The sequence below is a fragment of the Lissotriton helveticus genome, chromosome 6, assembly GCF_964261635.1.
Source record: "Lissotriton helveticus chromosome 6, aLisHel1.1, whole genome shotgun sequence".
In the NCBI taxonomy this organism is placed as follows: domain Eukaryota; kingdom Metazoa; phylum Chordata; class Amphibia; order Caudata; family Salamandridae; genus Lissotriton; species Lissotriton helveticus.
In genome coordinates this window covers 375,440,038-375,728,395 of record NC_136067.1, presented here as the reverse complement: position 1 = coordinate 375,728,395, position 288,358 = coordinate 375,440,038, and the positions used below count along the sequence as shown (strand labels likewise).

Below are 288,358 nucleotides of genomic sequence, written 5' to 3'. Positions count from 1 at the left end.
ATATATGTCTCCCAATTCTTCACGAAAGGTTGTTAGTACGCATCAATTAATCATCCCGGGTTCTCAAACACAGATCCACAGCCGGAGACTATGGGTCTGCACGGTGGGTCTGTCAGATTCGTGTGCACTTCAGGTAACATATATAATTTTGGTCGCCTTGGAAACTGTGTAGTCAAAAATTGTTTGGTTTTGTCATCAATGATTGCAGAAGTAACTGCTATTTTCAAAATGACTTCCATTGATTGCATATTTCCAATGTTAGGTCGTAGTCAAGTTTGGCATAGTTGTTGATGTCATTGACGTGAGCATCTACTTTCATCTCATAAAATTCCCGATCCATAATCACAAGTCCACCGCCCTTGTCGGCTTTTTGGAAAACAATTGAGGTATTTTTCTAAAATTCTGTAACGTACTTTGTTCAGCACAGCTAAGGTTTTTCCGAGTGTTAGAAAATTAAAAATAGTTGATCTTGTCTAAATCCTTCCTCACAAGGGTTTCAAAAGTATCCAAAATTTTGTGTGACACCGGGGCCATAAATGAGCTTTTTGGCTTGAAGCTCACCTCCTCAGATGTAAATGTTGTAGACATTATGTTAGTAAAGACATTTTTTAGCCTTAAAGTACGCATGAATTTATAAAAAAGCAATTTCATTTTCCAGTTTCGTGCTGGTATATGTGGGCACGAATGATGTGCCTTTGTTCAAAATGCTTTCTTCTAACTTAGTGAGTTGAAAGGACGAAATGTTGATTAAGAGGTTTTGTCCTGGCTCCTCAATCCTGTTTTTAATTTCTGCTTTTCTTTTTCCTCGCCGTTTTTTTTGTTGCTGTTGTGGTTTTATTTGAGTCTCTGGCGGTTTTCCTGACGTCCCCTCCTGGCCTAAAAAAGGACTTGATTAAGAACTTCCTTGCACTGCTCCATCGTTCTCAATAGTAACAACTTGACCTTGTGTGGCTACGATGTTTAGGGGGGCCCGTCTAGTGCCGCTATCTTTTTCTGATACTACGCTTTCTTCAGATGACCCTGCGGTTGCCCTCCTTGTGAATCGTTTCTGGGCATATACCTCGGCCCACGTGTAAGCTTCATTTAATTTATAGTCTATCGTGTCTCGTTTAAACTTCCTCAATTTCATTTCCTGAAGTTCTTTGCCATATTTCTCGAGTTTAGCATCCAATTCTTCCAAGTAGTCTTTCCAAGCTGTGTCCTCCATTCTTGTTGACATTTCTCTTTTGATGTTAAAAGTTTCTTCTTCCAGACCTTTTATTGTTTTTGATAGTTCTTCAACCAAAAGTAAAATGAGATCCAGCGAACATTTATTCAAGATCGCATACCACTTTTCCATGAAGGGGTGATTATGCTGTAATCTGAACAACATTGGTTTGATGGCCAATCTAAAACCATGAGCAATTCTTTTGACTTTATGATACTGGATCAAGGTTGCTGCATGCAGGCGTTGATTGAATTCTCTGTGTGGCAGAAATTCCAGCTGTTTTAATTGTTGGGAAATAGTGCCACTCTGTGCATCAAAAGCCTTTGTCTCCTGAATCAAACTATAAATGACGTGTGTTTGTGCAAAAATTATATGCGTATTTTTATTGCAGTGGGGTTCGATACTTGGGAAGACCTTGTGCAAGCGCTAGTAAGGATTTCTGTTCACTCTTTAAACATGCGAGTGTTGCACTAGCAAGGAAGGGCTTGAAGTAACTAGTGCATGTTTTATTGACTTTTTTAGCATTGTTGGAGTCCGAACTTCATTCTATTGAAACGTGACGAGCGTATATCGATCAAGGTATGTCATGGTTATTTGGACATTAACCCTCGAGCAATTAAGGGTTTATTAGTTTTGAAATGTTTGCAATAATTAGTGCACGTTTCTTTCTTTAGCACTTGTTGAATCCAGTTTTTCAATTTGTGGAAACGCGCATAGCGTGTATCCATTAAGGTTTATTTTGGAATTTTGGAGCACTAAAACACACCTCCGTTAACTCACGTACACACAATTATAATTCTTATGTTGCTTCTTGAAGATTGTTGAGTTCCTCTTTTGAGTAGAGAGGCTATGTTTTCAGTAAGCATCTATACATTTGACATTGATTATGTTGGTGACGGTTATATTGGTGATTTTCACATAACACACATAGGACTGTTCGTTTTGTGCACTTCATGCTGTCGGGATTGCTTGCTGTGGCTGACTCGCACATTGAGGCACTTGGAGCCAGGCATGGAAAAGGGTGCTGGCACAAGTTGGAAATTGAGTTTTATGATGGATATGATTTACATCATGACATGTATGGTTATTTCTCTGTACATTGAAAATTACGCATATTAATATGTTTTTACAGATTCGCCCCTGACGAAGGGACAGATGTCCCGAAATGCATTGGGCTTGATATATTTTGAATTTACGCATTCATTTTCATCATTGTATTTGTTGACTTTGATGTATATGGAAATGTTGATTATTTGAATAGGATTTTGTGTGGAATTGATATATGACATCATGCAATGATTAAAATTGTATGAGATCAATGATCAATCGTGTTTGCATTTGAAAATTGTTAATTGTGAATACATTGATTCGTATTAGTATTAACCCCCCACTGTGCTCGTGTGAGTCCAGGCCGCCTTTCTGGGACCTGGCCACTAATTTTAGAAGGATCTGTGCCAAACGTTCACTGTGTTGTTTGTTTTTTTAGCTTCATGACTTATGGTGATCTCATATACATCCCAACATGGTATTGGATGCTTGGCTTAGCATCTGTGACTGAAGCAGTGCAGTATGCCAACCCAAGTATCTTTGAAATAGACAATTAAGAGACTTAAGGGCATATTAATGGCATGCGTTGAATATCACAAAGCGCGCTTAGAGCGAATTTGATCATCGCCGTCTATCACTGGATTACATTGCCGTGTTAGCGGCATAATAGCAACGCTTAGATCACAGGCGATGTACAAACCAGCGATAGAAGGCAATAATCATCATTAGCGTGTGAAATCAAGCGATGATTTCACAGCTCTAATGAAAAGCTTGTTAATATGGGAGTGTGGACTTAACCTTTCAATCCACCTCCCATACTAAACATGCTTAATTCAGGTTTTGACCAGATGTTAGGATCCGGCGATAACTGCGGTTAGTGGGACTTTTAATATCGCTTCGCAAGACCAGGGCCATCTTGTTAATACGGTACAAAAGGGGGTGGTGCAAAAGGGGGTGGTGATGGACGGAGTATCTGAATCAATCAAACACTCACACCCAGTCAAAAGATCGGGTTTAATCCATCACCGTTCTTTAGCCCACTCTGCCACCCCAGTTCAGACATGGCTATATGCAAATCAGTCTGACCCTGTGCCTCATGGGAACAATCCAGCCGAACTGCCAAGTCATGTCTTCCCTGAACCGGAAAGAAGCTTCCGAGGACCGGTTTCTGACATTCCTGCCGTCTTCAGCCCGGCTTGCTTGAATCCAGTGGCAAAGTGAGCAAGGGACTCAGGTCTGAGCATACCCTGCCACACTTATGGCGGCCAAAAGCGGTACAAAAGGGGGTGGTGATCGACGGAGCATCTGAATCAATCAAACACTCACACCCAGTCAAAAGATCTGGGTTTAATCCATCACCGTTCTTTTGCCCACTCTGCCACCCCAGTTCAGACATGGCTATATGCAAATCAGTCTGACCCTGTGCCTCATGGGAACAGTCTAGCCCCAACTGCCAAGCCATGTCTTCCCTGGACCTGAAACAAGCTTCCGAGGACCGGTTTCTGGCATTCCAGCCGTCTTCAGCCCGGCTTGCTTGAATCCAATGGCAAAGTGAGCAAGGGACTCACGTCTGAGCATACCCTGCCACACATTTGGCGGCCAAAAGCGGTACAAAAGGGGGTGGTGATGGAAGGAGCATCTGAATCAATCAAACACTCACACCCAGTTAAAAGATCTGGGTTTAATCCATCACCGTTCTTTAGCCCACTCTGCCGCCCCAGTTCAGACATGGCTATATGCAAATCAGTCTGACCCTGTGCCTCATGGAAACAGTCCAGCCCGAACTGCCAAGCCATGTCTTCCCTGGACCGGAAACAATCTTCCGAGGACCGGTTTCTGTCATTCCAGCCGTCTTCAGCCCGGCTTGCTTGAATCCAGTGGCAAAGTGAGCAAGGGACTCACGTCTGAGCATACCTTGCCACACTGATGGCGGCCAAAAGCAGTACAAAAGGGGGTGGTGATGGACGGAGCATCTGAATCAATCAAACACTCACACCCAGTCAAAAGATCTGGGTTTAATCCATCACCGTTCATTAGCCCACTCTGCCACCCCAGTTCAGACATAGCTATATGCAAATCAGTCTGACCCTGTGCCTCATGGGAACAGAACAGCCCGAACTGCCAAGCCATGTCTTCCCTGGACCGGAAACAAGCTTCCGCCATAAGTGTAGCAGGGTATGCTCAGACGTGAGTCCCTTGCTCACTTTGCCACTGGATTCAAGCAAGCCGGTCTGAAGAAGGCTGTAATGCCAGAAACCGGTCCTCGAAAGCTTGTTTCCGGTCCAGGGAAGGCATGGCTTGGCAGTTCGGGCTGGACTGTTCCCATGAGGCACAGGGTCAGACTGATTTGCATATAGCCATGTCTGAACTGGGGTGGCAGAGTGGGCTAAAGAACGGTGATGGATTAAACCCAGATCTTTTGACTGGGTGTGAGTGTTTGATTGGTTCAGATGCTCCGTCCATCTCCACCCCCTTTTGTACCGCTTTGGCCGCCATAAGTGTGGCAGGGTTTGCTCAGACGTGAGTCCCTTGCTCACTTTGCCACTGGATTCAAGCAAGCCGGTCTGAAGAAGGCTGTAATGCCAGAAACCGGTCCTCGGAAACTTGTTTCCGTTCCAGGGAAGGCATGGCTTGGCAGTTCGGGCTGGACTGTTCCCATGAGGCACAGGGTCAGACTGATTTGCATATAGCCATGTCTGAACTGGGGTGGCAGAGTGGGCTAAAGAACGGTGGTGGATTAAACCCAGATCTTTTGACTGGGTGTGAGTGTTTGATTGGTTCAGATGCTCCGTCCATCACCACCCCCTTTTGTACCGCTTTGGCCGCCATAAGTGTGGCAGGGTATGCTCAGACGTGAGTCCCTTGCTCACTTTGCCACTGGATTCAAGCAAGCCGGTCTGAAGAAGGCTGTAATGCCAGAAACCGGTCCTCAGAAGCTTGTTTCCGATCCAGGGAAGGCATGGCTTGGCAGTTCGGGCTGGACTGTTCCCATGAGGCACAGGGTCAGACTGATTTGCATATAGCCATGTCTGAACTGGGGTGGCAGAGTGGGCTAAAGAACGGTGATGGATTAAACCCAGATCTTTTGACTGGGTGTGAGTGTTTGATTGGTTCAGATGCTCCGTCCATCACCACCCCCTTTTGTACCTACATCTTGTTAATACAGCGCTGTTGTGTTAGCGCACTCCTTCATGTTGTATTTTTGAAGGAACGCCTACTTTGCATCTCATTAGCGATATTTATCGCTGGCATGAGATGCGTTACAAGATCGGCTGCTAACATGCACTAATGCATGTTAGCGAAGCCTTGTAAAGAGGGCGGTAAAAATATTGCCGCTTTAGCAGCAAAAAAAGCTGCTAAAGCGGCAATACAGCCCTTGATAATATGCCCTTGTGTTTGCGTTTTTTTGTGTTTGATGGTAGTGAGGTTCTATGAGGAGATTGTAGTGGTTTGCTACTTCTGTACCTTTCACATATGCTAGGGCAATTAGGCTTTTACCTTGTAGGCAAATTGGGCATTTGATACGTACACCGGACAGCCCTATATAGTTGTATGAGGTTATTTTTTCAATATGGAACTAATAGTAACTTATTTCAATTAACATCAGCAATCATAAAACTGCAATAAAAACATCAATAAATTCATGACCATAACATAAAAGGTAATAAAAATGCATTACATTAATATTGCCTAAAAATTGCAAATATAAAAGATATGGTCTTGCTTGCTAAAAATGTAAAGGCACGAGTAATGGAAGATTATATTTATGTCCCAGATCGGCCCATTTAGGGCAAAATTAAACAATGTGTAAAGCGTCTAGTGCAGAGGACGCATTACATGTGCAAATGTGGGGGGGGGTCTGTTGGCTTATGCCATCCCGCTAACAATTAATGGAAAACATTTAGGCGAAAGTATGTTAAAAACCTTTGGTGCATAACCAGCATATCCAATGTTAGGTAAAGGTCGAATTTTTCCATAGATTTCACCATAACGTAAAATTTAGATCAATATTTGTGCTGTGAGCCTATGGTTCTAACTTCTGGGGTAAATACCTTATATGCTGTCTTGAACCAGGCAATATCTGATTTAGAAATTAGCTCTGGTGAATTATAAAAATGTGGGGGCATATTACCAAGGAGGGCGATAGGCGGTTATCTCCGCGTTAGCGTCCGTTTTCGGCCGCTAAGCGGCAAAAACTCTATCGCCCTATTAACAAGCTGTCGCTAACAGCAGTTAGCGACAGCTTGTAGGCGATAACGAGCGGTTTGGGGCCCGCTTTGCATGTCAGCGATATTTATCGCTAATGACAAGCAAAGTGGGCGTACCCAACCCGTTAGCGACTGACAGCAGTCGCTAACGTCGCTATCGCCTATTAGCAAGGCAGGCGTAGCAATGGAAATATTTGCGCTAAGCGCGAATATCTCCAAATACTAACACCTGCCCAGACCAATTCTTAGCCATGTTATCCAATGGGAGGTGGATAACATGGCTAAGACATTTTATCGCTAATGCGTGAATATCGCTGTATTCTCAGCGATATTCACGCATTTCGCTGCTATCGCCTGGATTTTTATCGCTTTTGAGATAAACCTTGCTAATAGCAAGTTATCTCAGCGATAAAAACCAGTGATGCGCGGCGATAAAAATATTGCCGCTAACCCTACTTAGAGATAAATATCGCTATTTGTTGGTAATATGCCCCGTGGTTTCCCAAATTTATCATTGTTGTTTTTATATAACTCTACCAAGGTCTGCACAGGCTATAATCGATGTTAAGTCAATATCAATCTGTTGAATTCTAACTCGTTTTTGACCTATATCAAAATCATAAAAGTTTGGAATGCAAATGTATGTAGACAGCAATAAAGCCTGCACCTATCTAATCGTGCACTATTTCTGTAGGTACATTCTGAGGAATTTGTAACAGTTTTCTAAAAAATGTATTTTCTGCTGCTTGTATAGTAATGGAAGACTTGTACACCTATAGCTCTGCTCCAAAGGATACAGTTCAAACACATTTTGCATTGTAGAGGTGTAATACAGACTTTCTATGGCTGTAGCCTAGTCGTCTGGAAAAGGCATCATTACTGACGGCAATCCTATTAAAAGATAGAATGCGTGATTTCAATAAGGGATCCCAGGACAATTTATCATCCAACAAGATGCCTAAGAAGCAGAACTTGTCTTCCTTACCCATATCATGATCCTTTATTACATAAGTTTTAGTTTTGGTATTTATGTGTCCCATTATTATAGTATATGATTTGAAGTGATTGATTTTCAGGCCATGATTTTCCATAAAATCAGCATAATAAAAGATGTAAACCATTCGATGTACGGGAGATAAGAACAAAATTATTGGCATAGAGCAAGGCAGGGGATCATTCTATGTCCCACCTTCGGTACATCTTTACAGTGTTCCCTTAAAAACTGATCTAATTGATTAATATATAAAATAAAAAGTATAGGTGCTAAAATACAGCCCTGCTGGACCCTCTTTCCTAACTGTAAGTGCACAGTGCATTCCCTAATGGGCCAAACCATACAGAGGCTTCAAGTCCTATGTGCAAATCATGCAAAAACGCCACTATGGCCTCATCTACCTCCATGTCCCTCACCACAGACCAAAATTCACCACTGTATCAAAAGCTGTGCTGAGGTCCATGAAGGCTAGATGTATACTTTTCCCTTTTCCCTTTTCCCGTTGCTCACAGTGTATTTATAGACTAAAATATTAAAATTCAAGTTTTGTTCTACAGTGCCTCGACCCGTTCTAAACCCGTATTGAATTTCTATCAAGATATCCTTATTATTAGCCCAGTCTGTTAATAGCTTCAGCAAGACCCTACCCAAAACTTTTACGTTCATGTCTATCAAAGAGATTGGATTGTAGCACGCTGGATCAGCTTGGTTCCCGTTTTTAAAAATAGGTACTATAACTGATTGCTTCCTTGATGAGGAAATATGCCCTTGTGCTGCCTCATTCAGTTGCTGGGTGATTAAAGGGCCCACAGATCTGCACATGATTTAAAAAGGTCACCTGGAACCCCCACTGGGCAAGGAGCCTTCCCTGGTGTCAATCCTATAATGCCTTCCCTCACCTTTTCCAACTTACATAAGACATTTGGGGGTATATTAGCAAGGCGGCGATATGAAATTATCGCCGCTTTTATGGCCGTTTTCAGTCGAAAAGCGGCGATAATTTCATCGCCTTATCAGCAAAGACACGCTATCGCGTGTTTTGCTGATTTTGCACCCTTTTCAACAATGCCCAGCTTTGCATCTCTAATGAGATGCAAAGTGGGCGTTCCAGAGCAAAATAATAGGAGAAATGTCGCTAAGCGACATTTCTCCTATTATCAAGCTGCACGCTAACAAGCAGAGCGTTAGGAAAAGTAGCGCTAACCAAAGTTAACGCTACTTTCCTAACGCCTCCTTGTGACCTGACTTAGCCATGTAATCCAATGGCAGGTGGATTATATGGCTAAGTTTGCCCTGCCCTATCAACAAGGTTATCGCCATTTTCAATGGAATATTGCTGGAAAAACAGCGATATTCCATTGAAAACGGTGATAATCCCCGCTATCGATGGGATTTTTATCTCCATGGTGCTAAGCATTGTTAATACAACGCTAACATGGAGAGTATCGCCAGTGATCGCGGGCGATATATTTACTCACGCTAACAGTGGTCAGCGATAATTATCGCTGCCGCTTGCTAATATGCCCCGTGTTTCTTTAGGCGGATGTGCAATAAGATTAGAATCATTGTCACCTGCATATATATGACCAAAGTGAGGCAATTCTTTTTATCCAGCATAGTAAGAGTTAGTTATGGCTCTTATTTGAGTTGCGACTTTGCAGTATGTGGCACTTTGGTGTTAGGCAGAAGTGTGTACACTAAAGGTATGTTTGGGTCGTGCTAATGGTGTATGGTGTAAATGTGTGTTAATGGTGGAGGGCATGATTTAAATATGCCATCCTCAATCCTCTTTTTACTGTTTGTCAATCTTAGCAAGAAGATTTCTGCTGCGTAGATTCTTCTTCTGTCATCAGTGAAGGTATCTTCTTTTAATTTTTTAGGAGCTTCAGGGGTTTCAGTTGCAATTTTTCTGGTTCATGCTGTTTGTCATTGTATGTTTGGGATACCTAGGTTTTGCCATGTCTTGTAGTCATGAACATTTGGTCTAATCTTTTTTTTTAAAAACTCCTGTATGCTCTTTGGAACTAGTGCTTGCTTTCCTACGGTCTTGTAAACATTTTAAAGTTCTGTTTGCGTACGGCTAGGCCCAAACTGAAATAGCATGGTGAGCAAAAGAACAATGTGTTGAGATGCTACCCTGAGCAATTGCCAGATGTTAGACAAATTGCAAGAATTCCTCCCATCACCTTTTCTGTGCTTGATGTATGCAACTGGCAAGGGTAGACTCAGAAATGGGTCCCATGCTCACCGTGCCACTGTAACCAAGTTGTACTTGACTGATGAGCCAATACTAGGGTGAAACTGGCCTTTGGTTGCTTGTGTTTAGTTCAGGGAATACATGGCCTGACAGTTTGAGTTAGACTAGTTCTAGTGGAGAATGGTCAAGACTGATTTGAATATGGCTGGGTCCAATATGAAACAGCATGGTGAGAAAAAAGGATGATGGGTTGGAAATCTACAGCAAGAAATTGACAGAGGCTAGACAAATTGCAAGCATTCCTTCTATCACCTTTGTGTCTGTTAAATGCTTCCTTGGCCTAACCTCTATTTAATTGTGTACTGTGATCTTCAAGTTCCAACTGGCGCCCTCTGTTCTGTTCCTCAGGTTTTTCTTGAAGCTGCCGGCCCTGTGCCCAGTCTCACATATTTTTCTTCTCCCTACTAGGGCTGGAAACCTTAGAACTTACTTTTGCTTGGTGTATGCACTTCTCCTTCAGTTAATTCTATGCAGTCTCTTTAGAAGACACTAGAACTCAGAACTCCTCCACCAAGTACAATCCTGCAGTGCCTCTAACACAAACAGCGCCCGCCCAATCATCACTTGTGCACGGCTCCACAAGCATACATCAGCAATCCTACTTGCAGGCAGATACTCACCGGAGCCTTCCTCTTCAGCTAAAACAGGACCTCATTCGCAGCTACTACTCAGCGACAACCAATGCCCAGCAAAGGAGGTTCCTAGAGCACCACCTTGGGATAAGATATCAAGATAAAAAATATGGACTGCTGAACCATTCTAGAATAAATGTAACATTTTATGGGTGGAACCAGGAATTTTCAGACCCCAGCTAAGCATTTTTGGATTCTCTAGAGGAGCTCCCCATCGACATGGCTTCATCATCTACTAAAGACAGCACCAACCAATACAACTCGATCCCTATTTGGAAAAACCCTTGATATCAACCCCAGGACATTCTATATTGGTGGGACTTCCAGGAGGCAATGGGACAAAGCAGGGCTCCATCAAGTGGTGGAGGCACCCAAAAGAACTGGGACAGAGATAAATCTCGTTCCCCGCTGAAGTAACCTGCTGGAGCAGATGGTGAAACTGTAGATGAATGACTGTAACATTTTTCTTTACCTGACCTAGATGCTATTTGTTGAGTTTTCTTATTTATTTGTGGTTATGGGGTATTCAAGTCCAAAGAAAGTGTGGTAGAACTGCCTTTGTCACTTTCTCCCCCACTATCCTGGTGGATGAGCTGCACACACCAAAGGCCCCCTGGATCCATGAACACCTCCCCATCCCCCTCATGTGTTGGTGATGTGGGGTGCATCCCCCCTAGTCTTAGTTTGGACCCTCCCCTCCATCCAACAGGGGCGTATGTCACCCACAATTCACCCCATCACTCATAATATGTGCTATGACATCATTTATGACATCACTTATGACATCATTGATGGCATCACTGAAGACATCATCTAATGCATGTGTTAGTTTATTTTATAGTTTACATAGTGGCAGGTAACTACAATATTACTTTTCAACCTCATTTTCTACAGACTGTGTCCAGGAAGTACTTCTAATGCATACTAGATGTTTAGAGGTATTGACCACAATATAAATCTTTTTATTGAACAGTAACTCAGTGTGCAGATGACAGTTGACACCGTGTCCAGTTTGTTCCACACAAGTTGTTTGGTTCTGCAGAAAAGGTTTCTAACAAAGCAAAGATTCCACATAGAAGATACTAGGTATTGTAAGCAGCCCAGAAGTATTAGACAGAATGTTGTAGCATGATAATTTCTACATAGCATAGAAGACTGTGTGCACCAGGTATTAACCCATGTACATGTGCTTGCTTAGCTTCAAAAGATGGCCTATATGTAACGTCTTCACCACAGTGTGAAACTTGCAGGTAGTATGATCTTTAGTACCTTCAGACAGTGGTTATTTTAAGTGAACAGTGTCTTTTTTGTCAAGTGTTGCATAGAGTCTACTCCGTTCAAAATAGATACTTTTTTAATACTATGGTGTATTTCACATGAGAGTTTTACTGTCTGCAAACAGTGTGGTACAGAGTAAACTCTCTCCATAGACTAAACACTGTTTACAGTACCTACTTTTCTACTCATATCAACTTTATTTCTCAATGTAGGTTTGGTGACTTTGAGGGGTTTGATACAGTAAAAGCTATCTGTAATAAGGCATTCATTTCGGAACCGATGATGACTAGCTTGAGGAACTTGTCTTTCTCTGAATAGTTATATACACATTTTCCATATATCTGTGGCTGGGAGCAGACTTAGGTCCAGATCTGGATCTCGTTTGGAAGAGCTCCGAATTGGATTCGGCAAGCCCGAGTCCAATTCGGATCCCTTTTTTCTGACCGAATTGTACCCTGTGCGATGCCTGGAAACCATACGGGCTGTCCGAATCCGTTCCAAAAAGCATTTGAACCGGTCAAGCCTTTCGGAGCCGAATCGTACAGCACGATGGAGTTTTTGAGCGTGCGAGTATGATGATGGATTTGAACAGCCGTTCCAAATCGGTCTGACCGAGATGAAACAGCTGTGGGAATCGGTCTTTGGTAGGCCCATTGCAGGCTCCCATTCACCCGTGGACCTCGGGATGGGGCCCGTTGGGGGGAACCCAAGGGACCCCCCTTCCCAACCATGCAAAGTGTGGCAGGCACCATGAGGTGCCCACCACAGGGTGCAAGGTTTTCCCCAACCACCCCTTTTTTATAATGGATGATATGTCATGATCTTTTCATGAATGGTATTTTGTTCCACTCTGGAAGCCTCAAGGCTGTAGACCGTGTGCCAAATGTAGTGTGAGAGCCAGGATATGTTTCCCTTATGCTGGATCATCAAGTGCCACAGGCCTTGCTGATAGCTGAACCTATACCTTCCACGTTGTACAGTACAGTGTGTCTTCACTATTTGGAAATAACGGAATGGAAGAACATGGTCTGATTTTATGATGTATATAGAATCCAAACCTTCTGCCAACTCTCAACACAGCTGGAATTAGTTTGTGTGAGAGTGGGATTAAGTAAAACAATGAAAATACAAAAAAAATGTTTATTCTATAAATGTAGCCAATAACTATCAAGTGTTTCTCTAGATTAAACAAATCCCTCAAAAGTCCATTTCTTTCCCGATCATTCGTCAGGTGGGAATCAGTTCAGGTTTTCCTTTCCATGAAATCATCTGATAGGGAAAAAAACAGGCAGTATTAGAAGGAGGAACAAATAAATAGACATAAAAAATATATATTCACTGAAAAAAACATAGGTTTCAAGCCCATTATAGTTAGAAATTAGCATTTAAAAAAACCTTAGAAATTCACTGAAAAAAACATAGGTTTCAGGGATGTTATAATTAGCTGGACATTTCACTCGTACAAAACCATAGAAATTCCACTGGTATAGTTAGTTCAGCTAACTATAACTCACGCCCCCGCAATGCACTGCTCATGACGTCACATATTACTTCATTCATGGCATGATCAGTGACATCACTGATGACATCACTGATGACATCTCAAATGACATCACTGATGACATCACTGATGACATCATCCAGTGACTGTGTGTTTCTGTAAAGTTTAAATATGTTTCATATATATTCCAAGGTGTATTGAAGTGGGTGTTTAAGTATCTGGATAAAGGATTTACGGGGTGTCTGACTGATTGTATAATTCACTGATTAAACGTGTCTTACTGAATGCATGCATTCGTGACTAAACTGTGTGAATTTCTGTATCAGCGTGTCTCTTGTTGTGTAAGCTAGAACATGGCTTAGTCAGTAGCTACATGAACGTTTATATGGGTTATTGACCATTGCATGATTATTTTTAGCGGTGCCTGAGTGTGTGTGTGGGTGGGTTGGAGGTGTGTGACTCTATGCATAGATGTGTAAGTAGTTGATTCACTGGCTGTATGGGTTCAAGAGTGCATGTGGAAACAAACTCTATGACTGGGTGAGTGTGTGTATGGGTGTTGTTGTGAGTGAATGGAGATCTCCGTGGTATATGTAAGTAGCTACAAATATAAAAGGCAGTTTATGTGAGTGATGTTGTATATAAATAACTATATGTGACAGTGAGTGATTATGAGAGTGGCTGTATAAATGAGTTTGTACTTGTATCACGGATTATGTAAGAGAGTAAGTATGCACTACTATCTGTATGAATTAGTGAAGTGGTGTATGTATAACTGTATAGGTGAGTAAATGGGAGTGTCATTGATTCTTTACATGACTATCTAGGTCTGTGAGTAAATCCATAGATGAGTGGCGGTATTTGACTGTCTGAATAGGTGTATGAGTGCATATGATAGTGTTGTATTGAGGAGTGACTGCATGTATAAGTGATTGTGTGGGTGTTCTGTACCCTCTGTAATGTAGGCTTCCTGCGGCGCTTCTGATTTTCTCTATAACACAATATTGTTAAATCTTCAATAAATAAAGGGCACTGACATCAATCCTGTGCCGATATATTGTTAACTGGAAAATACACATGGCCACAGTAATACGTACAGGTACGTTACATATGAGAACATTAACGTATTGAACTAAAAAAAACACGGAAATTCACCAGTCCGAATTAGCAGTGCTAAGTGTAACTTATGCCTCCACCATCCACTGCTTATGACATCACATATAACATCACTCATAATATGTTCTATGACATCATTTATGACATCACTTATGACATCATTGATGGCATCACTGAAGACATCATCTAATGCATGTGTTAGTTTATTTTAGAGTTTACCTAGTGGCAGGTAACTACAATATTACTTTTCAACCTCATTTTCTACAGACTGTGTCCAGGAAGTACTTCTAATGCATACTAGATGTTTAGAGGTATTGACCACAATATAAATCTCTTTATTGAACAGTAACTCAGTGTGCAGATGACAGTTGACACCGTGTCCAGTTTGTTCCACACAAGTTGTTTGGTTCTGCAGAAAAGGTTTCTAACAAAGCAAAGATTCCACATAGAAGATACTAGGTATTGTAAGCAGCCCAGAAGTATTAGACAGAATGTTGTAGCATGATAATTTCTACATAGCATAGACGACTGTGTGCACCAGGTATTAACCCATGTACATGTGCTTGCTTAGCTTCAAAAGATGGCCTATATGTAACGTCTTCACCACAGTGTGAAACTTGCAGGTAGTATGATCTTTAGTACCTTCAGACAGTGGTTATTTTAAGTGAACAGTGTCTTTTTTGTCAAGTGTTGCATAGAGTCTACTCCGTTCAAAATAGATACTTTTTTAATACTATGGTGTATTTCACATGAGAGTTTTACTGTCTGCAAACAGTGTGGTACAGAGTAAACTCTCTCCATAGAGTAAACGCTGTTTACAGTGCCTACTTTTCTACTCATATCAACTTTATTTCTCAATGTAGGTTTGGTGACTTTGAGGGGTTTGATACAGTAAAAGCTATCTGTAATAAGGCATTCATTTCGGAACCGATGATGACTAGCTTGAGGAACTTGTCTTTCTCTGAATAGTTATATACACATTTTCCATATATCTGTGGCTGGGAGCAGACTTAGGTCCAGATCTGGATCTCGTTAGGAAGGGCTCCGAATTGGATTCGGCAAGCCCGAGTCCAATTCGGATCCCTTTTTTCTGACCGAATTGTACCCTGTGCGATGCCTGGAAACCATACGGGCTGTCCGAATCCGTTCCAAAAGCATTTGAACCGGTCAAGACTTTCGGAGCCGAATCGTACAGCACGATGGAGTTTTTGAGCGTGCGAGTATGATGATGGATTTGAACAGCCGTTCCAAATCGGTCTGACCGAGATGAAACAGCTGTGGGAATCGGTCTTTGGTAGGCCCATTGCAGGCCCCCATTCACCCGTGGACCTCGGGATGGGGCCCGTTGGGGGGAACCCAAGGGACCCCCCTTCCCAACCATGCAAAGTGTGGCAGGCACCATGAGGTGCCCACCACAGGGTGCAAGGTTTTCCCCAACCACCCCTTTTTCCAATGGTAGTCTGTGTTCTCGTTCAGCACACAGGCTACCATTGAAGTCAATGGGAGTTCGTCTGAACAGAGTCCGTAAGCATCCGGACACATCGTAATCGGTCGGTAGGACTCCCAGACTAAAGGTGTGTTGTTTGACTACCAATCGTTCGGAAAGTATTCCTAACCCGATTAGTTGGGTATGCTTTCCTAGCAAGAGCGTAATCTGGCCCTTAGTGTTTGCTCCTGTTTGGCATGAGATTTAATAATGCTTCTACCAGACAGGAGCAAACGCATGCTTCCCTGCCATCGCTAGTGCAGGCAGGGAAACTATTATGTTCCAGAGGTGGGCTCCCCTGGACACAGCAAGTGAGCCGACCACAGGAGTTGGGGTCCCTGGGACAATTAAAGGTTCAGGGATGGGCAGTAGCTTCCCCTTCTCTTTTGTCCCGATGGCCTTTACAAGGTTTGGAGCGGGCCGACGTCATTTCTTTGAATTTTCTATACAGTCCTAAAGCTTAAGAGAGGGGCCGTGTACACCTCCATTGAATTTATACACTGGGCCCGGGAAATAGATCCACATGGCAAAAAATGCTCAGGAAGGGGGGCCGCACGTCCCCTTCCCCCAATTTATATATTGGACCCTGTAGTATGGGGTCCTCTGGGTCGAAACAGCCTCGGGGATGGCGGCCACACCCTTCCCTCCTCCTAAATAATATATACAGCCCTGGGGGTTGGGCTCCCCGGAGCACAGAATGGGGGGTCCTACTCACAGCCCCTCCCCATATACTTAAAAAAAGTGTAGATGGCATTTCTATTGTGCAGGAATTCTATGAGGATCTCGGCAAAAACACAGATTTTTTTAAAAACAATTTGGCCCTGGGGGCTCCTGCTTTTATTAACTTCAGGACAAGGGACTATGGCAGAGTGCTTGCTCATGCATGAATCAGACTCCTGTGGGAACTAATTGGCCCAAGGAAAAAAAATCTCTCTGGGAAAATCAGAACACTCTATGTTTAAATTGGTGCTCCCACAAGACTCTTGTTGGAGTACCTTGGTCCAGATATACAAACATGTTACTGGGAATAAACGCCCGCCAAGCACACCCGGAAGGTCGGAAGCAACTCTCAGTGATATGAGTGACATTTTTGCCGGACTACAAGGATTGAACCAATTCGGGTGGTGGTAAGGAGTGTGGAGGATTGTCTGGGTATTCTGTTCTAGGCACTGTTATTTGTCTTCTCACTCCTCTGTTAGACCGACACAGTTTCATAAACAGGGCAATGAATACTGTTACTCATTCCCTCATCAAGACTCTCCGACACCTGGTCTTGGACCAGGGAGTATGCTGCAGACACCTCGCCCCCAGGGAGATCTCCCACACCTGTTTTCCTAGCCTATGTTGGGAGGCTGTTTGCAGTTTGGGGTGGGGTGGGATGCTATTGCTCAAACTAATTTTTTGTTAAGTTGAAGTTTGTACCTTACATATACACATGCATTCAGTACACACTCAATATGTGTACACTATTTAGCACTGACGCTTTCCTATCTTTAACCACTTGTGCACTGGCCACATTTTTGCACTGTGCGGGCAAAATAGAGAGTAGGTGGAGTAGGCTGTCCTGAGCACTGAAGGGGTTAACTAGGGTGTGCTATTTACACACCCATACTGCAAGCACACACATTCACTGTGTCGGCCGTGCACAAAACTTCACCCTTCATGTATTGTACTTCACAAAAGCACACATTACACCTACCACATACTTTCACTGCGCATTCAGCACACAACATTACATTTCTCTTGTAATGTAGTCCTCTCAGGCATACATACAACCAGCACATGTACGAACCACACATGCACTGCACAGTAATGCTCCATCCTTGTACTGTATCCTTCCCAGGCTCACACACAAGGAACACAGAGTCAGTACTCCTGCGTAGCACTCCACATCTTACCCGATGAAGGCCAAGATTGAGTTAAGCACACAGCAGCAGAACATTTATAAAGATGAGTGAACCTGTAGGCCTCACTCCAGTGAAAAGGGCATAAAACGGTCCTGTTCACTACTACTGATAATTACCCATTATGCTGCCACCACCATGCTCGTGTTGCTGAACTCCTGGTGAAGGTGGTAGCCTTCCACCAGTATGAGGGTAGTGCTTTTGGATCACCTTCCAGTCCAACAAGATCACAATCCATGAGACATGCCTATGTGATGGTGCAAACACATGATCCTTGTTCACCTATGACAAAAACAAATCAGCATTAGGTATCCAGACAACAGTCAAATTGATCACTCAAGGCAGGGGTACATGACTTTTACCATGCAGACCACTTTTGCTTCCCAGGTCTTAGTCAAAGTGCTAAATAAATAAAAAGAAATCATAATAATGGATGATATGTCATGATCTTTTCATGAATGATATTTTGTTCCACTGGGGAAGCCTCAAGGCTGTAGACCGTGTGCCAAATGTAGTGTGAGAGCCAGGATATGTTTCCCTTATGCTGGATCATCAAGTGCCACAGGCCTTGCTGATAGCTGAACCTATACCTTCCACATTGTACAGTACAGTGTGTCTTCACTATTTGGAAATAACGGAATGGAAGAACATGGTTTGATTTTATGATGTATATAGTATCCAAACCTTCTGCCAACTCTCAACACAGCTGGAATTAGTTTGTGTGAGAGTGGGATTAAGTAAAACAATGAAAATACAAAAAAATATGTTTCATTCTATAAATGTAGCCAATAACTATCAAGTATTTATCTAGATTAAACAAATCCCTCAAAAGTCCATTTCTTTCCCGATCATTCGTCAGGTGGGAATCGGTTCAGGCTTTCCTTTCCATGAAATCATCTGATAGGGAAAAAAACAGGCAGTATTAGAAGGAGGAACAAATAAATAGACATAAAAAAAATATATATTCACTGAAAAAAACATAGGTTTCAAGCCCATTATAGTTAGAAATTAGCATTTAAAAAAACCTTAGAAATTCACTGAAAAAACATAGATTTCGGGGATGTTATAGTTAGCTGGACATTTCACTCGTACAAAACCATAGAAATTCCACTGGTATAGTTAGTTCAGCTAACTATAACTCACGCCCCCGCAATGCACTGCTCATGACGTCACATATTACTTCATTCATGGCATGATCAGTGACATCACTGATGACATCTCAAATGACATCACTGATGACATCACTGATGACATCATCCAGTGACTGTGTGTTTCTGTAACGTTTAAATATGTTTCATATATATTCCAAGGTGTATTGAAGTGGGTGTTTAAGTGTCTGGATAAAGGATTTACGGGGTGTGTGACTGATTGTATAATTCACTGATTAAACGTGTCTTACTGAATGTATGCATTCGCGACTAAACTGTGTGAATTTCTGTATCAGCGTGTCTCTTGTTGTGTAAGCTAGAACATGGCTTAGTCAGTAGCTACATGAACGTTTATATGGGTTATTGACCATTGCATGATTATTTTTAGCGGTGCCTGAGTGTGTGTGTGGGTGGGTTGGAGGTGTGTGACTCTATGCATAGATGTGTAAGTAGTTGATTCACTGGCTGTATGGGTTCAAGAGTGCATGTGGAAACAAACTCTATGACTGGGTGAGTGTGTGTATGGGTGTTGTTGTGAGTGAATGGAGATCTCCGTGGTATATATAAGTAGCTACAAATATAAAAGGCAGTTTATGTGAGTGATGTTGTATATAAATAGCTATATGTGACAGTGAGTGATTATGAGAGTGGCTGTATAAATGAGTCTGTACTTGTATCACGGATTATGTAAGAGAGTAAGTATGCACTACTATCTGTATGAATTAGTGAAGTGGTGTATGTATAACTGTATAGGTGAGTAAATGGGAGTGTCATTGATTCTTTACATGACTATCTAGGTCTGTGAGTAACTCCATGGATGAGTGGCGGTATTTGACTGTCTGAATAGGTGTATGAGTGCATATGATAGTGTTGTATTGAGGAGTGACTGCATGTATAAGTGATTGTGTGGGTGAATGAGTGAATGTGTGTGTAGACCTAACAATCAGTGAGTGGGTATGTACTAAATGGTATTGGTGTGTCTATGGTTTCAAAAATGGTAGTCTGTATTTTAGAATGGGTGTTTCAACCGTTAAATGCACAAAAATATAGCTTCGCACACTTCTAATAGGTCAAACTTAAGTGTATTTTTAAATATCAATCCATATACACTATTTTGTACAAATTTGAAGATCCACGTCCATTTTCCCAAAGTGAAGTCAGTCACAGGCTCTTGAAGTTTAAAACTTAGTCTTTATTCAATTTTCTTATGTAATGAAATGAATCACTAACAAAATTTCGATTTCACTAAAATCGACCTACACAAATATCGTGTCTTAAATATAGATTACAATTACATTGACACCCTATACTTATTTATAAAATTACTACAACATCGATCTAACTATATCGATATACAAAAATCTCGACTACACAAATTTCGACCACACTTATATCGAAATAAATAATATCGACAGTCATTATTATATATACCACAATACAAAAACATCGATTACCAAAATATACACATCAAAAATATCGACATTATCTAAATATCGACTTCTCAAAATTATTCTAACAATTTTTACAAACATTATACACATTAAATAAATTAACATTATACCCATATAACTAGGTATATACATACTATACACTATTAAATAAATATATCTCTCTAAAATAATTATAATAAATTACTAAATCTATACAAACAATTAATACTAACATCTTTAATATATACACATATTTATTTTAATATTATACATTTTTTAAAGCTATACTATTTAATTCTATTATTTATAAAATACTTACTAATACACTAATTCTCTGGGTAAACATTTCACATTCAGCAAACTAGATTATTTAAATGAAAAAAATTCAAACTAACCAATAGAAACTCTTTTCTAGGTTTCTAACCAATCACAAACAAACACTAATTAAACATACCCTATATAAAGAGTTAAAATTAAAACTCAAAAACCAGCAGAAATGATTCAGCTTCAAGGAAAACTGCACTTATTTCTACTACCCTAAAGATTCTTCTTATACGAAAATACTACAAATCAACAAAAAGTAAGTAATCTTATGTTTCTGGATAAAATGTTACATTAAATGCAACCTGCGGTTCATTGTAAATATCTAAAACTGCTTTTCTATCTATCTCTACATATTTCCTAAACAGAATCAACGTTAACAAACAGATGAACATTTTCTAGAAAACTACAACAACAAAGTTAAAAAGTAAGTCTATTAAATGTCCTCTTTAAACACTAAAGAAATGCTAATTCAATAGTAAAAATGTTATAACTATCTCATAAACTCCTACTTAAATGTCTAATTATTTATTTTTATTAAACACATGTTTTAAATACTGAAAATGTTAAATGCTTGTTTTAAAAAAAGCTACTTCTATTATAAATACTAAACAAAATATTCATCATACCATTATTTTTTTCCACAGATACCATTAAAAATTAAAGCTGCAACATAACAACAAAGATTCTACCATCAACAACTAAAATTTAAAACTAGGTAAGCATAGAACACATGCCCAAGTACTAATATTTGTCTTTTAAACACTCACAATGTTAATACTTGACTTTATTTAAATTTAAAACAGGTATTTTTTTATACTGATATCTACATCAGATTAAATGTACTAAACTTTTTCATAATAAAACATAGTACCTTACCAAAAGTGTTATAAACATACACATATAAACATTCACTAAAATATGCTTCATTTTCTTTCCACAGACCACTAAAATCCATTAAAGCATCAAGCAACAAATACATCTACTTTGAAAATCTACTACTTTACAATAGGTAAGTACCCACAAATGTTACATACTTAATCAATTACTCTTCTAATAAAAATACTGTTTCTAATATTATTTAATACACCTTTTCTAGATTTAGGAAACCAACAATGACAGAAGATGCAAGATTTATAACATCTCAGAAAGGAACATTTTTGTTATGCTATATGGGGTATACTTATACTCAAGAAAAACAAAAAGACCTTAAAGTTAACTGGAAATGTACAAAGTATTACTCTAACAAATGCTATGGCCTTGCAACAACCAGAGAAACTAGTGTAATTAATACCACTGAACATAACCATCCAACTAATCTCTCAGAAATAGAGGTTAGATCTACTCTTGAAAATATTAAGGAACTAAGCAGCACCTCTGACCTACCAACAAGTGTAATACTTAAGGAATTAATACCTAGAGTACCTAGAGAGGCAAGAGATCAGTTACCAACTATAGCTGCTATAAAAAGAACCATAGCTAGAACCAAAAAATCTAGTAGACCAACAATAGCAACACCTAAAACGTTTGAAGAGGTCATAATTCCACCTGAGCTTACCATAACTCATAATGATGAACCTTTTATCTTCTACGACAACAACAACAAAGATAAAAGGATAATAATATTTGCTACAAACAACAACCTAATAAAATTAACAGATAGTCAAACATGGATGATGGATGGCACTTTTAGCGTATGCCCTAAACCATTCTATCAATTATATACTATACATGGGCAATTCCATAATACCTGCATACCATTCATCTATTGTTTGTTACCAAACAAACAAACTTCTACATACACAGAAATATTAAACAAAATAAAAGAAGAAACAAGAGACTTCTTTCCCCTAAAAATTATAATAGACTTTGAACAAGCAATGATAAATTTTATCCTTAAAACACATCCGCACACATCCATACAAGGATGTTACTTCCATTTTAACCAATGTCTAAGGAGAAATTTGCAAAAATTAACACTTAGGGGCCGATTATGATGGCGGACGGACCTGAGTCCGTCCGCTGCCATAGAGTAGGAGGGACCGTCCGCAGGGGCAGCGGCGGTCCCTCCATGCAGATTAGGATGTGACCGCCAGGGTGGTGGTCACATCCTCTATTTTTAACATTGTGGCGGGTGCAGCTTCAAGCTGCACCCGCCACAATGTTAAAAATGCATGCACGGCATTTGCGTGCACAAAGGGGCAGGCACCGCGCGGTGCCTGCCGCTTTGTTCACGCAAATGCAGGGGGGTACCATAGGTATCCACCATGTGCACCCCCCACCCCCCTTCACCCAGGGGGCCCGCAACGGGCCCCCAAAGTGAAGGTCCGTATGCTTTTCCACAGCGGAAAAGCCGCCGTGGAAAAGCATACTTTGTACTCCATCATAATATGGGTGGCGGTGTCTATCAGCCAGCCATGTTAATGCTTTTCTGCCGCGGTCGGAAGGCGACCGCGGCAGAAAAGCGGCGGACAGATTCAAAGACCCACCAGCTATCCTAATTTGGCGGTGGGTCTTTCAAGCATCCGCGGCGGTTTTCCCGCATCCTCCGGGCCTGTGGTGGCTTCCGCCAGCCCGGAGGATGCGGGAAATCCGCGATCCTAATGACCCCCTTAGTGTTGAATATGCAACCAATATTACATTTGCATACCAAATAAAACACCTCATTGCCCTAGCATACGTGCCAATCACCGATGTGGCTGAACACTATAACCTTTTAATAGAAAGTCCTTTCTATACACAAAATGAACAAAAATTGGCTCCACTGTTGGATTATTTTGAGGACACCTGGGTGGGGAGACTACACAGGTCAGGCCACAGATGACAACCTAAATTCCTAATTCCTTGGTGGAATGTATATCTACCAACTCTAAACCAAGAAGCCAAGACAAACAACGCAGTGGAGGGTTGGCATAATGCCTTTCTATCTTCAACTGGCCGAACAACTCCTACACTACACAAACTCCTAACAGCAATACAAAAAGAACAAAGTTTCCAAGAATTAAGAATGGAGCAATCTGTCTTACAATTAAAGCCCAAACTATCAAGACAAACAGCCCAAATGTACCAATATTTACAACAACAAGTACAACTTTACCCCACAACAAGAGGACTAGAATACTTTAAAATGATAGCCAAAACACTAAACTGAAAATACTAACCCTAAAAAATTCTGGACATCTAAAGAATGCCTTAAATGTTAGCAAAAACATCTTATTCACAAATTTAAAACATTTTTTGTCTAATAATTAATAATATTTATAATTTTTTGGGCAAAAAAAATATCTAACTCAACATAAATAGTTTTAAAATAGAACATTTCCCAAACCACAAAATGTAATAATATAAATGCTTTTACCTTTTCACAACAACGTAATTAGTAAATCCAATGACCCGTAACACTCCATGTAGTAATGAATCCACAGCATGAAAAAAAAAGTGGCCCAATAAAATGCAAAAATACAACTGTTCAAAATACATCCGAAATCCCAATAATTCGATAATTCTGAATTCATCAAAAACACGAAAATGGTACAAAATTTAAATAAACGCTCCAGGAAACCTGAAAAATAAACGAAGTGTAAAACACATATCAGTTACAACAACTGAAATGCACTTCTTAAAAAAAAAAAACGTAACTGCTCGGAAATGGAAAAGGCTGTTTCCAAAAACCTACAAGAGAAAAATAAACATTCCCACCCACATAAAACTTAGAATAATACATTATTAATAACTAGAACATACATATATCTAACCAAAAATAAATAAAAAGCCACAACCACAAGAACTCCAAGGCCGTTACTGAGAAAACGCTAAGAAAACATAAAAACGTTAATAACCAACTACATACGAAGTTAACCCTAACATAGTAGTCCACAAACAATAAATAACAAACTACTACCTTCAAAATTTACTTAAATTAGTTAAAATATAACAAATAGTACTCTTACCTTCTCAGACGTGGAGTAGCTTCCAACCGTGAGCTTGAATCTTCTAAAATGAACTAAAAAGACTAAGAGCGGTTACAAAATAAAAGACCCAAATGATAGTATTATCAAAATAATAGTGATATAAATGTCAAATAAATTTGTTTTACTAGTAGAAAATTGTTAAAACTGTATAAATTATTTTTGTACATTTATGCTATGTATTAATATTTTTTCTATAACAATATTATTCTAATATTATTTTTTATAATAACATTAATTATTAATATAGTTTAATATTTAATGTTATACTAAAGAAAAATATAATGTGTTAAAATAAGTGAAAATAAAAGTAGTTTTTTTCACTATTTATATAAAAAAATTACTAATATTTGTAATGTATTAATATTAATATTATAAAATTAATATTAATAAATTAAAAATATATAACAAATATTATATATATATATATATATTTTTAAATACATTGTATGATATTAACAATAATTAATATCTATGTTGTTATTTGAAAATATATCTACATATATAACATATATTGAAGTTCACATTTATATGTTACAAATGTATTACTATGTCATTTAATAACAATGTTGATTTATTGTAATTTCTCTTAAAATGTATATACTCTATATATTATATTGTTCAATGTTTTCTCATTTACTATATTATTTACATATACCAAAAATGTACTTTACTGGAAAAGTATCCAAAATCCAAAAAATGTGTGACAATTTAGATTTATTTATTTGTTTAAATTGTATAAAATCATTAATTAAACATGTGTTATTTGCTTTATGTACTATATGAACAAATAAAGAACATTTTTGTTTAAAACTGTGTCATTTTGGTCTACTACCAATTATTAAATAATGACTACCAATATATAAAATTAAAATATTTTTAACTATATATATATTCACTGAAAAAACCATAGGTTATAGACCATATATAGTTAGGAATTAGCATTTACAAAACCTTGAAAATTCACTGAAAAAACCATAGGTTATAGACCATATATAGTTAGGAATTAGCATTTAAAAAACCTTATTTTACTCACACAAAACCATTGAAATTCCATATATAGTTAGTTGCACTAACTATATATTGCGCACCCGCAATCCACTGCTGATGATGTCACATATTACATCATTCATGACATGGTCAGTGACATCACTGATGACAACATCCAGTGACTATGTTTCTGTAAAGTTAAAATATGTCTTACATATTGAAGAATGAGTGGATGTATAAGTGTCTGGACGAAGGATTTAGTAGGTGCATGACTGAATGTATGAGTGAGTGATTAAATGTGTCTCACTGAGTGCATGGGTTAGTGACTAAACTGTCTTAATTTGTGCATCATTATGTCTGTTGTTCTGTAAACTGCTGCATGTGTTGATCAGTAGCTATATGAGTAACTATATGGGTTATTGATTGATTGCCCAAGTATTTGCATGGGAGACTGAGTGTGTGTGTGGCTGGATGGGAGGTGTGTGACTCTGTACAGATCAATGTGTACTTGTATCAATGATTGTATAAGAGAGTAAGTATGTGTTAGTATATGGTTGAAAACGTAAGGTGCTCTATGTTTAACTGTATAGAGTAGAAAATGGAAGTGTGATTGATTCTTTACAGGACTGACTAGGTGTGTGAGTAACTCCATGGATGAGTGGCAGAGTGTGAGTGTCTGTATAGGTGTATGAGTGCATATGATTGTGTTGTAAACATGAGTGATTGTATGTATGAATGATTGTATGGGTGAATGAGTGAATGTGTGTGTAGACGTAGGAATCAGTGAGTACGTATGTAGTAACTAGTATTGGTGTGTCAATGGTTTCAAAAATTATACTCTGTTTTTAACACTGGGTGAAACAGAGGTTATATTAAAATGTGAGGAGATGCATTGTATTGTCACATGAATGATATCATCAGTGATGTGGTCATTGATGTCAAATGAGATGTCATCAGTGATGTCATTTGAGATGTCATCAGTGATGTCATCAGTGATGTCACTGACCATGTCATGAATGATGTAATATGTGACATCATCAGCAGTGGATTGCGGGTGCGCAATATATAGTTAGTGCAACTAACTATATATGGAATTTCAATGGTTTTGTGTGAGTAAAATAAGGTTTTTTAAATGCTAATTCCTAACTATATATGGTCTATAACCTATGGTTTTTTCAGTGAATTTTCAAGGTTTTGTAAATGCTAATTCCTAACTATATATGGTCTATAACCTATGGTTTTTTCAGTGAATTTCAATGGTTTTTTAATAGCAAATATCATAAGCTGTCGAATGTCAAGTACGTGGTAAGAATTTTTTTTTTCGTGTTTATGCACACTGATCTGCTTTGATTGCTGCCCCCCACCCCTCATTTCTATTAGGAGTACTCTCTCTTTGCAGATAGTGAAGGGTAGTTAACGCAGCCCTTTCCCCCTTTGTAATCCGTCGTGCCTGCTTCTCTCTCCATTTGATTGATTGTTCTCTTTGGTTCATTCTCTATTTACAAACAAGCACAGAGTCGCAATACTCTGTTTAGTCTTTGCAGATAGCGAAAAATCGTGTAAAAAAACAAAAGGAATCGAGCAAAATCAGTAGGCCACTAATGGGATCTCTTTTTGACCTCGCTAAAATAGAAACATTAGGAACAACCTGTTGAAAATAGCAATGCGTATGTACATAAGCGGCGTTCATTTGTGTTCACAGTACCCCTTGTTGATTGTTTCAATCGAGCATTGAATTGTTCGATGTTAATTCTCTTAAGGATCTTCTCTACCTGCAAACGAGGAAGAATAGGAATATTCTCTCTCCCTTTGCAGATAGTGAAGGGTAGGTAACGCAAGCCTTTAACACGTCGTACCTATTTCATTCCTCATTGATTGATTGATTGTCCGAACATTGACTGTTTGGGAATTAGTTCTTTTTGGAGGTATTCCCTGTTTGCAAATAAACGTAGGAAAATCTTTGCAAGTAGTGAAAGGGTACGTAATGCGGACCTTTCTCCCCCGTTGTAATCTATCATGCCTATCCCCACTGATTGATGCACCTGTTTCACCCGGACCATTTACTAGACATACGTCATCTGGCCCGACCAGAGAGCACCCCTAGTGAAAAGGACATATGCAATAATAACGAAGTGATCACTGTATCCTGTTAACAGAAACTTTAGCATGAAACAACCTGGAAAGAAAAGAATAGGAAAACGAAAATCAGTAGGCCACTGATGAACATGAACTTTTATTAAACAACGAACAAAGAAACGATAACATAACGTAATGATAAAACCTATTAATGTCCTAGAAACAAGAAAACGTTAAAATATGCCAGTGGTGAGAGACCAGAAAAACAGTAAGAGAAACCAAATCACCCCTCGCTGTCCCACCGCCTGCCACGCCAAAAAAATCGATAGACTAGGGAAAATGCAAGTCAGTAGAACATCCGCCCCCACTCTGGAAACTTCCAAGGTGGGGCAGGGTTCCGGCTACGCCCAGCCGGGAGCAGCCCATATAAGGCAGGTCCTGCTGCCACGCCTCGGCCAGGAGATCCTAACGTAGGGTGTAGCCGGAGGAGAGGCCGAGACCAACGGGACCCGGCCAGGGGATTGCCTTTACAACGCTGAACAGTTGCAGGGGGGGGGGAATGTCTCCTCGACCCTCCCCTCTCTCTCCCAGTCCGGCCGCGGTGGCCCTTGAGAGTTGCAGGTAGTCCCGCCACATGCTCTTCCGGTCCGGCCACCAACGGTCGGGGGGCCGAGGCCGACGGAATCCGGCTGCAGCCGATAAACCAAGAAACCCGTTCATGGGGCCAGAGCCAGGGGCGTCCGGCCGACATCCACCGGAAGCCCGGCCCGAAGACGGACGGGACACTTCTTTCTTTTATAATGGCTGCGACAACACTGGGGGGGGATGTCTTGCACATGCCTCCGACCCCCCCCTCGTCCTCATCGCCTGGTCCGGCCATAACAAATCTCAAGCGAGACGCCGTGGGGTGCACTGGGAGGGAGAGACGGTGCGAACAGGCCTCTCCCGCCTCCCCAGTGTAGGCTTCCCAGCTGCACCCTCAGCGGTCCAGGCGCCCGGAAAAGAGTTCTTCCACTGTGGCCATGCTGCAACGTCTCGCCCGGCAGGGTGGAGCCCGTCCGTTCATTTGACCCCGCGATCGCCAGTAGCTACCGAACTCTCAAAATGGCGGTCGACCTGGCAAGAGCGGGCCCAGCATAAAGAAATGGCCCGGTCACTGGTTGACTCCACCACCGTAGTCCTCCACGACCTTGAAGATTCTAGAGGAGCCGCGGGAGTCTCCCACCCCCGATGGGGAATGACTGCCATGATCACCCGTGGAGTGACGAAACTGTATCCGCGGGACGTCGGCGCCAGCCTCACTTTGAATTACTAGAATCCTGCAGACCTCACTTCCGGTGAAAGCACAGTGTGACCCGGTAGGAAAAATTGTTGCACCCCCTCCCCTTTTTGACTGATAGTTCAAACCACCGATCCTTTCCTTTGCCCTTTTAACGGAACTTTGGACTGCCTCCCCCTCTTTTACATTTTCTAGAGAAAACAAAACATTAACCACTACATTAGCATAGCAGTTGACACCAGAACTGTTTTCAAATTGAAAACCAACAACATCTTCAACAGAATCCTTTTTGTTTCTGCTGTGACCCTGCTCCAGCACAGGCATTGTCCCCAGCAGTAATTCTGCAATGCCGGTAAGAATAGCTGTGGTGCCTACTGGACTCACTCACCCCCGCGGCGCCCCACGCCGTTATTTGCTGGGCGGCAACTTGCTAGACATCACCTTCGTGACATCCAGATTTCAGCGCGTTCTGCTGCCTTGGAACTATTCGCACAACAGACCGCTACTGACAAGAATATTTCATTATTGGTGCTGTCAATTTCAATAAATCTATTGGATAATTCAAAATAAATTGCCACGGTCTCTTCGTTGTTTAAATGTTTTTACTGTTTTTGTTTTGTTGTATATATTTATATGTTATTAAAGTTTTATATTCCTACTACTTTGTTGGAGTGCTATATATTTTTTATGTGACACATAATTGTAAAAACTTTGATGTACAAAGAGTCATTCCTGGAATCTTCCGCTTCAGGCTCGGTCCCCTCCCCAATCACAATACAGGATAGTTTTCAGATAGTAGGAACACGTGTGGTGTGACGGATCTCATCGGGTGTGGGCCTTGATCTACTATAACTCCTTTGAAGAGGGGTGATTCTTTACAGCTGGGGCCATAAACTACATCTGCAGGGCTAGCTGATAGCCTGGACAATCGGACACAGAGGAAGAGGAGTGTCACAGGGTGCGGTAGTGAATAGGGCGAAAGGGAGGTGTCGGGCGGGCACAGTGTGATTCTCAGGGAAGAGCAGCGCAGATGGGGGGAGGTTTATTGCCCATGCATAAGACAGAGAGCGGGGGTGACCAGTGCCTGGGGAAGATGCTTGCGAGGGTGAGGAGCCATGCTACGAATCGACAGCGTGCAGAGAGTGGGTCTGGTCAAGACATCTAAAATGGCTGCCGTGCACGACAAAAGTGTGGCATTTCAAAAAAGGCAAGATGGCGCAGACAATGTTTTTCAACACTTCCTCATTTCCTTCGAATCGAACGTTAACAGACGTTGGGGCATATTACCAAAGTTAAGCGATATTTATCGCTAACGATGCTTACCAACCAATTTTTTACCACTAAGCATCGTCAGAAATTATCGAAGATAAACCTTACTATTATCAAGGTTTATCGCAAATGCGATAATAAACGGCCGCAATGCATGAATATCGCTAAAAACTCAGCGATATTCATGCATTACCGAGCTAATACTCTTAGCCATGTTATCCACCTCCCATTGGATAACATGGCTAAGAACTGCTCAGGGCAGGTGTTACTTTTTGGAGATATTCGCGCTTAGCGCGAATATCTCCAAAAGTTGGTAATAGGAGATAGATATCTTGCATGTTGTAATGCAAGTTATTGTGGTATATGGAACTCATACCATAATCTCTCAGGAAAGCAGAAACTGATCCTTTTGGGACCGCCTAAAAAGGCCTAGGGGGTGAGGAGTACTCTACTTTGCCCCCTTTTCACGTTCCGAACTATTTTATTTTACTCTCTTCTGTAATTACACAAAATACCAGCGATAAGATGCATCGGAGACACACAGTGAGAGAAAGGAGGCCGGAGATGAAGAAGACATGTCAAATACACATTGGAGATAATATAGTGGCAGAAGGGAAGTAAATATGAGTAAACTTACCATGTAACATAAAAATGTTGCACTCTATACTATAAGTCTCATTTTATACTACAATCACTTCGCTACAACCTCATAAATTAAAAATAAAAATAAATAATGTCTCAAACAATTTTTGATTTCTAAATATAAATTTATTCTTCAAAATTTTCTAAATTTGAAACAACTAGTAACATGTCCTCATCAGTAATTTCCTCTTCAATCATCTCATCTGGAATCTCCTCATTAAAAGTCTGCAATGATGATTCTTGTAACTCTATGGTCTCCAAACACTCGATAAATTCGCCATCAAGAGATTGATCAAAAAAATCATTCAAGTCATCTCCTCCTTCTGACAATATTTCATTATTGGTGCTGTCCATTTCAATCAATGTAGTGGAATCATTCAAGTCATCTCCTCGTGACAATATTTCATTATTGGTGCTCTCAATTTCAATCAATGTAGTGGAATCATTCAAGTCATCTCCTCCTTGTGACAATATTTCATTATTGGTCCTGTCCATTTCAATCAATCTAATGGAATCATACAAGCCATCTCCTCCTTGTGACAATATTTCATTATTGGTGCTCTCAATTTCAATCAATGTAGTGGAATCATTCAAGTCATCTCCTTGTGACAATATTTCATTCTTGGTGCTGTCCATTTCAATCAATCTAATGGAATCATACAAGTCATGTCCTCCTTGTGACAATATTTCATTATTGGTGCTCTCAATTTCAATCAATGTAGTGGACAATTCAAAAGAAATTGCCACGGTCTCTTCATTGTGAGCCATTTTATTTTGAAATTGCTTGCTGTAAATTGCAGAAAAAAATAATCACTTTCATTTATCGTTTTTAGTAATACATAATATAAAACTAACTTCATCAAGTATTTAGTATAACAGAAGGACTGCAAATAAATAACAGAAAACATTTTTCAAATTATCTTCAAGTGTACAACATAGTTCCCCTTACAAATTAACAACTCACCTTTTTAAAAGTAGCAGAAGTGTTAGTACTGTGTAAATCAAACACCAGAAATTCACCACCAAAAATTCCTCACAAATGTACCTCAGACAGTAGTATCACAAAATGGCTGTGGTTTCCTCTCATTTGACATATATACATAACCAATTAACTTTCATCACACACAAATACAAAACCAAAGTAACATTTTAATTGGTTCTAAATTTCAACACTTTCAAATGTGTTTTCCCCATGCAATTTTCCATAGGACATTTACATACGTCTACAGCCTGAATGGCTGAACGGAATTACACCAAACTTGGCAAAATGGTACATCAAACCTAAGAGGTCAGGAAGGATCTACTATGCCCCCTTATGGTCATTTCCCCCTTCGCTTTGGCCTCCTCTTGTCTCTCAATCCTACCGAGAGACAAGATGGCGGCCGCTACGGACTGTTTGGAATGTTGACAGACGCCGGAGAACCAATCAGCTTCGCAAAGCTCCGTAACGCGAAAAGTACGCGAAGCGGAGCGCTGTTACAGATATATATCTTTTTTTGAACGTTAATTTCTCAAAATCCACTGGAGCACATATATTGAGACCTAGCAAAGGCACATCGGGCTACCAGTCCCTAATATTTTGCCAAGTTTCGTGCAAATCCATTCAGGTGTTCGATTATTATTATTATTATTTTTTTTTGCCCCGCGGGGCCCTTTTAAAACCTCCACATCAAACCTAGGGGGTCAGCGAGGATCTACTATTCCCCCTTATGGTCATTTGCCCCTTCGCTTTGGCCTCCTCTTGTCTCTCGATCCTACCGAGAGACAAGATGGCGGCCGCTACGGACTGTTTGGAATGTTGACAGACGCCGGAGAACCAATCAGCTTCGCTTCACAAAGCTCCGTTGCGCGAAAAGTACGCGTCCTAGGACGCTGCCCGGTCCGCTGTTACAGATATATATGTTTTTTTAAACGTTAATTTCTCAAAATCCACTGGAGCACATATATTGAGACCTACAAAAGGCACATCGGGCTACCAGTCCCTACAATTTTGCCAAGTTTCGTGCAAATCCATTCAGCCGTTCGGGCTAAAAGTGAGGCCAACCGCCCTATGGAAAACTCAATGTTAAAAACACGTTTTGGGACCCCCCTTTTTTCTCGGCCCCCCCTTGACGAACCCCCCCCAAATTTTCAAGGGCTGCTCAGAAACAAAATGTGCCATTTTCCTGAAAATTTCAGCCAATTCCGTCCACAAACGCCAAAGTTATTAGACATAGAATTTTCAAAAAACCCATAGAGAAAAAATCCTAACTATATATACCTACTGGCGACCGCCAGTAGGTAATATAGATCTTATAATGTTTTACATATATAATGAACTATTGTTATCAATTTACTATTCACACATAAATCTACAATTTATTTAAGTAGATGCTGAACACTGAACATAAAACATTTACTAATCCAAATCCAATATAAAGAAAATTGTAATTAATACTAAACACTTAACCTATTAAATTAACTATTCAAACTCCTATCTACATTTAATTAGGGTAGGTGCTGGACACTGAACTTATTTAATTTACTATTCCAACTCCAATCTACATTTAATTAGGGTAGGTGCTGGACACTGAACCTATTTAATTTACTATTCCAACTCCAATCTACATTTAATTAGGGTAGGTGCTGGACACTGAACCCATTTAATTTACTATTCCAACTCCAATCTACATTTAATTAGGGTAGTTGCTGGACAATGAACTTATTTAATTAACTAATCCAACTCCAATATACATTTAATTAGGGTAGTTGCTGGACACTGAACCTATTTAATTGACTAATCCAACTCCAATCTACATTTAATTAGGGTAGGTGCTGGACACTGAACCTATTTAATTTACTATTCCAACTCCAATCTACATTTAATTAGGGCAGGTGCTGGACACTGAACCTATTTAATTTACTATTCCAACTCCAATCTACATTTAATTTGGGTAGGTGCTGGACACTGAACCTATTTAATTTACTATTCCAACTCCAATCTACATTTAATTAGGGTAGGTGCTGGACTATGAACCTATTTAATTAACTATTCCAAATCCAATCTACATTTAATTAGGGTAGGTGCTGGACACTGAACCTATTTAATTTACTACTCCAACTCCAATCTACATTTAATTTGGGTAGGTGCTGGACACTGAACCTATTTAATTTACTATTCCAACTCCAATCTACATTTAATTAGGGTAGGTGCTGGACAATGAACCTATTTAATTAACTATTCCAACTCCAATGTACATTTAATTAGGGTAGGTGCTGGACACTAAACCTATTTAATTTACTATTCCAACTCCAATCTACATTTAATTAGGGTAGGTGCTGGACACTGAACCTATTTAATTTACTATTCCAACTCTAATCTACATTTAATTAGGGTAGTTGCTGGACACTGAACCTATTTAATTTACTATTCCAACTCCAAACTACATTTAATTAGGGTAGGTGCTGGACAGTGAACCTATTTAATTTTCTATTCCAAATCCAATCTACATTTAATTAGGGTAGGTGCTGGACACTGAACCTATTTAATTTACTATTCCAACTCCAAACTACATTTAATCTGGGTAGGTGTTGGGCACTGAACCTATTTAATTTACTATTCCAACTCCAATCTACATTTAATTAGGGTAGGTGCTGGACACTAAACCTATTTAATTTACTATTCCAAATCCTATCTACATTTAATTAGGGTAGGTGCTGGACACTGAACCTATTTAATTTACTATTCCAACTCCAGTCTACATTTAATTTGGGAAGGTGCTGGACACTGAACCTATTTAATTTACTATTCCAACTCCAATCTACATTTAATTAGGGTAGGTGGTGGACACTGAACCTATGTAATTTACTATTCCAACTCCAATCTACATTTAATTAGGGTAGGTGCTGGACACTGAACCCATTTAATTTACTATTCCAACTCCAATCTACATTTAATTAGGGTAGGTGCTGGACACTGAACCTATTTAATTTACTATTCCAACTCTAAGCTACATTTATTTAGGGTAGGTGCTGGACACTGAACCCATTTAATGTACTATTCCAACTCCAATCTACATTTAATTAGGATAGTTTCTGGACAGTGAACTTATTTAATTTACTATTCCAACTCCAATCTACATTTAATTAGGGTAGGTGCTGGACACTGAACCTATTTAATTTACTATTCCAACCCCAATCTACATTTAATTAGGGTAGCTGGTGAACACTGAACCTATTTAATTTACTATTCCAACTCCAATCTACATTTAATTAGGGTAGGTGCTGGGAACTCTAACTGTGTAGATATTTGTTATAAACTCCCCACCCGTATCCCCTATAAAAGCAACATTCCACTCATAAACATTTATTTGTAGTTCTAATTTCAATTTTCAAATTCCAAATTCTAAATTTTAAATGTATATTCATATTTCTATAGTATTATTTGACTAAATATTAACATCTCTATATAAATATTGTAACCAACCCCCACCCTTATCCCATTTAACACAAAATCCCACTGTGAAATTTTGATATTTATTTGATAATTTCAAATTAGAAATTTGAATTTTGAAAATTCAAAATCTAAAATTTTATTTCAAAATTCTAATTTTTTTAAATAATTTTCCTACAAAATATTTTTATTTATAGATATTTAATTCACTCCCCACCCTTATCCCCTATGAACCCAACATCCCACTCCAACAATTTAAAAAAAAATTCTATCTTCTAATGTCATTTTTAAATATGTAGATTTTGATTTCAGATTTCAATGAAAAGGTTTTACAAATTATTATATTTTAATTGTATATTTTGAATACACTCCCCACCCTTATCCCCTGTAAAGCCAACATCCAGCTCCTAACATTTTTAGATTTTCAAATTTCTAATTTCATATTTCATTTTTTAAATTTCATAATTTAAATTTTATATTTCGATATCTATTTTATATGATTTTTTTTAACATTATTATTTATTTTATTTATATATTTAATACACTCCCCACCGTTATCCCCTATAAACACAACATCCCGCTCCTAAATTTTTTATATCATTTCGATTTTTATATTTCATATTTCAAATATTTAATTTCGAATTCTAATTTATATGAATTTTTTTTTCTAAATAATATTTTTTAAATTGATATTTTTAATACACTCCCCACCCTCATCACCTATAAACCCAACATCCCGCTCCTAAAAAATTTATATCATTTCAAATTTCTATTTTCATATTTCAAATTTTAAATTTCGAAATCTAATTTATATGAATTTTTTTTCTAATTATTATTTTTTATATTTATATTTTTAATACACTCCCCACCCTTATCCCCTATAAACCCAACATCCCGCTCCTAAAATATATACTACATTATATAAATATTTTATATTATAATTAAACATTATAGCAAATGTATTTAGCATTTATTATTAATAATATATTAAACACATATATTTTTAAATGTCGATATTTTGACATTTCGACATTATATATATCGATAATTCTATAATCGACATTACTTATCTCGATATTATTTACTGTACATTCAAATCGATATTTTTCACTACGATATTTACTACATCGATATTTCATACCTTCGATTTTGCAAACTCGATATTAGTGCAAATCGATATTATTAACTCGATATTTTGACTGTGTACCGTAATGAAATAGCCAACGTGTTTCGTCCGTTACTGAACTTCTTCAGGGCTATAAAAATACACAAAACAAAATATTTTTACAAATATGTTGACAAACATTTAAAAAACCAGATAATACAAAGAAGTGTTCATTTGCTTGTACTTCTAGCACCCATATATTCACTTCGGGAAATCATTTTATAGTAGGGTATAGAAAATTCAGGCGATCTCTAGATCTTAGCATGGCACAAATTCATATCGATATTATGTAATTCATGTCTGGAATATGGAGCCAGAAACATATATAACAAAGCAGAGGACAAGCGTTAGCACAGGTAGTTTATATATGCAGACATACCATAGCAAGTTTATAATAGTCCAAGGTGTATGGACCTGTCGTCAATCAATTGAGCCCAGGGATCAGGGATGTCATCAGTGATGTCATTTTAATGTCATCAGTGATGTCATTGGTGATGTCACTGACCATGCCATGAATGATGTAATATGTGACGTTAAAAGCAGTGCATTGCGGGTGCGCGAGTTATAGTTAGCTGAACTAACTATAACAGTGGAATTTCTGTGGTTTTGTACAAGTGAAATGTCCAGCTAACTATAAAATCCCTGAAACCTATGGTTTTTTCAGTGAATTTCTAAGGTTTTTTAAATGCTAATTTCTAACTATAACGGGCCTGAAACCTATGTTTTTTTCAGCGAATTTCAGAGGTTTTTCAAATGCTAATTTCTAACTACAATGTCCCTATAACATATAATGTTTTTAAAGTAAATTTTAAAAACATATGTATACTTTTTATAGTGAAAACTAACTTAACAGTAGTCTTTTATAACTTTGGCTCCTGGTTTTATGGGCATTTCTGTCTGTATTTATCCATATTTTTTTAAAATAATTCTATCTGTATTTACCCATATATATTTTGGGTTTTTGTGAAAAAATTAATCTGAAATGAGTACATTTCCACATTTATTTGTCTGATAAATATGCACTCATACCTGAAGGACTGACCGTTTTCAGTCATATAAACACTCTTAGATGATAAACTTTACACAACCTTGATATTAAAATGTGCATGTTTTCTTTTACGAGCATATATATTGTTCTTTAAGGCTCTTTACTAAAATTATTTTATTGTTTTAACCCTTTTACTTTTAGAACGACAGACTTATTGGCCTGGTACTCATCATTGACAGCATTTAGAATCGCTCAAACAATAACCCAATTTCCGTTTTTATCCACATTTTAAAATAAATACAGAGAGGAAAATAAATACTTTTCTATCTGTATTTATCTGTAAAAATCAGTACAAAATGAAAACAATTAGCACTACTTATAATTTAACAATTTTCAACTTAATTAGCAGTAATTAACATATAAGTGTAGTAAAAGTATGACGCAGCACCTATAATACCTGACTTCGAACAACAGCATTCACAGTTCGATTCCCGACTCCAGCAGCGTCATAGCCCAGCACTATCTCACTGTGGGTAACACTTTGCTTAATCTTACCAACGCCCCCAAGCGCCGGCACACCTTTCCGGCGGTAGCTTTACGCTTGACAAATGCAGACATTTTTTTAATTTAACAGCATAGTGATGACAAATATTAAGACTTTTTTTTTCTATTGTGACCGATATTTTTTTTATGTCTTCTAGTTAGATGTTTTTAATCATGAGAATGCAAATGACACAGTTTGCCCGGTAACACTTTTTAAACTCTCCAACTTATGTAGATATTAAGGACCTTATATGTGTTACGATGGAAATCGAAACCTTTACAACTTCACAGTTTGTAACTTTTCCCAACACGTGCACAAGTTAAACAGTTAAAACGTGAACATGTGTAAACTGTAAAATGTGACATCTAAATGGGCAGAGCTGCATCTTCCTTCCATAGACTACTCAATACCCAAATACTATATAAACCACACCCGTTGTGCAATTAGTTTTGTTTTCGCAAGTTATTTCTCTGTGTTGATTCTGTGATGTAGATTCCATTATCTAGCGTCACATTCTTGATTTGCGTCAACATTACATATTCCGGAGTTGTAAGTTGTTTGATTATGGCATAGTAGATATTTATAATACACAGCTATTTGTCAATATTTAAACTTTTATATCTAGAAAAAAGTGTTATTGCATGTTTTTGCTTTTTTTTCTGTAACATCAGCAGCTTGTTTTTATAAACAGACAGATTATCGCAAACATTGCTCCGTTTCTGGCTCATTTGAGCTCATATACTGTGACTTTGTATATTATAATATTGACACTGTACTTGACCTCAGAGGTGTTGGTGACCCACCGGCGCAAACCTTAAACATTTACAATCAATTTCACCACCTTCCAGTTGTTATTCTGTTTTCCCCTAGGGATCATATACTGTTTATATATATATTATAATATGAACAGTCATGTTGATCTCAGAGGAGTTCATGACCCGTCGGTACAAAGAGTGAAGATGTATAAGCAACATCACTAGCTTCTGGCTTTTAGTCTGTTCCCTACTTTTGATCATATACTGTGAATATGTATATTATGATTTTCATAGTATAATGATCTCAGAGGAGTTTATGACCTGTCGCCACGAATATCAAACTTTTTGACGTCCCGGAGAAAAGAAGCTCTGAAAATAATTACCGCTCGAAAGTATTTCGTTATTGATTTTCTATTCCATTCGTAACTTCATTTTCCTTTCTTTTTACTGTAACATTGGTGTCATTCGTTATATTGTACTAGACTGTCCTATTGTTACAGAAGAGGAATTGGAGATTTGTCTGCGCCATCAGTAATACAGCTTACGAAACATTCTAACGTACTTGATCAGATATTTTGTCAGTGAGCATATTTTACGAAATTGCTGTATAAAAAAATATAGCTTTCATACATACTTTGCTACTTTAAATATTTGATAAACCCTACATTTCTGAATGTTATTTTCTAATTTCTATTCTTCTCAGTTGCGGTTCCGATTCACGTTTTCCCCATAGAATATATAGGACTCGTACTGTATATTATAATAGTACTATCGTATATATTCTTGAATGAGTATGTGATTTCTTAGCGGAACAGTGTGCAACCTCTAAGCACTACGACAGAACTTTCCCGAAGTCTACAAAACACACATTTGAAAAATGATAATGCATACATTTCTTTCTAATATAAAGTCATTTGTGTTTAACTGTTTCTTTACCTGTTCTTCTGACCTCAGATAATGTAGTGCGGGAGTGTTTGATGTAGCACTTCTTTTCTATGTTATCTAAAAGTAACTGATGCCCTCTTATAATATCAAGAATATGGGGCAACACTTTTACAAACTATGGCAGAAAAAAGGAGGGTGTTGCTACGCTTAACTGATATTTTATGAAATTCAATTTTTATTTGTCACCCCTTTGATATATACAGCATCAGTTTCCGAAGAAAGTTTATTTGTAATTGCTAAATATAAACTGTTTCAAACCTAGACTGAAATTTTTGCTGCCCAACCACACCTCCCCGTCAGAAAAGTAAACACCACATTATAAGTAAATAGTGCTTCTGGGAAGTATCCCACCCTCAAACTTGATAAAAAGAAGACCGCAAGAAAATCTGTTATTTTTCCGCCGTGATTTGTACACCCCAAGGCAATTATATAAAAGGTCCTTAAAATATATAAAAAACAATGTTTACCTTCACAATCCCTGTCCACCACCTTGTGACCACTGTACAGAGTTAATAGTGTTGCTACCCTCCCCTCTACTACTTTGTTTTCCCGTACTCCTTTGGAAGTGCGTCACAAAATGGCTCACAACAGTGCAGAGGATGAGGGAACAGCTGCCAACACTTCTAGTTTTAATGCTTCACAGCCTAGGAACATTAAGTTTTGGAAGGTCCCGCTTGGAACACATTACCCAATTAAATGTCCCTAATACTCCTCGGAGAGGGACGGAATCGCTGACAACACTTCTACTTTCAAGGGTTTACAGCCAATCAACATTAAGCTTGGGAAGTCCTCATTGGAACATATCAGCCAATCAGATGTCGCTCCTACTCTGTGGAGGGGAAGTGAATGACTGCCAACATTTCTACTTTCAATTGTTGTAAATGAATCTAGGACCCTAATGTACAATTTCACGATTCATGCCCTTATATAGGTATAGATTATCCTATCCTTATATAGGCATAGAAATCATTACCATATTTAGACTGAGCCTATGTAGTCCAAATACGGCATGGCTACTTCCACTAAATTCCAAGAATCAACAACGGTTTCTTAGAGAAACCCGCCTTCAGCAACTAGGGACTTCCCCTTGCCTGAATACTAATTTATCTAGGAAATCATGGACTTTTCGAAGAACTGAGTCTTTGATGACGTTATTAAGTCCAATCACACGTCAAACTCGGCACCTTCAAAGTATAAATATGCCTAGATTTGCCCAGACAAACACACGGTGGTTTGGAGCAGATCGACTTACTACTTGCCTGACGCCCTGCAGCAGCAAGTGCTGAAGGAAGCTGACCCTCCAGCTGACGCACTGAGAGACGCTGTCTTTTCTCCTGCCGAGAAATCCAGCTCCAGTGTTTCCAAGCTACCCTTGCGGGTTGCTGGGAAATCGAGTCCTGAGATAGAGATACAAGACCTCCTTCATTCTAAACCAAGGTACGGAGCTCATTAGACCCTTAGAGAATTCTTGGATAGATTCTTGGCAGAGAAATACTAAACTTAAACTACTCCTTACTTACTTCTTCCCTTGTACTAGACTTAGGTTAGGTACACCGGGGTAGGCGTATTTTAGAAGCACCAGTTGAGTACTTTTAGTCATTATTTCATCTCTGTATGTATTTTATATGTTTTAGGCAACTTATGGCTTAGAAACCATATCATGCTTTTACAGTAATACTTTATAATACTTATCGTATTATATGCCCTGTACTTTATAACCAGTATTACGATTGTAGCAGTACATTTCTTATGCTTGAGAAAGAAGACTGTTCAATAAAAACTTTTTATTGAAAACGCCCGTCTCTCTATTTTCTCAGCACCTCTGGTGAAACGAAGCATGCACGATTGACTTAGTAAAATAGTTATCTATTGTTTCCGCGGGTCTAGAGGTTGATTTCTTATTCTTGGGAAACAAAGTTGTCATGTTTATGCGGTTGTCAGAAACTAATCCCTTCTTGTGAATACGAGAAAGTTTCTAGTGACCTCTGACTTAGCTGGCACTCACAATTAAGTCTAATAGATTCCGTACAGACCTAGTCGACCTCAGTCCCACGTCTAAACTACAGGATTTATTATTCCAATGCGCAGGGCCTATTGGGAATATAGGAACTACACTACACAATAGTTTGCAACCAATAAACGTTAAGCTCTGGAAGCTCCTCCTTAGAACACGTCCTCCAATCAGATGTCCCTCCTACTCCGTGGAGGGAAAGGGGAAGTGAATGGCTGGCAACACTTCTACTTTCAATAGTTCGCAACCAACCAACATGATGCTCTGGTAGCTCCTTCTTAGAACACGTCAGCCAATCAGATGTCCCTCCTATTCCGCGGAGGAGAAGGGAATACCTAGCAACACTTCTACTTTCAATAGTTCACCACCAATCAACATTAAGCTCAGGATGGTCCTCCTTACAACATGTGAGACAATTAGATGTCCTTGCTACTCTGCGTAGGAGAAGTGAATGGCAAGAAACACTTCTACTTTCGATGGTTCGCACCCAATGAACATTAAGCTTGTTGTTGGAACACCTCAGGCAATTAAATGTTAATTTTGTTACGCGCACACATAAAAAACACGCCCTCCCACATATTAATACATTTCCTGTAACAAAGTGACTCTATCTGTAACAAAAGTGAACACTGCATAATAAATAAACATTATTGCACATTATATTAAAGAAAGGCCGCAATACTGCGCATTGTTGTTTTCCCAATAAAATTTCCACTGCCTACTGCACCCCCCTCCCAACATGAGTAAAGTCCCGGGGCTGCGGAGGCCCCAGCGAGCCCCCGCTATTATTTTTTAAGAAATGCCACCAGGATAAAGAACACTCCATACCACATATTAATAAATTTCCTGTAACAAAGTGACTCTATCCGTGATCAAAGCGACTGTGATCAAAGCAAGGAATTCTGACTGGTGGAACCTCCAAATGCTGTTGGTCATAACTTTAAAGCCATGGTGGACACTGTTGGGGCTTCCACCTGCATGTATGCTAAGAGGGTCGGTCATGTGTCAGGAGAGCCTGACACCTAAATAGTTTCGCTTCACTCGGACAGCACTTCTGTGTTTCTGGAGTAGTCCATTTATGTAGCTCTTCATACTTTTGATGAAGCATCGAGCCGCTTTCAGTATACAGGTCGCGCGCAACGGCGTGCATTTACAAGCCTTAGCATGGTGATGAGTGAGTAATTGCACTCAGTAGACACCCACCCACGGTGCTTTTGGCATGCTGAGACGCTGAGTGACTGTGGTCTTTACTGTACCAGAGCCTGTAAAGCCCTCTGCAATTAGTGATGTCACCAGGAGGGACAGAAGTGGGGAACACGTTGCCCCCTCCCGCAGCCCGCTATACGTGTATCACAGAAGAGAGGGCAGCGCCCTGGTACCCGGGCTTCTAGGCGGGACGCCATCTCCTCCCAGGTAAGCGGATAAGACGCCGTTAAGGCAGCAGCTGATGGTGCTGCGGGTCACAGGTTTGTCAGGTGAACTAATTACCCGCTCGAGACACGGGGCTCCCTGCGTCTCCTCTCAGCGCTTGGCATCGGTGGAAGCGTGAAGGACACTAACGACTAGCCGAGAGCACCCAAGGGAGTGGAGGGGGCAGTGACGATGTCCTACACAGGTACATGTACCACCTGGCTAGGATAACTGTCTGAGCTCCGGGTGCCACATGGTGCAGCCAGGCTGGCTCGAGGACGTTAGAAATCTTGTTAGGAGCTATGTGTAACATTTGAAGACTGTGGCAGATGTGATCATCTGTCTGTCTGTCAGTCTCCCCAGCTCTCTTCTTGTCTACGCCCAGAGCTCTGGAGGACTGTATTGTAAATGAGAGGGGGCCAGTACACCCATTGGCTGATCGGCTAAAATCAGGAACTTTGTGTTAACATGAGGTTGAGCTTGAAGGAGAGGATGTGGAGTAAAGGCCAGTGCTACCGACAATGGTTCGAGTCTTGGTGTCGGCTCACCATCTGGTGATTCTGAGCAAATCACTTAATCTCCTGTGCCTACAAAAATGAATGTGTCCTTGTGTAAAGTAACTGGTGCTCAAGTAATACCTTCAGGTAGTGTTCGTGCCAAATGAAACTGCGAAAAACAAATATTTCATTGGTCTGCCCTTGATCAGCTTTGCAATTCAATAATGGGGCCCACTTTTATGTTGGTGCATGGGTTTATTGTCTGTTCCAGTCGGACCCTGCTGATGTCATTTTATGAAAGGGACTCTTCGCGAAAACTACCTTTTATCTAATAGTGATCTACTGTTAAAATCTTCTTCAGAGACTTCAAAGAGCCACGCCTGCCACGGCCCTCTTGTAATCAGTAAGAGGCGAATGGATCTGTGTTTCTAAAAAGAAAGCTAGTTTAAGTCACTGCCCAGGATGACATCCAGCCAAAAGTGAATCTCTCTCCAGCTGGACACACAGAGGTATGAAACCAAACTGTTACTGTGATTAGGAAGGGTTTTGGGACCTTCCTAATAATCTAGCTCAACATCTGGTGAAAAGCACCCTTCCCTCTTCTGCTTGCCCCAGTCATGCACTCTTAACACGAGAACTAATAACACTATCAGATTTAAAACAAGCATTAGCATAGCCAATTGGTCTCGCATTTGAGACCTGATAAGTATTTAGTTATGCAGCAAAATATCCTTGGTGCAACAACAGCAATGGTTGCATGGCTAAAAGACTTATAAGGTCCCAAAGGCGAGACTTATTAGCTATGCCATGCTTATTTTTAAATGGTGTAAATCTTTTCAGTAGTTCCTGAAAAATTAGAAAAAGAAAGTTTCAATATCTGAACACCCAGGAGGGTTCGCACACCCTCCCGGGCTCAAGCTACATTCTGATTGGCTGGCAACACTCCAAACCAGGAAGTGTTGGCAGCCATTTTGTGACTCGGTTACCGAGTTAGAAGATAACTGTGGAAAGAAGGATAAAAACAAGAATTGGGGGCAGGGTAGGAACACCCTGACCCCCTCGGCCTACTCAGGGGGTTCCACAAGGACACCCAGGGTCCCCCCAAATTCTTTTTGATTAAAAAAATTGCAGTCGCGCAGGGTGCGCTAACCATGGGTGCTTTTTGCGGATTTGTGGTATGCAAATTCGCGCAAAATCGTGAACAAATCCGCGAGTTCGCTCGAAAATCCGTGAACTTGCGGATTTGCATAATGTGACCATGACCACATGTGTCTGTAACTTTGCCACCGCGCCGACAGGCGCCGAGGTCCCTCAAGTGAGCTGTCCATCATAGTGAGGAAAGGGCGGGAAGAAGTTGCATACCCTTGTATGTGTGGGGCGGGGCCAAATGGGCGGGGCTTCTATGCGAGTTCACATGCCTCTTGTTTATAAAGGGTCAGAGACCGATCAGAGCACCAGATGAGGAGAAAGCTCCTGTTCACAGGAAGTACAAGGGGATTGCGCTAGAGAGACTCGTGGATGCAAAGACCTCCATCAAGGATTACATCTAATTGTAGGGGGTAGATATGGGGAGGAAGCACACCTGCCTAGCCTAGACCGTGCTCACTGGTTGTTTGGGCTGATTATAATGCGTGACTGAATTTGAGCTTCAACTCGGGCACCTGCTTTATTCATTGATTTATCTGTAAGTGCTTCCTGTTGAGGTTTAATTTTTGTGACAGGAGCATCGTGCCAGAAGGAATCCTGCCTATATATTTATCCACAAAGATGCCACCGTGTTGATATCTCTACTGCAAAAAAAAAATATCCGCCCGCGAGTGGATTTGCGGATTTTTCTGCAATTTTGCGAGATTCACGGATCACGAAATTGCCGAAAATCCGCAAAATCCGCGAGCGGAACAGATTTTGCACCCACCCTTAGGGTGCGCGCCTCCTGCTGTAAAAAAAAAATCAAGCGCGGGTTTCTGCTCTTCATTTTTCAAAGCCCTCGGGTGGGCCAGGTCCCAGGGGCACTCAGCAAATAATTTGCGGGGGCTGAGGGAGCTGCCCGCAGATCTGGGGACTGCCAACTTCCTAGAGCTGAAACCAAAAAAATGTGTGGGGGGGTCCCAAACTCCGAACGCTGACTCGGGGACCACCACCTCCCCGGGGCCTTGATAATATACTGCAATTAGGCATGTGGTTCCTCCCCAGGGCTGTGTTTTAAAATAAAAATTATGTGTGTGAAGGAAAAGGGTCCCTCCCCACATGCCTCGGGGACCACCATCTCACAGGGCATTTAAAATTGAAAGTCAGAGGTCCGTTACGGTCCCCCAAGCCCCGGGGATCACCACCTCCCCGGGGCTTTAGAAATGTTGGGAAGGGGGCTGCGTGTTCCCCCTCCTAGAGCCCATAGTGACCCTGGGGACCGCCACCCCCCAGGACCGGCTCCTGCAGTGTCCCCGGGTGCCCACTCACTACACTGCTGTTTGCTATGGCAGGGCAGAAGCACGACTCCCGCCCTGTCATAGCAAACTCTGCTTTACTTCATTGAAGTGAGAGCAGGGAAACCTCCCCCTGCTCCCCTTGCTCAAAAGCAATGCGGGATCCCGCAGGAGGATTGGGAGCCGGCGGGACAGGGTGGGCATTGGGGCTCCCCCCACGGTCCCCAACGAGTGACCATGCCCCGGGTGATGGGGTCCCCGTGGCCAAAAATGGTCCGGGAGGGGAATCACAAAGTCCCCCTCCTTTAAAAAACAAGCATTTGCAATGCAATAGGTCTCGCATTAGGAACGTTTGAGCTATTGGTATTGTAAATGACACATTTTTTATTCATGTGTTGGTTTTGAATATAGCGAAATTAATAGCTTTGTCATTTACAATGCCAATAGTTTTAACTTTTGCAAATGTGACACCTATAGCATTTGTAATGCAATATGTGTTGTATTTACGTGACTTAGATGTATTGATATTACAAATAAAAATGGCTTTGAATTTTTTTAAATAATTAAATACTTAAATAAAAGTTATTGTAATTTATAATGGCAATAGCTTAAACTTTTGTAAATAACTATTGTGAAGATTATGTTCAGTATATTTTATTGTGACGAAAATCCAAGATCAGAAGTGAAATATTAACATCTTTTTGTGACATTTGTAATAACGCTTGAAACATTGAGAGAACATATTTCAACCAGTTGTTGTTGAATAGTTGCACAGATGATGCTGTGGTGGCGCTGAATGATGTTGTGGTGGCGACAAGTGATGCTGTGGTGTTCAGTGATGCTGTGGAAGCGCATAGTGATGTTGAGGTGCCCCTGAGTGATGCTGTGGTGGTGCTGAGTGATGCTGTGGTGATGCGATAGATAGATAGAGTGAGTGCGATCGATAGATAGAATGAGGGCAATAGATAGATAGAGGGAGGGCGATAGATAGATAGAGTGAGGGCAATAGATAGATAGATAGAGTGAGGGAGATAGACAGGTAGAGTGAGGGAGATAGATAGATAGATAGATAGATAGATAGATAGATAGATAGATAGATAGATAGATAGATAGATAGAGTGAGGGCGATAGATAGATAGAGTGAGGCGACAGATAGATAGAGTGAGGGCGATAGATAGATAGATAGATAGATAGATAGATAGATAGATAGATAGATAGATAGATAGATAGATAGATAGATAGATAGATAGATAGATAGATAGATAGATAACAATAGATAGAGTGAGGGCGATAGATAGAGTGAGGGCGATAGATAGAGTGAGGGTGATAGATAGAGTGAGGGCGATAGATAGATAGAGTGAGTGAGGGTGATAGATAGATAGATAGATAGATAGATAGATAGATAGATAGATAGATAGATAGATAGATAGATAGATAGATAGATAGATAGATAGATAGATAGATAGATAGATAGATAGATAGATAGATAGATAGATAGATAGATAGATAGATAGATAGATAGATAGATAGATAGATGGATGGACGGACGGACGGACGGACGGACGGACAGACAGACAGACAGACAGACAGACAGACAGACAGACAGACAGACAGACAGACAGACAGACAGACAGACAGACAGACAGACAGACAGACAGACAGACAGACAGACAGACAGACAGACAGAAAGACAGACAGACAGACAGACAGACAGATAGATAGATAGATAGATAGATAGATAGATAGATAGATAGATAGATAGAGTGAGTGAGTGCAATAGATAGAAGCCATATGAAAACTCAGCTTGTTATGGGCTGAAGTTTCAACAGGACTTTGAGCTGACCCAGATCCATGCCTCAGGCTCAAGTCTGGCTCTAACTTTCAGTTTTCAACCAAAAAACGTCGAAGAGATCAAATAAAGGCTTCTGACAATACCCACAATCTACGAGAAAGTTACGTCAAAAAAGAAACAGGATTTGGGTCAATGGAATGTATGCTAGAGTTTGAATAGATGTAGAAGAAATCCTTTCTGTGAAGAACAACAGTTACTTTAGGGGAAAAGCCCAAAGTCTGAAGTGCACCTCTTCTTTGTCCCAGTTTTCTTCTTTATCTAGAGGAAAGAAAAAAGGAGAGAGACCCTTTTTAATAGAACCTCGTGCTATCCTAATGCTCCAATGTGAATAAGTTGATGGTGCGCAATGCACATTTCAATGCCAATCAGGAATACTTATAAGCCATTTAGCTGTCTGGGTGAATTATCTACATACGCGGTCCCATTTTGGTTAGTGATCAGCTACGCTTATAAAATGTTATCGTCCAAGTGATAGTAATAATGATTATCAAGCAAGTTATTTCAAGAAAAGCAAACAGCGTGACGGCTGTTTAAAGGATTCACGGGAGAGTAGGATATTACACAATGTCAGTGATGCCTCACCAAATTGCTGCTACAAACTCTGAAACACCCATGGCATACATGTATTTTGTGGAGTAGTTGCTCTCTGCAGAGTGCGCATGAACTAGTTAAAAAAGACACCAGTTTACGCTTACTAAAAACAATGACATTGCACAAGCTAATTCGCTCGCGAGCGCTAAGGGTAAAGTTGGTTTTTATAAGTCTGAGATATCGCTGACTTAAAGCTAACCTTTAACGCTGAAGAGAGTGGTTGAAAGGCCATCGGCAAAAGGCCATAGTCGATACACTTACATTTTTCGTCCTACTGCATTCCAAATCAAGCCATTGTGTGTGGTCGTCAGGTTGGAAGTGCTGGATTCAGCAGCCATAAGTTGTTAAATCAAATCCGACGTATGTTTTCACTTCTGGGTCAGGTTGATATTGACCATCAAATTGCCGTAATCTTTTGACAACCAAGAAACAAGAAAATAAATTTGGATTTGAAAATAGTGATGGGTGGTTTCACTTGCGGGCTTGTAAAAAAGAAAACGCTGAAGGAAGCACCGAGAGGACTTCTATTCTTAATGTTTGTAGGCAACCAGCCTGGAGGCTGCTGGGAGATGTAGTGCCTTTCAAATGTATGGTATGTAGGCAAAGTTTTATTGGGGAAAAAAACTTGCTATCAAAATACGAGCCCACCCTGAGTAAAAGTTATTTCAGTGCTTCTGCTCAGGGCGCGAAATAAAAAAATAAACACACGAGTGGTGACGCGATGCTGAATAAGACAAGCCTGGGAGTTGTGCGCACACGTGCGCGCGACAAAAAAAGTGCTGTGCACGCCGCGCGCGTGCTTGTGCGTGTGCCGGTAAGCTGATCGCCGCTTTGGAAGCACTTCCAAAAGCGGCTTAACTAAATGTCTCACTGACAGCGCATGAGCGCTGGATCAGCGAGACCTAAAAAATATATATAAAAGGATTGGCCATGCCCGAGGGATTGGGTCCCGGGGGGGGAATATAAATTAATGGAAGTAGACAATTTATTTTGGCCAAAGTTTGAAGTCGGGACTCGAGCACAGTGCTCAGCGCGGCCCCCTAGTGTGAACGCAATGGTTGCGCGGCTCCAAGCAAAAATAATTAAGATTTTTTTTTAAAAGCTTGGTCATATGATGTGTTATTGAGTGGCTCTAAAAAGAGACTTTGTTTTCATTGGGAGAGTGTTGTAGCTACTTGTAAGTGGGGATGCAGAGCTGCAGGTTGTTGAGAAACACTCTGTTGCCTTGATTAGTGTACTCCATCACTTCTGTAAATGCCATCAATATGGAAGCGTAGATTGTTGTTGTAGATGAAGCCCATTCTATGGTCTCTGAGGTAAGCAGAAACAGCTTTATTGACATTTTTTCTAGCTTTCTCAATCTGAGGACAAAATTGATTGGACCAGTTCCATGTCTGTCTTTGACATATGTTAGAGTATACAAAGACAGTTTGGGGTAAAAGCAACATTAATTCTGCAAAGGTGTCCTTCATTAGCATTTCCAGACCTACCCTAGTCAGTGTGCCTAGGTGATTGCCACCACAGTGCACAATCATGAGGTCAGGGGGTTGGAGATGCAAAAAGGTTTTAACCAAAGGCATTAATTGATGGCACTTTAATCCTCTCTGTCCAATCCATTTAATGTCTACATTTTGCAAAGCTAGGTCTTTGTCAATACCTCTGGGTTCAGCATACCTTTTGCACCAGAAAACATAGCTGTGCCCAACAATCCACACTGAAAGCATCTTCAAGGGATGACTGGAAGTAACGTAAAGATGTCTGTAGCTGAAGTAGTAAGTTGATAGAATGAGAGGTATCTAAAATGGTGGACAAGATGCTGTTTTTAAGAAAGTAGAGTATTGATTGGCTGTTTAAGAACTTTGTGCGTTCAAAAATAGGTTGCAGTTTACTTTCTTTAAAAAAACAGGTTTCTTATTGGCTAGTAAAAAATGTTTGAAAGGTACAGTAGAAGGATAAGGTCATAGTTTTCAAAGTCAACCGCACCTGCTGTTTGCATTTGCAACATTGTGTGATGAATTTGAAAATATAATGAACTTGTGACCTGTCAGTTTAGTTGAATGTTCCATGAACTGTTACTAAGAAAACTGTCATTAAGCAGAATGGGGGTAGTAGTCAGTTGCTAAGGGCTATTATGTGTAACCAATAGATGTGCTCCCGCCTGATAGTTCAGACAAGGGAGCTTTCAACCCTAGTTTGTCATCTGCTTTCATTCAGACAATGAGATGTGGCTTGTTGCGGGTGGGATGTGTGCGACTTTGGGTTTCATGTTTGACATGCCTTGCAAGTGGCAAACGTGCAGCAAACATGCAGCATCGTGCGGCATCACTGTGTGTTACATTGTCTCACAGCTGCCCCTTCCTCCCTCCGAGCCGATTTACTTGTGAGCGCTGCGTGGTTGCATCACTTGCACTTCTACGGCACATCATTGTCATGCTTTTCTGCATATGTACACAAGCCTGACAACAACACACTGATGTTGGCCATTGAAGGTGGGCGGCGGCCTGAGTGTAGGCCTATTGGTAAGGATAGGGGGACACAGATGTAGAGTTCATGCCTGGCTGAAGTCGCGTTGTGAGTAGGGCAAGGCATGTGGCTCATGCTGCGGCAATACAGAAACACACAACACTTGGCAAATATGAGCCAAGACCCAGAGCGGTCTTGCGCTCCTTCATTTCTCCGTTCATGCGAGCCCGCCCTCCAGGTGCATGCTACATTGCAAAATTGTTGATTGTGTGCCAGGTGGTGCTGACACTAAATCACAGACACACGCATTAGTTACTTCCTTGTCGAGTCCAGAACTGAAACAATACCAGAGCCATGGGAAAATTCTTCACACTCCTACACTGTACTGTCATACGCCGGCACTGCCCACTCCGCTTACACTTACGGGGGGGGTGACAAAGCTACATAACCAAGGTCTTCCCCACTGCCAGAGGTAACATGGTTGCGTTCGCTGTCCACAACACAATTGAAGGTGGTAGGGCCCTGGGCCATCATGCATACATAATGAACACATGGACACAGTTGGATAGATAGTGGAACTGGCTACGGGCACGTTCGCCCGTCCCCTTTTTATTACCAGGGTCACATGTCCAGTGACGCCTGTGCTGGATCCGTGTGGGGTGAGTATAAGCCAGCCCTCAGGGAATGGTTGGGGCTGGCAACAACTACAACAGTGATCATCGGATTACACACAGATATTCAATCATAAAGGGTCCATGGCTTGTGGTGCACTAAGGTAGGGTTACCAGATCTGAAATCGCACACAAAATATTCTATCACAAAGGGTCCATGCCCTGTGGTGTACTGAGGTAGGGGCACTAGAGATGAGCGTGCTCATGCGAAGAAATTGTTAATGTCCCTTCAGGATATTCCTGCTGCCTGAGGTGACATTGTTGCGTACGGTGTCTACAGCACGAAAGTCAATCATATAGGGTCCATGAGTTGTGATGCACAGAGTTAGTGATACCTTAAGAGCTCATCTTGTGCGCAGCCAGCGAAGATGCGTCGTCCGTGCGGGCCGCCCTAGATGCAATGTCTGTTGCCTACTGGACTCTACAATTAATGAATCAAGACTGAATTTGAATTGTGAGCCCTGCTGACCGCAATGTAGGCTGGAGGCAGCGGTCAGTAAGGGCCCATAGACATGTTGCGTTGACTTGAGCTGCACAGAGGTAGTGGCACCTGAAGCACTGTCTCTGTTGTAGTGTTGCCGCCACCGGGCCGCAAGCGCCAATGTGTCACCCTGTGACCCAAGTCCTACAACATGGCCAACATGAAAGGTAGGGGGAATCACTGACCGTACATTCATCCATACTTCCACACAAGAAAGATCGTGGATATGACATATCTGTGTGGATATTAATGTTTGTTTATTGCACATTCAGTGGAGTGTTGCAGCTGTTGCAATACAGGTCCATGCAAAGCCCAAATTTCAGTTTTTGGCACATGGAGGGCAGCCAACTAGAGCCAAGCTTGTGTTTGGGGGTTAGGCTCCGCCAACATATGTACTTATCCAATCACTCCGCCAATCCCCAAGCACTTATAAATTCACTATACACTCTCCTTGCAGTACTCTAATGATCCAGTCTCTACCTATGTACTTATACAATGACCCAGACAAAGTTACATAACCAATGTTTTCCCCACTGCCAGAGGTAACATGGTTGCGTGAGTTGTCCACAGCACAATGTATTGTGGTAGGGCCCAGGGGCAGCATCATGCATACATAATGAACACACGGACACAGTTCGATAGATAGTGGAACTGGGTTCGGGCAAGTGAGCTCGGCCCCTTTTTATTACCAGGGCCACATGTCCAGTGACGTCTGTGTTGGATGCATGTGGGGTGAGTGTATGCCAGCCCTTAGAGAATGGGCAGTGCAGGCAATATGTACAACAGTAATTATCGGATCACACACAGAGATTCAATCATAAAGGGCCAATGACTGGTGCTGCACGAAGGTAGGGGCACCAGATGTGAAATAATACACAAAAGATTTCATCGTAAAGGGTCCATGAGTTGTGGTGCACTAAGGTAGGGGCATCAGAAACATTCAGCGTGTGCACTGTCAGCGATGATGCGTGGTCCGGGTGGGCCGCACTGGTAGCAATGTCTTTTGCCTACTGGACTGTGTCATCTACAATCACAACTCGATTTGAATTGTGAGCCCTGCTGTCTGCAGTGTATATCGAAGGCAGTGGTCAGCACAGACATCAAGGTATGCTTTTTGTCGCTTCCGCTTGACAAAATCCGAGGACATAGAGTACAATTCTCTCTGCATCTAATAAATCAAGGATGAATTCAAATTGTGAGCTCTGCTGACCGCAGTGTAGGCGTAACGAACAAAAAGATGAAATATATTTGGACTACATTGTCGAAATATGTAGGTTTTATGGACGTTATCGTTAGTTGCCTACTAGCGGTCAGCAATGTCCGACAGCCACGTCGCATTGACTTGAGCTGCAAAGATTGGGAGCATTTGGTCTTCTTAACCGATTATAGTCTCTTACACAATTTGCATCGGTACTAATCTTGAATTGTGAGCCACGCTGACTGCAGTGTAAGCCAGAGGCAGTGGTCAGGAAGGGCCAACAGCTATGTGGCGTTGACTTGAGCTGCACAGAGTTAGTGGCACCTGAAGCACCCAGTGTGTGCACAACCGGTAATGATGCGTGGTCCGGGCGGGCTGCACTGGTAGCAAGGTCTGTTGCCTAACGGACTGTGTCATCTGCAATCGCGGCTCTATCTGAATTGTCAGCCCCGCTGACCGTAGTGTAGGCCGGAGGCAGCAGTCAGCAAGGGCCAACAGTCACGTGGCATTCACTTGAGCTGCACAGAGTTAGTGACACCTGAAGCTCTCGGCTTGTGCACAGGCAGCGACTATGCAGTTAATGAATCAAGACTGAATTTGAATTGTGAGCCCTACTAACCGCAGTGTAGGCGTAAGGAACAAAAGATGAAATAAATATGGAATACATTATCGAAATATTCGATCTTCTGAGTACAATCTTGTTTTATGATATTGTGATGCTGGAATCTGGACTGGTCGTTTGTCATATCGTCCACGTTTTTCAGTGGGGAAGAGCTGTGGAAAACAACAAGCTTCCAAACTTCTTTCCCAAACACTCATGGGAGTTCTCTTCGCTTCTTCATTTGGAATAATTCAATAGTATTTCCAATCACTTCCTTTAAATGTATAGGATGTACACTATAATGTTCATAAACTTCTTCACTTTTGGAGAGGTCCACTTTTTCAATTCGGCCACTTGAAATTTCGCTATCATCAACGAATCGTTTTCTTTTTCTTCCACATACATATTTTTGTAGTAAACATTGTTTTTGTGAGATATAACGTAGCCTTTTACACTTTGCTGACATCTGCTAATGATTGCCTTATTTTTCAACTCTACATAGGAACACCATTAACTAGAATAACTACAGATTTAGTTTCCTCTTTCTCTACAGCAATAGTTTCAAGATTTTTTTAAAATCTAAAGGTAAATACACAACTCTTCCTTTTAAGCCTGTTTGTAAATCTGATGGAGGCAGCTTACCTGTATTAGGCTCCATACAAACAATAGCCTGAAATGGGTGTACTTTTGCCTAATGAATTCTGCCTCAATAAGGCCACATGGCGGTGACTTGTGGTGCACTGAGTTAGTGGCACCTGAAGCACTCAGGGGCCGATTCACAGAACTAACTTAAGACAAAATCCTAAACGTACTACTTTTGGTATTCACAGATGTTAGGATTTTGTCTTAAGACAAACTTAAGACAGACTTAAGACAAAATTAAGACAGACTTAAGACAGACTTAAGTCAGACTTAAGACAAACATAAGACAAAATGCAAACTTAGGTCTGTCTTAAGTCTGTCTTAAGTCTGTCTGAAGTCTGTCTTAAGTCTGTCTTAAGTCTGTCTTAAGTCTATCTTAAGTCTGTCTTAAGTCTGTCTTAAGTTTGTCTTAAGACAAACATAAGACAAAATCCTAACTTCTGTGAATATCAAAAGTAGTAAGTTTAGGATTTTGTCTTAAGTTAGTTCTGTGAATCAGGCCCTCAGTGTGTGGGCAGCCAGCGAAGATGCGTGGTCCGTGCAGGCTGCACTAGGAGCGATGTCTTTTGCCTACTGGACTGCGTCAACTGCAATCGCGACTCCATCTGAATTGTGACCCTGCTGGACACAGTGTAGGCCGGAGGCAGCGGTCAGCAAGGGCCCACAGCCACGTGGCGTTGATTTGAGCTGCACAGAGTTAGTAGCACCTGAAGCACTCAGCATGCGTGCAGCCAGCGATGATGCGTCGTCTGGGTGGGCCGCACTGGGAGCAATGTCTGTTGCCTACTGGACTGCGCCATCTGCAATCGCGACTCCATCTGAATTGTCTGCTCTGCTGACCGCAGTGTAGCCGGAGACAGTGGTCAGCAAGGTCCAACAGCGTATGTCCGGTCATCGAGATGATGTACTTGATGCTCCTGAAGTGCTGGGACCAGCAAACTGGTCACCTTGTTGCATATTTTGTTGTGCAAAATGTCTGGGGCGAATTGTCTGGAGTTGCTTGTACATGCTTGACGTGCAAAAAAAGTATTTTTTGTCACTACATCTAGACAAAATCCGTGGACAGAGGGTACAACTGACCTTCCTTGCGTTGACTCTCTTTTCACCATCAGGGGTGGTGAAAAATGTCTACACAATGGATTCTGATCTCTTTTTGGGAGGTGGTTCTTCTATCTCTTCTTCATCAAAAGTAGGTTCTTGCTGAGGATTGGAAGAAGCCATTTCCAAATCTTTCCAAAGAACACCCAAAGAATTTACAGACTGGCTTCAAAAGCACAATAGGTGTCTCTCCTGTGAAGCTGCAGAGAGAATGAAAAAAATGAGTGGGGTCCTTCAACCATTGCAATGGGAAACCTTATGAACCAATCAAATAGTCTATTTTAAAGTCAGCTGGGAGTCAGCCCTGCTGACCGCAATGTAGGCCGGAGGCAGCGGTCAGCAAGGGCCAACAGCAGCGTAACTCTGCGGTGCTGTGCCGATAAATAACCCATATAGAGACTCATGTAGCTATTCACCAACCCATGCAGCAGCTTAGACAACCACAGACAGACTGATACAGACATTCACACAGTTTAGTCACTGACCCATGCATTCAGTAAGACACAATTAATCACTCACTTCTACAGTCAGTCACACACCTATTAAATCCTCCACCCAGACACTTATACACCCACTCATTCTTCAATACACCTTGGCATTAACGTCTATAAAACATATATATACCTTACAGAAACACACATTCACTGGTGTAGTGAAGACAGGGCCCTGCTTGCACACATTGCTATGTTAGCATAAGCTTATTAGAAGTTTAAACACCATTTTGCCACTTTTGCACACGACACTACATGTAACTGTTGTTGTAAGTTAAACTGCTTGATTTTCTTCACATGAGAACGGCTTGTTTTTAACATCCCTAGACTTACATCTCGACCTTAGTCTGTACAGTGTGTGCAGAAGCCTTCAAGGGCACCATAACAATGTATGCTGTTATTCAGGTTGGTCGGCCCACACTCTAGACACAACATGAACACTGCTGCAGCTAACTGAAATTCTAGTGCCTTTAATATTGCACTGCATGCATGATTTGAGTACTTGGAAGAAAATCTTTTCCAGTGAGAGAGCTTTTGCTGTTCCTGTGATGTGATTCACCACTGCTGATCTTTGAGGTATGGGGTTCCCCATTCAAGCCTAAGAGAACTTCTATTATTATCAAACTGAGGGGCATATTATCAAGGACAGGCGATACATTATCGCCGCTTTTATCAGCAGGAAACTGCCGATAAAGCGGCGATAATGGCCTTGATAATATGCTCTATGAATTCCAATCGAAGCCCATGTGATTGGAATTCATAGAGCATATTATCAAGGCCATTATCGCCGCTTTATCGGCAGTTTCCTGCCGATAAAAGCGGCGATAATGTATCGCCTGTCCTTATTAATATGCCCCTGAGTTCCTAGCAGGGGAGGGTGGTTCACAAGGCGCTATATGACCTGTTTCCAGTATCATTATAATATGATTTCTCCCTTTGTGTTTTACGGAATTTTAACAATGCTGATTGTATTATTTCTAATCATATGCCTGCTTATGTTAGCCAAAATACTGCATCTTAGAGCACGTTGCTAAAATAAACATTTTAAACTTTTTCGTGTCTCTGATTACTCACTTTGTGGACTGGTATCAGAATAAAAACGAAAGAGTGTTCTTGATTCCCACCATTCCTGAGAGTACCCTAAGTTGCATGATCTGGGTTGTCTAATCATTGGTAGCTTCGCTGTAGGACGGAGAGCTAATGAGACACTGATGCTAGTCGGATATGGGTTCTGGGTACTGAGGTGAGTTTCTGGTACACCACAAGTCACTGAGGTCTTGGTTTCCTGCACACAGTTCTGTGCCTACACAGAATCCCCGCAACATGGCGCACGTAACGTTTGGTCTAACATTTGAGACTCTCGAGTAGTGCTTAAAACCCTCCCTCCTGTTTCCGGTTGACATCAGTGACGGTTTAACCTTCCTATACGAATGTGTTATAGGTTCATTTAAGCGTGACTTTTATGAAAAGGGTCCTCTTTTGAGTTACTACCCTTTTTGTGCTACAATTTTTAGATTTTTTTTCTCTACTGTGTCCTTATGGCTGACGTTGACATAGCTCAGCATAGTCACGTGCAACTCCGCAATCACTTACAACAGTTTGGGGTGTCCGCTGAAGGAATGGTGGTCATCTTTGTGGTTAGTGCAGAAGCTGCTTACCCATTTGAGCTTTTCTACTCTTGGGTTACATTTCCTGCTGTGAATGCGGATGGTGGTACATACCATTTATACGCACCTATGGCATTACCTGCGGACTATGCACCATATAGGACACAGGAGGTTCCACTTTCTGCTTGGCAGCATCGAGTTTGGTTTGATGGCGGCCTCCCCCACACCGTTTCTGCGGTTTGGTTAGGTCCCTTGTCTATTACAGGGGCCACTTGGCCTATTTTGGCCAGGTTCACACCGCATCCACGTTATTTGACAGTCCCTATGGCAGAGTTACGATTACTCTGTACCTCCGTTGTTGGAGTATATACGGCTTTAGTGCAATACGTTTGCCGCAATATCCAGGTAGGGGCACCTGGAGCTGCGACGCAATCAGTTGGACCGGTCGGGATAAAAATTAGTCCCATCATGGTTAATTCTGTTATGGGCAAGTGCCCCCAGGATAAGGCGAGATGCCTTATTGGCTTGCCTAGAAATTTGACCAGCTGGAAGCAGTTTTTCCTAATATGACTCCTCGTGAGAAACACAGGATTCTGACCATTAGTTTGCAGAAAGACTTAGTACCAGAGGAAACAAATTGTGAGACCTGGGGTAAAGTATTCGCGGCAGTCTATGCAAAGTGCTTCGGCACGCCGTCTATGATTGTCCTGCCCACCGTGATCAAGCGTGTTCAGGATCAACACGGTCCGGAGGCAGCGGTAGGATTGGGAATGAGGCTTGTTGGAGTGTTTGACATAGTTTCCGATCTCATCCTTGCTAATGTTAAGGGGGATGCGGTAAGCTTTCAGGTGTCTAATGCTTTGCGCAATGTCCCCGATGCGATAAACCCCAGCAGTTACCCAAAATCATTGCGGAGGCTTATAAGACCATTGGCCGCAATAGTTTGTGTGTTAAGCCTTTTCCTAAGGTAGCAGCTCAACCGCAAACTCAGACAGCTAAGTCTAATAAAGTCGACCGTCTAATTTTGCCTAAGCAAAATTGGAAATCTAAGAAGCAGGGGAAGCAGCAAAAGAAAGAAGGGTTGCATCCTTCATCGCCGATACCTGTGTCTACTGAGCGCACTTATGATTTGCGTGACCGTGAGTATTAAGTCACCTGATCGTTTTCAGGTTCCTGAGCAATGTTCTCCTCATTCTTTTCAGGGAACATTGGTCCCGCAAACCAGTGGAGGAGACCGCGGCAGAGGTCGGGATGCACCACAAGGCCGTGAGCAGCCCCACCAGACGACTTTCAATGTCAAAGCCCTCAGTTTCAGAAAAAGAAAGTTGCTTTTTAACAGCGAGGTATGCCGCGAACAGTGAGAACACAGATTCGGAACCTGACATGGGTGCTAACACTGCTCGACAGCACAGCGGAGGTTACAGTAGTACGGCAAGCACTGCGTCCGTATCTGAAGGCGACAGCAACTGACACGTTCATTACTGTTGAGACAGCTGACACTAAAGTGGCTCCCCGTTATAGGCTATATGACATAGTCCTTTTAATTGAAGTAGACATAAAACATGCAATAAAAGGGATTTTTTGAGAAACTCTGACCTCTACATATGACATTTTGTTGGCGGAGGCAGACTGGCCCCCACTTTTCGTTTTTGCCACTCGCAGAGGGAAGTAGGTAATCCTCCCCAGTTTCGCCCACACAGTGCCGAAGGAGCAGGCCCAGAATTTTGCAGAAGAGTGGGCTAGGGTGCTTGCACCAGCTTTGTACCGTACTCAATGTGGATGGGACATACTTTCGCCCAGGCATGAGATTCCATTGCGGTCAATGCCACAGCCTCAAACCCAATATCCCATGCGACGTGAAGCGAAAGCTCCTGTTGCAGAAATCCTTGAACAATTGGAATATCAAGGGGTTGATTGAAACATGTGTGTCACCAATGAATAATCCTCTTTTTACTGTGACCAAACCTGATGGGTTGTACTGCCTGGTATTGGATTACCGCTATTTGAACTCTCATTGTCGGACTTGCGCGGTACAGAATACTCACAGTTCTGCCCTTGTGGATAGTCTCGTGAGGAAACGGTTTAAGACCACACTTGACATATCCAATGGCTTTTTTAGCCATAACCTGTAAGTAAACTGAATTTCTAAAGCACCTGGTTACACTAACAGTGTGTCCCCATGCTAGTGCCTAGCTCAGGTGCGTCCCCCGGCGACCCAGCACCACCTATTCTGACTCTAAAGGCATCCTCTTGGAAAAGGAAGGTTTTTAATTCTTTGCGGAATACCGTTTCCCAGACTTCCTGGGGCAGCTTACTGGGCAGTCCATTCCACAGTTGCGCAGCCCGGAACCGGAATGATCTCCCCCCCCCCATTCTGGCTCTTTTGACCTTGGGCACCTGTACAAGACCTGCCCCACTAGATCTTAATAGCCGAGTCGGGATGTGTGGCACTAACAGATTCCGAAGAAAGCGAGGGCCTTTCCCATGAATAATCCGGTGGCTTACACACAGGGCCTTGAACTCTACCCGCTTCGTGACAGGCAGCCAGTGTAAAGTCTCCAAAGCCCTACGTGAGGGCGCTCTCCTGGGCAGCCTCAAAACCAGCCGTACCGCCGCATTTTGAATCCGCTGCAGCCTTTGCAGACATCTCACGTTCGCCCCCAAATAGAGGGCATTGCCATAATCTAATCTGGAAGTGACCAGAGCATGGACCAATGACTTCCTGGCTGTTATAGGGAGAAGATCCAGGATCTTTCTTAGGCCTCGCAGGATGCCGAAGCATGCGCCCGCCACACGGCTGGTATGGTAATCAAATGAGATCCTGGAATTGATCCAGACCCCAAGGTTCCTCACTTGATCATAAGGTACAGGGAGAGGCCAAGAGTCTGAGGCCACCAAGCCGACGTCCAGATAGAGGGAGCCTTCCCCACAATCAGGACCTCGGTTTTATCACCGTTAAGTCTAAGGCAGTTATCAGCCATCCAAACCGCCAGTTCTTGAAGGCAGGATGCGAAGTTGCTCGCGGCGTTCTCAGCTGGCTGTGTCAAAGCCACAACCAGCTGAGTATCGTCGGCATATGTCACCACCTCCACACCATATTTTCCGGTGACCGTGGCCACCTGCGCCACATACAGATTAAAAAGAGTAGGACTGAGGCTCGACCCCTGGGGTACCCCCTGATTCAGAGCGCTAGCATCCAAGCGAAAGGGCCCCAGAGCCACTTGAAAGCTACGGTCTTGCAGTAAAGACTCCAACTATTTCCATGCCAAGCCTACCACTCCCCCTCTACTAAGACACTGCAGCAGGGTGTGGTGTGCCACAGTGTCAAAAGCGGCACTCAGGTCTAAAAGAATAAGTGCTGCTGTCTGCCCTCCTACCGCATGTCTCCGGAGGCTTTCCGTAGAGAAAAGTAAAGCGGACTCCGTGGAGTGATGAGCTCGAAAGCCCGATTGCGTGGGAAGAAACAGCTTGTGCTTTTCAATGTGAGTAGTCAGCTGTACATTGACCGCCTTCTCGGCAATCTTGGAGAAGTAGGGCAGAAGGGAGATCGGACGCAAATTGTTTAGGTGTTCTATACTAATGTTCGTTTTTTTCTTTAAAGGGAGCACCACTGCCTCCTTCCAGGTTTTTGGGACCTTGCCTGAGCAGAAAGAAAGTTCAAGCACATGGCTAATAAAGGGTACTAGTATCTCACTGCCCCTCCGTAAAATTCTAGCAGGGGCAGGGTCTTTAGGAGAACCCGAGTTAATGCTGAGAGCTATTTTGTTCAGCATATCATCTGCTGGCACTCCAAACCTAGTCAGGTATTCTATCTCTGCTAGGTCACTATTAGGCACCGTATCACAACTAAGCCCCCCGAGCATCCGCTGGAAAGGTAGCATACATTTTTCCACCTTATTAGCAAAGAATTCTGCTATTTGATTACAGGAAGCCACGGAACCGCCTACCGGTGCTTCGATCATAGACAGCGAGGATATCTCTTTATAGACAAGGAACATCTCTTTCATTGAGCTGTCCACCTTCTCAATCATTGTAGTGTAGTAGGAGGTATGAGTTTTTCGAATCAAAACATGGTAACCTCTGAGACTCGATTTATAATCCATTCTTGATGCCGGCGAGTAGTCCTTCCGCCAGCATCTCTCACGGCGTTTACATGCCGCTTTCATTTCCCTCAGCTCCTCCCCAAACCATGGAGCTGATTTAGTGCGTCTCTCAGGCTTTTTATTTGACCAGGGGGCAGTACTGTCAAGGGCTTCCACATTGCGCCTGTCAAGTGCTTCACATGCTAAGTCCACCTTGCCTTCCCTCATAGGACCCCCCTACATCATTGCCCTTTCAAACTTCCCATATGAGAACCCTGGCCACTTCCTTTCTCTGCACTTACTTCCCCTCTCCTCTGGTACTTCATCACCTATACCGCTGTCCTCTCTTAGCAGTCAATGGACGGCCTTTACTTCTGGCGGCAAACAAAAACAGTTTAAAAGATTAGCCATGGGCTACTAGAACAGCCCAAGCGTCTTTGCCGCTCGTATTGTCTCTCTTTTAGAGAGACTCGACCCTGGTGCATGCTCGTATATTGATGATATTTATCTCACAGACGACGAATTATGGCCGCATCTGTGTTGCGTTGACCGCATCATTGCTATGTTTACGGACTCCGGTTACAAATTTAACTTTGCGAAATCACACATTGCAGAGCACATAGTGTTTTTCCTGGGCTATGAGCTCAACAATGAAGGTCGAGGTTTGGTACTTCACTCCCTGGAGAAATGCGCACAGTTGCGCGGTCCAACAACTCAGAAAAAACAACAATCTTTACTGGGTTTTTTGTAGTTTGGGAGTACTTACATTCCCGATTATGCCCAGCGTATCAAGCCGCTATATGCCTTGATACAACCTACTTTTACCAGATCTTGCTGGCTGCCAGAGCATTCAGCTATTCTGCAATCTTTGCAGTCTGATCTTCTTGAATCTGAATACCTACTGATTCGTGACAACCACACAAACCTGGTAATAAGAATTGTCCCAGGTGCGGTGGGTTTCACATACTTGATTTTTAATGAAGGAGACACAGTCCCTATTGCTTACAAGTCACACTTGTACACTTCGGCTGAAAAGCGCTTTTCTAGTGTCGAAAAAGTTTTGACTGCAGTGCAGATGGCGATTCTGAAAGAGAGAGTGCTGTCGCAGGGGAAACGCATGTTGGTTGTTACACTGTATCCTGCCCTTGAGGCAGTGACGAAAGCCAGTGTACCCAATTCAAAAGTTTTGCATCCGATTTGGAAACAATGGGCCACATCCTTGACGTCTCCGGATGTCACCTTTATTTTTGATTACTCTTTACAAACTCAGGAGTACCTGCAGTATGAATTCGTTCATCCGGCTCCTTTGTCTTTGCGCCCGCTAGAGGATTTCCATTGTATCGTTTATACTGATGGTTCGGTGCAACCGGCGACAGGGGCAAAGAATGCTTATTCAGCAGCCTGCGCAAATGTGGTGGGTACCATGGTGAATGGAGAGTTCAAGTCCGATGTCGTGCATACTCAGACATTAGGGGACTGTACCGCCCAGTTGGCAGAGCTACGTGCTCTAGTTCTTGCACTGGAGTATGCTGATCCTTGTGTGACTATTCTTATTGTAAGTGACTCTTACTACTGTTTTCAGTTGTACAATGAAAATGTATTCCTTTGGACTCAAAATGAACATTGTGATTCCAAAGGTGGCACATTCAAACATAAATTGCTATGGGTTCGAGTTGCAGAACTTAAAGAATGTCTGCCACTTGTATTTGTAATTTATACTCTTGGGGCCAGATGTAGGTAAATCTCATTTACCGATTCTTAAATACCGAATTTTACCGATTCGGTATTCATGAATCGGTAAATGAGATGTAGATAAAAAATCGTTATTTTTTACCGAATCGGTAAAATTCGGAATCGGACTTTCGGAATTTACCAAATCGGTATTTACCGAATCGGTATTTACCGAATCGGTATTTCCCATTCATTCCTATAGGCCAAAAGGCCCATAGGAATGAATGGGAAACACCGAATCGGTAAATACCGAATCGGTAAATTCCGATTCGGAAAGCAAGCAAAAGTGAAACAGCCAATCAGGTGCTACCACCCTCCCCCTCCCTACCAGGAAGTGGCTACCCAGGCAGCTGCAACTAATTAAAAGGTTCTGGAGAGGCAGCTAGAGCTGAGCAGAGTCACAGAGCAGCAGGGAGAGTTTTTTTTAAAAACTTTACCAACTGAAAAATGGCAAGCAGCTGTGAAAGCCAGAAGGCAGAAAGAAAGAGGAAAATAAAGTTCAGCAGCATGGAGCTGCAGGTACTTGTGGAGGAGGTAGTGAGGGTGCACAACAAACTTTTTGGCAGGTACTCCCTCACTGTTCCCGAGTCTGCCAAAAGAAAAATCTGGCTGGCAATTGTTGAAAAAGTGAATGCTGTGGGAGTCACAACCAGGAATACTGAGGATCTCAAAAAAAGATTCTATGACCTCAGGAGCCTCACCAAGAAAAAAATGGCTGAAATCCACAAGCAGGCAGGCCTAACTGGTGGAGGCAGGAACACAGCGCCCCCCCCTGACTGACCTGGAGGAGTTGGTGGCCTGAACCATTGAGGCAGACAGCGTCTGCGGACTGGGAGATGTGGAGATGTGGAGATGTGGACAGCTCAGCCAGAGCTGCAACAAAAAAAGGTAAGACGCATACGCTGCATACACCCCATACCAACCTGCTTCCCTTTACCCTTTGTGGACAAGCAAACCCCAGTCCAGTACTGCTATCACTATACAGGAGCAATGCATTATGGGAAATGTAGTCAGCAAATGTAAGACCATGTGTAACAGCGCAGACATCAGCAAGTTAGTGAAATGAATGCAGATAAATGAAAGTGAAATGTGTAAAGCATTTATTGTAGTGACTGTGACACAGTAGCACTCAGTTGATATACGCTTATTTATACCTAGGGGCCAAATCAGGCAGTCGACCCACTGACTCAGAAGAGACTGCACCAGCGAGGGAGGAGAGTGAGGAAGCAGGTCCAAGCCAAGTGCAAGCCTCGCAGGAGGAAGGTGACTCGACTGGCATCTCCCATGAAGATGACACTGTACAGACCCCAGAGTTGCTGCACTCCCCACAGCTTTCCCAATCCCCTCCCTTGGTATTCTCACCAGAAACTTCACCATCACTGCTCCAGTCCACTCCTGCCACCCCACCAGCCAGGAGGCCTGTCATGGCCCCACTACCATTAATGGAGGCAGCAGAGGGTGAGGAGGAGGCTCAAGTCACCGTAGATGTGAGTTCAGCAGCACTGCAGTCCACAGATGAGACAGTCACTGCTCGCAGAAGACAACGCAGACCCAGCAGTCCAGGTGGACGTGGTGAGGGCACTGTGTTCCGTGGGCTGGAGGGGAGCATGGTGCGCATTCAAAGGATGCAGGGCAAATCCATCCAAGCCTGCCAACGCCAACTCAGAGCCCTGAATGTGCAAATAGGAGACATGGGGAAGGGCATGAGAGACATTGTGGAGGCGAATAAAGAGGTTGCCAAAACAAATACGGACATTGCAGCAGGGATGCAGCAGATGAGCAACTCAATTATGCAGCTATGCTCCAAACTTGACAGTCTGTCACACACAAGGCGCAGGGATGCCCGTGCCCACAATACGGCCATCAATCGCTTGGCCACTGCCACATCCCTGCTATGCAGGAGGGGCATAAATATGCAGGAGGCTTTGACACAGAATACAGCTGAGGTCACCAGGGGCATGTCCAGAATGACGAGTGCACTAGAGGCAATGTTGATTTCCCACACAGCACAGAATCCTGCCCTGGACGTGGCAGAGGCTGATGACACTAGTAGCCGGAGCAGCATAGCAAGCACTAATGTGGAGACACGGAGGAGTACCAGGCGCCAAGCTGAGGCTGCAGGGCACGCTGAACAAAGCGAACAACATCCTAGTGGCTGAGGGAAGCGCGGGCGCAAGTGACATTACTGGTCATGGGTGAAGTAACCCGGGACATACAGTCCCCACGTGTATAATGTTTATTTTGTTGCACTTAAGTGCTTGAACGTTGTGGCACCATTAAAATACGTTGGTCCCATACACAACCTGTCTGTGTCTCATTACTTACTCAGAAATAGTTGCGTGTAATCTCCTCACGTCTGTATCTGCCATCACTTGGTGTTGACACTCCAGCAGGTTGTGTTTCAGGCACAGCAATCTCGTCGTCATGATCCTCAAAGTCTGACAACTCCACCTCAGTGCCCTTTTTCACAGCAAGGTTGTGCAACATAGCACAGGCAGCAATGATTTTACAGCAGGTGATGGGGGTATACTGCCGGGCACCTCCACTCTTGTGCAGGCACCTGAACCTGCTCTTCCATATACCAAAGGTACGCTACACAATATTTCTTGTGCTCTTGTGGGCCCTGTTATATCTCCTTTGGCTGGGTGTTGATGGGTTGAGGTAGGGGGTGAGTATGAAGGAGCGGAGGGCATATGCACTGTCTCCTAAAAGGAAATGGGAATATATTACTCACATGCATACATGTACTTCTTACTGCAATAGGTGTTAATGGGGTCACACACTGTGTCTTACCTAGGAGGTATCCTTCACCAAATTCCCCTGCTGTCAGCAATGCATAGATATTGCTGTTTTGAAATATGAAGGAGTCGTGGGTACTCCCAGGAAATTTTGCCACAAGGTCAGTGATGGCGCACTTGGCATTGCAGATCACCTGCACATTGATGGTGTGGGTGGACTTTCTATTCCTATATATGTATTCGGTGGCAGCAGGGGGACAAATGGGAATGTGGGTGCCATCAATGCAGCCAAGGATATTGGGGAAATGCGCCATCAGATAAAAGTCAGTTTTTGTTTGGAGCAGTTCAGCATGGGTTGCAGGGAAAGTTATATACTGGTCCATCCTCTGTACCATGGCGTCAAGGAATTTGTGGAAAAAGCGTGACAGGCTGCTCTGGGTCACCCCACCTACCGCAGCAACCACACTCTGGTAGCTCCCAGACGCAAGCAGGTATAGGCTGCACAGCACCTGCATGTGGGTTGGAATGGCGTGCGCCCTTGGGGTAGTGTGCTCCAACACGGGGTGGAGGTCCCTGATGTGGTCCAAGATGGTGTCTGGGACCAACCTGTACCTCTGGAGGATCTCTGGCTCTGTGAGCATGAACAAGGTGATCCTTTGTCTGTAGACCTGCTCCTGTCTCTGCCATTCCCTCTCTCCTTCCTCTCGTAGCCGTAGCCGCCTTGCTATGACATAGAATGCCGCCATTGTGTAGAAAGTATTGCATTTTGGGTCCTTTTTTATAGGCTGCTCCTGGTTACCACCTGATTTCAATCCATGGTAAATACAGACTCTTAAATACCGAATTTCAAGCAAAATCGGTATTTGAGAGCTTACCTACATCTCAATGTTCAATTTTACCACTTCTTATTTACTGAATCGGTATATTTACCGAATCAGTAAATTTACCTATTCGCAAACTGTTGCGATTCAGTATATTTACAGATTCGGTAAATTTACCGATTCGGAGGGTTTACCGAATCTGTAACTTTACCGATTCAGTAAAATTACTGAATCGGGCGATTTTCTGTCCCCTACATCCCAAAAGCCCAATACCGGTCGGAAACGGCCGAAAATACAGATTTTCAGCCGTTTCCCACCGGTATTGGGCTACCTACATCTGGCCCTAGGTCACCAGCGCTTCGGAGTACACGCTGTTGGTAACTGTCTTGCTGATGAAGCAGCAAAGACGGCAGTAGCATCATATGTAGTAGCAGCAGTTACACGTTCCAAAAGTAAGATTGATGGGTGACATCTTGGCATCTATTGCTACAACAGAGAAGGGCGGTATTTACCCTAGAGGTTTTCCTTCTAAATACTCTTATCATTTAAGTCCTGATAAAGTTCCCTATGTGAGAATTAACGACGTTGGTGACAGATTGATTCCCAACGCGGACCGCAGGCAGACCTTGATAACAGCTGCTCACGAGGGCATGGCCTCGGCGCATGCTGGCGTTTCAGCAACTGTCTATATCTCACAGAAGCGTTACTGGTGGCGCGGATTGTACAAACAGACGTGTGATTATGTCCTTCATTGTGACATTTGCTAGCAGATCAAACCTTCAACTGATGCACGGGCACCACAGAAACAGTTGTACAAATCTAATAAACCACTTGGGTGCTTTTATTTAGATCACTGCAGTCGTTTCCCCTCTGATACTGCATATAAGTACATCTTAGTTGCACTGGCTTCGTGCACTCGCTTTATTAAGCTCTGGCCACAACATAGTGTTGATGCTCGAACTGTCGTAAGGGATTTGCGTGTCTTTGTGGGAATTTTTGCATGTGGCAGCCTCCATTCGACCAGTGTCCAGCGTTCACCTCTAAGGCGTACAAGGATGCCATGAGGTCATTGGGGGTGCAGGTCAAATTTTTGTCTCCATATCGGCCTGAGGGCTATTCAGTTGTGGGGTGAATGAACTGTGACTTAAAGCAATCCTTGACAGCTAGGGTCTTAGGTACTGCTAGAAACTGGCTGGTCCATCTGTATAGCATTCAACGTGCACTTAATAATCTCCCTAGAAGGTCTCTGGGTGGGCGGACGCCATACGAAATGCTTTTTGGCATAAAGATGTTTGCCCCGGACCTTGAGGGTCTAGACGTGGCGGCGTCTGCCGCACCCTATGACGTAGATGATTATTCTGCTGTATTTCAGAACTTACAAGAGATTCGAGACAGTCTTGCAAAGGAACACTTGCCCTCCACAACTGATGCTTCGCTTGAGATTCGGTAGTTGGCTGGCTACCCCGAGTTGATGACCTGGTCCGTGAGAAGGAGGAAAACAAGGAGTTCGACCCCTCATATCGTGCACCAGTTCCTGTGCTTGGAGTGCAGGGTACAAGAACAGTACATCTCCATTGACAATGTCAAATTACAGTGAGTGGCCGATTCTTCTTAGTATGACTCCAGCTGTCTCTTGTCCAGCAATCCTGAGAAATACTGTTTTGGCCTTGGCAAACACCATCAGGCCTGACATTGCCATTGAGATGCATACAGTTACTAATCCATTATTGAATCCACCGGCTGGTGATCTGCATGAAGATACTGAGTATACTTATCCCATAGATGTCTTGTTGCCTGGTGCGCAAACAGGTGCAGTTGACTAGTCACGTTTTTCATTTGACACTAACTCTACAACATCGAGTTCTCCATCGAAAATTTTGGTTTGGTTTAAAAATAAATTGTTTGATACCCCCTTGGACTTACATTTGGCTGGTGCTTATTTCAATTTTTTTTTTCATGTCAATTGGATTTGTAGTTGTATTTTTCCATCTAGTGAATGGACATTATGTTGAAGAAAGATCTACAATAAGGTTAATTGATGGAACTTTGGCACCCCACTCCTCGTCCCACATCATGAAGCAGGACCTGACTTTTGTCAACATTTCACCATGGCCTGTGTTAGATGGGATTGTATGGGATGCAGTAAAATTTCAGATTCATGGCCCTAAAGAGGTTATAAATATCCCCAATGTAATTTGTGTTTCCATGGGGCATGTTGTGAAACAAAACATACCATCTGATGATTGGGATGTACAGGCCGTAGAGGCTCTTTTTTCTGATTTGAAATATTATGCTGCTTTTGATGCTGAAGAGTTGTACTTAGGCTCAGCTACATAAGCAGACTTATTCTGCTACCAACACTATGGCAATCATTTTCTGCATAAAGCCAACACATTTAGAAATGTGGTTAATTATACTCAATGGAACATTGTCCGGCTCCCGTTAAAGGCAGCTCAAAAACACTTTTGAGAAAATGTACATATTTTACTGATTTTAATCAATCCAATCCTGACGCCTTTTACTTTAAGATGACTGCTACATCCTCTTCCAAAGTTAGACTCACTCACACTAAATTACTGTATTTGAAGTCCTTTATCAATCAATTAGGTATAGGGGGCTATGAGCTGTGGAAAGATACTATTGATCTTAAATCTGTTTGGGGTTCTAAAAGCTGGCAAGTGCAAGGCACTGAAGCTTGTCATCGTGCATGTCTCATCTCAAACCACATGTTGTTTTTGAATTCGACTATTGCACAAACTACTTGCTTTGGATTGGCTACATCTAAAAAATTAAATGCCCTTCCATTCATGATTTGGGGGAATACTCTACATGGTACAATCACACCGATAGGTCCCTTGATGTATTGCGGTCCCTAATTACAATTTCCTCCTCTAATATTTAAACCTTGGATCCTGAAGGTTGGTTATTATGGCAGAAAAGTTCAGATTCATGCCAACTTTGTTTTCTGGGTCTGGCCCCTGGCTATACACAGGTTAGGGTGGATCCCCGTTTTGATAATGCCCATTCTGTTCCTACCTATTCAGTAGGCAAATTATGTCAGAATTGGCTTAAACATTCCACTTTAGCATCAGTTAAACTTCATTTGTCCAAATTGACTGATGATGTTGATTTGAATGACTTTGTTAAATGCCCTGTAGGTGGCAGGTCCAAAAGATGGGTATATGCTATTTACAACGAAGTCTGGAAATTGTCGCAAATTGAAGCTGCTTCTGGACTAAGGGCAACTGATCAAGCTAATTTAGAAAAAGTGTGTGCTGTCATTGATAATAGCATTAATACAGTTTCATCCAGGATTTACACATTAGATAATATTGTTTCATCTGCTGTCGATATTGTACATGATGAAGTGTCTGTATTGTACCATGGTCAAAATCAATTACGTTCCATAATGCAGTGTGCTTGGACTTTACAAACTTTAAAATCTAGGAAAGTGCCTTGAGACTACATGAATACGTCTTCTCTTTTTTACCATTTAATTTAACTGAAAAACAACAGTTTATGTCAATGAAGGATGCTGCATATTCACTTTTGCATATTGAGAAATTGGAACTTTTACCATTTTCTGTTGTCGAATCTAATTCAGCTGTATGGCTCATTCATGGGTTAATAACACTGCCCTTCCCTTTGTTTAAATTCAATTCTTGTATGAAACACCATGCCATAGGCAGATATGAACTATTGGGAAGCGCCTATCTCCATGAAGTTTGGTCTCTACCGTTCCTGAGGGAGGGTAAAGAAGTTTACTTAAAAGGCGAGGAGTGCACTTATACACCTGATCACTCACTTTTTTGCAAGAACATACAATTGCAAGGCTCGTATAACATGCAGGCGCCGAATTTAGACTGCATTATAAAAGAAAATCCAGTGTCAGCAATAACACCAATTTTCACGCTGCTAGCTAACGGTAGCTATTTACTTTTAAATAATGAAGATTGCTGTGGAATGTTGGCAGGGATTCCGTACATTGCGACCGTCTCCCAATGTGTGGTTTGCTGTAGAAATGTGCTTTTCCCTCCTCCGTATGGGAGACTCGATGTATCCATCTGGCCTTCCATTCCGACCGTGAAAGCAGAGTTCAACAAGATGAGTCGAATAAGGGCTCTATTCTCCCAGAAAGAAGTTGCCCTTACTTCTTCCCGTGAAACATTTGTCCTTCACATGGCGAACACCCGCACCGAGGTGCATGCGCTTTTAAATACTGATCTCCCACTTCATTTCGGTAATTTGATTCACACAATATTCAATGCCTGGTCAACAAGTGACTTGGCACATTTTTTTAAAGTAGTCAGCTCTGGCCTTGTGACTTCATTCCAAACTATATTTGGTGTGATACCAACATTTTTTCACTCTATTTTTTCCAGCATCTTTGGTGGGGTACCATTAATTCTCTCCTTGGCTGCTGGTGTGCTCCTGTTCATTTGCTTGCACAAAAATGGCAGCACAATCTGCGTCACAAGAGGGCCTGCTCCGGCTACACCACCTTTGCAACCGGTTGCTTGAATACTACAGGACACTACTCCTGGCCACCTTGAGTGTCGCATATGGATTGTCCTTCCGGTCCTCCTACTTTACATGAGTCCAACCTGTTTTCCATTGCCTGGATTGCTGTTTTGAATGGGCTCTGGATTTGTGTCTCTATAATACGGTGTCTCCTGACCCGGATTATGATCGACTGACGAGTCCCTTAGTAGCTCATGACTTGGAATGTTCTGGTATCAGGATTATGGCCTTTGCTGCTGCACACAGCATTCTGGGTAATTGGGTCATAATGACTGCAGCCCATAAATTCCTGGCAAAAAGTTACCTGGAAGAACACACAAGTTGTCCTCTGATGGTGCTATAGGCTCCGGCTATTGAAGAACATGTACGTTCATTCTCTTTATTAAATTGGATGGCTGAATCATTTGCAGAGGAGAACAATGACTTCCTTTTGGAGGCTGCTGCAAAATACTGTGCCTATACGTTGATGGATTGATTTGGCATTTGGCCATCTTCACCGAGTCGTGTGCTCGAACAATTTTTTATTGGTTTTTTCCATTTCCATGTTGGGCAGTATACTGCCCCTTATTGTTTGTTTTTTTTCCTTACTATTTCAAACATATTACTTCCAATTATCCAGTTTAACAAATTTTGTACTTGATTCTGTCTCACTGGAACTCGAACTCTGCGTTCCTAAATTGCCTCCCTTCTTGTTAGTGTTCAGATCAGGGGAGGGTGTAGTGAAGACAGGTCCCGGCTTGCACACATTGCTAGGTTAGCATAAGCTTATTAGAAGTTTAAATGCCATTTTGCCACTTTGCAGCTTTTGCACAAAACACTACATGTAACTGTTGTTGTAAGTTAAACTGCTTGATTTTCTTCACATGAGAACGGCTTGTTTTTAACAACCCTAGACTTACATCGCGACCTTAGTCGGTACAGTATGTGCAGAAGCCTTCAAGGTCACAATAACAATGTATGCTGTTATTCAGGTTGGTCGGCCCACACTCTAGACACAACATGAACACAGCTGCAGGTAACCGAAATTCTAGTGCCTTTAATATTGCACTGCATGCATGATTTGGGTACTTGGAAGAAAACCTTTTCCAGTGAGAGAGCTTTTGTTGATCCTGTGATGTGATTCACCACTGCTGATCTTTAAGGTATGGGGTTCCCCATTCAAGCCTCAGAGACCTTCTAGTGTTATAAAACTTAGTTCCTAGCAGGGGAGGGTGGTTCACAAGGTGCTATATGACCTGTTTCCACTATCATTATAACATGATTTCTCCCTTTGTGTTTTATGGAATTGTAAAAATGCTGATTGTATTATTTCTAATCATATGCCTGCTTACATTAGCCAAAATACTGCATCTTAGAGCACGTTGTTAAAATAAACATTTTAAACTTTTCCGTGTCTCTGATTACTCTCGTTGTGGACTGGTATGAGAATAAAAATGAAAGAGTGTTCTTGATTCCCACCATTCGTGAGAGTACCCTAAGTCGCATGTTCTGGGGTGTCTAATCATTGGTAGCTTTGCTATAGGACAGAGACCAAATGAGACACTGATGCTTTTCAGATAGGGGTACTGGGTACTGAGGTGAGTTTCTGGTACATCACAAGTCACTGAGGTCCTGGTTTCCTGCGCACACTTCTGTGCCTACACAGAATCCCCGCAACACTGGATGATGTCATTAGTGATGTCATCAGTGATGTCATTTGAGATGTCATCAGTGATGTCACTGACATGAGTTGTGTAATATGTGACGTCATAAGCAGTACATTGCGGGCACAAGTTATAGTTCGCTCTACTAACTATAACGGCCAAATTTCTCTGGTTTTGTACGGGTGAAATGTCCAATTAACTATAACATCCCTGAAACCTATGTTTTTTCAGTGGAAAAAAAAATAAATATATATATATATATATATGCGTCGCTGCTTCCAAATTATGTACGCTCTCAGGAAATACAGAATCCGTGGATTAATGGTATAAACTGCTGTTTATTGCACACAACACGTTTCGCCAAAAGGCTTGATCACGTACCTTTTGGTGAAACGCGTTGTGTGCAATAAACAGCAGTTTATACCACTAATCGACAGATTCTGTATTTCCTGAGAGCGCGCGTACTTTGGAAGCAGCGACGCATTAGGATTACCGGTTTTCTCCGACGGTGTGCACGCCAAGCTCCATGGGTCCGAGGAAGTCCAGAAGGAATAACGTGTGTTAAAAAAAAATAATATATATATATATGTTCCTGCCTGAATCTTTTTTCCTCTCTTCTTTATTTTTCTAACTATTCTAAAGTTCTTAGTTTTCTTGCTGTTCCCATTTATTTTGCTTTTACAAAGACTTTGTTTAAATACTTGTCTTATGCTTGATCCCCTAACTGTACCTCTTTATCTTTCCTCCTTCCCTAGACATCTTTTTTAATATTCTTTTCCTTAATTAAACATACGGAGAGGGAGGGCCCTTCAATTCTATCAGCCTCCATTTACCAGCATTTTTAGATGCTGTGGGCACATGATAGCAAAGTTGAGGTTGCCCTCGCCTGTGGAGGCTATGCCCAACCAATACCCCTCTCGCTCGCTCATACAGTGGCCTTTTGATGGGCACCAGAAGAGGCCCATCTACCCCTCTTTCCTGATTCCAGTGAGCCAGAACCTACTGGCATCTGTACCACCAACTTGTCGACCTGTCGGCAACAGGCTCTCATTGGAAGTGGTTAGAAGTTCCCATGTGACCACTTCAGCAATACCAGTATCAGCTGAACATGACAGGGAGGAGCTTCCTACAGAAATCTCATCCATCAGGTCCACCCTCAGTGATGGACACCAACATGTCCTATCTCACATCAGAGGTCAAGTCAATCCGGCAGGATATGTTGACGATCTACCTGTGACTGGATGGGGTGGATAACTGGCTGTACGTCATCAAAGCCCAGCTCAACCACTTGGCATACTGGATATGAGACATTCGGTTTCTATACAGGAAAGTGCCTGACTTGGAGGACAGAGTGAGAAGAGATACCTTTTGGATTTATGGGGTTCAAAAGAGCACAGAAAAATCAGATAAGATCACTTATCTAACATCCATGATCCCAGAACTCCTCCACCGAGTACAATCCGGCAGTGCCTCTAACACAAACAGCGCCCGCCCAATCATCACCTGTGCATTGCGCCACAAGCATACATCAGCATTTCTACTTGCAGGCAGATACTCACCAGAGCCTTCCCCAGCAGCGAAACCAGGACCATTCACAACTACTACTCAGCGACAACTAATGCCCAGCAAAGGAGGTTCCTAGAGCACCGCCTTGGGATAAGATATCAAGATCCAAAATATGGACTGCTGAACCAATCTAGAGACAATGTAACATTTTATGGGTGGAACCAGAAATTCTCAGACCCCAGCGAAGCATCTTTGGATTCTCTAGAGGAGTTCCCCATGGACATGGCTTCATCATCCACTAAAGACAGCACCAACTAATGCAACTTGCTCCCTACTTAGAACAAACCCTTGATATCAACCCCAGGACATTCAATTGGGTGGGACCTCCAGAAGGCAATGGGACAGAGCAGAGCTCCATAAAGTGGTGGAGGCACCCAAAAGAACAGAGACAGAGATAAATCTCGCTCCACGCTGAAGCAACCTGATAGAGCGGATGGAGAAACTGTGGATGTATGGCTGTATAATTTATGTGGATCATAGTGAAGATTACTATTTTCTCCCATCCCTCTCCACTTTACTGGCAGCCTCGTCTGAGAAAGACATACTCATCAAAAGACTCAACATTGCTTCTACTTGATCATGACAGGCCCCCTAGGGTATCCTCGCTGAAATTAATTTTCTTTAAAATCCTAAAAGACTGGTACTGGTACACCTGGAAACTCTTTACCCCTTGACATTTACTGGTGGTGTTATGCTGCTTGCTGTGACATGCACCACATCCTGTGAACATGTCCATTTATTTTACCCTGCTGGACACTAATTTGGGATGATCAACTACAATGGGATAACGCCATCCAGAATACTCTCTCACCTCACCTTGCCATCATCCACCACTTCTCAGATCAGCCAACAGGACTTCACAAGACCACAGATGTTTTGACACCTCATTTGCAAAGGACAAACTCTGCATATTCCACCACTTGCAACAGACCACCATCCAGTCACTAACTGAATGGCTCCTAGACCTGGTTCGCATTGCAGGATATGAGAAACTCACAAATAGGATGAATGATCAAGAACACAATTTTAAAGCCATTTAGGGCTCCTTCATGACAGGTATCCTAACATCTCTCACATGAAACCCTTACCTGGTATGAGGTACAATGAGCCATGATAGGGAGCAGATCATGGGGTCCCGTATGCAAAGGGAGGCCTGATCGATATCGGGCAATACACATACCTCTGCTGGAACTTCAAGACACTTACCTCATGCCACACCCTCTCACTCTCTCCCTCTCACTTTCCTATCACCCCCCTGCAGTACCACTTTTCATCTACCAGGAGGGTATCACTAATGAAGCAGGCACCCCTTAAACAGAGAGGTTTGCAGTTATTTTTTGTCTACAGTGGTTTGGACTCTGATACCTTGTGCAATTGTGACCATTTGTATGAACTTTCAGCCGCAACATCCGGGATACTTCATTTTGACCACTGTTGTATCCTTCTGTAGCCTTCTAATGTAGGCTTCCTGAGGCGCTTCTGATTTTCTCTATAACACAATATTGTTAAATCTTCAATAAATAAAGGGCAATAAATAAATCCTGCGCCGATATATTGTTAACTGGAAAATGCATATGGCCATAGTAATAAGTACAGGTATGTTACACAGTGACAGCATTAATGTTATGAACTAAAAAAAAACACGGAAATTCACCAGTTCGAATTAGCTGTGCTTAGTGTAACTTATGCCTCCACCATCCACTGCTTATGACCTCACATATAACATCCCTCTTGATATGTTCTATGACATCATTTATGACATCACTGATGACATCATTGATGGTATCACTGAAGACATCATCTAATGCATGTGTTAGTTTATTTTATAGTTTACATAGTGGCAGGTAACTACAATAATACTTTTCTACCCCATTTCCTACAGTCTGTGTCCAGGTAGTACGTCTAATGCATCATAGATGTTTAGAGGTATTGACCACAATAAAAATATTTTTATTGAACAGTAACTGTGTGCAGATGACAGTTGATGCCGTGTCCAGTTTGTTCCACACAAGTTGTTTGGTTCTGCAGAAAAGGTTTCGAACAAAGCAAAGATTCCACGTAGAAGATACTAGGTATTGTAAGCAGCCCAGAGTTATTAGACAGAATGTTGTAGCATGATCATTTCTACATAGAATAGAAGACTGTGTGCACCAGGTATTAACCCATGTACATGAGCTTATTTAGCTTCAAAAGATGGCCTATATGTAAAGTATTCACCACAGTGTGAAACCTGCAGCTAGTATGATATTTATTACCTTCGGACAGTGGTTATTTTAAATGAAAAGTGTATTTTGTGACAAGTGTTGCATGGAGTCTACACTGTTCAAAATAGATACTTTTTTAATACTATGATGTATTCCTCATGAGAGTTTTACTGTCTGCAAACGGTGTGGTACAGAATAAACTCTCTTCATAGAGTAAACACTGTTTACTGTACCTACTTTTCTACTCATATCAACTTTATTTCTCAATGTAGGTTTGGTGACTTTGAGGGGTTTGACTCAGTAAAAGCTATCTGTAATAAGGCATTCATTTTGAAACCTATGTTGAGTAGCTTGAGGAACTTGTCTTTTTTTGAATAGCTGTATACACATTTCCTAAATATCCATGGCTAGGAGCAGACTTAGGTCCAGATTCAGATCTCGATAGGAAGGGCTCCAAATCGGAGTCGGCAAGCCAGAATCCGATTAGAATCCCTTTTTTGTGACCAAATCGTACCCTGTGCGATGCCTGGAAACCATACGGGATGTCCGAATCAGTTCCAAAAAGTATTTGAACCGGTCAAGCCTTCCGGAGCCGAGTCGTACACCTCAATGAATTCGGTTTCTGAGCGAACGAGTACGATGAACGATTTGAACAGCCGTTCCAAATTGGCCTGACCATGATGAAACAGCTCTGGGAATTGGCCTTCGGTAGGCCCATAGCAGGCCCCTATTCACCCGTGGGCCTCCAGATGGGGCCCGTGGGGGTACCCAAGGGAACCCCTTCCCAACCAAGCAAAGTGTGGCAGGCACCATGGGGTGCCAGCCACAGGTTGCAAGGTTTTCTCCAACCACCCCTTTTTCCAATGGGAGTCTGTGTTCTCGTTAGGCACACAGGCTACCATGAAAGCTCCTCCCCATATACTTAAAAAAAGAGTAGATGCCATTTCTATTGTGCAGGAATTCTGTGAGAATCTCGGCAAAAACACAGATTTTCTTTTTTACAATTTGGCACTGGGGGCTCCCGCTTTTATTAACTTCAGGACAGGGAACTATGTCCTCGAGTTCTGAAATAGCTAACAGCAAAATTTTTCTCATGTTGCTGGCAGCCGATCAGAGTGCTTACTCCTGCACAAATCTGACTCCTGTGGGAACTAATTAGCCCTGGGGAAAAAATCTCTCTTTGCAAATCAGAACTCTCTATTTTTAAATTAGTGCTCCCACAAGACTTTTATTGGAGTATCTTAGTCCCAACTGTCCAGATATACAAATATCAGCACTGAAGTATGCCAAACATGTTACTGGGATTAAACACCCACTGAACACTCCCGGAAGGTCGGAAGCAACTCTCTGTGATAATGACTGACATTTTTGCGGGACCACAAGGATTGAACCAATTCGTGTGATGGTAAGGAGTGTGGAGGATTGTCTGGATATTCTGTTCTAGGCACTGTTAATTGTATGCTCACTCCGCTGTTAAACCGACACAGTTTCATAAACAGGGCAATGAATACAGGTAATCGTTCTCTCATCAAGACTCTCAGACACCTGGTCTTGGACCAGGGAGTATGCTGGAGACGCCTCAACTCCAGGGAGCTCTCCTAGACCTTTTTTCCTAGCCTATGTTGGGAGGCTGTTTGCAGTTTGGGGTGGGGTGGGATGCTAATGCTTAACCTCATCGGGGGGTTGGTGTGGGTGGGGGGTTAGGGTTGTAGTACAGCAGATTATGATTCATGGGTTTTGCAGTATTTGTTGGCTCTTAGACGGAGATAGACAGCATGCTTGTGGCCGAGGAAGTTGGACTGCATACATATCTAGAATCTCTTGAAATATTATGGTTAAGTAGAGAGCACAGAGAATATCTAGATGAGCCTTACACAGTAAAAGATATAATTCGGGTCAATAATAGCCTCCCTAACGACAAAGCCGCAGGCTTGGATGGTCTGACCACTTCATTTTATAAAACCTATAGCACGTTATTAGCCCCACAATTGTTGGAAAGTATATAAAGAGTTGCTCAAAATGGTTTGTCTTCCACCCTCGATGCGGGAAGCAGTAATTTTGGCGTTGCTAAAAGCCTGATAAAGGTCCCGCTAGCTGTGGCTCTTACCGCCTGCTATCTCTTATTAACTTAGACAATAAAATTTACGCTAAACTAGTGGCCCAAAGACTGCCCCAACTACTTCCCCAGATAGCGAGGCCGGATCAGTCTGGTTTTATCCCGGGCAAATTGACGGCTCACAATCTGAAACACTTCTTTGCACTACTTCACTACTTAAATCCAGAGACTCAGAAAGCTTTCCTATCACCAGGGGCCCGAATCAAGGGTGTCCTCTATACCCACTCCTCTTTGCTATAGCCATGGAACCTTTGGCTGCCCAGATCCAACAACACCATGCTAATAGAGGGGTGGGGTTTACCACAGGATTCCTGTTAATCTCCCTATATGCGGATGACATCACGCTCTATATTAGCAATCCGGTGGAGAATACTTCCCCCACACTCCGTGAGATAACCAGATTTGGCGGGCTATCTGAGTTTCAGATTAATTGGACCACATCCACGATTTTCCTTTTGACGGAATGTACCACCCCATTTGCCTTGGACTATCCACTCAAGTGGGCAGACGGTCCAGTTAAATACCTGGGGATCTGGTAAAGTTGTGACATGCAAGAACTTTGGGATATGAATCTTGGGTGTGCGGTTAGCTGGTGTGAAGGAAAAATTCAAACCTGGTCATGGCTGCCTCTATCCTTAGTGGGAAGAATAGCTATTGCAAAGATGATTGTGCTCCCAAAATGTGTATACTTATATGTCAATCTCAAAATACACCTTACACTAGTGTTTTTTTAAAACAATGTGATCCTTGATGTTACTACTGGTGTGGGCAGGGAAACAGGCACGTATTTTTTGGGAACTTCTTACTCTACCTACCTCTGAGTCAAGGGGGGCTGGGAGCACTCGACATTCCCTTAAGCGCTTACTGCGCACAAGCCCAGTTCCTAAATCATTGGCTATTCCCCAACCCATTCAAGCCACATATAGCTATCAAACTGGATAGAACAGCGCCCGTTCCACTAAACGTCACAGTCTTTTCTAAATTTAAAAGACCCAGAAACTAAATAGATGCTTCTGAGACACTAAAGTGGGTCTGGGACATTCTGAGATCGAGGGCAAAACAGGAGCTGTTATATGCCCCCTCCTCCCCTCTTGCACAAACCCCCAGTTACCAGCAATGGCTGACCGTGGCGAAACTGTACGCTCATATAGGTTAGGCTGGAAGACCTTTAGAGATCTTTACCCAGAGGATACATTTGTCTCCCCTCCGGTAGCGACAGGGAACAATGCAGAGCATTTTCTGATCTATTCCTATATTATAGTGTCAGGGCCAACTGTCGCAAATTGCATAGCTCCTTCCCTTCATAGCTCCTTCCCTTCCCCACCATCCGGCTGAACAGCCTTAGAACAAGTGTTTAAAAATACATTCAAGCATAAGCTAATTACAAGACTTTCTAACTCAACGCAACTTAAATGTCCGATTGCTCATCCCAAGTCTCTGGAGGTTTGGAATGAAGAGCTACCCACGCCTCTTACTGAGGAACAATGGATGTTCTGCTACGGTCAGCTAGAGATGCTATCCCCAAACCACAAACTTTGGCTAATTCACTTCAAATTCTTACGTAGAGATTACAGAATGTTAGATTTGAAAAACCCCATTCTCATTATATACTTGTTTTGTGCCATAGTAGGTTAGCAGTGTGCAGCTAAATTAGATCTAATTTGTATTCACGTTATGCAACCCACTGAGTTATCCTTGTAATGCGCTAGTTTCAGTTAGCGAGTGTGACTCCATTTTGTATTTCGCAATCCCCATTAAGCTGTGTCTGAACTAGGCCCTGTTATTCATTTTGCTTGCCTCAGCCGAACACTGTATTTAGTTATTATTTTCTCTTCTGTTCGAGGTTGCCTTCTGATTCACTAACGAATAGGCCATTCTGCCTTTGCATACCTATTCAGGTATGTAGCTCTGCTCCCACATTAAGAGACGGTGTGACCCAGCATAGCAACCTTGAAACTGTGCTAGTGTGTGCCCATCTAGCAAGTGGGAGCCCATCCTTCTGTGCCTCCTTTGTTCACGCTCGGCCTAAGCCGGTAACTTTCCACTGTGGCGTGGTTGGGGGCTTCCTGGAATAATAGTTATGACAGACATCTAAGGGTGCAGGTCAGATTGGACTCCTCTGCAGAGTATTACTAATAAATGCTTGTTTATATTATCTACTGTCTGACCGACTCTTCATTACTTGGGAAGGCATAGCAAGTGGTTTTCAGTAACCCAGGTGACTGTTTTGGGTCAACGCCAACTTAGTTTTTCATGATGGGCCTACGCCAAGACGACAGGTGCTGGAGGTGTGGCTCGCCCCAGGCCTCCTTCCTGCATATGGCTTGGAACTGTCCTGAGGTAGCACAATACTGGGTGGAAATTTTCAGCTCAATTAATGGGATATTAGAGTTGAGGATGGGGCCATCACCACCCCTGGGAATCTGAGGGTACACGAAAGACACTGCTAAGTAATCTAGGCATCTGCTTGCGATGCTACTGTTGTCGGCGAAGAGGCGGGTGGCCATGACCTGTGGCAGGGCGGGGGCTCTGAAGACTAAATCTTGAGTTACGCATGAGACTTACTGCCAAGAACAGCTCAATGCATTCTAGGAACTGATGCCAGCTGCCTCTATATCCCGGGATATTTGGGGCCCCTTTCAGGACTAGATTAGGTCTCAAAATTCATCAGATGCTCATACAACCGAACCCTAGGACTCCACTAGGGAGGTGCTCTTGTTGGACCTGGGTACCACTTTGTCATGATTAACCCTGGGCGGGTAACTCTGGTCCGCCAGTGGAGTTTGCGGAGATTTGCCTACTCCGCGTACCGTGGCGAACTCGGAGTAGGCCAAAACTCTGCCTTTGTGGCGAAGTGGAGTTAGCCGCTCCCTCCCCCCTCCCAAAGCTTTTAAAAATGTAACGCACGTCAGACATACAACGTAGTTTTTTTTATTACAGAAGGACACGAGGAGCAGGACGGAGAGTGGCCAGGCAGGGGAGGCGGCAGACAACAGGTAAGTGGCTTCTTTTACATTTTTAAAGACTTTGGGAGGGGGAGTAAGTGTAGCGTATTTCCACAGAGTTTTTTTTAAACGGTGTGGAAATACGAGTAGAGGCACCATGCCTGCTACCCCCAGGTGTAGTCATGATGTAACCTACCGGTATTAATGTGCTCCCTTCTGTGTTTTAAGTCATCGAATTCATGAATCGGCCATTACACCTATTGTCGATTTTCTCTACTAAAATGCTGTAACCGACAAAATGCTTAGTTAGCAAATGCATGTATGTTAACTGCTGTACTTAGTTGTCCCCATTGTTGGGGCTGCTGTTCCCCTTTTTGCGTTTCCCTTTCCTTTTCTTCACCTCCCTCCCCTCTCCTACTCTTCCTTATTACTTTTCCTTTCCATTCCCCTTCCCCTGCCCTCCTTTGTTAGTACGAGTCCACAAATTTGTAATGAAGTGTACTCGCTGTATGTATTGTTTGATCTTGCATAGACAGTGGATTTCTTATGTTTTCACAAAATATTCAATAAACAAAATTTAAAAAACTAAGATATTTAATTCAGGACAGAATCCTCTCCAACACCCACAACTCCATGGAACTCTTTGCCATCATACAAGAATTAACCAGACCCTACAGCGAAACTACTGACGCCCCTCCCTCCCAAGACCTCTTCAACAAACTAAGGGCCAGATGTAGGTAGGCAAATACCGGTCGGTAATGGCCCAAAATACCGAATTTAGGCCGTTACCGACTGGTATTTGGATATTGAGATGTAGGGTCACCAAAAATACCGATTCGATAAATACGAGTCGGTAATTTTACAGATTCAGTAATTTTACCAATTTGGTAATTTTACTGAATCGGTAAATAAGAAATGCAAAAAAATTATTTTTGAAATGTTTCTCAAATACCGAATTTCATGAGATTCGGTATTTAAGAGTCGGTATTTACCATGGATTGGAAGCAGGTGGTAACCAGGTGCAGGCTATAAAAAAGGGCCCAAAATGCAACAGTGTGACCACAATGGCGGCATTCTACATGATAGCAAGGCGGCTACGGCTACAGGCAGCAGGAGAGAGGGTCTGGAGCAGGGAGGAGCAAGTCTACAGGCAGAGGATAACGCTATTTCAACTAACTGAGCCAGAGATATTGCAAAGGTACAGGCTACACCCCCACACCATCCTGGACTTGATCAGGGACCTGCACTCACTGTTGGAGCACCCAACCCCAAGGGTGCACGCCATCCCACCCCATGTGCAGGTGCTCTGTAGCCTACACCTGCTTGCATCTGGAAGTTAGCAGAGTGTTATTGCTGCGGTAGGTGGGGTGTCCCAGAGCTGCCTGTCCCGTTTCTTCAGGAAGTTCCTAGAGGCCATGAGGCAGAGAATGCATCATTACATCAGCTTCCCTGAAACTCACGCGGAACTGCTCAAGACCAAGACTGACTTATCAAATTGCATATTTCTCACACGTCAACGGCTGTATTGATGGCACCTACATCCCAATATGCCCACCTGCTGCCACAGAGTACATTTACAGAAACAGGAAGTCAACCCACACAATCAATGTACAGGTAATCTGTGATGCCAAGTACATTATCACGGACATAGTGGCCAAGTTCCCAGGAAGTACCCACGACTCCTACATCTTTCAGAACAGTGGGATCTACACACACGAGACAGCGGGGGAATTTGGTGAAGGATACCTGTTAGGTAAAACACTATGTGACACTCCCTTGATAGATATTGCAGATGTATGTGTATGTGTGCATGTGAGTAATGGCTTTCTCATTTACAAATAGGGGATAGTACATATGCCGTCCGCTCTTTCATCCTGACACCCTACCTCAACCCTGCAACCCCCAGCCAGAGACGATACAATGTGGAACACAAATCTACAAGGAACATTGTGGAGCGCACCTTTGGGCTGTTAAATAGCAGGTTCCGCTGCCTCCACAAAAGTGGAGGGGCACGGCAGTACTCACCAATCATCTGCTGTAAGATGATTGCAACTTGTGCAATGTTGCACAACCTTGCTACTAAGAAGGGCACCGAGGTCGAATTGAGCGACTATGAGGACCATGATGATGAACATGCACTGCCTGAACCCAACACAGCAGGAGTTGTGACACCAACAGATGGCAGACACAGACGGGCAGAGATCACACGCAACTACTTTTAAGTAAGTAAAGAGACACCGACAGGTGAAGTATGCACCCAACATAGTTTAATATTTGGCACTACACAGGTACTCAAAAGCACAAATGTGCAACACAAATGTAATCCATTCAATAATGGGAGTCCTGGGTCACTTCCCCATTTACTGTACAAGTCATTTACGCACACGCCTACCAGTGCTAGGTGTAAGTGGCTGGCTCTCTTCACTGGGTGTTTGGGCTGTTGGCTCACCATGGCACCTGCTGCTCCTCCGTGTCTCAACAACAAGGGGGCTTGTCATGCTGCTCCTACTGGTGCTTTCCTCACTTTCCAGTACATCCAGTGCTGCAGTTTGTGCTGTCTGTGCAATAATCAGCACCTCTACAGCACTGGTCACCCTAGCAATGCCCCTAGACATTGCTGTTGTGTGTGAGTCCCTCTTGCATGTTGATGCATAGTCTGCATAGCAGGGAAGTGGCTGTGGCCAGACGGTTCATTGCCTTACTTTGTTGCTGCGCATGCTGCCTCTCCTTGTGCCTTGCTGACATGTCCTGGTCCAGTTTACTGCACAGAAGCTGCACTGATTGTGTCATGTCCTGCATCCCTGCAGCCATCTCCTTGTTCACATCAACCAGTTCTCTGATGCCCTTCGCTATGTCTTCCACATTTGTGTTCAGGGTCATCATCTGGCGTTGCACACCACTGGATGGCCTTCCCCTGCATCCTTTGAATCTTGACCATGCTACCCTCCAGCCCACGGAAGACACTGGGACCCTCCACTTGTGCTGCAACACTGCTATCTCTGTGCCTGCGGCATCTGGTACCTGTACGGGCACCCTCTGCACTGGACTGCTGTGTGGCAATGCTTCCTTCCCCAGCCAAGGTTTGAGTGTCATCCCCCTCCATGTCACCTGCTGATGACTCCATTTGGACTAGTGGGGCACCTACATGCCTCTTGCTCTTTTGTGATGTAGGTGTTGTCAGAGTCAGTGACGCAGGCAGTTCAGGTGAGGACAGTGGCAGAGGGGATCCTGAACGTTCTGGGGACGCCTGCAGATGTGGAGACATTTCACGGTCTTGGGATGGTGGCTGGGTTGTTGGTGCACCTGTGTCCTCTGTGACATTCTCTGCACTTGTGGTTGCTTCCTGGCTGTCATCCCTCTCTGGTGCCGTACCTTCCTTCTCCCTGGTACGCCTGCGAGATGTCTCGCCTGTGGACATATAAGCGTACATTAGCTCTGTGCTCCTGCCTCACAGCATCTGCAATTAAATAATTCTCACTGAAAGACTGTACATGTTGCCTGCGCTTGATTATGTCTAATATGAATAGCCTAACTTGTTGCTTGCTGTGCTGTATGACATGGTGTTTCATTTAATGACTACATGTCCCATAATACATTGCTCCTGTATAGTGCTACCTCTCCTGGACTGGGGTTAACTTTGCCACATAGGGAAAAGGGAAGGTGATGGGGTGGGGGTGATTGATGTACATGCGTCTTACCTTTTCAGTTGGCAACTCTGGCTGAGCTGTCTGCATCTCCCAGTCCACAGACGCTCTCTGGCTCAATGGTGGACCCCACCTGCTCCTCAAGCTCCGTCAGGGGGGGTGCACGGTTCTTCCCTCCTCCAGTTTTGTTTGCCTCTTTGTGGAGCTCTGAATTGTCTGGCTCCTCAGGTCATACCACCTCTTTTTCAGGTCATCTATGTCCCTTGGAGTCACTCCTACAGCATTCGCCTTTGCTTGTATTTCCAGCCAAATCTTCCTTTTGGCAAATTCAGCCACAGTCAGGGACAGCTTGCCAAACAATTTCTGGTGTTCCTTCACCACCTCCTCCACGAGGACCTGCAGCTCCATGGTGCTAAATTAAATTTTCCTCTTCCTCTCTGGCTGTGCCTTTTCACTGGTGCTTGCCATTTTCAAAGTTTTAAAGCACAACGGGTTTCCTGTGGCTCAGCTCAGCTCTCACAGCCTCTCCAGAAGTTTCTAATTACTTGCAGCTGCCTGTGTAGCCACTTCCTGGTAGGGAGGGGGAGGGTGGTAGCACCTGATTGGCTGCCTACTTAAGTTTCACTTTTATTTGCTTTCCGATTCGGTATTTACCGAATCGGTACCGATTCGGTATTTACTGAATCAGTATTTCCCATTCATTCCTATGGGCCTTTTAAACCCATAGGAACGAATGGGAAATACCGATTCGATAAATACCGATTGGCAGATTCCGAATTTTACCGAATCGGTAACAAATACAGAATTTTTACCTACATTGCATTTACCGATTCTGAAATACCGAATCGGTAAAATGCGGTATTTTAGAGTCGGTAAATTGCAATTACCTACATCTAGCCCTAAGCGCCTTCTTCCACCACAAGATCAGGACACTCTATGACAACTTCAAAGACCAAGACCACAGTACCGACCTAACAACCCTCAACAGCCACGCCTCCCAGCTGAACCTCCTCACCTAGACCCTGGTCATCACAGAAAACACCGCAAAGACTATGAAAAGCATCCACTCTGGAGCACCCACCGACCCCTGCCCACCGCACATCTTCCACAGGCATCGCCTTCGCACCCGAACTATGACGGACAATAAACTGTGCTCTCAAAACAGCCACTTTCCCCGATGACTGGAAATGCGCCGACGTCAAACCCCTCCTCAAGAAGCCCTCTGCAGACCCGACAGACCTCAAGAACTACAGGCTCATCTCTCTTCTCCCCTTCACCACCAAAGTCATCGGGAAAGTCGTCGACACCCAGCTAACGCACTTCATAGAAACCAACAACTTCCTCGACTCCTCTCAATATGGATTCTGCAGCAACAACAGCACAAAGACAACCCTCATTACCACCACTGTCTACATCTGCACCCTCCTCGATCAAGGCTACACTGCAGCCTTCATCCTAATTGACCTCTCAGCAGCCTTCAATACTGTTTCCCACTGCACACTAGCCGCCAGACTAGATTCGTTCTTTTCTTTCTTTCCGAACACACCCTTTCTTTCTGAACCCACAGAGATCAGATGTCGAGTACCCTAAGGATCATCCCTCAGCCCCACGCTCTTCAACATCTACATGGCTCCACTAGCAAACATCATCAGTCTCATGCACCAATGACACCCAGTTTATCCACTTCCTCACCAAGGAACCCGCCTTCACTTGGCACAGTTTCCAAGAAGGAATGAAGGATGTTTCATTCTGGATGAGCAGTTACCTGAAACTCAACTCAGAGAAAACAAAACTCCTCATCCTCGGGTCCAACCCCACCCTCGGAAACCCTCCCACCCCTACAGACCATGTCTGCAACCTCAGCATCATACTCGACTCATCACTCGCCATGACCCGCCAGTTCAGCGCGTGTCCTTCACATGCTTCAAAACCCTTGGCAAACTCTGCATACTCCGCAAGACCTTCGGATGGATCCCCAACTCCAGGAAGACTGTCACCCACACACTCATCAAAAGCAGACTGGACTATGGAAACGCGCTCTATGTCAGAATCAACATAACACTCCTCTGCAAACTCCAGACCATCCAGAATGCCGCTGCCTGACTCATCCTCAGCATCCCACGACATGACCATATCACCTAGCACCTCTGCGACCTCCACTGGCTCCCAGTCCAAATAGTAATAACCGTATAACTACTCACACATGCCTACAAAGCCCTCTAGAACATCGGACCCCAATACCTCAATGAAAGAATCTCCTTCCACGCCCTCAAAAGAAATCCCGCCGACCTAGCCCTAGCCACTGTCCCCTGCATCCACAGGGCCAAAAAGGGTGGCAGATCCTTCTCCTATATCACGGCCAAAACCTGGAACTAACTCCCCCTCCGCATCAGATGAAGCCCGACACCTCCTTTTCAGAAAAGATCTCAAGACCTGGCTCTTCGGATGACCACAGAGCTGCCTGTACTCCCTTCACCCAGTGCTTTGAGACCCTCACAGGTCAGTAGTGTGCTTTATAAACCCCTGATTGATTGATTGAATGAGTTTCCCCTACTGCAGGTACAACATGCTTTCCTGCAACATTCAGTTTCCAAGCAGCCGAGGACAATGGTGGCTCTTTCTTTGAAGTGAAATAGGTCTTGCATTTATAAGACTTTGAGCTATTGGCACAGTAAACGCAGCCGCGGTCTGTACAGGTAAGAGGGGTGGGGCCGGGTCGGGGGGATTTCCTGAGATGAAGATGGGGGAAAATTATTTATTTATTTATTTAATTTATCCTCGCTGTCATCTGTTGAGTCCCCCCCCCCAAACCAGCCCCACCACCTCACTGCTCTAACCTGCATGGGCCGCTGCTGTGTAAACGACAATGCCTTTTATTTATGTGTTAATTATCAAAACAGATGAATAAAGGGCATTATCATGCCAATAGCTTGAACTCTCACAAATCCGAGACCTATTGCATTGGAAATACGTGTTGTAATTTGGTGTGAATCCGTTCCGTCGTTTTTGAACAATGAACGTACAGAAATATTTGTATGCCCGAACGGTTGGGTTCAAGGGACTCCAGCAGGAGTCTTGAGGGAGCGCCAATTCAAAAATAAAAAGTTCTGATTGTCCCATAGAGATTTTTTTTCCTTGGGCCTATTAGTTCTCACAGGAGTCAGAATACCATGGGAGTGAGCACTCTCATTGGCTGCCAGCAACATGAGAAAAATGTTGCTTTCTGCCATTACAGGACGCAGGAGCATAATCCCCTGTCCTGAGATCACAAATGAAGAGGGACCCCACCCCCCGCCCGGGCCAAAATAAAAATATTAAATCAACGGTTTTTGCTGCGATGCCAAAGAACTACTGCAGGGTTGCAGCAAAAACACAAAAGGAATGGCATCTGCCATTTTTTAAGTATATGGGGAGGGCGTGTGAGCATGTCCCCCAGTCCATTCTGTGCCCTGGGGACCGCATTCCCTGGGTTCAGGTATATTATTTAAGGGAAGGGGATGCATGACCCCCATTTCCTGAGCCGGTTTCAAACCTGAGGATATACCCTGTGGTCCAATGTATAAACTGATTGGCTGGAGCACGTGGCCTTCCTCCCTGAACTTTCTGGCTCCGGGGACCCCATCCCTGGGCCCAAATTAATAAATGAAGTGGATGGGCACATGGCTACACTCTTTTATCTTGCAGAGGTCCTAAAGACCCCATTCTTCAGTGCCATACTGAAAATTAAATTGAGGGGGGCCTTGCGGCCGCCCCTTCTCAACCTACAAAAGACCCTGGGGACAGCATAGTTCAGGGTGTGCTGTTTGGGCTGGCTTGAAAGGTGTGTGAAGGACAGGGCATGATGTGAGTCATAGTCACTGCAAACACACTTCTTCCCGCACAGCACAACAAGCCCACCGGGAACTGTGTTTCCCTGACAGTCAATGGGGATGTTCTGGCAAGATGGCTGACATGGGAAACTGGTGTCTGGAGCAGAAGGCCCTGATGTGTGTTGTAGTCAAGTCAAACAACAGGCAGCATTGTCAGCCATGTTGTCAGTACATTTCTACTCACTATCAGGTAATCACCGCCCCTGGTGAGCTGTTTGGGCTGTGTGGGAGGAAGAGTGTCAGCCCTGACTACATCTTCCAGCAGGCGCCGTTCTACACACTCTTCCCACCCAGCTCAAACACAACACCTGTGACTATGCTGTCCCTCATGGTTATTGCGAATGTACTGGCAAGATGGCTGACACTGGGGACTGGTGTTTGGGCCATAAGGCCATGATGGGAGTTGTGGTCAACTAAAATACTAGGCACCAGTGTAAGACATCATTTTCCGAAAACCACTATTCTGGTGTGTGTGGGCCCAGGCCTGATGGGAGTTGTAGTGACAGCAAACACTCCCACTCCCACCCAGCCCAGATAACTCCTCTTTGCCTATGCTTACCTCACACTGATGAGAAGTGTACCGGCAAGGTGGCTGACACTGGTGCCTGGTGTCGAACTCCCTTCAAGGGCCTGTGCTCCATACACCATGCAACAGTGTCAGCCATCATATTAGTAGATTTCCATTCACTACCAGATGAAGTGGTTGTGCTGGATGGGAAGAGGAGTGTTTGATGTCACTAACTCCCATCAGACTCTGTCAGACACACACCTTTCTAACTAGCCCAAATAGCTTACCTGGGACTCTGCTTTCCTTACAGTGAGTGAGAGGCAATGAGCTGACAAGATGGCTGACACTGGGAACTGGTATCTGGAGCAGAATGCCCTGATATGTGTTGCAGTCAAGTCAAACAGGCACCAGTGTCAGACATCCTGCTGGTATATTTTGCGCCACTGTGAAGTAAGCTTAGTTCATGCTGGCCTGTTTGAGCTGGGTGGAAACGTGTTTATAGGACAGGGCCTGATGGGAGTTCTAGCCATTGCAAATACTCCTCCTCCCATCCAACCTTGTTAACTCCTCTGGGCCTATTCCTACCTCACAGTGAGTGGAAGTGGACGAGCAAGGTGACTGACACTGCCCCATGTGTCTGGAGCAGAAGGTCTTGTTGGGTGTTGCAGTCAAGTCAAACAACAGGTACCAGTGTCAGCCATTTTGTCAGTATATTTCCACTGTCAGCAAACCATTATGGCATGTGGTCAGTTTTCTAAGGGTGTGAAGAGGGTGTGTAGGACAGAACCTGATGGGAGTTGAAGTAATAGCAAACACTCCTACACCCACACAGCACAACTACTTCATTTGTGCCTATGGTTACCGGACACTGAATGGAAGTGCACTAGCAAGATGGCTGACACTGTTGCGTGATGTTTGGTGCACAAGACCTTGGTGGGATTTGGATTAAAGTTTAGCACCAGGCACCAGTGTTAGACTCCTTGCAAGTACACTACCCCTCACTGCCAGTTACCCATAGTCTCAGAGGAGTTAGCTTAGCTGGGCATGGGTGTCTACCTTTAAAACAACCACCAACAGGGCCTTGTGCTTCAAACACCAGGGACCAGTGTCAGCCATCTTTGTCAGTAAATATCCACTCACTCTCAGGAAAGCATAGTTCTAGGGCTGCTGTATATGAATGGTGGAATGAGTCTGTGTAGTACATAGCCTGATGGGAGATCTGGACATTGTAAACACTCCTCCTCCCACTCGGCACCAAAAACCTACCTGGAACCATGCTTTACTGAGAGTGGTTGGAAATGTACTGCCAAAATGACTGAAACTGGGGCCTAATGTTTGGACAACAAGGCCACGATGGAGTAGAGGTTGACTCAGACACCAGGCACCACTGTCAGACGTCTTGGAAGTACACTTCCACTCACTATCAGGGACAGCAGCGTTCCAGGTGTGCTGTTAGGGCTTGGTGGGAAGGTGTGTGTAGTACAGGGCCTGAGGTGAGATGGAGTCAGTGCAAACACTCCTCATCCCACTCAAACCAAACAGATCATCTGGGCCTATGGCTACCTGACAGTGAGAGGATGTGTATTAGCAAGATGCCTGACACTGGGAACTGCTGTCTGAACCTATCACAACTAGAAAATCTACCATTGAGCCATAAACACAAGCCACCAGAGACAACCATCTTAGAAGTACACTTATCAGCATTGTCTAAACAACACTCTTCCTGGTGGCCTGGTTGGGTTGGGTGGTAGAAGAAGTGTAAGTTTCACATATTGAACTTAATCAATCAAACATAAGTTCATTGAAGTAGTCTACCATAAAATGGCAGAACACAGAGGGGCAGATTTATGAGGCACTTGCGCCACGTTTACGCCGCTGTTGCGTCACGCAAGGCGGCGTAAACGTGGCGCATCCCTACGAACGATTTACAACGTGACGCATCTAGGCAGATACGTCACGTTGTAAAGCCCTGCGCCGCTTGTGGGCGTTCCGGCGCAGGGTGGACGTTCCGGGGCAGGTGCGCCTCGCAAAAGTGGCTGAGTGAAATCTATAAGATTTCACTCAGTCACTTTCAGGCCAATGCTGCGTCAAAAGCCTGCGCCTGCTTGAAGCAGGCGTAGGTCTTGACGCAACATTGTGGAGATGGGGCACCCCCGAGCCTTGCTGGAGCTGCGTCGCGCTTGCGACGCAACTCCAGCAATGCGTCACCTTTACGGCACAGATGCGTCACGCATCTGTGCCGTTTTTGCCCCATGGTGCGCCGCATCATAAATGCGGCGCACCAAGGGTGGCGGAGCTGTGGCGCACTGTGGCGCATGTTAACTGGCGCATCCCTGGGGATGCGCCAGTTAACATAAATCTGCCCCAGAGTTTGTGATCTCAGCTGACTATAGGAAAAATGTAAACAATACATGATCTGTGTACTCACAAAGCTAAGCAGTCACAGATGTGGCTCCTCACAGCCATTCACTTGTGTATAATGAGATGAGAACAAGAAGCACCTCACTCACACCATTCCAGCAGATTTCTGGGGAAGTAAACAGACTGTGAGTGTGTAGCCACCCACACCTATATGACTGCTAAAGACATGCACTAAGCCCAGTACACAGCCCTCCAGAATCCCTCCATTGGGAGATAAAGAGTACATATGTGACTGTAAAAGTACAGTTCTGGAAAAAAACAACCCACCTGCGTCATTCACAGGGTGTCACAAACCAGTCAATGTCTTTGGACATGTAATGTAAACTAAACACAATGTGCCCATTTATGCACGTAGCCGGACATGTTCTTTAATCCCCATCTTGTCAGAATTACATTGTACCCCGAAAATATAGTCCAGCATTATGGATGAAGGAGTCTAATCTATGTACATGAACTCATCATTAGGTGCAGTAGCCTATGTAATGGGTATGATTTGAGGGGTAGTGGACATTCACATCAATGATTGTGTCTTTTATGTACCCACAGGGCGAGCTGGGAACACCCCAAGAACTTACCAGAGCAGCCAGTCCCAGATTGTGGTCGACCAGGAGCGCTCCAGCGTCTATGTCTCTCAAAAATCCTCGGACAGCGAGGACCAAGCTGGCCCATCAGGTTTTGGTCACCACACAGCACCAGTGTCTGCTACAGTAGGATTCTCAGCTATTACTCCCAACACAGCAGACAACACCCAGCTGACCCATGCCCTCACAGACACAGCAGCCTGAACCACCACTGACAGCACAGCAACACAGGGCACTCTGGAATTGGCAGACAAAAACACCCCTGTCAACAAAGAAGGAGGCTCAGTGTTGACTGTGCCAATAACAACTGGTCCTGCTAGGGTGGGTAGGGGTGATGGGAAGGGCTGTGGGGACATGCGCGGTCATGCAGCTGGTGCTGCTGATGAGGAACACCCAAACCTCTCATGGATCCTCAACGCCTATGAGGTTTGCCAGGGAGATTTTGCTATTCAACAGCAGCAGGCAGGCCAAAGTGAAAAACTGGACATGTTCATGAGCAAAATTGATGACACAACTGCTGTGCATGGGACATTGTCACCTGACTCTGTCAGATTTCGAACAACATGTCCACACTTCCCTCTGAGCCCAAAACATCCGGTGCATCACCATCAGCACAAGCCACATGGAGGGATGTGAACTCTGGCCGAATCCCCAGGACTGCAGCCTGCACCTGTGGGTTACCCCTCAAAATGTGAAAAGTGTCATCCGAGGAAGAATTCCTGAAAGACAGATGGCTATGCATCACCCCAGGAGGTGACAATCTTCCCCAGATATCCTCCATTGTGTGCCAAGCATTCACTTTGTTGACTGTCATTGAAATGTCCCACATTGGATAAAGGGACTGTGGACTTACTTTGAAGACTTCATCTGCAAACACTTTCAAATACTGTCTGCACTTTCACATATTTTTGGTTGTGATCACACCACCATTGTGTGAAAAAATCTCCCACCTTCATTCCCCAAAATAAAATACTTTTTCCAAAAGTACTTGCTCATGCCGTGACTTAGAAAACCAAATGTACATATTGTAATGACCTGCAAAATCACAAAGTAGATCGTGTCAACAACATTGGTAACAACTTACTGCCAAATAGTAAACTAAGGGTTTGTGAGTAAATGTACCTTGACACAGCATTATAGATGGACACAACAAGGTTATCACATAACCTTTAAACATGATACAGATTCAATGGAAGTCAATTGTATGCAAAAGTATCTCAATTTGTCAGCTCAATCAACAATCATTGTTAGCAAACCAAATCATCATGGACCATTATTGTAGATAAAAATGTTTGGAGTTGTGTGATAACAGACAATGCACACCTCAATGTGGAACACAGGTTTATTTTCCAGATACAACCTGCCACATTAACACAAACTAAGGTCATATGACACTTGATCAAAATAACCACAAATTAAACAAAAAAAAAATCTGGTCAGAAGGTAGTGTGTGCCATGGATTTCCACACAAGTTCGAAGTTGTAGAATGTCACAGCCTAATGTGTCTGGTGGATACAATTCTTATGTTCACATGATAAAGTACCTTGGTAAGGAGACACAAAGAACAGAGTCAGTAACCCAGGAATAATGTTGCTTAATGTTGCAAATTATGTCAGCTAAAGCACATGAATGTCAGTGCGAATACAAGCTAGTATTGATGGTAGCATTGTACCTGTAGATTGTGAATGTGTTTTACCCATCTCTGTACAAACCTCAGGAAAATTAACTTACACTCACCAGCATACACACACATTATACAACAGTAACACACAAAAAACAGTTTGGGGTTGTTACCTTCTTGAATACTTACATTAAGGTGAAGAATTTGTGGTTAAGTTGTTGTCTTAAATCCCGACCATCAGCTTTTTTTTCTTCTTTTTTTTATTGAGCAGAGACACAAGAAAACAGTTGGTATTTATACATCACAATAAATGTTTTACACTGTAAGCAAAACACATCTTAATACAACAAAACATCATCAAACTAACAATCAGCAAGATAATCCCAAACCCTTGAAAACGTCTTAGTTGCCCCCACCAGCTTAGCATAACTCAAACTCAATCCAGACAAGACCGAGTTGGTCTTGACCGGAGGTGGTTGCAGTCCATGGTCCCCTTCCTTCTGGCCCCCCTCACTCGGTGTCCCTCCACTTCCCGTTTCCAAAGTTAAAACCCTAGGGATTTTCTTAGATTCACAACTTTCTATCCACTCACACATTGGCTCGGTTGTCTCTTCTTGCTTCTTCTCCCTAAGAACAATTAGGAAAGTCTCCCGCTTCTTCTCCCTCCCGGCTTTGAAAATCATTGTCATGGCCATGGTACTGTCCCGTATCGATTATGGCAATGCTATATATAATGGGGCCCCAGCTTACGCGATCCATCGTCTGCAGCTGGTGCAGAATCAGGCTGCCCGTCTGATTCATGGCCTCCCTAAATACCATCGGGCCAGCCCACTACTCAAAGCTTTACACTGGCTGCCGGTGCGAGAGCGTGCCCTTTTTAAGCTTGGCTGCCTTACTTTTCAGGCTAGGTCAGGCACCGCCCCTGAATTTCTTTGCTCTGCCATTGTGCCCTACCTTCCAGGCAGAGAATTACGTTCCTCCCACTTGGCCCTCCTAGTCACCCCCTGTTTTAAAAAACAGAAGGCAGGTGGAGCGAGGTTCGCTGTCCTGGCTCCAGCATTCTGGAATTCTCTTCCTGTTGGCCTTCGCACAACGCCCTCCTACACTCAGTTTCGGAGGGAACTCAAAACTCTCTTGTTTGCGCAAGCCTATCCCGTCTAAACCCCCTCTAACTGCTGCCGTCCATCGCAACCTAAATAGCGCCATGAAACCGCTGGGTAAAAGTGCGCTGTATAAATGCTTTTAAATTCAAATTCAAATTCAAATAAGCTTCTTCAAAACATTTTGTGCATTTCATTTTACTCAACCATTTCTCAAACAAAGGTATTTCCACTGAACTCCAATTTTGTAAAATCAATGAACGGGCAACCAGCATAGCAATAGCAAGAAAACATCCCTGAGATTCGGAAACTATAGCCTCCTTAATACCTATGCCAAATAAAGCAACTTCTACTGAAGGTTTATAAATTTTCATTATTGCGCCACTAAAATATGTAAATATTTTTTCCCAAAAAACTTTTAAATTGGGGCAGGAAAAAAACATATGTCGCCATCCCCCTTCTGCTAAAGTATCGCAGCAAAAACAACTATTTATCACCTCTGGAAATATTTTATTTAGTGCTTCTGGAGTGTAGTATGCCATCCAGTTGGCAAAAAATGCCTTTCTTTTATAATTAGCCACTCTAAAATCCCTATTGCCTAAAGAGAAGGGGGCATATTATCAAGACAGGCGATAAAATTATCGCCGTTTTAGCGGCAGAAAACTGCAGCTAAAACGGCGATAATGGGCTTGATAATATGCTTTATGGAAGTCCCATTGAATCCCATGTTAGATGTCCTTCACATTTAACATGGGTTTCAATTGGAATTGCATTGAGCATGTTATCAAGCCCATTATCGCTGTTTTAGCGGCAGTTTTCTGCTGCTAAAACGGCAATAATTTTATCGCCTGTCTTGATAATATGCACTGAGATTTTTTGACATTCTTGATAAGAGAAAACACACTGTGTATGAACTTCAACCTTCTCCAACATCTTTAATACCAAAGGAGACTCATCTTGATAATTCAATAAGTGATACCAATTGCCCACTCCAGATAATCTCGAAACATATAGTGTGGAAGCAATTTTACCAGGGGGGGGGGGGGGTGTTAAAAATAAGATTGTACTTTTTCCAAAAATGTATAATTTGAACAAATTAAAAAAAAGAAGGTTTATTGGGACCCATACTTCTTGCCTGAACTTCTTCACAGGTAATTAACCTGCCCTGAATGCCCAATTGATTCAAAACCCCTAACCCAGAATCGTTCCATTTTTTGAATTGAGTAGAATGAATATGTAAGCCTAAACCTCGACACTCGATTAATTTCAAAGAAAAGAACCCCGAAAAGTCCTTTTGTTTAAAAACCATACACAGACGATTTGAAAAGTCCAATAATGTTTTATATCGAGTTCTCTTTGGAAGTTTCAAGGTCTGTAAAAAAGTAGGGAGTTGAGTTCCAGCCTCTTGGATCATCTTGCTGATAAAAAAACATATCAACCCGACAAGGTTTAGATAACAAACATTCTACATAATCAAACAAAGATGCATCGTAATATAACCGAATATTTGGGAGCGCCAACCCACCCAACTGCCGGATTGGCAATTTGACTCTAGCAGTCTTTTTATTCCACACAAATGATCTAATCATAGCGTTGATCCCTTTAAAAAAACTACTGTTGAACTTAACCAGAATATTTGTGAATAAAAAAATCAAAAGAGGTAAAATCGACATCTTAATTAATGCCACTCGCCCTATCAAAGTCAAAGGAAGATTAGACCATTTGTTCAGCAAATTCTGAATCTTAATACTGGTGGCTTCTTAGTTATTCTTGACCAATTCCCCATAATGACCTGTAACATATATTCCCAAATACCTAAAATAATCAGTTTTCCTCACTTGTTGTTTTAATTCTTCTGGAAGGCATACCGGCCCAGAATTTAGCATTAAAATTTCAGTTTTATAAGGATTAATTTTATAGCCCCCTATTTGTTAGAATTTCCTAAATTCCACCAATGTTGACTGTAAATTTAATGTTTCTGGCTCTAGATATAAAATAGCGATATCAGCAAAAAGTTTCAATTTTGCCATTCCTTCGATTGGGGCTCTAATATTCCTATTGGCTCGTAATCTAACAGCAAGAGGTTCGATAACAAAAGTAAAAAAAAGAGGTGATAAGGGACAGCCATGCCTGGTCCCACGATTTATCTTTGATAACCCTGCTTGATCCCCGTTGACTATAATCTGAGCCTGTGCACCTTGGTAAATATTTTTAATCATAGTTAGTACAGATAATGGAAAACCAAACCTAGAAAGTGTATAAAATAATGAATCCCAATTAACTAAATCAAAGGCCTTTTCTGCCTCTACCATCATGATATAGGCAGGGACCTTATTCATATTAAAAAAATCAATGGCTTCAATCAAAAAATGGGTATGAGTCGACATCATCAGACCTTAAATAAACTGTTTGATCACCATGAATCACTTCCCTAGCTGAAGAGGTAAAACACTGTGCCCAAATCTTGATGAAACATTTGTAGTCAGTATTCAATAAACTGATTGGACAGTAAGAATTCAAATTATTAGAGGGTTTACCCTCTTTACAAATAGCTTTACCAAAAAATGGATCAACTTCTTCATAAAGCATTTATAAAGTTCACTCGGAAACCCGTCCTCTCCACAAGCTTTTGCTCCCCCCAAAGATTTAACAGCTGTCACTATCTTGGCTTCTGTAATTTTCACCTGCAGCATCATCACTACATTTTGCGATATTTTAGGAACTTGAAGAGAAGCAAAATACTACTCAATCAACTCAAAATTAAGCAAATGATTAATGGTATACATTTGTTGAAAGTAATTAAAAAAGATTTAAGGGATATCAGCTCTATCAGTAACTACTGTATTAGATTGAGCATCTATTATTTCTACAATGCAAGTGGATTCTTGATGAGCCCGAGTTGACCAGGCGAGCATCTTGCCCACCATTTCGTCATAGACCTTCTGAGAGTAAGTCTGGGAGCTATTTATTTCTTCTAAGATAAAACAAATCTCTTAAAGCCTTCCTAGCCTGTTCCAGCTGAGTCCGATTTAAAGGACCCATGGAAGTAGCAGCACGGTTTAATGACTGCTGAAGTTGGGCTATTCTATCTAAGCGTTCCCTAGTTTTCTTAGCAGTGGTGGCAATCATCTGTCCCCAGGCAGAAAACATTTCAGCGGTCCCTTCATTAATAGAAATGTACTCTTTTATTGAACAGCTGAATTCATCAATCCAGACTGCATCCTGCAAAAGAAGGCGTTCCATCTGCCACTTGGACTTACGTTTTTTGGAAAGGCCCAAACCTATGTATACTTGAACTTAAGAATGGTCTGAAAAAGCATTGGCACCAATATCTGCCTCTCTAAGAATCACAGAGCGTGAAAACAACAAAAAATCTATACAAGATGAAGTTTGATGTTGGCTTGAAGAACAAGTATATTTACGCCCAGTTTGATTTAAAAAACGCCATCCACTAGCTGAAGATCATCTATCAGAGCTCCATAAAGCTTCTTTGTTTTAGGTTTCAATTGTTTTTTTCCCTCTGTTGGAGGTATCCATTTCCAATCCTGAATATAATTAAAATCGCCCCCCAAAATAATTTGCCCCGAGACTCCAATCAAAAGTTTATGAAGAGTACATAATGCAGAGTCGTCATCATATATTGGCCCATAATAACTAACAAAATAAAAAATCTGACCGTTTAATGATACCTGTACCCATAACCATCTTCCCTGGGGATCGCTTTGTTCCTGAAGAAACATCCAATCAAATTCCCGAGAGAAATATATAGCCAACCCCCGCATTGCAACACCTGCTGAAGCAAAAAAAAAAACCTTGAAAACATTCCTGGAATATAAAGTTTTGGAGTATTAGATTTCAAATGGGTTTCCTGTAAAAAAGAGAATTTGAGGGTTTAAAGTAACTAGCCACCTATTCACACCACTGTATTTACATCTGTTCAAAATGTCATTAACATTGACAGAGAACTGTAGAGTAGAGGTCGTCTGCGATAACTATGTGTAGAATGTAAACACAATTGTTTTTAGTTACAAATGTCCAAAATACATGCATTAATACAAACAGAACCTGACATATGATCTCAAATTATGCAATAGAACATTTAAAAGACATGTTTTAATGAATACGTTGATCTTAGGTACATTTTACAGTATTATGTCCCTTTAAAGATCTGTTACCACAATATGGTGTCACAGCAATTTCATTGCAATAGTGACAAAATCAATACTGTCTGCCGCCATTCATGTTAATCATGCATCACTTACTAAACAATTCCCCACCAACTTAAAATGGCCACAGGGCGTGTTTACACAGTGGTGAAGGGAGGAGACCGGGCCTGAGGTGACGTGTGCAAACACGCCCTGTGGCGCGTTTTAAGTTGGGGAAATAATTCCCCTTCAATACTGAGGGCCCCTGGGAGACAACTAGCCCACCAGGTGCTTCCAGTAATTGCCACTGTGCTGCGTTACAGAGAGGTGGTCTAGGCCGTGCCCCTTTTTACATCAAACATCCATTTACTTGCATATACAGTTATACACACACCACCACACTTACTTCTACAGAAAGTTACACAAACTTACTCTCTTAAACAATCACTTATAGAAAGTCATACTTATTTATACAGAAACTCTTCCAATCTCTCACTCTCACATATACTCACTTATATAGACCAATACTCACATATACTAGTTTAAAACATATGTAGTTACTCATAAAGAGACTATTGAGACAGTCATTCACTCACTAACACACCCATACACACACTCATCCACCCGCTCTCAATCTAAAAAATTGGAGTACAGGGCAGTTATAATGCACTATAAGAGGGAGATAAAACTTGCTCAAGCCAAGTTTTATGAAAATAAAATTAATATGGCAGCTAATTCCCCTAGGGAAATTTTTAAGATTGCTAAATCTCTGATATCTCTTCCTGCTGAGAGACCTATATCAGAGGGGGCGCAGGTACGCTGTGAGGATCTTGCCACTTTCTTCTCACAGAAGATTCAGGCCATTTATTCCCAATTAGCAGCAAATGATGGGGGCACTATTCTACTGCCCACCTCAGATCCAGACCTGCCTCCATCCTGCTCCTTGGCTACCTTTCCACTCCTGGACCCTAATACTTTAGATTCCCTTGCTCAGAAGGTTACCTCAGGATCCCCAAATGACCCTGCTCCACCCCAGACCTTAGTAAAAGCAATGGACACCATCCGCCCCTGTTTGCTAGAGGCTCTTAACACCTCCATTACCTCCAACTCTGTACCAGCCGCCTGGAAGTGTGCAATGGTAAGGGCCCTGTTAAAAAAAACGAATTTGGATCCTAACAATCTATCCAATTTTCGCCCTATCTCGCTGCTTCCATGGATGAGTAAGTTGCTGGAGAGGCATATCAACAAAGCATTAGGGGAATATTTGGAGTCCAATAATTTGCTCCAGGTCTCCCAAACAGGGTTTCGCCCACAACATGGCACTGAGACCGCTCTTTTAGCGGTCACGGAGTCAGCCAGAGCCATAATGGACCAAGGTGGTAAAACAGCTATCATACTCTTGGACCTCAGGGCCGCGTTCGACACTGTGAACCATGCCACATTATTACATCGCTTGAGTGGCTTGGGAGTGTCGGGCGCGGCCCTGTTGTGGCTGACCTCCTTCTTGGAGGAACGCTTCTTCCAGGTATTTGAAGGCGAGGTGACATCATCAAAACATCTTCTCAGCTGTGGGGTTCCTCAGGGCTCCTCCCTGAGCCCCACGCTGTTTAATGTCTATATGCAGCCTCTGGAGAAGATCGTTCTCCCCTTTGGTGTGCGGATTGTCACCTACGCAGACGACACTCAACTCGTGGTCTCTTTGGACCACGAGGGGGGTTCGTCGAACACTTTGGGTCCATGTCTAGAGGCTGTAGCTGGGTGGATGCAACTCCCCCCTCCTAAAGAGCAGATAAAGAGTCTGGGAGTCTGGTTGGACAGAGCGCTAGACTTCTCGTCCCAAGCTACTATCACTGCCTCTGTATGCGTGGGGCTAATGAAAATGCTCCGGAAAGTGCTCCCTCTGCTCCCATTCCAGGCGAGGAGGGTCATGGTCCAGGCCCTGATTCTCTCCCGCCTGAACTACGGAAATGTTTTATATCTTGGGGCCCCGGCAACAGTGGCAAAAAAACTTCAGGTCACTCAAAACTGCGCCGCCCGCCTACTGTTTAATATCCCTCGCTGGCAGTCGGCGAGAACCGCCCTAAAGGAGCTTCACTGGCTTCCAGTGGCCTCAAGAACATTATTCAAGGCCATGTGCATCCTGCACAAATCCCTTCATCAAACTGGCCCGGCAGTACTGTACCCTCTAATACCACCGTATGTGCCGCTTAGAACCCTACGTTCAGCTTCACTGCACCTGGCAACCAAAGTAAAAATCAAGAGAGCCCGATGGGGCGGCCGCTCTTTCACCTATTCAGCGGCGAAGGCATGGAACTCCCTGCCCCTGTCCCTCAGGAAAAACAGCAACCTGATGTCATTTAGGAGAGAACTGAAAACCCATCTGTTCTCAAAAGCGCATTAATCCTTCCCTGCAGTCGCACACAGAATTCAGTCCCTAGCGCTGCGAGGCCTTCGGGTGGTTATGCGCTATATAAATGGAATTTTCAATTCAATTCATACAGTCCTTCAACACATACAAACAGTGTGTCACTCATTCATGCATCCATGCGCTAAGTAACACCCCCACCGAACCTTACAGACACTCAGACACTCATACTGATACTCAAAAAAACAACTAATAACCCATACAGACAGTCATGTAGCTACTCACCAACCCATGCAGCCGCTTATACACAAAGTGAGACTGATAGAGATATGTACATATTTAAATATTACTTGCTAAACCATTTATTCACTAAGATACACCTAATCAGATAGGTATACAATCAATTTTACAAAAAAATCATCCATTTTGACACCTATATACCCATTTATTTTTCCATCAACCTTGAGATATACATATATAAAACATATTTAATTTTCAGAAAAACACATATTCACTGGATGATGTCATCAGTGATGTCATCAGTGATGTCATTTGAAATGTCATCGTGATGTCATGAGTGATGTCACTGACCATGTCATGAGTGATATAATAAGTGATGTCATCAGCAGTGCACTGCGGGCGCGTGAGTTATAGTTAGCTGAACTAACTATAACGGGGGAATTTCTATTGTTTTGTACGAGTGAAATGTCCAGCTAACTATAACGCCCCTGAAACCTATGTTTTTTTCAGTGAATTTCTAAGGTTTTTAAATACTAATTTCTAACTATAACGTTACTGAAACCTATGGTTTTTTCAGTGAATATACATATATATATATATATATATATATATATATATATATATATATATATATATATATATACATATTACCTACTGGTGACCGTTATAGTTAGGACCTAGTTACCATAGGAAAATCTCAACATTCTATTCCCAAAAATTTTAGCACCGATTGAAGAATCTTCGCGAAATTTTCAAAACTTATGGCCCGCTTCGGTCAACTCCTATCTTGAAAGGTTCGGGGTGATTTGGCAAGCGGGGACCGAGAAAAAAGGATGGTCCCAAAACGTGTTTTCTCCATGCAATTTTCCATTGGAAACTTTCGACACGGCTACAGCCCAAACTGCTAAACGGAATTACACCAAATTTGGCAAAAAGGTAGCCCTTGGCTCAGAAAGAACCCTTTTTGTTAAATGGTGTAAATACGTTCTGTAGTTTTTTAAATATGAATGGAAAAAGAAATATATATCTGGGCGGAGCCTAACCACACATCTCATCGTGAGATCTGATTGGCTCTCAGCACTTCATCCAAGAAGTGTTGGCAGCCATCTTGGGACCAATATACTTGATAGCACCTTATTAAAAAGCATTGCAGTTAATAGAAGTTTTTAAGACTTTAGTTACATTGTAAATCATTTGTTGATGGTACCATACTCATTTTAGGAATTGTGGTGTTCTAAGGGGATTTTACCATGTGAAAAAGCCTTCTGCTGGGATATCATGAATCATGTTTGAGAGAAAACTATTTTCTCATGCTTTTCCCACAGAGGTTTGGAAGGTGATCTATAAGCTAAACTGAGAGCATATTTTCTGTAAATTCACATCATCTCTCTCAGTCATGTGAGAATGAAGAGTGAGAATGAAGTCTGACATTCTCAGTAAAACATGTACATCCAACAAGGGCAGAGACTGTCAGCTGATTCCTTTGTGTTCTACTGCAGCCTCCCAGAGTGTTCTAAAGAACAACTATAGCGCTAACAGTCCTACTTATGACAAATGTATTGCACACCTGAAGCCATCTTGATTGGAATGAAGTGGTAACTCTTAAAACATTTAATTTAAAAAGGAACACAATGAGGGGGTTCATTTTGCCATAGAAAGTATGATTAGTGCTGCAGAAAGAAAAATTAGGGCACATTTTGAGTGACTTCTCAAATCCTCTTCTGTTTCATTAAAAAATTATGACATGCAGATTAAAACATGCACTTTCAATACCAGCAGCAGACTTCCCTGGTGAGCAGTAGCTTTACTACAGTGATCTAATAAGCAACTAGAGTGCTTACATTCAGAATTTATGGCAAATGTGTGACACATCTGAATGCCTTCTTAATGCAATCAAAGTTAAAAACTGAAAGTATTTCCTACTGAAGAGACTGTAGTAAATGAGGAAATTAGGAAACTTCATAACAAATAAGTCACCCAAGATGGCCACCAGAGACAAAAGGGCCCAAATGTAGCATAAATATTACCCAGACGTAGCCCAAGTATAGCCCAATGACAGAATGTCCCAGAGTGTTCTAAAGAACAACTAGAGCGCTAACAGTCCTACTTATGACAAAAGCATGGCGCACCTGAAGCCATCTTGATTGGAATAAACTGGTAACACTTAAAACATTTAATTTAAAAAGGAACACAATGAGGGGGTTCATTTTGCCATATAAATTATGATTAGTGCTAAAGAAAGAAAAATTAGGGCACATTTTGGGTGACTTCTCAAATTCTCTTCTATTTCATTAAACAATTCTGACATGCAGACTGAAACATGCACTTTTACTACCAGCAGCAGACTTCCCTGGTGAGCAGTAGCTTTACTACAGTGATCTAATGAGCAACTAGAGGACGCTCCAGACGTACTTGCCAAAGCAGGTGAGGGGTTCAAAGCTGCTCGCCTCATTTCCTCCCGAGCAAGATTAAGAGGATGTGTGGTCTGGAGATGCTTGTAAATAGAAGCAGTGCCACAAGAGTATTTTTTTTCACGGCCTCTTAACAGGACTCGGTCACAAATTTTGCACATCACCTTTCTCGCATTTACTTTCTTCTCTCCAGGTGGAAAAGTGAAGAATTTCCACACGACAGATTCGGACGTGGTGACTCCTGCAAGAATTCTTCTTCAGAAGATCCTTCCTACTGCTGCTGTCCAGATGCCATTTTGTTTGATATTTTTTGAAAAACACCAAAAAAAACAAGCAAAAAGGGTTCTTGTAGGAAAAGAGATGTCTCTCTAAAGATGCTCCAACAAGAATGATTAAAATGGGTGGGGTCCTTCAATAGTTACAGTGGGAAATGTTATGAACCAATGAAATCTTTTTTTGAGGTCACATGGGATCTGCGCACTCTGCGCTCACGAAGCACGCACCCGATGCGACTTCGCGAAAATATATTTAAAAATAATATAAGATTATTATAAGTACAAATATATTATTTTAATGAATATCTTAGATAATCACTTGCCCTAATCTATACTAATATAATAAAGAGAGAGCACAAACCTTTGAGGTGGGTAATCTCAGTAACCACAGCACCAATCACAACACCCAATACAGCGTTGGAAAGGGCAGTTGCAGCAGAAGGACATAGACTATGCAGACGCCCACCATATACATTTAAAAGGTAAAAGAACCGTGCCAGCAAAGTAGTCCCTTGTGGGCGTGTCTGCGTTGTGCTGTGGGCGTGACAAACGCTGGGGGCGTGTGGTATGTTCCGCCCTTCATGCCATGTCTCATATCGTGTACTGGGGCGTGGGCGTATGCGGGGCACGGGATTACGGAAAAAAAAGCGAGTGTTGTGCCCAATATTTCATTGTTTTTTCTTCCCAGGTTCTGTACATTCCAGCTCCGGGTGTCCACCCTGCTCCCTTTAAATTCCCCTGCACCCCATAATCATAACCCACCCTTACTCCTTAAAATACCCCAACACACTGAAACACTAACCCATCTTAACCCTATAAATATACCCTGTACCCCAAAACCCAAACCTATCCCTAAACCCTAAAAATACCCCTGTACCCCAAAACCGAAACTTATCCCTGAACCCTATAAATACCCCTGTACCTCAAAACCCAAACCTACCCCTGAACCCTCAAAATACCCCTATACCCCAAAACCCAAACCTAGCCCTGAACCCTAAAAATACCCCTGTACCCCAAAACCCATACTTATCCCTAAACCCTAAAACTATCCCTGTACCCCATAACACAAAACTATATCTGAACCCTTAAAATACCCAAACACCCCAAAACATATACCTCAGTACCCCAAAACATATACCCCTATACCCATACTTACCTTATCCAAACATTTTTAAAAAAACATGCTTTTACCATTCATGCATTTACAACGAGTTTTCATTGTAAATGTATAAGTGGTAAAAGCATATAAAATGTAATTCCATGCGTTATAATGGCATTTGCGGAGTCATGGTACTTTCGTAATGAAAGTATGCGGAGTGATGGTATGCGGAAAGTTGCAGAATAATGGGTGTTTACCCTCCCCCGGTAAGTACATTGGTGGCACGGCGACCCACATCTCCAGCAACATACTCATATTTTTTCACCACCGATTTGAAAAATGCACAGGTCTCTCTCATTGATGGCCAGCACCGACATACACTTTTAGACACACCTCCCGCCACAAGTTCTAGAATTGTGAACTTTAGAGCTGGGGAGCTACGTTCGAATCTCGGCATCAGCTCAACATCCTGTGATTCCAGGCAAATCGCTTTGTCTCCCCGTGCCTACCACAAATCAATGTGTTCTTCTGTAATGTAAATTCTGCTCAGCCATGTTGTCGAGTTCGCGCTGTATAAAATTGTAAGGAAAAATAAAGTAGGGAAACTCGAGTTCACACACTACTGAACGCGCACTCGTAAGTGCATCAGCAGTGCACTGTGAATCAGAGCGTTTCACAGGCCTGTCACATATAAGAAATGCTATCAAAACGAAATCCTACAAAACAATATACTACTGGCCGGCAGCAACTCATACTCGGACAACGTCGGGACAGGCTGCTAGTATGTATTTAAAGAAACATACATATCATTTTAGAACATAACATTTTTTTGCGGGAGTCGCGCACCCAGCGTGTCCCAACGCGTATATGACGTCACGCGAGACCCGCCACAGTCGGGTACTGTAATGCGCATGTGTCGCAAACGCGCGGGAGCAGGAGTCGCTGACTGTTGGCATACCAATCGCGCACATCACGTAATATTAAATACATATGGTGTAACTGAAAATCACACAGCCGGTGCACACCGCACACGGATCCTCCACAACTATTCTAAAATGGCGGCTAGAATCCGTGCACCCACCATGATGTGTACGCTTTGGGTGCATGACTCCGAAAAAAAAATTGAAAATTATATAAATATATTGAAATAAAATAAATAAAAAAAATCAACAATATTTCAGTTTGAATTAATTAAAAAAAAGTTTTTGGTAATTTTCTGAAAAATATATAATGTTATTTAATAAATCAAATATTTATAAATAAACAGTTAAAAAACTGTAGATAATCAGTACAAAAAAACTACTATTACACTTAAAAATTAGCACTTACAAAACCTTTGAAATTTACTGAAAAAAACATAGGTTTCAGAGACGTTATAGTTAGAAATTAGCATTTAATTAAGCTTTGAAATTCACTGAAAAAAACGTAGGTTTCAGAGACGTTATAGTTAGAAATTAGCATTAGGTTAGCATAGGTTTCAGGGGTGTTACAGTTAGCTGCACATTTGACTAGTACAAAACCATAGAAATTCCTCCGTTATAGTTAGTTCTTCTAACTATAACTCACGCACCCGCAATGCACTGCTGATGATGTCACATATTACATAATTCATGACATGGTTAGTGACATCACTGAAGACATCTCAAATTACATCACTGATGACATCACTGAAAACATCATCCACGTGGCAATCTGATACACCTCATCATACACTAGTATAACCTTTCATCACTGACTGTAAAATACAGAGTACCATATTTGAAATCATTGACCCACCAATACCAGTTACTACATACCCACTCACTGATTCCTAAGTCTACACACACAACTACCCATTCAACAACAGAATCACTTATACATGCAGTCACTAATTAATAGAACACTGTCAAATTGGTTAATCAGTCATCCTACTCACTCATCAAAAAAATAATCACACTTACATTTACTCACTTACACAATTGTACACACAACACCTCATGTAGTAACTCATAGTTAATATGTTTAAAAATCACCATTACAATTAAGTATGGGCGAATTTTGAGAATTCGCGAATTTGCGAATTCGCGATCCGCAAAATTCACAAATTTGTGCGAATTTGCGGATTTTTTTATTTTTGTGTGTTCGCGGGCGCTTTGCGTGTTCGCGGGGCGATTTGCGTGTTCGCGGGGCGCTTTGCGTGTTCGCAGGGTTTTTTTTGTGCGAGACCGCTCATTGTTGTGCCCTTCTGCCCTCTGCCCCACTCGTTGTTGTGCCCTTCTGCCCTCTGCCCCACTCGTTGTTGTGCCCTTCTGCCCTCTGCCCCACTTGTTGTTGTGCCATTCTGCCCTCTGCCCCACTCGTTGTTGTGCCCTTCTGCCCTCTGCCCCACTCGTTGTTGTGGCCTTCTGCCCTCTACCCCACTCATTGTTGTGCCCTTCTGCCCTCTGCCCCACTCGTTGTTGTGCCATTCTGCCCTCTGCCCCACTCGTTTTTGTGCCCTTCTGCCCTCTGCCCCTCTCATTGTTGTGCCATTCTGCCCTCTGCCCCACTCGTTGTTGTGCCCTTCTGCCCCACTCGTTGTTGTGCCCTTCTGCCCTCTGCCCCACTCGTTGTTGTGCCCTTCTGCCCTCTGCCCCACTCGTTGTTGTGCCATTCTGCCCTCTGCCCCATTCGTTGTTGTGCCCTTCTGCCCTCTGCCCCACTCGTTGTTGTGCCATTCTGCCCTCTGCCCCACTCTTTGTTGTGCCCTTCTGCCCTCTTCCACACTCATTGTTGTGCCCTTCTGCCCTCTGCCCCTCTCCTGTTTCATTTTAGAATGGCGCCGGCAAGCTGCCAGCGCCATTCTAAAATAGTTACTAAGTTAGCTTCATCAGGAAGCACTAATAGATAAAATAAGGCAGGTGCTCGAATTCAGTTAAACTCGAGCACCTGCTTCTATTAGTGCTTCCTGTTGAAGCTAACTTAGTAACTATTTTAGAATGGCGCTGGCAGCTTGCCGGCGCCATTCTAAAATAGTTACAAGCTTGTAGCTTGAACTTTTGCCCCCCGGATCCGTTCCGCTCGCGGATTTGCGGATTTTCGGCAAATTTGCGGGAATTCGCGGATTGCGAATTTGCTGAAAATCCACAAAATCCGCGAGCGGAACGGATTTTGCGCCCATGCTTAATTACAATTATACACTCATTCATATAGTTACTCTCACAATCACTGACTATTACACATAGTTATTTATATACACAAACTCTCACAAACGCTGCCTTTTATTTTTTTACTTTGTTGATGATGTACAACTAAACCATATTTTCGCTCACTAACACAGAAACAAATACACTCAGTCACCCAAACAACTGTCTCCACATGCACTTTTAAACCTATACACCTAGTCAATCAACCATTCACACATCTATGCATAGAGTTACACACACCCTATCCAACCTCACACAAACTCAGTGTCCCATACAAATACCCAACTAATCAATAACTAACATACACACTCATGTAGTTAGTGCAACTAATGCAGCATGTTATAAAACAACAGAGACAGTCATGCACACATTCACATAGTTTAGTTACTAATCCATGTTTTAAGTGAGACACTTTTAATTAGTCACTGAAACAGACAGTCAGACCACAACTAAATCCTCGATCCAGACAGTTATATATCCACTCAATCTTCAATACAGTTTGCTATGTACATAATACATATTTAAATTTCAAACTAAACCACATTCACTAGATGATGTCATCAGTGATGTCATCAGTGATGTCATTTGAGATGTCATCAGTGATGTCATTTGAGATGTCATCAGTGATGTCATTTGAGATGTCATCAGTGATGTCACTGACCATGTCATGAATGATGTAATATGTGACATCATTAGCAGTGCATTGCGGGTGCGCGAGTTATAGTTCACAGAACTAACTATAACAGAGGAATTTCTATGGTTTTTCACGAGTGAAATGTCCAGCTAACTATAACACCCCTGAAACCTATGGTTTATATATATGTATGTATAAATATATAAACATATATATATATTCACTGAAAAACCATAGGTTTCATATCAGTTATAGTTAGGAATTAGCATTTAAAATACCTATAAAATTCACTGAAAAAACCATAGGTTTGACACCAGTTATAGTTAGCTGGAAATTTTACTCGCATAAAACCAATGAAATTCCCACGTTATAGTTAGTTGGACTCACTATAACTTGCGCGTGCAATGCACTGCTGATGACGTCACATATTACATCACTCATGACATGGTCAGTGACATCACTCAGTGAGGGAGGATTAGAAAAGAGCAGTGACTGTAAGTAAAGAGGGTTGAAAGAGGGTGGATAAAAGTGAATAAAGGTAAGACATGGGGAGTGACAGAGAGAAAGGATAGAGAGAGTAAAGGAAGGAGTGACTGAAAGGTAGTGAGTGAAGCAGCCAAGAAAGGTAAGTGAGGGAGTGTGGGTGAGTTGTAGGGAGTGAGCATGACGAAAGAGTATTGACAGAATGAGGGGAGAGAGACAGCGACGATAAGAGAGACAGAGTGAGGGAACGGAAGTGAGGAACTGTGAGGACAGACGGACTGAGAGAAGGAGTGAAATGAAATGAAATGAAAATTGCACTTATATAGCGTGTAACTACCCGGAGGCCTCGCAGCGCTTAACAGTGACAGGAGTGAAGTAAATGATTAAGGGAAAGGGAATGAGTGAGGGAGCAAAGGAAGGGAACAGAGGGTAAGGGAAGTAAAGCAAGGGGACTGAAAGAAGTTGAATGTCGGAGGGGAGTTAGGGAAAGGGAAGTAAACATGGAGGATAAGAATAAGTGAGGGAAGCAGAGTAAGGAAACAGGAGTGAGGTAGGGTGAGAGAATAATAGTGAGGTTAAAGCAAAGGGTGATGACAAACTACATTTTTTTAGTCACACTTACCATATAATTAATGTAACTTTAATTACATTTCTTTACTAAACTTTGTATCTGTGAAAGAGAGAAAAAAAATAAGTTATAATTAGTAAAATATATATTTTAAAATAAAAGATACAAATGAAGAGGTTAAAAATCATAACAGTGTATTAAGAAATAAAGTAAGAGTGAAGGACACAGAAAGGGAAATAAAGTAATGTAGAAGGACAAAAAGAGGGAAAGAGAAATAGAAGTAGAGCAAATTACTAAGAGTAAGGCATATAGATTCACTGACAGAGAGGAAGAGAAGAAGAGAGAAATGAACTGAAGGTAAGAAAGATACTAAAAGAATGTGAGTTAGCAAAACTAAATCAGGAAACAGGAGTAAGTAAAAAGATAATGACTGAGAGGGAAATGAGTCTAATTAAGGATGCATTTAGAAGAATGAGGAATGGAAGATAACTGAGAGAACGTGAAGGAGAGTCATAGAGTGAAGGGATGAAGGGAGAGAGGATAATATAGAAGGATTGAGGGAAAAGGAGTGAGGAAGTTAGTAGACAAAGAAATTAAGGGAAGGACTGAGTGAAGTGGAGTACAATGAGTGAGGAAAGGAAAATGAGTAAGGGAGCAAAAGAAGGAAAGAGAGGAGAAGAGGACTAAAACAGTGGTACTGAGAGAAAGTGATTCGGTGATGAAAGTAAAGAGAAGAACATTGAAAGATAGGAAATGAGGAGTAGTAATGGAACCGGACTAAAAGAAATGGGATGAAGAACGATGAGAGAGGAGCAGTGAAGTTGTTGTAAGAGAAATGATAGAAGGTAGATAAACATAAGTGAACCTAACACAAGGAGAGTGAGGGACTGAGGACATAAAGGAAGTGAACGGAAAATAGACTGAAGAGGTAAACAAAGATAAGCGAGGGAGAGTGGGTGAGTTATAGTGATAAAGTGCAACAATACTGGTGAGTGAGTAAAGAGGAATTACTAAAAGAGCAAAGGAGGAAAAGACGGAAAAGGGAAGTAAAACAGAGAGACTGAAAGCTGAAAAGTGGTGCAAGGGAGAGAGGGGATGCAGACAGTTGAAATGGAAATGAGGGGTTGTGAAAGAAGTGCAGTAAACGAATGGGTGTGAAACAGAGTGAGAGAAAGGCAGTGTGAGTGAGTAAAGAGAGCTGAAAGAGAGAGGAAAAGGGAAAGTGAGTGTGAGACAATGGGAATACAATATAAATTACACAATACAAACTATAGAATAATTTATACAACATGTTAGATAGTTTATTTTTGCTGTTCTCAGAACATATTGAATTTCACTAAAAACAGTGAGTTCAAACTATTCATCATATGACAGCGGGAAAAAAAACACAATCAAAAAGATTGTGTTTAAAAAAAACATATAAACCTACAAATCACATATGTACACTAATCTTTGATTCACTTACTTTTCCTTTAGGCCAAATAGTACATCATGAAGGTCCTTTACGATGGAAGGTACTCTGCTGTTCTCTAAAAATTCCATTTCATCGACTCTCTAGAAAAAAAGCTCCAAGAACATCTGAAATATGTTTCAATGTTTTCATATACTCCTTCTGTTCAGTCATGACTCTTTGCTCATTCCTTCACCTTTCCTTAAGGCCAAATAGTGTCAGATGTATCAGTATATTTTCAAATTACTTAAAACAAACTCTAAAATTACCGTTTTCCCGACGTTCTGAAAGAAAGGCTCAAACAACATTTTCACAATATTTAAATATTCATAATTCCATCTCTGGCTCTCTCATGTTGAACATTTCCTATAATACTGATATCACTTACTATGCGATCCACTTACCATACCTTTATGAGAACTATAATTTTTATATTATCTTCATCACTTTTACTCACAATATAATTTTAAACAGCAAAGTAACTTTTATTAACTGCTCCCGTCTTCATAGGGCTATTACCTTTACTTACATTTTGGTTCTAAAAACACTAGGTATGAATTTTTGTAAGTCAAAAGGCAAACGTTGTTTGAAAGTCAAATGAGTGTCATTACAGTTAGTCCAACCTTTTCGACATTTTAAATAGCATGTGTAATGCCCTGATGTTGTTGAAGGACCGTCATGATAAATAATAGCTACAGTTGCAAAAGTTCTTCCTGATATTGATAACTGAGAAGCCACGAAATTTTTAATAGAAGTTGACAATTTACTTCCATCAGGTCTATATCGTTGGAACATTAAAATGACATACTGACCATAAGTTTGTAAAAATAATGTGGACAGCATTGCAGACTTACCTTGGGTACACACCATATTGTGATCAGCTGCTTTAACTAGATTATTAAAAGACACTGATGTGCAGTCTGGTAAAGTCAAATATATAAATCTTTCAGTGTCTATTCTAGTACTACTTGATAAACTACAGTTGTCGCAGTCATGCTGCCATTGATAAGAAAGGCTAAAAAGATTTTTTATATCTACACCTTCATCTTCCAATACATCAAACATATACATTAAAAATTCCTGACAATCCTGCTGAATATTCTGTGAAAATTGATTTTGACCAGAACATATGTCTAGAAGATTTCGAATTTCTGAAACACTTTCTATTTTTGTTCTATCACTGCTACATTTCTCAAACACAGAATTCAATAAACAGCAGAATGTTTGATCCCGATTTTCAACAATCTGTTCTTGTAAATTTTGAAGAAAAAAAACAACATTAAGCACTACATTAGCATAGCAGTTGACACCAGAACTGTTTTCAAACTGAAATCCAACAACATCTTCAACAGAATCCTATTTCTTTCTGCTTACAATTACAGTTTCATCTACTTTTTGTCTTTTTGCTACTACCTCACTGCAATTATTCTCATTTCTTCTTTTTCGGCCTACCACACGTTTTTCAAACAGAGGATATTGAGGCAAATGTGGAGCATACTCTCTTCTTAACCTATTGTATTCTTTAACACAATCTAGATCAGCACTAATCTTTGTTTCATCACACTCAATCAAGTACAATCCTGATAAAGTTCTGACTCGTGATAATGCCACATGTGCCATACCCTCTTTAGACACAGAGGGGCAGATTTATGAAGGCCTTGCGCCACGTTTACGCCGCTGTTGCGTCACGCAAGGTGGCGTAAACGTGGCGCATCCCTACAAACGATTTACAACGTGACGCATCTAGGCAGATGCGTCACGTTGTAAAGCCCTGCGCCAATTGTGGGCGTTCCGGCGCAGGGTGGGCGTTCCGGGGCAGGTGCGCCTCGCAAAAATGGCTGAGTGAAATCTATAAGATTTCACTCAGTCACTTTCACGCCAATGCTGCGTCAAAAGCCTGCGCCTGCTTGAAGCAGGCGTAGGTCTTGATGCAGCATTGGTCAGATAGGGCACCCCCGAGCCTTGCTGGAGCTTCGTCGCGCTTGCGACGCAACTCCAGCAATGCGCCGCCTTTACGGCACAGATGCGTCACGCATCTGTGCCATTTTTGCCCCATGGTGCGCCGCATTGTAAATGCGGCGCACCATGGGTGGCGGAGCTGTGGCGCACTGTGGCGCACATTAACTGGCGCATCCCTGGGGATGCGCCAGTTAACATAAATCTGCCCCAGAACTTCCAATGTTCACCAAAGCACTATCTACACTTAAACCTTGAGATTTATGAATTGTCACCGCATATGCCAAACAAACAGGAAACTGTTTTCGGCGAACATATAAGTCTTTCACAAGCAAAAATCTAGCTGAAGAACGACAAATTTGTTCTATTTCGTCAATGCCATCAAATTTAATTTTTAAAATTTCAATTCCATCTCTATTTTTGTAATTCACAAAATCAACAACATGACCCATTGCTCCATTTACCAGACCTCTTTCAACATTTAAATTCCTTCTCAAAATGATACGACAATTTAAACACACATTCAGAGTCTTTTCAAAACCAGCAGTTTTAGATATACTCTTCTCTAATTAATCCAATTTTGATTTCAAATTTTCAGACAAAATAATTGTTGCTCCCATATGCTCTATTTTATCTATAGCTTCCAGTTTCACAATATCTTCATTTTCTAACTTTAACATTTTGTGGTTGAAGATGGAACATTCTTGCAGAGTTGGCATCAAACATATCCCAGATTTGTTCTCAGTAATTTTCTTAAAAATATTCTCTGGAAGAATGTTTTCATTTGGATACAAATTTGAAATTAATCGTGCATCGTAATCTTTCCCATGCTCACTTACTTTTCCGATTCTTACATCTTGTAGAATATTTTTATAATCTTCATCCTTTGCCTGTCGCATATTTTGAAGCAGTTCTGCATATTTGAAATTTAACCATATATTAACGTTTCCAATGCTTCCTAGGCACTTCCTGGTATCTTCATGCGTGAGCATTTTAAACACTGGTTGTCCTTTCACTGGAGTCAACTGCAGTAGATCTCCAAAAACAATAATGTGTTTTCCTCCGAATAAGACATCATAGTCTGTTCTAAGAATTTCATGCATTCTTAAAGGCACAACAGCAAGCATTAGATTTGAGACCATGCTTCCTTCATCAATGATAAGAAGTTTCATTTTCTTCAGGACTCTGGAAACTTCAGAACACGCATCTCCAGATAGCTTGTGGTATTGCAATTTGTTATCATGCTCAACTGGTAGCATCAGTAAACGATGTAAAGTAATCCCTTTAATGTTATGTGCTGCCAGCCCAGTTGGAGCGGTAACAACACAAGACAGTGAAGACTCCGTCCTTTTCTGCAGATAAGTTGCAATTGCTTTAATCAGAAAACTTTTTCCAGTTCCCGCTGGATGTACATGAGCACTCTTTTTTCTCATGACTGAATCCATGTTCAACCTGTTCTGTGACTTCATCATATATCTGTTTCTGCTCAAGGTTTAGTTGTTTCACCAAATCTTCTAAGTTAACTACATCATCTTGAGCTTGTTCCATGGCTCTTTCCACCTCATCCATGGCAGTGGCAGCTTCATTTTGGATAATTGGTCCTCCTAGTGGATCCTGACTCAATGAAGCAGAACTCTGACTATCTTGAGAACTGTCTCTAGCAATCTCTGCAGCAATTGTGGCTTCTTGTTCTATTTCTTCGTTCAACATTTGCAGATAATTTGGAAAATAAGGACATTCTATGGTATCCTTGGTTGCATTAAAAGAATCTTCGTAACAGATAAAATCTCCAAGTAGTTCCTCTTCTGTACGCCATGGCTTAAAGAGTTGCAAAAGAGCTAAATAGTAAAATTCCCTTTTCTCTGGATTTTCGCAACTCAATTTTCGATGATTAATCAAATGGCCTTTTCTCTGCTTCACTAGACATCCTTCACACCCAATGATAGCATATATTCCATTATTGATATCTTCTCTGATGGTCCTCTTATAAATATAGTTTGCAGAACTTCATACAAACAGCTGTTCTCAAGATGACTACTTCTGTTTGGATAGTATGTATCCAACATGTTTGTCTTCAAAATATCTGTACTGTTTGGTTCTTTCTCCGCCAAATACTCAATTTCTTGTACAGATTTCAAAACTCGGTTTCGTGTTGCAGCAAGACCTAGACTCACCCAAATAATTGTTCTAGACTTGGCGTAAAGACTTGCTGATGATAACCGATAAGAACATTCATATGCTCCAATTTCTCGATGCGACAACATCTTCAAACTGAAACTATCATTTTTTACTTATACTCTTTTCATGTGAAATGTCCTCCCACATTTCCTTCAGTTCTGTCTTTTCTTTTTTTGTGATGTAAGACGTCACATATCGAGCCACAGCAATAGAGTTGTCAGCAACGAACTGAATATCCATGTTAGCATTCCACATGGACAAAATCACTGGGTTGTAGTCGTTGATGTACTTGGACTCTTCGTTTCTTTTTAAATTGTATGTATTTTTGGGTGATTTCCTCGTAACAGTATGTCACAGAGAAGACATCAAATTATTTACTTTTCCTTTAGAAATCACTGGTCGTGGAAATGCGAAACGACATTTTGTGTAGAACTTGTCCTTGTTTCTGAATTTTCGACGACAGTACTTTCCACAACGATGCGATTGAAAGCGTAAAACTTGTTGCCTTAAACTGTTTTCTTCGGTAGTTTTCGGAACAGCACATGTTGAATACTCTTCAATGAAACTCATCACTCTGTCATCCGAATCTGTTCCAAATTTGGGTGCATCTTTAATCCGTAACAACATATGTATGTGAGGAGCACCTCTCGCTTGATACTCCTTTCTCCAAAAGAAATCCAAAACCTCTCCAAGGGGAGGATTTTTTTTGTTGGTAATGAAAGACATCATAGCTTCAAATCTATGATTGAAATATCTGCATACATTCACTGGATCCAAAGAACACAGTTCTCCAGGTGTTTTGAATTCTATATTTTGAATGTTTGCATTTGCCTCTCGTAGAAATTGAAGTAAGTCGTCCCATGCATACTCAGCACAGCTAAGAGTGAGGAACCATATAGGAGTTCCTAAGTTTCTTAGCATACATTTCAATTCTCCATGACGACGGTACCAATACTCGTTTGTACCATGCTGACATGCCATGAGATTGATTAGATGAGATTCCAAAATATTGTCTTGCAGATTGACTTTCTCCATAAAGTCCCTCGCTGAAACATTTTGCAGATGTGCTCCACTTTTCAGTATTTGGTTTACTGCATAAGAAAGCCCAGACAAGTCACTTTCATACAGTAGATGAAACAAATATGGGATGCATTGACGAAACCTTGGATCTTCAGCATATAATCTTAAAGTCCGGTATTCAGATGCTGGAATTTGAAGTGGTCGATCGTCATATCGTCCACCTCGACCTGTTGGAAATAGCTGTGGAAAACAACGAGCTTCCAAACTTTCTTCCCATACACTAATGGGACTTCCTTTTGCTGCTTTCATTTGAAACAAGTCAATTGCATTCCCCATTACTTCTTTGGAATGCAAAGGATGAACAGTATAATGTTCATATATTTCTTCACTTCTAGACACATCAACTTTTTCAATTTGGCCGGCTGAACAATCACTGTCTTCTTCTGCAGCTGTTTCGTCTGCTCCAACACATACATCTTTGTAGTACTCATTGTTTTTGACCAAATACAACGTTGCCTTTTTGACTTTCCTAACATACACTAAATATTGCCAGATTTTCTTACTCTTTGTCAGAACCCCATTAAATAGAACAACCAGAGGTTCCTCTTCCACTTTCTCTACACCAATTGTATAAATATTTTTCTTGAAATCTAGAGGCAAATAAACAACTCTTCCCTTTAATCCTCTCTGTAAATCCGAAGGAGGCAATTTCCCTATCTTAGGCTCCATGCGAACAATAGTCTGAAAAGGATGGACACATTGAATCAGAATAGATTCATATGTATTTAAATCCATCAATTCAGGAGGAATGTCTACCAACTCAAGATTATTGTGAACAGCTCTAGCAGGCATTCTGTTTTCATTTAATTTATTATAACAATATTTACAAATACGCTGATCATAACTCAAATCAAAAGAATTCTCCACCAACAAAAAAGTTGCAAAATTCTTCCATTCAGTATTATTTTCCATTTCACTTTCTGCATATAAATCAACTAACCTAGTCTGAATCTTATAATGAGTTCGTCGACAACACACACAAGTAAAATTAGGCCTTTCACTTGATTTCACCTTAAACTTTGTAATTTCCTGGTCAAACTTTTCTGTACTTGAAATGTGTACATTGTCTTCCACATTACCTTCTATTACTGTGTCAATTTCTACACTGTCCTCTTTTTCACCAAAGTAACAAATCTCAATATCTTCACACATCTTCACATCTAATTCAGTTCCATGCAAAAGAGCACTGTTTAACTGTTTAAGCTTAAGTGCTGGACTTTTTGCATAATACAACATTCTCACTAATTTCCTCATTTTGTTATGATGCACTGCTAACATCCTAAAATGATGAAAAACACTCTGACATACTTTTCTAGAAAGACAAGCCAGTGAATGCCCTTGCAAACCTGTGTTTTCTCTCACTCTGCAAGGATCTAAGTCTTGCAACATCTTCATTTTCTGTTTTAGACTTTTCTTAATATATGTACGTAAGAAATTACGAAGCAAATCGATTGATTCCTGTCGCACACTACAAATACTACTACACTTCCAAGTGTACACTGGACCCTTAGTACGTCTCCCTAAAACTTCATCAGTTAACACCTCTTCTGCATTCCTAGACACAAGTTTCTCTTTTTCAATCGGACAACCGTCTTTCACCTCATATGCTCGACCACTGGTGTCAACTACGTGCACCAAATCATTCTCCTGGAAGTAACTCTCCTCATTAAAAAATGGCTCACAACTTGAACTATGCATCCATTCTCCAGAATTTTTTTTACAAAAATTAGTCCGATTAATTACTCTTTTGCATCTACTCTTTGATTTGAAAACATCAATTGTCTTGTTAAGTGTCCTAATTCTATTGATTACTAAAATAAATAATTTTTTCTTAAGTTCAAAAGCCTGATCAACAATCTTCTCTACACTTTTCTTTTTCTTATAAAAAGCAGCTCTCTGTTTACCTTTTTTAATATTTTTTAACAAATTTAAAACCACCCTATTGCGAAACATTCGTTTACGAATGTCCCTAAATTGGTTTTGCCTTCTATTCCTATACATATTATTGTCTCCTGCTCCAGTAGTAACATTTTTGGGGGGCCTCTCCTTCCTTTTCAAATTTGCTCTCTCCTTCTGTATATTCCGATCCTCATCAACATTTTTTTTTATCTACATATGTTCCGAAAGAAAGACTTAGTTGCCTTACCAGGAGCTTTTTTCCTGTTTTTTGAAGTATTTGTTGTAGACGAGTGCTTTAATTCCGTTGCTGTTTTTGATTTTTTCCGCTTGGCATCTTTCCTTCTCCTCTGCCTTGAGGGCATATTTCCTTACTATTGAAATCTTGTTTTCAATCTGTGGTAAACAAAAAAAATAAAACACATTATACACCACTATTACAAAACAACAAAGCAATGACAATAAGCAAATGATATAAACACTAGTTTACAACATATCTAAGTTTATACCACAGCGACTATGTAACTACGAGTAAGACAGAGAAAAAGAGCTAGAGGGAGTAACACAAAGAGACAGAGAGAGTCAGACAAAGAAACAAGTAGAGGGAGTAAAACATAGAGAAGGAGTAAGACAGAGAGAGTGTATAATATGTTGTAAGACAGAGAAAGGATGTAATAGGGAGAGGGAGTAAGTCAAAGAAAGGGAGAAAGGGAGTAAGTCAGAAAAAGGATGTAACAGGGTGGAAGATAGGGAAAGGGTTTAAGAGGATGTAAAAGGGGGAGAGAGATAGTAACTTTGGGAGAGGGTGTAAGAGGAAGTAAATCAGAGAGAGGATGTAACAAGGAGTAAGTCAGACAGAGGGTGTAACACAAAGAGAGGAAGAGAATAAAAAAGTCATAAAGAGGGAGAGAGGGTGTAAAACAGACAAAAGGTGTAATAGGGAGTACGTCTGGGAGAGAATGTTACAAAGAGAAAGGTTGTAAGACGGAGTAAATCAGGAAGAGGATATAAGAGAAAGTATGACTTACAAATTGCTGTAAAAAAGAGAGAGAGGGAATAAATTAGAGACAGGGTGTAAGAGAAAGTAAGTCAAAGAGAGAGTGTAAGAGAGTGTAACACAGAGTCAGGATGTAAAAAGGAATAAGTCAGAGAGAGGGTGTTAGAAGGGGACAGGTGGAAAAATAGAGTAAGTCAGGAAGAGAATATAATAGAGACTAATACGTTGTTGATAATGCTTGGTAAAGAAATGTTGGTGCATAAAGGAATTGTATTTTGTAAATGAGTGAGGTTTCCGTAGTGTAATGCTTCTACATATGACCTGTACTCTAATTTGTAAATGTTATTTAAAAAAAGATTTCAGGCACATGAATTGGTTTTACATTATTGACAAGGATTAGATAGTATCTGCATGATTAAAAAAATATATTAGCACATTTCACAATCATGTCACCTGTGTTTCCTCAGATTAGTAAGCAGATTGTGCAGATGAGGTGAGGCCTGTCCAAGGGTGCAGAGGAGATAAGTCCTGTGTCCAACAGTGCTGTGGACAGGACTTACCTCCTCTGCACCCCTGGACAAGCCTCACCTCATCTGCACAATATGCTTACAAATCGAATGCTTGTACATAGGACGAGCGCTCTGTTTCTTGAATGTTATTGGAAAAACGAACTTGGGGCAAATGAATAGCTTTTACATTTTTGAAACGTGAGTCCTCTACACTGCACTCATGGACACAGGCCTCATCTCCTTTGCACCCCTGCACATGCCTCACCTCATCTGCACAATCTACTTCCTAATCTGAGAAAACACAGGTGACATGATTGTGAAAGGTTCAAATATATCTATTTAATCTTGCAGACACTATTTATTCCTTCTCAAAAATGTTAAAGCCATTCATTTGCCCCAAAATCGTTTTTTGAGTAACATTTTAGAAAAAGAGCGCAGGTCCTATGTACAAGCATTCAATTTCACTACTGAAAGCTCACTATTTCACAAAATACAAATCCTCTATCTTGCAAATGTTGATACCAAGCATTATCAAAAAATATGACACAAACCAACAGCAAAGAAGCTCAACATGCTTCCTAATCTGAGGTAACACAGGTGACATGATTGTGAATGGTTCAAATATATTTATTTAATCATGCAGACACTAATTATTCCTTCTCAAAAATGTAAAAGCCATTAATTTGCCCCAAAATCGTTTTTTCAATAAGATTTAAGAAACAGAGCGCCGGTCCTATGTACAAGCATTCCAGGTCACTACTGAAACCTCACTATTTCACAAAATACATTTCCTCTCTCTTGCAAACATTCCTACCAAGCATTATCAAAAAACATGACACAAAACAACAACAAAGAAGCTCAATGTGCTTCCTAATCTGAGGTAACACAGGTGACATGATTGTGAAAGGTTCAATTATATTTATTTAATCACGCAGACACTATTTATTCCTTCTCAAAAATGTGAAAGCCATTCATTTGCCCCAAAATCGTTTTTTGAATAACATTTTAGAAAAAGAGCGCAGGTCCTATGTACAAGCATTCAATTTCACTACTGAAACCTCACTATTTCACAAAATACAAATCCTCTATCTTGCAAATGTTGATAACAAGCATTATCAAAAAGCATGACACAAACCATCAGCAAAGAAGCTCAATGTGCTTCCTAATCTGAGGTAACACAGGTGACATGATTGTGAAAGGTTCAAATACATTTATTTAATCATGCAGACACTAATTATTCCTTCTCAAAAATGTAAAAGTGATTCATTTGCCCCAAAATCGTTTTTTTAATAAGATTTAAAAAACAGAGCGCAGGTCCTATGTACAAGCATTCCAGGTCACTACTGAAACCTCACTATTTCACAAAATACATTTCTTCTCTCTTGCAAACATTCCTACCAAGCATTATCAAAAAACATGACACAAAACAACAGCAAAGAAGCTTAATGTGCTTCCTAATCTGAGGTAACACAGGTGAGATGATTGTGAATGGTTAAAATATATTTATTTAATCATGCAGACACTATTTATTCCTTCTAAAAAATGTAAAAGCCATTCATTTGCCCCAAAATCGTTTTTTAAATAACATTTAGAAACAAAGCGCAGGTCCTATGTACAAGCATTCCAGGTCACTACTGAAACTTCACATTTTTACAAAATACTATTCCTCTTTCCAGCAACAACTTTTTATCAAGCATGTTCAAAAAACATGAAGAAAGTCACATTAAAAAAACACATTTTGCTTCCAAATCTTCTCCATAGAGTATACAAGTCTCTATCTATATTAAATGAATCATTACTCACCTTTACAAATGCTTTGGGAGATTGAGAACAGTGTCAGACACACACACCAATATTTCTTTAACAGAGCAAAAGGTATGTACTCCAGGCACTGCAACCATGAATGGCACAGAAAACCTCTAATTCTACACACATATCCCTCATGTTAACCAATTAAAACTCTTCCCTCTCTATTTTCAAACCGACACCCTTCCCCCTCAGCCCTTTCTACCAGTTACCATAGCAACTCCCTCCTCACTGAACTCTCAGGTTTAAAAGTTTATTCTACAATGTTGCAAATGAACTCAGCAAGGATGTTTGACCTCTCAATACACCAGCTTATCCGGTGCTATGTTTCTTTAAATGTCTTTTTCTTAACCATTCAAATTACTTCTTTCATAGAACAGAAGCATGCACCCTAACTTTCAGTTTTCAACTATCTGAATCCACCAATCATTACTTGAAGAGCACTGAAACTCCACAGTTTTTTTTTGCAAACTCCTACTGTTCCAACTGCCATTTCATTCCTACACTTCATCTGACTGCACCAGAACCTCCTCTCACCATGTATTCTGTCTGGATTATTGGACATAGCTACATCCACTGGGCTCAAAGGTATACAGCTATCAGAAATGTTCACAACCTTGATTTACCAAATGTAGACATCAAGTGGATTGGCCAGAGAGGATTGAAATGTCATCAATTGATACCATTGGTGAAAACCTTTTACCATCTGCCACACCCTGACCTCATAATTTTGCAGTGTGGTGGAAATGACCTAGGCACTTTGACTGGGGTAGGTCTGGAAATGCTTTTAAAGGACACCTTTGGGCAATCGATGACACTTTTTCCACAAACTGCCTTGGTATATTCCAATATATGCCAAAGACAGAAATGGAAGTGGTCCAACCAATTTTGTCCACAATTTGAGAAAGCACGGAAACATGTGAATAAATCTGTTTCTGCTTACATGAGAGACTATGGAATGGGTTCAATATACAACAACAACTTGCGTTACAACATGCAAGATATCTACAGAGGAGATGGTGTGCACTTCTCAGATGAGGGGAATAGAATATTCCTCCTAAATTTAAGACTGTGCATTGGAACCTACTTGTAGGTACCTAAATCAGCCACAGAACCCAAAAGCTCTTTTCAGGGCTACCCTACCTCTGATCACTCAAAATGATTATTTTACTCTAACTTTTTTCACTGTTTTTCACCAAAGTACGCTCCCCGCTACTCTCCCCGTTACGCGTACCGGGCGCTCCCCCCGCGAATTTTTTAAAAATTTTTTTTGTTTTGTCCTATATGGGCCTCCTAAGCCCCCCTCAGAAAACCTAAGGGGTCAGGGAGTGTCTACCGTGCCCCCTTTTACCCGTTCCCAACGTTGTTTGTCCTCCATCTTGTGTCTCAATTCTTCCAAAACACAAGATGGAGGACTTCCGTAGGGCTACCGGTACGCGTACCGGGGCGCTCACCGGTAAGCGCTCCCAAAAATTTTTAAAAGTTAATTTACATAAAAACCTCTGTAGAGATTTTCACCAAATATAGAATAGGTCCTACTACATACCAGTCCCTACCATTTTCCCAAATTTTGTCGAATTCCATTGAGCCATTTGGCCTGTAGCCCTGTCTAAATATCCTGAGGTAAATTACATGACTAGAATTTGCAACCAATGAAAATGTTACTTTCATTTTGTATTTTTATGTGCTGACATTTCATTGGTTATAGACATGAATATATATTAAAAATGAGAGGGAAACACGGCCTTTTTGACTAGTACTACCTGAGGTAAATTTATAAAAGATTTCCTCTGAAAACATAAACTCCTTTCTGAAAGGTAAGTTGTTAATTTGTAAGGGCAACTATGTTCTGCACTTTAACTTAAATTGGAAAAACGTTTTCTGATAGTTTTTTACTGTCCCTCTGTTACAGTTATAGATTGAGATAGGCTTCTCTGTTATAGTTATGGATTGAGTTAGGCTTCTCTGGTAAAATTAGGAATTTACTTAGGCTTCATCACATGCACTTTTTTATATTTCTACTTCCTGCCTGATACCATACACTGCCCAAAGATAACTTCACTGTTAAAAACTCAGAAGTACCTGTCTGAACTTAAACCCAACAGTGCCCTAACTCTACTTATATAGTTATTTTTTATGCAATTTACAGAAAAAAAATGGAAGGTAAAGAGGAGATCAATACAATTTCTTTTGAAATTATGGATAAGGACATTCTTAACGAAGACTTGGATTTCATGGATGAGTCTGAGGATCAAGAACTAATTGACTGTCTTGAAGCAATTGAATCATGTAATGAAAATTTGGAGGACATTCCGGATGATGTAATGTTAGAAGTGTTATTAAATTATGAACAATCTCAACAATAAATTTATATTTAATAATTAAAAATTGTTCGAGACACTATTCATTTTTATATGTAATTCATGAAATACTACCAAAATGATTCTAATATAAACTGAGACTTACAGTATACTGTGCAACTTTTTTGTGTTACATAGTTAGGGGCTCATTAGGATCGAGGATTTTCCGCATCCTCCGGGTCGGCGGAAGCCACCGCCGGCCCGGAGGATGCGGAAAATCCCCTGCGGACCCACCAATGACCCACCGCCACATTAGGACGGCTGGTGGGTCCTGGTTTCAGTCCGCCGCTTTTCCGCTGCGGTTGACTTACTGGGGCTGGGGGGTGCACATGGGGGGTACCCATGGTACCCCCCTGCATTTGCATGCAGAAATCGGCAGGCACCGCGCGGTGCCTTCCGCTTACGGCATACAAATGCAATGTATGCATTTTTAACATTGCGGCGGGTGCAGCTTAAAGCTGCACCCGCCGCAATGTTAAAGCTAGAGGATGTGACCGCCACCCTGGCGGTCACATCCTAATCTTCACGGAGGGAGCGCCGCTGCCAATGCGGATGTTCCCTCCTACTCTGAGGTCGCGGACGGACTCAAGTCCGTCCGCGATCCTAATGAGCCCCTAAGTTTGCTCATAGTTACTTCCTTTCTCCCACTATATTATCTCCAATGTGTTTTTCACATCTCTTTTTCATCTCCTGCCTTCTTTCTCTCACTGTCTGTCTCTAATGCACCATATCACCGCCAATTTTGTGTAGATTCAGAAGAGAGTAAAATGTAATACTTGAAAACATCATAAGGGAGCAGGGTGGACTACCCATGATCCCCTAGGCCTTCTCAGGGAGTCCTTAAAGGATCTGTTTCTGCTTTCCTGACAGACTATGGTATGGATTCCATATACCACAATAACTTCTGTAACAACATGCAAGATATCTACAGAGGAAACGGTGTACATTAAATTAAGACTCTGCATTGGTAACTACATGTTGGTACTTAAATCACCCACACAACACAACAACTCTATTCAGAGCTACCCTACCTCTAAGCACTTTAAATGATTATTTTACTGTTGCACTTGGTTGTCCCCATGGTACGCTCCCCAATACGCTCCCCAGTGCACGTACCGGGCGCTCCCCCCGCGAAAATAGGGGGTCAGGGGGTGTCTACCCTGCCCCCTTTTGGTCATTTCCCCCTTTGTTTTTGCCACCTCTTGTGTCTCGATCATACCGAGACACAAGATGGCGGCCGCTCTGGACTGTTTGGAATGTTGACAGACACCCGAGAGCCAATCAGCTTTACGCTCGCGTACTCGCGTTACGCGCCGGGTGCGCTCCCCGGTGCGCGTACCGGGGCGCGCTTATAGATATATATATTTTTTTTAACCTAAATTACCCAAAATCCACTGGAGCACATATCTTCAGGCATAGCAAAGGCACATCGGGCTACCATTCCCTACAATTTTGCCAAGTTTGGTGGAAATCCATTCAGCCGTTCGGGCTAAAAGTGAGTCCAACCGCCCTATGGAAATTAACATAGGGAAAACATGTTTTCGGACACCCCAAATATCTTGGCCCCCGCTTGACGAATCCCCTCAAAACTTTCAGGGAAGGAGCAGAGCGGAGCGGGCCATCATCTTTGAGAACTTCGTGAAGATTCGTCCACCGGCGCCAAAGTTATTCCCAATAGAATGTTGCGGATTTCCTATGGAAAACAATCCTAACTATAACTACCTACTGGCGACCGCTGGGACTTACTGCTTTGGGGAAAGAGGCTGCAGCGTGTCTTCAGGGGACCCACCTGGTACCGCGGAAATTATCCCTGAAGACGAGGTCGGGGGTGTGTGAAACTTCAAGTCAAGCCACTGGGCATTGGTCAGCCATCACTGTATCGGCTGAAACCGTGAACTCAAAGTACCAGCATGCCTCTGGTCTCGACATCGTCACAGGAGGCAGTACTACTGAAAGCGGAGGCGGGGGATTTACATCTACAAAAGGAGTGACCAGAGTTATGCTCAGGACCCTGATTATCCCCAGCTGTGAGGCTCTATGAGGAAACGAGAACCGGCACTGATGAAAGCTAAGACACTCGCTAGAAACGCGTCTGCCTGACGTTTCCTGGACTTTGCTGTGATTTTGCGCGTAATAAATCCAGGTGGGAGCCAGCATATGTAGGGCTCATTCTTTCTTTTGAGGGTGAGCGTGGTGTTCATATAAAGAGCCAGTATGCTGTTCCCTGGCTCACCGGCATGCCCTCTTGATCTGGCGTGACACGAAAAAGCAGCAATTTTGGTATTTGTATAAAACTACAACGTGTCACCCCCCCCAAGCGGTCTCACAGTATTTTGGCTGGGACATACTGCTTTGGGGAAAGAGGCTGCAGCGTGTCTGCAGGGGCCCCACCTGGTACAGCGGAAATTATCCCTGAAGACGAGGTCGGGGGTGTGTGAAACTTCGAGTCAAGCCACTGGGCATTGGTCAGCCATCACTGTATGGGCTGAAACCGTGAACTCAAAGTACCAGCATGCCTCTGGTCTTGACATCGTCACAGGAGGCAGTACTACTGAAAGCGGAGGCGGGGGATTTACATCTACAAAAGGAGTGACCAGAGTTATGCTCAGGACCCTGATTATCCCCAGCTGTGAGGCTCTATAAGGAAACGAGAACCGGCACTGATGAAAGCTAAGACACTCGCTAGAAACGCGTCTGCCTGACGTTTCCTGGACTTTGCTGTGATTTTGCGCATAATAAATCCAGGTGGGAGCCAGCATATGTCGGGCTCATTCTTTCTTTTGAGGGTGAGCATGGTGTTCATATATATATATATATATATATATATATATATATATATATATATATATATATATATATATATATATATATATATATCACAAAAAGTCCTTCTAAGTGTCTACACGTAGTCACTCACGCGCTGCGCACATCAAGCAGGACACGGACCCATGTTAAGGTGCTAATTATTTTTGTTTATTCCCCAAGTCAAAGATGCGTTTCGCAGCCTCTGTATATATATTACCTACTGGCGGTCGCCAGTAGGTATATATAGTTAGGACCTAGTTACCATAGGAAATTCCGAACATTCTATTGGGAATAACTTTGGCGCCGATTGAGGGATCTGCCTGTAATTTTCCTTAAATTTGCCTCGCTCCACTCCGCTCCTTCCCTGCAAGTTTTGGGGGGATTCGTCAAGTGGGGGCTGAGAAAAAAGGGGGGTCCCAAAACGTGTTTTCCCCATGTTAATTTCCATGGGACATTCTGACAAGGCTACAGCCCGAACCGCTGAACAGAATTACGCCAAACTTTGCAAAATTGTAGGGACTGGTACGCAGATGTGCCTTTGCTATATTTGGTGAAAATTGCTCAAGTGTTTTTTTTTTAAATAACTTCAAAAACACATATATATCTATAGGCGCCCTCCGAGCGCTCACCGGTGCGCGTACCGGGGAGCGCACACGGCGCGCTACGGGAGTGCGCGAGCGGAAAGCTGATTGGCTCTCGGGTGTCTGTCAACATTCTAAACAGTCCGGAGAGTCCGCCATCTTGTGTCTCGGTAGAATCGAGACACAAGAGGTGAAAATGAAAAGGGGGAAATGATTAAAAGGGGGCAGGGTAGACACCTCCTGACCCCCTAGGTTTTCTGAGGGGGGCCTAAAAGGACCCTGAAAGGCAAAAAAACTGTTATTTTTTTTCTTTTAATTTTCACGGGGTAAGCGCTGGGTGCGCACTCCGGTACGTGCACCCTGAGCGCACCACGGGGAAAAACAGTGTAAAAAAATAATTTAGAGTGCTTAGAGGTAGGGTAGCTCTGAAAAGAGCTGTTGTGGTATGTGGGTGGTTTTTGTACCTACAAGTAGGTACCAATGCAGAGTCTCAAACTCAAGAGGAAGACTCTATTCCCCTCATCTGTAAAATGTACACCATCTCTCCTATAGATGCCTTGCATGATGTAACGCAAGTTGTTGTGGTAAATGGAACCCATACCGTAGTCTCCGAGGAAAGCAGAAACAGATTTATTTACATGTTTCCTTGCTTTCTCAATCTGTGGACAAAATTGGTTGGCCAAGTTCCATTTTTGCCTTTGGCATATATTAGAAAATACCAAGGCAGTTTTTGGAAAAAGTGACATCAATTGCCCAAAGATGTCCTTTAAAAGTATTTCCAGACCTACCCCATTCAAAGAGCCTAGGTCATTTCCACCACAGTGCACAATTATAAGGTCAGGGTGTGGAAGATGCATGAAGGATTTTATCAATGGTATCAATTGGTGACTTCTTAATCCTCTCTGTCCAATCCACACAATGTCCACATTTGGTAAATCAAGCTTGTAAATACCTCTGTTGCTTGTAAATGTTTCACTCCAGAAGACATAGCTATGACCCACAAACCAGACTTTTGGCATCTTGAAGGTAGATGTGCTTGTATTCAGATGAGTTGTGGAAATGAAATGGCAGTTTGATTATGAAAAAAAGTGGTTGAGATTCAGTGCACTTGAAAAACAAGAAATGATTGTTGCTTTCTTAAAATTCACCACTGAAAATTAGGGTGCATGCTTTTTTTTGTGAAAGAAGTCATTTCAATGGTTGAGAAAAAGTCATTTAAAGAAACATTGCACTTGATTAGCTAGTACATTGAGAGGTCAAACACCCTTGCTGGATTTTATTGCAACATAGTATGATGAACTTCTCAACTGTGTGCTGGGTTAGAAGGGAGTTACCATGGTAACAGGGTGAATGAGCACTGGCAGGATGGGTGAATAATATGTGAGTTTCAAAGTGTTCAAATGTACAACCAATTAAAATGTGCAGTTTGGTTTTGAATTTGTGTGGGAAGAATTTTGATTGGTTATGTACAAGAATATGGGTCTGAAATGAGAAAGAATCTGTGCCATTATTCTGAGGCTCCAGCGAAAGAAGCATTATTCTGAGATTCTGCTTAAGAAAATCTGTTGAGTGTGACTGACACTGTTCTACATCTTTCAAAGCATTTTTAAAGGTGAGTAATGATTCTTTTAATAAAGATAGAGTGCTGTATGCGCTATGGGGAAGATTAAGAAGCATATTGTGCTTTTTTATTCTTGCATTTTGTGTCATGTTTTTTTGTAATGTTGTTTAAAAATAGAATGGTGCATATTGGAAATGTATTTTAAAAATGAGTTAGGTTTCTGCTTTGTTTCTGTAGTGGTCATTTAAATGAGCTGTGCTTTGTGTAAAAAACGATTTAGTATGGAAAATATTTTCTGGAAAAAAGTCTGCTTTTTAAATTTTGGTGGAGGATCACACTGAGTTTGTGTTGGAAATAAGACAAAACATTTTCACATTTTTCAATAATGTCACCTGTGCCTTGTAACAGTTTGCCTCAATTAGCTTAAAGAGTATTCTTTGCTTGTGCCTGTGTGTTATCTGATATATGATTCATTTAATGAAGATACACTGCTGTATGCAGTATAGGGAAGATTAAGAAGCATATTGTACTTATTTATTCTTGCATTGTGTGTCATGTTTTTTGTAATGCTGTTTAAAAATTGTATGGTGCATATTGGACATGTATTTTAGAAATGAGTTAGGTTTCTGCTTTGCTTTGTAGTGGTCATTGAAATGAGCTGTGCTTTGTGTGAAAAACAATTTACTATAGAAAATGTTTTCTGGTAAAAAGGTATGCTTTTAAATTTTTGTCAAAGATCACACTGAGTTTCTGTGTGAAATAAGAAATTACATTTTCAAATTTTTTAATAATGTCACCTATGCCTTCTAACAGTTTGTCTCTTTTAGGTTAAAAGGTACTCTGTGCCTGTGTCTCATGTCACTTTGCACGTGCATAATCTCTCTTTTTCTGTGTGTCATTTCTGTCCTTGTGTGTATGTCATGACATGTGTCTTATGTGCCTAAGATCACTCTGTGAGTCAAGCTTGATTTTAAATGGATCTGGGTGAATAACATGCTTAGTTGATGTCTTTAAAAATATGGAAGTACATGTTTTTTAAAGACATGGTAGATTACATGTAACATCCTGATCATGTGCGTAAGATCACACTGTGAGTCAAGCTTGATTTTAAATGGATCGGGGTGAATAACTTGCTTAGTTGATGTCTTTAAAAATATGGAAGTACATGTTTTTTAAAGACATGGTAGATTACATGTAACATCCTGGTGATGTGCCTAAGATCACACTGATGGATGAATCAAGCTTCAGTCACAGTGTGATCTTAGGCACATAACCAGGATGTTACATGTAATGAGAAATTAATGTTATGTGTTGCTTATATATAGGTTGCCTTTTTTTGTCAGTAGAGACAGTGAAATAAAATGACCAGAAACACACATACTGCTTGCAGAGACAGACATGGTAGATTATATGTAACATCCTAGTCATGTGCCTAAGATCACACTGTGAGTCAAGCTTGGTTTTAAATGGATCTGGGTGAAAAACATGCTTAGTTGATGTCTTTAAAAATATGGAAGTACATATTTTTAAAAGACATGGTAGATTATATGTAACATCCTGGTCATGTGCCTACGATCACACTGATGGGTGAATCAAGCTTCAGTCACAGTGTGATCTTAGGCACATGATCAGAATGTTACATATAATCTACCATGTCTGGCTCTGCAAACAGTATGTGTGTCTCTGCCTAAGATCACACTGATGGATGAATCAAGATTCACTCACAGTGTGATCTTAGGCACATGACCAGGATGTTACATATAATCGACCATGTCTGTCTCTACAAACAGTATGTGTGTCTCTGCCTAAGATCACACTGATGAGTGAATAAAGTTTCACTCACAGTGTGATCTTAGGCACATGATCAGAATGTTACATATAATCTACCATGTCTGTCTCTGCAAACAGTATGAGTGTCTCTGCCTAAGATCACACTGATGGATGAATCAAGCTTCACTCACAGTGTGATCTTAGGCACATGATCAGAATGTTACATATAATCTACCATGTCTGTCTCTGCAAACTGTATGTGTGTCTTTACCTAAGATCACACTGATGGGTGAATCACGCTTCACTTACAGTGTGATCTTAGGCACATGATCAGAATGTTACATATAATCTACCATGTCTGTCCCTGCAAACAGTATGTGTGTCTCTGCCTAAGATCACACTGATGGATGAATCAAGATTCACTCACAGTGTGATCTTATGCACATGACCAGGATGTTACATATAATCTACCATGTCTGTCTCTACAAACAGTATGTGTGTCTCTGCCTAAGATCACACTGATGGTTGAATAAAGTTTCACTCACAGTGTGATCTTAGGCACATGATCAGAATGTTACATATAATCTACCATGTCTGTCTCTGCAAACAGTATGAGTGTCTCTGCCTAAGATCACACTGATGGATGAATCAAGCTTCACTCACAGTGTGATCATAGGCACATGATCAGAATGTTACATATAATCTACCATGTCTGTCTCTGCAAACATTATGTGTGTCTTTGCCTAAGATCACACTGATGGGTGAATCAAGCTTCACTCACAGTGTGATCTTAGGCACATGATCAGAATGTTACATATAATCTACCATGTCTGTCTCTGCAAACAGTATGTGTGTCTCTGCCTAAGATCAAACTGATGGGTGAATGAAGTTTCACTCACAGTGTGATCTTAGGCACATGATCAGAATGTTACATATAATCTACCATGTCTGTCTCTGTAACCAGTATGTGTGTCTCTGCCTAAGATCACACTGATGGATGAATCAAGCTTCACTCACAGTGTGATTTTAGGCACATGATCAGAATGTTACATATAATCTACCATGTCTGTCTCTGCAAACAGTATATGTGTCTCTGCCTAAGATCACACTGATGGATGAATCAAGCTTCACTCACAGTGTGTTTTTAGGCACATGATCGGAATGTTACATATAATCTGCCATGTCTGTCTTTGCAAACAGTATATGTGTCTCTGCCTAAGATCACACTGATGGGTGAATCAAGCTTCACTCACACTGTGATTTTAGGCACATGATCAGAATGTTACATATAATCTACCATGTCTGTCTCTGCAAACAGTATGTGTGTCTCTGCCTAAGATCATACAGATCATGTGCCTAAGATCACACTGAATGGTGAATCAAGCTTCACTCACAGTGTGATCCTAGGCACATGATCAGAATGTTACATAATCTACCTTGTCTGTCTCTGCAAACAGTATGTGTGTCTCTGCCTAAGATCAGATCACACTGATGGATGAATCAAGCTTCACTCACAGTGTGATCTTAGGCACATAATCAGAATGTTACATATAATCTACCATGTCTGTCTCTGCAAACAGTATGTGTGTCTCTGCCTAAGATCACACTGATGGGTGAATCAAGCTTCACTCACAGTGTGATCTTAGGCACATGACCAGGATGTTACATATAATCTACCATGTCTGTCTCTGCAAACAGTATGTGTGTCTCTGCCTAAGATCACACTGATGGGTTAATCAAGTTTCACTCGCATTGTGATCTTAGGCACATGATCAGAATGATACATATAATCTACCATATCTGTCTCTGCAAACAGTATGTGTGTCTCTGCCTAAGATCACACTGATGGGTGAATCAAGCTCCACTCACAGTGTGATCTTAGGCACATGACCAGGATGTTACATATAATCTACCATGTCTGTCTCTGCAAACAGTATGTGTGTCTTTGCCTAAGATCACACTGATGGGTGAATCAAGCTTCACTCACAGTGTGATCCTAGGCACATGATCATAATGTTACATATAATCTACCATGTCTGTCTCTGCAAACAGTATGTGTGTCTCTGCCTAAGATTACACTGATGGGTGAATCAAGCTTCACTCACAGTGTGATCTTAGGCACATGACCAGGATGTTACATATAATCTACCATGTCTGTCTCTGCAGACAGTATGTGTGTCTCTGCCTAAGATCAAACTGATGGGTGAATCAAGTTTCACTCACAGTGTCATCTTAGGCACATGATCAGAATGTTACATATAATCTACCATGTCTGTCTCTGCAAACAGTATATGTGTCTCTGCCTACGATCACACTGATGGATGAATCAAGCTTCACTCACAGTGTGATTTTAGGCACATGATCAGAATGTTAAATATAATCTGCCATGTCTGTCTCTGCAAACAGTATATGTGTCTCTGCCTAAGATCAAACTAATGGGTGAATCAAGTTTCACTCGCAGTGTGATCTTAGGCACATGATCAGAATGTTACATATAATCTTCCATGTCTGTCCCTGCAAGCAGTATATGTGTCTCTGCCTAAGATCACACTGATGGATTAATCAAGCTTCACTGACAGTGTGATTTTAGGCACATGATCAGAATGTTACATATAATCTGCCATGTCTGTCTCTGCAAACAGTATATGTGTCTCTGCCTAAGATCACACTGATGGGTGAATCAAGCTTCACTCACAGTGTGATCTTAGGCACATGATCAGAATGTTACATATAATCTTCCATGTCTGTCTCTGCAAACAGTATGTGTGTCTCTGCATAAGATCATACTGATCATGTGCCTAAGATCACACCGATGGGTGAATCAAGCTTCGCTCACAGTGTGATCCTAGGCACATGATCAGAATGTTACATAATCTACCATGTCTGTCTCTGCAAACAGTATGTGTGTCTCCGCCTAAGATCACACTGATGGATGAATCAAGCTTCACTCACAGTGTGATCTTAGGCACATGATCAGAATGTTACATATAATCTACCATGTCTGTCTCTGCAAACAGTATGTGTGTCTCTGCCTAAGATCACACTGATGGATGAATCAAGCTTCACTCACAGTGTGATCTTAGGCACATGACCAGGATTTTACATATAATCTACCATGTCTGTCTCTGTAAACAGTATGTGTGTCTCTGCCTAAGATCACACTGATGGATGAATGAAGCTTCACTCACAGTGTGATTTTAGGCACATGATCAGAATGTTACATATAATCTACCATGTCTGTCTCTGCAAACAGTATATGTGTCTCTGCCTAAGATCACACTGATGGATGAATCAAGCTTCACTCACAGTGTGATTTTAGGCACATGATCAGAATGTTACATATAATCTGCCATGTCTGTCTCTGCAAACAGTATATGTGTCTCTGCCTAAGATCACACTGATGGGTGAATCAAGCTTCACTCACAGTGTGATCTTAGGCACATGATCAGAATGTTACATATAATCTACCATGTCTGTCTCTGCAAACAGTATGTGTGTCTCTGCCTAAGATCATACTGATCATGTGCCTAAGATCACACTGATGGGTGAATCAAGCTTCGCTCACAGTGTGATCCTAGGCACATGATCAGAATGTTACATAATCTACCATGTCTGTCTCTGCAAACAGTATGTGTGTCTCCGCCTAAGATCACACTGATGGATGAATCAAGCTTCACTCACAGTGTGATCTTAGGCACATGATCAGAATGTTACATATAATCTACCATGTCTGTTTCTTCAAACAGTATGTGTGTCTCTGCCTAAGATCACACTGATGGGTGAATCAAGCTTCACTCACAGTGTGATCTTAGGCACATGACCAGGATGTTACATATAATCTACCATGTCTGTCTCTGTAAACAGTATGTGTGTCTCTGCCTAAGATCACACTGATGGATGAATCAAGCTTCACTCACAGTGTGATTTTAGGCACATGATCAGAATGTTACTTATAATCTACCATGTCTGTCTCTGCAAACAGTATATGTGTCTCTGCCTACGATCACACTGATGGATGAATCAAGCTTCACTCACAGTGTGATTTTAGGCACATGATCAGAATGTTACATATAATCTGCCATGTCTGTCTCTGCAAACAGTATATGTGTCTCTGCCTAAGATCAAACTGATGGGTGAATCAAGTTTCACTCGCAGTGTGATCTTAGGCACATGATCAGAATGTTACATATAAAATGTTAGACCTGTAGAAGGAGATGATATTGTCTATAGCAATAAAAGGAGAAATCAATTCATTGAAATTCGTAGACAAATGTTTTATAACAGAATTATATCCAATTTATTAAAAAATGTAAAGAGGTATCAAAAAAAGACCGCTTTTTACAAGAAAAAGAAAAACATAGTTAAGATTGTGGATGAAGCATTTAAAGTGAAAAATAAATTGTTTACTTTAGTAATGAATAGAATTCGTACACTCGATAAGGTAATCAATGTGTTCAAATCAAAATGTAAGTAGAGGAGAGTAATTAATCGGACTAATTTTTGTGAGTTTTTTTCTGGAGAATGGAAGCATAGTTCAAGTTGTGAGCCATTTTTTAATGAAGAAAGTTACTTTCAGGATAATGATTTGGTGCATGCAGTTGACACCAGTGGTCGAGCATATGAGGTGAAGGACAATTGTCCGGTTGAAAAAGAAAAGATTGTGCCTATAAATACAGAAGAGGTGTTAGCTGGTGAAGTTTTAGGGAGATGTCCTAAGGCTCCAGTGTATACTTGGAATTGTAGTAGTATTTGTAGTGTGCGACAGGATTCAATTGATTTGTTTCGCAGTTTCTTACGGACATATACTAAGAAAAGTGTAAAACAAAAAATGAAAATTTTACAAGAGTTAGATCCTTGTAGAGTGAGAGAAAAAACAGGTTTGCAAGGGCATTCACTGGCTTGTCTTTCAAGAAAAGTATGTCAGAGTGTTTTTCACCATTTTAGGATGTTAGCAGTGCATCATAATAAAGTGAGGAAATTAGTGAGAAGGTTGTATTATGCAAAAAGTCCAGCACTTAAACTAAAACAGTTAAACAGTGCTCTTTTGCATGGAACTGAATTAGATGTGAAAAACATTTGTGAAGAAATTGAGTTTTGTTACTTTGGTGAAAAAGAGGACAGTGCAAAAATTGATACAGTAATAGAAGGTAATGTAGAAGAGAATGTAGAGATTTCAAGTACAGAAAAATTTTAACATGAAATTACGAAGTTTAAGGTCAATTCAAGTGAAAGGCCTAATTTTACTTGTGTGTGTTGTCGACGAACTCATTATAAGCATCAGACTAGATTAGTTGATTTATATGTAAAAAGTGAAAAGATAACTAATAATGAGTGGAAGGATTTTGCAACTTATTTGTTGGTAGAAAATTGTTTTGATTTGGGTTCTGATCAACGTATTTGTAAATATTGTTATAATAAATTAAATGAAAACAGAATGCCTGCTAGAGCTGTTCATAATAATCTGGAGTTGGTAGACATTCCTTCTGAATTGATGGATTTAAATACCTATGAGTCTATTCTGATTCAATGTGTGCATCCTTTTCAGGCTATTGTTCGCATGGAGCTTAAGACAGGGAAATTGCCTCCTACAGATTTACAGAGAGGATTAAAGGGAAGAGTTGTTTATTTGCCTCTAGATTTTAAGAAAAATATTGATACAATTGGTGTCGAAAAAGTAGAAGAGGAACCTCTGGTTATTCTAGTTAATGGTGTTCTGACAGAGTAAGAAAATCTGGCAAGAATTAGTGGATGTTAGGAAAGTCAAAAAGGCAATGTTGTATCTGGTAAAAAATAATCAGTACTATAAAAATGTGTATGTCGGAGAAGAGGAAACAACTGTAGAAGACGACACTGATTTCTCAGCTGGGCAAATTGAAAAAGTTGATGTCTCTAGAAGTGGAGACATTTATGAACATTATAGTGTTCATCCATTGCATTCCAAAGATGTAATGAGGAATGCTATTGACTTGTTTCAAATGAAAGAAGCCAAAGGAAGTCCCATTAGTGTATGGGAAGAAAGTTTGGAAGCTCGTTGTTTTCCACAGTTATTCCCAACAGGTGAAGGTGGACAATATGACGACCGACATGTTCAAATTCCTGCATCTGAATACCGGACTTCAAGATTATATGCAGAAGATCCAAGGTTTCGTCAATGCATTCCATATTTGTTCCATCTACTGTTTGAGAGTGACTTGTCTGGACTTTCTTATGCAGTAAACCATATACTGAAAAGTGGAGCACATCTACAAAATATTTCGGCAAGGGACTTTATGGATAAAGTGAAACTGCAAGACAGTGTTTTGGAATCTCAGCTAATTAATCTCATGGCATGTCAGCGTGGTACTAACGAGTATTGGTACCATCGTCATGGGGAATTGAAATGTATGCTAAGAAACTTAGGAACTCCTACATGGTTCTTCACTCTTAGCTGTGCTGAGTATGCTTGGGAAGACTTACTTGAATTTTGTACGAGAGGCAAATAAAAACATTGGAAATATTGAATACAAGATACCTGGAGAACTGTGCTCTTTGGATCCAGTTAATGTATACAGGTATTTCAATCATAGGTTTGAAGCTATGATGTCTTTTATTACAAACAAAAAAAATCCTCGCTTGGAGAGGTGTTGGATTTCTTTTGGAGAAAGGAGTATCAAGCAAGAGGTGCTCCGCACATACATATGCTGCTATGGATTAAAGATGCACCACAATTTGGAACAGATTCAGACGAGAAAGTGATGAGTTTCATTGAGCAGTATTCTTCATGTGCTGTTCCGAAAAGTACAGAAGAAAAAATTTAAGACATCAAGTTTTACGCTTTCAAACCCATTGTTGTGGGAAATACTGTCGTCGAAAATACAAATCCAAGGACAAGTTCTACACGAAATGTCGTTTTGCATTTCCACGTCCAGTAACATCGAAAGGAAGAGTGAACAATTTTATGTCTTTGCAGTGACATACTGTGACAAGAAAATCACTCAAAAATACATACAACCTAAGAAGAAATGAAGATTCGAAATATATAAATGACTACAACCCAGTCCTTTTGTCCATGTGGAATGCTAACATGGATATTCAATATGTTGCTAATAACTCTATTGCTGTGGCTCGATATGTGACGTCTTACATCACAAAATCAGAAAAGACGGAACTGAAGGAAATGTGGGAGGAAATTTCACATGAAAAGAGTCTAAGCAAGAAATTATACAGTTACAGTCTGAAGATGTTGTCGCATCGAGAAATTGGAGCATATGAATGTTCTGATCGGTTATCATCAGCAAGTCTATATGCCAAATCTAGAACCATCATTTGGGTGAGCCTAGGTCTTGCTGCAACACGAAACCGAGTTTTGAAATCTGTACAAGAAATTAAGTATTTGGCGGAGAAAGAACCAGACAGTACAGATATTTTGAAGACAAACATGTTGGATACATACTATCCAAATAGAAGTAGTCATCTTGAGAACGTTTGTCTCTATGAAGTTCTGCAAACCTATACTTTTAAGAGGAACGTCACAGAAGACATCAATAAAGGTGTATATGCTGTAATTGGAAGTGAAGGCTGTCTAGTGAAACAAAGAAAAGGCCATTTGATTAATCATAAAAAATTGAGTTGTGAATCTCCAGACAAAAGGGAATTTTATTACTTCGCTCTTTGGCAACTCTTTAAGCCTTGGCGTAGAGAAGAGGAACTACTTGGAGATTTTCTTTCTTATGAAGATTCGTTCAATGCAACCAAGGATACCATAGAATGTCCTGTTTTTTCAAATTATCTGCAAATGTTGAACGAGGAAATACAGCAAGAAGCTACAATTGCAGCAGAGATTACTAGAGACAGTTCTCAAGACAGTCAGAGTTCTGCTTCATTGATTCAGGATCCACTAGGAGGACCAATTATACAAAATGAAGCTGCCACTGACATGGATGAAGTGGAAAGAGCCATGGAACAAGTTCAGGAGGATGTAGTTAACTTAGAAGATTTGGAAAAAGAACTAAACGTTGAACAGAGGCAAATATATGACGAAGTCACAGAACATATTGAGCATGGTTTATCTCATGAGAAAAAAGAGTCCTCATGTACATCATTTATACCTGTTCGACTGTTCGTGAGTGGAGAAGCAGGAACTGGAAAAAGTTTTCTGATTAAAGCAATTGCAACGTATCTGCAGAAAAGAACGGAGTCATCGCTGTCTTGTGTTGTTACCGCTCCAACTGGGTTGGCAGCACACAACATTAAAGGGATTACCTGACCTGACCTGGTCAGTCCGGTCGCTCCTCCTGCCACTTGGCCACCTCGAGTGTGCCCGTTCTCCTCCCGCTGCCGCCGCCGAGTCAAGACTGCCCCTGTCTTGGTTTGGTCCCTGTCCCTGACTGTCCCTGTGCCTGCTTGTTTCGTTGTATGCTGCCGTTTCTCGTTTTTTTCATTTTCTCGTGTTTTGCCCGGTAAGTTTTATCCCATTGTCCGTCCTTGTTCCCTGCCCCACCCTGCTCCCTGCCGCTGGTCCCACGCGGCCCCATCCCCGCTCCCTACAGCATTTCCACACGCTACCCCCCACTCGCAACCCCGCTCCCGCCTCCCAGTTGCTCCTCCCTCCCGCAAAGGTACATAAGATGAGGCGCATGGGGCAAGGAGCTGTGACCTGACCTGACCTGGTCAGTCCGGTCGCTCCTCCTGCTGCGTGGCCACCTTGAGTGTGCCCGTTCTCCTCCCACTGCCGCCGCCGCTGCAGAGTCAAGACTGACCCTGTCTTGGTTTGGTCCCTGTCCCTGACTGTCCCTGTGCCTGCTTGTTTCATTGTATGCTGCCGTTTCTCATTTTTCTCGTTTTCTCGTGTTTTGCCCGGTAAGTTTTGTCCCATTGTCCGTCCTTGTTCCCTGCCCCACCCCGCTCCCTGCCGCTGCTCCCCCGCGGCCCCACCCCCGCTCCCTCCAGCATCTCTGCATGCTCCCCCCACTCGCCACCCCACTCCTGCCTCCCAGCTGCTCCTCCCTCCCGCAAAGGTACATAAGAAGAGGCGCACGGGGCAAAGAGCTGTGACCTGACCTGACCTGGTCAGTCCGGTCGCTCCTCCTGCTGCGTGGCCACCTCGAGTGTGCCCGTTCTCCTCCCGCTGCTGCCGCAGCTGCCGAGTCAAGACGGCCCCTGTCTTGGTTTGGTCCCTGTCCCTGACTGTCCCTGTGCCTGCTTGTTTCGTTGTATGCTGCCGTTTCTCCTTTTTCTCATTTTCTCGTGTTTTGCCTGGTAAGTTTTGTCCCATTGTCCATCCTTGTTCCCTGCCCCACCCCGCTCCCTGCCGCTGCTCCCCCGCGGCCCCACCCTCGCTCCCTCCAGCATCTTCGCACGCTCCCCCCCACTCGCCACCCTGCTCCCGCCTCCCAGCTGCTCCTCCCTCCCGCAAAGTTACATAAGAAGAGGCGCACGGGGCAAGGAGCTGTGACCTGACCTGACCTGGTCAGTCCGGTCGCTCCTCCTGCCGCGTGGCCACCTCGACTGTGCCCGTTCTCCTCCCGCTGCCGCCGCCGCTGCTGAGTCAAGACTGCCCCTGTCTTGGTTTGGTCCCTGTCCCTGATTGTCCCTGTGCCTGCTTGTTTCATTGTATGCTGCCGTTTCTCGTTTTCTCATGTTTTGCCCGGTAAGTTTTGTCCCATTGTCCGTCCTTGTTCCTTGCCCCACCCCGCTCCATGCCGCTGATCCCCCGCGGCCCCACCCCCGCTCCCTCCAGCATCTCCGCATGCTCCCCCCACTCGCCACCCCGCTCCCGCCTCCCAGCTGCTCCTCCCTCGCCCCGCCCCCCCACTCTCCATTTATGCAGAGGGCATGCGTACGCGCAGCGGGCACGCCGATTGTGCGCTGAAGGCGTGCCAAAGGCAAGCCCGTCTGCACCCGTCCGCGCCTGGACCGCGCCCAGCACCAGAAACCCTGGCCCCCGCCGATGCCAGCACACCCGTCGGACCTTCGACGCAGCCACCCTCAACGCACTCAACACCAGCCGGACCCCCGGCTGCCACCGAGCCACCCCAGGACGCACCCATGGACCCTTCACCTGCCAATCCTGCAAGTTCTCCTGCATCCGGACCTGCACCGCACCCGCCAAGCCGAGCACCAGCAGTAACCACCTCAAGTGCATCCTGCTCAACTCCCGCTCCATCCACAGACACGCCATCGAACTCTGGAACCTCCTCGACTCCACTTCCTCACAGAAACCTGGATGAACGCCTTCTCGGCACCCGACATCGCCATCCCGGACGGATACAAGATCACTCGGAGGGACCGCGTCAACCAGACCGGAGGAGGCATCGTCATTGTCCACAAGAACACCATCCGTATCACGACCAACCCCGATGACACCTTCACCGCCGCCGAACACCTGCACTTCCAGATACACACCGACCCCAAGACCACCCTCAGAGGCACCCTCATCTACAGACCCCGGGACCACGCACACAATTCAGCGAGGACATCGCCGACTTCATCAGCCCGCACGCCCTCCCCTCCGCCGACTACATCCTCCTTGGGGACCTCAACTTCCACCTAGAGAACAACAACGACCGCAACACCACCACCCTGCTGGACAACCTTGCCAACCTCGGACTCAAGCAACTGGTGACCACCCCCACCCACTACGCCGGCCACACGCTTTACCCCATCTTCTCCTCCGGCAAGGACATCTCCTTCAGCCACGCCACCGGACTCCATTGGACAGACCACAGCTGCGTCCACTTCAGCTTCAGAAAGACCACGCTCCACCACCACCCACAACAGGTTCCCCGCAGAAGCTGGAACAAGATCACAGCCGACCAGGTTGCCACATCCCTGAGCCAGAACCCACCCGCCAGCTCAGCGAACCCCAACCAAGCCGCCAACAACCTCACAAGGTGGATCAGCAACTGCGCAGACGACCTCGCTCCACTGAAGACCCCCCCCGTCAGACCCGGCAACAAGAAAGCATCCTGGTTCACCAACGAACTCAAGAGCTCTAAGAAGAACTGCAGAGCCCTCGAGAAAGCTTGGCGCAGAGACCCGACACCAGACAACATGACCACCCTCAAGCTGGCCCCTCGAAGACACCACCAGCTGATCCACACCACCAAGAAAACCGCATTCAAAGAACGACTAGATGACAACGCCCACAACAGCAAGGAACTCTTCAACATTGTCAAAGAGCTCTCGAACCCTAGCGCCGGAAAAAACGACATCACCCCATCGCAAGACCTCTGCAACTCGCTTGCCTCGTTCTTCCACAGCAAGATCGCAGATATACACAACAGTTTCAGCACACAGCTGACGCACCCTACGACCACACCAACGCCCCCCACCACCACCCTCCGCGCCTGGACCCCGATCAACACCGAAGACACCATCCGCACAATGAACTCCATCCACTCTGGATCACTGACCGACCCCTGCCCTCACCACTTCTTCAACAAGGCCGACTCCATCATCGCACCCCATCTCCGGGACATCATCAACACCTCCTTCGACACCGACACCTTCCCAGAGAGCTGGAAGCAGGCCAAACTCAGTGCCCTACTGAAGAAACCATCAGCGGACCCCACCGACCTCAAAAACTACCGTCCCATCTCGCTCCTTCCTTTTCCTGCCAAAGTCATCGAGAAGACCGTCAACAGACAGCTGGCCGCCTTCCTCGACCACTCGCAATCCGGTTTCAGAGCCAACCACAGCACCGAGACCGCCCTCATCGCAGCCACAGACGACATCCGAGCCCTGCTTGACAACGGGGAAACAGCGGCACTCATCCTCCTGGACCTCTCCGCGGCGTTCGACACGGTCTGCCACCGCACCCTAGTGCAGCGCCTCAGCAACATCGGAATCCAGGAAAAGGCACTGGAATGGATCATCTCCTTCCTCGCCGGAAGAACCCAGAGAGTCCACCTCCCCCCGTTCAGATCAGAGGCCACCAAAGTCATTTGCGGCGTACCACAGGGATCATAGCTCAGCCCCACGCTGTTCAACATCTACATGAGCCCCCGCGCGGCCATCGCACGCCAACACAACCTCAACATCATCTCCTACACCGACGACACCCAGCTGATCCTCTCCCTCACCAACGACCCAGCAACCGCCAGAACCAACCTACACGAAGGGTTGAAAGACGTAGCAGAGTGGATGATGAACAGTCGCCTGAAACTGAACTCAGATAAGACGGAAGTCCTCATCCTAGGATCATCACCCTCCGCCTGGGACGACTCCTGGTGGCCCCCTGCCCTGGGCGGCGCACCCAAACCAACGGACCACGCACGCAACCTGGGCTTCATCCTGGACTTCTCCCTCTCGATGACCAGACAAATCAACGCCGTCTCCTCGTCATGCTTCAACATCCTACGCATGCTACGGAAGATCTTCCCGTGGATCCCCACCGAAACCAGGAAGACGGTCACCCAGGCGCTCGTCACCAGCCGACTGCACTACGGGAACTCCCTCTACGCCGGAACCACAGCCAAACTTCAGAAAAGACTCCAGTGCATTCAGAACGCCTCAGCACGACTCATCCTGGACATCCCCCGACACAGCCACATCTCCGGACACCTGAGAGACCTGCACTGGCTCCCCGTCAACAAGAGAATCACGTTCCGACTCCTCACCCACGCACACAAATCTCTCCACAACCAAGGCCCTAGATACCTCAACGACTGCCTGACCTTCTACACTCCAACCTGCCACCTACGTTCGACTAGCCACGCCCTCGCCACCGTTCCGCGCATCCGAAGAGACACAGCGGGAGGAAGATCCTTCTCCTACCTGGCGGCCAAGACGTGGAACTCCCTCCCCATCCACCTCCGCCTGACCCAAGACCACCTCTCCTTCAGGAAGCAACTCAAGACCTGGCTGTTCGAGCAGTAGCGGACCCCCCCCCCAAGCGCCTTGAGACCCTCCGGGTGAGTAGCGCACTATACAAATGCCTTGATTGATTGATTGATTGACTTTACATCGCTTATTGATGCTGCCAGTAGAGCATGATAATAAATTACAATACCACAAGCTATCTGGAGAAGCTTGTTGGGAAGTTTCAAGAGTCCTAAATAAAATGAAACTTCTTATCATTGATGAAGTAAGCATGGTATCAAATGTAATGCTTGCTTTTGTGCATTTAAGAATGCAAGATATTCTTAAAACAGAGTATGATGTGTTATTTGGAGGCACACACATCATCGTTTTTGGAGATCTACTGCAACTAACTCCAGTGAAAGGACAGCCAGTGTTTAAAATGCGTACACATGAGGATACCAGGAAGTGCCTAGGAAGCATTGGAAATGTTAACATATGGTTAAATTTGAAATATGCAGAACTGCTTCAAAATATGCGACAGGCAAAGGATGAAGATTATAAAAATATTCTACAAGATGTAAGAATTGGAAAACTAACTGAGCATGGCAAAGAAGCTTTACATGGACGATTAATTTTAAATTTGTTACCAAATGAAAATATTCTCCCAGAGAATATTTATATGAAAATTCCTGAAAACAAATCTGTTATATGCTTGATGCCAACTCTGAAAGAATGTTCAATCTTCAACAATAAAATGTTAAAGTTGGAAAATCAAGAGATCGTGAAACTGGAAGCTATTGATAAAATAGAACATGAAGGAGCAACTATTATTTTGTCTAAAAAGTTGAAATCAAAATTGAATTCTTTATAGAAGACAATATCTAAAACTGCTGGTTTAGAAAAGACTCTGTATGCATCTTTAAATTGTCGTATAATTTTACAACGGAATTTACATGTGGAAAGAGGTTTAGTAAATGGAGCAATGGGTCATGTTGTTGATTTTGTGAATTACCAAAATAGAGATGGAATTGAATTTATTAAAATTAAATTTGATGGTATTGAAGAAGTACAACAAATCAGTTGTTGTTCTGCACGATTTTTGCTTGTGAAAGATTTATATGTCCGCCGTAAACAGTTTCCTGTTTCTTTGGCATATGCGGTGACTATTCATAAATCTCAAGGTTTAAGTGTAGATAGTGCTTTGGTGAATATTGGAAGTTCTGTGTTCAAGGAGGGTATGGCATATGTTGCTTTATCTCGAGTCAGAACTTTATCAGGATTGTACTTGATTGATTTTGATGAGACAAAGGTTAATGCAGATCTAAATTGTGTAAAAGTATATAATAGGTTAAGAAGAGAGTATGCTCCAAATTTACCTCAATATCCTCTATTTGAAAAGCGTGTGGGAGGCCGAAAAAGAAGAAATGAGAAAAATTGTAGTGAAGTTGTAGCAAAAAGAAAAAAAGTAGATGAACCAGTAATTGTAAGCAGAAACGAAATGTATTCAGTTAAAGATGTTGTTGGATTTCAGTTTAAAAACAGTTCTGGTGTCAACTGCTATGCTAATGTAGTGGTTAACGTTGTTTTTTTCTCCAAACTGTACAAGAACAGATTGCTGAAAATCGTGATCAAACATTTTGTTGTTTATTAAATTCTGTGTTTGAGAAATGTAGCAGTGATAGAACAAAAATACAAAGCGTTTCTGAAATTCGAAATGTTTTAGACATATGTTCTGGTCTAAATCAATTTTCACAGAATATTCAGCAAGATTGTCAGGAATTTCTAATGTATATGCTTGTTGTTTTGCAAGATGAAGGTGTAGATGTAGAAAATCTTTTTGGCCTTTCTTATAAATGGCAGCATGACTGCGACAATTGCTCCTTTTCAAATAGTACTACAATAGACACTGAAAGATTTATATATTTGACTTTACCAGACTGCAAATCAGTGTCATTTAATAATCTATTTAGACAAGCAAATCAAAGCATGGTCTGTACTCAATGTAAATCTGCAATGGTATCAACATTATTTATACAAATATATGGACAGTATGTAATTTTAATGTTCCAACGAGGTAGACCTGATGGAACTAAATTAACAACATTAATAAAAAAATGTGTGGCTTCTCAATTATCAATTTCAGGAAGAACCTTTACAACTGCAGCAATTATTTACCATGATGGTCCTTCAACAACATCAGGACATTACACAGCTTATTTAAAATGTCATAAAGGATGGAAACACTGTAATGATACTCAATTGACTTTCAAACAACGTTTGCCTTCTGACTTACAAAATTCTTACCTAGTGTTCTTACAACCGAAATTTTAGGGAAGGTAATTGGCCTATGAAGATTGCAGCAGTTAATAAAACTTAGTTTGTTGTTCAAAATTACTTTCCGAGTGAGAGTGATGGAGATAATAAAAAACATGTAATTCTCATAGAGGTAGTATATGTATATCACATAGTGTGTGCTGTGAGTATTATAGAAAATATTATTAAAAAGTAAGCTAGAGGTGGAAATAAAACTATTGTTTCATAATGTAAAAGATGTTGGAGCTTTTCTTTCAGAAACTCGGGTAAATGAGAGATTAAGAATACTCTTGACTAATTTCCAAAGAAAAGGACTTTCCATATACTATTTGGCCTCGTGGAAAAGTAGATGGATCAAAAGTGAGTTAAGATATGTTTTTTCAAAATGTTGTATTATTTATTAAAAAGTTGTATGGGTTTTTAAAACACAATCACAGCAACAACAAAAAACATATAACATGTTGTACAATTTATTTTGTATTTTCTATTATCAAATATATATTATTCTCCCCTTCTCTTATGCTCACTCACCTATTTCCACTCTCTATCACTCCTCTTAACTCACCCTCACTGGCCTTTTCTCACTCTCCCTCACCTCCCTTCCCTTATTCCACTTTCCTCACTTATCCTCATTCTCCAGTCCTTCACGGCCCTTTCCCTCTCTCCCATCCACCACTAACCAGCTGTCAGTCACTCTACTTCACTCCCCTTCCCCTTGTTTCCTTTCTTTGTTCCCTCAATAATTCCCCTTCTCTCACTCACCTTACTACACTTCACTTACTCCTTCTCTCACTTCCTCTATCCTCTCACACCCTCACTCCCCTTCCCTCACTCCCTCTCTCTTAGCCTCACTCTCTCGATCCTCTCACTCTCTCACTCCTCTTCCATCACGCTTACTGCCTAAAACTCACCCACACTCCCTTACTTACCTTTCTTTGCTCTCTCACTCAGTGCCTTTCTGCCACTCTTTCCTTCACTACCTCTATGTTCTCACTCCTTCACTTCCCTTGTCTCATGCTCACTTGCTTTTATCCTCTCTTTATTTTCCCTTTTTTATCAACCTCACTGCCCTTCACTCACCCTCCCTCACCCTTGTTCCCTTACTCCAGTTCCCTCAGTTATACTCATTCATCATCCTTAACTACCCTTCCTCTTTCTCTCCTCACGCACTCACCTTTTCCCAGTCCCTTTTTTTTCACTTTTCTTCCCTTTCTTGCCTTCCTTTGCTCCCTCAATCATTTTCCTTCCCTTACTCACCTTACTGCCCTTTACTCACTCTTTCTCTCACTCCCTCTGTTCTCTCATATTCTCACTTGTTTTCTCTCACTCCCTCTCTGTTACCTTAACTCCCATTGTCTCCTCACTATCTTACGACCCTACATTCACCCTCATTCACCTTCCATGCCTCATTGTCATTAATCCACCGTTATTCACTCCTGCTTCTCTGTCACTCACTCCCCTTTCTTTACTTCCCTTTCTTCCTTTAGTTTTCCTAATGCACATTCCTTTAGTATCTTACTCACCTTCACTTCATTTCTCTCTCCTGCTCTTGTTCACTGTCACTGAATGTATCCATGTCATTATCCTTTTAGTAATTTGCTCTCTCTATATTTCTTTTTAACTCTCTCTGACCTTCACCATTCCTTTGTTTTTCTTTCTGAGTCATTCACTTCTACTTTATCTCTTACTAACCTTTTATGACTTTTAATCTCCTACTTTGTCTCCTGTATTGTAAAATATATATTATAAATATTCTAACCTATTTATTTTCTCCTTCAGAGATATTAAATTTACTAAAAATATGTAATTAAGTTTACATTATTTATAAGGTAAGTTTGACGTACAAAAATTACTTTCCCTATACTCTTTTCCTTAACCTCACTACTCTTCTCTGATGCTCCCACACCCCTGTTCCCTTATTGCGCTAGTCTCACTTATTCTGAATCCCCACGTTCACTCCCCTTTTCCTCACTCCTCTCTCACACTCACCTTCTTTCAGACCTTCTCCTCTACTTTCCTTCCTCTCTCTTCCCTTTCTTCACTCCTTTACTCTTTTCCCTTCCCTTACTCTTCTTATTCCACTTGACTGACGCCTTCTCTTACTCCCTCTATCCTCTTACTTCTACACTCCCCTTCCCTCATTCTCTCTCAGTTAGCCTCATTCTCTCCATCCTCTTAGTCTCTCACTCCTCTTCTGTCACACTCACTTCCTATAACTCAGCCATACTCCCACACTCACCTTCTTTCAGACCTTCTCCTTTACTTTCCTTCCTCTCTCTTCCCTTACTTCATTCCGTTACTCTTTTCCCTTCCCTTACTCTCCTTACTCCACTTCACTAACTCCTTCTCTTACTCCGTCTGTCCTCTTACTTCTACACTCCTCTTCCCTCATTCTCTCTCTGTTAGCCTCTTTCTCTCCGTCCCCTTAGTCTCTCACTCCTCTTCTGTCACGCTCACTCCCTATAACTCAGCCATACTCCCACACTCACCTTCTTTCAGACCTTCTCCTTTACTTTCCTTCCTCTCTCTTCCCTTCCTTCGCTCCTTCACTCTTTTCTCTTCCCTTACTCTCCTTACTCCACTTCACTAGCTCCTTCTCTTTCTTCCTCTGTCCTTTTAGTTCTACATTCCCTTCCCTCATTCTCTCTCTATTAGCCTCATTCTCTCCATCCCCTTAGTCTCTCAGTCCTCTTCTGTCACACTCACTCCGTATAACTCAGCCATACTCCCACACTCACCTTCTTTCAGACCTTCTACTTTACTTTCCTTCCTCTCTCTTCCCTTGTTTCGCTCCTTCACTTTTTTTCCTTCCCTTACACTCCTTATTCCACTACACTAACTCTTTCTCTTACTCCCTCTGTCCTCTTAGTTCTACACTCCCCTTCCCTCATTCTCTCTGTGTTAGCCTTATTCTCTCCGCCCCCTTAGTCTCTCACTCCTCTTTTGTCAGGCTCACACCCTATAACTCAGCCATACTCCCACACTCACCTTCTTTCAGACCTTCTCCTTTACTTTCCTTCCTCTCTCTTCCCTTACTTCATTCCTTTACTCTTTTCCCTTCCCTTACTCTCCTTACTCCACTTCACTAACTCCTTCTCTTACTCCCTCTGTCCTATTACTTCTACACTCCTCTTCCCTCACTCTCTCTCTGTTAGCATCATTCTCTCCATCCCCTTAGTCTCTCACTACTCTTCTGTCACGCTCACTCCCTATAACTCAGCCATACTCCCTCACTCACCTTCTTTCAGTCCTTCTCCTTTACTTTCTTTCCTCTCTCTTCCCATCCTGCGCTTCTTCACTCTTTTCCCTTCCCTTACTCTCCTTACTCCACTTCACTAACTCCTTCTCTTACTCCCTCTGTCCTCTTACTTCTACACTCCCCTTCCCTCATTCTCTCTCTGTTAGCCTCATTCTCTCCGTCCCCTTAGTCTCTCATTCCTCTTCTGTCTCACTCACACCCTATAACTCAGCCATACTCCCACACTCATCTTCTTTCAGACCTTCTCCTTTACTTTCCTACCTCTCTCTTCCCTTCCTTCGCTCCTTCACTCTTTTCCCTTCCCTTACTCTCCTTACTCCACTCCACTAACTCCTTCTCTTACTCCCTCTGTCCTCTTACTTCTACACTCCCCTTCCCTCATTCTCTCTGTTAGCCTCATTCTCTCTATCCCCTTAGTCTCTCACTCCTCTTCTGTCACGCTCACTCCCTATAACTCAGCCATACTCCCACATTCAACTTCTTTCAAACCTTCTCCTTTACTTTCCTTCCTGTCTCTATCCTTCTTGCGCTCCTTCACTCTTTTCCCTTCCCTTACTCTCCTTACTCCACTTCACTAACTCCTTCTCTTACTCCCTCTGTCCTCTTAGTTCTACACTCCCCTTCCCTCATTCTCTCTCTGTTAGCCTCATTCTTTCCGTACCCTTAGTCTCTCACTCCTCTTCTGTTACGCTCACTCCCTATAACTCAGTCATACACCCACACTCACCTTCTTGCAGTCCTTCTCCTTTACTTTCCTTCCTCTCTCTTCCCATCCTTCGCTCCTTCACTTATTTCCCTTCCCTTACTCTCCTTACTCCACTTCAGTAACTCCTTCTCTCAATCCCTCTGTCCTCTAACTTACTCAATCCCCTTCCCTCACTCTCTCTCTGTTACCCCTATTCTCTCTGTCCTCTTAGTCTCCCACTCCTCTTCTGTTATGCTTACTCCCTATAACTCACCCACACTCCCTCACTTATCTTTCTTTCCTCCCTCACTCAGTCCTCTTCTCTCACTTTTTCCTCACTTCCTCTGTCTCCTCACTCCCTTACTCCCCTTGTCTCACGCTCACTTGCCTTTATCTACTCTCTATCACCACTCTTTCCTCAACATCACTGCTCTTCTCTTACCCTTCCATACCCCTGTTCCCTTACTCCGTTTTCTTCACTTATCCTCATTCCCCTTGTTCACTCCCCTTCTCCTCACTCACCTCCCACACTCACCTTTTTTCAGTCCCCCTAGTTCACTTCCCTTCCCCTCTCGTCCCTTCCTTTGCTCCCTCACTCATTTTCCTTTGCTCTCTGACCGCACTCCACTTCACTCACTCCTTATGCATTTGTAAAGAATACAGCTCTTTTTGGAGAATTGGAGGTAGTTCTTTTTTTTTTTTAAGTTCAAAGTGATTTTATTGAATTATTTTGCAAACATAAGAATTAGACAAATACAATACAAAAAGAATAAATCTTACATGCGTAAATGATGAAATTATGAGCATAAAATGCAGTAAGCCAAAAAATTAAGAGGAAGGGAGAGAAAAAAGAGGGGGAGGGGCGGGGGAATGTACATATCATAGAATCATAAAAGCAAACAATATAGAGTCACAATTAAATTGAAAACAAAAAAGATGGTGAATGAAGAGAAATTAATCATCAAAATACATAAGAGAATACTTAATCATTTCATTGCATAACATACGAATCAATAGGAGACCAAAAAGATTGAAATGACTGCGAGTTGTGAATAACTCCTTTAAGAGACAGCTGAGCACCTCTTCTAGTAAAAATAATACACGACCACCAAGCATGAACTGAAAGAGAAGAAGCGTCTTTCCAACAAAAAGTAATGGATTTTAAAGCAGCTGTAATCAAAAAATTAAATAACTTTGCCTCAGACTCACTAAGAGGATGTGATAGGGCAACTGATTTACATATTAACATAGCATAAGAAATATCATCATGTAAAGGCAAAATTTTCAAAATGACATTCCATACATCCGACCAAAATTTCATAATAACTGGGCAATCAAATAACATATGACGAAGTGACCCAGAACTTAAAGTGCAATGCCAACAAACATCAGATGGTAACAATTTTGCATTGCTTAATCGAGATGGGGTCCAAAGGGCGTTAAATAAAATATACGCATTAGTCTGAAAAAGAGACACCGGCAGCCAACCAGAGATACAGTTGAGCCATATTGAGGACCATGTGTCATCTGTTAGGGAAATGGAAAGTTCAGTATTCCAAAAAGATGACATGGCACCAACATTGGAGCCCTGGGAGGAGGTACATTTTTTTTATAAAAAACAGAGACAGCTTTGGGGGAAGATGTAACAGCCTTAAGGTAAATTACCAGGTCATTAGTGGTAGAAGAGGGAATACCATTGGGAAAAGAGTCCAAAATTGAATTACATAAAGATTGGTATTTTGAGAAATCAGAAGCTGGGATATCAAAGCGTAACTGTAGTTGCTCAAAAGGAATGAAGGCATTTCCACAAAATACATTTTAAGATAAAAAATTCCTTTTGAAATCCATGAGGACCAGAAATTAATGTTTCTGTTTAGTTTAAGTAAAGCACTATGCCATAAAGTTAAGTGGACTGTAGAGAGTAAGGGTAAATCAAAATTAGAGTCCAAATAATTAATTATTAATCTAGAGGACTTGATTATAGAAGACAGACGAACAACCTTGGATGCAGAAGACATTGACATCAAAGAGGGCAGTGAAAAGGGTCGCACAATTGATGACTCTATATCAAACCAAATTGGAGGTTTGACCATATGTGAGTTTGTAAACCATAAGGAGCTTTGTTTTAAGATAAAAGCTTTATGGTAGAGATAAAAGTCTGGAAGGGCAAATCCAGCCTGGGACTTAGGGAGTTTTAATTTCCTATAAGCAATACGAGGAACCTTGTTAGACCAGAGGAATTTAGATAAGTTTATCAATATCTTTATAGAATTTAAGAGGAAATTGAGTGGGAATCATGGCTAATGAATAGAAGATTTTTGGTGCAATATTCATTTTTATAGCCTCCATTCTCCCCCACCAGGTGAGATAAAGGGAAGACCACTTGGACGTTTTGTTTTTGATATAATCAAGTACAAAATCACTATTTAGTTTTAATGTAGCAGGTAACGAGGAGGAAAATAGGATACCTAAGTATTTAAGCTTACTATTCTGCCAAAGAATATCTGTGTTAGATAGCATATCCGGGGTACAAAAAGCATTCAAAGGAAAAAATTCTGTCTTACTTACATTTAATTTATAACCTGAAACCACAGAATATTTTGCAATAATGTCTAATAATGAGGGAACAGAGGAAAGAGGATTACTAATAAACAATAAAACATCATCTGCATAGGCTAAAGTTTTAACCGTGACATCATTTATCGCAATACCTTGAATATTATCACAGCATCGGATATAATTAAGAAAAGGCTCAATTCCTATTAAAAATAACAGTGGGGAAAGGGGACAACCCTGCCTAGTACCTCCAAAGAGAGAGAATTGAGTAGAAATTTGACCATTGATAAACAAACGAGCAGTAGGGGCAAAATACAAAGCAGAAATCATACGAATAAAATGGGCACCAAAATTAAAAGATAATAACGTTTTAAATAAAAATTGCAAATGAATTTTATCAAAAGCTTTTTCTGCATCCAAAGCCATCACACCCGCAGGGAATGTAAGATGCGGACTCTGTTCAATAACATGTAAAAGCGATCTGGTATTATTAGCCGAGTACCTATGTTTCGTAAAACCAGATTGATCAGGATGAATGATGGAGTGAAGGATAGGAGCTAATCTAGTGGCAAGGATTTTAGCATAAAGCTTACAGTCCTGGTTTATTAGGGAGATGGGACGATAGTTAGCAACCAGGGTAGGGTCTTTATCAGGTTTGGGCAGAACAATGATTAGAGCATCTGTAAAGGAGCCCGAAATGGTGCCAGAGGAACCAAAATGAGAAAAAAGTGCACTTAAATAAGGTAAAAGGGAAGACTGAAACTCTTTATAAAATTCAGCTGGGATACCATCTGGACCTGGGGATTTATTTTTGGGAAGTGATTTAATAGCAAGTAAAATCTCATCACAAGTAATGGGAGAATCTAAACCTAATCTATCTGAGGGAGAAACCTGAGGCAAATTACACTTATTTAAAAAAGAATCAATTAAAGAATCATCACAGGGGACTGGTTTACTATATAGGTTAGAATAAAAATGTAAAAATTCTTGGACACTATCATTATGGGAAATAGCAACTTGACCATGAGACCCACGTATTGATGTTATTTGAGTTTTATCCCTCTTAATTCACAAATAGTTTGCAAGAGGTTTTCCAGATCTATTGGTATTAAAACAAAATTTAGCATTAGATTTTGAGAGTAGGACTCCTGCTCTAGTACTCAGTATAGCATTAAATTCATAACGGAGCTTTTGTAGTTTAAATTTGTGTTGAGGGTCATTAGAGGAAATAAATAAACGTTCATATTTAGCAATTTGTTTTTCCAAATGTTTAACATTAGCGTTAAATTGTTTGTTCTCATGGGCCATAATAGAAATAGTGGTACCTCTAATGTAGGCCTTAAAGGCATCCCATCTGTTCACAAGGGAAGTCGAACCATCCGGGTTAAATAAAAAATAGTCTTGAATAGCTTGTAATAGTTTAGACTTATGCTTATCACTAAGTACTATGTTCGTATTCATACGCCATCGACTTTGCTTGGTAAAAGTAGAGGAAATATTTAAAACAAAGGAAATTAAGGCATGGTCCGAAATATCAATATTACCTATAACAGGGTTGGTGGCTGATTGAAGTAGGGAAGGTGAAAGCAAAAAATAATCAATCCTAGAATGAGAATTATGGGGATTAGAGAAAAATGAAAACCATTTATCAGTAGGAAAGTGTAGCCTCCAAATATTGGTCAACTTGGTTGTGTGAAGGAAAGATTTAAAGGCATGAAAAACTTTAGGAGGTCGTAATTTTGTAGCGGAAAGCCTATCTAGCAGTGGATCAATAATCACATTAAAATCCCCCCAACAATCAAAGGAATCTGCCCCAACTTTAGAACTTCAGAAGTTAAAGTAGACCAAAACGAAGGGTCATCAGCCGTAGGACCATAAATATTAAGCAGAAAGAAGGTTGAGTCATGAACTTTAACCTTAACTATTATATATCTCCGGTCTGAGTCTGTGAATTTACTAAGAATCTGACAGCGTAACCTTTTTGCAAAGAGAATTGCAACACCATTTTTCTTCCCCTGCGCAGGAGAGGATACAATATTATCTACCCACTTTTTCCTCATATATTGCAATATTTTGTCATCAACATGCGTTTCTTGGATAAAACAAATGTCAGCTTTGCACGCACCCAGGTAGTCCAAGATTTTAGTGCGTTTTACTGGATGTCGTAAACCTTTAACATTAAGTGAAACAATTTTAACATTATGAGAATTAGCCATTAGGAATTGGGAGGAAGAAGATAGAAGAATGAATCAGAGGACAAGGAACTGAAAAACAGCCATGGAAAAAGAGCGACTCTATGTAAAGAGTAAGAAAAGGAAAGATACAATAGGGAGAAACACAAAAGGAAGGAAAAAGGACAAACAAGAAACAGAGACATAAAGAAGAATACAGAGACGCACACCCGTTCCACAAGCATGGCCATAAAACCGTTGGAGCCCTTGAAGAGAGAAATATTTAAATGCCAGGAGAAATCAGACTATAAGCATTCAAGTAACAGGATCATGAGTATCCATTGACGGTGAAACTTGTTGTTCCAGAAAAAGACGTAGATCTTCAGGACGATGAAAAGATTTAGATAAGGTGTCTTTCCAGACTCTCATCGTAGAAGGATCAAATAGACCATACTTAAAACCAAGACTTCTCCGTTGCGGGCGATAAGAGGAAATTCCTTGCGAATAGCAACCGTTTCTTTAGCAAAGTCTTGATGGATAAAGATTTTACAACCATTCACTAAGAGTGAGGGAATTTCTCTTGCTGCTTTCCTGATAAGGACCAAATGATGGTGTCGCAAAACCTTAAAAATGATTTGCCTGAGCTTAGTGTGGCGAGGATTCCTATGCGAGGGAATTCTGTGAGCCTTATCTACTTCGAATTTTTCGGGGAATTTGATGTTTAGGAGGCCAGGTAGCAATGACTCCAGATATAAGCGACAATCAGATCCCTCAATCTCTTCCGGCAGGTTGAAAATACGGAGATTGTATTGTCTATTACGGTTTTCCAATTCCAGCAATTGAGTATGCATTGGTACTATTTGACTCACCAAAGGCGTAAAAGAGTCCAATTTATTTTTATTGTCATGAATTTTGATAGCATTATCACACACTATCACGGACATAGAAGCCATATCTTTGCGAATATTTTTCACTTCAGTCGCAATAGTGTCAGTATTCGTGCGCAGCGCTTGAATTTCCTCAAAATAAGAGCAAGTGACTGTTCAGAAGTTTCAACAACGTTAGATTTAGATGGAGTAGGCGATATCTGCTTTTTCCTTTTATTAGCAGCCAAGATTTTATTTTCCATCTTGAGGTGCAAAAATAACGTTTTGCTTCAGCTAAATGCAGAATATGAAAAAACACCTCAAAATTTAATAAATGTGAGGGAAAAAGGACTTAAAATTCCCTAAAAGCTCTTCAATGAGACTGGTGCAGCAGCTAAACTGGATCGTGGGTGTGGCTAGGCCCAAGCCAGGCCCTCTCTTTGTAAGCACTCTGCCCCCTAAGCAGAGCAAACCGGCAGAAGCTGGACCATAGGCAGGGGAGAGGAACCAAAGAGTTATCTGAAGCACTTCCCCACAGCGAAATCACCCAAAAATCACTCACAAAGTAGGAAATATATAGAAAAAACAAGCGCCGCTGTTAATTGAGGATTCCTGACAGGAATATCGTCGTTAAACGGCTAATTAGGCCGTTAGACTCACGGAGCTCTGGTGGCGGCGGCCATCTTGGTCGACACGCTCGCGCGACTCCGAATTGGAGGTAGTTCTAAAAAGAGCTGTTTTTTTTCTTTTTTAGTTTTTTTTCTGAACAAAAACAAAAACAGGGAATGCCAAACTGCTCAACAGGAGCAAAAAAAAAGGGGAAAAATTAGGGCTGGGGAGGGCAGCGGTGGTCTTCCCTTCTGCGTACAATGTTCATGATGCTCTGCTCTCCGTAGCGAAGCAGTTCATCACACTGCTTACACTTGATAGTGATATCACTGAAAACAGGCTGAATGTTGGGGATCAGCTGCTCAGGTCTTCCTCTCACGGATGATGTTGTTGCTCCTCCAGTGGATGTTGAGGCGCCATCCCTTGGGGGATTACGTTCCAGGGCCCTGACACTCTCCCGGGCATAGTTCTGAGGGTGCCTCCTCTAAACATGCCGAATCATTGTGGAGTTGCCAAAACTGTACTTTCTTCTAGGGTCACCCCTGGAAAGAACAGTTTTGCAGATTTTACACTCCACCTTTGGAGCATTAACCTTCTTCTCTCCAGGTGGTATGGGATTTTTTTTCCATATAAAGTACTCCTTCACCTTGGGTTGAGGAGGCTCCGCCTGGATGAACTCCTCCGAGTCTTCACTGCTGCTGGGTGGTCTGGCAGCCATTATTTTCACTAAATGGAAGAACAGAAAGGAACAGGTCTTGCTGTCTCCAAAGTGAAAGAAGAAGTGAAGGAAATGGGTGGGGTTTCACCATATAAGTTCAAACTGATTGCCTGCAAGATAAACAAGATGTTAACTTTCTTTCCGATAAACCTTATACTGTAGATTAGTCACAAGAATGAATTTCTCGATCTTGTATTATCGTTGACTCTTAGCCATCCTTTCAAATCTAACATATAGTTATAGTACACTACAGACAAGGCTATCGCCAGTGCAGGGTTTACACGGTAATAATCCAAGCTTTAAAACTATCATCGCGGAGCTTACAAATGTTGTTAATTCTTAGCCATCCTTTCAACTCTAACGTATGGTTGTAATACACTGCAGGCAAGGTTATCGCCCGTGCAGGATTTACAAGGTAATGATCCAACTGCGAAACTAACATCGCGGATCGTTATTTCCGGATGTAGCTATCCCTGCTTCCCTTGATACCAGCCCATTACGTAAGGGTTGGATTCCCCTCCTATAACTTACTTATGTAGCGATGGTCCCATGAAAGGACCGAGTTCGTCTTCCATCTTTCAGCTTACACTAAGGCTACGATAAGTGACCCCGTATTTAAATCCTTTATCCAGACACTCATACATACACTCATTCTTCAATATGTTAAACATATTTTAACTTTACAGAAACACACAGACACTGGATGATGTCATCAGTGATGTCATTTGAGATGTCATCAGTGATGTCATCAGTGATGTCACTGACCATGTCATGAATGATGTAATATGTGACATCATCAGCAGTGGATTGCGGGCGCGCGAGTTATAGTGAGTCCAACTAACTATAACGTGGGAATTTCAATGGTTTTGTATGAGTAAAATGTTCAGCTAACTATAACTGGTGTGAAACCTATGGTTTTTTCAGTGAATTTCAAAGGTTTATTAAATGCTAATTCCTAACTATAACGAGTCTGAAACCTATGTTTTTTTCAGTGAATATATATATATATGTATTTATTTACAGAGATATTTGTCAGTGCTGAACTTGAGACTGTGAAAGGACTATAATGAGTCTCTTTGAAGTTACCTGAAAGGCAGTAAAGTGTGGTACTGCTGCAGAGTACACATTTTTTTTCTGCTAGACAGAGATATCTGTCCTTTGTGTGGTGGCAGTTTTGACGCCATGAAGGGTATGCTGAAACAAACAGATCTGTATTATGTAGACAGCAAAGTGGGTTAGTAAAGCCACGCAGTAGAAACACTTTGAAACAGATTAAATGTATGTGAGAGAGGGGCTATGGAGAGATGAGGGGCAAGTTTGCAAGGATGGTAGTGGGCGCATCAAAGGAGGTCACCGTGTGCAATTGTAAAACACACGTTCACCCGTAGGCATCTTGGCGCCAAAATGATGGTCTAGGATTTTCAGTCGGCGCAGTGCCACCCAGTGACTCATCGTCCAGCGATTCTGAAGGAGACGATGTCAGTCGTGCTGTCCCTTTGCCAGCACAGTCTGAGCAGCAGGATACCAGTAACAGGTTAGAGCAACCCAGATTGCAGGCACGTTCGGCCAAAAGCACAGACGGAGTGCTGTCTTGGCAGCCTCCCAATTTAGTTCAGCCCCAAATTCCGCCTTACACTGATGACACTGGATGTAAAGTAGATACAGCAAATTTTTTGCCAATTGACTACTTCGATCTCTTTTTGGATGTTGACTTCCTAGACGAAATTGTGCAGCAAACAAATTTGCCTGCCGAACAATATCTGAGGGAGCAAGGAGGCCCCGTTGTCTAGTTTTCTGAAATGTATGGGTTTGATAGGTTTCCCTAGCTGGCCGCCGAGCACCGGGCCAAAAATGGAGGTGACTCCCCTTGAAAAACCAGGTTGTTGTGTGATAGGTAATTTTGATGTTGCTTCAATACTTTTTGGGCCCTAGCCTGTCACGGGGACTTGGGTCTGCCCACAAGTGAGGACCCATTTTTATCGGGAGACCTGGGGGAACACTGGGTGGTAGCAAATGCGTGTCTGCCCGGCAATGCCACAACTTTCCCACACAAAAATGTGTGGAAAAAGTGATTTTTTCAGCTAAATTTGAGGTTTGCCAGGGATTCTGGGTACGAAAACGTTGGGGATTCATGTAAGCCATACCTCCCTGGAACGCCCTCGGTGTCTAGTTTTCAGAAATATATAGGATTTATGGGTTTCCCTAGCTGGCCGCCGAGCACGGAGCCAAAAACCGAGGTGACCCCTTTGCAAAACCAGTTTGTTTTGTGATAGGCAATTTTGATGTTGTCTCAATACATTTTGGGCCCTAGCCTGTCGCGGGTACTTGGGCCTCCCACACGAGTGAGGCACGATTTTTATAGGGAGACCTTGGGGAACGCTAGGTGGTAGGAAATTTGTGTCTGCCCGGTGATGCCACAACTTTCCCACACAAGCGTGTGTGTGGAAAAAGAGATTTCTTCAGCTAAATTTGAGGTTTGCAGGGGATTCTGGGAAAGAAAATGTTGGGGGATCCACGCGAACCATACCTCCTTGAAACCCCCCAGGTGTCTAGTTTTCAGAAATATGTGTGTTTCATAGCTTTCCCTAGCTGACCGCCCAGCACAAGACCAAACACCACGGTGACCCCCCTAACAAAACAAGGTTGTTTTGTGGTAGGCAATTTTGATGCTGCCTCAATATGTTTTGGGCCCTAGCCTGTCGTGGGTACTTGGGCCTCCCACACAAGTGAGGCACTATTTTTATCTAGAGACCTGGGGGAACGCTGGGTGGTAGGGAAATCGTGTCAGCCTGGTGATGCCACAACTTTCCCACACAAAAATGTAAGGAAAATTATTTTTTCAGCAGAATTTTAAGGTTTGCAAGGGATTCTGGGTAAGAAAACTTTGGGGAATGCACGCAAGTCAAACCTCCTTGGAACCCCCCGTTGTCTAGTTTTCTGAAATGTATGGGTTTTATAGGTTTCCCTTGATGGCCGCCGAGCACGGGGCCAAAAACCGAGGTGACCCCCCCTTGCAAAGCCAGGTTGTTTTGCGATAGGCAATTTTGATGTCGCTTCAATACGTTTTGGGCCCTAGCCTTTCACTGGCACTTGGGCCTCCCACACAAGTGAGGCACCATTTTTATCGGGAGACCTGGGGAAATGTTGAGTGGTAGGAAATGCGTGTCTGCCCGGCGATGCCACAACTTTCCCGCACAAAAATGTGTGGAGAAATGGGGTTTTTTCAGCCAAATTTGAGATTTGCAGGGGATTCTGGGTAAGAAAACGTTTGGGGATTCATGCAAGCCATACCTCTCTGGAACCCCCCGGGTGTCTAGTTTTCAGAAATATATCGGTTTGATAGGTTTCCCTAGCTGGCCGCAGAGCACTGGGTCAAAAACCGAGACGACCACCTCGCAAAACCAGGTTGTTTTGTGATTAGCAATTTTGATGTCGCTTGAATACGTTTTGGACTCTAGCCTGTTGCGGGTACTTGGGCCTCCCACACAAGTGAGGTACCATTTTTCGGAAGACTTTGGGGAACGTGGGGTGGTTGGAAATTTGTGGACCTGTGCAGATTCCAGAACTTTCCACCACAGAAATGTGAGGAAAATTTGGGGCATATTATCAAGGGGGTTTATCTCCGCTTTTTTGGCTTTAAAAGCCAAGAAAGCAGAGATAAAATTATCTCCCTATTACCTAGCTGTCGCTAACACCAGTTAGCGACAGCTAGTAGGAGATAGCGACCATCTTGGGCCCCACTTTGCATGTCAGTGATATTTATCACTAATGACATGCAAAGTGGGCGTGCCAAGATGTTAGCGACTGGAAACAGTCGCTAACATCGCTATCTCCTATTACCAACTTTTGGAGATATTCGCGCTAAGCGCAAATATCTCCAAAAGCTAACACCTGCCCTGAGCAGTTCTTAGCCATGTTATCCAATGGGAGGTGGATAACATGGCTAAGAGCATTAGCTCGGTAATGCATGAATATCGCTGACTTTTCAGCGATATTCATGCATTGCGGCCGTTTTTTATCGCATTTGCGATAAACCTTGGTAATACCAAGGTTTATCTGCGATAAAAATCGCCGCAGCTCAGCGGTAAAATTTTGTCTCTAACCAAGCAATAGCGATAATTATCGCTATTGCTTGGTAATATGCCCCTTTGTTTTTTTGGACTGTTTTTTAGGTTTGGAAGGGATTCTGAGTAACAGAACCTGGCGAGAGCTAGGGGGTTCTGACACTTCACCTAATGCCTTGTTATCAGCATTATACGGGGAAAAACATAAGGGTATAGGATTCTGGTATAAAAGGCTACTCCCTTCAGGACCTTCTCAGGTTATTTTTAATCATCTAGATAAAATAAGCCTTAAGACACAGTGCGTTTTGTCAGATAAAGACTGGGAAGTAATATGTCAGCTAGGAAATAAAGCACTCCGGGCAGCTAATTATAAACGAATGTCCTTTCTCTCCCGTTGGATGGTGTATTATACTCCGGAGGCCTTGCAGAAAATATTCCCTGAATATGAGAATAAATGCTTTAGATGTAAAACCAGTGGTCAGGGCGGTTGGCATCACATTTTTTTCTCCTGCCCAAAGTTAGAATCTTTTTGGAAGGGGATTTTCGCTGACATGGAACTGGCAACTGGGAAAATATTATTACCTGAAGCAGAAGTGGCTCTTTTTGGTATTTGTAAAGATAGGAATAGGTTTAATAACTCAGAAGAAGCATTTCTTTTTATTTCTACTATTGTACCACGGTCTATGATTTTACAAAATTGGAAATCTGTGGTAATCCCATGTCAATTAAAATGGGTCAATAAAATGAAAAGAACATATAATTTCGAGAGAGCTTATGCAGGCAGGGTGGGTGCGATCACAAGATTTGAAAGAAATTGGAAATATTTAGAGAAGTTGGAATCTATAAAAGGAAATTGATATTTTACTACTGTTTTACTCTAGCTGCTATTGTACTTTTTTGCACTTTATTCTGCTATTTTGCACCGCACTGCACTTTACTGCAGCAGCACTTTAATAATTGTAATAATAATTTTTGCTGATTGAATTGGCGGGTCTTGTATATTTTTTATACCAGCATTTTATGAATCATCTCGTATTACCGATGTATGTTTTTGCACTGGCACTTTAGAATAGTATCTCTACTATATATGATGCTTATGTACTTTAACCTAGTAGGGCTATAGGAACTATAATAGAAATCTGATTGTTTTATCTTAGTCTTCCTTGTATATAGCCAATTTTGCACGATTTTGCACTAGCACTTTAGTATGGCTAAAGTATTTTCCAGTTTCAAATCAGCAGCCTATCGCACTTTACTGCACTTGTATTTGGAGAATCATATAGTAATTTCGTTGCTGTTTATCAATTTTTTATTAGTGGTTTTTATATTGGTTAACCTCTTATGTCTTTGCATTAGCACTTTAAAGAAGGGTATGGATATCAACCTTCTATGTCTTTGCATTAGCACTTTAAAGAAGGGTAAAGATATCTTCGCTGTGTGAATTTGTATAAAACATAACAGGAATCTTGATGTATTGGATTAATTGCTCTCCTGCTTTCTTTGCACTATTTTGCACTAGCATTAGCACTTTAAGGGGCCGATTAGGATGGCGGACGGAAATGGGTACTGTCCGCCATGGTGGGGGAAATTTTACTCCCGGCTGCGCCGCGGAGAAACCGCGGTTGGGATTAGGATATTCATGTCACGAAACTCCGACCGCGGCGGACGGAACACAACCAACACCGTCCGCGGTGGACGGAACACAACCAAGTCTGTCCGCGGCGGACGGAGTCCAATGAACAACCACTGCCGCGGACGGAAATGACCGCGGAAAATAAAACATGTACCGCCATCCCTGAGAATACTCCGTGGCCGCAATTAGGATAAATCCGCCCGTACAACGGAACTCACAGCCATCCACGTCCGCGGCGGAAACAATGCAACGAGAACCACAGCATCAGGGCGGAAGGCCAACACGCACAACATCCCTAGCGCCTAACAAATGTATGAAAGTGCACCGCAAGTCCTAAGCAAACATACGAACATTGACAAGGCCCCCCCCCCCCAGCACAAGCCACCATGACACGTCCCAATTATCCAATAATGCACACAAGTCAACACGCCCACCTACCACCTGACTGCCAACAACCATCGAGACACGACTATAAAAAGACACCCCCACACAACCACAATCCCTTGCACCACAGCATTGCTGCCAGCAAGAGGGCCATTCGAGACACTGCTAACTCACATAAAATCACATAGAAGACACCCACCCACCACCCTACCACACAAACACCCACCACACAAATCCTACACATCACACACCACACACCTGCACCTCCCAACTCACTCAACTCACACACTGAGCACCACACACCATGGCACCCAAAAAAAAACCCAAATTCACGGAGACAGAGTTGCGGGTAATGGTAGATGAAATTATCCGTGTGGAGCCCAACATCTTCGGGGCCCAAGTCCAGCAGACGACCGTGGCGCAAAAGAACCACATGTGGGACAGGATCGTCACTCGTGTGAATGCGTCGGGGACTGTGCCGAGGACCAAGCACGACATTCAGAGGCGGTGGCATGACCTTAAGACCAGGGTCAAGGGCATCCGAGCGAAAAACCACGCCAGAGCCAATCTTACTGGCGGTGGCACACCCCCGGAGCCCATACCCTACACCGATTGGGAGGAGAAGGTGCTGGTGATACTACACCCAGAGAGCCTAGACGGCCTTGACGAAGGAGAAGAGACTGGTGAGTACAAACCAAGCACCACGATCAGCACGACATGGTCAGGCTCACACAACTGAGAATAAACATCCCCCACGCCCCAACCCATGCACGTCGGACACCAACACACTAACATGTCCATGGCTCCCAACAGGCCCCCATGTTCACGGGGAGGGTGGTGGTGGTGGTGGCGGTGGTGGAGGGTGGGGTGTGTGAGAGGCCCAAACTACAACTCCCAACAGGCCCCCATGTGCACGGGGAGGGTGGCGGTGGTGGAGGGTGGGGTGTGTGAGAGGCCCAAACTACAACTCCCAACAGGCCCCCATGTGCACGGGGAGGGTGGCGGTGGTGGAGGGTGGGGTGTGTGAGAGGCCCAAACTACAACTCCCAACAGGCCCCCATGTTCACGGGGAGGGTGGTGGTGGTGGTGGCGGTGGTGGAGGGTGGGGTGTGTGAGAGGCCCAAACTACAACTCCCAACAGGCCCCCATGTGCACGGGGAGGGTGGCGGTGGTGGAGGGTGGGGTGTGTGAGAGGCCCAAACTACAACTCCCAACAGGCCCCCATGTGCACGGGGAGGGTGGCGGTGGTGGAGGGTGGGGTGTGTGAGAGGCCCAAACTACAACTCCCAACAGGCCCCCATGTGCACGGGGAGGGTGGCGGTGGTGGTGGAGGGTGGGGTGTGTGCGACAGGAAACAGAAATGTCTACAAATCAATGTAACCATGTACTGTCCACATTACTGACCTGCTCGATCTTGTCCCTCAGGTGATCGTCAACTGACTGGGGAAAGCAGTACCCGGCCGCCAGCCTCGCCTCCCACACCTACAGGACTCTCTGCCGACGACGACACAGGCAGCTCCGGGGCGGAGGATGGAGCGGGACCAAGCACGCAGCCAGGGCCATCTGGCTCACAGGGACTCCCGGGACCGACCAACGTCGCATGTGTGACTCCCGCGGCACCCGTCTCTGTGATCTGCACAGTCCCCACCACCACCAGTACCACCAGTACCACCAGTACCACCACTACCACCACTACCACCAGCACCACGACTCCTGCCGGTGCCACCCAGCATGACCCAGCGCGCAACGCTGGTCCAACGGCCCCACACACAAGCAGGGTGAGTGGGCCACAAACACAGGCAACGGGACAACTGCCAATCAGGCGACCCACACACCGCCGGTCAGAGGAGGGACAGCTACCCGAGCCAGTGGCACAGTCCCTACAAGCTCTTGCCAGGTGCCAGGCCTCATACGACCGGTCCCAGGCAAACGCTGATCGTGTTCACGAGGACTCAGTGGACAACACCAACAGCCTGCGCGAGATCTCTGGCATCCTTGGCCAGATGTTGGTGATCATGGGCCAGCAGGCAACGATGTGGAGGGAATGGGTTGCCCGGAACAACCCCCCCCCCCTCCACCATGTGTGTCAGCGCCACCGCCACCGTCACCTCCGCCTCCCCCGTCACCTCCGCCTCCGCCTCCACCGCCGCCACCACCACCTGAGCCCCTGGCGACGGATGTGGCCCATCACCAACCTGCCCTCCCAGCTGCCTCTGTACCACCTCCGAGACGGAGGGGGCGGCCGAGGCAGGAAGTTGCTGAGAGCAGTGTTGGAGCGCCAGGCACACGCTCCAAGAGGGGACGACCTTGACAGTGCCACTGCCTGTGCCAGACATTCACCCTGCAAACCATCCTGTCCCACATAGACAATCATTGCCACTGGTCTGCTGGACTAGCCTGACACCCCCCAATGTGGTGTCAGCACGGACATTTCATCTGCCATTACCTACAACTCCAACTCCCTCCCTCCCACTTACTTGTAAATATTCACCAGCACAAAAGCACAACCTGTCAATAAATTGCATTTACTCACACAATGATGTTTTGCCTCCATGTTTATTCACATGATTGCCATCAGATACAGACGTAAACAGGTACAGGGATCATAGTCGCACATGATCATGGCGCTGCGGGAGTGACCTAGAGAAAACCAGAGACAGCAAACACATGTCAGTAAAGAGATTCACACACATCACAACACAATGCACAGCAACATTACACAAACGACAACCATCACACAAGCATGGGATGGGAGCACACACATCATGGACACTCCTATGTCCAAAGACATGAAGACACACATGTGCAACCATCACAAACCACACCCAGCTGAATAACCCCATATCCACACAACACCAGAAAACATACATGAGGCATTGTCAACCGCCACTAGAGGTAGATACTCACATTCAAGGGAAGTAGCGATCAATGAGCTGGCGCCTCTGGTCCACACCTTCCTCCTCACCACTATCCTCATCAGTCGACATGGGTGGGATGGGAGGCCGAGGAACTCCTTCGTCTTCAGGGTCCAACAGCAGTTCAATGTCATTGCGTACTGCCAGGTTGTGGAGCATGCAGCAGGCAATCACGATCTTGCATACTTTTCCTGGTGAGTAAGGCAGTGCCCCTCCGGTCTTATCGAGGCACCGAAACCTAGACTTCAGCAGTCCAAAGGTACGTTCGATGACTCTCCATGTCCTTCCATGTGCCTCATTGTACCGCATTTCACCCGCCGTCCTCGGATTACGTAGGGGACTGAGGAGCCAGGGCCGGTTTGGGTAAGCCGAGTCGCCTATGTAGGGGGATGACAGAGACAAACATCAGAACAAGATATGGTGGGTACCCCATGCAACACAGAGATCACAAGAGTCCCCACTGCACACTCACCAACAAGCCACGCTTGACCGGGTGGCAGATTTGCCATGAGTCGTGGGACATTGCTGGTTCGCATGATGTGGGCGTCATGTGCGGATCCAGGAAATCTTGCACACACATGGGAGATGATGTTGCTCGCCAGGCACACCACCTGCACGTTCAGCGAATGAAAGTGTTTGCGATTCCTGAACACTTGTTCGCGTGCCCGTGGTGGAATGAGCGCGATGTGCGTGCCATCAATTGAGCCCACAACGTGAGGTATGTGGCCCAGTGCATAGAAACCAGCTTTGACAGCTGGCAACTCTTCCGGACGTGGGAAATGTATGTACTCATCCTTGTACAGCATCATAGCTGTTAACACATCCCGAAGAACCGTGCTGAACATTGCCTGTGACATACCCCCGGCACCTCCAACTGTATACTGAAATGTGCCAGTAGCGAAGAAATGTAGTACCGCCATGACCTTTGCAGTGGGTGTAAACGAGCCAGGATACGTTCTACGTGGCTGCAGATGAGGAGACAATTGAGCCACAAGCTCCAGCAACCGACGTCGATCCAGCCTGAATTTCCGAATCACCTCCTCGTCTACCATATCCTCCAGCTGAGTGTATGGGCGATGCACATTTGGAGCCCTCCTGTGTGGGAGAGAGATGTAACTTAGGTCAACGTACAAACGACGCATACGTGTACAACTCCATCACATGTGTACCTTACTGACATAACTCCAGTCGTCACCCTAATGTATCGTAGACACATCACAGACACTCATGCAACTGCATGCACACAAACGATAAGTTTACACACGCCATGTCATCAAGCACAAATGCCACCACCAATGATGATGTGCATACGGTAATGACATGCATGGTGACAGAACGTATAAATCACATACACGGAATGCATGTGTACCACCACCACTGTAGTCACCTCGACACAACAATAAACCGACAACAGATGCATGAATTGGCCACACAGCCGTGATGTACTGTGTAGTTGTGAAGATGTAAGAACGTCTGTAGGGTCAAACCCGACGTCAACACGTACGAATGCACATCTGTTGGCCATTGTGTGCCGACCGATGTCCATTGTATGGACACACATGCTATATTGTATGACATATGACCTTTCACAATCACGCTCACATCCCTCATGACGCAACTGCACACAACACATCACGGTGCAGCGTCTGACAAGATCACATATTTGGCGCCGCCATGGCGGTGCTCAACTTCCGCTACTTCCCAAAGGCCGAATGCGGCCTGCGTCCCTCTTCCCATTGGCTGCATGTGCAGGGACCGTGACGGGCACACATCGGCAACCGCACGTGCAAGCTTCAGGCACGGATGCTTCAGTTGCAACAATGTACTATCACTGGCGCCTCCATGGCGGGGCACGTACACAGCGGGGGAGGTGCAGGCCTATACACCCTGCAGATGTACTCAATGGACATGCCAGTTCATGACCCCCCTTACAGTCACCTTGCATCATCCACCGTACACCGGCCGGAGCGGCCGGCCCATGAACAACCGCCGTGCCCGGCCATGAACACAACCGCCATGGCCGGGCACGGCCATGAACAACCGCCGTGCCCGGCCATGAACACAACCGCCATGGCCGGGCACGGCCATGAACAACCGCCGTGCCCGGCCATGAACACAACCGCCATGGCCGGGCACGGCCATGAACAACCGCCGTGCCCGGCCATGAACACAACCGCCATGGCCGTGCCCGGCCATGAACAACCGCCGGTCCCGGCCATGGCGGTTGTGTTCATGGCCGGGCACGGCGGATGTTCATGGGCCGGCCGCTCCGGCCGGTGTACGGTGGATGATGCAAGGTGACTGTAAGGGGGGTCATGAACTGGCATGTCCATTGAGTACATCTGCAGGGTGTATAGGCCTGCACCTCCCCCGCTGTGTACGTGCACCGCCATGGAGGCGCCAGTGATAGTACATTGTTGCAACTGAAGCATCCGTGCCTGAAGCTTGCACGTGCGGTTGCCGATGTGTGCCCGTCACGGTCCCTGCACATGCAGCCAATGGGAAGAGGGCCGCTGGCCGCATACGGCCAATCGCAAGTAGCGGAAGCTGTGCACCGCAACAACAGGGCCAGTCATTGGCCCATTTCACGATCACGCTTCCAGGGCTGACCAATTGCTGGCGACGTATGCCACTGACACGTGCTGAGGACCCTATATATGTGTCTTGGCCAACATGAAACTTCCTACCCTGGGGACCAGTGCTGCCTGTGACCATCACCTCGACCTGCTGCTGCTGCTGAGCTGACCACCGACTGCTGCCTGTGACCATCACCTCGACCTGCTGCTGCTGCTGCTGAGCTGACCACCGACTGCTGCCTGTGACCATCACCTCGACCTGCTGCTGCTGCTGCTGAGCTGACCACCGACTGCTGCTCTAGTGCCATACTCCGTGATCTTGCCATGTCGAGTGGCAAAGAGATCCGGTCTCGACCCTTCACCGCCGCGGAGCTTGATGTCCTCGTGGACGGTGTACTCCGCAACTATGGACGCCTCTACGGCGCACCGGGACGGGTGGTAAGTGCAGTGTGGGACATGTTGGTGTGCATGAGGGGGCCAAATGATCAGGCCTATTTATATCTTAGCTGTGTAGTGTGGGCTAGACATATGTTCCTGATTGTGCATGGCTGCTGACAGTAACGTCTTGCCCCTATGTGTGTGACAGGCCACCTGTCCACTGACTTAAACCCTTTTGTCTCCCATCATGGTAGGTCAAGCTGCACCTTCGCAAGGACCTGTGGAGGACCATAGCACGGGAAGTACGGGCATTGGGGGTGTGCAACAGACGACATACACACTGCCACAAACGCTGGGACGACATTTCCAGGCTGAGCAAGAATGTAGCGGAAGTAACACTGGGCCTGATTCCAAGGACGCCCCGTCTGGCCCGACGCTCCATGACCCCTCTCATGCACCGTATCATTGCAGTGACGCATCCTGAACTGGCCGAACGTCTGAGTGCCGATCAACAGCAAACTAGCGGTGAGCATACTGTCTGTGTAGGGAACTTGTGAGTGCTATGCATGTATTGGTGCACAGACACACTATTGAGTTCCGTGTTGCGTATGTATGCCTGTGATGGCATTTTGGTCCCATTGGGTGGTACTCATTTGACATCCAGGTCCGCCATGTTGACACGCCACTTGCTTAGTAGTTGAGTGTTAAAGCACATCCCCTAGTGGTCCATGTCCCCATGGCAGAAAATGTGAGGATGACTGGTAGGGGTGGGCCATGTGCAGGATGAGGGCTCATGAACCTTTGTCTGCTATGTGATTTGGCTATCCTGTTCCTTCTGTACGTGAGTGTGCCCATGACTCACACATCTTTTCTGTGCATTTCAGCTTTGACAGAGGACACTCAGCCACAGACGGTGGAGAGTAGCCGAGGAAATGAGTCCGGCTCAGACTTCGCACACACGCAGACTGACACGGAGGAGGCCAGCGCCGGAGAGGGGGACAGGACCGTCCCTGAGGACTCGCATGTGGAGACACCATCGTCCTCCTCGTCGGACACTCTTGGTGAGCCTGCACTGTTGTCACAGACTGGGAGTGGGCACTCATCACCTTCTGTCGGAAGACAGCACACAGGGCCCACACTTCCGCCAACTGCACCATGTATTGTTCGTGGCCGAAGGAGTAGGGGGAGCAGAGTGGCGTTCGGTGCAGGCACCGCTGCCCCTGCCACGGTGAGCCAAAATGCACTGTGTGCTGAGGCCGTTGATCTGCTGCGACAGCTGTGTGTGGGTCAGACCAATATGACAAATGCTTTCCAGGATCATGATAGGAAGTTGGGGCAGGTGGTGGCATTCATGGAAGGGATGCATGGCGATCTTGCAGGTCTACACAGGACAGTGCAGTCATTGGCAAGCAGTGTGTCGTCTGCAATAGTACAGTCGAATGAACAGGGTGCTACTTCTGTTTCCCCATCTACACCGCTGGATGTCTCAGGGGGTAGTGATTATTCAGAGCAGGACTCAAATACAGGTTATTGCACTAGAAGCAGCGTCAGACAGCACGTCAGGGCACGCAGGGCACAGACCCCATCCCCTAGATCAGCTAAATCTGTTCACGTAGACGACGTCAGATGCACTGGAGTACACACACAGGATCCACAAGTGTTGTTGGGGGACATGCCTTCCGGAGCTACACAGGCATTCAACACGAAAGGTACTCCGAAGGCAAGGGATACTCACATGTCCATGGACTGTTCCTTGGACAAGGCCAGTCAGAAGACAAAGGCACCTACTGAGAGCAGGGAGACTCCCAAGAGCAGGCCCACATCAGTGGATAGGGACACTCCCAAGGACAGTGAGAAGACTAAGGCACCTACTGAGAGCAGGGAGACTCCCAAGAGCAGGCCCACAGCAGAGGTAAGGGACACTCCCAAGGACAGTGAGAAGACTAAGGCACCTACTAAGAGCAGGGAGACTCCCAAGAGCAGGCCCACATCAGTGGATAGGAACACTCCCAAGGACAGTGAGAAGACTAAGGCACCTACTAAGAGCAGGGAGACTCCCAAGAGCAGGCCCACAGCAGTGGATAGGAACACTCCCAAGGGCAGGGACACACACAGGGAGCAGGTGTCTGCTGGAGGCAGGTGCACCACAGACGACAAGTCTGCTGGCAGGAACAGGGCGGCGAGCAGGGCACAGGCTACATCCAGAGACAACACTCCACCTAAGGATAAGGCACATCCTACGGACAAGGCATCTAGCATGGACAATGGCGCAATCAAGGACAGGCATACTTCACCCCTGGCTGCACTGAGGCTGATGTTTTCTACTAAACGCCAAACTGATGTCTCCGCGGCGGAGTCCCCCCATACCTCCACTCCCATCCAGGCCAGTCAGAAGCAGAGGAGGGTGTCCCCTGTTGTTGCATCCCCCATTACACATCATTCCGAGTCCAGGCGGCAGGCACAGAGCAAACGACAAGCAGGCTCCAGCACGTCCCCCGAAACCAGATCCCCGGCAGCAGTTGCTCCACCTATGCTGGGTGGTGATTCTTTGGAGTCCCCACCACTTGGCAGTCCTGTCCTGTCCAGGGTGCACTCACACCTCCCTAAGAAACGCAGACACACACCATTGACACCTGCAAACCCCGATTTGGCTCTAGGTGAGCTATCCCCAGCTCCCAGGCCCACCCTGCCTCCTGGCCCATACAGCCCTGTGGCTCATCATTTCAGTTGTCCCAGTGGCGCCGGTGCAGTTGACTCTCATGTATCAGATGGTGGCACAGTGTCAGTTGTGCCCTCTCCTGTTGCAGGTCCTGGCAGTGTATCTGGGTCTATGGCTCACGTGTCAGTTAGAAGATCTGTGGCTGTGTTGCACACTCCTGTTTCTGGTGCTGGCAGTCTGTCTGGGTCAGTGGCTCACGTGTCAGTGACTACATCTGTGGCTGTGTCTCACACTCCTGTTGCTGGTGCTGCCAGTGTGTCTGGGTCCGTGGCCCATGTGTGTGTCACTCGGGCTGTGGCTGTGTCTCACACTCCTGTTGCTGGTGCTGCCAGTGTGTCTGGGTCCGTGGCCCATGTGTGTGTCACTCGGGCTGTGGCTGTGTCTCACACTCCTGTTGCTGGTGCTGCCAGTGTGTCTGGGTCCGTGGCCCATGTGTGTGTCACTCGGGCTGTGGCTGTGTCTCACACTCCTGTTGCTGGTGCTGCCAGTGTGTCTGGGTCCGTGGCCCATGTGTGTGTCACTCGGGCTGTGGCTGTGTCTCACACTCCTGTTGCTGGTGCTGCCAGTGTGTCCGAGGCAGGTAGTTCACGCAGTCCCCCCTGATTCTGTGATGTGAGGTGCTGTACACTTCACTCAAATGTTAATTCACATGGTGTGTCCATTGAGAACTGCGTGGCACTCTTGTGGTCCCTGTGACGGGTTGGTAGGGACACGTAGTTGTGCTGCCTCTGATGTACCTGCTCTGTACTCTACAATGCCCTGTTGATGCTCTGATACTGCAACCTGCCCTCTCGTTACCTGCCTCTGATGTACCTGCTCTGTAATGCACAATGCCCTGTTGATGCTCTGATACTGCATACTGCCCTCTCGTTACCTGCCTCTGATGTACCTGCTCTGTAATGCACAATGCCCTGTTGATGCTCTGATACTGCATACTGCCCTCTCGTTACCTGCCTCTGATGTACCTGCTCTGTAATGCACAATGCCCTGTTGATGCTCTGATACTGCCTACTGCCCTCTCGTTACCTGCCTCTGATGTACCTGCTCTGTAATGCACAATGCCCTGTTGATGCTCTGATACTGCATACTGCCCCTCTCACGTGCTGCCTCTGATGGGCCTGTTCTGTGCAATGGACTGTTGATGCACTTTGCCCCTCTCACGTGCTGCCTCTGATGGGCCTGTTCTGTGCAATGGACTGTTGATGCACTTAGCCCCTCTCACGTGCTGCCTCTGATGGGCCTGTTCTGTGCAATGGACTGTTGATGCACTTTGCCCCTCTCACGTGCTGCCTCTGATGGGCCTGTTCTGTGCAATGGACTGTTGATGCACTTTGCCCCTCTCACGTGCTGCCTCTGATGGGCCTGTTCTGTGCAATGGACTGTTGATGCACTTTGCCCCTCTCACGTGCTGCCTCTGATGGGCCTGTTCTGTGCAATGGACTGTTGATGCACTTTGCCCCTCTCACGTGCTGCCTATGATGTACCTGCTCTGTACTCTACAATGCCCTGTTGATGCTCTGATACTGCAACCTGCCCTCTCGTTACCTGCCTCTGATGTACCTGCTCTGTAATGCACAATGCCCTGTTGATGCTCTGATACTGCATGCTGCCCTCTCGTTACCTGCCTCTGATGTACCTGCTCTGTAATGCACAATGCCCTGTTGATGCTCTGATACTGCATACTGCCCTCTCGTTACCTGCCTCTGATGTACCTGCTCTGTAATGCACAATGCCCTGTTGATGCTCTGATACTGCAACCTGCCCTCTCGTTACCTGCCTCTGATGTACCTGCTCTGTAATGCACAATGCCCTGTTGATGCTCTGATACTGCATGCTGCCCTCTCGTTACCTGCTATGTTGTACCTGCTCTGGTGCCCACTTTGCCCATGTTCACGCATACACTGTGATTTGACCCCTATTATTTGACAATAAAGGTAGTCTATCAAGTCTCGTGGTCTGTCGTTGTCATTCCTGCTTGCGTACTGCAAATGTGTATTCGTATATGCTTCTCATCAGTGGTTTCGGTAACATGACACTCCCCCTCCCTACGTCACGTCCCTTGCTGGTATTCCCCTCCAGACAGCCAATGGTTTGTACCTTACCTGCGTCGTCGTCCATAGTAGGCCATGACTAGGACGTGGTGGATCGCGAAGAGCATCGGGAAAGCGTGTAGCGCCGGGTCCATGGTGGTGGTCAGCTTGCGGTGGGTATCTCGGCTGTGTCACCTATGTTCGCTGTGGGGATTCCGCCGTGTTAAGACAGGTTGTTTTTCCGCAGCGGTTTTATGTGTGTTTTCCGCCATCTTGATTTGGGGGACGGTCTTCGACGTCAGTGCGTACGGCGGAGCGTCCGGATGTGTTCCGTCCGCCGCGTGGTCGTGTGTAGTTGGCCGGCGGAGCGTGTTTTTCCGTCGCGGACGGAAATTTGACACGTTTTCCTATCCTGATATGGCGGACGGAGTATCCGCGGCAGGCGGACACGGAAAAGGCTTTTTCCGCCTACTCCAGGGCCGCGGTGGCTCTTCCGTCCGCCATCCTGATCGACCCCTAAGATTGGTTTACTAAGTCGTAGTAATGTATACTCTTGGATTGTCTCTTGTATATTGTATGGAAATTTTGTCTAATGTCGAAGAATTAATGTACCAATGTCTTTCTGCTGTCTTGTTCAATAAAAAATAAAAAATAAAAAAAAGAACCTGGCGAGAGCCAGCCAAGTCACCACGTCCTGGATTTCCCTGTGTGTCTAGTTTTAAAAAATGTAATTTGCTAATTTTCCCTAGGTGCTGGCGTAGCTACGGTTAAAAATCTACAGCTAGGCACTTTGTTGAAAGAGGGTCAGTTTTTACTGTGAACATGTGGTGTGTCCATGTTGCATTTTGGGCCGTTTCCTGTTGCGGGTACTTGGGCCTCACACACAAGTGAGGTACCATTTTTCTCGGAAGACCTTGGGAAACGCGCGGTAGGTGTAAATTTGTGGAGCCACGCAGATTCCAGAACTTTCCACCACAGAAATGTGTGGAAAATGTGTGTTTTGGGGAATTTCTTTTAGGTTTGCAAGGGATTCTGGGTAACAGAACCTGGTGAGAGGCAGTCAAGTCACCCCATCCTGGATTCCCCTGGGTGTCTAGTTTAAAAAACATGTATAGGTTTGCTAGGTTTCCCTAGGTGCCGGCAGACGTAGGGTTTGGGAAATGCGGGGTGGGTGGAAATTTGTGGGCCCATGCAGATTCCAGAACTTTCCACCACAGAAATGAGGAAAATGTGTTTTGTTTTACAATTTTTTAGGATGCAAGGGATTCTGAGTAACAAAACCTGGTGAGATCCAGTCAAGTCACCCCATCCTGGATTCCCCTGGGTGTCTAGTTTTAAAAAATGTATAGGTTTGCTAGGTTTCCCTAGGTGCCGGCAGAGCTAGGGTTAAAAAACTACAGCTAGGCACTTTGCAAAAAAATTGTAATTTTTCACTGTGAAATTGGGGTGTGTCCACGTTGCGCTTTGCGCCGTTTCCTGTCACGGGCACTAGGTCTACCCACACAAGATGAGGCACCATTTTTTCGTAAGACTTTGGGGAACTCGGGGTGGGTGGAAATTTGTGGATCTATGCAGATTCCAGAACTTTCCACCACAGAAATGTGAGGAAAATTTGTTTTTTGGACAATTGTTTAGGTTTGCAAGGGATTCTGGGTAACAGGACCTGGTGAGAGGCAGTCAAGTCACCCCATCCTGGATTCCCCTGGGTGTCTAGTTTAAAAAACATGTATAGGTTTGCTAGGTTTCCCTAGGTGCCGGCAGAGGTAGGGTTTGAAAACTACAGCTAGGCACTTTGCCAAAAAAGGGTCATTTTTCACTGTGAAAATGTGGTGTGTCCACGTTGTGTTTTGGGCCATTTCCTGTCATGGCTACGTGGGCCTCTCACACAAGTTAGGTACCATATTTATCCGAAGACTTTGGGAAATGCGGGGTGGGTGGAAATTTGTGGGCCCATGCAGATTCCAGAACTTTTCACCACAGAAATGAGGAAAATGTGTTTTGTTTTACAATTTTATTTAGGTTTGCAAGGGATTCTGAGTAACAGAACCTGGTGAGAGCCAGTCAAGTCACCCCATCCTGGATTCCCCTGGGTGTCTAGTTTTAAAAAATTGATAGGTTTGCTAGGTTTCCCTAGGTGCCGTCAGAGCTAGGGTTAAAAAACTACAGCTAGGCACTTTGCAAAAAAATTGTCATTTTTCACTGTGAAATTGGGGTGTGTCCACGTTGCGCTTTGCGCCGTTTCCTGTCACGGGCACTAGGTCTACCCACACAAGATGAGGTACCATTTTTTCGAAAGACTTTGGGGAACTCAGGGTGGGTGGAAATTTGTGGATCTATGCAGATTCCAGAACTTTCCACCACAGAAATGTGAGGAAAATGTGTTTTTTTAAACTATTTTTATAGGTTTGACTGCCTCTCACAGAACCTTCATCCTCTCACAGAAGCTAGGCACTTTGCCAAAAAAGGCCAATTTTTCAAAGTGAAATTGGGGTGTGTCCACGTTGCGTTTTGCGCTATTTCCTGTCACAGGCTCTAGGCCAACCCACACAAGCGAGGTACCATTTTTCTCGGGAGACTCTGGGAAACGCGTGGTGGTTGTAAATTTGTGGATCCACGCAGATTCCAGAACTTTCCACCACAGAAATGTGAGGAAAATTTGTTTTTGACAATTTTTTAGGTTTGCAACGGATTCTGGGTAACAGAACCATGGGTGGACATCTGTGGACCCATGCAGATTCCAGAACTTTCCACCACAGAAATGTGAGGAAAATTTGTTTTTTTTGGACAATTGTTTAGGTTTTCAAGGGATTCTGGGTAACAGAACCTGGTGAGAGGAAGTCAAGTCACCCCATCCTGGATTCCCCTGGGTGTCTAGTTTAAAAACATGTATAGGTTTGCTAGGTTTCCCTAGGTGCTGACAGAGCTAGGGTTCAAAAACTACAGCTAGGCATTTTGCAAAAAATGGTCATTTTTCACTGTGAAATTGGGGTGTGTCCACGTTGCGTTTCGCGCCGTTTGCTATCATGGGCACTAGGCCTACCCACACTAGTGAGGTACCATTTTTCTCTGAAAACTTTGGGGAACGCGGGGTGGGTGGAAATGTGTGGATCTATGCAGATTCCAGAACTTTCCACCACAGAAATGTGAGGAAAATGTTTTTTTTAAAAACTATTTTTATAGGTTTGACTGCCTCTCACAGAACCTGCACCCTCTCACAGAAGCTAGGCACTTTGTCAAAAAAGGGCAATTTTTCACTGTGAAATTGGGGTGTGTCCACGTTGCGTTTTGCGCCATTTCCTGTCACAGGCTCTAGGCCAACCCACACAAGCGAGGTACCATTTTTCTCGGAAGACTCTGGGAAACGCATGGTGGTTGTAAATTTGTGGATCCACGCAGATTCCAGAACTTTCCACCACAGAAATGTGAGGAAAATTCGTTTTTTTGACAGTTTTGTAGGTTTGCAAGGGTTCTGGGTAACAGAACCTGTTGAGAGGCAGTCAAGCCACCCCATGCTGGATTCCCCTGGGTGTCTAGTTTAAAAAACATATATAGGTTTGCTGGGTTTCCCCAGGTGCCGACAGAGGTAGGTTTTGAAAACTACAGCTAGGCACTTTGCCAAAAAAGAGTCATTTTTCACTATGAAGATGTGGTGTGTCCACGTTGCATTTTGGGCCATTTCCTGTCGCGGGTACGTGGGCCTCCCACACAAGTTAGGTACCATTTTTATCGGAAGACTTTGGGAAACGCGGGATGGGTGGACATCTGTGGACCCATGCAGATTCCAGAACTTTCCACCACAGAAATGTGAGGAAAATGTGTTTTTTTTGGACAATTGTTTAGGTTTTCAAGGGATTCTGGGTAACAGAACCTGGTGAGAGGAAGTCAAGTCACCCCATCCTGGATTCCCCTGGGTGTCTAGTTTAAAAACATGTATAGGTTTGCTAGGTTTCCCTAGGTGCCGACAGAGCTAGGGTTCAAAAACTACAGCTAGGCATTTTGCAAAAAATGGTCATTTTTCACTGTGAAATTGGGGTGTGTCCACGTTGCGTTTCGCGCCGTTTGCTATCATGGGCACTAGGCCTACCCACACTAGTGAGGTACCATTTTTCTCTGAAAACTTTGGGGAACGCGGGGTGGGTGGAAATTTGTGGATCTATGCAGATTCCAGAACTTTCCACCACAGAAATGTGAGGAAAATGTTTTTTTTTAAACTATTTTTATAGGTTTGACTGCCTCTCACAGAACCTGCACCCTCTCACAGAAGCTAGGCTCTTTGCCAAAAAAGGGCAATTTTTCACTGTGAAATTGGGGTGTGTCCACGTTGCGTTTTGCGCCATTTCCTGTCACAGGCTCTAGGCCAACCCACACAAGCGAGGTATCATTTTTCTCAGAAGACTCTGGGAAACGCATGGTGGTTGTACATTTGTGGATCCACGCAGATTCCAGAACTTTCCACCACAGAAATGTGAGGAAAATTCGTTTTTTTGACAGTTTTGTAGGTTTGCAAGGGTTCTGGGTAACAGAACCTGGTGAGAGCCAGCCATGTCACCCCGCCCTGGATTCCCCTGTGTGTCTAGTTTTCAAAAATGTATAGGTTGGCTAGGTTTCCCTAGGTGCCGGCAGAGCTAGGTTTAAAAATCTACAGCTAGGCACTTTGCGAAAAAAGGTTATTTTTCACTGTGAAATTGGGGTGTGTGCATGTTGTGTATTGTGCCGTTTCCTGTCACGGGCACTAGGGCTACCCACACAACTGAGGTACCGTTTTTCTCGGAAGACTTTGGGAAACACGGGGTGGGTGGAAATTTGTGGATCCATGCAGATTCCAGAACTTTCCACCACAGAAATGTGTGTAAAATGTGTTTTTCTTGACAATTCTTTAGGTTGGCAAGGGATTCTGGGTAACAGAACCTAGGGAGAGGCAGTCAAGTCACCCCATCCTAGATTTCCCCGGGTGTCTAGTTTTAAAAGATGTATAGGTTTGCTAGGTTTCTCTAGGTGCCGGCAGAGCTATGATTTGAAAACTACAGCTAGGCACTTTGCCAAAAAAGGGTCATTTTTCACTATAAAAATGTGCTGTGTCCACGTGGCGTTTTGGGCCATTTCTTGTCGCGGGAACGTGGGTCTCATACACATGTTAGGTACAATTTTTATCGGAAGACTTTGGGGAACATGGGGTGGGTGGAAATTTGTAGATAAAGGTAAGTATCATATTTTTAATACATCATTAATAAAAACCAATAATCATAATACATTCCAATTATAACTTGAAATCTCAATTCATAAAATCAGGTAAAACTACAGTCAGAAAGAAATAGAATTTATACAATCAATAATAAAGCAGACAGTGATGATATATATATCTCTTCTAATTTCTCTCTTCCCTTTTCTCTCTCTCTTTTTATCTTATCTACTATCTAATCTGGTCTATGTATTTTTTACTTTGTCTAAAGTAATTTTTCTACCTCACGTTTATCCATTTATCTATATTGAAATGTATTGACGAATTAGTATGTACGCTCAGGATAAATAAGGAGTTTGGTATCTTTTGCACCAAATATATGTTGCTATCCTATCACATATAAGAGTAGAGTACTCTATTAGGAGATATGGTCTAGTTTTAAATATTGTATGTTATTATATGCATGAAGAATGGAGTGGTATCCCTTTAACAGACAGTATAGATAGATGTCCATAGATTTATAACTGTATAAAGTTTGTCTTTTTTTAGAGTACAGTCTATTACAAATTTGTAACAATAATTTTCTATTGTAGGTTGTGTTGTAGTAATTTCCTGAAGAAGGCGTCCACTACACCGAAACGCGCGTCGAATTATTACTACCTGATTTATTTTCGATTGTATAACTGTATTGTTTTTTATTTTTTCGATTAGATCATCACTGTCTGCTTTATGATTGATTGTATAAATTCTATTTCTTTCTGACTGTAGTTTTACCTGATTTTATGAATTGAGATTTCGAGTTATAATTGGAATGTATTATTATTATTGTTTTTTATTAATGATGTATTAAAAATATGATACTTACCTTTATGGACATTGTTATTAGTCATTAGTTTCTGTGATACCCTCCGCCTATATATTTTTATCTGCTATGATTGCCTAGGAATTGTTTTTTTCACATATGTTTTATTCCCTGTCCTAGGAATCGCATGATCAGAGTTCAGGGGGCCTTTGTTTATTCCTTATATGGAAATTTGTGGACCCATGCAGATTCCAGAACTTTCCACCACAGAAATGTGAGGAAAATGTGTTTTTGGACAGTTTTTTAGGTTTGCAGGGGATTCTGGGTAACAGAACCTGGTGAGAGCCAGCCAAGTAACCCCGTCCTGGATTTCTCTGGGTGTCTAGTTTTTTAAAATGTATAGGTTTGCAAGGTTTCTCTACGAGCCGGCAGAGCTATGGTTCAAAATCTACAACTAGGCACTTTGTTGAAAAAGGGTCAGTTTTCATTGTGAACATTTTGTGTCCACGTTGCGTTGTGGGTCGTTTCCTGTCGCGGGTACTTGGGCCTCCCACACAAGTGAGGTACCTTTTTTATTGGAAGACTTTGGGTAACGCGGAGTGGGTGGAAATTTGTGAATCCACACAGATTCCAGAACTTTTCACCACAGAAATGTGAGGAAAATTTGTTTTTTTGACAATATTTTAGGTTTGCAAGGATTCTGGATAACAGAACCTAGTGAGAGGCAGTCAAGTCACCCCATCCTGGATTCCCCTGGGTATCTAGTATAAAAAAATGTATTGGTTTCCTACGTTTCCCTAGGTGCCGGCAGTGCTAGGGTACATAAACTACAGCTAGGCACTTTTCAAAAAATGGTCATTTTTCACTGGAAATTGGGGAGTGTCCACGTTGCGTTTTGCGCTGTTTCCTGTCACGGGCACTAGGCCTACCCACACAAGTGAGGTACCATTTTTTTCAGAAGACTTTGGGGAACGTGGGGTGGGTGGAAATTTGTGGATCTATAGAGATTCCAGAACTCTCCACCACAGAAATGTGAAGAAAATGTGTATTTTTTGTCACAATTTGTTGAGGTTTGCAAAGGATTCTGGGTAACAGAACCTGGTGAGAGTCAGTCAAGTCACCCCATCCTGGATTTTCCTGGGTGTCTAGTTTTAAAAAAGTATAAGTTGCTAGGATTCCCTAGGTGCCGGCAGAGTTAGGGTTAGAAAATTACAGCTAGGCACTTTGCCAAAAAAAGGTCATTTTTCACTATGAAATTGTGGTGCATCCACGTTGCATTTTGCGCCGTTTCCTGTCGTGGGCACTAGGCCTACCCACACAAATGAGGAACCATTTTTCTCGAAAGACTTTGGGGGATGCAGGGTGAGAGCCAGTCAAATCACCCCATCCTGGTGCCTAGTTTTCAAAAATGTGTAGGTTTGATAGGTTTCCCTGGGTGCCAGCAGAGCTAGGGTTAAAAACCTCAGCTAGGCACTTTGCAAAAAAAGGGTAATATTTCATTGTGAAAATGTGGTGTGTTCATGTTGCAGTTTGATCGGTTTCCTGTCGTGTGCTTTATGCCTACCCACACAAGTGAGATACCATTTCTATCGGGACACTTAGGATAATTCAGATTTGTAAAGCAACTGTTATTACCTATTGATTTTTGATGCATTTCTGCCTTCCAAATGAAAGACAATGTATAAAAAATAAGTCATTTAGAAAAATGACCAATAATTCTCATGCTAGTATGAGTATTCCCAATTTCGTAAATGTGCAAATGTCTACTGTTTCTAAACTCTATATTCCGTTCTCATTTCAGAAATACATAGAAGTCCTTCATACCCCAATTTTCCATGTATACATTTTCCCAGAATAATTGCTATATACCCGGTACATAATAAAAAAACATTGCAAGACGCTGCTCAGTTTTAGGCTCTGGGTTGGTCGGGTTCTTGGTGAACCTACCAGTCCTATGTATTCCCACAACCAGTAAGGTCCAGTGGATGTAACAGTATATTGCTTTCAAAGAGCTGTCATAATTAGAAGAAGTTACAAGTGAAAACATTGACACAAAAGGCTGTTTTTTTAAAACAAATTTTCCATTTTTTCTATATTTAACTGTTAGTTTCCATAAAGAAACCTTGATGGATTTACACAAATGACCCCTTGCTGAATTCAGCATTTTGTCTACTTTTCTAAGATGTATAGCTTTCCAGGATCCATTATTTCTTTCAAACCCATTTCTACCATTAACTGGAAGGGGGTTGAGAGCACAAAAAATAGCAAAAATTGGCTATGTCGGGAAAAATGCCGAAACTGTGTAAAATATTTTGCTTTTCTGACAAAAGTCTGTCATTCCCTGAAATCCTGGGAAATGGTAAATTTAGCCCCACAAACTCTTTTTTGATACCTTTAGCAGGGAAAAACCCAGACGCTTTCATTTGCAGCACTTTTTTCCCATTTTCCCCCAAAAACAAAATTTAGCTGTATGTTGGCTAATTTCTGGGATCCCTCCAGGGGAATCTACAAACCCTTGGTACCTTTAGAATTCCCATGATGTTGGAAGAAAAGGACACAAATTTGGCATGGATACCTTATGTGGACAAAAAGTCACAGAGGCCTAATCACAAATGATTCTTACAATGCTGCATCAATCCTTACGCCTGCTTCAAGCAAGTGCACGGTTTTGATGCAGCATGGGCCCAAAAGTGACTGAGTGAAATCTTGTAGATTTTCCTCAGCCACTTTTAGGAGGTGTTCCTGCGCCGGAACGCTCCCCCCCCTTGCACAGGAACGCCTCCTTCTGGCGCAGGGCTTTACAACATGACGCATCTCCCAGATGCATCACGTTGTAAGTACCCCGCACCATGGCGCATCTTTTGCGCCACCGCTGCATCACAAAATTGATACAACAGCAACGTAAAAGGGGTGCAAGGGGCTTGTAAATCTGCCCCCCAGTATCTACTACGTAGAATCTTTGCTTTATTGGAAACGTTTTCTGCAGAACCAAAAAACTTGTGTGGAACACACTGGACACATGTTGTCAACTGTCATTTGCACACAGAGTTACTCTAAGTCAAAGATTTATATTGTGGTCAATACATTTATACAATATATTATGCATCCAAAGCACATCCTGGACGCAGACTGTAAAATATTAGGTTGAAAAGTAATATTTTTGTTACCCGCCTCTATTTAAACTATAAAATATACTAACACATGCATTAGATGATGTCTTCAGTATTGCCATTAATGATGTAATCACTTATGTCATTTGAGATGCCATCAGTGACATCATTGAAGATTTCATGAGTTCTGTTATATGCAAGGTCATAAGCAGTGCATGGTGGGGGTGTAATTTATAGTTACCTCTGCTGATTAGAACTGTTGAGTTCAAAAGGTTAATGTTGTCACTATGTAACAAACCTGTCCTATGACCATGTGCATTTTCCAGTCAGCAACGAATCAGCATAGGATCAATATTAGTGTCCATTAACAGAGATTTTACATAATTGTGCCAAAGAAAAAATCAGGAGTGCCCCAGGAAGCATACATTACAGGGGGTAAAGAAGGATGCAACAGTGATCACAATGAATTAGCTCAGGATGTTATGGCAGAAAGTACATAGAAATGGTCACAACTGCACAAACTATCAGAGTCCACACCACTGTAGCTAAACAATGACCACACCCTCTCTGTTTAGGTGTGCTTGCTTCATTAGTTATACACTCCTGGTATATGAAAAGTGACACTGCAGAGGGGTGGTAGTGAAGTGAAAGGAAGAGAGTGAGAGGTATGGCACGAGATAAGTGACTTAAATTGCCAGCAGAGATATGTATATCAACAGAGATCAATCAGGCCTCCCTTTGCAAACAGGGCATCATGATCAGTTCCCTGGCATGGCTAATTGTACCCTATACCAGGTAAGGGTTTCAGGTGAGAGATGTTGTGACACCTGTCATGAAGCACCTCAAAATGGCTTAAAAGTGTGTGCTTGAGCATTCATCCTATAAGTGAGTTACCCATATCCTGCAATGTGATCCAGTTCTAGGATCCATTCAGTTAGTAATGGGATGGTGGGCTGTCGCAAGTTGTGGAGTATGCAGAGTTTAGCCGTGGCAAATGAGGTGGCAAAATATCTGCGGTCTTTTGAAGTTGTGTCAGCAGTTCTGAGAAGTGGTGGAGGAGGCAACATGGAGTGAGGGAGTATTCTGGATGGCCTTATCCCATCATAGTTGATCATCCCAAATTAGTCTCCAGCAGGGTAACATAATTGGGTAGGTTCACAGGATATAATGAAGGCCACAGCAAGCAGCATTACAGCAACCAGCACAGGTCAAGGAGTAGAGTGTTTCTGGGTGGTCCTGTGCCAGTATTGCAGGATTTTAAAGTAAAGACATTTCAGCCAGGATACCCTAAACGACCTGTCATGATTTAAAAGAAGCAATGCCCAGTCTTCAAGTGAGTATGCCTTTACCTGTTTAGTCTAATAGACTAGAGGGATGGAACAGAATGTTAAACTTTACTATGATCCACTTAGAAGCCAGACATCAATCCCCTATACATAAACCACACAGAGGCAGTGGGACAGTTGCCAATAATGCTAGGAGTCCTATGGTTAGAGTCCAAATTCTGTTAACAAAAGGTCGAAGGATTTGAGCCTGTCATATTTTAGGGCATGTTTGAGGCACTGTTCACTGTTGTCTTTCCAGCTTTACCAGTAAAATGAGCGCCCACCAATGGAAAGGGTGACATTTTAACAGAAGGGGAGCTTTAGGTGTAAGCACTGGCGGCTCCTCAAGGGAGTGCTGGTGGGCAATGGGGCAGGCTGGGGGAGGTGCAGGGTAGGACGTAGTAATATCCAGCATACAGCTGAACGGAGTTAAGTACATAAATAAATAAATAAAATGAATTACATTGCGCGTGCTGCATCGCCATTTGGCATTGCAGCATGTTCGTTTTATCTATCTATTTATATACTTAACTCCGTTCCGCCGTATTCCGGAGTTTACTATCCCACACCCTGCCCCTCATCTGTCCTGCCCCACCGCCCGCAGCACTCCCTCGAGGAGCCCCCAATGGGTGTAAGTAGGGAGTAAGTAGGGTGGGTTGTATGCGTTGAAGTCATTGTGGATGATGTAAGCTGCTGTTGGACGGAGGGGAGGGTCCAGACTAAGATTAGGGGGGATGCACCCCACATTACCAACAAATGAGTGGGTAGGGCAAGTGTCCATAGGTCCAGAGGGGCATCTGGTGAATTCAGCTCATCCAGCAGGATAGAGGGGCCAGGGGGAGGAAGTGATGAAGGCAGTTCGTCCACCGTTTCTTTGGATAAACAAGCAGACAAAACAATAGACATCTAGGTCAGGCAAAGAGAAAGGATACACTCAGTCTTCCACAGTCTCTCAGTTTGCTCCAGGTGGTTGCTTCAGCATGGAGCATGATTTATCTCTGTTCCTGTCCTTGTGGAGTGCCTCCACCACATGATGGAGTTCTGTCCCATTCCCTTTTGGGGGTCTTACCCAATTGAAGGTGCTGGGGTTGATGCCAAGAGTTTTTCCAAGTAGGGAGCAAGTCATATAGGTTGGTGCTGTCTTTAGAGGCTGATGAGTTCATGTCTATAGGGGGGACTCCGCTAACAAATCCAAAAATACTTTGCTGGTGTCTGAGAATTCCAATGTACATACATGAAAAGTCACGTTCATCCAAGTAGGGACTAACAGTCCATATTTTCGATATCCATTCTTTATCCCAGGGCCGAGCTCCTGGAACCTCTTTCCTGGGCATTGGTTGTCACTGAGTAGTTCGCTTTGAATGAGGTCCAGTTGTCGCTGATGAAGAAGGCTCCAATTACTTTCTGGTTGGAAGTAGGATTGCTGGTGGTGCAGTGCACAGGTGATGATTAGGCAGGGGTGTTTGTGCCAGAGGCACAGTGGAGTGTACTCGGTTGAGGAGGTATGGCATCATGGATGTTAGATTAGTGATTGCATCTGATTTTTCTGTGCTCTTCAGAACCCCATAGATCCAGAAGTTATCTCTTCTTCCTCTGTCCTCCAAATCAGGCACTTTCCAGTATAGAAACTGCATTCCTCATACACAGTCTGCAAAGCAGTCCTGCTGGGCTTTGATGGCAACCAGCAGTTATTCACCCCATCCAGTCACATGCAGATTGTTGACATATCCTGCCGGATTGACTTGACCTCTGACATGAGATTAGACATATTAGTGTCCAGCGCTGAGGGTGGACCTGATGGATGAGAAGCTCCTCCATGTCATGTCTATTTGAAACTGGAATTGCTGGAGTGGTCACCTGAGACATTCTAACCACTTCCAATAAGAGCAGCTGGCAGGCATGTTGCCGACGGGTTGACATGTGCAGGGGACACATGCCAGCAGAACATGTAGGTTCTGGGTCTCGGCCAACAGCAAAGAAGGGTGGATGGGCCTCCTCCGGTGTCAATCATCTGCCCCCTCTATGAGCAAGTGAGAGGGGTATACAAGTGTGCTCTCGCTACTACAACAGAGTATCACAAACAGTGCAATGACTGATAAGTATTTAAGGAAACAGAAGCAGAATCTTTGGTGTGTTCTTGATACAGCAAGAAGATGATTTATTCTCTCCAGACTCAAGAGATGTTATGCAAAGCCGACACGTGTTTCGTCGTGTACAGTTGAGTCAACACGACTCTTCAGGGCTGATGATACAAGAATAACATATACAGAGTTAGTACTGCCGTTGTTACATACTGCAAATGGTGACAAGGTGCAGCCAACATGCAGTAGTGCCGTACGTGTGGGTTCGTGATGGTATTGTGTAGTGGTAACATCAACACACTGGTACATGTGTCACTCCAAGGCTGTGAGTGGTTGTCCTTGGGTGGTGGTGCATAGACATGAAGTCTTATGACATAACGCTTTGGTGTGTGATCGTGTTTAACACATACACGGTGATCTTGCATTCCGAGGGTTCATGCAGTAGTGGATCAGTCAGAATAAAACTAGGTGAGCCTTTGTGAGGGGGTGTAGGTGAGGGACCATAACGGTAACATGACGTGGTTGACCGGTGGTTTTTATCCGTGTTGTTTAGGGGCAAGCAGGATGTTCCGTTATTGCGCCCATTAAAAACGTGTGATTGGATAAGTTTAGACAATTCACTCTCTCTCGCCATTATGGATTATTTACCTTGAGGAATGGTATGTTCGTGGTATTTGGTATTAGGTCTGGGCTAATATCCGTGTACTGGACGGTACTCGCCGGAGAGAGACTAAAGGAAAGAGTATATACAAAAAGGGAATCATTAGGAAAAGCATTCTAAAGTAGGGGAAAAAGGCACCTACTCAGTAGAATAGATGGCGGACAATAAGTGCGGTATTCTTACCACAATTCTAAATGTGACTACATAGAAACGGTCTGTCCCTTTATGATAGTCACGTAGAAAGTACTTGTAAATTGGCAATCTGCATTCAAGAATGTCAAAAATCTTCGTATTTGTCCACTCTGTGTGAAAGGGGATCGCAGAAAGAAAAATAAGGGAAAAGAATCAAGTATGGTCTGTCAAATGAATGCGCGAATTAGCGCAACGTTACAGAAGGACATATTGCATTGTTTCATAAAGAAATGGGTCTATAGAGCACTCCGTTAAGGAAATACTTGACTCTTGGTGTGTCAGGTTCTAACACTTGATGCGCATAATAGCGTATTATTACAAAAGGACATATTACTTCTTTAGAAGAGATAGGATTATAGAGGACTCAGTTAAGGAAGTACCTGACTCCTGGTGTGTCAGGAGGTAGCCGGGAGGGGATCCGTCTGATACTAGGCTGGCTAGAGACGAGTACGTCTCTAAAAAGGCGGTGCGCTGCAAAACGGGAAACAAGAGCGCGGGTTAGCTCTTAGAAAGCCCAGTACCATGGGCTTCAGAACATGCGGTGGTGATAACGGGAGTTAGTTGCCGCTTACCTCTGTTTTGGAATCCCTCCTCCTGTGGTTCCCGGTTGCCGTCTCTCTGTACGGACACGTGACCAGGTGGGGGGGATTACTTTATAGACAAAGGTAGAAATCGAAGATGTCCACGTCGTCAGTGGTGTGGAAAAACGGGTTCGCCATCTTTAAGTGGCAGAAGTGCATCAAAAAATATATAAAATATGCACTCAGTTCTATGCAGAGGTCGTTTCAATTAGGACGAAAGAGAAAGTCATTTCATAAAGGAACTCCTAATGTCTTAGCCTGCCTAGAGTGTGGGGGCTTACAAGGTTGGGAACAGGAGGCGCGTGAAGGTGGTTGGTGTGCACGTGAGTGTTCGGGTTACAAGACCCAAGCGAGGTAAAGATCGTAAATTGCGTGACCTGAGTAGTTTAGAGTGAAAGTGCCCACCCGCACCTCTCGTTAGTGAGCATGTCATTTTTATCAACGGGATCAAAACACATTATAATTAGTTTCTTAAACATTATGATCATTATACAATATTAGACCTAGGTATTGGTCAGAAGTATTACATGGTATAACCGCTCATGAGATCATGCATTAACACAATATATATAATAGTTATCTTCATTGACATCATAGTACATGGTAGGTGTAACTAGAAATGTCTATATGTGACACTGTGAGTTCCTCGCTGATCACACATTAAAGGTTCAGTAAGTCTTTGTGGAAGAAGGGTCCCCCAGACGGCTGCCTAGTCGCCTAAGAAGAATTGAAGCTCAGGGTCGTAGTTGAGCCCCTGTTCCACGCATTTTAAACGCATGATCCAAGTAGCCTCCCTACGTCTAAGCTTCAGTTCGCGGTTGCCCCCTCTAATGTCGAGGGGAATCACATCTATGCCGAAAACACGTACTTTGATATCATCTACCAATGGTTGACATTCTGCTACGTGTAAAGCCACAGGGTATTTGGGGTCTCTCCTCTGTATTGCTCTTATATGTTCAGAAATTCTTTCCTTGAATGTCCTGATGGTGCTGCCTACATAGATCTTTCCACACTGGCATTCAATTATGTATACCACAAATTTAGTCAAACACGTGATGTTGTGTCTAATTTTGTAGATAGCTCCATCAGGGCCTTTGAAAGTCTTGGTACCATGTTTGCCCCAAATACACATGGAGCAAAACCCACATTTGTGGAAACCAAGACCTCGTGTGGATAGCCAGTCCTGAACCGATGTGTTGTGGGGGACTGTAGGGCTTAGTTTGTTTCTCAGGGTGAAGCCCTTTCTGTATGTGATGGAAGGTCTGTTCGGAAGAAGCTCTTTAAGAACAGGATCATCTGTTAAGATTTTCCAGTGTTTGTTAAAGCTCTTCTTGACGTGATAGTTAAGTGCATTGAATTCAGTAATCAGTCTGATTGGTTGTTTGGAGGACTCCACCTCCGTACGTGCTTTCAGACAATCTGGTCTAGAGATGACTCTGGATTTACGTTCTGCTTTCAGAAGGGATGAGCTCGAATACCCTCTCTTTTGAAATCTATTTTTCATGGTCATGATACAGTTATCGAATTCTATTGCTTCACTGCAGTTACGTTTAGCCCTAAGGAATTCTCCATATGGGATAGACCGTAACTGATGCTCAGGGTGAAAGCTCGAAGCGTGGAGAATGGAGTTGCAGGAGGTTGGTTTCCTGAATAGTTTGGAATGCAATTGGTTATTCTTAACATAGAATTCAAGATCTAGGAATTCAATGTTGGTGAGGCTGTGGCGCATAGTGAAACTGATTTCCCATAAGTTATTGTTTAGATACTTGAAGAAGGAATGGAGCAGTTCCTCAGATCCTGACCATAAGAGAAAACAGTCGTCAATGTATCGCCCCCAGTAGATTATGGAGTCAATGTATGGTTCGCCTTTGATGCCCCAGATGAGGTCGGTTTCCAAGGCCCCCATAAAGAGATTAGCGAAGGAGGGTGAAAATGTCGAGCCCATGGCTACTCCCTTCTTCTGTCTGTACCAATTCCGATTAAAAATGAAAAAGTTATTATCCAGGATGATCTTCATCATGTGTAGCAGCATGTTGGTATGTGCCCATAGCGAAGCAGGTCTATTTGAAAGAAGTTTGGTAATTGCACTGATACCTATTTCAGGATTGATGCTGGTGTACAGGGACACCACATCCAAAGTTACTAGTCTAGTACCTTGCTGCCACTCCAGGTCTGACATGATGTTCAGTATGTGTTTCGAGTCTTGTATGAAAGATGGAAGGTTCTTGACTAGAGGTCCCAGAAAAAGATCCACATACTCTGCGATTCTTTCGGTGGGGCCCCCAATCCCCGATACTATCGGTCTGCCCGGTGGGAATGGTAGATTCTTGTGGACTTTAGGTAGGGTATACAGCCACGGATACGTGGGTCTGAAGACTTTGAGATACAAATATTCATTGTCATCAAGTAGACCAGATTGTTTCCAATTTAATAGGAGTCCATTTAGTAGTATTGTTAATGGACCCATGGGGTTATGGTTAATAAGCTCATAGCAAGAGTCATCACTCAGTTGGCCAAGGACCTCATTGTTGTAGTCATTGAGATCCATGACCACCACGTTCCCCCCTTTGTCCGCTTCCCTGATGATGATTTTGTGGTTGTCGCTAAGAATAGAGAGTGCTGACCGTTCACCCTTGGTCAAGTTGTCTCTATATCTAAATTTCGTGTCAAGGTTCTTAATGTTGGTACTGTTAAGATCCTCAAGGACGTGTCTGTAAAATTTGTCAATATTGTTGCCCCCTGCTAGTGTAGGAGTCCATTTGGATCTACTCTTAAGGCCACTCGTGATACTGTAATCGGTCTCGACATCCAGCTCTTCAAGGAGCCTTTCCATTTCAAGTGGATTATCTTCCCTGTCTGTCAAAGAAAGAAGCAGGTGTGTGGATTGCACATCTTTAATGGTCAAAGGTACATTGTCAAATACAGTAGGGATGTGTCTAGGTTGTTTCTGCACGTCTTGTGATCCAGCAAAATGTTTCTTGAGTTTGAGACTGCGTATGAACTTAAAGACATCAATTTTGGTTTGACATATGTCGCCAGTGGAATAGGGATTGAAATTCAAACCTCTGCTAAGTAAGGATGTCATATCGGATGTTAGAGGAAGTGAGGAAAGGTTTATGACTTGAACTGTGTCACCTAGTGTGGTTGGTTCCTCTGTGTGACTGACCTCAATTTCCTGCGATATTCCTCGCTTGTCCCTACGTTTCCCCCTGTGGGTTCTGGGTCTGTAGCGGCCCTTGGTGGCTGAGTCCTGTTGCCTCTCCTTACTCGTTGCATCTCTAAAAAAAAGGTTGAATTATGAGGTTCTGAGTTGGCCAGAATTTCATTCTCTATGTCGCTGAGTCCAGTAGAACTCAGAGAGGTGGTGCTGGAACTGGCAGAGTTGGTGGTGGTGGTCCTGCCGGTTTGTGAGCCTGCCTTAGGTTTCGGGATTAAGGAGTCATACTTGCGATCAAAAGTGTATATCCTGCCATTTTTATAGTCTGCCTCATCCCTTTTGATTTGACGTGCCTTCCTGTTCTGGATTTCGGATTGGTGTTTCAGAAGAATTTCGTCCAGAATGGTATAATTCTTAACAGTGGCCTCAGGTTTGTTCAGGTCTTTGATCTCTTGTTCTACCACAGAGATTTCTGATTGTAATAGGGCAGTCTTCCGATCAGCACTCTCAATGAGAATGTCTATTAGTGTGATGGAATTCTGGTTCAGCGAGTCTTCCCATTTGCTCATGAGATCCCGGTCTAGATCATCATAGGTCGGGAAGATGTTGGACCGTAGTCCTCTAGGAACTAATTTAAGTTTCAGGTAGTGTTTCAGAGTTGCTCCGTCCCACCAACGGGAGTTTTCTTGTTTCTTTAGTTTTTCAAGTTTGAAGAACTTGTCTCTTAAACCCTCTATGCGTGCAGGACCTGCCGTGGCTGATGCCTGGTGTGTGGGCATGCCCTTGGCCAGATTCTCAAAAAGATCTGCTGCTGCTTTAGCCCTGTCCATGGTGTGGTGGACAGTAAGGCGTCCAAAATAAGGTCTAGTGGTTCAAAATGTAACGTGGAGGCGCCCAATCTGCAAACTCAAGAAACACTTCAGTGGGGTTTTTAGAAATTCAGATCTCTCAGGCGCACTGCCTAGGATATACGTTACAGAGTGTTAATTGACAGGTAGACATGTAGTGCGTGAAGAGCAGGCGGAAAAACACCCTTAACCGTCTGAAAAGTCAAGGGACTAAACAATTATATACAAGTGTGCTCTCGCTACTACAACAGAGTATCACAAACAGTGCAATGACTGATAAGTATTTAAGGAAACAGAAGCAGAATCTTTGGTGTGTTCTTGATACAGCAAGAAGATGATTTATTCTCTCCAGACTCAAGAGATGTTATGCAAAGCCGACACGTGTTTCGTCGTGTACAGTTGAGTCAACACGACTCTTCAGGGCTGATGATACAATAGGTATATCCTAGGCAGTGCGCCTGAGAGATCTGAATTTCTAAAAACCCCACTGAAGTGTTTCTTGAGTTTGCAGATTGGGCGCCTCCACGTTACATTTTGAACCACTAGACCTTATTTTGGACGCCTTACTGTCCACCACACCATGGACAGGGCTAAAGCAGCAGCAGATCTTTTTGAGAATCTGGCCAAGGGCATGCCCACACGGATCACTGACATAACCTCGACAGACCGAATATCGACTGGACAAAATATCGATGACTAATTATCGACAACAAAATTATCGATTTACTATACTTACACAACAAACATCAAAAATATCGACTACACAATATCGACTACTAAAAACAACGACTACAACAATATCGACTCACAACATTATCGATTTCTAAAACACCGATTATTAAATATTTATATAACAACAGTCAAAATATCGATTACACAAACATAGATAGCAAATTTATCGATTGTAAAAAAATCGACATTAATAGATCCTAAAATAAATGACTTTATTATTTAATAATTAAGTCATACTGATCATAAAAAACCAGATTTAGTTAATATAAATAGATGACATATATTATTTATTTTCATAACATTTACAATACACAATAAATACTAACATACATTTTATAATACATAAACAATGTTTCGACCTTCTACACATTTTTTACAACTAATTATATATATTCCTCCACTTTACAAATATCAAAATAACATTACCTAGAACATTACCTATACAAAATAAATCCTTACACATTCAATAAACGTTAATTGGCGTCACCCATATAAGGAAAACAATTAGCATAACAGAAAAAAAATTCAAATCAACAAATAAAAACAGACTATCCATTTAAACAACCAATCCTATTTCTGAAACAATTAACCTAATACTATATAAATGAAATAATAAGTAACTAAAAACGCAGTATACATCTCCTAAGTAAAGGAAGACGAAACTCTGCTGGATTTCTGGAAGAAAACTGATGGACTTCAACAGAAAGAGACCTACACATATCTAAAGTAAGTACTACTACATTATTAGTCAGCGAAAATGTAACTCTCAAAGCTCACACCTATATTTTAAAGCAAAATACATCAAATATATCTTTTTTTTTAGCACTCATCCTACAGATGAAAAAAAAAAACAGAAGACCTACACAACACCTGGACATCAAAAGTTACATATAAAAAAGTAAGTATATATTAGAAATGTAAAATCGAGAATTAATAGATAGGTAACTAAATCTAAACTAGCAAAAAACGTCGAACAAATTATCATAAATAGTAATAAAATATATCTACACATTTTCTCAACTTCCACAGGTACAAAAAGATATACACAGAAAATAACAGTTTGAAGAACATCAACAGCTGAAAATAACGACTTGAAAGCATCAAAACATTTACAGGTAAAATACAAATGTGTGAAACTGTATAATGTGATTAGAACATTTTTTTTCCTTAAAAAATATTTACATTCTCTTTTAATTACCTCCTAGCACTACAATACTATCATGACTGAAGGAGCTAAATTCATTTATTCACAAAAAGGGAAAATGCTTCTTTGTTACATGGGATATGTCTACACTCAAGAGAAACAAAAAGATTTGAAAGTGTTTTGGAAGTGTACGAAATATTATGCCAACAAATGTTATGGTAGAGCTATAACTCAGGAAACTACTGTTACTTATACTAAAGAACATAATCACCCACCCAATGTAACAGAAATAGAGATTAGACAAATGCTAGATTCCCTTAAAGAAGCTAGTACTAGCACTGATCAACCAACAACTGCTATTCTGAAACACCATTTAAGTGTACTTCCCCAACATGCTTCTAGCCAATTACCATCTATAGAATCCCTTAAAAGAACAGTAGCTAGACAAAAAAGAGCAACATGCACTACTCCTCCCACACGAAAAACTTTAGAAGAAGTCCAAATTCCACCTGAACTCTCTGTAACTCACAATAAAGAAAATTTTATACTCTATGACAACAAATCTAAAGATAAAAGAATTATACTGTTTGCCACAGCAAACAACATGACAAAACTTACCCAATGCCAAACTTGGATGATGGACGGTACTTTTTCTGTATGCCCCAAACCTTTTTATCAATTATACACCATCCATGGTCATTTCCAAAATGCAAATATTCCATTCCTTTATGCCCTTCTACCAAACAAACAGCAAACTACCTATCAAGAAATACTAACTGAAGTCAAGCAACATACTAACAACTATTTTCCACAAAAAATTATCATTGACTTTGAAAAAGCTATGATAAACAGCATCCTTAAAACATACCCACACACAGCAATACAAGGTTGCTATTACCACTTTAATCAATGTATCTGGCGACATCTACAAAAATCAACCTTGAGTATCCAATACGCCACTGATAGCACATTTGCTTATCAAATCAAAAAACTCATCGCCCTAGCCTATGTTCCACTAACAGATGTAACTGAGCACTATAACTTATTAATAGACAGCCCCTACTATAAAAGAAACGAAGATAAACTAAGCCCTATGCTTGACTACTTCGAAGACACATGGGTAGGAAGGCTACACAGATCAGGCCACAGAAGACAACCCAAATACCAAATAGCTTGGTGGAATGTCTACCTTAGCACACTAAATAAGGAAGCAAAAACAAACAATGCAGTTGAAGGATGGCACAATGCCTTCCAAGCAACTACAGGCCGAGGAACGCCTACCCTTCACAAATTAATACAATCCTTACAAAAAGAACAAAGTTACCAGGAGCTCCGAATGGAGCAATCAGTAACTTTGATTGGACCTAAACTCACCAAAGAAACTAAAAAAATGTATAACACACTCCAAAGTCAAGTTACCCTCTATCCAACTAGCAAAGGACTAGAATATCTATCAATGATTGCCAAAACTATTCTTTAAAACATTACATAACTATACACGTAAAACTAAACATATTTTTCCTAAAATTCTTCATTAGAATATGTAACAAATTGCAATTAAATTATCAAATACATAATATTAACATATATAAAATGTATTTAGATAATGTATTTACAAAATGTTACATACAACGTAAGTAAAGCAAAATTAAAAACAGTTTTCCCACCCATTAAAAATCCAGAAAATACTTATATTTCTGATGCAGCTTCAAACGTAATCCAATTCCAAGCAATCCATAGGACACCATTCCAAAAACCCATACAATCCATGAAAGCCCAAAAAAAAAGCAAAAATACAAGCAAATGCATAGCGACTCCTTTCCACTTCAGTAGACACCAGATACCATAGAAAACCCAAAAATCCGTAATGGCGAAAAATAAACGCTCCAAGAAAATGTAAAAACCCAAAAAATAGTGTGCAAAAATAAGAGTATATAATACTCGTTACACAGCTGTGATCAAAAAAGAAGGGAGTCCTCCAAAACAGCGAAACGCGACGATAACCTAGAAAAAATAAATAACATACCCACCCACATAAAAACACCCATACATATATAAAAACACATATTTATACATCAAACATATTATCTTAGTAACATTTAAACATATTACCTCACCTCACACACCTACAACAAAAACGCGGTAAAAATCCAATATCGTACACTCTACCTAACACCGAACACACAATCTTCTCTAATTAACTCTACCTACATAAACATAAACACAGCACACATACACTAGCAATAAGTTCAGAAACTTATAAAACACAATTAAAACAAACTTACCCTCTCTAACGCGAAGCAGCACCCAACCGCGATCTGTTGAAGCACCAAATACGCCTAAGTAACATTACGCGGTTAAAAAGTAGTCCCTGTATACAGCTAAATGCTATTTAATTTCTATATTCCAACACTTTAAAAAATACACAGAGTATTATATTAAGTGTAAATATTTTTTTAAAGTGTATAAAATTATTTCATAAATATTCATAAGTTTGAAATAATTATTCAACTGTTATGTTATAGTTAAAAAATTAATTTTTGATTTATAAATACATTTAGTAAATAATGTTAATGTAAAAATAAATTGCATATATAAGTTTGTTACAAGAAATGTTTTTTTAAAATTTGCAAATATTATGTAAAACATTATGTATGTATATAATAAATGTTTTTGGTGTTTATGTATTTAAAAATGAATATTATAAATATGTTCAATATTCATAATAATTATTTCCAAAAATATAACATGACTTGGTAATAAACAAAAATGTTACAATTACAAAAAAATGTACATAATTTGCAATCACAATAAATTCAATGTGTATCTGAATAAATATTTTGTTATTAAATAAAAAGTACATATTACCAATTTGTTTCAGAAACTATTTAAATGTTAATATATGTAAAAGATAAAAAAATTATGTTAATATAATTTATGTGTTAAAAACATATACATGTACTTCATATTTTTGTTATGTTAATAAAAACATTGAATGAAAATTTTTGATTATAAAAAAAAAATGATTCTCTACTTACAAATAAATTTTTATATGTGAATAAACAATTTTTCATTTATGGCATTTAACCCTGTCTATGTTTCCTTCTTTATTATTGTATATAAATATTATTTGCATATTAAATAATCTATTAAAAAATACCTTATACATTTAAATATGTTTAAAAATTTATTAATATTTAAAGTCCTACAATACCAATAATTGTTTTAATGTATATTAATTCAAATATTTTATATAAAATATATGAAAAAGTAACTAATTTAATAGACATTTAAATTGACCATATTTTTACCCTATATCCCTCTAACCTAAAACCCTAAACTGACCCAAAGCCCTAAAAACACCCCTTTACCCACAAACTAAAAACTGACCCAGAACCCACAAAATACCCCTTTACCCACTAACTGAAAACTGACCCTGACCCCTAACAATAACCCTTTACCCACTAACTGAAAACTGACCCTGACCCCTAAAAATACCCCTTTACCCACTAACTGAAAACTGACCCTGACCCCTAAAAATACCCCTTTACCCAAAAACTGAAAACTGACCCTGACCTCTAAAAATACCCCTTTTCCCACAAACTGAAAACTAACCCTGCAACCAAAAAAATACCCTTTACCCAAATACTGAAAACTGACCCTTAACCCTAAAAATAGCCCTTTACCCACTAACTGAAAACTGACCCTGACCCCTAAAAATACCCCTTTACCCACTAACTGAAAACTGACCCTGACCCCTACAAATACCCCTTACCCACTAACTAAAAACTGACCCTGACCTCTAAAAATACCCCTTTACCCACAAACTGAAAACTAACCCTGCAACCAAAGAAAGACCCTTTACCCAAATACTGAAAACTGACCCTTAACCCTAAAAATAACCCTTTACCCACTAACTGAAAACTGACCCTAACCCCTAAAAATACCCCTTTACCCACTAACTGAAAACTGACACTGACCCCTACTAATACCCCTTTACCCACTAACTGAAAACTGACCCTAACCCCTAAAAATACCCCTTTACCCAAAAACTGAAAACTGACCCTGACCTCTAAAAATACCCCTTTACCCACAAACTGAAAACTGACCCTGCAACCAAAAAAATACCCTTTACCCAAATACTGAAAACTGACCCTTAACCCTAAAAATACCCCTTTACCCACTAAGTGAAAACTGACCCTGACCCCTAAAAATACCCCTTTACCCACTAACTGAAAACTGACCCTGACCCCTACAAATACCCCTTTACCCACTAACTGAAAACTGACCCTCACCCCTACAAATACCCCTTTACCCAAAAACTGAAAACTGACCCTGACCCCTAAAAACACCTTTATCCACAAACTGAAAACTGACTCTGAAAGAAAAAAATTACCCTTTACCCAAATACTGAAAACTGACCCTGAACCCTACAAATACCCCTTTACCCACTAACTGAAAACTGACCCTGACCCCTAAAAATACCCCTTTACAACTGACTCTGCACACAACATATACCCCTTAATAACCAAACAGAAAAGTAACCCAGAAGACTAAACCAACCTCTTTCCCCAAATACAAAATAATATATATATGAGAATATCTATAATTATATATATATATGTTATATATATCTTTATATATCTAATTATAAATATATTATATATATGTAATTAAATGTAATTAGACAATTATATTTCATATATATATATTTTATATTTAATTATTATAATATTAGTTATATCTATTTATATCTATATAATTAACATATTTTAAGTCTTTAACAATTATTTCATTATGAATACCAATTAATTAATTAACATATGTCATTACTTATAATTAATTAACTTCCCACCCTATACCCCTATTAACACACAACCCACTACATAACATAAAAATGTGATATGTAACATAATTTACTATAATAGCATTAATGTTAATAAATTTACAATTACATAAAATATAATTTACATATTTAATTTATTTTACAAATATTTAATTATTCATAACAATTAACTAATTAACATAATTAATTACTTACAATTAAATTACTTCCCACCCTATTCCCCTATAATCCCACAACCCACTACATATCCTAAAAAAGTTTGATTTTACATATTCAACAATAATTCCATTTATTTAAATAAATTAACAATTAAATTATATATAATTAACATATTTTAGATAAATAACAAGTATTTACTTATTCTTACCAATTAATTAATTAACAGATTTAATTACTTACTATTAAATTACTTCCCACCCTAATCCCCTATAATCCCACAACCGGCTACATGAATTTTTTTTTTTAAATAAGCATAATCTCAAATAAGCTATTAAAATAACATATTTACCAATTACATATTATATATTTAATTAAATAGTAATTTAACAATTAATTACATATTAATACTAATAATTATATTTACATATTTAATTAATTAATACCAATTAATATATTTACATATTTAATTAATTAATACCAATTAATATATTTACATAATTAATTAATTAATACCAATTAATATATTTACATAATTAATTAATTATATTTAAAATACTTCCCACCCTATTCCCCTAAAAACCCACTACCCGCTCCTAGAAATTATTATAGTAATATAATTTTTTTTTAATTTATTAATTATTTTTAACATTAATTCTATATAAATAAATAAATAAAATTAATACATTTTAACACAAAATGCTATTATAAAACATTAAAACAATGTACATTGAACTATTACATATTATATATATACATATTAAAATTCGATATCATGAGAGTCGATATTGTGACAGTCGATAACACAACTTTCGATATTTTTAAACTAATAAACATATCGATATTTTTTACTGACGATATTACTTACTCGATATTTTTTATGTCGATATTTTTTACATACATAACAATCGATAAAAAATAAATCGATATTACTTACCTCGATATTAATGCCATCTCGATATTCTCTAGTCGATATTATGTCCAGTCGAAATAAATGACTCGATATTAAGACTGTACACCGCCCACACACCAGGCATCAGCCACGGCAGGTCCTGCACGCATAGAGGGTTTAAGAGACAAGTTCTTCAAACTTGAAAAACTAAAGAAACAAGAAAACTCCCGTTGGTGGGACGGAGCAACTCTGAAACACTACCTGAAACTTAAATTAGTTCCTAGAGGACTACGGTCCAACATCTTCCCGACCTATGATGATCTAGACCGGGATCTCATGAGCAAATGGGAAGACTCGCTGAACCAGAATTCCATCACACTAATAGACATTCTCATTGAGAGTGCTGATCGGAAGACTGCCCTATTACAATCAGAAATCTCTGTGGTAGAACAAGAGATCAAAGACCTGAACAAACCTGAGGCCACTGTTAAGAATTATACCATTCTGGACGAAATTCTTCTGAAACACCAATCCGAAATCCAGAACAGGAAGGCACGTCAAATCAAAAGGGATGAGGCAGACTATAAAAATGGCAGGATATACACTTTTGATCGCAAGTATGACTCCTTAATCCCGAAACCTAAGGCAGGCTCACAAACCGGCAGGACCACCACCACCAACTCTGCCAGTTCCAGCACCACCTCTCTGAGTTCTACTGGACTCAGCGACATAGAGAATGAAATTCTGGCCAACTCAGAACCTCATAATTCAACCTTTTTTTTAGAGATGCAACGAGTAAGGAGAGGCAACAGGACTCAGCCACCAAGGGCCGCTACAGACCCAGAACCCACAGGGGGAAACGTAGGGACAAGCGAGGAATATCGCAGGAAATTGAGGTCAGTCACACAGAGGAACCAACCACACTAGGTGACACAGTTCAAGTCATAAACCTTTCCTCACTTCCTCTAACATCCGATATGACATCCTTACTTAGCAGAGGTTTGAATTTCAATCCCTATTCCACTGGCGACATATGTCAAACCAAAATTGATGTCTTTAAGTTCATACGCAGTCTCAAACTCAAGAAACATTTTGCTGGATCACAAGACGTGCAGAAACAACCTAGACACATCCCTACTGTATTTGACAATGTACCTTTGACCATTAAAGATGTGCAATCCACACACCTGCTTCTTTCTTTGACAGACAGGGAAGATAGTCCACTTGAAATGGAAAGGCTCCTTGAAGAGCTGGATGTCGAGACCGATTACAGTATCACGAGTGGCCTTAAGAGTAGATCCAAATGGACTCCTACACTAGCAGGGGGCAACAATATTGACAAATTTTACAGACACGTCCTTGAGGATCTTAACAGTACCAACATTAAGAACCTTGACACGAAATGTAGATATAGAGACAACTTGACCAAGGGTGAACGGTCAGCACTCTCTATTCTTAGCGACAACCACAAAATCATCATCAGGGAAGCGGACAAAGGGGGGAACATGGTGGTCATGGATCTCAATGACTACAACAATGAGGTCCTTGGCCAACTGAGTGATGACTCTTGCTATGAGCTTATTAACCATAACCCCATGGGTCCATTAACAATACTACTAAATGGACTCCTATTAAATTGGAAACAATCTGGTCTACTTGATGACAATGAATATTTGTATCTCAAAGTCTTCAGACCCACGTATCCGTGGCTGTATACCCTACCTAAAGTCCACAAGAATCTACCATTCCCACCGGGCAGACCGATAGTATCGGGGATTGGGGGCCCCACCGAAAGAATCGCAGAGTATGTGGATCTTTTTCTGGGACCTCTAGTCAAGAACCTTCCATCTTTCATACAAGACTCGAAACACATACTGAACATCATGTCAGACCTGGAGTGGCAGCAAGGTACTAGACTAGTAACTTTGGATGTGGTGTCCCTGTACACCAGCATCAATCCTGAAATAGGTATCAGTGCAATTACCAAACTTCTTTCAAATAGACCTGCTTCGCTATGGGCACATACCAACATGCTGCTACACATGATGAAGATCATCCTGGATAATAACTTTTTCATTTTTAATCGGAATTGGTACAGACAGAAGAAGGGAGTAGCCATGGGCTCGAAATTTTCACCCTCCTTCGCTAATCTCTTTATGGGGGCCTTGGAAACCGACCTAATCTGGGGCATCAAAGGCGAACCATACATTGACTCCATAATCTACTGGGGGCGATACATTGACGACTGTTTTCTCTTATGGTCAGGATCTGAGGAACTGCTCCATTCCTTCTTCAAGTATCTAAACAATAACTTATGGGAAATCAGTTTCACTATGCGCCACAGCCTCACCAACATTGAATTCCTAGATCTTGAATTCTATGTTAAGAATAACCAATTGCATTCCAAACTATTCAGGAAACCAACCTCCTGCAACTCCATTCTCCACGCTTCGAGCTTTCACCCTGAGCATCAGTTACGGTCTATCCCATATGGAGAATTCCTTAGGGCTAAACGTAACTGCAGTGAAGCAATAGAATTCGATAACTGTATCATGACCATGAAAAATAGATTTCAAAAGAGAGGGTATTCGAGCTCATCCCTTCTGAAAGCAGAACGTAAATCCAGAGTCATCTCTAGACCAGATTGTCTGAAAGCACGTACGGAGGTGGAGTCCTCCAAACAACCAATCAGACTGATTACTGAATTCAATGCACTTAACTATCACGTCAAGAAGAGCTTTAACAAACACTGGAAAATCTTAACAGATGATCCTGTTCTTAAAGAGCTTCTTCCGAACAGACCTTCCATCACATACAGAAAGGGCTTCACCCTGAGAAACAAACTAAGCCCTACAGTCCCCCACAACACATCGGTTCAGGACTGGCTATCCACACGAGGTCTTGGTTTCCACAAATGTGGGTTTTGCTCCATGTGTATTTGGGGCAAACATGGTACCAAGACTTTCAAAGGCCCTGATGGAGCTATCTACAAAATTAGACACAACATCACGTGTTTGACTAAATTTGTGGTATACATAATTGAATGCCAGTGTGGAAAGATCTATGTAGGCAGCACCATCAGGACATTCAAGGAAAGAATTTCTGAACATATAAGAGCAATACAGAGGAGAGACCCCAAATACCCTGTGGCTTTACACGTAGCAGAATGTCAACCATTGGTAGATGATATCAAAGTACGTGTTTTCGGCATAGATGTGATTCCCCTCGACATTAGAGGGGGCAACCGCGAACTGAAGCTTAGACGTAGGGAGGCTACTTGGATCATGCGTTTAAAATGCGTGGAACAGGGGCTCAACTACGACCCTGAGCTTCAATTCTTCTTAGGCGACTAGGCAGCCGTCTGGGGGACCCTTCTTCCACAAAGACTTACTGAACCTTTAATGTGTGATCAGCGAGGAACTCACAGTGTCACATATAGACATTTCTAGTTACACCTACCATGTACTATGATGTCAATGAAGATAACTACTATATATATTGTGTTAATGCATGATCTCATGAGCGGTTATACCATGTAATACTTCTGACCAATACCTAGGTCTAATATTGTATAATGATCATAATGTTTAAGAAACTAATTATAATGTGTTTTGATCCCGTTGATAAAAATGACATGCTCACTAACGAGAGGTGCGGGTGGGCACTTTCACTCTAAACTACTCAGGTCACGGAATTTACGATCTTTACCTCGCTTGGGTCTTGGAACCCGAACACTCACGTGCACACCAACCACCTTCACGCGCCTCCTGTTCCCAACCTTGTAAGCCCCCACACTCTAGGCAGGCTAAGACATTAGGAGTTCCTTTATGAAATGACTTTCTCTTTCGTCCTAATTGAAACGACCTCTGCATAGAACTGAGTGCATATTTTATATATTTTTTGATGCACTTCTGCCACTTAAAGATGGCGAACCCGTTTTTCCACACCACTGACGACGTGGACATCTTCGATTTCTACCTTTGTCTATAAAGTAATCCCCCCCACCTGGTCACGTGTCCGTACAGAGAGACGGCAACCGGGAACCACAGGAGGAGGGATTCCAAAACAGAGGTAAGCGGCAACTAACTCCCGTTATCACCACCGCATGTTCTGAAGCCCATGGTACTGGGCTTTCTAAGAGCTAACCCGCGCTCTTGTTTCCCGTTTTGCAGCGCACCGCCTTTTTAGAGACGTACTCGTCTCTAGCCAGCCTAGTATCAGACGGATCCCCTCCCGGCTACCTCCTGACACACCAGGAGTCAGGTACTTCCTTAACTGAGTCCTCTATAATCCTATCTCTTCTAAAGAAGTAATATGTCCTTTTGTAATAATACGCTATTATGCGCATCAAGTGTTAGAACCTGACACACCAGGAGTCAAGTATTTCCTTAACGGAGTGCTCTATAGACCCATTTCTTTATGAAACAATGCAATATGTCCTTCTGTAACGTTGCGCTAATTCGCGCATTCATTTGACAGACCATACTTGATTCTTTTCCCTTATTTTTCTTTCTGCGATCCCCTTTCACACAGAGTGGACAAATACGAAAATTTTTGACATTCTTGAATGCAGATTGCCAATTTACAAGTACTTTCTACGTGACTATCATAAAGGGACAGACCGTTTCTATGTAGTCACATTTAGAATTGTGGTAAGAATACCGCACTTATTGTCCGCCATCTATTCTACTGAGTAGGTGCCTTTTTCCCCTACTTTAGAATGCTTTTCCTAATGATTCCCTTTTTGTATATACTCTTTCCTTTAGTCTCTCTCCGGCGAGTACCGTCCAGTACACGGATATTAGCCCAGACCTAATGCCAAATACCACGAACATACCATTCCTCAAGGTAAATAATCCATAATGGCGAGAGAGAGTGAATTGTCTAAACTTATCCAATCACACGTTTTTAATGGGCGCAATAACGGAACATCCTGCTTGCCCCTAAACAACACGGATAAAAACCACCGGTCAACCACGTCATGTTACCGTTATGGTCCCTCACCTACACCCCCTCACAAAGGCTCACCTAGTTTTATTCTGACTGATCCACTACTGCATGAACCCTCGGAATGCAAGATCACCGTGTATGTGTTAAACACGATCACACACCAAAGCGTTATGTCATAAGACTTCATGTCTATGCACCACCACCCAAGGACAACCACTCACAGCCTTGGAGTGACACATGTACCAGTGTGTTGACGTTACCACTACACAATACCATCACGTGCGAACCCACACGTACGGCACTACTGCATGTTGGCTGCACCTTGTCACCATTTGCAGTATGTAACAACGGCAGTACTAACTCTGTATATGTTATTCTTGTATCATCAGCCCTGAAGAGTCGTGTTGACTCAACTGTACACGACGAAACACGTGTCGGCTTTGCATAACATCTCTTGAGTCTGGAGAGAATAAATCATCTTCTTGCTGTATCAAGAACACACCAAAGATTCTGCTTCTGTTTCCTTAAATACTTATCAGTCATTGCACTGTTTGTGATACTCTGTTGTAGTAGCGAGAGCACACTTGTATATAATTGTTTAGTCCCTTGACTTTTCAGACGGTTAAGGGTGTTTTTCCGCCTGCTCTTCACGCACTACATGTCTACCTGTCAATTAACACTCTGTAACGTATATCCTAGGCAGTGCGCCTGAGAGATCTGAATTTCTAAAAACCCCACTGAAGTGTTGCAAGTGAGAGGGGTATTGGTTCGGCAGAGCCTCCAGAGGCCAGGCCACCCTCACCTTTGCCGCCACGCCTCCACAGTATCTGGGCATTTTGGTAAATGGAGACTGAAAGACCAGAAGAGCCCTCCCTTTATGGATGTTTCTTTAAAGAAAGCAATAATAAAAGAAGATGTCTAGAGAAGGAGGCAAGCTAAAGAGGAACAGTTAGGGATATGGGTCCAGCCCATGACAAGTATTTAAAGAACGTGTTCATAAAAGAGAAAGAAAAGAGAACAGGAAGAAAACTAAAAGCTGTAGCATAGTTAGAAATAGAACGTAGGGAGGCACCACTAGGAAAAACCAAGCTTCAGACAGGTACATATTTATATTTTTTATTATTTATTATTTGTTTCACCTTCCAATACTTACCAGTTTTTTTCCCTGTTGGATGAATACATGTAAAGGAAAGCCAGAATGGATTTCCACCTGACGAAAGAGTTGGACAGAAATGGACTTATGAGGAATTTGTTTAATCTGGAAAAAGACTTGATTATTATTGGTTACATTTATTGAATGAAACATTTTTTTTGTATTTTCGTTAGTTTGTTGCTGTACTTAATCCCACCTTCAAACATAAACAATTGTATCTCCAGAGCTGTGCTGAGAGGTAGCAGATGATTTGGGATTCTACATAAATCATAAAATCAGACCATGTTCTTGCATTCCCTTATTTCCAAATAGAGAAGACATGCTGTGCTGTATAAAGTGGAAGGTATACGTTCAGCTGGCAACAAGGTCTGTGGTAATTGATGACCATGCATTAGGGAAACATATCCTGACTGGCACATTACATTTGGCACACAGTCTCCAGTCTTGAGGCTTTTCCAGTGGACCAAAATGTAATTCATTAAAAGATTATGAAATATCATAAATTATTAGGATTTTTTTTTATTTATCTAGCACTTTGACTAAGTCCTGGGAAGGAAAAGTCCTCTGCATGCGTAAAAGTCATGTACCCATGCCCAATTATACTGTTGTCTGGATCCCTAATGCTCCTTTTTGTCATAAGTGGACATGGATCATGTGTGTACGCCATGAAATAGGCCTGTCTCATACATTGTGGTCTTGTTGGACTGTGAGGGGTTCCCAAAGCGCTATCCTAACAGTGGTGAAAGGCTATCATCTTCACCAGGAGTTAAGTAACACAAGAAAGGTGGTGGCAGCATATGGTGTAGTGATCAGCAGTAGTGAACAGGACCATCTTACCCTATGTCACTGTAGTGAGCCCTACAGGCTCACTCACCTTTATGAACGTTCTGTTGCTAAATGAGTGATATATTGAGTGAGTGATGATAATTTGTGTGGCAGTGAGGGGGTTGTTCAACTAACTTTTAAACTTGACTTGCAATGTCTGCGGCCTGATGGTCTCCCAGTAGATGGCTATTGCTACCTTCTCAATGTGGGTGTATAGTTGTTTGGTCGGAGTAAATGCACAATTTGCATAATCCATCAGTCCCACTCACTACACTCGCTTTTGGAATAACACTGGTCCCAGTTGTTTAGGGCTGGTGTCAACCAACAATTCGGACTCCCTTTGGAGGTCAAAGTAGGCCAGCGTTGTGTCCACCTACAGTGCTTGCTTCATGTCTCAGAAATCATGTTCCTGTTCAAGACCCTGGTCCATGGTGTGGAGGCTTTTGTTAGTTCTCACAGAGCAGTCAAGGTGCTTAGATTTCAAATGAAATGGCCACCGTATGTGATCATTCCTAGAAAACTCTGGACGCCTGTCACTGAGGTGGGGCTGGTGCAGATTGAATGTCACAGACTTTGGCCGGGCCACGGGTCGCTCATGCGGCTGAAAATATGTAGCCAAAGAAGCTGTTTTTAGTATTAAAGAATGCATCCTTTTCCCTCTGGCGTGTCAGCCTGCCTACTGTCTGTAGGAGTCTGTTGAATGCAGACTTCAGATGAATGAGGTGCTCACCCAGTGTCGGGCATGCACTAAGTTGTCACTGATGTTCACTCACCACGGCAGTCCAATTAGTACGCCCGCCCCAAATGATGTCCTGGAATGCTTCAGAGGTGCCTGAGATGCTTAAGTTGAGGCGTTTGTATTACCTTAATCCAAGATGAGTTGAAAAAGTGGATGTGTTTTGACTCTGGTGCCAGTTGTATTTGAAGGCACCCTGACCTCAGGTCCCGCTTCGAAAACCAACTCGACCTAGTGACTTTGCTCACTATTTCATCTGCCGCCAGTGTCAAGTGTCTCTCTCCCCCCCTTATGGCTTGGTTCAGGACTTTCATGTCTACATAGATACTATTTTGCCCAGTTGTTTCAGCTGCCAACCTATCAGAATCGTAGATACCCACGGGGTGGGCCCTTTGAATTTTTCGATTATGTCTGCCTCTTCCTGAGTTTGTAGTTTCTCCTCCACTTTTGGTTGGAGGTGGAATACTACTCTCTAGAGGCACAGAGTGACAGGCTTGATTGATTTGTCAATAAGATGGTGCACTATTTTTCCTTTGAAAAGGTGATGAGAAGTACTTGAGCAGTGTTTTAATCCCTGTCGTGTTCACTCTATATTTGAATAGCACCAACTGAAATCTATCCACTATTTGACAGTTTATTAGCAGACCTGTAACATATACATTGGCATTCATGAAGTGTTCATGATGTCAGATGTCTGCTGTAAATACCCTGACTAGTGGAAGAAGTGTGTTATGTCCAAATGTATACGCCCTGACCTAGGTCAGTCAGATCATTGGTTTTCCTGCCAAAGTCTTGTGTAATGCCTGCATCATGATTTTGAATGATGCCCTTGAGTCAATTAGGACTGTTGTCAGCTGTTCTTCCACGTGTAATTAGTGCTTGGGGTCTTTCTGGCTTTGTTGCAGCTTGGCTTGATGGATTTGGACCGCATGCATTGTTCGTTCTGGGTTGTTGTCATCCATGTTGATGTCTTATAGTGTTTCTGTAGTACATTCAAAAGCATTTACAGCTTTCTTTTGGCAGGTTTGTGATGTTGGTGTCACTCGACAGACCTTTACCAAATGGTTTTGCTTCTCACATGCTGAACATTTCTTTCCCAATGCTGGGCATTCCCCATGTGTGGGAATGGTTCACCACACCAAAGACAGGTCTTACTTGTTGCTTGGTTTTTTTATGTCTCTTTTTCCAGTAGGGGCATTACGGGATAGCAGATCAACAGTTTCTTACTTGATAGATCGTTCCAGAGCCACTTCCATATTTATTTAAGTATTTATATAGCGCACATCTACCCATGGGCATCAAGGCGCTTGAAGACTCGGCACATAGTGTAAACTGAATGTCATATTTATCGTCCTTATGCAAGGTTACAGGGTAAAGAGCCATGTCTTTAGACCCTTCCTAAAGGATAGCAAATCAGAGGCATTTCTCAAAATAAATGGTAGCTTATTGCACCATCTTGTGGTAATGCTGAAGAAACTTTTTCCACCCCATCTCTGAAGACGGCACGTGGGCTCGGCAATTAACTTCAGTGAAGTCGATCGAAGTGTTCGTCCAGGGATATGCCATTTAAAGTGCTTTATCAGGTAGCTGAGACCTGCTTTAAAGGCAATGCATAAGTCCTTAAACCATATGCGCTTCTCCATAGGTAGCCAGTAAAGAGTGTTGAGGGCATTTTTAGCTGATGTATGTTTAGCTAATCCAAAGAGCAGTTTTGCGGCGGAGTTCTGAAGTACCTGTAGCTTAGCTACAACCGATTTCTTTACTTCAACCAGAAGCCCCATTGCAGTAATCGAGATTTGATAACACCAAGGCTGACACCACAGTTTTCTGTAGGTTTGTTAGAATAAAAGGGTGCACTTTCCTTAGGATTTTCAAGGTGTAATACATAGATGTAGTAAGCATTTTTACATGCTGGGAGAAGGAGAGGGTGGGGTCCATAATGACTCCAAGATTTTTAGCCTTCGTGGCTGGGACGGGGACAGCTCCCAATTCTAATGGCCACCAGTCTGAGGACCAGAATGGTGTATCCTTGCCGAAAAGTAAAACCTTAGTTTTATTTGAGTTTAACTTAAGGCAATTTCAGGCCATTCATTCGCTAACACTTCCCATGCAGTCCTTGAATTTTAGTGCAGTGTCCTGTTTTTTGCTTGAGATTGATATAATAATCTACATGTCGTCTGCGTATGATACCAGTTAAAAACCAGCGGCCCGATTCACAGAACTAACTTAAGACAAAATCCTAAACTTACTACTTTTGGTATTCACAGAAGCTAGGATTTTTTCTTAAGTTTGTCTTAAGACATATGTATGACGTATGATACCAGTTAAAAAACAGCGGCCCGATTCACAGAACTAACTTAAGACAAAATCCTAAACCTACTACTTTTGGTATTCACAGAAGTTAGGATTTTTTCTTAAGTTTGTCTTAAGACAAACTTAAGACAGACTTAAGACAGACTTAAGACATACTTAAGACAGACTTAAGACAAACTTAAGACAGACTTAAGACAGACTTAAGACAAACTTAAGACAAACTTTAGACAGACTTAAGACAGACTTCAGACAGACTTAAGACAGACTTCAGACAGACCTAAGTTCGCATTCGTTCATAGATCGAGGGTTAGCATTACTGCCGAATGGTCTGACCACGGTAGTTGCAAGTTACTGTAGAATTTAAGCTGAAGACAATCAGAAAAAACCGCATCCAGGAGATGGCCTGCAGTATGAGTATGTCCTACTACCATCTGTTCTAGATCTGCACCTGTCACTAAGTCAATCAAGGCCTGTGAGTCTTTGTCAGACACAATGTCTAAATGAAAATTAAAATCACCTAAAATGGTGAGGTTTTCAGAATGTACTTTATATTCCAAGAGCTTGCCCATGGTTTGCAGAAAATTATTTCTGGACCCCGGCGGCCTGTAAACTAGTAGCCCATTGAACGAGAATACATGACTGGCTGCTATCTTAAAAGAGAGCACCTCGGCATGTATGTCTGTGGGGATAGTTTTAAAAGATGCTTTTAAATGATCCCTATAAATTATCGCCAGCCCACCTCCCTTTCTGCCAACACGGTCCTTCCTAGCTATTGCAAACCGTGGTGGGAATGCTATTGCCAGGTCTGGGCATGAGGATTCATCCGCCCAGTTTTCTATTACAAAAATAACGTCTAAGTCATTAAAATTTAACTAAAAGGCCAAATTCGTACTTATGTTTAATCAGTGACCATGCATTTAGCAATGCACATGATAGTCCTTGAGGTGTTTTTTTAGTCTTAGGGTTATTATAATTCTTCCTTGTTCCCCCCTGAGGGCCTTTCTGTCTATCCATAGAAGCCTGGTCTGAAAGACGCTTGACTTTTATATCAGTTTGTTTCAATTTGCAAATCGGACATGTCTGATTCCCAGTGATCTGAGAGGCCCTGAACATTTTTGACTCCATTGAAGTGCATCCAGGAGCTCACCTCTGGTATATGAGTATGTAGTTACCATTCCTGACCCGAAACCGGCAGCACGGCTGGCACTGAGCGTGTGCCGGGCGCGGACGGGCGCAGACGGGCTTGCCTTAGGCTACGCGTCCGGGGAGTTTAAGTACTCTTCCCCATGATGTGTGTGGAATGGCTAGAGCGTATGGGATGTTTGCACTTTGGAAACTCTTTAGAATGCCCCAATGGGCATATGTCTCCAGGGTATTGCAGAATGTGATCTCAAAGTTTAGCAGAGGTACAGCCTTGGGTGAATTGTGGTTATATCTCATCTTGCTCATCAGGGAGCGTGCTTGTATTAGCCAGCTCTTTAAGTCATGCATAGGACATGTCCGCAGATTTCTTATAGCAGGCATGACACATGTAGGACATTCGATAATTTGGGTTGGCAAGGGGTTCAAAGTGTGCCGCTAAAGCTGCCTTCAGAGTTTTGTAGGTGACTGGTTGGCCTTCCTCTGCTACATTTTTGGAGAGTTTGTTAATTTTTTCCCCCAACTAGATGGAGGAGTAGCAGCCTCTTCCTGTCATTGTCAATAGCCATCGCAGTGAAGAATGTCTACAGACGTTCCTCTCAGTTGCGACATTTGCTGTTTGAGCTGATGAGGGACCAATCACAATAAATGGCTCCATGGGAGGAATGGGGGCCATGGTTGCAGGCTGAAAGCGGCAGGCTAAGTACTAGTAGCAGGTATGTTATGGGGTGAGTGACTCATTGGCCGTGGTTGCTGGTCCTGACGCATCCCCGCAAGTGTGTGAAATACCTGGTGGGCTCTTCCAGGTGTTATGGCTATCTGCAGCTGTGGGACATCAAGGACAGCTGACTCATTGCACTGGTACTGTCATGAGGCCCAGGACAGCAGGTTTGAGGGAAAATTAGGATCCTTGTGCTTGCTGGAGCCAAGGCCCTAGAAAGTTCAGGCCAACTGATAGGGCTTGCAGGCAGGGTCAGATGCTCATCTACACACTGTGCTGGCATGTGCTGACATTCTAAAGTGTGCCAAAGTATCTTTTTATAATGTTCTATTCATAGGGTGTCACACGTGCAGATCGGTTAGTGACTCCTTGTTAGTGCCCTGCCTACCCTGCCCTGGCCATAAGTGCTGGTGGCCAGGCATCAGAAAAAGTGGTGCACGAAGGAAGCAGTGTGCCTCATGGCCACATGGGGACTTATGTCCTTGTTCGTGGCACCAAATAAGTTGGGAACAGAAGCTGCCAGACTCTCCTCGGGCATCAGGCCTGTAGCAGGGCAGCCTCAGTGCAACAATAAGGCCTGCAGGAGTGCCAGGTCGCTACTTCAAGCACCAGCCTCGGCGGAGCGGCGTGGGGCTGGTGAGAGCAAAGTGAAGTAGATCAGTGATAGGTTCTGCAGCAGTGCCTGACTCTTCACCATTGTAGTGTTGGCTGATTGAGCCGAAGATCTGAATCAATACCATGCTCAGGACATTAACAGCAACAACAAGTTGATGGATGGAATGCTTGGAATCATCTCAGCCAATGGCACTTCCTCAGGGCCGCATCTCCATCCATTATTGTTCGCCCACCATACCACCTCAGTTTGGACGCAGCCATATTCAAATCATTATTGATCCTTCGCCAATCGGAACATTCCAGCCTGAATTGCCACGCCAGGTCCTCCCTGTGCCAGAATACAATCAACCTTGGACCAGCTTCGCGATGATAAGGACTCATCCGCCAGGTATAGCTTGATTCCACGTGCACAATGACCACGGTGCCCATGCCTGGGGATATCCATTGCACTTAGTGTGCAGGGATCACATACACGAGTAGCAGGTTCAATGCCTGATCCTGCCGGAGATCAGGCATTGAATTATCTCCCTGGTGCTATACCAGGTGAGACCACCCAGCCTAGTAAACATAGGGGAAACTGGGAGACCACCCTCTCCCGGTATTGCAAACCATATAGGTCTCCCTGTTGAACCCTCATTGCACTAACCAAGAAGACTGCTCCCTGCATCAAAGAGAGCAACCTCGCATAATGACCCTTGGAGTTATTGTGAATATAAAGAAGGAACCACGCCTGCCCCTAAAGAGGCTTAATTGGAGGGGTTTGTGTTCCTCTTCAAATGTAAGTACCTCCGGAACCCATGCTAAAGTAAAAGGGTAATAGAGCGGGCAGAGAAGTGTAGATAAGTCACAGTGTTAATCTTGCCTTTCTATATTCTGGAAATAACAGATTTGGCATTACTGGTACCGGCGCCAATTTCTGCAATATTTGGGAGAATAAAAGACAGAAAATGTATTCTCATGAGCCATGCTCTGGCAACATTCGACTGCTGGAAACACCTGTGATAATTTCTGGTTAGTATTCTCTATTACTGGAATTCTTCCTTTTATTACCGCATGAGATTCCCTTTAGCGCCATTTCTGCAATGAGTTAGGGGCATATCATCAAGGCCATGCGATAATTATTGCTCAGCGCTCTTAGCGTGAGGATAATTATCGCCGGCCAACTCTGAATTTTATCGCAGAGATAGCGTGCTATCAGCAACGCTTATCTCCAAAGTGATAAAATTCACAGCGCAAGCTGCCAATTGTGCGATTATCGCTGGAAATACAGCGATAATCTCACATGGTTTGCTGAAAGCTTGCTGATAGGGCAAGGCATACTTAGCCATGATATCCACCTTACATAGGAGCTAAGTCAGTTTTGAAGCAGGCGTGAGGAAAGTAGAGATAACAGAGGTTATTGCTACTTTGCTTGTCGCTCTGCAGGTTAGCCTGCCCATTGCTAATTGGAGAAATGTCACTTAGCTCCATTTCTCCAGTTATGTCAGGGCAGGAACGCCCACTTTGTATCTCATTAGAGATGCACAGATGGGCGTTGGGGGAAAGGACGATAATGCAAGGATTCAACCGATAGCGTGGCCTTGCTGATTAGGCAATAAAATTATTGCCTCTTTCCGCCCGAAAACCGGACGCTAAATCGGCGATAATTTTATCTCCGGGGCTTGATGATATGCCCCTATGTTGGTATTCATGTGGGAAAATATCCCATTTCAGAAAGCATAATTGTAACTGAAAAGTGCTTATATCTCTGAATTCACAAGACACTTCTTTAGTACTCCTTACCTCTGCCGTTGTGACTCAACTCAGACTTCAGAACGACCCAGCTCTGGTGTTGAGCTCTTTGTAGCAGTTGTTGGCCTGCAAATGCATTGTAAAAATATTACGCAAATGTGATACAATAAATAAAGAAATACGGAAAAAGTAAATATAAAATGAAGATTTTCCAAAGTTATTCTTTTTTGAAAGACCATAACTGAGAGGATCAGAGGCATTCATGTACAAACATTCCTTTACAGAAATCATGAATTGCAACAAATAGTGAATCACAATTTATGATTTCCTAAATGCAGTGTACTAAAATACATTTGGTAAAATTGGTAGCAATTTGCACATCGACTTCTACTGAATGCATTGGTATTTTGCGAAACAACCTATGTACTAATATTAAGTTCACAAAATAACAAATCATAGTGGATCGTAATTCATTTATATGCATGCATAAATAAGGCAGTCTTTTTTCTATGCAGCCGGTTATCCATAAAGGAAAATGGGACGGGTTTAATTTTTTTTTTTAAATCACGCAAACCTTTTTTAGGAGAAGGCAGTGGCAACTAGGGGCCACTTTGTACTCCTAAAAAACGTTTTGGCAACACTGACAAGCGGGAAGAGGTGCCTTTGCAACCCTTCCTATTTGCGAATGGCATGCCACATCGTGGTAAAATATTTCAGCTAGATTCATCAAGCCGAAAACGGCTCGCAAAGGGCCAGATTCTGAGAATCTGGCCCTTTGCGAGTGCAATTTTTGCATTTTGGATTCATCATCCCAATTGCAAAAATCGCTAATTGTGAAATCGCATATTTGCGAGGAATTGCATTTAAGGAATCTCTATTTGAGATTCCTTAAATGCAATTCATTAACCATTTTCTATTAGCGAATTCGCTATTCCTGGCCGCTATTTACCACGAAGTCAGACTTCGTGGTAAATAGCGAAAACTCAGAAAAATGCACTTTAGTGCATTTTCCTGAGTGGTATGTTACACACACACATGTCCTTTGGACATGTGTGTGCGCAACATCTGGCTACATTTGCTTTTCAAGGGTGCTACAGGGTGTCCTTTGGACACCCCTGGCACCCTTGAAATCGCATCCTTATTTGCGATTAGCAAATTGCTAATCGCAAATAAGGAATAACTCCCGATTCATTCCTATGGGCCTTTAGGCCCATAGGAATGAATGGGGAGTTATTCCTTATTTGTGATTAGCAATTTGCTAATCGCAAATAAGGAAGATGTAGGAATCGCAATATTTTTTGCAATTCCTACATGAATCCCGTTTTGCAAGTCCTTAATAGCGATTCCTTATGAATCGCTATTACAACTCACAAAACGGGACTTTGATGAATCTAGCTGGTAATGTTTTGCAACCTGATTTCGGTAGCAACATTTGAATACATACCTGAAGGAACCGGTATCTTGAAGGGATGTCCTTAACACGCTGCTTCCAAATACAGATTCGATATATATATACCCAAACTCAAATTTCAATTAGATAATTTGTCACTGAATCACAATTTGGGTTATGTGAAAGCAAAAATTCCATTCTGTGTTGCAAAAACTCTGATTTTATGAATTGGAGCATTCCCAAACATAAAATAGCTTTATACATAAAGGTTCTGTGCTGAACGAAAAACATCTGTGGGCATGGTTTACAATGGTATTTGTGGTTGAAAACATTGGAGCATATTATCAAGACAGGCGATCAAATTATCGCCATTTTAGCGGCAGAATACTCCCGCTAAAACAGCGATAATGGGCTTGATAATATGCTCTATGGAGTTCCAATTGAAGCCCAGGGAAACAGCCATTACAACGAAACTTTTACAACGAAGTGCTATTACAACGCAACTTTTACAACGCAAACTATTACAACGCATTGCTGTAGGGGGCGCTCTAGGATAGGGAATAGGTTAATTTACTATCCAATAACCTTCCCTAGTGTCCACGGGGACTGGAGTTGGAATAGTAAATTAAACTATTCACTATCCAGCACCCAAAAGCATTATGCGTTGTAATGGCATGCGATGTAAAACCTGCGTTGTAACAGCATGCGTTGTAAAAGCATGCGTTGTAGTGTCATACATCCGAAGCCCATGTTAAATGTCCTTCACATTTAACATGGGCTTCAATTGGAATTCCATAGAGCATATTATCAAGCCCATTATCGCCATTTTAGCGCCGGCGATAATTTTATCACCTGTCTTGATAATATGCCCCATAGCTCTACAGCTCACAAAAAGGCTAGGTTGCAACCTGATAGCTATCTACAAGGTAAGAAACAGGCGTAATTTCAGTTTCTCCTGAATAACTGTATATACCGACTGCTCACACTTACACCGGCTGAAATCCCAAGCAAACTGTGGAAAGTGGGCTCATAAGGCAAGGTTAACGCCCATAAACATGATCATTCACAAACTCTTCTCTTACCTTTAACCACCCATGAAACTTCTAAGATTTGCTCCTTCAAGAGCTGGAGGGAATCCCATTTGAGAGTTGGAAGGGAAATTGAACACCCCAAACATGATGGAGTGAAGGGAATTTGAGTTCCCCATGGAAATAAATATCGCCCCTGTGGAGAAAAATAACACAAAATAAAAAATATACATTTGAAAATAGGTGCTAGTTTCACACAATCTTTAATTGTGCTATGCCCAGAGTTCTGCACTGTGAGAAAACCAATATCATAACATGTCACATGACTTTCCTAGTAGTATGATTGGAACATCGTGGCTGGCACAGCTTTCTACACACACACTACTGCAAATGTCTGTGAATTCCTAAAAGTCTTACATCTATCCCTTTGCCTAGAAGTATGGCTTTTTTTGTTAATGAACCTTGGGGCATATTACTAACCAATAGAGATAATTTTTGTCTCTAACTTGTTTAGAGACAAACATTATCGCCGCAAATCGGCGATTTTTATCGCAGATAAACCTAGCTATTAGCAAGGTTTATCGAAAATGCGATAAAAAACGGCCGCAATGCATGAATATCGCTGAAAAGTCAGCGATATTCATGCATTATTGAGCAAATGCTCTTAGCCATGTTATCCACCTCCCATTGGTTAACATGGCTAAGAACTGCTCAGGGCAGGTGTTAGCTTTTGGAGATATTCGCGCTTAGCGCGAATATCTCCAAAAGTTGGTAATAGGAGATAGCGATGTTAGCGACTGTTTCCAGTCGCTAACATCTTGGCACGCCCACTTTGCATGTCATTAGTGATAAATATCACTGACATGCAAAGCGGGGCCCAAGATGGTCGCTATCTCCTATTAGCTGTCGCTAACTGGTGTTAGCGACAGCTTGGTAATAGGGAGATAATTTTATCTCCGCTTTCTTGGCTTTTAAAGCCAAAAAAGCAGAGATAAACCCCCTTGATAATATGCCCCCTTATGTGTAACCTGCCAGTCACAAGACCTGACCCAGCTGGGATGTACTAGGCCTTTTTTCTTCTACTATTCAAATCATGAGTTATTTTTATAGGTAATAATTTGATCTGTTATTATAATACTGCAATACTCCGGTGGAGGTCACCAATATTGTTATTATGCATCTAAGTTAATCAGCATCTAATCATAACTATAGTGTCTTGCACTCACCTTCTGCTCACCCACTTTCTCGAATTTTAGCAAGATTGATTATTTAGACAGCCTTCCACGTTTTTAATGTTAATTTGTTATTAGGGCAAGCGGAAAGGCCAAGACAAAGAAGCAATCGATACAGTCAAACACACATTGAATAATCCTGATTGTGATAGTGCAGAGAATGAAAAAAAATACAGAAAGAAAACCGAGATTAGAAGGCTGTATTTGGATACTACCTGGAGAATACTCGCAGCTGAATACCACTCTGATTTGTATCACTGCAGTACCATAGGATCTTGTACAATTGCATCTGTTATGTTTACACAGTACATCATTCTAATTTGAATTAAGCAATAAATAATTCTGATTTAACAAGCTATGAGAATTGATGTAGCAAAACAGCCCCGACAGCCGTAGTAAGAAATCTAACAAATTAGCACAGTCTTTCTGAATTACTAAGGCTTTGCCTGGTGCTAGCAAGACGTAACGCTGTGCAATGCTATAAAAAGTCTTACATCTACCCCTGGGCTTAGGAGTCTGACTTTGTGAGAATCAGGTGCATGTGTTATAGCCTGAGCCTGTGGCTCGGGTCTATAATTCGAGTTCAAGGGGCCTCATTTATGAGGGAGTGTGTCACTTTTACGCCGCCGGTGCGTCATTTTTTGTGACGCACCAGCAGCGTAAAAAATGTGCCTTGTTGCATCATATTTACAAAGTGATGCATCTAGGTAGATGCGTCACTTTGTAAACCCCTGCGCTACATTATACCTGCGCCAGGTATAATGTATGCAGGGGGGGTGTTCTGACACAAGAAAGGGTTGTAGAAGTGACGCAGTGAAATCTATAACATTTCACTGCGCCACTTCACTTTTGTGACACACTCCAGCAATGCGTCATATTTGCGCTTACAGAAACGTCAGAAATACTGACGTATCTGTAACTCCTTGCGCCATGATGCGTCATACTGTAAATATGACGCATCATTGGTGTCGCAAGGAGGGCGCAGTGAAAAGTGACGCATCACTGTTTTCACGCATCGATGCGTCACTTTTCATAAATGAGGCCCAATGACTTTCCCGACTGGTATAGCCGTCAGTCTCCCTGCGCCAGCCTGGGAAACCCTTGCGCCACCATGGATGTGCCGTATTTACAATATGGCGCACCATGGCGTTAGGATTGACAGATGCATCAGAAATTCTGACGCATCTGTTGGTGCAAAAGTCACGCATTGTTGGAGTTGTGTCGTAAGCACAACGCAACTCCAGCAATGCATGTTGAGGCCTATTCTCACCACACTGCTTCACTCCTTACGCCTGCTTCAAGCAGGCATAAGGTTTTGATGCAATGGCATCCTATAAGTGCTGCAGTGAAATCTTATACACTTTTGAGATGCTTTCCTTCATGGGAACGCCCACCTTGCATACATTATACCTGGCGCAGGAATAATGTGGCGCAGGGCTTTACAATGTGACGCCTCCCCCTTGATGCGTCACCTGTTCATTGACTGTATTTTTTGTGCCGCCGCTGCGACACAAAATTGATGCAACGGCGGCGCAAAAGTGTTGCAAGGGGTTTGTAAATCTGCCCCTCTGTGTTTGTTTATGCATAGGAATTTGTACAGGAAGGGTATGCATCCATTACCAATCCCATGGTATACAGCGCACATTCTCCTTTGAGTCATTGAGACAAAGTTCTGGATTGCACAATGCAGCCTATTTATGTGCCAGCGCAGGGGTGACACCAGCAGCATTCCAATATTTTGTAGGTATGGTGCCTCTCTGTATTTACCATTTAAAGTATCACTGCACAGCAAATTTTGATGCTGCACTGCATTGCATGAAATCTTAGCAAATCTGTCTGCAATGTAGTGCTAAATACAACGTTGGTGCAAACTAGCACCACAAGGAATGTTTTTTTCTTCTGAATTGGTCTTTTATTTGTATTACCTTTTTGCAAAGATCTATCAAAGAAGGTACATCGTTTCAAGGAATACTAACGCTATATATAGTAGTGGAGGCTGTTGGTGGCGCAGTGTGTGGACCAGTAGCCTGTCTATTATTTCTTTAGTTCAATGCTCATCTGAGCAGTGAGCAAAATTCGTTATCTAAATCCTACTGCTCAGATAAATCAGAGCAAGACATGCAGTACCTATCTTTTTTTTTCCCCTTTCAAGTTATTTTAGAAATAAAAAGTAATTTTCCTAGTTTAATGTGTTACAAATTATTTTACTTTCACTGCTGCTGACTGTCCTAACCTCAGCCAATAAAGAGCCCGTGTAAAATGAAAAACTACAAAGCTCATTTTAATTACTGACAACCATGGTAAGCGTTGTCTTGGAAACACAAAAGAATTACCACGCTTAAAGATTGTATCTTTCTCGCAGATTAAATGATTAAACAACTATTTCACTTTTGATCTAATTTCTTTGGTATCCTCTCAGCATTATGTTATATGTTGCAAATCATATTCTGCTGTCTCCAGAAAGGCACAGACTGTTCTGCTCAAAATGAGACTTCATTAAAAAAAAGAAATGGGATTAGGTTTTGGCGGAAGTGCAGTGAGCAGCATCTGTGCAGGTGCAAATAAATAAGGCAAAGATGGGGAGATAACAAGTGCAAAAATGTAAATCCTTTTCTCCTTTCGCCATTAACCAGTCAGAGGTTTGTGGGGAAGGCAATCCAGGGACGAGACTTGGCAGTTATTGTTCAATTTTTTTCTGCAGTGTCTCACAATGTCTTATTTCAGCAAGAGAGCAGATAACACTTTTTAATGTGCAAGACTTATAACACATAAATGCTGTGAAACAAATGAGAGTCAGCTTATGATGAAGGCAACGTGGCACACGGCAATTGTCACAAATATATATATTTTTGTTGAAGTTTATTGAAGAAATGAATTCTGCAGTGTTTGCAAATGAGGCATGATGTGCTAATAGTATTATTAAGAATTACAGCCTCTTATTTATTCGCACATCCCCCACCTTTCTTTGCATTTTTTTGTTTTAGTAGATACATTTCTACATGTCCACGAGAATGCTGCCTCTTCTGTCGCAAAATAAGTTGAAGATGTACAGACACGGTGGCATATTTAATAGAAAATGACGTGGCGCTGCAAGCCATCTTGTTGCTCCAAACTGTGTCATTGGGAAAGTGCAGGGATGCATCATATTCACAGCAATCCGTCGCATCTCTGTGCTTTCCTCTGCTCTGGCACACAATTGGCCACCTAGTGCCAAAGCTGGCACCCTTGGTGCAAGGGCCCCTGCGTTGCGGGGATGATTCTTTTGGTACAGGAAGATGTACCTTCCTGCACCAAAACATTGATTGATGGTGTTTCCCTCCTTCTTTGTGTGCTGCAGAATACTTCTCCTCGCTGCGGTACTTAAACAACACCCCTGTGGAGGTGTTAGAATCTGACAGATTCCCAGGTTTACAAAACCTTTTAAAGCTGGGAATGCGTCAGAATCCAAGGGTGTTCTGTGGGAACACCTATAGGAACACCCATGGAACTCCCTTTTCACACAGAGTAATGCGTGAAAGGGGGACTTATTTACAAGGCCATGAAAAACCACACACGGTGGCTTTGCATGGCCTTGTAAATATGGCTCAGCATTGTGCGCCACCGGAGTGTAAAAAAAGTGATGCTACGGTGGCGCAGGGGCCTTGCAGATATGCCCCACTATGTGCAGCAGTAGCTCTGCAACATGGAGCATCTTCCCAGTCGCCAAGAGATCCATTATCTTTAATGGGTCTTCACTGAACCTTGGGTAATAGGGGACACTACAGAAGGTGGCACCACAGCAATACCTGTTATTCCAATCCATTAATCAGGTCTCTGTAGACCTAAGGGAGAAGGGCTATTACAGGAGAGACAGCTGACTACCAATAGTACTAGCCCAACCCCTTTCTCTATCTGGGGACTCAGGAGAGTCACTTGTCTCCAGGTCTCTGAGGACTGTGGTAAGGTGGAGAAAGGCTGGATAAATAGTCACTTCACAGTACTGAAATCACAAAAATGAACAATACATTTCATGGCATTGTATAGCAGGTGGCCCCTACTGACGCATGTAAATCATATCTATATTGAATAACAAAGCATAAATCTGTGACTTCTTCGTATCCCACCACACGAGCAAATGATGAATTCCACATACCCCAGGGGTACACTCAGGACTATCAGTGTTGTTTTGTTGCCAGAACGGTTTGCCTCTACGCACGTGCGAACCGAGCTAGAGCAAATACGGTAGTCATACATGACGAAAAACAGTAATGGAGCCCGAAACATTTATCACAAGTATAAGTTTATTCACTTATTGTACACCACCTGACAAATACACTGTAAGACAGATCTGAACCTAGGGATCATCTTAAAGACAGAACAGAAAATATGTTGCTATACTTACAACCTACGGGAAGTTGTTCATGTCACAACTACTGCTTTACCAATATGATATTTCATGAAATGCATAGCATATAGAAAAACAAACCTAACACACATAAAAATGTTTATGCCATGTCTCAAAGCAAATATGGAACATGAAAAAATCAATATAACATGAAGCAAAACAAATTAATCCATTCTTTAGTCAATAATATGAAAGCACATATGCTACATTGATTGAATAAGATATATACTAAAATAGAAGACCTCGCTGAATGATACAGCAAGTACTGAAAGGAATAAGATTCATTAATAGTAGCATGACAGTCGCTGAGACTGGCTTGTTGAGAGGACTATAACACATTTTAAATGAAATATCATGCATTGAAATAACTGTAAGCTTGAACAAGATAAATGTGATAAATCTTAACATAAATAAATTGTAGTTCTAAAGATTGTAATACGTATTGAAAGGAATGACACACCTTGAAATGGGCATTACACATAATTGTCGAAATAAAACTGACATACATTGAAATGACCATGATATGTGTTGAAATAAATATGACACGTCTTCAAAGAAATCTGAGGAGCATTAAAATAAGGGAAACAGCCGTTACATCGCAACTTTTACAACGCACTTCTATTACAACGCAACTTTTACAACGCTGGATCCATTACATCGCATACCTTTACAACGCATGCCATTACATAGCAGATGCTATTACAACGCATGCCATTACAACGTAAGTATAGGTAAGTATATAATTTTATTTTATATTTTATTTAACATTATTTAATTATTTTATTTAATATTAAAAATAAATAAATATATTAATTTATGTTTTTTTATATAGGATTGGGTTTTGGGGTACAGGGGTATTTTTAGGTTTCAGGGTTGGGTTTGGGTTTTGGGGTACAGGGGTATTTTTAGGTTTCAGGGTTGGGTTTGGGTTTTGGGGTACAGGGGTATTTTTAGATTTCAGGGTTGCGTTTGGGTTTTGGGGTACAGGGGTATTTTTAGGTTTCAGTGTTGGGTTTGGGTTTTGGGGTACAGGGGTATTTTTAGGTTTCAGGGTTGGGTTTGGGTTTTGGGGTACAGGGGTATTTTTAGGTTTCAGGGTTGGGTTTGGGTTTTGGGGTACAGGGGTATTTTTAGGTTTCAGGGCTGGGTTTGGGTTTTGGGGTACAGGGGTATTTTTAGGTTTCAGGGTTGGGTTTGGGTTTTGGGGTACAGGGGTATTTTTAGGTTTCAGGGCTGGGTTTGGGTTTTGGGGTATAGGGGTATTTTTAGGTTTCAAGGCTGGGTTTGGGTTTTGGGGAACAGGGGTATTTTTAGGTTTCAGGGGTGGGTTTGGGTTTTGGGGTACAGGGGTATTTTTAGGTTTCAGGGATGGGTTTGGGTTTTGGGGTACAGGGTTATTTTTAGGTTTCAGGGTTGGGTTTGGGTTTTGGGGTACAGGGGTATTTTTAGGGTTCAGGGCTGGGTTTGGGTTTTGGGGTACAGGTTTTTTTTTAGGGTTTAGTTTTAAAATACAATCTTTTATTTTAATTAAAAAAAATAATTTTAATTTTATTATTTATTAAAAATAGTTCTTTATTATTAAAAGTTCTTTTAAAAATAAAATTAAAGTAATATATGTACTAAATAATTATTTAAAAACAATTTAATTTATTTAATTAATTAAATTTAAATTACTTACATTTAAAAAATAATAATATACTTACCTATACTTACATTGTAATGGCATGCGTTGTAATAGCATCTGCTATGTAATGTCTTGCGTTGTAAAGGCATGCGATGTAATGGATCCTGCGTTGTAAAAAATGCGTTGTAACGGAGTGCGTTGTAATATATCGCCTTGTAACGTCATACATCCTTAAAATAAATATGGCATTTGCTGATAGGAATGTGAAATGCAGTGAAAAGAATACTTCATGCATTAAAAATAATTAAGACCCAGTTGAAAAGAATTTGGTGTACCTTAAAATTAATATGCCTCACACTCATATGACTATGACATTTGCTGAATTGATCATGGCATTCATTGAAATGAGTGTGACTCATCTGGGAATTAAAAAACATGTATTTAAATCTATATGATATGGGTTAAAATACACACAACACATTTTGAAATTAATATCCCAAGAATTAAAATGATTATGGATGTGCCTACTAAACCTAATGTGTCATGTTGAATTACATTTTTCACCTTTTGAAATGAAAATGGCTGATGCTCAGATAATGTATACAAAACGAGGCAAGGAGCCACACAAGAGTAGAGAGGTAATATCTACACATCAAGCAAAGAGTGCGTGTAAAACCTCCAGGGAAAGATACATCCTACCAAACAATTTATATTAATCAAAAAAGAATCCAGCCCTAACGAGAGTAAATAAGAGAGGTAAAGGCACAATTCTCTATCAGGAGGTGAACTTAGTAAACTGCTACTACCACTATTGGGAGCAGTATGTCTTTGTTATAATAACCCTCACACACTCTAGTAGTGTCATGCTTCATCATCGGGTTCACCCTGGCTCCTAAAGGCCAGGGTGCGCTCGACCGTGTTTCAGGGAGCACTTAAGTGAAAAGGCAGGGGGGTTAAAGATTAGAAAACCACCAACAACTCCCGGTATCCCTTTAATCTGAAGCAGTGGTAGCAATTAAAAACAGAAAAAAGGGTGTCTCAAGGATATGATGGTCCTATGACCCTAGAATATTTGCCAACATGTTTCAGCCAACAGGCGGCCCTAGGGGTTCATGGCTTTCTTCAAGGCAAAACAGCAATATAAATTCCCTCCCTGGAAACAATGAACACAAAAGTTATTATTCAAAAATACAAAAATTATTTGTTTTAAGAAAGAACACCTATGGATATACTTATCCTCAAAGTGGCGTAATACCGGTCAAATGTCCATCCAATCTTTGGAGGACCACATGCCTCCCACAAGTGCACGCAAAAGGGAAGTCCTGTAGTCAAACATTGGTCAAGGATCCTGGCCTCGAGGATTTACCTACAGTATCCCGCAGCCACATGGCGTGCATCATTATAACAAAGACATATTGCTCTTAATAGTGGTAGTAGCAGTTTACTAAGTTCACCTCCTGATAGATAATTGTGCCTTTATCTCTCTGATGTTCAGATAAAACTGATGCGCTTGAAACTAATATGACACTCACTAAGATAACAAAAAAACGCTGAGATAAATATTACATGCAATGAAATTAATAAGGCACACATTGAAATAAATAGGAGTCATGTTTAAATGAATATGACATGCATTGAAATGATGATGGTATGAAATAAATTGGACATGTTGAAATTTATAATACATGCACTAAATGATTATGGAATGGCATGCACTGAACATAATAAATAATTAAAAGAAAAGAAATCCTTTTAAAATGAAGCACATAGACATGCAGTAAAGATTGTGGTATGAGTGTAGTCCTAGGATTTTGAGCAACAACGACATAGATGGGCCAGGGCCCTGAATACGAGATGTCTGGCGCTGTATTAATAAATGGCTATAAGTGGTAATACCACGCAGTCCAATTGCAAGTAATACTGGGTCCATATTTTAAAATTCTATTTCAAAAGTTAAAGCTGCCAGACAGGTGGCAATACCACTTAAAAGTGCCACCTGCTCCGAGCAGATGGCAAATAATCGCAATTCACAAAAATGCATCAAGAAATAACATTTCAAAACCAAATGTACACAAATCACTGATCTCACAATCGAGCGGACAGGAAAAAACTGGAAACCATAAAAATCTACTTTTCATGGGTGCAATGGTCTGTGCCATAATAATACATTGGCCTTCAAGAAGCAAAAAGGAATACCTAAATGCACAGTTGCCAATCAAGATTATAGCAATGCTGATCAGACCTCGTCTCACACACACTTGCAAGAACCACCAGGGAGGTAGTACTCATCAACCATTTCTTCATGTTGAATGCAATCTAAGTCCAGTAGAATAAAGATGAAGCAGCCGAGTACCAAGGGGCGTGGTCTTGCTGACAGCCATAAGAGAATATCCATGCATATTAAAAGATGCCTATACCTTCTCACCATGTCCAAAGTCTATATCCTGATAACACTTTGGCTAAACATGTGGAACATCTGGCACCTGCTGACTGTCTCAGGGATGTAATTGAACCCAATACAAATATTCAGACTGCCATCTCCCCACCCCCCTACACTCAACAGACCAATGACTCTACGGCATATCCTTGCCACTTTGAGATTTCAGACACCGGGGTGCAGCCCATAGTCAAGCCTACATTTTACAATGTCCTTATGCATGTCCTAACAGTCAATCTCAAGTTGGAGTCACTGTATATTTTCTTCCCCACGACTCCTTGACAGAAAATACTGCTAAGATTATGTGCTAGCAGTTGGGGGATTCCCATATGTCATTGGGCTTTTAGACTGTGCTCATATAGCATGTGCTCCTCCAAATCCCACTAAGCAGTTTTAATGCAGTGGGAAAATATAACTCATCATGAATATACAGATGGTGTGGAATAGGGTCCAGGTCAGTGCCTATTACTTCCTCCTTTTTCTGGATCCAGTCGGAACTCAATGATCCTCAAGAAAAGCATGCTTCTATCCACAGTAGAGAGAGAGGATCCCTACAGAACATCATTACAAGGTAATAACATCACACTCCCAGCCCTGATGTGATATAGCCAAGAAGTGAAATATTGTCTTGATAAGATTTGTTTGAACATATAATCATGCATTTAAGAAGAAACCCTCCTAACAACCCACAAAATAAAATGGCTATCTACATGATTTATGCCCCTGTCTGTCCCATTCTACCTTCCAACAAAACTCCAACTATCACTTTCCCAACACAGCACCATCCCACCTCCACCTACACGACAACCAACTCATGGAAGAAAACACATACGCACCTAGTTAGCTTATTCCTACCTGCCACCATAACCCCAATTAACAACTGGAGTAAAGACAGAAGGTTAATTTTCAGCCTTTTATCCAGGGCATGATCAGCCCTAGAAAGCTGCATAGTTGCCGCAAGACCTGATGGGTGAGAGGCATGTGAAGGTAAATCAGGGGAGCTGCTCTAGTGCAGATCTCGGCCTGTTGGACTCCAGACAACATCTGCACCTCATGTCTCCACCATACCGGTATGTGTGTGCTTGGAAGGCAGATGTCATGGCAAACTCTCTTTAAGCAATTGGTTTATTGTGTCCTGAAAGCCCATCTGTCCCAGTGCCATTTATTGTTTTGGGTTCCAGTGACAGCTGCTGCGGCGCATCTACTCAGATACCAGTTGCTTCTGTCTGGTTCCATCAAGTAGCCCCTTTGTCACCCTACAGTCCTGATGCCCAGCTTCTGTTGTATGTTGTGCCTGAGTGTTGAACCTGCTTCTGAATGCAGTGCCTCTGCAAGATCACACATTCTTCAATGAATTTCTGGCAGTGCTGTTAAGGGAGCAGCATTTGTCCCAGAATTATCCATTAAGGCACAATGTCCTGCTATTAGGAACTCCAAGCTCCTCTCAATACTTTCTAAATCCCTTCCCATGCGGCCAACACAATGGACAGACTCAGGGGTGGGTACTCTTGCTCTGCATCCAGGTTTGTGTCCTGTGCCTTATATTCTGCTAAGTCCTCCTAAAGTGGCACATATTGGGAGTCTTCCTCAGCCTGTTGGCTTACTCCCAGCTCTACATTACTTACCCAAGAAGAAAGAAATGTGGCTATTGCTGGGGCTCTCAATGGCAGATTGGTGGGATCAGACACAGTGAGCATGAATGCTGTGATAACTGAGGCAGGGGTAATGGCAACAGTAAAATAAGCCACACTTATGGGTGTGCAGCGCTTAAGTTGTAAAGAAATAGGTGTCAGTGCCCCAAATGTTTATATGGAGGCTCACCTCCTGCTCCTACAAAAGGCGCAACCCATTTGTTTTGGTAGGCAAGAAGACTAGTAAAAGGGCTCTCACTTTAAAAACGATCTCCTGTCTAGCATGAGGACAGAGCTCTCAGTATTCCATGTGGCTTCAGCTTAGCCAGGAGCCTGTTGGCCTGCAGTCCACCAAGTGGATACTGGAGAAATGTTCTCGCTGCCTCAGGAGGATAAGTCTGATATCCTTGCACTAACAGAGACATGGCTAGAGGATGCTTCCAGCCCGATATAGTGTCCTCCCTTCCCCGGATTATGATGTCCTGATCTATAATCGACAGGGGAACAAAAGGGGGAGGGGTTGCAGTGTTCTACCTCAGGGCCATGACCACCAAGAAGATAGTTGAGGAAAGTCTTGAAGGGGCAGAAATCCTAGGGATTTAACTGGGACTTAATTGATCTTGCCTAATAGTGGTGGTGGTATATCGTCCCCCGCAGTCAAGCCCACTGTTTAACGACCTGTTCCATGAAGTGATTAGTGACCTCTGTTGAAGATACCAACAGATCCTTGTATTAGGGGATTTTAATTACCACTAGGATCTGACGCCAGGAGGTTGCGTGAGCAGTGGGTTTAGAGAGGCCATGACCATGTTGGGGCTGAAACAAATTATGAAGACCCATACTCATGAGAAGGGCCACACTTTAGACCTCCTCTGGACTACGTCCTCAGCCATGCGACTGACAAAGTGTAGACCTTGTTGCTGGTCCGATCATTATCAGATCAACTTTGAAATTCCGGTACAAATTAAACCAGTTCCCCTACCTCCAGTTTGGAGGACTGTACAGAGCTGGCATAAGATAGAGGACACCAGTCTAAGAGCAGCACTATGTGAGACAGACCACCCAGGGACACAGTCTAGTGACCCGGACCAGGAGTATGAGAAATGTACTCACTGGCTGAGGGCAGCAATGGATATTGTGGCCCCTGTTCGGGGGGAACGAATAATGAATAGAACTAAGGGTGCTCTGTGGTACTCGAAAGAACAGAGAAGGGAAAAACTGGCCCTTCATCAATGTGAAAGTCATTGGCGGAAGTTATATGACTCAGAGGCTCATGAGAAATATAAACTAAAATTAGCCTCCTCTAAAGCTCTAATTATTACAACTAAAGCCGTATACTATGAATCAAAGATCAAGGAGGCCACAAACAATCAAAAAGAGACTTTTAGTGTATTGAAAGAGCTGAGTCATAAGAAAGAACACAAGGCAATCACCAATCAGGATGACTGTAAGAAAATTCAGGAATTCTTCCTTTTTAAGGTCCATGCTATTATTATAGTAGGGAAATAGGCAGCTCCCGTTTAAGCCCCTGTCCCTTTTCAGTATTAGATCTACCAGATTTTCAGGGGGGTACACTTTTGGTCTTTCTTGCCCTAGACCCTAATGACCTAGCCCACATCATGGCTAAAGTCAAATCGGGGTCACCAGAAGACCGTTGTCCTGTTTAAAATTGGCCTTCTGGTAACAGGGCCGGAAGTGCTGTTCTTAATAAACCTGTCCTTGGCTACAGGGAAGGTTCCATACAAATTTAAAGACGCTATGGTGATCCCACTGTTAAAGAAACCAGATGCAAACACTAAGAATCTAAAACACTTTCAACCTATCCTAAGCCTCCCTTTTTTGGCCAAAGGTTTTAAACAACATGTGCTCCAAGTGTTCTCGTCCTTCCTGGAAGATCACCAGTTCCTACATGACTGACAAGCTGGATTTAGGGCTCACAACAGCACTGAGCTGGTGATGCTCTCAGTGCTGGATAAGCTAAGGCTCACAGCTGATAAGAAAGACCCCTCTGCAATGATCCTATTGGACCTCACAGCCGCATTCCACACGGTAAACCATGCACAGCTGGTGACCCGTGTTTTATGGCTGGGAGTTACTGGGAAAGCTCTCAAATGGAATATTTCCTTCCTGGAGCAGCAGTCCCAAAAAGTCCAACTGGGTGACTGTATATCCATGTATGGCGCCTTACCATGTGGGGTACCGCAGGGCTCGGCATTGTCACAGTTGCTTTTTAATATCTATCTTCAGCCATTGGTAGAAGCATTGGCAAAACTGGACTGTCAGGTGTTTAATTATGCCAACGACACCCAGCTAATTGTGTGCATTGACAATTCTGCCGAGGCACAGCTGAATGTACAGAACATCCTCCAGTTCACTATGAACTAGATGACCTACAGTTCGCTAAGGGTAAACCCAGAAAAGACTGGGGTGCTTGCCCTTGGCACAAGGGCTAACCACTGGTCCAGCATTTTCTAGCCACAAGAGATTGGCACCACTCTGATATTTATTTTATTTATTTTATTTTATAGATTTCTAAAGCGCGTAGTCACCTCCAGGGGTATCCCAGCGCTGAACCTATTACCACCAGTGGAAGATAGTCAGGAGTGGGATGGATGGCTCAGGGAAAGAGTAGTGTTTTGAGGGCCTTCCTAAATTTTAGAAGGTTTGGTTCTGTTCTGAGGCTCAGGGGCAGTGTGTTCCATTTTTTTCCCGTATTGACCGAGAAGCGGCGGCCACCGAACCGGGCCTTCTTCACCTTAGGGACCGTGATGAAGTTCCCATGTTCGGAGCGGAGCGCTCTTGTGGGTCGGTAGGGAGTGATCCAGTTCCGAAGAATAGGGGGGCCAGCATTGTGCAGTACCTTGTGGGCCAGACATAGGGCCTTGAAGGTTACTCTTTCCCTAATAGGGAGCCAATGCAGCGTCCTCAGGGCGGGCTTGGCAGATGTTCTCGCCGGGGTGTTTGTGAGGAGTCGGGCTGCGGCATTTTGGGCTTTTTGAAGAGTTTGGAGTGATGCTTCTGGGGATCCTAGGTATATGGCATTACAGTAATCCAGCCTCGATAAAATTAGGCCTTGGATCAGCAGGAGGCGCGATTGGAAAGGTAGTAGGGGGAGTACCTTCCTGCATGATCTCAGTAGTCCGTAGCAGATGCCGGCTGTCTTTCTTGCCTGAGTCCTAAAGGAGAGATCAGTCTCTAGCCATACTCCGAGGCTCTTGACCTCAGTCTTGGGGGTGGGGGGTTCACCCATGCAGGCGGGCCAGATGTTCGGGGGAAGGCTCGTGGTGTTATGCCCTAGGAGCAGAATCTCTGTCTTGGAGCCATTTAGTTTCAAGGCAGAGTTGCTCATCCACTGATGTACACTGGTTAGGCAGTCGTGGAGATTAGAGGGCTCTAGCCTGGGGTGGGAGAGCGTTACCACCAACTGAGTGTCGTCGGCGTAGCTGACTATGGATACTCCATAGGGTGACACCAGTTCCTCCAGTGGGGCCATATACACGTTAAACAGCGTGGGGCTCAGGGATGAGCCCTGAGGCACGCCACACTGGAGGGGAATGGAGGGGGAGCGGCTTTCACCTTCCCATACTTGGAAGGAGCGTCGGGAGAGAAAGGATGAGAGCCATTTCAGTGCCCTGTCTTTTACCCCGATATTATCGAGACGGTGAGTCAGGACCTGGTGACTGACCGTGTCGAAGGCCGCACTCAGGTCCAGGAGGACCACTGCCACTGATCCTCCTGTATCGATAATTTCCCTGGTCTTTTCTACTGCAGCCAGGAGGGCGGTGTCCGTGCCCTGACCTGGTCTGAAGCCCGTCTGGGAGTCGTTTAGGAGATGGTTTGACTCCAGAAAGTGTGATAATTTTTTATTTGCTAGTTTTTCTGCCACCTTGCCTATCCAAGGGAGGAGTGAGATGGGTCTATAGTTGGATAGGTCGGCAGGGTCTAGCGATGGTTTTTTAAGGAGTCCTTTGATGATAGCCTCTTTCCAGTTCGAGGGGACTTCTCCCAGTGCCAGTGAGGTGTTAATAAGGGCTGTCAGTTGAGGAACTATGGCCTGAGGGATGGTTTTGACGAACCGTACAGGCACTGGGTCACTGGGGGCTCCGCTCTTGGTTGAAATGAGTGCAGCCATCACTTCCACTTCTGTGACTGGACCGAGTGCCGCTAGATGTGGCTTATTGGTGGTTGGCGATGGGTCCTTGGATTTTATGATGTCGGGTTTAGTGACAGGAAGGGAGGTGATGATTCTTTTGATTTTTTCGTCAAAGAAGACGGCCAGCTTTACACATTTTTCCTCCGCTGCTTTGGGGTCCATAGGTGTCTGTGGGGGGTCGGGGACATGGAGGAGCTCTTTAAGGATGGAGAATGTCTCCTTAGCTGAGCAAGAGGAGCCCTTTATTTTTTCCTCGTAGAAGGCACTTTTTGCTTCGTGGAGGGCACGTTTGTATGCTTTCATGGATAACTGGTACGCATTTTTCTCTGGTGACAACTTGTTTCTCCTCCAAGAACGTTCGGACTTTTTGCACTCTTTCTTGAGGGTGTTGAGAGCGGGTGTGTACCAGGGAGCGGGAGTGGCCCGTTTGACGTGTCTTAGGGTACTGTTAAGGGGAACAAGACTGTCTAGGGGAAGAATTAGCCAGTCGTTAAATTCTCTGTCAGCGGAGTTGGGGTCCGTGGGCAGGGGACTCATGGTTTCCCGAAGCATGGATTCCCATTCCTCTGGTATTAGCTTATACCATCGTCTGGTGCGTATCCTCGTTTTCTGTTTAGTGACAGTGGTGGGATTGATTGACCAGTGCATTGGGATCAGCATGTGGTCTGTCCAAGGCAGAGGGGTTGGGTCCAGGGTCTTTAAGTTCTTAACGTTGGTGAGAATAGGATCCAGGAGATGGCCTTTCTCGTGGGTGGCTTTAGTGTTTTGGAGGTGGAGGTCGGCCGTGTTTAGGTCAGCGAGAAGGTTGGATGCGGCATTGTCCGCGGGATCCAAAAAGTGAAGGTTAAAATCCCCTAGGAGGAGGAAGTTCGAAACTGAAATCGTTTTAAGTGAGATGTAATCCATCAGGGTACTGGAGAATTCTCCCAGTGCGCCCGGCGGCCGGTACACTAAAACTCCCGAGAGGGAGATAGATGGCGAGATCTGAATGGTGAAATTACAATTTTCGCAATCTTTGATGGTTCCCTCTTCTATTCTGCATTTGAGATGATTTTTGTGAATTATGGCTAGGCCACCACCTCTCCCGATAGGTCTATTAAGGCCGCAGATTTGGTAGCCGGGGGGTGTAGCATTGACCATGTCAAAGTCAGTGTGTGGGGTCAGCCATGTTTCGGTCAAAAACAGAATGTCTAACATCCGGTCCTGGATGAGCAGGTATGTTTCATGAGCGTGTTTTGCTAGGGATCTGCAGTTCAGAAGGCCAAGGCGAAGTCCTTGGGGAGCTTCTGTGTGCTCGGGTATGTTACAAAGGTTGCAGCCTTCGAAGGGGGTGTCTTCCTTGAGGATATATTTGCACTGAAGATGTTTTATAGGATTCCGGGCGAGCAGTGCATCTCGGGTGTAAGTGATACGTTCCCGTGAGTTGGGCAGAGTGTCTAGGCCTGAGGCCGTCTGGGCCCGGACGGGCCCAGACGGGCTTGCCTTTGGCGCGCCTTCGGCGCGCTGACGGCGCGCCCGCTGCGCCCGTCCGCTGCGCGTCCGGTGAAAGCACATGCTTATCAAGGGGATCGGGGTTTAGGGGGCGTGGCCTCGAGGGGGCGTGGCCTCGCGTCTCGCGGTCGATGGCGGCGAGAGGGATCGGGGAAGTGAGATGCAGCAACAGCGCTCAGTCAGCTGTGCAGCGCGTGAATACCCCAGAGTCTCCTAAATGCCAAGAGCGGCGTGCGTTTAAAAACACAGGTATGAGTGACACAAAATTTTTAAAAATGAAGCAACAAGACTCCCGGCTATTTCGCCTCAGGAGGAAAGCAGGTTCTGGCTCTAGCGCTAGTGTTCAGCGCTTTTAAGGCGGGTTTAGGGGGCGTGGCCTCGAGGGGGCGTGGCCTCGCGTCTCGCGGTCGATGGCGGCGAGAGGGATCGGGGAAGTGAGATGCAGCAACAGCGCTCAGTCAGCTGTGCAGCGCGTGAATACCCCAGAGTCTCCTAAATGCCAAGAGCGGCGTGCGTTTAAAAACACAGGTATGAGTGACACAAAATTTTTAAAAATGAAGCAACAAGACTCCCGGCTATTTCGCCTCAGGAGGAAAGCAGGTTCTGGCTCTAGCGCTAGTGTTCAGCGCTTTTAAGGCGGTGCCGGTCGTGTAGATCTTGGGTATCAGGTTAGATACCAAGCAAACAATGAACAATCAGGTAGCTGCGATTGTGAGGAGCTGCATGGATTTGATGAAACAATTTTGGAAACTGGTACCCCTGCTGTTATTTACCACTATGCGTACCATAGTGTCAGCATTCACTTTGTCACACTTGGAAAATGGCAACTCAGTCTATATTGGGCTCAACGAGAAACTCCTGGGGAAACTTCAGGTGACATTAAATGATGTGGCAAGACTGATTTTTAAGCTGCCAAGAAGAACTAGGGCCACACCACTGCTACAACAGTTACATTGGCTCCCAATTAAGCAGACGGTCATGTTTAAGGGCCTGTGCATTGCACACAAAGCTCAGTATGGGGCGGCACTAAGCATGGGCGGATCTAGCGGATCTCGCGTACGCGAACTTGTGGATTTACGGATTCGCAATCCGCGAAGATCCGCGAACTCTAGCGGATTTGCGGATTTTCCCGTTTTTTGTGTTGGCGCGCGTTCGCGCCGATTTTGGGACAAGTTCGCAATTGCGAACTTACTTTTCGGCTCGCAACGGCCGCGACTATGTTGTTTCTACGTCTGGTTTATCATCACAGGTTCACAGCACCCTCTGTTTCACCACTGCCACCCTCTGGGACACCCATGCCACCCTCTGGTACATCCTCACTGCCACCCATTAGGTTTATTTACCACTGTAGATTATGGTGGTTGAAAAAAGCAAGCACACCTGCCCTTCTTCAACTGCCATCAATTAATTTGTGTTTCATTAATGTGTCAGTAATTTTGAAAGTTCCAGTCTGGCTGGCACCTGCTTCCTTCCTTATCTGTAATTTGCTTTTTGTTGCAGTGAAAAAAAATTTTCACAGGACCTTTATGGTCTACTTGTAGCTATTCTATGAGCCTGCTGTTTGGGTCATAGCAGGGTCATAGAATAGTTGCAAACTCTGGAGGGGCCCGTCAGGAAGCACTACCTTGAATGTTACTAATGTTAAGTTTGAACTTTTGCACCTGCTCATTGCTTTCAGTTTAGCTAAAATCGTTTTTTTCTGCAATTTCGCGCGTTTTTTGGGGCGCGAATCCGTGCGAGATCGATTTCGGAAGCCGCGAATACGTGCGAATACAAAATTGTTTTTTTTGCGACGTGTATGTTCGCGTGATCTTGCGCGTGTTCGCGAGGCGCTTCTAGCTATACGTTTGCCAAGTTACCCTATCGGTCGTACACGGGCGCGGCCATCTTGTTGGTGTGACGTAATTCCGTTTCCGGCCGCTATGTGTAATCTCGCAAAGTGTGCTGCTCGCTAGTACAATTTCGCGCGTACTCGCAAGGAAAATCTCGCGCGAACTTACCCACGCGGTTGTGAACGGGCGCGGCCATCTTGTTTCTCATTCATTGCTATGGTTCTGGGCATGCTTTCTCTATCCTCTCTCAATCTCTGCCATCCTTTGCTTGTTTGAAGTTTTTTTGATCTAATTTTACTTATTATCTATCCCTCTATTTTTCTAGCTCTATATTTTTGTGTTTTCTGCAGCTTTTAGTTACTTTTAAACTACTTTTTTAAACTCTTTTCTTTTCTTCTTCACTATTCTATTTCTTGTTTATCATTTAACTCTATTTCTGCCCAGACCATGGTAAAGGGAGCCGGGAAGCACCCTGAGAAGGGGAAGGGTCCCGCACCCCGTGCCCGGCTCCCGTGCGGGCGTTTAAGGGGGGAGCAAGTGGTCCCGAGGGAGATCTTCAGCGCGGAAGAAGTGGCGGCACTGATCTTCCACGTCCAGCGCCGCCTCCCCAAGACGATCCTGGGAGGCGGCAAGATCGCGACTGGCTATGGCATCCGGGATCTCTGGGGTCCGGCGCACATATAACCAGGCCACCCACCGCTGGACCGATGTCATGGACCGGGAGCGGGACTTGCTGGACGCGCTCGGCGTAGAGGTCCCCGGGCCTGGTGAGTAGTAGTAGTAGTACATTTACTACTCTGTTTTATCCTGCTCTGTTATTTGCAAATCTTTGTTCTTTACCAAGAGCAATAATGCTGCTGATTACATTGAGGTAAATTATATTTCAAAATCTTCTATGCATTTCAGGTGCACTGCTCTCCTTCTCAGTAGCCTTGCTTCCTACTATGCTTCTTTGTTTTGTATGTTGTGTTCAGAAGCATTTCATTGGCCTGAGAAATTATGTATGAGTGTAGTGTAAAGATAAGAACTGCGTAATGCTAGACACTAAGGGTCATATTTTCAATTACCGGCGCATCCCTGCAAAGTAGCAGGGATGCGGCAGTAATTGTGTGCCATGCCACCACCACCCATTGGCCCAAAACGTCACAGAAGCCTTACGCATCTGTGCCGTAAAGGCAGCGCATTGCTGGAGTTGCGTGCCAACGATGGCGCAGCTCCAGCAATGCTCTGGGGTACCCTATCTCCCCAATGCTGCATCAAGCCGTACGTCGGCTTCAAGCGCGCAGGGTTTGAGTCATGCATCATTGTCCTAAAAGTGACTGATTGACATCTTGTCGATTTCCCTCAGCCACTTTTAGGATTCGTTCCTGCGCAGGTACGCCCTCCCTTGCGCCGGAACGCCCCCTGATGGCGCAGGGCTTTACAACGTGATGCATCGCCCATATGCCCATATGTGTTTTTTTTTAATATATACGCCGCACCAACACCATGGCGAGTCTTTTGTTCTGCCGCTGCGTCACAAAAGGCACGCAACAATGGAGGAAAATGAGCCGCAAGGGACTTCTAAATCAGCCCCAACAGACTGAAGTCCAGTCCTTCCTTTAGACACATGGCTATAAGAAGAAATAGTGGCGGTGGTGGGTGGATTGATAGTTTGAGTATTCACTGATCTGCAAGCAGGATGGACTTTGTCTGTCACTTCGCGTGCTGCGGACTACTGCCTGCAGTGCCAGGCCTAGGCAAACCTCTTTAGTAGTCTGTTTATTGAGTTACATAGGAACTTTCTAAGTCAACGTTCCGCAAATCAGGCAATACGAATAACGTAGTATACCACATGAGATAGATCCCGTGGAATAGTTGTCTATCTATTTGCTATTTCTCCAAAATATTTAGTTATTGTTCTTTTGAAATGTTTGATTTGGTTGAAAAATCTCATCCATGTTTTCTGGTCTTTCTTTCTTTCATGTTGTACATCAGCTCCCCCCAAGGGCAAGAGGAGGACACAGGAGGAGGGTGCTGAGGATGCAGGCCAGGATCGGGCAGGCGAGGGCTCCTTTGCTGGCCCCAGTAAGTTTACATTTTAATAAAGAGTACCTATTTTTTCCTAGCGTTCCTCATTCGATTTTTTCTAAATCGTCTTTGATCTTCTTGTAGACTGGATCTAAATTCTTATCCTGCCTCGAATATGACTCCCTGTGGTATTACTAGACTATTCTTATTAGTCTGTCTGTGTAGCTAACTAAGATTGGACATTTGGCAATTCCATTGGACTCCCATTCTATTCAGCAATAGCTCTATGCACTGTCTCCTTACTGACTAGATAGTGTGGCAGAGTCATTCAGCTCCCGAAGTCACCGATAGATCCCCAATGATCTCTAGATTATCGTACGTCGGACAAGAGAGTAGTACGGAGTCACAGCACAGTCAAGAAGTGTCAGAGGCACTCATGCTTGCAAAAATTCCAAAACCTTTAGCTCATCCACTCTAGTCTGGAGGAACAAAAACCACAGAGTCTATTTAAGTTTAAAAGCTTTATTAAAAGTAAACACATTTATTAAAATCTACTTTGTCATAAAACTATTTAACTGAAAACGGAAAAGTGGTTAGTGCTGACGATTAATTGGACACATTTCTTGTGGTCGAGCCGAGCTCTCACCTGGTTTGAACTTGATCCTGGTCGTGTTCTTAGGAGTCAAGCTTCTGTCTGTTAGGAGAAAAAGTGGTGCGTGTTAAAAATCAAAAGCAAGCATTCATCAGTTGTGCATAAAAGTGCAGCAAGACAACAGCCTTCCCTGGAAAATGGGACATTTTTACTATGGAGTAGACAGTCACAAATTATTACATTGTATTCTGTTTTTTTAACATTTCTCCTAGACCAAATATTATATAGTAGTGAGTGGTGTATTCTAACATTCTTAAATGTACTTTGTAGGTGTAACATCTGGTGACGGGGCCAGCGCGGAGGTGGCTGTGTTGGGCGAGGACTCGGAGGCCTCTGGGGAGGAGGCGGTGCAAGAGCCGGCGGACGGTCCTGTGGGGGATCAAACGGTGGTGGCGGAAACAGGTAAGCTATATATTCCTTACTTATTGAGATTGAAGACTGCATAGTGTGCTTTCTGCACGGGTGTATTACAATTACAAATCAACCAGGTAGTAGCCTCCTCGAAATGTACTTTGACTTAGCTGTGAAGTTTTTGGTGAGAAGAATCCCAATAAGTTCTTAGACGAACGTGATGGATGGGATGAACGAAAAGGGAAAGAAGGGTGTAAGTAAGTGGGACGCGAACTTGTATGATGGCTGGCAAAGAAGAACGATATGTGTTTGCTTGGCCCCCGAGGTGGCTGGGAAGGAAAGAATATGGTATGGTGCATGGCTGGGTCAATGATGAAGCAAGGATGGGTGGAAGGACAGCAGCCTGGGTGGGTGAAACAGAAACTGTATGTGTGCGTATACTTTGACTGAATAGATGCCTGGAGCATGGTATTCTCTGACTCTTAGATAGCACATGTGTATCTAGAGAGAGTAGATGGTCGCCAGGTGAAGTAAGTGTTACCTTGAAGAGCATGTACCACCGCACCCGCACGTCCGTTCCAGTGCAGGGAAGGCAAGGAAAAGAAATTGTAAATGTGTCCAATACTACCATGAATAGTAGCAGTACTTTGTACTGCGTTTGCAATCACAGCATATATCTGGTTATTACGGTGGACACTCCGTACCTCTCTTAATAACTTTAGTTTACTTGTAGTACGTCATTCATGTGTGGGTGTATCACTGTTCACTCAATATTAAGCGAAGCACCTAAAGTCATGTTAGAGCAAGGATGCAGAAGTGGGAGGTTACATAGATACTGTCCTCAATAGTTATGTACTGTGCTTTCAATTTGCTACTTGTACTCTGTGACCCAACTTTCGGCTCAATCACTTTGTGTTATTAATAAGGAGCATTGGTTACAGACTATGTCTTTCTTTCTTCATATAGTTGCTCCTTCCAAATCAACAACAAGGAGGGAGCAGGCTAGATTGGCCCGGCAACGGAGGCTGGAGGCCACTGTCGCCGAATATCGGCGGCTGGTGGCCCTGGAGGAGGAGGAGGACACGCAGTCGAGCGGGGCAACAACGACATCCTCGACTGTGACCACTGCATCCTCCTCCGTGACTAAGCCAGCGCGACCGAGCCGGGCTAAGAAAGACGACCGCCACCGCCAAGCAACCGAAATACCAGCTGCCCCCCACAGGAGCTGCAAGGAACGCCAACGCCGCCTACGAGTCCGCATGTCCAACCTGGAGCAGGAGGTCCTGAAGTATAAGAACTTGGTTAAGGGCCTCCGCTCCGAGCTTGCCACCCTCCGCAAGGAGTATGATGCCCATGCCGCATCATGCACCAGCACCAGCACCCTCCAGTAGTGGAGTGTCCCTTGCCCTTTTTTTATAGACTTTTGGGGGGTGGGATTTGGGAGTTGGGATCGTTTTGGGACGTTTCAAAGACAATCGTTGGGGTTAGGGTGGGTGAGGGAGATTATTTTGTTAGGGCTAAATAAATATATTTTTAAACTTTATCTGACCATACCTGTTTTTTACTGCTTTTCAGTCTGGTGGGTGGGGGGCGGGGGTGTAACAGTAACTTTGTTTTCCTGAACAGTCGTAGGACTTTAGTAGTACAACCGTCAATCTCTTGTCTACTCCGAAATAATACTCCATTATACTACCTCCCACCAAACGCTTATCTTACCTGTAATTTGTGTTAGAAATTAGGGCTAGGCCCAGGGCTGGCTCCAGGTGAAATGGGGATTAACGTTGTCAATCCTGGGCGGGTGACATTTCCTCATTGCGGTGGTACTAGTGGTGTGACACAGTGGCAGTTGCATGCCTATGGAAAAAAAGAAAACGAAACCTTGTTTGTCCTTACTGTAGCATTACAACGGTTACGGTACGATCGAGAAAATAGCAGGTGACAGTACACTAGAACAGTGCCATAATGTAGCCTAACAAATGGTAAAGTATTTGCTTGCAAGTATAACTAGTACTTGCGTTGAATTTATTTGACATTGGCTACTACTACTAGAAGATATAGTACTGAAGCTGAGTAAGTCTAGAACATATCCTCGTATTCCTTCACCAGCCTGTTGCTATGACCTTATCCTCCCCAGCAAGTGTGTGGAATTATTGATGTCATTTTAGTCAGACATCAAGCAAAACAACACAGCCCGGGGGAAGAGGGTTAGGGTTTGTAAAATGGATGGGAATGGGGGTTTCTTTTTGGGTAGGTTTTGTTGAGAGAAGAAAAAAAAAGCAGAGCATGGACAAACAATAATTGAAGATACAGACAATCTTTGGTTACAAAGTAAAGGTAAGCACATGCAGTCACACTCATAGAATAAAAGACAACAATGGATACTGTATCTGTATTGCGTATGTTGTTGGAGTTGTCCTGTTGAATTTGGTAAGTAAGTTGCATGCAGCAAACAATTCCTCTTATTGGCGGCACTCCTCCATTCCAGCTGACGCTTCGTCCATCAATGTGGTGACCACTGACAGAAGACACCCTGTCCACTGCCTGCCTGGCGGATGTTGACTGAGACCCGGCCTGTAATTATTGAACGGAAAACAGGAAGTGCTATTACAATACCACTGATAAATAAATAAAAGGTATGTACGCTGTGTGGTTCAAAAAGTGACACTTTGATTTCCCTAATAGACAGTACAATATTTTTGAAATTGCGTGCTCTGTCTGAGTCACCTTTTTAAGGATAAATAAGTATGGCCAAAATATTATAGCGGATCTTTCCCCTCAAGGTAGGTGTACTCTAAACTGTGTTTTAGAACAAAATTTGACCTTCCCAGCAATGCTCCCACCAAGACCCTTACTAAAGCCAGTCGCAAAAATGTAGAAGAACCCCAATCAGATCTCCAAAAACGATGCCTAGCAGAAAAATGGTTACAAAACGTACTTTGAAAGTAACAGTAGGCCCAAATACAGACCGTGGATTGTATTCAAACCCCAGGCAAGACCCGCCAACCCACCCGCAAAAAAACACCCGACAACACCCCCAAACAGCGAAAAAGCTAAATCTCATACTTACAATGTCTCTCGGCCTTCGGTCCAAACGCGGCGCTGTGCAGCTAGGTCATCATCATCATCAATCATCATAACTCCTGTTTTCCACCACGGATTTCCTGAAAAGCAAATGCAATCAAGATTAGACTGTCGCAGCAGTGCTTCGACAGAGACCCCGGCCGCAACCCACCCACGAACAGCAGGAAGCCCCCCAAAACGCTACATTGAGCAAGATGTCAGAAGAAATAGCAAAAAAAAGGCTGTTCCTTATGGATTTTGTCCAAAACACTTCTATCCGGTATTAGACCTTCCCAGGAATGCCCCAGGCAAGACCCGCCAACCCACCCGCAAAAAAGCACCCGACAACACCCCCAAACAGCGAAAAAGCTAAATCTCATACTTACAATGTCTCTCGGCCTTCGGTCGAAACGCGGCGCTGTACAGCTAGGTCATCATCATCATCAATCATCATAACTCCTGTTTTCCACCACGGATTTCCTGAAAAGCAAATGCAATCAAGATTAGACTGTCGCAGCAGTGCTTCGACAAGACAGAGACCCCGGCCGCAACCCACCCACGAACAGCAGGAAGCCCCCCAAAACGCTACATTGAGCAAGATGTCAGAAGAAATAGCAAAAAAAAGGCTGTTCCTTATGGATTTTGTCCAAAGCACTTCTATCCGGTATGAGACCTTCCCAGGAATGCCCCAGGCAAGACCCGCCAACCCACCCGCAAAAAAGCACCCGACAACACCCCCAAACAGCGAAAAAGCTAAATCTCATACTTACAATATCTCTCGGCCTTCGGTCCAAATGCGGCGCTGTTCAGCTAGGTCATCATCATCAATCATCATAACTCCTGTTTTCCACCACGGATTTCCTGAAAAGCAAATGCAATCAAGATTAGAATGTCGCATCAGTGCTTCGACAGACACCAAAAATTACCCACAAACACCCGGAACCCCGCCAAAGAGCACCTCAAAGGCAAGCAAGTCAGCAAAAACGGCAAGAAATTTCCACCTCATATTTGGTCCAAAACACTTTTGTCCATTAGTAGAGCTTCACTGCAATGGGCCCAAATCCGTCAACTCACCCGCAAAGAAGTACAACACCCCCACAAGTGCTGAGTCTTTCTTCATTGGGCGTAATCCAGCACTCTGCTTGGAGGGAAATCGCAGTCTGGAGGAGGAGGATAGAGGAGCATGTTCTTCAGAACTTGTGAACCTGAGGAATGTAGACTGCGGCACCTTCAAATCAATAAGCAAACAAGTGAAGACAGTTCTGATGATGGTCTTGTTTTTGGGATTAGGTGATTAAAGTTTGAATTAAATTAACTGTGCAAAACAAAGAAAGAGAGACACAAAGCACACAGGAATAAAAGTGAATAAGGACGAAAAAGAAAGTTCTTGATTGATTGTCTCATTTTCAGGGCTCGGTGTCAGGGAATAAGAACAAGATTTCGTCATCATACTCTGCGAATTCAGGCTGGATGAGGTCAGTGACACCGAACAGAGAACAAATCCCCTCATCTACGTTGCCGTCCTCCTCGTCTTCATGCGGCGTGCTTTCTCGTACTTTGTAATCTGGTGGTATGAGGTGCTGATTCATCTTGATCATTGTCAGCCGCTCCACATTTTTGGGCGAGAGGCGGCTCCGTTTGGGAGTTACAATGCCACCAGCAGCACTGAAAACACGTTCAGAAGACACACTTGCGAGTGGGCAAGACAAATAGTTTATAGCCAGGTTGAAGAGCTGTGGCCACAATTGTTTTTTGCCATGCCAATACTGCAATGGCTCATCATTAAGAAAGACCACTGTTGAGTCATTCAGATAGTCCTGCACCATCGACTCAAGGTCAGCAACGGTTCCTCCACTTTGCTTACTTTTTGCCGTGGCTGTGACATTTTTTCGAGAACCATACCCAAGCAAACTTAGCCAATCCTCTACAACAGCCACTGTTTTTGTTGTGTGTGGTGCAGATGATCCAGTTGCCGGTGTCTTTAACGGCTGAGAGGTCACTTGTGCCCCAGCCACAGGTGCAGAAGTGGATTCTTGTGACTGGGGATGGCCTGCTGATGCTGATGCTGATGTACTGGCTTCTCCTTCAATAACCTGCCGTTCTTTTTCAAACCTCTTGGCTGACCAGGCTAACCAATGTTTGTACTTTTGAACATCTGCATCAGCAAAAGGAAAGAATGCTTCGCCTGCCAGCGCCTTTTTGTAGCGTGGATCCAGAATAGTAGCACAAATGTAATGCTGATCTGACTTGATCTTTTGAAGACGTTCATCACCACGTAGGCGCTCTAATAATTTCTCAGACAAAATGAAATGGTCTTTTTTTTTTCATCTTTTTCAAACTCAGAAGACACCGCCATCAGTTGGTGCTCCAGCATGCACAACAATGGGATAGCTTTTCACAAATTACAGTCCTCCTGGCTGACTGCACGCGTGAAGAACTCAAAAGGACGAAGCATGTCTGTCAGGCTTTTAACTATGTCCCATTGCGCCGCACTCATCCGCAGGTCCTCCTTCTGAGATGTACCCTCTGTGAAAAAATAGTGATCGAGTACCGTATACTGCTCATACAGACGCTCAAGCATGTAGAAGGTTGAGTTCCAACGTGTTGCCACCTCCTGGATGAGTGCTTTCACTGGCATTCCACGTATAAATAGCAGTCTCCGCAGATGCTTCCGGGCCTTAAAAGAATGGCTGAAATGGTTGCACATTTTGCGGCAGGTGGCCATTACCTCAAACGCTGTACTGTCTTTATCACTCAAGAATTTTTGAACTACCAGGTTGATACAGTGCGCCAAACACGGCACTCTAACATGGTCACCTATCTGCATGGCCTTAACTACATTGGCGCCATTATCCGTGGAAACATAACCAATCTTGAGTTTTAGGGGGGATAGCATTTTCAAGACCTTTTTGTTAAACTCTTCCAAAAGGTTTTCTGCTGTGTGACTTTTCTCCAAGCCAAACATGGCTAGTGTTGCATGCTTCCGAGCAGCTTTGAAAACTTTGTCCGGGTCAACACCTGCGTTTAGCTTTGCTAAAACACCTGAAAAAGAGACCCAGTGTCCAGTGATGCACATGTAATCAGCGCCTGCGCCACTGGTCCACATGTCTGTTGTCAGATGTATTGTGTGAACAGCACTCTTCTGCAAAGCTGCCCCAATCGCCTGCAGCACATCTTCATGTAGTGCTGGAACCGCAACTCTGGCAAAATAGAACCGGCTCGGAACCTTCCATTTGGGGCAGAGCGTTGCCACTAATTCAAGAAAACCTACCGCTTCTACAAAAGAAAAAGGTAGAAGGTCCACAGCTAGCATTTTAGCCAGCTTAGTGTTATACAGACGCGTCATATGGCACGTCTGAAGTAAGCATTGTTCTAATGTTGCCCTGGACCAAGCATTTACGGGCTGATAATGACTTCGTTGACCCAATTTTGCTCGCTGGTGAACTTTTGTGCGTTGGTGTCTCACTCGCTCCAACACTCTTAGTGTGCCTCACATTGGGTGTGCTGCTGACAGGGGTACTGGGTGTAAGGGAAGTGTTTGACACGTCTTCTTCCTGCTCGTCATCATCAGATGAAACATCAACGTTTCCTTGAATTTGGCCTTTCTTGATCGCATCTAGGTGCGCAAACCATTTGACAGTGTGCTGTCTCCTAAGATGACCTCTCTGGCCTCCGGTACCATAGTTGGTACCTGGCTTACCACGACTAACTGCTAGCTTACAAATGGTACAAATGGCAAACTTTGGATTTTTTGGACAAACAGTAAAGAAGTCCCAAACTGGGGACTTGAAGTGTCTGTGGGACATGGAGGAGGCGGCGATACTGGTGGTGGTGGTCATGAAGCTAATGCCAGATGAAGTGGAGGATGTGGATTGCCCAACTTTTGTACGTTTTGCACTTTCACCGCCACTAATTAAGGTCGAGGTTGACGGAGGTCTCTTCTTGCCCGAAAGAAATATGGAAGCGGGACGAGTTGGTGTACTACTTAACTCCAATGATTGTGGTGTTTCCACTGCCTCCTCATCGACAACATCATCATCACGCTCAGCAGCTCTTCGGGCTAGGGTCAAAATGTCTGTTTGCTGCATGCCCGCTGGGGCTGCAGTGACCTTTATGATGACTGGGTCGTCGTTGGCAGAGTCTTCATCAGCAGCAGTATCCGCCACTTCTTGTTGAGACTCATCACACTCCATAACTCTGAGACTTTGGACGAGCTTCCTTTTACGCTTAACTACCTTTGTTTGTTCCCAAGTTTGATCCGTATCATCAGAAGGAGGTGTGCTTGAAGAGGATGTAGACACCACCCTTGATCTCTTTCTTGCTAGGGGTGTGGAAGACAATGAAGGATCATCAAGAGGAGTGGCTTCCTCAAATGATACCTCGCCTTGATTGTCGATTTCCTGATGTGCCCCTACTTCGGGAGGAACAACTATTGTGGGCACTTGTTGTGACCCTCCATGCACCTCTGCTTGCGCATCTCCTTGCGCTGCCTCTCCTTCCACATGTACTTGGGCTTGTACTTGCACATGTGATTGTTGTTGCGGCTGTGGTTGTTCAACACTCGTCAGATGAGCTACAACAACCTGTGTTGATTGAGGGACATTGCTGCTGCTTTCTTGCGATGAGCCAACATCACTGGTCGATGGTGATTGAAGAAGTATACTGGCTGCCTCTGCAGCACTCAAGGGCTTGGACTTAAGTTGGCGTGGTGGTGGTGGTGGCACTGAGCCCAATGGAGCGGGGGTGCTGCTGCCAGCTTGGTCCCCAGCAGATCCCGCTGCAGCTGCTGCAGGCATACTTTTCTTTTTACTCCCAAAAAAAGGGGCGGGCGGCACACCAGTGTCCTTGGTAACTTGCTTCTTCTGCTCCTTACTGGCACCTTTCTTGCTAGAGGAGCTACGGGTTACTTTTTTGGGGGCCATCTTCTTCAGAGCAGGTCAGCAGGCAGCAGTTGCACGAGTTGCAGAGGGTTCTGTGTCCAGACGTGACGTCGCGTGACGTTATGCTGCACACACCGCTGCAGGACTTCTTCCTGGCACTGGTGGTTCTATTGAGTCTTCTTGTGCACCTAAAAGCAATGGAAGACAGAGGAACATCAGTTCAGTTATACACCCCAAAAAATCGACAAAACACAGAAAAATGAGCACAATCCCATGCCATCCATGATGTTTACATTGAAGACACCCCACAGATTGACTAGGGACATGCAAGTATGCAACACTCACTACCCCTGGGCATAAGGGATGAAAAGTAGGCAAAATAAGTGCAGGCCTCAGACACTGCCTCTCCTCAAAATGGCCCCCTTACACCCCAAGCACATGTTGCCTGTACCAGCCAGCACTCAAGATGGCCACCACCACCACCCACATGGCCAGTCCACATCAACAGTAGTACACCCACAAAAAACAGAAAAACAGCCAGAAATCACCACAATCCAATGCCATCCATGATGTTTACATCAAAGAGAGTGAGACCACACCACAGGCACACTCAGTCCATGCACCACCACCACCCCTGGGCAAGCAAAAGGCCACACCAGCAGCCCCCCAAAAACGACAAAAACAATAAAATAAGCACAATCCCAGCCCATCCATGGCCTCAATTATGTCTAAATTCAAGAAGACACCCCACAGAAAGACTAGGCCCATGCAACACTCACTCACCACCCCTGGACAAAGGGCCACACCAGCAGGCCCAAAAAAACGACAAAAAACAATAAAATCTGCACAATCCCAGCCCATCCATGGCCTCAATGGTGTTTAAATTCAAGAAGACACCCCTCAGAAACACTAGGCCCATGCAACACTCACTACCCCTGGGCATAAGGGATGAAAAGTAGGCAAAATAAGTGCAGGCCTCAGACACTGCCTCTCCTCAAAATGGCCCCCTTACACCCCAAGCACATGTTGCCTGTACCAGCCAGCACTCAAGATGGCCACCACCACCACCCACATGGCCAGTCCACATCAACAGTAGTACACCCACAAAAAACGGAAAAACAGCCAGAAATCACCACAATCCAATGCCATCCATGATGTTTACATCAAAGAGAGTGAGACCACACCACAGGCACACTCAGTCCATGCACCACCACCACCCCTGGGCAAGCAAAAGGCCACACCAGCAGCCTCCCAAAAACGACAAAAAACAATAAAATAAGCACAATCCCAGCCCATCCATGGCCTCAATTATGTTTAAATTCAAGAAGACACCCCACAGAAAGACTAGGCCCATGCAACACTCACTCACCACCCCTGGGCAAAGGGCCACACCAGCAGGCCCAAAAAAACGACAAAAAACAATAAAATCTGCACAATCCCAGCCCATCCATGGCCTCAATGGTGTTTAAATTCAAGAAGACACCCCTCAGAAACACTAGGCCCATGCAAGACTCACTACCCCTGGGCATAAGGGATGAAAAGTAGGCAAAATAAGTGCAGGCCTCAGACACTGCCTCTCCTCAAAATGGCCCCCTTACACCCCAAGCACATGTTGCCTGTACCAGCCAGCACTCAAGATGGCCACCACCACCACCCACATGGCCAGTCCACATCAACAGTAGTACACCCACAAAAAACAGAAAAACAGCCAGAAATCACCACAATCCAATGCCATCCATGATGTTTACATCAAAGAGAGTGAGACCACACCACAGGCACACTCAGTCCATGCACCACCACCACCCCTGGGCAAGCAAAAGGCCACACCAGCAGCCCCCCAAAAACGACAAAAAACAATAAAATAAGCACAATCCCAGCCCATCCATGGCCTCAATTATGTTTAAATTCAAGAAGACACCCCACAGAAAGACTAGGCCCATGCAACACTCACCACCCCTTGGCAAAGGGCCACACCAGCAGGCCCAAAAAAACGACAAAAAACAATAAAATCTGCATAATCCCAGCCCATCCATGGCCTCAATGGTGTTTAAATTCAACAAAACAGTTGTATCATGCACCCATAACCAACCCTGGTCCTACTGGATACTGTGGCTACCCACAATATAATTTATTTAATTTTCTGAAAAAGTTCCAAAATTGTACTTGCAGCAACTGTAATGCCCCAAACAAACTTACTTGTGAAAGTTGATTTCTAATCCAAAAGTGATCCAAAGACAGTCAAAAAGGCCTCAAATCCAAATATCCAGCAGCACCCACAAAAAGTAATCCTTCCAGCTCCAGATCCAAATGAAAGTGACCAGGAGATGGACAAAGCACTGGGAGGAGCCTGCTGGCCAGGAACAGGAAGTTGGAGACTGTGGGGCACTTCCTTCCTCCCCCCCCCCAAAATGGACTCCTTGCAAAAAAAAAGGCCATGCAAATGTCAACCTGAGGAGTGATTCTGATAAAAATCATAATTTTCTGAAGGTTTATCCTGTTTGCTGGTGATTTTCTTGTGCGAAATTGCAAAATCTCTATTTCGCAAGTGCGAGATTGTTCCTTTCCGCCGCAACTACGTGTTCGCAATTGCGAACTCTCGCGAGGTGTGCTGTGCAAGGTGGCAAGCCGCGAGTACGTATTCGCGGGCGACAAACTCCCGCGGGAACACGCAGCAAGATCTAAAATGGCGCGTCACTCGCAAAGAAAAACAACTCGGCAAACGCTAAAATGACGGAAAGTGAACGCCGTGCACCACGCCGCGCGCCGCAACCAAGCAAAAAATCCGCCGCGAGCGGATTCACGGATTTTCGACAAATTCGCGAGCGTTCGCGGATTGCGAATTTGCCGAAAATCCGAAAAATCCGCGATCGGAGCGGATTTTACGCCCATGCTTAGGCGGCACCCAGCTATTAAAAAGACCGATTGAAGACTTATGTGCCTAGTCATTGTCTTTGTTCATCCGGGAGAAATTTGCTGACCTGTCCGCGTTTTAAACCCTTTGCTGCTAGGCCTTTTCCCCTCCTGTGCTAAGCCTTTTTTGGGCTATTTGCGGTAGTGCGTGCTTATGCCCCTGTAACTGTTTGACCACGTAAGGTAATAACGCCAATTTTGCGTCCTTTTCTTCCAACATCATGGGGATTCTAAGGGTACCCAGGGTTTGTAGATTCCCTTGGAGAGGTCCCGGAAATGAAGCAAAATACAGTAACATTTTTGTTTTTTTCAGAAAAATGGGAAAAACGGGCTGGAAATGAAAGTCTCTGGGTTTTTCCCTACAACTGTTATCAAAAAAGGGTGTGTGGGGTTGAAATCACCATTTTCCCAGCTTTTAGGGAATGACAGTCTTTTGTCAGAGAACCAACATGTTTCTGACAGTTTTGGCTTTTTTCTGGGACATAGCCTATTTTTGCTATTTTTAGTGCTTTCAATCTCCTTCCAGTTAATGGCAAAAATGAGTATGAAAGCAATCATGGATCCTGGCAAGCTATACATATTAGAAAAGTAGACAAAACTCTGAATTCAGAAAGGGGTCATTTGTCTAAATCCATGAAGGTTTCTTTATAGAAACTAACAGTTAAATATTGGAAAAATTGAAAATTAGTTGAAAAAACAGCCTTTTGTCTCAACGTTTTCACTTGTATCTTCTTATAATTATGACAGCTCTTTGAAAGCAATATACCATTACATCCGTTAGACCTTTCTGGTTGTGGGGATATATAGGACTTGTAGGTTCACCAAGAACACGACGAACCCAGAGCCAAAAACTGAGCAGTAACTTGCAATGATATTTTATTATGTACCGGGTATAGAGCAATTATTCTGGGAAAATGTATACATGGAAAAATCGGTATGAAAGACACCTGTGTTTTTATTAATTGGGTACAAATTATAGAGTTTAGAAACAGTATATATTTGCACATTTTCAAAATTGGGATTACTCATACTAGCATGAGAACTATTGGTCATTTTTTAAAATGACTTTTTTTTTACACAATGTCTTTCATTTGGAAGGGAGAAATGCATGAAAACTCAATAGTTAATAACAGTTGATTTACAAATCTGAATTACCCTAAGTCTCCAGATAAAAATGGTACCTCACTTGTCTGGGTAGGCCTTGTGCCCGCGTCAGGAAACGGCGCAAAATGCAACGTGGTCACACCTCAATTTCGCTGTGAAAAATGATCCTTATTTGGCAAAGTGCCTAGCTTTAGTTTTTGCATCCTAGCTCTGCCGGCACCTAGGGAAACCTAGCAAACCTATACATTTTTGAAAAGTAGACACCCTGGGGAATCCATGATGGGGTGACTTGACTGCCTCCCACCAGGTTCTGTTACCCAGAATCTCTTGCAAACCTAAAAAAGTGTGCAAAAAAGCACAATTTTCCTATATTTATGTGGTAGAAAGTTCTGGAATCTGCATGGATCCACAAATTTCCACCCACCCCGCATTCCCCAAAGTCTTCCAAGAAAAATGGTACCCCATACCTATACATTTTTGAAAACTAGACACCCAGGGGAATCCAGGATGGGGTGACTTGACTGCCTCCCACCAGGTTCTGTTACCCATAATCCCTTGCAAACCTAGAAAATGGCCAATAAATAACATTTTCCCCACATTTCTGTGGTGGAAAGTTCTGGAATCTGCGTGGATCCACACATTTCCCTGCACCTGGCGTTTCCCAAAGACTTCTGAGAAAAATGGTACCTCACTTGTGTGGGTTGACTTAGTGCCTGCGACAGGAAACCACACAAAACGCAACGTGGTAGCACCTCAATTTTGCAGTGAAAAATTGCCCTTTTTTTGCAAAGTGCCTAGCTGTAGTTTTTTAACCCTAGCTCTGCAGGCACCTAGGGAAACCTAGCAAACCTATACATTTTTAAAAACTAGACACCCAGGGAAATCCAGGATGGGGTGACTTGACTGCCTCCAACCAGGTTCTGTTACCCAGAATCCCTTGCAAACCTAAAACATTGACAAAAAAAACACATTTTCGCCCCATTTCTGTGGTGGAAAGTTCTGGAATCTGCGTGGATCCACACATTTTCTTCCACCCTGTGTTCCCCAAAGCCTTCTGAGAAAAATGGTACCCCAATTATGTGGGTCGGCCTAGTGCCTACGACAGGAAACGGCACAAAACGCAACATGGTCACACCTCAATCTCGCAGTGAAAAATTACCCTTTTTTGGCAAAGTGCCTAGCTGTAGTTTTTTAACCCTAGCTCTGCCGACACCTAGGGAAACCTAGCAAACCTATACATTTTTAAAAACTAGACACCCAGGGGAATCCAGGATGGGGTGACTTGACTGCCTCCCACCAGGTTCTGTTACCCAGAATCCCTTGCAAACCTAAAAAATAGCCAAAAAACACATTTTCTCCACATTTCTGTGGTGGAAAGTTCTGGGATGTGTGGGGATCCACAATTTTCCTTCCACCCTGCGTTCCCCAAAGTCTTCTGAGAAAAATGGTACCCCACTTGTGTGGGTCAGCCTAGTGCCTGCAACAGGAAACAGTGGAAAACGCAAAGTGGTCACACCTCAATTTCGCAGTGAAAAATGACCCTTTTTTGGCAAAGTGACTAGCTGTAGTTTATGAACCCTAGCTCTGCCGGCACCTAGGAAAACCTACCAAACCAATACATTTTTGGAAAGTAGACACCCGGGGGCTTCCAAGGAGGTATGGCTTGCGTGGATCTCCCAACGTTTCCTTACCCAGAATCCCCTGCAATTTTAGCTGAAAAAATCTGTTTTTTCACACATTTTTGTGTGGGAAAGCGTGGCATCACTGGGCTCACACACATTTCCTACCACCCAGCATTCCCCCAGGTCTCCCGATAAAAATGGTGCCTCACTTGTGTGGGAGGCCCATGTACCCGCGAAAGGCAAAGGCACAAAACGTAGTGTGGCGACTTTAATACTAATAATAAAAACATTTATTAAGCGCCTGAATACACTAGAACAGTGCGTCTCTGCGCTAGGATGCATTCCTACTTGACTAAAAGACAAAATCATCACCTACACAGGGAAACGGAAGAAAAGGAGGAGAGGAGAAACTAGGAAGACATTAAACTGCAGGGACCAAATAGGTCTTGAGTTTAAAATTGCCTAGGTCAAAAACACCTGCTTTTGCATGGGGGTCACCTGGGTTTTTGTCCCCCTGCTCGACGGCCATCTAGGGAAACCTACAAAACCCACACTTCTGAAAAGTAGACACCCCGGGGCTTCCAATGAGATATGGCTTGCATGGATCCCCCAACATTTCCTTACCCAGAATCCCCTGCAAACCTCAATTTTAGCTGAATGACCTGCTGAGCAGTCATTCTGCGGCTAGCCATAATGATTACTAATAAAGGTAACTTGTCACACAAGTCAACAACCACAAACACTATGTAAAGTATGCAATGACCAAAACTCTCCTTTTTCAAAAATACCTATACACTGCAAAATTATACCACTCACTCACACCACATACTCTGCACAGACACAGTATGGATCAACAATAACCCACTAAAAAAAGAGTAAAAAAATTACATTAGACAATGCAAAACACATCACAAAGATTTTCTTGCTCAAAACACTAACTAAATATGCTGCCACTATGAGACCACTTACAAAACAATTCATTCCTACATTACAATATTACTCATTTGGAGCAAATACAACACAAATATTGTACTTACCCAAAAACTGCAGGTACGCAAAACTGCACGACAACCACTGTCGAACCCACAAACAGGAATCAAAAGCTTTACACAAGAATAAAAAGGAGAAAAAAACATTACAATCACATATGCAAACAATGCACCAAACCACCATCCAAACTAAGGGGTAGGTGGGCCTAAGAGTATAAATTAAATATTCACCCCCGTAAAAGGGGAGCAACCCTTGCCCTTGAGACCACCCCCAAAACAAAAATAAAAAAAACCTCTGGTGTCTAATGGCTTCTGCCTCCCTTGGGAGTAGATGAGCCTAAAAACTTACTGCTACTCTGCCATTCAAAGAGGGCAGAAATGGTCACAATCATCCTCCCATCTCCCGGGCAGTCCTTCAAAGGAACCCTTCTCTATCGTCCACCCACCCTTCGATCTTCTTTCCTGGCATCTATCAATACCTTACTAGAACCTATAGCAGCCAATTCTAATTCTACAATACTAGGTGATTTTAATTTTCATTTAGAGCACACTAATGACAGAGATACCTCAACCCTTATTTCAGATCTCTCTTCAGTGGGTCTTAATTTATTAACTATCTCCTCCACCCACTTGGCAGGGCATACCCTTGATGGTATATTGACTAATAACCCTCAACTCATTTCCCCCTCAGTAAAACCTTTAACGTGGACAGATCATGCGGCAGTAATGTTCATACTTTTAATTAAAAATCATAAAAATGTACACATTACAAATTGCTCCTATGTCCAATTTCGTGATTGGAAGAACATAGATGGTGCAATCCTACAGTCTACCTTAGCCTCTACTCAACCAAGGGACACAACAGATCCACAAATAGCCTCCGAGACCTACAATGTCTGGCTTAACAATGCTTTCACCACATTAGCTCCCTCAAAAAAAATGCTGCCCAATCGTAATTCACCGTCTGCACCCTGGTTCTCAGAAACCCTTAGACTAGAAAGGCAACGATGTAGAAATTTAGAAAGGCGTTGACGCAGAGACTATGATAACAATAATAAAGATTTATATAAAAAAGCATTGGCCACATACAGAAAGCTCCTAATTACAGAGAAAAAGAATTTTTATCTCGAACAAATAGAATCAGCTAAAAATTCTACCAAACAACTTTATCAAGTTGTCACGAAGCTCTCTACTCCACCATTATGTACTACTACAGAACCATCCCAAAAGCTGTGTAACGATCTGGCGGATTTTTTTAAGTCTAAGGTTAATGATATCTTTTCTAACTTCTCCGCCAAGGTGAACACTGAATCTATACGCCCCAATAGTAGTGTCTCCAATAGTAGCGACCCCTCCATGCCAACAGTTTTTTGTGAATTTAGCCAAATCTCTCAAATGCAGATAGTTGAACTTATTACAACCATCAAATCAGGGTCACCGTTTGATCCATGTCCACCGCTGATCCTAAAGCCGGTAACTAACCTGATAGCCCCAGTTCTTACAAATATTTGTAATGCCATGTTTCTTTCGGGCTCTTACACGTCGATCTGGAAGAAAGTAATTATAAAACCCTTACTGAAAAAACCAAATCTGGATCCCTTAGAACCCAAAAGCTATCGACCGATTGCTTCTCTCCCCTTCCCGTCTAAAATATTTGAGAAAATTATAAATTGTCAGCTGACCGACTATATCGATCAAAACAACCTCCTTGACGACACCCAATTTGGGTTTAGGAAGGGGCATGGAACAGAAACAGCACTAGTAAAGGCAGCTGATGAAGTCAGATTCATTATGGATCAAGGAGGCGCAGCAGTCCTGATATTACTGGACTTGTCTGCGGCCTTCGACGCGGTCGATCACAACATCTTGATCGACCGTGTAGCCCATATTGGCATTCAGGGCAAAGTCAAATCTCTTTTGGCTTCCTTTTTGTCAGGCCGCAGACAGTCTGTCAAACTGGGTGGCTTCTACTCTCCTATTTTTAGTCCCCCAAGGATCCTCGTTATGTCCGACACTTTTTAACATCTATGTGTCGGACTTGGCGAGGGTCATTAAATCATACGGAATTGGGTTGACATCATACGCTGACGACACTCAGCTGGTACTAGCCATCCATAACAACGGAGGAGCAATTGCGGCCAACTTTCAGGAAGGCATGATGGCTATCAGCTCCTGGATGGACCACAACTGTTTAAAATTAAACTCTGACAAGACGGAGGTCATGATCTTCGGTAAACTGACCCTGTCTTGGTCCCCAGCATGGCGTCCATCAGACCTAGGAGCTCCTCCAACTCCGGTTACTAAAGTTAGGAACCTAGGAGTACTATTCGACAATAAATTGTCATTCCTTAGCCATGCTAAGGCAGTAGTCTCGGCATCCTTTTATACTTTAAGGATGGTTAAGAAATTACTGCCTTTCCTTCCTTCTAATGCAGGCAAAACCTTAATGTGTACCTTAGTTCTTTCTAAGATCGACTATTGCAATGCTCTGCTGTTAAATGCCCAGGAACAAGTCCTTAATAAGATGCAACTAATGCAGAACGCGGCTGCTAGAATTCTGACTTGTACTTCAAAATTTTCTTCTATCACTCCGATCGTTCGCCAACTTCACTGGCTCCTGGTCAGGAGTCGTACTAAATTCAAGGCATTGTGTATCACTTATAAGGCTGTGAATAACATAGGTCCAGACTACTTAAAAAAAGATCTACGGACATACACCCCCAAAAGAGCTTTACGCTCTTCCTCAGCCCACCTGCTCCCAGTTCCTCGAACAAAAAAGCGAACTGGGGAGACAGACGATTTATAGTGTCTGTCTCCAAATTGTGGAACTCTCTCCCCCAATAAATAAAAACCAGCCCTTCCTTAATTACATTTCAGAAACAACTAAAAACCTGGTTATTTAACCAATAATAAGTCAAAACCCCCTCTTAGCATTTATTCTACTCAGCGCCGAGACACCCCAGGGTATTTGCGCGCTATATAAATTGTATAAATAAATAAAAAATAATATAAATAAAGAGGAGTAACCCATGTCCAAGGCGGCACCCCACCAAACTGCCCCTCAGGGTGATAGCAAAAGGGATGTTGGACGGAGCGCTTCAGCAAATTTAACTCTTACCCCCATCAACTAATCTCGGTTGTATCCATCATCATTCTTTAGTTCACTCCACCACCCGGGTTCTAAAAATGTAAATCAGCCCCCCCCGGGCAAATAAAGAAAAAGGGGAGCGACCCTTGCATAAAAGGGGTCGCTCCCCAGAACTACATTTTATAAACTGGGCTCCATAAGATGGCCCCCGTGGAAGTGACCTCTGCCCAAGGGGCCACTCCCCAGCACATTGGCCCAATTAAAAAAAAAATAACTCTGCCCCCCCCAGGGGGGCAGACAAAGCAAATTATAATTCCCCAAAATCTACATATTAAAATATAGGCAACCTAAAATTACCCCTCCCCCCCCAAGGGAGTGACCCTTGCCCAAGGGGCCAGTCCCCAGCACAATAGCAACATTTCTTTAAAAAAAACTAAAATTCTGCCCCCCCCCCAGAGGGGGCAGACTAAATGAAAAACATTGCCCCCAAAAGGGGAGCGACCCTTGCCTAAGGGGTCGCTCCCCAAGACTAAATATTTAGGCAGATGCATGCCTAAAATGGCCCCCATTGGAGTGGCCCTTGCCCAAGGGGCCACTCACAAAACAATGCCCGAATTTCATTGTCGAATTTTTAAAAATAATTAATTTTCTGCCCCCTCCCGGGTGGCAGACATCGAGATAATAAATGCCCCCTTAAAGGGGAGCGACCCTTGCCCAAGGGGCCGCTCCCCAAACCAACAAAGTTTGCCGAACATTATATAAAAAAAAAATCCCTGGTGTCTAGTGGGCATTCCTGCTGCACGATCGCACGATCGTGCAGCAGGAATGCTCAAAAGAGGCATCGAGGGAAAGGAAAACCCTTTCCTTTCCCCCGATGCCTCTTTTGTTTAAATCCCCCTCCCCAGCCCCCAAACTTACCTGTTTCTCCTCCGATGCGCAGGAAGCAAATGGCTTCCCTGCGCGTCGGAGGAGAAAGGGGAACCTCCAATGACGTCAGCGCGCCTTGCGTGCTGACGTCATTGATGATGCGGGTGGGGGGTTGGGGGGAGGCAGGGGAAGGTCTTCCACTGCCTTCCCCGTAAAAAAGATTTTGATCGGGCACCCAAGGGGGAGCGCCAGCGCTCCCCCCGTGGGTGGGGCTCATGCACCCGAGCACTGTATGACATGACGAGCTCAGCTCGTCATGAGCATACAAGGGATTAACAGAGCTATGCTGGGGGGGGGGCAGGCTTTCTCTGTGGTGATCCCCCAGCTCTGGAATAAGCTACCAGAGAGCTTACGCGGGGAAGCTATGTTACTTCCTTTTAGGAGGAAATTGAAGACCATCTTATTTACGGAGGCATTTGGATAAGCTTACCCCACCTCTGCTCGATCAGTTGGCAGTAGGGGACTTCTGGGTTCAGGGTCATTGCGGTAGCGCTTAGAGACTGCTGGGGATTTGGCTCTTTACAAATATATATTGACATAACATAACATTTAGGCACTAGAATATTTGGTTCTGTGCAGCCAACAGAAATACTGGGAAACAATATGTAGGAAAGAGCCTCTTTTGACATGTTTAGTCCCTACTGTTTGCCTGATGTGTGATGTAATTTCGGACTGTAAGTGCACTGGGTCCCTGCCAACCAGGACTCCAGTGCCAGATCTCTTACCTCAAAACTGTACCATGATTGGCACAACTTCAGTGGCCCCTGTAAGTCCCTAATAAATGGAATCCCTGGTACCTAAGGCATGAGTACTGTAGAGGATCCTCTTGGGCTTCAGCTCTGACTGTGCCAACCCAGGGACCCATCCCCAAGGCTAGACATTGCAGGGTGCGTGTCTTAGTAAGGGAAAATCCTAAGAGTCGACATGGTACACAGTCCTGTGTGCCATGCCTCCCATGCACTGAATAAGGTATAGGTAAGTCACCCCTACTGCTGCCCTTTAGCCCTACGGCAGGGTGCACTATATCCTATGGGTGAGCATACCTGCTTGACAATGTTCAGTCTATTCTGGGATGTTGTAAGTGAACAGGGCTGGATACTTGTCAACAAAGGTTTCTTAGCTCCATGATGGCTTCACTGATTTATGAGACGTTTGATACCAAATATCTTGTCTTAATAAATCCTCACTGATGCCAGTGATGGATTTATTAATAAATTCACAGAGGGGACCCTTTTAGAGTGTACCCTGAAAGCCTACTCAGTACTGGTTTGGTTCCTGACTTGTTTTTACCAGCCTGCCACTACCAGACATGTTTCTGAACTTATGGGGTGAAAGCGAGTGCTCTCAGAGAGACAAAGCCTGCTCTGGGCGGAGGTGCTTCACACGTCCTCCAGGACAAGAAGATCTTCCTTTGCAAAAACACTTCAAAGGTAATGCCCCCTTCGAAATCCAAACTGCGAACTTCCAGATAGTGGAGATGCCAAGGCCCCTTTCCTTCTCAATTTTATCAGGAGGAAAGGCGGGAAAATTAGTTAGGTGAGGAGGAGGGTCCCCACTTAGCCTACACCACCCCTAGAGTTGTACAGGTGATGTGAACCCCTTTCTCCAAATTACAGCATCTTGAAATGGTGGAGAAACCTCCAATCAGGGCTAGGGTAGTGCTTCTTCCCACATAAAGTGGTCACTAGAGGGTGTCCTAAAGGTAAGTAGCCCATTGCCTACTACCCCTTGTAAGTCCCCTAAATTCAGTATTTAGGTGGCACCCCGAGATCTGAACATCAGATTTGAGCGACACGAGAAGGCCAGGACAAAGAAGACCCAGTGGCTCAATCACTGATGCCATGCTACAGAAGAAAAAGGCCCCAAACTCTGCCTGTTGCTCCTAAGACTTGACAATCACTGCTGCTGTGCCATCCTGAAACCTCAAAGGACTCCAAGAACCCCAGAGCACCTCCAGCCTTCAGAAAATTGCTGTGAAGCTCCCCTGGAATGAAGGTATCACTCCCCAGCACACCACTGGCACTAATCTAGGGAAGTCCAATTTGTTAACTTGCAGCTTCCAGATGACCTCGATGCAGCACCAAAGTGAGAAGAGCTACAACAGCTCCAGAGGGTTAGATCTGCCTCCCCATCAAGTTTGGAGGCACCAGGACCTACCGAACCACTGCATACCAATACCCAGGGTACCGGACCCCAATAGTAAAAAGCAAGATGAAGAGTCCACACCGGACTCTTAATTGGCCCAGCTGTCTCGAAATCACCTCTCCGAGATTTCCAGCTCCTGACCGCGAGAACCTTATGATGCGCAACACTCAGCTGACCTGTTTGCTCCATACCCAGCCCCATCAGCCCCAGCACTGACCAACCCGCCCTGCTCCTTTGATACCCAAGGCCTTGCAACCTCCTCCTTCTAAGGTAACCCACCAGACTTACCTGTATGTCCCTCTGTGAAGCGCTTTTTCAAGTGGCCCTCTTCATCTTTGCGCACCAGCTTCCAAGACCACAGTACCTCTGCTCCCAGCCGATCCGGGAAACTCCTGAACTTCACCTGCTGGATCTTTGGACCTGGTGCTGACTCGACCTAAAACGAGAAAGTGAACTTCATGAAAGCATTGCCTGAATTTCTATGCATGTTTCTGTTTTCCCCATTGTTTCCTATTGTGCATAATTGCACATAAAAGTGATATATTTTCTGAACGTTGAAAAATCATAACTCTGAAAGTACTTACCGTAGGACTGTGTTTAGGGTCTTAACCATTATATAAAAATCAATATTATTTTTACAAATTGGCTTTAGATTTGGTCTTGAATGTGTGTCTCATTTAATGCCTCTGTGAGTACAACACATGCTTAACCCTACCCTCTGATAAGTCTAATAGCTCATCTATACTACCAGAAAAAGAGAATTAGTATTATCTGATTTGACCCCAAGCTGCCTTTAGAGGATACATTGCACTCTCTACAATAGTGTACTTCTTGTTGGTACACTGTACAGAGAGGCGGTTTCCTACACAATGCTTCCTAGAATTCCCCTTCTAGCTGTCATGCATGTCTGCTACCTGGCTGCATTATTCTCTTTTCTATGGCCTCCCTGAGAGAGAAATAAACTCTGGCACAGAATGGTGCAGTGCCTGTTTTTTTCTGGCATTATGCATGCATATATTCTGATTGAATGTGAATGGGCGGCCAGCATTTGTGTTTTTCCCTAGACCCCACAATGCTTGCAGTCTTTAACAAATAGATTCTCTGGCCATGGGAAAAACATAAACCAGCCCGAGCTCTATAAATAGGTGCCATTGGTGCCCACTGACAACCTCTGGCTCAAATTAACCTCTGCTTATATCAGAGGCAGCGATGTCACTAGTAGTTTTCTGCTACTCGTAGTTGGAGAGCCCATGTAATGCTGGTTCTGCTGTTCATATGTGACATGCTATGCCTATTTTGTGACCAACTTATCAACAACATATCCTGGCACACTGTAGCTGCTGCATTACTGGGATGTGAAATTGGTTTATCATCAGGTCTGATTACATGTGTTTGTGTATATGTGTGTGTGTGTGTACATATTCTTGTCTGTCTATATCTGTTTTGTGCAGACAACAACTGGAAGAAACAAACGCCACTAATCGGTATTAGATGGCCACGGATGGCAAGCATACATGAGACCTTTTCAGCATGGAAAAACAGTGAGAACTTTGGGTGTGATGTGCATCCTACCAAGTAGTCTCTGCCGCATGGAAATTCTGCATCAGGCTCACTGAATTAGAGCTTTTTCAAGTGGGTAGAAGCAATGGGAGACGGCCAGGTGGCTTACAGGAGTGCCTGGCTATTTTGAGTGAAATGGATGAAATCCTTAAAATGGCTTATATCTTGAACATACCTAATTGTAGACTTGGAATAGTAAATCTATACATCCTCTCTATGTACTTACTTTTCAATATTTTGATCTTCGAAATTTTGTCTATGAATTTCTTATATGGTGATATTTCTGTCTTTGATATTCAGGAGTGATTACACAACATTTTACTCCTTCCCTTCCCTACTAACTTCAAATCAAATGGTCTTTTTATAGCCTGTTAAAGTGTGTGAGGGGAATAAAACAATTTAAAGTCATACTTTCAATTTGTTCATTCTTCTAAAGGACCACAGACTCTGGCTTTCAGTTTGTGAAATTATTATGAGGTCAAACATCCTTGAATATAAACACACCTCAATATCAGAGTATACAGATACATGAAAATCAATGCAGAGCCGAATCTACGAATATAATTCATTCGGCACAAAAGGCATAATATGATGAACTACAAAATCAGTACATTTTCAGAAGCCAATATAACTTGCTCATACTTTGTAAGTCTGTTATTCATTAAATACTGTATTTTGGTTCTTGTCATTAACAGCTCTACTGAGTGTGGCACATAAACGGTAAGTAGATGACCCATCACTATGCTTTCACATCTCTCAATGCTGACACCTGTTGCAGCAACGAATTTGAGACATCTGGGCAATGCAGAAGCTACCAGATCTAATGTAGCTGAAAAGTAAGCCACTGGTCTATGGGCACTTCCATGTGTCTGTACAAGGAGTGCTAACGCACAACTCTCCTCACAGCAGGAAAGCTAAAACACTTTGTTGTAATATGGCATTCCCAGAGATGGAGTGCAACATAGGCTCTCTCTCAGCTCGTGGAAGGCTCTCAAACAATCGTCATCCCATGGTACCGCATCGCTTATGTCCTTTCGAGTCAACCTCAATAGTGGCTTTGTTTGCAACGAAAAATTTGGGATCCTTTGTTGACAATAGCTGACCATTCCCAACAACATGCTGACTTCTGTGTTTTTGGAGTTCCCATTTGCAGAATTGCCTCTATGCGATCTGGTGACACTCTTTCAGCCTGACTCATGTACATGCCGTTTTGCGTGTCCCTAATAGCGAATCATAGCGATTCGCTATTGAGGACACGCAAAACGGCATTCATGTAGGAATTGCTACTTAAATAGCGATTCCTACATGTTCTTTATTTGCGAGTAGCAATTTGCTACTCGCAAATACTCCCCATTCATTCCTATGGGCCAAGAGGCCCATAGGAATGAATGGGGATTTGCGAGTAGCAATTTGCTACTCGCAACTAAGATAGCGATTTTAAGGGTGGCAGGGGTGTCCAAAGGACGCCCTGTAGCACCCCTAAAATGCACTTTTGGACAGGTGTTGCGCACACACATGTCCAAAGGACATGTGTGTGTGCTACATGCAACTTTTTAAAAGCATTTTTCTGAGTTTTTGCTATTTACCGACAGGTCTGACCTGTCGGTAAATAGCGGCCCCAAAAGTCCAAAATCGCTATTTTGTTTTGTGTCATGAATAGCATTTGAGGAATCTCTATTAGAGATTCCTTAAATGCCATTCCACGCAAATATGCGAATTCTTACATAGCGATTTTTGCATTTGGTATCATGAATACCAAATGCAAAAATCGCACTCGCAAAGGGCCAGATTCTCAGAATCTGGCCCTTTGCGAGTGCAATTTACATGAATCAGGCTGTTTGTTTTCCCTTTGTCAATCCGATGACCTAGATACTGAACTTCAGTCTGACAATACTGCCAAATGATTCAGCAAAGCCACAGTGTCAATCCTGCAAGCATCTTCAGTCTCTGAAGAGACCAAAAGGTCATCTATATACTGAACCAGAACTGAGCTCTGGGGCATCACCAACCTTTCAGGATTCTCATTCAAACTCTGACTAAAAATAGAGGGGCTTTCTGAATACCCTTGAGGGATACGACATCATGTTAACATGCGGTCTTCAATCCTAAACGCAAATAAATATTGGCTCTCTTCGTGCAATGGAATAGAGAAAAATGCCTGACATAAATCTATAACTGTAAACCATTCTGCCTCATATGGAATTTGAAATAATATAACAGCTGGATTTGGTACCACAGGACAACATGGAATCACAGTTTCATTAACCCTGCCTAAATACTGCACTATCCTGTACTTGCCACTAGGCTTCTGCAGTTCCATAATAGGTGAGTTACAGGGACTTCCTCTTATTTCCTTGAGAATGCCTTGTGCAATCATAGATTTGATTACAGGTCTTTTTCCAGCCACAGTTTCTGGAGACAATTTATACTGCAGAGTTTGTGGAAATACAGCATTTAGTTTGACCTGTATAACAGGTTCAACCCCTCGAATCAATCCTATCTCCTCTCCAGTGAATTCCCACACTTTCAGAGAAACCGAGTCTCTCAAAACATATGGTAACTCCTCTGTCATTAAAACCACGAACATGCCTGCACAAGAGTTCATGCTAGCTATTTTAAAATCTGCATAATCATCATAGGTTTGCAGCCCCACACCCCTCGGAGTGCAAGATATGTCACAATTTAGTTTACACAAAAGGTCTCATCCCAATAGACAGACCAGCCTTGAATCGCACACTACAAATGGATGTCTGTATCGGAACATTCCAATTCTCACAGGTAATTCATCCATTAATGGGTTAGTCATTCTCTGATTGGTAACTCCCACCACTTGAATCAATTGTCCTAAAAGAGATAAAGTTGGAACCACTTCTGTCCTTACTGTGGAGCATGCAGCTCCGCTGTCTAACAAAAAGGTAACAGGATGACCATTAACCTCTGCATCTACAAACGGTCCACTCTGATCGACTACCAAAGTTGCACCCAAAGCGCATTCCTACTCCACCCTCCTCTGACACTCATGAGAATCTTGAGTTTGGTAAAATCTGTCTTTTATTTCAAAATAGGGCATAGGTACACCTGATTATTTGTTGGTATTCTTGGGACTGAGGTATCGGCATTTTTTTCGGCTCATAGCCTCCCCCATGCATGGACCTAGGTCTAGTCACTATGTATAAACCCTCAGACATCTGTGCTTCTCCCTCATACTGCATTTGATTTGCTGGATTCAATCGACACTCGAGCTTCCAATGCCTGATTTTGTGGCAAAAATGACAAGCAGTAACTCTCTTTTGATTCGCCACGCAATCACTTCCTGTACCTGCATCCATTCCCCTTCCTCTTCCCTGTCCAGGTTGGGTTATCATATGTTGACTCATTCCCCTGCCACTTCCTCTTCCTTGGCCCATTGCTCCTCCAAGCCCTTGTATCTGATCAGACCTTTCGACATTCTTCAACTGCACCAACATCAACTTATCTTTCATTTTCTTTTGTGCTGACTCCACCTGATCACTGCAGTATTTTGCGTAATGCAGAATTTCGTCCACCGACTTATTCTGCCAACATATCAAGTGTTGCTGTATCATCAAACAAATATCAGATTTCAATCCCAATACAAACTTAGAAACAAACTGTCCCATATCTTTCTGCTCAATAGTATCCAAACCACTATGCTGTTTAAACGCCAATAAAAGTCTCTCATAATAATCATGTATCGACTCCTTAGGCTCTTGAGTAGTAAGATCGATTTTAAGCCAATCAAGAGTTTGAGGAGCTACTTTGGATTGTAACCATGTAATTACTTACTCATATTTTTTTATTATCTCAGGTGAAGGACCATGATTCACTGGATCTCTAGCTGGTTCTGCAGCGGACCATTCAATTGCAACTTTACATGCTGCCCACAAATCAGCTAGGATCATAATATATCAAACAAAGTGTTCAAATCAATCCATAACACCTTCGAAATCTTGACAAACCTGTCCAATTGTTTATACCACTCAGCAGGTTTCTCCCTCAGCCGAGGAAAATTATTAGTGAATGCTGCCAAACCACTGCTGCTCCGTGGCACATGTACATACCCCTCATTTTGTACTTCTCTTAGAGGGAAATTTCCTACTTGTCCCGTCCATTATCCCGGAGGCGGAGTATCTCCTATCACTTTCTTAGCACTTTTCTTTTTGGCCCACTCTCTCCACGGTCAGATCCCTATCACCAATTCTCTAATTTGTGCCTTTAATCCTGTTGTTCGCTTTTCTTCCAAGTCTTTATCCCTATAGTTCAATCTGTAGCTTCCCTGCATCAATTTTGTCTTTGTCCAATCCACCTCATACCTTCGTGCCAACTGTATCAATGCTTCATGAGCTCACTTTGCCTTTCTAGTAACATCTTTGGGTACAAATAACAACTTGCTTGGGTCATATGCTTCATATCATCAATTTCTGCTTTTAATCTTACCACACCTAACAATGCTGCCTTCATTGCGACTTGTAAAATTCTCTGACCTCTTTCCCTTCCTGATTCCTCTCTATCACAACTTTGTATTCTCCTTTGACCCCCACTCTCCTCTATTCTCAAAGCTGGGCCACTTTCTTTCTCACAACGTCGACTTCTCCAATGGTTACCCTTGCACAAATTCTGTGATTCGAACAATACCCTGAGTGCTTCTCATCTCCTCCGCATCTCTTCTGTCCCTATCATTGACTCCCTTATCGGTGGAACCCACACTCTGATGTCTGACCTAGAATTTGCCAAAGTTCCTGTTTGTCTTGGTTCCGACCCACTCTCCATTCTCGACAGATCAGCCGTAGCTTGTAGTGGAGTGCTAGCTTCTACTGGTATCTGAGCCAGACCCATTCCACTCATTGTCAGACTCCCTCCAGATATAGTCTCTTCCCCTTCTCCTGGTTGCTGTTGACTTCCACCTGTTCTCTCTCTGGGGTTATATATTGAAACCACAGGCCCAATAGTACCTGGTACTGTAAGCTCTTCTGGTAACCTCATGGTACATGCATTTTCTCCTGGCTCCATATCTGCATATCCAGGTCCTCCAGACCCTCCTGGGATTCTTACTCCCACTGAAATCCTCCCTGTTAGTCCTTCTGTCTGATCCTCTGAACCCATTTGTTCCACCCCTGAAATATTTGCTGGTTGCTGCGTCCTCTCTGTCTCCAACCTAGAGTCACAAGGTGGAGGAATTTCTGCTAACAATCTATCAAGGAAACTGTCATCTGTATCACTTTCGTCCTCCGTCTTACTCTTTCCTTCAGACCCTCCTTCTAGCAACCGAAATGGAAACAATCGTTCTCTCTCTTTAGTGTCTACTGTCCATCTCTTCAGTTGTGCATCCCACCTGGCATCTTGATATGCCTTCATTGCTTTCTTCATCCTTCCTTGTGAAGCTTCTCTTCTTTTTGCCATTGCTGCTCTCATCCATGCATCTAATGCCTCAAATTGTGTTGGTCTGGACGGAGGTTTCAGAGAATACTCACTCCCCTCAGCTGGTACAGCACCTCCATACAAAATGACCCATATCGAGGGAAAGCCAATTCTCCCCTTTTCTCTGTAATTTTATGCCAATTTTGAAGCCACACAATGGTATGGAGTCCTACATTTGTTGCCATATGATGTGCTGGGGTATCCTCTGGTGGAGCTTCTTCTCCTACCTGAGTCACCACCCCTGTGTCGCCTCTACACAATTCTCACAACACCTTAAACATCTCATTGTTAAAATCAATTATTTGCAACCCAAATTTCACTGCTCAACGTCGGACGAACTTCCACCAATCTCAGCGCTGCATTACACCAACCGACCTCTCACAGCGTGGCGCACACTGATGTCACTGCTCCCTCTTTGCAGCGGATCACCCTCCTTTACAATTTAACCACGTACTCTCGCTCATACATTCATACTAACAAGTAACTGTGTATCCAAAGGTATTTAAACCACGTAAATGCTCCTAACGCAGTCACAAAACCTTACAGTTACATAAAACAAGTACTTGTCTGTCCGCTAGAAGATCAATAGAACACTCTTACAAGAACATTCATCCACTGTGACCCCCGACCTGCATTGGTCACTCAATCGCTGTAGTCCACCCCCGGTACCTGGGGCTTCCGTCCACGACGTATTCCTACATTCACACAAAGTTCCCAGTCTCAAGTGAATCGTCAATAGTGCTTCACAACACCCATATTTTTGATTAGACAATTACAAACACAAAACTATCCCTGGATCTTGGACTTCTCTTGAGTCCGCTCACCAAAACTTCCTGATCCGCACGTGTCCGGACCAGTAAACCGATAACCCACACTCACTCAACTTGCATTGCAACTTTGCAAGACATTACACTCTTAATTCATCACCACAATCTAACACACCACACAGTTTCGTACTCAGCCCACTACTGTTTCCGCCACACCATCAACGTCCACTGGATTCCATCCATCTTCGCCATTGTCTACTCCGTGTCCAAAGCCCTATTGGTTTTCTGATCCTACTTCTAATTTCCCTTTTCTCCCCTCACTCTCAGAGGCAAAACTACCCTCTGCTACCATTTGGTTACGCTAAATTTTACTCCTTGCCTTCCCTACTAAACTCAAATCAGATGGTCTTTTCATAGCCTGTTAAAGTGTTTGAGGGGAATAAAACAATTTAAAGTCATACTTTCAATTTGTTCATTCTTCTAAAGGATCACAGACCCTGACTTTCAGTTTGTGAATTTATTATAAGCCCAAAAATAATTGAATATAAACAGACCTCAATATCACAGTATACAGATACATGTAAATCAATGTAGAACCGAATCTACAAATATAATTCATTCGGCACAAAAGGCATAATATGATGAACTCCAAAATCAGTCTGCAACAAAGAATGGCAGCTTAGTCCAATTCTCTTTTCATTTGAGAGAAGAAAACAGAAGTATCATTTCCTACTCTAGATGAGAGTCCTACCTAATCTTCCACCATCCTATCCCAAAGGTTCAGCACATGTTGACTTCCTAAGAATTATTCACGTCAAAATAAGTCCCTCCAATCTGTCCCTGCGCATCATACAAAAAGATAATATTCAACCCACAATACGTCACAAGGTAAACTTTTCCATTTACACGATCTTTCAATAAGTTTCCACAGAAGCTTTAATTAAGTAAATTCTTCTTTCAGTGGCCTTGGTTCTCAGATAGGCCAGGCACGGAAGGCGTCCTCCCTTCTCGCCTTTCAGACTTCTTCAAAGACATTCTGGGTACCTCCTTAAATCTTAGAATAACGAGGTTGAATTCCCACACCTGCAGTAGGATGAGAACACATTGTCTTCTAGCTCAACAAGGATTTATTTAATTACAATTCTTGAGCAATCAAAGAGAAAGGAAACTCAAAACAACTTGCAGTTTGGGCCTACTGTAGTGGGGCTGAGCCTTGCATTCATACAGTGTTAAGTTAGTATGAGCTTATTAGAAGTTTAAAAACCATTCTACCTTTTGCTTTCTTTTGCACATGGCACACGTTAGCTATAGTTTAGAGTTAGGCTGGATGTTTTGCTTCACACGTGAATAACTTGTTTTTCTACATTGCTAGATTTGCTTCGTAAGCATTAGTCTGAACAGTGAGTGCAGAGGCCTTCAAGGTTATATCAACACTGTAGCAGTTGTTCGAACTGATCAGCGCATGTTCTAGCCATAACATATATGCAGCTGTGGCCAACTCAGATACTGGCGCCTTTAACAATGCACTGTGTAGGCATGATTGAACACACTTGGAGAACATGAGTATGCTGAGAGCTTGTGCAGAACTCCAAGTGATTCACTCCTCCTGATCTTTGAGGTATGGGTTCGCCTATGCAAGCCTAAGAGACCTTCTTTAGTTATAAAATAAACTACTAGGAAGGGAGGGTGAAATATAGGTACATATTTAACCTGTTTCCATTTAGCATTATAACATGCTTTCTCCCTTTGTATTTTATGGAATATTAACTATGCTGACAATATTATTTCTTATCATATGCCTGCTTGTATAAGCTAAGATGCTGCACCTGAGATCACGGCGTTAAAATAAATATTTTAAACTTGCACGTGTCTCCCTTTACTCCCTGTTCTGGACTAGTATGAAAGTATAACGAAAGAGTGCTCATGTTTCTCACCTTACCTGAGGTATCCTAAGTCGCAGGTTTTGGTAACTTTGTTATAGGACGAAGAGCTAATGAGACACTGATGCTAGTCCGGTAGGGGATTTTGTGAACTAAGGTGAGTTTTTGGCACACCCTAATTCGCTGAGGTCCTGAGTCTCTGTGCACAGTTCTGTGTCTGAACAGAATCCCTGCAACATGACGCCCTAACAGTGGTGATCTTATTACATGACGCTTGAGTAGTACTTATATCAGTCCTGAACACCTTCACTATTGTTTCCGGTTAACAGTGGTGACATATAAACCTACCTATAGTTACATAGGTCTTTTCAAGCTTGAATCTTTAAAAACGGTTTTGTTTTGAATTACTACCCAGTTGTGCTACATAGTTTTGCATTGTACTTATTCTGTCTGTGTCGTTATGGGTGACATTGACATAGTGCAGCATAGTCGCATTGCAGTCCGCAATCATTTGCAGGCTTATGACGTCTCGTTGGAGGGCATGGCGGTTATTTTGGTAGTGAGTGCTGAGATAGCTTACCCGTTTGAGATTTTCAACTCATGGCTGACATTTCCTCCAGTGTATGCAGCTACTCCGGTGTTTCACACTTATACTCACACACCCGTGCCCGTGGAATATGTTCCTTATAGGACACGGGAAATATCGATTTCTGCATGGCAGCACCTTGTTTGGTTGAATGGTGCACTTCCCCACAGTGTAACGGCTATTAGATTAGGTCCTTTGTCCATTTCAGGTACTTCTTGGCCTGTTTTGGCTGGATTTACCCCGCACCCTCATGCGGGGACAGTCCCCGGTGCTGAGATGAGGCTTCCATATACCTCCACAATTGGAGTTATTAGGGCCTTGGTTCAATATGTTACCCGCAATTTCCAGGGTGGGGCCCCTGGTTTTGGGGCACTTCCAGCTGGACCGAGCGGGATGAAGCTTAGTCCCGTCATGGTTAATGTGGTTATGGGCAAGGGTCCACAGGATAAGGATGATATGCCTTTCAGGCTTGCAGAGAAATTTGACCAGCTGGAGGCAGTTTTTCCTAATTCGAGTCCTGTAGAAAAACACAGGATTCTTACAATTAGTTTGCCCAAGGACTTGGTACCGGAAGCCGGTGACTGCGAGTCATGGGGTAGAATCTTTGCGGCAGTGTACACGAGGTGCTTCGGCACTCCGTCAATCGCCGTCCTTCCGACGGTCATTAAGCGTGTTCAAGATGAACACGGACCTGAGGCTGCGGTTGATTTGGGAATGAGACTCGTTAGCTCATTTGACGTAGTTTCCGATCTCGTCCATTCTCATATAAAGGGAAATGCAGTGAACTCCCAAGTGTCTAATGCTTTGCGCGAAGTCCCCGATGCCGATAAACCCCGACAGTTACCGAGAATTCTTACAGTGGCTTATAAGACCATAAGCAGTAATAGTTTAAGTGTCAAGCCCTTTTCTGCTAAAGATAAAAAACAAACTCAGGGGTCGATGTCTGAGAAAGACGATCAACCCAAGGCTCCAAAGCAAAATTGGAACAAAAACAAGAAACAGGAACAACAACAGAAACAGGAGTCCCGTCCTGCGCCACCAGTGCCTGTGTCTACTGAGCACTCTTATGACTTGCGAGACCGCGCTACGATTAAGTCACCTGATCGTTTTCAGGTTCCTGATCAACATTCTCCTCGTTCTTTACAGGACACATCGGCCTCTTCGTCCGGTGGTGGAGGCGGCGGCAGGGGACGTGGTGGCCAGCAGAGTCGCGACCAATCCCGCCAAAAAGACAGAAAAGGCAACCAGGACGATTCTTCACAGAAAAGACCCCAGTTTCAGAAAAAGAAAGTTGCCGCTTTAACAGCGAGATATGCCACAGATTGTGAGAAAGCAGCTTCGGAATCAGACGTGGGCGCTAACGCTGTTGGACAGCGCGGTGGAGATTACCATTGTTCGAGAGGCCCTGCGTCCACTACTGAAGGTGACAGCAACTGACAAATTTGTTGTTTATGCTACAGTCCTCCGCACTACAAACTGAGCTATCGAAGGAGTGGTACAAATTTGTTGTTGTTGAGACAGCTAATACAAGAGTAGCACCCCCTGATAGGCTTTTTGAAATTGACCTTTTAATTGAGGGTGACATACAACGTACCATAAAAGGGGTATTTGGGAAAATCTTACAACTACGTATGACATTTTGTTAGCGGAGGCTGACTGGCTCCCACCTTTTGTTCTCGCTGCTCCGAGAAGGGTGGAGGTCATCCTCCCTAGTTTCGCGCACACCGTTTCAAAGGAGCATGCGCTGAATTTTGCAGAAGAGTGGGCTAAGGCCCTTGCACCTGCTTTGTACAGCACTCACTGTGGTTGGGATAAATTCTCCCCCCAACATGAGATTCCCTTGCAGTCAATGCCAAAGCCTCAACCTCAATATCTCATGCGGCGTAAAGCGAAAGCTTCTGTTGCAGAAATCCCTGAACAATTGGAATATCAAGGTGTGATTAAAACTTGTGTGTCTCCGGTGAATAACCCTCTTTTTACTGTTACCAAGCCTGATGGTTCTTACGGCTTGGTATTGGATTACCGGCATCTAAACTCGCATTGCCGTACCTGTGCAGTGCAGAATACCCACGGCTCTGCCCTAGTGGATGGTCTTGTGCGTAAAAGGTTTAAAACTACACTTGACATATCCAATGGTTTTTTTGCCCACAACCTTTCTGGTTTAAGTAGTCAATTAACCGCTTTTACCAGCGGTGGCACACAGTGAAAATTTGAACGTTTAGCTATGGGCTATAAGAATAGTCCAGGTGTGTTTGCTGCCCGTATAGTTTCTCTTTTAGAGAGAATCGACCCAGATGCTTGTTCGTATGTGGATGACATTTATCTCACAGACGACGAGATATGGGCGCATATGTGCCGCGTTGACCACATAATTTGTAAATTTGCGGACTTCGGTTACAAGTTTAACTTTGCAACAGTGTTGTTCCTAGGCTATGAGCTCAACAATGAAGGTCGAGGATTGGCTCCTCACTTCTTGGAGAAATGCGCACAACTGCGCGCGCATACAACACTGAAAAAATTGCAATCCTTGCTGGGATTTTCGAATTTTGGGCGCACTTATATTCCGGAATATGCCCAGCGTATCAAGCCATTATATGCTTTGATACAACCAACTTTTACCAAATCATGCTGGCAGCCTGAACATTCGGCCATTTTGCAATCCTTGCAGGCTTATCTGATAGAATCTAAATTCTTACTGACTCGTGATACCCACACCAACCTGGTGATAAGAATCGTCCCTTGGGCGGTGGGTTTCACATACCTTACTTTTAACAAAGGTGACACAGTACCTATCGCTTTCTAGTCACACTTGTACACTTTGGCTGAAATGCGGTTTTCCACTGTGGAAAAAGTTTTGACAGCAGTGCAAATGGCGATTCTGAAAGAACGTGCACTGTCGCAGGGAAAACGCATGTTGGTTGTTGCCCCTTATCCTGCCTTGGAGGCAGTGACAAAAGCCACTGTACCTAATTCTAAAGCTTTGCACCCACGGTGGATACAATGGGCAACATCATTGACGTCTCCGGATGTCAGATTTTTTATGCCTCCTTACGGTCACGAGAGTTCTTGCAGTATGAATTTGTTTATCCTGCCCCTTTGACTATGCTCCCTTTGGAGGATTTCCATTGTATCATTTACACTGATGGTTCGGCGCAAGTCGCACATGGGTCTAAGCATGCATATGACGCAGCTTGTGCAATTGTGGTTGGTACCATGGTGAATGGAGAATTCAATTCCGATGTCATACATACACAGACATTAGGGGACTGTACCGCCCAGTTAGCAGAGCTCCATGCTCTGATGCTTGCATTGGAGTACGCGGATCCTGGTGTGACTACACTTATTGTGAGTGACTCTTACTACTGTATGCAGTCTTACAATGACAATCTGTTCTTTTGGACTCAGAACGACTAGCGTGACTCCAAAGGTAGCACAATAAAACATAAAATAATCTGGGTTCCAGTGGCTGAGCTTAAAGAGCAGCTGCCACTCGTGTATAAAATTCATACTCTTGGTCATCAGCGTGTGGCAGTTCATGCTGTTGGCAATAGTCTAGCCAATGAGGCTGCGAAGACAGCAGTTTTGACATACTTGGTTGCAGGAGGTACACGTTCCAAAAGTAAGATTGATGATGACATCTTGGCAGCAATTGCCGCTACTGAGAAGGGAAGTAAATATCCTACTGGATTTCCTTCAAAGTATTCTTAACATTTAAGCCCTGATAAAGTTCTTTATGTGAAAATACCGGACGTTGGTGACAGATTGATTCCCAACTTACAGCTGCCCACGAGGGTATTGCGTCCGCTCATGCGGGCGTTTCGGCTACTGTATCTCAGCTACAACAGCGTTTTTGGTGGCGGGGACTGTATAAACAGATGCATGATTATGTCCTTGAATGTGACATTTGTCAGCAGATCAAACCCTCGACTGCTACACGCCCACCCCAGACAATGTTGTACATTTCTAATAAACCACCTGGTTGTGTTTATTTGGATCACTGCGGTCCTTTTTCTTCAGATACTGCATATAAGTACATCTTAGTTGCAGTTGATTCTTGCACGCGTTTGTATGGGTGTGGCCCCACCGAAGTGCTGATTCACGAACTGTCATTAGGGATTTGCATGTCTTTGTGGGAATTTTTGCGTGGGGCACCTTTCATTTGGACCAGGGTCCAGCGTTCGCCTCAAAGGCGAACAGGGATGCCATGAGGTCAAATTTTCGTCTCCATACCGCCCTGAGGGCAATAGTGTTGTGGAGCGGATGAACCGTGACTTAAAGCAGTCCTTGACAGCTAGGGTTATAGGTACCGTCCGGAACTGGCTTGACCATCTCAATGGCATACAGTGTGCACTTAATAATCTCCCTAGAAGGTTTCAGGGTGGGCGGACCCCATACGAGATGCTCTTTGGTATCAAAATGTTTGTCCCGGACCTTGAAGGTCTAGACCAGGCAGCGGTAGCTGCCCCCTTTGACGTAGATGAACATTGTCATTTTTTACAAACTCTATAAGAGACAAGAGACAGTCTTGCAAAGGAACACAAGCCCCCCACATCTGATGCTGCGTTACTGATTCTGGTAGTTGGCTGGCTACCCCGAGTCGGAGAACTGGCCCGAGAGAAGGTCGAGAGCAAGAAAGAGTTTGGCCCCTCATATCGAGCTCCAGTTCCTGTACTTGGCGTGAAGGGCACAAGAACAGTCATTTTACCTCCACTTCCAGGTCGTAAGGAAAAAAGGTACATCTCCATTGACAATGTCAAACTACACAGAGTGGCCGATTCTTTTTAGTATGACACCAGCGGCCTCTTGTCTATCTATACTGAGAAATTCTGTTTTGGCTCCAGCTCCTAACAATAGGCCTGACGTTGCCATCGAGATGCCTGCTGTCTCAAGTCCTTTATTGAATACCCCACCTGATGCTCATCTTGATGATACTGAGTATACTTACACCACAGACTTATCAATGCCCAATTTACAAAACCAGTCCAGATTTTCATTTGACACTAACTCCACCACATCAAAGTCCCCTTCAAAACTTTCTGTTTTTGCAACATGGTTTAAAAAACATTTTTTGATTCCTCCTTGGACTTACATTTGGTTGGTGCTTTTTTCAAATTTTTTGTTCATGTCAATTGGCTTTGTGGTGTATTTTTTCTGCCTTGTGAATGGACACTACGTTGAAGAGAGGACTGCTATTCGACTAATTAATGGAACATTGGCACCCCATTCCTCACCACACAGATTGAAGAGGGACCTGACTTTTGTAAATATTACTGCTTGGCCTGTCTTAGAAGGGATTGTGTGGGATGCTGGTAAATTTCAGATTCATGGTCCCACAGAGGTTATAACTGTCCCGAACATACTAAGAGTTTCTATGGGGGATGTGATTAAACAAAATATACGCTCTGATGATTGGGATGTTCAAGCCGTAGAGGCTTTGTTTTCAAATTTGAAATAATATGCTGCTTTTGATGCTGAGGATTTATATTTAGATTTGGCTAATTATGGTGATTTGTTCTGTTATCAACACTATGGAAATCCCTACCTGCATAAAGCAAACACAAGAAGGAATATAGTTAATTATACGCAATGGGAACATTGCCCCGCTCCTGTTGAAGACCTGGGTGGACAACAATTCCCTCTCGACCATAATAAAAAGAGAATTAATCTCAAATAAGAAACCTCACAGGATAAACCTGTACAGGAAATGCTGAAAGAACACGGGTTAACCCAATGAGTCGCTGGGACCTGAAGGCAGCTCAAGATCTCTATTAAAGAGATTCACCTATTTTACTGATTTCAATCAGTCAAATCCTAATGCATTTTTCTTTAAGATGACCGAAAAGTCCTCTTCCAAAGTTAGACTTACCCACACAAAATTGCTATATTCCAAGTCCTTTCTTGATCAATTGGCTATTGGGGGCTGTTTTCTGGGTTTAGCCCCTGGCTACACACCGGTTAGGGTGGATCTCAATTTTGAGAGTGACCATTCTGTAACTACCTATTCCGTAGGCAAGCTGTGTCAGAATTGGCTCAAACACTCCACTTTAGCGTCAGTTAAGCTTCATTTGTCTAAATTGACTGACAATGTTGATCTGAATGACTTTGTCAAGGGCCCTGCTTCCAGCAGATCCAAAAGGTGGATATATGGTATTAACAACGAAGTTTGGAATCTGCCCCAGATTGAGGCTGCTTCCCGCTTAAGAGCTATAGATCAAGCAAATTTAGAAAAAGTGCTAGTAGTTGTAGGTAATAGGATTAACACGCTTTCTTCCCACATTTACACTTTAGATAATATTGTTTCTTCTGTTGTCGATATTTTGCAGGAAGATGTCTCTGTTTTGTACCATGACCAAAATCAATTGCGTTCCATTATGCAGTTTGCATGGACTTTACAAACGTTAAAGGCAGGGAAGGTGCCTTGGAACTACATGAACACATCCTAATTGTTTGCCCCTTTTAATTTGACTGACAAACAGAAATGTATGTCTATGAAAGATGCAACTTTTTCTATGTTACACATTGAAAAGTTAGAACCTTTGCCGTTTTCTGTGGCCGAAACAAATTCTGCTGTGTGGCTCGTCCATGGGTTAATAACATTACCTTTTCCTTTGTTCAAATTCGAAGCTTGCATGAAGTATTATGCAATTGGCAGGTATGAACCTCTGGGCACCGCTTATTTCCATGAAGCTTGGTCACTACCATTTACCTATAGGTGCCTGAGGGAGGGAAAAGAGGTTTATTAGAATGGTGAAGATTGCACAACAATGCCTGATCACTCGTTAGTGTGTAGGAATATCCAATTGCATGGCTTGTGTAATCAAAATGCTCCTAATTTGACCTGTGTCTTAAAAGGTACTCCGACGCCTGCTATCACACCCATATTCACATTACTAGCAAACGGTAGTTATTTACTTTTAAATAATGAAGATTGTTGTGGGATGCTGGCTGGAATTCCTTACATCGTTACGGTCTCCCAATGTATAGTTTGTTGTAAAAATGTAATGATTACTCCTCTACATGGGAAGCTGGATGTTTCCATCTGGCTGTCGATTCCAACCTTGAAAGCAGAGTTCAACAAGATGAGTCGAAAAAGAGCTCTTTTGTCCCAGAAAGAAGTCGCCCTTACATCTGCCCATGAAACATTTGTCCTTCACGTGGCAAACACCCACACAGAAGTGCATGCCTTATTAAATACGGATCTTCCCCTGCATTTCAGGGAGTTAATTCACACTATCTTTAATGCCTCCTCGACCACAAGGCTGGCTCACTTTTTTAAAGTTGTTAGTAGTGGCCTTGTGACTTCCTTCCAAACTAAGGGGCCTATTAGGATGGCGGACGGACCCCCGAGGTGGAGGGACCGTCCACAGGGGCAGCGGCGGTCCCTCCGGTGCAATTAGGATGTGACCGCCACCCTGGTGGTCACATCCCGTATCTTTAACCTTGCGGTGGGTGCTGCTTGAAGCAGCACCCGCTGCAAGGTTAAAAATGCATATTTTACATTTACATGCACAAAGCGGCAGGCACCGCGCGGTGCTGCCGCTTTGTGCATGTAAATACTGAGGGGTACCATAGGTACCCCCCATGTGCACCCCCCACCCCCGACACCCTGGGGGCCCGCAACGGGCCCCCACACACCAAAGACCACATGCTTTTCCATGGCGGAAAAGCCGCCGCGGAAAAGCATCTTTTCTGCCCTATCCTAATATGGCTGGCGGTGTCTGATAGACACCACCACCATATTATAGCTTTTCCGCCACGGTCGGAAGGCGACCGTGGCGGAAAAGCGGCGGACGGTCTTCCCGTCCGTCGATGACCTCCATCCATCCTAATCTGGCGAGGGGTCTTTGTAGGCACCGCAGCGGTGAATCCGCATCCTCCGGGCCGGCTGTGGCTTCCGCCAGCCCGGAGGATGCGGATTCACCGCAATCCTAATCGGCCCCTATATTCGGTGTTTTCCCAGCATTTTTTCAATCGATTTTTTCCAGCCTCTTTGGTGGATTTCCCTTGATGCTCGCTCTGGTTGCCGGAGTGCTTCTGCTGCTTTGTTTATTTCAGAATGGATGCACATCTTGTGCCACGAGACAATTTGCCCAGGCTGTTGCTGGCCTATTGGCTTTACTGTGCCCACAAGTGATAACTAAATTGGAGTATTTTCAAAATTCGGAGTTTGCTCCCATTTTTCCATTATGGCAAATTTGAACTTGATTCTATCTCTGGAACTCTGCGTTCCTGCTTTGCCCCATTACTTGTCCATGCTCCGATCAAGGGAGGGTGTAGTGGGGCTGGGCCTTGCATTCATACAGTGTTAAGTTAGCATGAGCTTATTAGAAGTTTAAACACCCTTTTACCTTTTGCTTTCTTTTGCACATGGCACACGTTAGCTATTGTTTAGAGTTAGGCTGAGTGTTTTGCTTCACATGAGAATAACTTGTTTTTCTACATTGCTAGACTTGCTTCGTAAGCATTAGTCTGAACAGTGAGTGCGAGGCCTTCAAGGTTATATCAACACTGTAGCTGTTGTTCGAACTGATCAGCGCACGTTCTAGCCATAACATATATGCAGCTGTGGCCAACTTAGATGCTGGCGCCTTTAACAATGCACTGTGTAGGCATGATTGAACACACTTGGAGAACATTCATATGCTGAGAGCTTGTGCAGAACTCAATGTGATTCACTACTGCTAATCTTTGAGGTATGGGGTCACCTATGCAAGCCTAAGAGACCTTCTTTAGTTATAAAATAACCTACTAGCAAGGGAGGGTGAAATATAGGTATATATTGAACCTGTTTCCATTTAGCATTATAACATGCTTTCTCCCTATGTATTTTATGGAATAGTAACTATGCTGACAATCTTATTTCTTATCATATGTCTGCTTGTATTAGCTACGATGCTGCACCTGAGATAACAGCGTTAATTCCACGTGTCTCCCTTTACTCCCTGTTCTGGACTGGTATGAGAGTATAACGAAAGTGTGCTCATGTTTCCCACCTTACCTGAGGTATCCTAAGTCGCATATTCTGGGTTGTCTAATCATTGCTAACTTTGCTACAGGACGAAGAGCTAATGAGTCACTGATGCTAGGCTGGTAGGGGATTTTGGGTATTAGGGTGAGTTTTTGGCACACCCTAATTCACTGAGGTCCTGAGTCTCTTTGCACAGTTCTGTGTCTGAGCAGAATCCCTACAACACTACAATGCAGGCAAATTAAACTAAGCACGAATTACATTGCACAAGTAATATTTCATCTTGCACATTGCACATACTGGAATTATAAGTTTCTTCAATACATACAAAGTCCTACTGAAATGTGTATACTACATTGCAATGCTAATATAACTTTGAATAAATGCATCTTAATAATTATGAAACACTGCAAATGATAAAAATACATGCGAGTGAGTTTAAACCATGAGTATAGTACACCCATACAATTTAGAATGCTGTAAGCACTTTCTCAGGAGTACAAACAGTATGAAAATTGAGTGGCGAGCAGTCAGGGGTGAGAAGTGACAAAAGAGTTGTGAGGGTATAGGGTATAGGAGCGAAAGCTGGAACAACAATAAAGGACAGGGGTGAGGAGTGACGGAAGTGGAGTGAGGGATGAGGGGTGGCTGAGAAGGAATGTGGAATCAGAAATGAGGCATTAGGGATGATTATTGATGTATGATGACAAAGCAGTGAGGGATAAAAAATGAGTGATGGGGTGGATAAGTGTGAGGGTTGAAAAGTCAGGGTCGAATAGTAGAGTAATGATAAGAAATGAGGAGTGATGGGCAGCAGATGATGAATGAGGGATGAAGAGTTAAAGATGAGAAGTGAGGGTTGAGAAGCATGAAGATGGCTTGCCAGGCATTTAGAAGGTTATGTGTGTGTTCCCCTCAGCCTTATCACTAGGTCAGCACACACAAAGTCATTTGGATTTGTATATAAAATGTTTTTATTACATTCCAACCTAGTCCAGAATATGTAGTAAAACAGTAATGAAAATCTAAAATATATTGGAACTAGCAAGCACAAAAATGTATACAGAATGGTGTTGTGTAGCATTTTAGAATCCAAGCGTAATTTACCGTTTCATGTCCTTATATAGGTATAAATCACATTGCCCTTATATAGACATAGAAATCATACCCATATTTAGACAGAACCCATCCAGTCCAAATACAGGCATGGCTACTTCCACTAGTTCCAAAAAGCCACAACGATTTCTTGGAACACTCGGCTTCAGCAGTCAGGGACATCCCCTTGCTTGAATATTGATTTGTCCTAGAAATCATGGAGTTTTCAAAGAACTACCATTCCCTGGGGTTCTTTGATGATGTTAATATGTCCGACTTTACGTCAAACAAGGCACCTTCAAGGTATAAATATGCCTACACTTGCCCTAGCAAACACACAGTGGTTCGGAGAAGCTTGACTATCTACTTGCCCGATGCAGCTCGCTACAGCAAGTGCCGAAGGAAGCCGACCCTCCAGCTGACGCACTGACAGAGAGGCTGCCTTTCTCTCGCTGAGAATCCAGCTCAAGTGTTTCCAAGCTCCCCTCGCGGGTTGTTGGGAAATCGAGTCCCGAGACAGAGATACCAGACCTCCTTCATTCTAAAACCAAGATAAGCAGATGATTAGACCCAAAGAGAAATCTTGATTAGATTCTTGGCAAAGAAAACTAAATCTATGCTACACCTCACTTACTTCTTCCCTCGTACTACACTTAGGTTAGGTACATTGGGGTAGGCATACTTTAGAAGCACCAGTTGAGTACTTTTAGCCTTTGTTATTTATGTATGTATTTATCTATGGTCTTGGAACCATACAATGCTTTTACAGTATTATTTTATAATACTCTTCTTACTGTACACATTATACTTTGCAACCAGTATTACGATTGTAGCAGTTCACTTTACTTGCTTGAGAAAGAAGACTGTTCAATAAAACCCTTTTATTGAAAACGCCCGCCTCTCTATTTCTTGCACCTCTGATGAAACGAAGCATGCACGATTGACTGAGTAAAATATCTATCTATTGGTTCCACGACTCTGAAGATCAGTTTTATTCTTGGGGAAACAAAGTTGTCATGTTTATGCGGTTGTCAGAAACTAATCCCTTCTTGTTTATTCGAGAAAGTTTCTAGAGACCTCTGAGCTAGCTGAGACTCACAATTAAGTCTAATATATTCGATAGAGACCTAGTCGACCTAAGTCCTACGTCAAATCTATAGGATATGTTATTCCAATGCGCAGAGCCTATTGGGAATATGGGAACTACACTACAATGGAAATACTAGGCATTAAATAGACTGTATATAATCTCTACATAAGCTACCCCTGATTATGAGCATTGAAAAGTCTACCTTTATGGCAGGTATGATACATAGCCTGTGTACCTGAACAAAGCAGAGGTGACTGGTGTTAATGGGCTCAAGGGGCATTTGATGGCCAACCTGAGGGGAGAGGCAAGGATAGGCGGAACAAAACATGGAAAAGCTCAAAATAAATTACTGGTCCGAAACAGTGTGCCAAATCTCTTGGGTGAACTGTAATACACTTTGCAAATGTCCTGCTGCATAATTGCCAGCCAGGAATATGTTTTTTCAACCTTCAGGTGCAAGCTACAGCAGTGACATCATATGAGAGGGTAGGTTGAATTAGAATGCCATTGATCTGGTGGCTTATGGGGCGCATATTCAGTGGCCCTGGGAGGAGTTACAAAACTCCTTCTACTTCAATGGCTGGGGTAGAGCAGGCAGATAAGGACAAGGAGGTAGTGAATAGCAACAATTTGTGAGTCATCACAGAGGAGACAGGTTGTAGGAGAGGTGCAGGGGGGTGGTCTATTTGCAATAACACATGGTTAGTACTGCCTTTTGTTTCATTTTGAAAAAAAAATTATGGAGCGGAGCCTGAGTTTGTTCCTACAGCGTGCTCCCTATCTCGACTTGTTTACTGCAGCAGGGGTTGAATAGAGTGGAGGAACCAGCTGTGGACAACAATAGCACTAGTGGACTAAAAGAACAGCCACTGGAATTATGTGGCAAGAAAAGGCATATTATTGCCATTTGTAAGCTTGTTAACAGGGTTTGGGCACTAGTTGTGCCTCATTAGCACCGCTTTAACACACAGTTTGTTTTTAACTGCAGATTATGCAGCAGGAGATGGACTGTGTGGCAAATGCTGCAAATCTACAATAATGCTAAAATCGCCGTGGCTGCACAATTGCAAGTTTCCAGCGGCACTGACTAAAAGGTAATTATGCAGCTACATTTTTGCTTTTGGCAGGTAAAAGAGCCATTCTTGGAGAGGAAATGAGTGAGGCATGTAATGCCTCTGCTACAATGTGTCACAAGCCCTGACCTGTGCACAATGCAGAATGATTCAGATGCCTTCTCATCACAAGCAAACCAATTCCTCTCCCTGCATGGGAAGAGGGGTCTGTAAAATATTTAACAAGTGGCTGTTTGACTGGCCTTTTACTCTAGAATTGGAGTAGCTGAGTAGATTTATTCGGAGATCTGACAGGATGTGACACATCAAGTTAAAGGCAATGCCCACTCTCAGACACTTCAATGGGTGTTTATTGACTTTCCTTCTGCCAATATTGTTGCTGGGATTCTGTGTGGGCAGAGAACTGTGCACAGGAAACCAGGACCTCAGTGACTTGTGGTGTACCAAAAACTCACCTAAGTAACCAGAACCCCTATCCGACTAGCATCAGTGTCTCATTAGCTCTCCGTCCTACAGCGAAGATACCAATGATTAGACAACCCAGAACATGGTGGGAATCAAGAACACTCTCTTGTTTTTATTCTAATACCAGTCCACAGCGTGAGTAATCAGAGACACAGAAAAGTTTAAATTTTTTATTTTACCAACGTGCTCTAAGATGCAGTATTTTAGCTAACTTAAGCAAGCATATGATTAGAAATAATACGATCAGCATTGTTACAATTCCATAAAATACAAATGGAGAAATCATGTTATAATGATAGTGGAAACAGGTCATATAGTGCCTTTGTGAACCACCCTCCCTAGGAACTAAGTTTTATAATAATAGAAGGTCTCTTAGGGTTGAATGGGGAACCCAATACCGCTAAGATCAGCAGAAGTGAATCACATCTCAGGATCAGCAAAGCTCTCTCACTGGAAAAGATTTTTCTCCAAGTGCCCAAGCCATGCATGCAGTGCAATATTAAAGGCACTAGAATTTCAGTTGGTTGCAGCTGTGTGCGTGTTGTGACTAGAGCGTGGCTCGATCCACCTGAATAACAGCATACATTGTTATGGTGACCTTGAAGGCTTCTGCATGCAGTGTACAGACTGAGGTTGCGGAGTAAGTCTACGGATGTGAAAAACAAGACTGCTCTCAAGCGAGGAAATCAAGCAGTCTAACTTACAACAACAGTTACATGTAGTGTCATGTGCAAAAGCTGTAAAGTGGCAAAATGGCGTTTAAACTACTAATACGCTTATGCTAACATAGCAATGTGTGCAATCAGGACGATGTCTTCACTACAAAATCCTTATCTCCTCCTTGTGCTATGTTGCCTACGCTAACGCTCTTTCCACTTTCTTGGACTTCAAGCACCCGGCAGCCTACTTTTAAACATTTTCTTACAAGTCTTCCCATTTTTCCATTTTGTTCTTCTCTATGCTGGCTTTCATTATGCCAGGATACTCCGGTAGTAATTGAGCGCGTAATAAAACAGCATATAAGATAACATAGCATATAACAAATTTGTCTCCTCTTGCTTTGGATGTATAACTTTACATCATTTTTCGAACGGCCAGGCAAAATCCCACATTATTATTTGGGAGTTTTCCACTCATTCTCCCTTCACCCACTTTTGCTTTCTGTCTTCCCATGCCTTGCCCATTAGCACCCCCTCCGCTCTATTTTTTGCTTCTTCTTTACTCTCCTATGCCGCCGTCTAGTAAGCTGGGGAATTGATACGATTGGTGAGGCAGGAGCATTGACACCAGGGCCCTAAACCCTGAGGCTGTATTGAAACCTGAGATTCGCTGTATTTTACCACAGAAACAGAAATAAATGGGACCATTTCCCTCCCACGGCCCATGCCATTGTTGCAGCACTACTGCTATCAAGCACCTACTTGCTTCTGTTTCAAACTCGTATTTATACTGATGCAGTTTATTTTTTGCCTCTTCTTTTTCTATTATATTACACGTCATTAAGTGCTTTTCATATCAGAGCTCAAGAAGGTTTATATCATAACTTTATACACAATTCATGAATTTACGTGCCCGAGGAGCAGTTTTCAAAAAGGCCCCACATGGAATATGAACTCGTCGGGGCATATAATCAAGGACATGCGATATTTATTGCAAATCGCTCTTAGCACGATTCACATTATCGCTGTATTACATCGCATTGTTAGCAAGGTACTATCAACGTTTTGCTAATTGGCGATGTAATACCAATGAATAACTGGAATAGCCCGTGAAATCCAGCGAAGATTTCACAGCGCTAAGGAGAGGCTTGCTGATAGGGGAGTGTGGACCTAACATGGCAATCCACCTCCCATTATCAGTATGCCTAAGTCATTTTAAAAGCAGGCGTTACATACCTGCGATAACCGCGGTTAGAGTGGTTATTTTCATCGCTTTGTGGGTCTGCTGCACGGCTTGCTAATATTGCGAACCGCGGTAGCATGGATTTTCCATGTTGTTTAGGTAGGGAACGCCTACTTTAAATGTCATTAGCGATATTGATCGCTGACATGCAAAGTCGCAAGAAAACACGTGCTAACGCTTGTTACCGTGTCCTTCCAAATAGGGTGATAAAAAGATCTACGCTTTTTCGGTGCTATGTGTCGAAAAAGCGGCGATGTTTCCCTTGATAATATGAACCATCATCTCTCAATTTAAGGAGGGTCCTGTATGCTTCACTGTAATCAAAATACGATCGCTTCTTGAAAAAAGGAAGTAAAAATGATTCTGTATATTGTGAATAATACTTACAAAATAATAAACAATATAAACCAGTTTGTCCTGAGCACCCGCCACAAGGGTAGGGAAGGAAATCAAGACCAGATTGAAAGCCAAATGGGAAACATAATAGATACTTAACAGTGCCTCCCTTCGACGAAAGAGAAGGCCACTTTCCCATTGACCCAAAGTTTAATCAGATAATTTGCCAATTGAAGGTCATTCTCAATGTTAAAAACAAGGCCAAGCTCAGTTTGCTGGATCCCCTAATTAATCTGTCCTCACAAAAGGACCTATATAGGGCCACCAAAGCTCTTTGTTGTTTACAATTTTTAAATCAGTAGGGTTATCAAAGACATGTCCATGATTTATAATACGTAGACAATTTCTCACCTCTGCTAGCCATGAAATGCCCATACCTTTTTCACATATAAGACAATCTACTAAAATCTCTTTAGTAAGGGACGCTGCCTTATTTTTCCATATAGCTAGCCAGAATAAAGCAGGGCAAGCTTTAATATAGTCATCAATATGATGCAATTTTAATTTGCTGTAACACACATATTCGGGCGAAGAAATTGGGACGCCCAGAAGCTTATGTCAAAACCTGTTCTCTTCAAGCTGGATATTATGGCAACTTGGAGTACCCCAAATCTCTGAGCAATAAGTTGCTGTTGGCAAATACTGAGTTTTAACATTTTTGAAAGTAGGTAAAATAGCCCTTTTCTCCTTGGTTTTGGTAAGCTAAGTACTGCATTAATTGACTTAAAAAACAAGTTCCTGCATTATGCAGTATGGTCTGTCCGGGTGTCATTAGTAGCAAAAATCAGTCCCAGATAACTGAAAGTGCTTGTGCTTTGTGAACTTTGACTGCCAACAGAAGGAACATTTATCATATGCTTTCTTGGTCCGCAGGCCATGAGAAAAGATTTTTTTTAATTAGTACACAAATCTAAAGAGGCCGTAAAAACCACAAAACCCCGTATTAGAAGACGCAGAGCTTTTGGAGTGCGCCATAAAGACCGCGATGTCTGCATATAGTAGGGACAGCCTGGCTGGGAGCGATTGCCCTTTTTAAAAATTGTCACAATGACAGAAGTTGACCATGTACTTGGTAATGGGGAACAAGTTTAGTTAATTCGGTGAACCATCGCCGATGGATAGTAGCAGGGGACAGTGCTTCAGTGCCCATTCCTCTTCTCTTTGTAACTGTCAAACAAGCTGTACCACTTGCAGCAGAGGGTCCTTGAACTGGCCCTTTGGGCTGCACATGGCTTAGGCTAATGGAAAGCTTTGAGGACGCCTGTAGTCAGACTGTTCATGCCCTGCCACCCAGTGTAATCCTATGCAGCCAGAGATCTGTCTAACAATCTTAGTACAGTTGGTGTGAAGTGATTTTAAGCAAAAAATAACAGTGCATGACCCTGCGAAAATACACCTATCAAGATGTTGTATTTTTGGTTTCTAGGTTTGAGGACAAAATATTATTGATTCTGTTTCTAGGCAGTTTATGCTGTGTAAGGACCATGTCATCATACCCTGTAGAGGTGAGTAAAATCAGATCCTTTGGGATTGATTGTTAAACAAAACATCCCTCGCTTTGCTGCATTATGGATGATCACACACTGTTTCTCTCTGTCTTCTAGTGTTAGTGATGTTAGTAAAGCTCATTATCTGACTGCCTTGGTTTTGTTCTGAAGTACTAAAATATGTATGTTATGCCCAATTTTTGAGGGGATAACTCAGAGTGGGCAATAATTATCAGCTCCCAATAATTTTCAACACAGGGGCCTCTCATTTTATCAGGTGTGATATTTATTGCATCAGATGCAAAGCCCTTTAAATTGATGCATAGGTGTCCCTAGACCAGTGGCGGTTCTCCTTTAGGGTCTCCACAGCGCGCTATGGCCGCCTTATATTCTGGTCTGTTATGTCAAGATCAATAATTATTCACTCTTGGTATAATAAAAAATAAAATGCAGACCCGCTTCAGGTCCAGCAACAAAATGAGGCAGCTGATGACATTGTCTGAATGCTGGCTTATATTCATCAAGCCATCAGAGAGATTGTTCAGAGGTGGTGAAATCCCAGCACTGTGAGCATGTCTGTGTCACAATGTGTGTGAGTTAAAGTGAGAGAGAGTCAATGAAGGAATGAGTCGGAGTGGGTGAGAATGAGTGACAGTGAGCCTAAGTATGTGTGAGAATTAATGTGAGGGAGGGAGGGGGAAGGACATTGAGTGTAACTGAGTGTTACTGTGTGTGAGCCTGAGAGAGTAACAGTAAGACTCAGTAATTCAGAATGAGTGAGAATGAGTGAGACTGAGTAAGACAAAGTGGGCCTGAGTGAGAATGAGTGAGACTGCGTGAATTAGTGAGACTGTGGTAGCAAGCCTCAGCCAAGCCTACTAGTGCAAGGGATTCACCCTTCTCTGCTTAGAGTCCTTAGACCAATAATAAGAAGTTGGCACAGAAACTGGAATAGAAAAGACAGAGTTTATTAAACCTTGAGGTGGAACTACATTCACGCAGCACCCTCCGGTAGAGTATGAGGTAGCACACTGACTGGAAGGAGCTTGGTCCTTTTATACCCACACAGGGGCTGAAATGAAGGCACAGAGTGTTGGTTTCAAATACATATAAGGTCATACAGAGAGTGTGCTAGCAACAAGTGGGAAGGGCTGACAGTTAGCTAATTCTGGTGGACACATCTTGACAGTTACAAGTTGGAGACAGCTGTATGCTCAACTGAGCATGTGCAAAGCAGAGGAGACTAAACATATCTTGTCTCTAGGCAGATTTCAAGAGCAGTTGACAGGAAGGTAGGACAGAGTACATGGCATACAAAATGGCCGACAGAAATACAAAATGGATTCCGTAAACGGACAAGATAGTCTCTAAATACAAGATGTCTTCTGCTAATGCTCAACCTAATCATTGCTAAATTACCACAGAAGACCCTTTCAGCATTTGCTGTAGACATTCGTCTATCTGGGGTAATCTAGATCTGCATCCTGTATATTAATGTTCATCATTTCAGTAACTTCACTATTTAACATTTGTTGTTCTTTTGCAATATTTCTTTTGGCCGGTGTACAAGCAGTGAGGCACATGGAGCAAATGATGGGACCACATTGTATACAAGTACAGCATGTGAATAGTATCACCAGTAGTATACAAAGAATAGTCAGTAGCTTCCAGCCCCACGTAACAAAGAGTGTCCATATCCAGTTTGAAAATGTCCATGTACCTGTCTCTGGGTGAATGTCTGCAGCAATCTTATGCAGTTTAGAGATGGCGTCATAAACTGAAGGTGAGTGATAAGGTATGAAAACACAGCAACTGCTACCGATGATGCGGCATGCACTACCTCGTTCAGCCAAAACCACATCAAGCACCATCTGGTTTTGGAGTGCTACAATTCTAGTAATTTGCAGTTCCTCTGTAATGTTCCCAAGTGCCATAGCTGTCTGATTGGTGACAGCTTCCACTACACACGTCAATCGATTTTTCTGCTATTCAATGCAGCACCCACAAAGAAAAACAAACCCAAATTGAAATCGACATATTGTTGCAGAGCGGTGTCTGTCTGGTCAATCTCGTCAGTACTTGTTGTCCGTTTATATCTATTT

At 43.0% G+C, this 288,358-nt stretch overlaps 4 long non-coding RNA genes across 4 annotated transcripts; 2 read left to right on the top strand and 2 right to left on the bottom strand.

The window, feature by feature from the left end:
- The first annotated feature begins 20,714 nt into the window (after nucleotides 1-20,714).
- LOC144761377 (uncharacterized) lies at nucleotides 20,715-21,535 on the top strand. Its single transcript, XR_013595695.1, has 4 exons — nucleotides 20,715-20,788; nucleotides 20,898-20,956; nucleotides 21,177-21,247; nucleotides 21,473-21,535. It is a non-coding gene; the product is annotated as an uncharacterized LOC144761377 (long non-coding RNA).
- Nucleotides 21,536-47,920: 26,385 nt separating this feature from the next.
- LOC144761376 (uncharacterized) lies at nucleotides 47,921-253,492 on the bottom strand. Its single transcript, XR_013595694.1, has 3 exons — nucleotides 253,440-253,492; nucleotides 217,084-217,225; nucleotides 47,921-48,033 (listed from the first exon to the last, which is right to left on the bottom strand). It is a non-coding gene; the product is annotated as an uncharacterized LOC144761376 (long non-coding RNA).
- LOC144761375 (uncharacterized) lies at nucleotides 81,987-93,964 on the top strand. Its single transcript, XR_013595693.1, has 3 exons — nucleotides 81,987-82,036; nucleotides 83,828-84,207; nucleotides 92,974-93,964. It is a non-coding gene; the product is annotated as an uncharacterized LOC144761375 (long non-coding RNA).
- LOC144761374 (uncharacterized) lies at nucleotides 94,337-94,879 on the bottom strand. Its single transcript, XR_013595692.1, has 2 exons — nucleotides 94,819-94,879; nucleotides 94,337-94,551 (listed from the first exon to the last, which is right to left on the bottom strand). It is a non-coding gene; the product is annotated as an uncharacterized LOC144761374 (long non-coding RNA).
- Nucleotides 253,493-288,358: the final 34,866 nt, after the last annotated feature.